This window comes from Pelodiscus sinensis, chromosome 2 (genome assembly GCF_052426305.1).
Source record: "Pelodiscus sinensis isolate ZL-2025 chromosome 2, ASM5242630v1, whole genome shotgun sequence".
In the NCBI taxonomy this organism is placed as follows: domain Eukaryota; kingdom Metazoa; phylum Chordata; order Testudines; family Trionychidae; genus Pelodiscus; species Pelodiscus sinensis.
In genome coordinates this window covers 44,404,141-44,667,678 of record NC_143053.1, presented here as the reverse complement: position 1 = coordinate 44,667,678, position 263,538 = coordinate 44,404,141, and the positions used below count along the sequence as shown (strand labels likewise).

Genomic DNA, 263,538 nt, shown 5'->3' with positions numbered 1-263,538 from the left:
TTGTCATCTCAAGCCACCGTGTTCTCTGGAAATGCTATAACTGACTTCGCAGGAGGGAAACTTTAAAGCTAAATAATTCTTGCCAGGACTGTTAAAACTCAAAGGCCCAGATCCTGAAAGGCATTTAGATGCCTAATTCCCATTGGTTGGATGCCTAAATACCTTTGAGGATCTGCGCTAATGTGCTGCTTAACCACAACTCTGGTTGGGGTTGTAAGATGTAATAGGTTTTTAGTATTTGTAGTTGAAATGTACCTCCAGCGCAGTTTCCTACCATGGCCTTGTTGGCAAGTACAGAGTTTTTCAACAAATATGCAGGTATATTCTCTGTTGGATTTTTAGTAAAGGAACCAACATTTCCAGCCACACCCCTATTTTTGCTGTACTGTGAAAGATACAATAGCTAGTAGAAAGATGAATAAAAAGAGAAAAAGATAGGCATGATTAAGTTCACCAGTACCCACTGCTCTGCAGTGACAAGAAATTGATTGTGTGAGACCCATCTACTGCATTGTCCCATGCCTCAGAGGAAGACTTACAAACATGAATATCACTGCCAGTTGCCCAAAGGGAAAAGCTATACCACAATTCAGATGTTAATCTGTTGAACCCTGAGCATATGACCAAGAATTATTGTAGTTAAGCATCTCATTAAACTGACCCATACCTGAGAATGATCGGTGTCTAAATAATTATTAGTTAAGTAAATATAAAAGTAACACACAATCACAGCTCCTTTCAATCATAAAGGATTTGCTATGCAAGAACATCCAGAAAAAAAATGCAGATTAACTGAGAGATGTAAATTTGACATGGTGTAGTTAATCCACATTAAATTTTTGTGTGGACTCTGTAATTCGGAATTAAAATAGCCTTAATTTGGTTTAGGTGACCCCTGATCTATACTACAGAATTAAATTGAGAAGCATAGAGCTTAAGTCAATGTAGTTAGGTCGACACAGTTCAAGTACAGACAATGCATTGCATACATTAAATATTACTGCCTTTCAAAGTCTGTCCCATAATGATCCACACTGAGTCTACACTACCATGGGCTGTCAAATTAATTTACACAACTTCAGCTACATGAATATTGTAGCTGAAGTTGATGTATTTAGACCCACTATGGAATCATCACCATAGTAAATCAACAGCTGACAATCTCTTGTCAACTCCAGCTATGCTTCTCATTCTGATGGAGTACCAGAGTCAACATGATAGCACTCAGCGGTCCATTAGACACGATAAATTGACCCCCCCCCTCCAATGGATCAATTGCTGCCCATCAATCCAGGAGGTAGTGAAGACGTGCTCCTAGTAAGGATGAACACCACCAACACAGGTGTGGACATATAAAAGCAGTTTAATTACTACATTAGCTGAAAATCAATGTAACATAGATTGACTTAATTTTGTAGTGTAGACTTGTCCTTCATACACTCCGGAAATGAATTAAACTACAGTCAAAATTAAGACTACTTTAATTTTGAATGAGGGTGACAATTACTAGAATTTCTGTACTCTTAAACAACAAATTGGAGTACTAAGCTAATAATTCCCAGCAAATAATTTGTTTGTTGAATTTTTCCTATTTTTCATTATTTTAAATTAATTTTATGGAAGTAACCACAGGTTTACCACAAGTCCATGTTGATTTACACATTTAGATCTCATTCAGGCAATGGGATCTACTGCAATGCACCCCTATGCCCTTATGGTGTTTTAATTGACTCAGGTTATACATAGTTCCAAATGGTGTCCAGCAAGTTGATCCTATACATTATGAAGTACTGAGAGATTATACAGAAACTACATTCTTTTGAATTAACTAAGTTGCAAGGTCAAGCCTCTCAAGAGATAGAGTGCCGTATTTAAGGTTCCTACAAATAGATAATTCAGCTCCCTTATGCACATATATTACAGAACACCCTTTAATTATATTACTGTGCTGGGTTTAGTCACAAAGATCCCATTGAGACTGTCACCTTATGCGCTGATTATACCACTAAGTCTGCCTACCTGACCTCTGGAGCATCCCATCACCCCAACCTGCTGGGCCAGAAATTCTGGTTTCCCCCAGAGTCGGTAATGAGTTGAGATCACAACCCAGAGCAGAGCGACACAGACACTGAAATCACCTCAGCTCTGGGAAGGGTCAAGCAAAGGGACTTGACACAGCAGCCAGGTGCACAGCCTGCGTTGGACCAAAACCCCAGATAAATCCATCTCATCCATTAACTGGTTAACTTTACACATCTCTATGCGTCATATTTCTAACTTCAAATACAGGAATGATACATGCACACAAATAGAATATGCACATTCTGCAGATTATAATGTTAAAATATTTTACATTAATTATTTTACCTAAAGAATATTTGAGTTAGGCATATTCATATTCAAAACCATCTTTCCATATAGATTATGGGGGTGCGACATAACAATGATCAAATGCTATTTTTTCCACAAGACCCTTACCTCATTCAGTGCACAGGAAGACCTACCCTAGCATCTGAGCTCACAAGTGAGCCCAAGAAAGCAAGAAACAACTTGATGAGGCTACTAGTGAAGGCTGAAACTCCTCCCTGTAAAACTATCAGCTCTGGAAGCTGAGGAAATAGAATGTGGGTCCAGTGGATTCTTAGCATTTGCTATTCCTGAGGTTTCTCTTTTATATATATGGGGTACTGTTTAGGGTTGCCAGGTGTCCGGTATTCTACCAGACAGTCCAGTTTTGCACCCTCTGTCAGGTAAAAAAAATGTGCAATGTCCGGTATTTTCTGTTTTTCTGGCTGGGTGCCAGACAGAAACCTGGCGGGGGCAGGAGGAGTGGCTGGGAGGCGGGCCCACAAGCGGCGCTGGGAGCCTGTGGTAGCATGCAAAAGCCTGGCAGGGGCGGGGGGAGTGGCTGGGAATCCCAGCCACTGCCCTCGCCCGCCTTCTGCACACAACCACAGGCTCCCAGCACCGATTGCAGCCCCACTCCCTGTGGTTGTGTGCAGAAGCCAGGCAGGGGGAGTGGCTGGAGTTCCAGCCACTCCTCCCACCCCCACCTGGCTTCTGCACACAACCAGAGGGAGTCCCAGGCTGGGAGGCAGAGCCTCTGGTTGCGTGCAGAAGTCGGGCGGGGAGAGTGACTGGGAGGTGAGGCACAGTTGGCGCTGGGAGCCCAAAGCTGATTGCGTCTGAGGAGGAGTGACGCCTTGGGGAGGAGAAGCCCTGTCCCTGCTCCTGAGCGCTGTTCAAGCACGTTGTGGCACTGTAGTCTAGGAGAGAAGGCCGCAGGTGCTTTGTAGTTGCATTTAGGCGCCTTTTATGGGCTCTCGGCCAAAACTGACTGGGGTGGAATTTCTGCTTCTTCCCACTGGGACAGTCAAAGACTTGGCTATGGGGGAGTCACCTTCCTACCCATGGTCCCCCCCCCCACCCTGCCATTGTGTTGCCCTGGGGTCTGCCTCTCTCTGCTTTGGGTAGCAGGTGGCTGCTTTGCAGAGCAGGTTCTGCTGCCTACCCCTTTGTTCCCAGCTTGGTGGCTCTTGGTAGTAGCCACACAGGATGTGTGTTCAGTGTGGGTGGGTTGTTTTTTTTTTTTTTTGACAAATTTTTAGCCTGTGTGTTCGGTATTTTTTGGGAGACCATCTGGCAACCCTAGTACTGTTGGGATTCGTTTCCATTGTTAGCTGCAAAGGGAAGTGCATCATGTATTAGAAAGTGATGCATATGTTCAGCTCTCATCAGAGCAAAGGAAAATATACGTGTAAGACTTGTGGTGGAAATGACTGCTATGTGCAGGTAAACTGAAAATCATCCTACTGCACCTTTGAAAATCACACAAGAAAATGGACCAGTTATGTCTTCTGAGAAATTACGTTTGCAAAAGATTGTCCCATGTAACTCCAGGTTTCCACTGCAGGGTAAATATATGTCAAGTAGCAGCTGTATCTCCCCTTTCTGCATCAGAGTCTTTCTGGGTTTTACTGCATGAGCTTTTGCATTGTACACCTAGGGGTGCAGGCAGGGATTCCTTCAGAAGTATTGACATGGGGCAACGTGAAATATGGTGCATAAAGTTAAAAGGATATTATTAAGTAATTCTTCAATAGTTCTTTATTGATTTTACTTCCCATTTTTTGTGATACCTTTGAGAAGTTGGAAATACAATTACTCAGTGAATTCTCTGCAAATCCATACAGGAATAACTAGTTTTCAGGGGAAGGAGATTCCATAATGGATTTGGGGGGACCTTGAAATTGGCTCAGTTGCTTAATATAATAATATGTCAAAATTCTCTAGCCCCTTATCAATCAAAAACATATTTTGTGCATTGGCATCATGAACAGTTTAACCACTGATGGAATTATAGTTACTTTGTTAATTACAGCTAAAGGACTATCAAAGGAAGCAAAACATTTGTTTCTGGGACCCGTATTTTTGTTTTATTGGGTTTTCTAGATATTATTGTGGATTTATTAGCTGAATTTAAGGTTCTGATTTTTGACCTGTAAAAGCACACCATGCACATACCCTGCAGGAAACACACCATCAATATTTTTCACTGACTTTATTATTTTTTATATTACACACAAAGAGGATCTAGCCCATCTTCCCTGATCCTCAACATGCAATATACTGTACAAACAAATAGTGTGATATACTTCCCCTGAGAGCCTGCAACATAAACAAGACAATCAACGGCTGGATATGGAAACAAATAACTGACTTATTCAAAGTCAGATAAGATCTCACTGGAAGAACCAGGAAGAGAACATAGCCTGACTTGTAGTCTAGTTTCCTGACTACTAGACCAGCTTCCTTCCCAAGACAGTAGAATGAAGACAGAATCTGAGATTACTTCTGTTTAATTTAAATTGTGCAAAGATTTCAAATACTGTCAGAACAGTACTAGAATCTAAGTCGATAGACATTAAAGGGATACTACACATTTTTGCCCTTAACCCAGAAGGAAAGCTAAGGGTTGGATCCTGCATCATTGAAATCCTTGGTAGACTTGCTATCACTGCATTGGGCATTGGATCAGACCAGTAGTCCCCAACTACATTTATTTGCGCCCACCTAGTGACCAGGGCCAGCCCGTGCCATTTTTGCATGCTGGGCGCCCTGCGCATGCACGGTGCCACCCTGGGCGTGCAGTGCATGCGCATCCCCGCCCCTGGGCACCTGGCAGCCCCAAAAGGTTGGGGACCACTGGAACAGACAGAAAAGGAAGAAATTAGTAATCTGTGTATCTAAAAATTCTTGAATAATCCCAGTCAGAGGAACATATTTTATAGAAGAGCTGATCTGAAGGTCAGTTGACTGCACAAAAGCTGAACAGTCCTTGGTTTCCAGGGCAGCTGGAAGTGCTGGTGGAGGGAGAATGCAACTCTCCTGTAATTAGTGTGGATTAGGGTAACATGTAGATTTATTTTTTATTCTGAGATTACATTCTGTTTTTCTTGTATGCATGTTTTCTGTTCCTTAGTTATTGACATATATTAATCTCTCCTTTGTTACCTACTTGGAATGCTGCTTATAAATACAGGGGATAAGAGAGGATAAGCCTAATCTAGTTTGTCTTAAGACATGCTATGTTCAAAACAAAGGCACAGCAGAGACGTCAGGGCCCCCCATGTTTTGTTGAAAAACTGTAATACAAATTGAGTAGTGAAAGCGGCACATGTGGTGCAAACAACCTTTCCCAAAATCATAAACTATCGACAGACCTTGTGTGACAGAGTACTCTGAGTTTTATATATAATATTTGAGAAATATATTTTAGTAGGTCATTAGGTCTTTTTAGGTCTTTCTCCTCATGGTATAAGACCTTTATTTTATACAATTAATAGCTATCTAAACCAGGATTCTGACTCTGTTACCAGATTTGCCCATTACTTTGGGGTATGCTTATTTATTAGCATTACTCTTCTGGGGTGGGAGGGTTGATAATTCTATCAATATGCTGCTTATATTACTTGTATTCTCCCTTCTTCCAGTTCCCTCCCAATGGAGCTATCCTGTAGGATCTAGATTCCTCAGTGCTGGGTTCTCTCCACGCTAGAATGAGATGAACAAACACACTGTCACCCACTAACAGAGCATGTCTGAGAGGACTAGTTAATCAGCACTCACAAGTTGACTCCTTATAGGTCCCTGAATGTAATAGGCTGAGTTTCACAGCATTGCCAAGCTGTGACTCTCATGTGCCTTTGGACTCAGTGAGCTGTGTTTAAATAGCACTTTAAGCTGCCAACCTCATACGTTCCCAGGTTCAACATTTTTCTATCATAATTTTCACACCACAGCCATTCTGCTATTAATCACTTGATGAACAAACCCCACAGGATTTTTGGGCACCACAAAATCTTTAGCTTAGGTTCAAGGAGCATTGTTGCAAATGAATGGGGAAGCCAAAAACAACACTCCATATAGAGGAAGGAGAGAGACAGAGAAGCAACCAGCTTAACTATGAAAGTTATTTCAAGGTAGTAACCATACAAAGGGAGCCAAAGAAACAAAAGAGTTGCAATATTAAATCTAATTTAAATCTGATTACAAAATTAGGACTAGCAAACCATAACTGATCACGTAAGACAGTCAGGAGACTATACTGAGAGAGAGAGAGAGACAGATCTCACCACTCTGTGAAGCTTGAATCAATCGGGGTTCTCAGGTGGAGGTGGTAGTTCGGGGTCCAGAGTGTTGGAGACAGTCAGAGCAGAGCCCCTAGCATGATACGTCAGTAGAAGATGAAGTCCTGATGGAACTGATACAGAAATTTAGATCCAGGCATCAGAAGACTTTACTTGAGCATGGGCAAGGAATTTTGTAGGGAAACAACAATGGTTCAAGAAGGGATATTAGATTTGTTTATGGTAAACAGATGGTTCAAGGGAGCATTCCAAAATTGTTTTGTTTAGGCTAGACAATAGGAACTGCTCGTTCCTGGCTATGGGTCCTGTTACTTCCAGGGAGCTCATAATGCAATTAGGCAGCTTAAGTATTTTGGATACAAATAGAGGTTTTTTTTCTAAAATTGGCCTGATAATTACTGGCCTGGGTGTGTGCAGGTGTGGGTTCATTAGCTTCTGAAGCAGAAATTTTCCCATCAGGCAATGTTTTCCTGCTCTCTATGTACCAGAGTTCAGTGCCTTGTAATCTCTGACCTCCATTCTGTATGCTAATGGCCAGGGCTCGACAAATCACTGAATCTACTCACCCGTGGTGAGTAGATTTCAGCCAGTCACTCCATTCACTGGTGGTGTGCGCATGAGCAATGCGGGTCTTGCACATGCACAGTGTGGGGCTGGCGAGTAGGTTTCACCGCCGTTTGTCAAGCCCTGCTAATGGCGATACCTCCCTGTCCCATCTTTAATGCAAATAAGGCTGGAATCTTTCCTTAATTCTGTCACCCTTGTCCTGAGGGGCTTAGGCGTGTCTTCCCCTGCCTTTTCATTGCTTTTTGTAAGTCTTCGTTCTGATCAGCTTTGGTTCAAGCAGAGGCTGAAGGAGGGAGGTCTTTCATGAGTCAGACAGACTGGATATTATGCCTGGTTCTCAGCTGGCTCTGTAACGTTGCCCTGGTGTGTATTACAGAATTACTTCAGTTCCATACCCCTGAGTGACATAGTTGTACTGACCTACGTGCCGGAATAGACAGTGCTATGTAGGTGGAAGAGCTTCACTTGCTGACATAGCTGCTGCCTCTCGTGAAGGTGGATTAACTAAACTGACAGGAAAAGCTCTCTCCCATCCACTTAAAGCATCTTCATTAAGAACTAGAACAGCGTAGCTGCATCAGTGCCACATCAGAGGTTGCATCTGAGGCACCAGTGCGGGATGGGGAGGGGCATGGATATAACCATGTAGGTTAACCAATGAACCCAGGCTCATCAGTTAACCATTTACACATTTACATTACCACATCACTAGTAGCATTTGGCCAATGCTTCTATACATCTGTTTTTGGCAATTTATGTAATATATTTTATGCTCTCTAATACTATAGAACTTTTTGTGCTGGTGTTTATATGAAGTGTGCTGTTATAAATTTGAAATGCATTGGATGGTATTCATTTTACTACAGTAATTTATGATGACGGGAATAATCATGAAGAAGACATCTTCATTAACACAAGAATAATCCTTTCCCTACTATTTCAAGCGGAAATATGATTATTGTAAATCTCATTCTTTTCATTATCTTTGCCTTATGGCACATCTGGAATTTATTTTATAATCTCTCTGCTATTTTAGTTCACTTTATTTTTAGAATAATGAAAGAATTTTCAGTCCCAATCTGAAATTATTCTAATTGGAAATTGTAATCTTGATTGACAAGATATAATGTACAGTTTTTTTCTAGCCTAGCTTAATTTCAGTCAGTGTATTACAAGAACTGCTAAATCCTTCCCTGTTCCCCTACATTCAGAAAGTACTAGTTCCTTTCATAAACATCTCCACCTAATCACATTTCAGGTTCTCAAGACTCCTCTTTTTCTTTGTATTTGAGTTCACAACCTAATGAATATGCATGCTTAGATTCTCTCCTGCTGTAAAAACATTCAATTCATTTAGTAACTTCAATCAAATGTTATACTAGCTGCTTCTGAGAAATCTTTTGCTTTTTCCTTTTCTGTTGTTAGCTAGATGGTTTTTGTTTTTAATCTTTGGTCTTTAGACACAGCTTCTACTTTTTGGCATGATAGTTTTTATTTGATCCTTGACTTCCAGTTACATCTTCAGGGTTTTTTTCAACATTACATTGTTATTTTCAGTCCAGCAGTTTGGATGTAAGTTACCCATTTATCATTTAAGCCAGTGTTGGGCCACTGGTGGCCTGTGGGCTGTATGCGGACCATTAGGGTTCTATGTGTGGCCCACAAGATATTTTATTTACTGTTGCCCATGTGCAAGATTGCCATATTTTGCTAGCTTTCATCGGTGTAGGTTTTTTCTTACTTGTATTACTAAAGTGACATCCACAGAAAGCAAGGACGTGAAGTGGGATGCGTGTTGCTTGCACACAACATTGACTGTGAGAGCCGCGTGCTCCCTCTGCATTCAATCAAAATGCTGCTATGGTTCAATTGGCACAACCCCACAAATTCTAGGTATGCAGGCACAGTTAGCAAAACTACCTTATCCCAGGAGATCATCTTTGTTACAACAATCTTGCAGCCCTCTGAAATGTAGGACCACACATGCAGCTCACTCACTAGCCTAGATTGCCCATCACGGATTTAAACCCACTTGGTCTTTGATCTCAAAAATGTTAGTTCTTAGATTAGAGATTTTCAATAAAATTTCAGGGTGGCTCCTAACTCTTATGAGTAAGGAATGCACCAAAACGGTACTATGAGGGGACTATGAAAAGGAGTGAGTTGCTATCATTTTAATGAGAATTAATACAGAGGTCCCGATAGTTATTTATCATTAAAGATCCCATGATGCTTATTACAAGAATAGCAACATCTTGGTCAAATTCCAGTTTGGATAATTATTCTGCCTACTTACATTTCCCTTGCCATTTCAATCTGAATGTGCATCCTTCACTTTCTGGTTGAAACTGCTGTTTAGTGCAGTGTCTTCATTAAACCATTGTTACGGTTCAAATGAAACAATTCCTTTACAAATAGAGTTGCCAGATGGTTTCAACAAAAATACCGGATACATTTGACATTACATCACAATCTACATTACATCTTATCTAGAAAATACCAGACATTTATATTTTCTCAATTTGTTTCCAGAACAAAAAGCTCAAATACTGGACTGTCTGGTTCAAAACCGAACACCTGGCAACCCTATGTACAAATCTTCATAAAGTTCTCTGGTTCCTTACGGTGAGAGGCATTACATTAATATGCTGCTTTTTCAATGTAGAGCAAACACTTTATCTGCTGCATGGGGATTTAGAGGTGACCTAGGAAATGACCTAGGAAAACTTATAGTTCAAAAAAAGCATCCAGTTCTACAACTGGATTTCTGTAGGCTAACCTTTATTCCTACACAAAGCCCCATCCAAGTAAGTGACTGCACAGAACCAATTGAAGGACCAGGCCCTAGGGGACACTAACATCCACAGGGATTAGTGTTGTAAAATTAAATGAAAATCAGACTTAACTTACTGTGTGCTTTGATTTCATGCTAAAATGCAATGATAGAAAAAAACAAATTCCCTACAATTTAGCTTAATGTTTGTCCATAACTAGAGAGACTATAAAAGTGATTTTTTGCCTTTGATATTGTGATTAAATCTAATCAACAGCACAAAAATAATAGGGCCTATTATTCTATCTCTCTCTGTACATAACTCCCCCAGAATATCTCATGCAATACTCCAGATCGGCAATCGGCTACCTAGGCTAGAATATGGACTACATGAGTGACCTTCCTTCATCTCAGTGGGCCAAAAGTTTGTCATAACCAGAATGGTCCCCCAGGATTGGGTAGTTTTGCTAACTGTGTTTGAGTACCTAGAATTTGCCGAGTGTGCCAACTAAACTCTAGGGCTGTGTCTACACTGGAGCGAAAATGGCTGCTCTTGCGCAAAACATGCCATCTGTCTACACTGGCTGCACGTACTTGTGCAAGTAAACTGACGTTGTACTGTAGTAAATCAGGACTTCTTGCATGAGAACTCTGACGCTCCCTCTCAGGAAGAAGCCCTCTTGTGCAAGAGCTCTTCCAGAAGAAGCCAGTGTAGACAGGCAACATGAATTTCTTGCACAAGAAGCCCCTATGGTGAAAATGGCCATCAGAACTTTCTTGCGCAAGACAGCGTCTACACTGCCATGGATGCTCTTGCACAAAAGCACATGCCAGTGTAGACGCGCTCTTGTGGAAGACTTTTTGCGGAAGAACTCTTCTGCAAAGGAGTTCTTGCGCAAGGAGCTGCCAGTGTAGACATAGCCTAGCAGCACTGGATGCAGAGGGAGCACATAGCTCTTAAAGTCAATGTTGTGTGCAATCAGCACACATCTCACTTCATGAGCCCTGGCTTTACATTCGTGTCACTTTAATAACACAATTAGGAAAAACATTATGTGGATGGAAACCAGCAGAGTCTGGCAACCCTGCACATGAGCAACAGTAAACAAAATTGTGCTTATCATGTAATAACGTATTGCCTTCTCCCATCTCATCACTGGTAATCTTCTCTACAATTCTGTTATAATCATTCCTTTTACATCATTTTTATTCTAATAGACTTTTGAGAATACTTGAGGTCTATATCCAAATTCACCACATATTTAATCCATTGATTGTAAATGTTGGAGACATGGTGCTTAAATGTGATATTTTTTACTTTGGAGTGCAAGTAATAATCTTCAGACATTTTGTACAGAATATCTGCTCGATCCACTTCCTCACTTTATATGTGATTGTAATGCTAAGCTAATGACCCTATCCTGCAGCAGAATGGAGCCCTGAGTTTTTTGTCCATGTAATTCATATATTTGATCCACTCCACTCCAGTTTCCAACCTCTCCACTGCATGGAAAGCATTCTTACTATATTCCCTAACAATCTTTTCCTGATTAAATCTCAGGTCCTCTACTCCTTCCTTAGCTTCCTTGATATTTTTGACACTATTCCGTGATTACATGCTGCATTGCCAGTTCCAAGCATTAAAAAATCATTATCCCAAAAGCATAAAACTAGCTAAAAATAATAGGATTTAGAAAAAATAATTTGGGGGAGGGAAGTTCTTTGACTTCTGGTTTCAAAGCCCTGAACATAGCCTTAAAAATGTAAATAAATGTTCACTGATCATTAGGGTAGAAAGCTTGTCATGCTTTTTTCTAAAGATCACAAGCTGTTCACAGCTTCCTTAGACTTACCCTCAACCACTGACTGGGGTCTGTGGCAGGGGAAAATGGGGAGAAGGTGGGGGGAAAAGGGTAGCTGTGCTGGGTCCCTCCAATTTAAAAGGGTTTGGAGCTCCCAAATGCTGCTACTGCATCCGGAGCCCTAGGCCTTTTAAGTCACCACTAGAATCCTTGTCAGCATGGGATGGGTAAGGTTGCCAGATGGCTTAACAAAAAATACCGAACACCGCCCCTCCCCACCCCAAAAAAAACACCGGAAAAAAATTCTGTAGAGGAAAAAAAAGGGGGTGAGACCAAAGTTGTTAAGCAAAAGTTGCACCACTCTCTCCAGTTTGGGGCCACACACTAACCCCCAATGCACCTACCCCCTCCCCCTGAGCCAGGCCCCCCTAGCACCCCGCCATCCCAATGCACTCACTTCTGCCTCAGACCCAAACCCCCCAGCAGTGTCCCCCATCCCAATGCACTCACCCCTTCCTCAGAGCCAGGCCCCCTGCAGCATTCCCCATCCCAGTGCACTCACCCCCCCCCCCCCCCGCCCCAGGTCAGGCATCCCCAGCGCCAGGAGCTCCCTGCCCCAATCAAATCACCTCCTGCCCCCTGCAGAGCCAGGCTCCAGAGGAACGGGACGGCCGGGTAAGTTAATCTTACTTTTAAAGTTGCTGCTCCTGCTGCCTGGCCCGGCTGCCTCGGCTCACAGTGTGTGGGAGGCATCATGTGGCCAGCTCCTGGGTCTCTGCTGGTCACATGGGCCAGAGCAGCGTGCACTCCGCTTCCATCCCAGTCCGGCACCCCCCTAGCGTGGCACCCGACAAGTGCCCCCTCCTGCTCCCCTTCACTACGACTCTGCCACGCTCCTCACTCCCCCGCCCCAGCCAGACACGGCAGGGAAAAATTGCCCCCACCAGGCTTCCATCCGAGGGAAACAGGAAATACCAGCCATTTCACATGTCCGGTATTTCCTGTTTTTTTACCAGACAGAGCCTTCAAATACCGGACTGTCCGGGTGAATACCAGACACCTGGCAATCCTAGGGATGGGCAGCACCGAAGGTCTAGCTGGGAAAAGAGCCAGGCCTGGGTTGCCCAAGGGCCTGACACTCTGTCATCAGCCCTGCCCACAATTAGGCTTTGTGTGCTGTAGTAATACCATATGCATTGATTTGAGGAGACTGATTTCTGAGATCACCCCAGAACTACTGTACTGGTATAGGGGACTATAATTACTACTAGCCAATTAGCCCGTCATAAGACGGGATTTTCAGGTCTCTCCTCCATGTCGGCCTTCTCTCCTGAGCCTCCGGTCTCTCGCTCCAACTCTCTCTCTCTCTTTCCTCCTCCTCCTACTGCCTCCCTCCCTCTCTTTCTCTTCTCCTCCCCCTCCTGCCTCTCACTCGGGGGACCGCGGAGTCCAAATGGCCATTTGGGTGCCACACTCTCCGTGCTGCATGACGGGTGTGGAGCTCAAATGGTCACTTGCGCCACTTGCTCCCACGCGGCGGCCCGGCTGAGTAGCGCAGTCAGCCGAGCGCCACGGCAGGAGGCGAAGGGGGCAGGGGCAGTGACATTCACAGCCAGGGGACGGAGCCTGGAGCCACTGTCACGCCGCAAGTCACCGCCCCACCCCCCTTCTCCTCCCACTGTGGCATTCGTCTGACTTCTGTGCTGCTCGGCCGGGCCACCATGGGGGAGCAAGCAGCGCAAGCGACCATTTAGGCCCCGCACTCCCCATGCAGCACAGGCTGCCCAGAGGGAACAGCCAGCATTTCAGGCAACAGCGCCCCCCAGAAGGAACAGCCAGTATTTCAGCGTTACAGACTCTCAGACATTGGGCTACTATATATATGATGGGATGGGACTAGTCCTGATGTAGAATATGCCATGTGTACCCATTCAAAGTGTTGCTAACTCTCACAGATTTAACAGGGCTTTCACAATAACTGGGGCTCTTAAACCTCCAGTTTCTGAAATCAAGTGGTTATGTGAGAATTTTTTAAAGTACATTTCTAGCTTTTACAGTTGAGAAATGTCACCCAAACGCATAGTCGGCCTTAGGGCAGGGCAAATTGGGCCCATGCCCAGGGCACCACTGCCAAAGGGCGAGGGGCAATGGGGTATGGGTGTTGCTGGGCAAAGGGGGTGGAGGGTACTGGGAAGAGGGGCAGAGTGGCAGGACATGCCGGAAGTGCAGGGTTGGGGACAGAGGTGGCAGAAAAGTGCAGGGGTTGGGATGAAGGGGGTCACTGGGCAGCAGTTAGGGGCAAAGTGGGCACAATGCAGGGGTTAGTAGTAAAAGGAGCACAGGATGGGGGTGCAAGAGTTGGGAAACCCATGGATGCCAGGGGAAATGAGTGATACTATGCCCACAGAGGTCAGGAACACCAAAACCCAAGTTTGCCCAGCAAGGGCATCATATTCCCCAAGACTGGCCCTGCCCAAACATGACAGAATGTAAACTCAGGTGTTCTCTCAAGGCTCAGAAACTAAAAGTCAAAGAAAAAATATTATTATTCTTTCTAAATCCTTGATTTTGTCCAGGAACAATGTCAGTCTAACTTGATCCTTATTACTACCCTTTTAAAATATTGAAACATCATTAGCTTTCTTTCTAGTCCTCATTCAGTGTTTCACATTTGTTAAATATCAATATCAAAGGGCCCAATAGTTCTAAGTTGGACACTACAATATTGAGACACTTTTGAAAATACAATTATGGATCATAGATAATAGCTGTGTCAGGGAAGAAGCAAGCTAAATCTTTTTATTGGTGTGTTCTCATAACTACAAGCTATGACAAAGTGGGGATTGTGGAGATTTTATTCCCCTGGTTATGTTACATGAGATTTCTACTGTGCTATAGTAACCCTGTGGGTGTGCCTCAGTTTTTCTGGGCACTGCACCAATACCTAGATGATGATGGGAATTTTGGTGTAATAGCCTCCTGCACGTACACAATGGCTGATACTTTCTGTAACCTGAGCCTGGAAGGGGTGTGTGACCTGATGACACCTTTTGCTGGAGAAGCAGAATACAGGCTAGGAAGCGGGGCTGCTGGCAGGACTGGGACAGGCTGCTAAATGTGGGTTAGTCTCGCGGACCTGGGGTACAGGGAGAGGAGTCGGGGGTCTTGGCTCTGGGCCTCCCTCCCCAAGATGGACTGTGCTAACTGCTTCTGGTTACTGTGCTAACAAGTCTATTCCATACTGTATCCTTATCAACTAATAAACCTTCTGTTCTGCTTGCTGGCTGAGTCACATCTGACTATAGATGGGGATGCAAGGCTTGGGAACTCCCCACACCTCGGTGACACAGGCTTTTTACATAGACTTACATATTGACATTGTGCCTTCTTCTATATCACGGGTAAAGCTGCGAGTTTGTCATGGAGATCACAGAAGTCATGGATTCTGTGACTTTGTGGGACCTCAAGGACTTCTTCAGCAGCCAGGTGGCTGGCCTAGGTGCTTCCTGAGCAGCACGGGTAGGCTCTAGGCCAGTGGCACCAGTTGCTGCTGGGGCGGTCTTGGGCTACCGTTCCACCTCCACCCCCTCCCTGCAGTAGCAGGAGTTTGAGTGTGGGAAGGGATTGAGGGCTGGGGGTTGAAGTGAGGACTCTGAGTGGTGCTTACCTTGTGGGGGTTCCCCAGAAGTGGCGACATGTCTCTTCCTCAGCTCCTACTGCCTCACGCTTTTCCCATCTCAGGGGGCCAATGGGACTATGGAGCGGGCACTTGAGGGGAGGGCAGCACACGAAGCTATAAGCAGAAGGAAGGACATGTCACTCTTATGGGGAGCTGAATGGAGGCAGGTAGGGAGCCTGCCAGCTCCACCAACCACCCCCTCAACTCTCCGAGCACCATCTGGGGTCCTAATCTGCTCCCCCTGATCACCTGTGGTACCCCAGGCTTCCCCTCCCTCCAAGATTCAGTCAGAGGTATATAGTACAAGTCATGGACAGGTCACAGGCTGTGAATTTTTGTTTATTGTCCATGGCCACTTCTCCATGACTTTTACTAAAAATACTTAAACGTGACCTTAGTCATGGGTCATTTAGTCTAGATCTTAGTTATCAAGTGGTGGAGGGTATAACCTCAGGAGTTTGTACTTTAATCAAGAGAGCTGACAGCCTCACCAGGCCTGTGGGCAAGATGTTGAGAGGTAGGCTTTGTGCTGTCAGGGTAGGGCAAGGCCTTAGGCACAAGCGTCGGGGCCAAGGGCAGCCAGCTCTCAGCCCTACCCAGACTGTAGTGTGCCCCCCGCCCCCCAGTTCTCAGAGCTTCCTAGCCCTAGATCATGCTATGTGACACTCTGGGAGTCATTTAAAGGGCCCAGGGCTCTGGCCATTACTGCTGCCACAGTAGCGGCAGCTGGAAACCCCAGGCCCTTTTGAATCACTGGGCCCTGGGACAGTCACCCTCTTTGCCACCCTCCCTGTTGGCGGGTCTGACTTTAAGAGACACTGCTCTAGCTTAGCTGTTATATATGAGCATAGCACCATTGAACTAATATATTTAGCAGAGCTGGATTTACGCCTTATGTGCCCCCAGTGCTTTTTTTGTGACGGTTCCACCTGGAACGGCGAACCATCACCTATTTTCCCAGCACACAGAAAAGGAATGGCATTTCCCCCGTGTGTACCAGCACCTGTTTTCCTGGGGCGGCTTGTCTCCTGACGGAAGCCTGCTCGGGACACGATGCTTTTTTTTTTCCGGCTCCCAACGTAGCATTTTGGCTCTTACAGGGGCCACGACCACATTTCAGCCCCCAGCGTGGCACTGCTTCTTTTATTTATTTATTTTATGAACAAGCCACCCACACCTTTTTTCTTACAAAAAAGCACTGTATGCCCCTAAACACAGCATCTTTAATACCACCGCTCCCCGTTCCATGTGGTGCTGCTTGGAGCCCCTTTCTGCCCATCCCATATGGTCCTGTGTCCCTTCAGCATCACTGGACTCCTAACTTGACTCCAAGAAGGCGCTGTGACTACACTCACCACAGGTCCGCTAGATGTTTGCCTCTGTCCGCAGACCAGTCAGCTCAGACTGTTCTTGCACCACAAGACCTCTGGTGGTCAAAAGGGAGAACTGCAGCACATTTTCTGCAGAAAAATAATTCTACCTCCCTCAGCCAAGAATTCTGTACTTGCTGCAAATGCCACCTAAGGAGAGGTAGCATAGCGTGAACAAGCAGTGTGTGGAGCAGATAAGGCCCCCCCCCCTCACGAAAACTCCTCAGCAGGGTGGCTTGCAACTGCCTGGCAGCAAAATAGTCCAAAATATTGCAACACACAACTTCTAAAAAATATGGCAACTAGAAGCTAAAAGTAGCTCAACTGGACTACACAATTGCAAACTTGTCAACCCGTGCCTTTATAACACTGGCGTTCTTAGATATGTGTTTACCAAAATTCCCTCTAGGGTCCACGGCTGCACCTCCTTAGCAGAGTCATGCAACAGCACTCACCTTCTTTGGACATGTAAGGTGTGGTGGGCTTGGTGGGAGAGTGGGGGGGCAGGGCTGGAGGTGCAGCCAGAGCTCTGTGGTGGCTGCCAAGCTGTTCTCAGGGCAGGCCTTGTGGTGGGCAACTGCTGGAGCTGGAGCTGGAGCTGGAGCTGGAGCTGGGCTATGGTGCAGCTCCTCCTGGGGCCAGGGCCAGGGCCAGGGCTGGAGCCAGGGCTCCCTGAATCCCTGTTTCCCCCTCACACACTCCTCTTCCCCTTTTACTGCCCTCTACCTCTCAGAGCAGTCGTCTTCATCCCCCTGCTGGTTCCCTCCCACCGCTTCCCCACATGTCACTGCCCCACCCCCAGCACCCTACTTTCTGCAAACCCTGGGCGCTGGGTTCAACAAGGACAAGTGCAAAGTCCTGCACTTGGGACGGGAGAATCCCAAGCATTGTTACAGGCTGGGGACCAACCAGCTAAGTAGTAGTTCTGCAGAAAAGGACCTGGGGATTATAGTGGATGAGAAGCTGGATATGAGTCAACCGTGTGCCCTTGTAGCCAAGAAGGCTAATGGCATATTAGGTTGTATTAAGAGGAGTATTGCCAGCAGATCCAGAGATGTCATTATTCCCCTTTATTCGGCTCTGGTGAGGCCACATCTGGAGTAGTGTGTCCAGTTCTGGGCCCCCCACTACAAAAAGGATGTGGGGTCCAGTGGAGAGGGTCAAGTGGAGGGAAACAAAAATGATTAGGGGGCTGGAGCATATGACCTGTGAGGAGAGACTGAGGGATTTGGGTTTGTTTAGTTTGCAGAAGAGAAAGCGAAGGGGGATTTGATAGCAGCCCTCAAATTCCTGAACGGAGGTTCCAAAGAGGATGGAGAAAGGCCATTCACAGTAGTGACAGATGGCAGAAGAAGGAGCAGTGCTCTCAAGTTACAGTGGGAAAGGTCTAGGTTGGATATTAGGAAAAACTATTTCATTAGGAGGGTGGTTTGACAAAGTCCTGGCTGGATTGATTTTGTTGGGATTGGTCTTGACTTGGGCAAGGGGCTGATCTGGATGACCTCCTGAGGTTTTTTCCAGCTCTATGATTCTATGATTCTAAAATACCATATCACCTGGATCTAAGTCCATGGAACACCCACAAGTTGAATACAGCATGCAGATGTGGATGTCTCCTCTCAATAAATAAATAAATAAAAAGATGGAAAGATTAATAAAAGACTGGGACTCTTTAGCTAAGAAAAGAGATGACTAAACGGGATGTGATAGAAGGCCTATAAAATCATGACTGGTGTGGAGAAAGTAAACAAGGAGCTGCTATTTATGCCTTCTCATAACATAAGAACTAAGGGTCACCAAATTAAATGAATAGGCAATACGTTTAAAAGGAACAAAAGGCAGTATTTCTCCTCATAACACATAGTCAGCCTACATAACTCTTTGCCAGAGGATGCTGTGAAGGCCAAGACTCTAACAGGGTTCAAAAAAGAACTAAATAAATTCATGGAGGATAGGTCCAGTAATGACTGATAGACAGAATATCATCCATCGGGGATGATCTAGATGGTGCTTGGTCCTGCACCATGGTGAGGGCAGGGGACTGGACTTGATGATCTCTCAAGGTCCCTTCCAATTCTAGTATTCTATGATCTCAGTATTTGTGCACAAGACAAAACTTACTCCGCTCATGGATAGAAAATCTTAGCGGTAACACTGGTGCTTACTGTGCCTAATTGGAAATCTGGCTCTGATAAATGGGCTCGTTTTACCATGTGAGGATCAGATGCTTTGGCCTAATATTTTTAAAGGTTTCAGTCATTTTGTTTGCATTAAATATTGTAGCTTACCCCGTAAGATTTGTTGATTTAGTATTGCCATGATACTTAAATAAGAAATAACCTTTTCCATTGTACAATCTTTGCCAAAATTGAAAACATTTAAAAAATAACAGTATTATCATAATTCACTGATTGTATTCTGCCCTATGGTGTTATTTCAAATAAGCGTTTTGGTGACAGTACACATTTGAGAAAAAAGCAGCACCAAGGAATTTGTTGCCAAAGTGCACTTATATTCAAATAAATGTTTATAAATAGGGGGCTCCATTCTCTTCAGGACAGAGACAGAGCAATGTGCATGTTAGGGCCTTTATTCCTAAGGACTTTGATCACACAATCACAAAATTGCTCTGGGGTGACACAAAGTGCCATATCCCACCATCTGATTACTGAAGACAGTTGGGCTTTGCCTTCACTAGGAAAAAAGGTACATTCATAAACTGAGTTATCAAACTTGAGTTAATAAACTTGAAAAAAAAATACTAGCAAAGATAAGGCAGTGTGTAACTTTTCACATACATTAGCAGTTTGCCTGCTGATATGTGTGAAAACCGCAAGTTACCCTGACTCCTTCGGCTTTTACCTCCAGTCAGTTAACTCAAGTGAAAGATCCATTTGTTTTCCTTAGCGAAGACACCTCCACGGACATGAGTGGACTGAACAAGATTAAAGACCGATGCTGTGGATTGGCCCCTCTCCCATCCCAACACGCTATAAACCTTCACGACGCAGCTGTATTTGTTTTTCTGAATAGGCAGAAGATTAAAAGCCAGGGTCCATGCTAGGGGGGTAGCAAATGGGTCAGTCGACTGGGGCTTCACACCAAAAGGGACCCTGTAAAGCTAAGTTGCTTGGGCTTTGGCTTCAGCCCCGAGTAGCAGGGCTCAGGCATTCGGCCCTGGCCCCCAAGGCGCCCTGGGCACAATGCGCTCTGGTTTATTTAGGCAGGCCCCCTGCAGCGTGCTCCAAGGGGCTGGTTTTTTCCTGGCAAACGGACCGGGGGGATTCCCGGCTAGGACACTTCGCAGGGCTGCTAGGGGCGCGGCGGCCAGTGTGTTCTCCCCGCCCGCTGTCAGCAGCCATGCGTGGAGGCTGGGACCTAGCAGACCCGAACAGTCCCACCGCGCTGTCAGTCACACGCAGGCGGCTCGGCGCAGCCTGGAGCCCTGCCCGGCGGCAGGCCCGTAGAGCAGCCCCAAGGCGCCACCGCCCGGCATTCGGCGGCGCTAAGACCGCCCGGGAGCGATGCCTGCCCGTGGCTCTCCCCGGCGCGTGGAGGGAGGACCGGGCGTGCGCGCGCTCCCGGCAGCGTGCGCGCGGCGCGTCTCCCTCTCACGTGAGGTGCCGCCCGGCTCAGGGTCATGGAGGGGCCTGGGCAGGAGGAAGAGGAGGAGGCGGGGGCGGCGGACGCCTTGGAGCTGCTCGTGAGGCGGCAGCGCAGGGAGAAGCGGGAGCTGCAGGGTGAGGCCCGGGACGGGGCGGGCAGTGGGGAGCGCGTGCTGTGGCCTGGGGAGGGTGGAACCAGGCGCCAGGTCTGTGCGACCCTGCCACAGCGCGGCTGCTAGAGCCAGCGGTGTGTGGAAGCGCCCTCCTCTGGAAAGAGGAGATGGTCCCTCTTTGGTGAATCGTTTTCACAGGCAGGATGAGGGCCCAGGAATTTGTCCCCCAGTCCATATTTCTGTGTGGCCTTTTACTGCATTATGGCCAGCACTGGAGTAGAAGGTACAAAACCTGCCATTGGTGCAGTTATGAGCAATGACATCCAGAAGGCGAGAAGGCCAGAAGCAGAGGTTTCTAATTAGTGGTATGCTGTAACGCTACACAGTATTGCAAGTCAATGGTTACTAGTTTGCATTTAACCATAGAAAACTTCAGAGGTAGGAAATACTAAAAATGTAACAGTTTCAAATTAACATTGTGTTCTAAGCCTTAGTCTCTGTCTTGCAATCAGACCAGTGAACGCGTGTTGACATACGTCTGAGACTTTAAACCAGTGGTGGGCAACCTGCAGCCCATAGGGGTTGTTTGTGCGCCCCGTGAGACATTTTATTTGCTGTTCGCATGTGCAGGGTTCCCAGACAACACTGGTTTCCATCCATGTGGTTCAGGGCTACTCAACTAGGGTTGCCAAGTGTCCAGTTTTGAGCCAGACAGTCAAGTATTTGAACTTTCTGTTCGGGCAACAAATTGAGAAAATATAAATGAGAACATAAATGTCCGGTATTTTCTAAATAAGACGTAATGTAGATTGTGATGTAATGTCAAGTGTATCCAGTATTTTTGTTGAAACCATCTGGCAACCCTATACTCAACTTTGGAAGTTCTGGGGGCCACAATGAAACTCACAGCACATGCCGAAGGTGCAATATAAGTGTGGTTGCATATACATGCACATGTGAATACAAATATATGCAAATAGCTTTGTTCACCGTGACGAGCATAAATATAAAAATTAAGGCAAGACTACACAACATGCAGATCCCATTTAAGTCAGTTCTGCTGATATTAATAAAATGCAGTATTTACCCCACTTCCACCCATATGACAGTACTTTAAATGAGCAATGACTGTCCAGGAATTTAACTATTAAAACACATATGAACAGAAAACCAGCATAGTGACTGTTTTTTTTTGTTTCAGCTCCCAGCCGCATGTTGAGCTCCACGTTAAACCCAAGCTGCACTGCGGGCCGCAAACAAATGGGCTGTGGGCCTCATGTGGCCCATGTGTTGAATAGCTCTGATGTAGTTGTTTTCTCTACTGGTATTACTAAAGTAACATGCACGTAAAGCAAGGGCATATGAAGTGAAGTGCATGCTGATTGCACATGTTAACTGTGAGAACTGTGCACTCCCTCTGTATCCAATCAAAATGTTGCTATGGTTCAATCAGCACATCCCACAATTCCTAGGTACATGAGCACAGTTAGCAAAACTACCGTATCCTGGGAGACCATCTTGGTTATGACAATCTTGTCCAATGAGATGGAGGGCCACACTTGGTCCACTAACTTGTCTATGTTGCCCATAGCTCCTATTAACTGTCTTTGTCCTGATTTCTCATGCATCTGTAACCTTTGCAGCTTATCATGTTGCACTGTGATTCTTTTGCACTTAATTTCTGTTAATGCTTGAAGCAGTGGGTATTGGAATGCAGGGTTTTGATTTAAGCCCATCTGTAGACACCAGTCCTACAAACAAGCACGATTTAAATTCTAATTGCATTCAGTGCGGCTTCTTAGATGTTTAACGTTAAATGATCTGCAGTTTCAGAATTATTGCCAGAATTATCTTAAAAATACTGAGCTAATTTTCATAAGACTTTGAGTATTACCTTCTTCAATAAAGATTATAAAACAATCCAAATTTTGGTGTGTCCAGTTCCAGACATTATGCAAACACTAATTTCAACAGAAATTTTGCTAGCTTTTCAAAATGAACAGTTTGTTGAGGTAAAGTATGGAACACTTAAGTCCCAAATAATTTTTAAAAAGATATGGTTAAGTCCTGTAGTATTTATAAAGTTTACAGGTAGCAAATACTTCAATAGTGATGTATCTAGAATGTTTTCTTGTTTCCCCCATGGTTGATAATCATGTTTCAGAACGTATAGCTGTTTTAAAATGTAGTAATCATACTAGCGTGTCTCATAACCTGTTTAATTGTTATTCTAGTATGTCAAAATCTTTCTTATTTATATGACCCAATTTTAATCATATTTAAACTAATAAATTTAGCATATTCCCTTTATTAGAGATGACCATTTATTATTCTACTTGGTGTTCTACAGCCAAAATTCAAAGTATGAAAAATGCTGTTCCTAAGAATGACAAAAAGAGAAGAAAACAGTTGACTGATGATGTTGCTAAACTGGAGGCAGAAATGGAACAGAAGCACAGGGAAGAACTGAAGCAGCTAAAGGAAACTTTACCTGAGCAGGATAAGGTACCAGTTATGTTTAGCCTTATTTGTAAGATCTTCTGGGCAAATGTAATTTTCACTGAATTGTTAACTGTACATATTTGTAAGGGAGGACAGAATTATTAAAGGGTTTATGCACAGAATAATAGATTTCTGGTCTGAAACCAGCTTTCCCAACCTTTTTAGGATTATGGTAACCATAAAACTTGTGTGGTGCTCAGACACTGAGGGTAATTAATGCTATAGAAAAAAGCATATCCACAAGTTATTTTGAGAGAGTTTTAAGAGTAAAATAATATCAAATTAAGAGTGTTAGCAGTTCATTCTTGTCTCTTAGCTTAAAAAAATAGTTTAGCTTAGTGTCGTCACACTAACTATCTAATCTAGTAGTGTCCAGTAGGTTTATTGATGATGCTTTTGTGAGAGGTTCTTCAGTGATTCTTCTGTTGTGTGTCCTGTCAAGAATTTGTTCCTGAACCGAGTACTTCTCTTATGTTTCTTTTTTAAGCACACCTTATTGCTCTACATTTATGATTTACTCCTGGGAGAATTCTGCACCAAAAATTTGAAAATTCTGCACACAAGAAGGTGGCTTCATGCCGCTGGTTTGAATTCCAAAGGAGGGAAATAAAAGCAGTGGGCATGTTTGAATTATCACAGGTCCAGAGATATTAACATAAGCCATTTGGGTTCACTCCTAGAACTGCCCTAAAAGACCTTTTGAATGGAAGGGTCATTGTAATCCAGGTGTGGGCAAGATATACCTGTGGGCCAGATGTGGCCCTCCCACCTCTGCAGCACAGAGCAGCACCATTCAAAGTGCTTATCTGCTCGCTGTAGGGGGGAAGGGTGACTTCGTGCACTGCCCCTGCTGCCAGCAAATTTTCTCAGCTCTTATTGTTTGGAAACCGGCCAGTGGGAGCTCAGAGACATTGATGGGGTCGGGGCAGTGCAGCACAATATCTCAGCTCCCATTGGCTGATTTCCTGCCAATAGGAGCTAAGAGATTTTGCTGGGGGTAGGGAAAGCATGAGATACCTCCCCCTCCCACAGTACAGAACCATATGGAATAGCCAACTGGAGGTTACTGGCAGGTAGGGAAGCCTGCTTGAGAGTGCTGCTGGCTGCATCCCTCATGCCCATGGCTATAAAGCAGACATCTGTGGATTTGCAGACCTCTATCAATGTAGTACTGCAAACCCAGTGACTGAACAGGAACTGCTTCTGAATGTAAAGGTCATATATGTATGAGTAAGCTTGTTTGTAATCTTTCTTTCCTTAAATTAAGGAATACAACTAGGGATGTAAGCGATTAGTCAGTTGAGAGGCAGTATCGGAGGCAGCAGTGAGGGATGGAAGCAGGAGCCGGTGCTGGGGGAAGCCTGCATAAAAGCCGGTTCCTTCCAGCACCGTCTCCATGGTGCCATCTCCCTGCAGTGCCACCTCTTCCCACCCACTCTCTCCAGCACTGCTGCCTCTATGAGTCAGGGCCCAGGCTCACTACAGGCAGAGGCTGCTGCCATGAAGCAGCCCCTGGCCATGGCGGCCCTGGGCTGGCCGTGGTCAGAGGCTTCTTTGGCAGCAGTCTCTGTACCCAGGGGATCCCAGTTTCCTGCTGGGACCCCCTATGGACAGGGTCTGCTGGTCCTCATGTGAGCCAGGTGCAGGAGCTGTCCCTGCTGTAGGTCTGCAGTCTAAATGTAGTCAGAGCTGGGCATGTAGGCAGCCCAGTTCCTACTAAATTTAAACTACAGAGGTGCAGCGGGGGTAGGTCCTGGATTCAGTGCAAGTTGGGACTGAGGAAGCCTTTTCTTATTGACTAATCATGTAGTCAATAAACATTTTTATGGATTAGGGGATTACCTGCCTCTTACCATCCTTAAATACAACTAGTAGGTAATTTTTTAGGTTTTATACTAGTTAACTATGCATACTGCTGTAGTAAATTTTCCTTACCATTTCTACCTACCTCTTTCAGTTTCTTATAATTTTCTAAAACTTGAAATATTTGGCTGAAATTTTCTAGGTGAAGTATTTTCTGATTGCAGATTTGAAAAGCTGGAACAAAAACTTGTTCAGCTACTTGTGAGTGTGAGTAGAGTGAAAAAGTCTTGTGATCATTTGTTAGAGAATAGTCCTCATTGACAAGTGACTGTCTTTGAGAATCCCAGTGAAATTGGTTTTGAGTTGCCGAAGTTATGACCTGATGAAAATATTGATGTATGTCAGGTGTATCATTTGTCATCTATGCAATAAAACCAGTAATATACCTCAGATACATTTATATTTTCATCCTCTGAAGAGACAATTTGAACTCTTTCATAGATTTATATCACCCTCCATTAAATATATTAGCATGAACTTTCTGGATACCACAATCAGCTTTAATGATAGAATCCTACAGACAACTGTACACAAGAAACCCATGTATCACCACACCCACTTCTATAGGTCCAGTACCCCCCTCCTAAACACACCAAGAAATTTGTTACCTACAGTCGAGGCACTCAGATATCACAGAATATGCTCTGAAGAGAGTGCTGAATATATTCCTTTGTGTGCTCAAAACTGTCTTTACGAAATAAGGACACTCTACAAAAGAAATTGATTGCATCATGGAATGGGTCACCTTTCAAATACCCTGAAAGAACCTGCTTCAATAGAGAAATAAAATCCCCCTGAGTGCATGCTCTTTCTTGTCACTTACCACACCTCACTGGCACCCATACGGGGTAATCAGACAACTTTAACCCATATTGTTGGCACTCCTCCTGAAAGAAATGTTTTCTGAGCCCCTTCCTCTGTTCTTCAAAGCTCATCATCAAAAGCAAGCTCCCCACAGAGCAGGACATCCCAACTTAAAGTGTCACCAGACCCTGCCAGAACAGATGCAAAACTCGCCAATGTAGCACCAACAGGTGGAATAGATCTTGGGACCTCTGGAACTTAGTGTATGAGCCTCTGCTGCATGATCTAAAAGCTAGTTGGCTCCAAGCTAAAGCTGTAAAGCAGACTCATTATTCCCTTTGTAAGTGGTCTCAGTGCCACTAAGTAGGACAGAACACTAGAAGGTGTGTGGGTTATACCAGCTTATCTCCATTGCTACAATGGTCAGCAAACTCCCACACCCTCACAACATACCTTTGATGATTCATGCATACTTGCCTATCACATGTAGGCTACGTCTACATTGGCCCCTTTTCCGAAAGGGGCATGCTAATTTTACAGGTCGTAATAGGGAAATCCGCGGGGGATTTAAATATCCCCCGCGGCATTTAAATAAAATTGTCCGCCGCTTTTTTCCGGCTTTTAGAAAAGCCGGAAAAGAGCGTCTACACTGGCCCCGATCCTCCGGAAAAAAGCCCTTTTCCAGAGGATCTCTTATTCCTACTTTCAAATTAGGAATAAGAGATCCTCCAGAAAAGGGCTTTTTTCCGGAGGATCTGGGCCAGTGTAGACGCTCTTTTCCGGCTTTTCTAAAAGCCGGAAAAAAGCGGCGGACATTTTTATTTAAATGCCGCGGGGGATATTTAAATCCCCCGCGGATTTCCCTTTTACGACCTGTAAAATTAGCATGCCCCTTTCGGAAAAGGGGCCAATATAGACGTAGCCGTAGTGTATCTCAGTCTTCAGTAACTACTATGTGGACAGTTGTGCTCTCTGGTGAACTCTTACAGGAAAATGAAAGACAAAAAAAACCCTATCACCTGTGAATGAATACTTTTTTTTCAGAAAGTGATCACTCGATATTTATCAATCTTCATCCTCAAAGCAAACCTGCACAACACTTTAAAAACACAAGCCTGGGAGCTTAAATTTATAACTTTGCTAGACAATAAAAAGCATTATCTCAACGAAGACACTGAATTTATGGCTAATGACAACAATCTATAATCCACTAACCCTCTTTTAGTCCTGTAAATAAATAAATTTACCAGCCATTTCACCTTGGATGGTGCCTTAGAACATATGCTAACTGCTTATGTCAAACTACCTGTTCCAGCTTGTATTTAGCTGTGACACTCTTTATTTTTCCCAGACCTGAGAGAGTGCTCTATGTATCTTGAAAGCTTGTCTCTTCAACAGAAGTTAGTCCAATAATGTCTCACCTTGTGTCTCTAATATCTTGGGACTAACTGGCCACAATAACACTGCGTGAGTTAATGATAAATTTAGCAATTGTGCAGTAAATGAGAGAGAACCATAGAGATAAGGTAAAGCCTGCCCCTTTTAATATGTACAAGGAATTAGTTCAGTTCAGAGGACCTTTCAAAGTTTGGCAAAAACATTGCAGTTCTATCTAGCCTAATAAGTTCTATTGATGAGATTTTATTTAAGAGTCTTTAGAGATGGTTGGATTGCATAGTTAATAGTCAGAAAAGTTGGATGCATAACTTGTAACCCTATCTCCTTGTGACATTTGACAGATTTAATTATGTTGGCTAATTGTCACAAATTCTAAGGATTTGTGATGTTGGCTTTTAAGGTATGCAGTAGGGATGTGAGCGACTAGTTGACTATCCAATAAGCAGAAGCTTATCGTATAGTTGAGTAGTGACTCGACTAGTCACTTCCCACTCTTCTTGCTGCATTTATCAGAGAAAGGCAGCAAGGGGATGGGGAGCAGGAGTCAGTGCTGGGAGGGAGCCAGCTTAAAAGCCAGTTCCCCCCAGCACCGTTTCTGCAGGGGAGACAGAGGCACAGTGGGGAAATGGTGTGAGCGGAGACTGAAGCAGTCTCCATTCACGCTGGTTCCGATTGTTGTACTTCTGCTTTTGAAATGTAGCAAGAGCCTTATGGGCCTCCCATAGCTCTTACTACATTTAAAAGGTAGAAGAGCAGTGGGCAACTGTGGTGCTTCAGTCTTTGAAATGTAGGAAAATCCTGCGGGGCTCTTGCCACATTTCCAGGGCTGAAGTGCTGCAGTGGGAACATGGGGCGAGCAGAAACTGCTTGAGTCCCATCTTGCCCCTTGCTCCCTGCAGTGCTTCAGTTTTTGAAATGTAGCAAGAGCCCCTTATTGATTGAGTAGTCGATAGAAATTCCATTGACTACTCAATTAGCTGATTGATCAAAATTTAACATCCCTAATATGCAGATCAGATAAAAGTCCATGTATGTTTTAAGACAGTCTATTGTTGGAGGTTGTCTTTAATGTAATATTCACTGTACGCATTATACTATTTGGTTCTCAATCAAAATATTCTGTCTTATCATTCCTGGGCAGGGGACTGCCTGAGCCTGCCCTAGTTAACTGTAAGGTTGATGCTTACTGGTTAACTATTCACATCCCTAATTCCAAGGAGCTATCATAATTCCCCATTCTCACTCCATATTAACTAAAATATTTAGATATTTGTTTCTCTTTAGGTTGATTCTGTGGCTGATAATCTTGCAAGTTTTCACCTTGAGGAAAAAGAGCAACAGATTCAGCAGCCTCGAATATCAAAAGCACAGAAAAGGCGGGTAAGACACCAGTTTCAATGTTTTCTTCAGAGAAATGTTTTCATTTTCACACCAGAGAATGCATTTACTAACACTTGGATGGACTCAGCATGTGCTACTTCCATTAAATTTACTTAAATCTCTAAAGAAATGCAGGCAGCTTCCCGGTGGAATCAACTAAGCCTACATACAGCTGAGTAGGAATTATCTGAAAAGAGTTTTTCACCAGAAAACACTAATTCAACAAACATATTGGATTTGACAAACTTTAATTAAACTACAAGTTGGCTTCCTGACAGCTGCTGGGGCCTTCAGTATTCCATGGTTTGTGATGTAAGGGTAGCTCTGTCAAGGACTCCAGCATGTCAGAAGTTCCAGGGCAACTATGCCATGTTAGAGCTGCCAGGGTCCTTGCCTGGGAGTCTGGAAACCCGAAGAGCCATCTGGGCTCCTAGTCTTCATACCATGGAGTAGAAGCCTAGAAACCCTGGCTGTAGCCAGGTCATGATTCTGGTCTCTTGTAGGGAACACTGGTCTGTTGCAGGGAACAAAGAGGCCCTGATTGCTCCTATTTGAGCCAGGCTCTCTGGCCTTCTCAGCATTTGGTTCTGAAGTCTGGAAATCCTGGAAAATCCATCTGATTAGGCCTCATTTGGAGTATTGTGTCCAGTTCTGGGCACCACATTTCAAGAAAGATGTGGAGAAATTGGAGAAGGTCCAGAGAAGAGCAGCAAGAATGATGAAAGGTCTAGAGAACATGACCTGTGAAAGAAGACCTGAAAGAATTGGGCTTGCTTAGTTTAGAAGAGAGAAGGGGACATGATAGTGGTTTTCAGGTCTCTAAAAGGGTGTCACAAGGAGGAAGGAGAAAAATTGTTTTTCTTGGCCCCCGAGGATAGGACAAGAAGCAATGGGCTTAAACTGTAGCAAGGGAGGTTTAGGTTGGACATTAGGAAAATCTTCCTAACTGTCAGGGTGGTCAAACGCTGGAACAAGTTGCTTAGGAAGGTTGTGGAATCTCCATCTCTGGAGATATTTAAGAGCAGGTTAGACAGACATCTATCAGGTATGGTCTAGATGGTATTGGGTCCTGCAGTGAGGGCAAGGGACTGGATTTGATGACCTCTTGAGGTCCCTTTCAGTTCTAGTGTTCTATGATTCTATGAGTCACAGGAGCCAGTTGGCATGGGAATCTAGAAGCCCAGGGTCCCTGACCCTATGGAGGTCTGCATGGTGGGGCTGATACACCTGCCAGATTAACATAATTCTTGTCAGTTTCAACCTGCTAGAGTTGCAGGGTACATATTCAGTTTCAGAAACACCATGTTTTGATGTTTCTAAAATGAAATTTTTCCCAGGAACCAAAATTCTTCTGTTTTGGTCAACTCTAATTGGTGACATACCTGCATGATTTCACAGCTTTGGGTTGTGTCTCATAAAAGTAAGCCATTGGTGGGTTGCAAGGTGCTTTGTTTACTTGCATGTCTGTAGGCAGGGCCTCTTGCAGTTCCCAGTGGCTGTGGTTCACTGTTACTGGCCAGTGCAAACTGTGGGAAGTGGTATGGACCGAGACACTGCTTCCTGCAGCTTCCATTGGCTGAGAATAGTGAACTGTGGCCACTAGGAGCTGCAAGCTGTCCTGCCTGGGGACGGTCCGGTAGATAAAATGTCTCATGGTCCACCAGTGACTTATCCTGATGAATTGCAGCCCAAAGTTTGAAAACCCCTGCTTTAGGCACTTTTAAATATCACTATTCTTGTGTTGTCGTCTGGGTCTCTTTGGGTGGGCATTACTCTACTTGCTTAATTAGCACTCCTGAGCCCATCTGCATGAGTGGGGAAAATGTAGTGACTTTGTTAAAGAAAGCAATACTGCTTATTGTTGTAACTGTAGTTCTTTGGGGGTGTCACCTCAATGCATTCTCCCTACCTGGAATTCTTCTGTTTTAGGATTCTGGGGAGGAACGTGAGCCACTTGGGATTTTGAGCCTCTTATAATCTCCTGACTTCCTGTGCCGTAAGAGGGTAGTTGCTTGGCAATAGCAGGTATTACTTTCCAGAAGATTGTCAAAGCTCTGTAGCTGTAGGTGAAGGAAGCACCACACTAGTATGAATATGCAGAGCCAACAGTTGGGTAGCTAATATATTATCTCAGCTAGATTTGGCCTGGACACTGAAGTTTATCCATCTTTCTTGTCAAACAAAAAATATTGTGAGATTTTTAAGGACTACAGATAGTCAGCACCTCAGTTTTATAGCTCCTCCAAAAGATAACTGACTTTAGAGTGGTATCTACACTAGCCAAAAATTGCCAGTGCCTCTTTCTGTACTTTTTCTGAAGGTCTTCCATCAAAGTACTAACTTCTGAGCCCATTTAACTTGATCAGATGGTAAAATAAAATAAAAAATCCTGGAAATATCACAAAATTTAAACAAGTCTTGTGGTAAAACAGGCAACATGTCTCCTAGCACAGCTCTGCAAAATTCTTACCTCACTGCAATTTGACTTCATGAACTGGTGTTTCACTATTTCATGGCTTGACAATAAACTTGTAGGCCATAATTTTCAAAATTAGGCACCCAAATAAACAAGTGATTTAGCTGTCTTTGAACTTAGATACAGGCAGACCCCAGGTTACGTCAATCCGACTTAAGTCGGACCCCTAGTTACGAACGGTGGGTGGGGGCACAGCTAGTGTCCCCCCCCCCCCCCGCAGACCAGGGAGACGCGGAGCGGCTTTTCTTGCCGGGAGGACGTGGGCGGTGGGACCGCCGAGACGCGCCGCGGTCCTGCCGCCCGCGTCCGCCGCGGCTAGAAAAGCCGCTCCGCGTCTCCCTGGTCTGCTGGGGGGGGGGGGGGGGGGAGGGCGCAGCTAGTGCACCCCCTTCTCCCCCAGCATACCAGGCTTTTCTCGCCGACACCTGGGGTAGAGCATCTGGGGTGCTGCCGGGTTGGTCCCACAGTGCCGAGGTGCGACGCTACTGGATCAACCCAGCAGCACCCCAGTTGCTCTGCCCCAGGTGTCCCCAAGTCAGCCGCTGCTGAAACTGACCAGCGGCTGACTACAGGAAGCCTGAGGCAGAGCTGCTCTGCCCCGGGCTTCCTGGAATCAGCCGCTGATCAGTTTCAGCAGCGGCTGACTTGGGGACACCTGGGACAGAGCAGCTGGGGTGCTGCCGGGTTGGTCCTGCCGCGCCAAGGGTCGGCGCTACCAGACCCACCCAGGAGCACTCCAGCTGCTCTGCCCCAGGCCTGTCCGATTCAGCCGCTGCTGGTCAGTTTCAACAGCGGCTGAATCTGGACGCCTGGGACAGAGCAGCTGGGGCGCTGACGGATTGGTCCCCGCAGTGCCGCACCTCGGTGCTGCGGGGACCAACCTGGCAGCACCCCAGCTGCTCTACCCCAGGTGTCCCCAAGTCAGCTGCTGCTGAAACTGATCAGCAGCTGATTCCAGGAAGCCCGGGGCAAAGCAGCTCTGCCTCGGGCTTCCTGTAGTAAGCCACTGGTCAGTTTCAGCAGCAGCTGAATTGGGGACACCTGGGGTACAGTATGTATCAGTTCCGACTTACGTACAGATTCAACTTAAGAACAAACCTACAATCCCTATCTTGTATGTAACCCGGGGACTTCCTGTACTTATCTCATGCACCATCCTGGAAAATGTTAGTTTAACTTGCTAATTCTACCGTACAAAAGTTATTCTTTCCTGAAGGATGGATTTCAGTGTACTTATTACCTGAAAAGATACTGACCTTCCTTCGGTGGCACAATGCACAGACATTAATCTGAGCAACAAAACTCTGAATTTCATAGAACTGAACAGGAAACCAATAATTGCACAGACACTTGGGAGCACTTGTAAGCTTGAGCTTTATTTTTCATATAATTTTCATATGAAATCCATTCTTTTTTGTGCTTTCCATCCAAGGAAAAGAAAGCTGCATTGGAGAAAGAAAGAGAAGAAAGAATAGCTGAAGCAGAGATAGAAAATTTAACAGGAGCCAGACATCTTGAAAGTCAGAGGCTTGCCCAGATATTGGCCGTAAGGCAATTGGAGATTAAACAGATCCCATCAGATGGCCACTGCATGTATCGAGCTATTGAAGACCAGCTCAAGAATCAGCAACACTCCTGGACTGTTCCAACCCTCAGAAGTCAAACTGCAGAGTACATGCAAAGTCACATTGATGATTTCCTCCCGTTTCTAACGAACCCCAACACAGGAGACCTGTATAGTCGAGGTAAGAATGAGCTTAATAAATAGTTCTTAAGTGGTTCTTAAAAGTGTCTTTTTACAAATGTTACCACTAGGGTTGTTAAGGACTAGTCGACTATCAGACAAAGGCAGCGAGGACGGGGGGAATAGGAAATACTTTAAAGCGGCAGCACTGCCCAGCTGAGCCAGGGATCAGCTGTGCAGTGCTGCTGTGCATGGAGGCCGGGGTCAGCTGGGGACTCCCCAGCTGATCCTGGGCTCTGCGCATTTCAAATTAGCAGTGCAGCATGGAGCCCGGGGTCAGTGGGGAACGCTGAGTCCTCCACTGATCCTGGCTCCATGCTGTGCTGCTGCTTTGAAATGCACAACAGCCCCCACTGGGGACTTTTGTGCATTTCAAAACTAGCATGCCAGGTGCAGCCCAGAGTCAGTGGGAGTTCCCGCTGGCCCTGGGCTGCACCTGGAGTTCCACATTCCTCCTTTGAAATGTGCAAGAGCCCCAGTGTTGCTCTTCTGCATTCCTCCTTTGAAATGTACAAGTGCCTATGGACTAGTCAATTAGCCGCAATTTAACATCCTTAGTTACCAGTAGTTTTGAAGCTTATCAGTATTACAGTTATTGCTGCGTTGTGAACAGTTACCGCACGGTTGTACCTGATCTGTACACCATGCTTTTGTTTGGTAGCGTGTCTACACATAGGAAGTGTATACTTCGTTCTGGTTATATAACATAATTTATCTAATCTATGATATAAAACAACCCTCTTATACTTTGACCTTGTAGCAACAGTGTGATAAGCCTGTTCTCTGAGTAGGCTGAAACTGTAATGAAGATGGTTTAAATCCTAGAATCATAGAATAATAGGACTGGAAGGGACCTCAACAGGTCATCGAGTCCAGCCCCCTGCCCTCAAGGCAGGACCAAGCTCCACCTACACCATCCCTGACAGATGCCTATCTAACCTGTTCTTAAATATCTCCAGAGAGGGAGATTCCACCACCTCCCTTGGCAATTTATTCCAATATTTGACCACCCTGACAGTTAGGAATTTTTTCCTAATGTCCAATCTAAACCTCCCCTGCTGCACTTTAAGCCCATTACTCCTTGTCCTGTCCTCAGAAACCAAGAGGAACAAATTTTCTCCTTCCTCCTTGTGACACCCTTTTAGATATTTGAAAACCGCTATCATGTCCCCCCTTAATCTTCTTTTTTCCAAACTAAACAAGCCCAGTTCATGAAGCCTGGCTTCATAGGTCATGTTCTCTAGACCTTTAATCATTCTTGTCGCTCTTCTCTGTACCCTTTCCAATTTCTCCACATCTTTCTTGAAATGTGGCGCCCAGAACTGGACACAGTACTCCAGCTGAGGCCTAACTAGTGCAGAGTAGAGCGGCAGAATGACTTCACGAGTTTTGCTTACAACACACCTGTTGATACAACCTAGAATCATATTTGCTTTTTTTGCAACAGCATCACACTGTTGACTCATATTCAACTTGTGGTCCACTATGACCCCTAGATTCCTTTCTGCCATGCTCCTTCCTAGACAGTCGCTTCCCATCTTGTATGTATGGAACTGATTGTTCCTTCCTAAGTGGAGCTTCCTGCAAGGATCAATGTTGCTAAATCTTGTTTTGGAAAAAAATATACCTTTGATTAAGCCATTTAGGAAACACACATTGTAAACTTGACTTTGACATGAAATGATTTAGCTGGACAATGACTTTCAAGTTATCTATGCCTAAATAGCAAAATAGCTCCTCCTTTAAAGATTTTCAGAGATACTGTTCGTATCCTGTATCTAAAATAGGCATTTCATGGAAGGAAGCCTTTAAGCATGTTTTAATAGCTCAAAAATAACTCTTCAAAAATTAATAAAAGCTTAAACTTCCATGGAACAATGATATAGAAAAGTGTGGTATATGTTGCTGTTCCTGTTAATATGGCAACTAGTGAGTCGAGACAAGTGTTGTTCACATGGTTACCACATGTGCTGTAAAGCTGAATATTAGTACAGTATTGTGGAAGTTACGTAGTCTGCATGCTTGCTTCTTATGATGTGTGCTGCCTAAAAGAGACATTATAGGTACTCCTGTAGTGTTGGTGCTAGATATTAGCAGCACTGTAGCATTTTAGCTAACTCTCTTTTGTCTGAGGCTAGACTTCCTTTCTTAGATTTTAAATTACCTTTTTATTTATTGGTAGGTTTATTTCCTCTGTATCAAAATAGATAAATCTTCAGTTTGCCTTATAAATCTTTACCCATCATAGTCTCTTTGAAATGCACACTGATTTTCTTTAAGTGATGTGAGAGGTAGTTAATCCAAGAAAATGCTTTTTGGTCTTAACAGTGTGTAATTGTCCAGTTTATTATTCATCAAGAATGTATTAAATAGTGATTTTTATGAAGAGGTTTACCAATTTTGTTCTTTTAATATATAAGTGTACAGATCTTACTTGCAACCCCCAATCGTTCTTGCCATTTTACTGAGAGAAAAACAACCCAATAAATTTGGAGGAAAACATAGTAGAACTGCAGATAGTTACAGGACCTGAAAAATATATTTGACATCTATCTTGTATGTGAGCCAAGCCTACAAATTAGATAGAAAAATACTTCCACTGCATGTTGTCTCTGAGCTATAACTCCTGCAGTTAAAAGCTATTGTGTGCCACTTATTAGGTACAATATTTAGTTTGATAAAATTTATTCAAGAAGTGCTTTAAAATATAATTTGCTGTTTCCTGGATTTTATTACTCTACTAAAAGATTTACTTGGTGTCCTTAACTCAGTTTTTGTTTTTCTTCATTGAAATCGTTGCTCTGGGATGGGATTGGGGTTGAGGGTTTCAGTATGCAGTCTCTCCTGGGGAGAGGACTGCTCCAGCCCCCTCTTGCCACAGAAGCTTGGAGTCAGATGAGAAGTGCCTGTCCATGGCCACTGCAGCTCCAGCTGGGGGAAGGATGCATATCCCCTGCCTGAGACAGGTCCAGGTTTTTCTGCTCCCCAACCAGATAGAGGAATGAAGCAAACTGTGCATTTTCCCCTCACTTCCTAGCAAAGGGGAACGGCACCCCTCCCTGCCCTAAAGAGTGCCTGGGAGGTTGGAGGCTCAGGGCTGGGGCAGTCTTGGACATGCAGGGAAGCCCCCTTACCTCTGCCAACCCCTTTCACCTGCCTGCTGATTGTCTCTGTTTTGTATGGTTTTATGCATTGGAGGAGGGAAGCTTCAGAAACCTTTGCCCCTCCTCCCTGCACAACCAAACCCTTACCTTGCCTTAAGTTATGATAAGAGGAAGATGCATACCAAATTTGATGGTCCTAGCTTTTACAGTTTATGAGGAATTCTTGAACAGATGGACATGCAGACAGACACACAAACTCTCTGAAATACAGGCAGTCCCCGGGTTACGTACAAGATAGGGACTGTAGGTTTGTTCTTCAGTTGAATTTGTATGTAAGTCGGAACTGGCATCCAGATTCAGCCGCTGCTGAAACTGATCAGCAGCTGATTCCAGGAAGCCCGGGGCAGAGCAACTCTGCCTTGGGCTTCCTGTAGTCAGCCGCTGGTCAGTTTCAGCAGCGGCTGACTTGGGGACGCCTGGGGCAGAGCAGCTCGGGTGCTGCTGGGTTGGTCCAGTAGCGCAGCCGCTCCTCGGCGCTACTGGACCAACCCAGCAGCACCCCAGCTGCTCTGCCCCAGGCATCCTGATTCAGCTGCTGCTGAAACTGATCAGCAGCGGCTGAATCAGGACTCCTGGGGCAGAGCAGCTGGGGTGCTGCTGGGTTGGTCCAGTAGCGCCAAGGAGCGGTGCTGCGGGACCAACTGGCAGCGCCCCAGCTGCTCCGCCCCACCTGCTCTACCACAGGCCCCAGGCTTTGCTCCACATCTCCCTGATCTGCTGGGAGGGGGGCACTAGCTGCGTCCCCCCCCCCCCCACCGCCCAGCAGACAAGGGAGACGCGGAGCAAAGCGGCAGAGGACCTGGGTCCGGACCCGCGGCGCTTCCAGATCAGCGCCGCGGGTCCGGCCTGGGTCCTCTGCCGCTTTGCTCCCCGTCTTCCTGGTCTGCTGGCTCCCCCAGCAGACCAGGGAGACTGGGAGCAGCTTTTCTCGCCCCAGAGGAGGCGGGCGGCGGGACCAGGCGTCCCGCCGCTCCAGTCTTCCGGGGCGAGAAAATCCCTGTTCGTAACTGCGGATCCGACATAAGTCGGATCCGCGTAACTCGGGGACTGCCTGTATATAGTAGAGTTCCTTACACTGTGTTCTACTTTTCCAGCCCCAAATTTTTTTCTCTTATCAATATTTTCAGCCAACTCACATTCAAGAAAGACATTTACTGAGAAGTTTACGCTTTCCTTTTTCTTTTATTCTCCCTGCAGAGGAGTTTGAAAAATACTGCGATGATATAGTCAACACAGCTGCATGGGGTGGTCAGCTGGAAGTAAGTATGGGATTGTTTGTTTTTCATGATGAAACTCTGAAGTGATTTGAAAATTAATGGATTTTTAGAAACAAATTCTTAGGAATGCCATTTTTTCACTTCAAAGAAAGGGCTTTTCTGTAAGAGAAATTTCTGGAGACCTAATTGAGCATAGTTGTAAAGACATATAATACCTACTTTGTAGAGTGTGTTTCATTAGTAGATCTTGAAGCACTTTACAAAGGAAGTGTCATTATTCTCTTTTTTTACCTTTACCTCATACTTTACAATGTGGATTAGTATTTTCTCATAGCATTACCTGTTTGTCTGTATTGCTTACAGCAGCTTACGTCTTTACAACTTGTTTCCAGTCTGATCATTGACAACATGGAGGGAAAGAGTAAAAAATAAGACGGAAAGTTGGTTTTTCTATGTTTAAAGAGGGTCAACATACTTCAGCTTGTTGACTTGTACTGTAGTACAGCAAGCTATTATACCACTAAGTAATTAGAGTGAGATTTATAATTAAAACTGAAATAAACTTTTTAGCACTTAAGCTCTATTTTTGTATATCATTCTGCGTTAGTGTTGAAAATAGACTCGTTGCTGTCTTGAATTCTGCTAGCACAGTGCTACATTACTTTTATCGACAAAGCAAGAGATAATTAATATAAATCTTTCATTTGAATTTAAAAAATAACCACTGGAATTTTGCATAGGTTTTATAAAATCTTGCGTCTATAAAAGTCCCTCAATTTTAAGGCCTAAACTGACCTAATGATCTGTGTGGTACAATGAAAAATACTTAATTTAATTTAATTATACTTCTCAGTATATTGTTTTCTTCTCTTAAAGCTACGGGCTCTGTCACACATTTTGCAAAAACCAATTGAAGTTGTGCAAATGGATTCTCCTCCCATTATTGTTGGTGAAGAATATTCAAGCAAACCATTAATACTTGTGTAAGTAGATATTTTACTCCTATTTTTTTCATTTTTTTTTCATCACGGGAGAATATTCAAGAACTGATGGTGACTGAAATATTTCATCTACTCTTTCTGACTGTTACAGAATAACTGTTACAGTATGTTACAGAATCAGTTGTCTTAAAAATACATGCAAAATAGCCATCAGTAAATCAGGTTAGGAAACAAAAGAAGCTCAGTCACACATCTATCACTGTTTTGTCAGCTGACTACTATTTAACAGCCTTCAGTTGTTCAACAAAAGGTATTTTATTCACAATTATAAAGATAAATGTATTTAATTTATTACTCTATATAAAAGCTCCATTAATGATGTGTGTAGGATTTTGTCATTACCATCAAAACTAAAAAAACCACTCCTTCCCCCATGAAAACATGCAGCCAAACTTCTGACATAGTTTCCATGATAATACATTTTTCTATGCTGTCTTTAACTTTTAATCGAATGTCTTCAAACTATCTGAAAATAGAAAGTAGACATGTTAATGTATGGGTCAATTTTCTAATATTGGGTTTTTTTTTTTTAAAGGTATATGAGATACGCATATGGATTAGGAGAGCATTATAATTCTGTAAAACCACTAACAGACACTACTACAGAAAATGGTAGCTAGTATAAAAGTCATGGTATGCATGGATAATGGATGCTGCTTGATGTTCTGGGCTCTTCATCTCTGGATCGTTCCCAAGCAGACTAGAAAACAAAAGTAACACAAAGGAACTTTTAAGAGGCGCACAATATTTGACTACATATCAAAAGTCACAGTTTAAAACAGTACCTAGATTTTGCTGATTTAGATAATGTTTTAAGATATTATTCTCTAAAATGTTGACTGTGCAAGCTGGAGTAATTTGCATAGTCTGAGTATTTTGGGTTACATAGCATACTGTGCCACCATGAAAAGATTGATAGCATATGCTTCAGGTAGCTTGTGTTTTTTTTCCTGCTTTTGTGCATTTCTACTGAAGAACTGACATGATTTCCAGACTCTTATTAGGTAATTTGAAGTAGACTGTGGTGATGATGGAGATATTATTAAGGCATTTAAATGACAAATAATATTCTAGACTGGAGTGATCATCAATATACTACTTTAATAGTCCCATATTAAATATTTAAACAATAGTAAGGCCCCCTCCTAATACTGTACTTACATCAGAGCTAGATGCAAATCCAGCTGAAAATCTTATCTGACTCAAAAGGTCACACATCTAACTTCTGTTTTTTTATGGATTCTCATTTTAGTTTTTTAAATCAGGTTTTGAAAACTGTCTTGTCTTAGGCATTTCTGCTTATGGCTGTAGATGACAGCAAATGAGTGAGAATTGATAACAGCACTGCTGGTGCACATAGTCCTACCTGTAGAACACAGGGCGTTCAAGTTTTTGTTCTTTTGCAGTTTGTTTTTCTTTACAATAGTTGTTTCAAATAAAGACTTAGTAAACTAGTTCATTTATGCTGTTTAAAGTGCTGCCATTCCATCAGATCTGCAGTTTGAAAATCAGTTTACAACATTCAGGTGTGGTCCGTACTTAAAGTTTAGGTCAGTGTACCTATGATATGTAGCAGCGTCAGCACCTGAGCACCCTAGCATTCCCTACCTGATCTTTGGTGAGGATATAACTAGATTGCTAGAAGAATGTTTCCATCAACCGTACTTTCTATCACTTGGAGAGATGGTGTTTCTGCAGTAGTGGAAAAACCCTTTCTCATGTTGTAGGCTATGTCTATGTTATGGAGGTATGTTGGCAAAACTGTGGTGCTGTAGTTATGCCCCATAGACCTTGTAATGTAGACACTGCCTTATACAGCCAGTTGTAAAAACTGTGATGGCTTACCAAAATTAAGTAACTTTAAAGATGACCTGCAAAGAAAATTGGATTGGTGTTGTCTTATTTGTTTCTTTGTGATGTACAAAGAAGACTTAAAACATATAAGGAAAGCCTGCTAATACCAATAAATTATTTTTATATAGACACTTTCAAACTTTTTACAACTGATATTTTTAACTGCTTGAATAAACAAGTTGGGAGAAAAGCAGTTATTAAAGATGCAACAGTGCTGCCCCTGAGCTGAGAGCTTAGAGAGTTTATAGTTCTTATCTAAGACATCTGAGTCCTACTGGAATACCAGAAAACTGGTTGACATTCCTGGTGCTTCTAACATTAAAAAGGAAACCTAATTATGTCTTCTTTATATATCATAAAACAGTAAGACACAAAACCAACTATTTTTCTTCTGTGGGTCACTAAATGAAAGCACTTTGTGATCTTGCTGAAAGAGATATAAATGAGTACTTTACAAATACCATCTTTACTTGAATAGGTAGTCTTCTCCCTGTAAAGAATGTTTGATTATGAATTTCACGGCATGGAGCTTGCCAGGTAAATCAAATGTTAACCTAATTGTTTGGCAGTCTTTATTTGTTTGGTATTTATTGTAACAACTAGTTGAACCCAACTGATGTCTTGATTTCTTTTTTGCTATGCCTGTTACTAGAAATTGATTCATTAGTAAAAGAATTTATATAGAAATAATCTTTAATGCCATAAAGAATTATCATAACACTAAAAACAGTATATAACTGTATTATCTAAAATGGATGTAATAGGCAATGCACATGCTGATTTATGTACCTGAATAATGAACAATTATCAATTAATTGACAGTTTGTCCAGTTTAATATGTTTATAACATTTATGAAGCAAAAGAATATTGAATTCTAGTGAGTAAATGACTTTGCTGGATGGGCCTTGAAAAAAACAGACAAAAAATATGGAAATTTCCACTGCTTTAACCCAGTAGTTTTCAAACTTTTTTTTTTTTCTCGTGACCCTGTTGAAAAAAAATTGTTGATGTCCATGACCTAACATAATTTGACTGAAGGCTCTAGGGTGGGGCTGAGGATGAGAGCTTTGGGGTGTGGGAGGAGGGTCAGGGTTGGGGCAGGAAGAGCTTACCTTGAGTGGCTCCTGATCAGCGGTGCAGCAGGAGTGCAGAGTCATGCTTTCCTGGCACCACAGACCATGCTGCACCCCAGAAGCAGCCAGTAACAGATTCCCAGACAATGGGAGTGTGGAACTAACTCTTGGGGCAGTGTGAAGAGCCTGCCTCCCACTAGGAGCCAGTCTGATTGCTGGCCACTTCTGGGGCACAGCGCAGTCTGCGGTGCCAGGACAGGCAGGCACTGATTACTCTGCAGCAATGAGACCCAGTGCCTGACATTGCGACCCAGTACTGAGTCAGATAGTTTGAAAACCACTGCTTTAAACTGATTGAATTAGATGTTAGAAACTTATTTGTATTTATTGAATTGAATAAGATTTAATTTACCGTTCCACTTAACTTATTTTAGGACAAACTGGTATCATACAATTTCCCTGCAGTACTTCCTGTTCCCCCTCAAACTGGTGAACTTACTGATTTTCATGTTTGTCATGATCTTACAACAAGTGCATCATGTCTTAGTCAACCACCAATTCCATTCAAGAAGACAACTCTCTATTAAAGGATTAGAGATCCCAAAGCTCATATTTTTCTCCAGTTTTTAAATGAATATTATCTCCTAGTGACACTAGTTGCACTTGTCATGACCTTTATCAGTAGCATCCACTCCATCATACTATAGAATTTTCCCATCTTAAGGGAGATATGGCTAGCTAGATCCTACAAAAGCTCCATGTTTCACTTTGTATTTTAACATTTTACTGCAAATTGAAGCATGGCTTACATGATTTCCATTGATGCTTCTAAAATTATAGATCTTCTTTGAAGGTTGTCTTGCTATTCAGTTCACATTTTTAATTTCTCAATTTTATCTAATTATTCTGGTTATGTCACTTGAGGGCCACAAAATATTCCACCACTTTCTGATTGGTGTCTCACCCCTCAAAAAGTAGGAAGTAATCATGTCTAGAACCCTGCGTGTATTTGCAATTTGTATCCATATTAAATCTGTGATCCCCAAAAATGGTCTGCAGATAAAAAGTGGATATCTGTGTATTTGCAGAGCTCTAATCAAGTCCCTTCCTTTCCATGTTTAGCTCAAGTTCATCTGAAGAAATAGCTTTTGTCCATGAAAGCTCATGATACTCGCTCTATATATTTGTGTCTTAAATGCCACAGGATTACTTGTTGTTTATAACTTAGAGAGATAGTTATGCAAGGTGTATTTGTTGATGCCAAAGATTTTTAGATATCATAGTTGCCTTATGTTTTGCTTATGCCAGTGGGAGTGGCAGGGTCGACCAGGCCCAGTGACTAATGGCAGGAGTTGGAGTAGTGCAGAGATGAGGTGGCATAGAGCCTTGCTTGTATGAGGTGGAGACAGTGGGTATAGGTGACTGATAGGTAATATATCAAGGTCATGCCCCATTCTCTCCGGGCTGTGGCTGCAGCAGGGATAAGGGACAATACCATTCATCACAGGACTCTTCAGCAGGGAGGGTTTGGGGATCAGGCAGTGGCTTTGTACCCCATTTCCCCCCAGTCTATGGGTAAAAATTAATGGAGATAGGCAATCTCCTGCAACTGGAAGAGACCTTGAAAGGTCATGGAGTCCAGTCCCCTGCCTTCACAGCAGGACCAAGTACCCTCCCTGACAAATTTTTGCACCAAATCTCTAAATGGCTTCTGCAAGGCTTCTGGGTTTAGCAGGCCAATGCTCAAACCACTGAGCTATCCCTTCCGTGATACATAGTATTGTGGAGGGAGTAATGTGCTTGCTCCTTTCCTGGGATAAGGTGCAGAAGATAGGTGGTGTGACCGGGGACCCACACTGAATTATTCAATTAGGGCAAACTATAAAGAATGGGGCGGGGGATAATCCCCAAATCTAGTGAACATTCCAATAATTAGATTTACCAAACTAGTACAAAACAGCTTCTTGGTTACCCAGAAGCAAAAACGCACTTTTCTTAAAGCAACCTAGATTTGGACTTCCACTCAGACCCCCAAATCAAATAATGATTATTAAAAATCTTATTTATCTACCAATCCCCAAAGATCAAACACATTACCTCCCATGTTAATGAATATCTCACATCTTACTCAAAAATAGGCTTGCTGTCAATTCTTACTAACTAAACTAAAAAAGAAGAGAGCATTGGTTAAAAGGTCAGTATACCTACCAACATGAATCCAATTTTGAGATTACTTTCATAGTAGAGAGGGTGAGCTTTGTAGCTGCATAGAATTCTTTCAAAATTAATCCATAGGTTATGATCCAAGATGATCTAGATGGGACTGGAAATCTCAGTTTTAGGACTCAAAGCTTCTACAGCATGGAGCATCAAGCAGATCTGATAAGAAAAAGGATTAGGATTCAAGACACATTTATATAGTTTCAGGCCTTCTGTTGATAGCAGGGACTCATTAGGTGAACAATAGGCAACCAAGACATTGAAGTAGACCTATTTCCTAAACATCAGTGGTAATTAACTACATTAATTAATATAAGGCAAATGCCTGTTTCCCACCATTCATGTGAGATTTGCTATATGCTTGAGAGACCAATGCAGTGGTATCACTCTACTTAAATGTTAAGATCTCTTTTGGATCTCTGAAATAATAGAATACAGCATGGATGGGAACTGTTTGAATCTTCTTTGAGTGATATTCCCATGGGAGCTCCACTGTTGGTGTTGGGTTGTCTCGGCATCACAGATTGGAGTTTTTCCTAGCAGTAGCTGGTAGGGCTGCGCATGTGCCATTCGTGCCTTTGCACATTGTGCAGTTGCCCGACTCCCCTCAGTTCCTTCGTTACTGCCCTTGGTCACAGATGGAGCTCAAACTCTCTCCCTCTCCTCAGCTGCTTAGAGGTAGAAAACATAGTTATAGTTGGTTAATTTTCCCCGTTCATTACTTAGTTTGTTCTTTAGTTACTCTAAAAAACACATGTTTTTTTCTTCATGTACATAGTTTTAAATGAAACTGAGCGGACAAACAGCATGCAATGGGAATAGGCCTGAACTGCAGCCGCCTTGGATGTTTCATCTCCCCTTTATTTAAAAAAAAAAAAAAAAAAAAGAGCCAGGGAAGAGAAAGAAGGAAGATGAACAAAGCTGGCATAGAACAACTCCAGTAGTTAGTCTTTTTGCTACGATGCCAGGTTCCCCAGATTTAAGAAGTGCAACACTTGTTGGGAGCTTATGCTGGCCTCAGATGACCATTCCTTATTCATCCATTGCCTGGGAGAGACCCATGTTCCCCAGAAGTATGTTCTCTGCTGCAGCCTCACAGCCAGAGCGTGCAGAGAAAGGGAGCTGCATCTCTGTAAGCTCTTCTTGGATAAGGCTCTACAGCCTGCAGAATTATTGTTGAATGGACAAGTGGGTGTTGAGTGCCCCCCCCCATTAAAAATTATTGCCTAGCCCTGACTTAAGGCATATGCTCTAAGAAGAAAGCACAGAATATACACCTTAATACCAACAAAACCACCTTCCCCAAACAAGGACACTCCACCAGTGGAGTAGATCACATCATGGAACAGGCCATCCACATGACCCACAAGAACTTATTTCAATACACGTATCCATGGCTGTCACCTACCACCCCACACGGAAGTCATATAGAGTATTATTGACATACAACCTATATCCATGGAGAACCCCATTCTGAAATAAATATTTCCTGCACTCTCCTCTTCTGGCCTTCAGACAATCTCCCAGACTGTCCAGACTCATCATCATCCCACAGACTAGCTGGTCCTTATTATTCAAGAATAATCTTCCAAGCAACAAATTTGAGAGTTTGGTCGAGGGCCTTCACAACCTCTCGTATCCACCAGTGCCTCACAACTATGAGGCAATCTTCCACACTGTGTGCGCCCTTTTTACAAACAATGGGAAGTGACTACTATGGACTGATGGGTCCTCAAGATTGTAAGATGTGGATACACCATCCCCCTCCTCTCTTCCTCCAACCTCCCCACCTCTCTTCAGGAACCCCTCTCATGAAAAACTCCTAAAGCAAGAGGTAGATCATCTGCTGCACATCAGAGCCATAGATGGGGTGCCTGAACAATATCAGGGCAAGGGATTTTATTCCAATTACTTTCTCAAAGAGAAGAGAACAGTTGATTGGAGGTCTTTCTTTTATATTGATTGAACCCGTACCTTCCGCAATTCACAAATTGTTTGTCTCAATTGCTGAATGCTCTCCAGGAATCCCTTGTCTCAACACATTTCCAGAACTATAGTGTCATTCATCACCCACTGCTACTCCTTACAAAGCAGAGTACTTCCTGCTTCCCTGAGGGCTTTCGCCACACTAGCTGTTTCCATATCCACAGCCTTCCTTAGGTGTGTCACTTCATGACATTTGTTGTGCAGCCACATGGTTGTCCAACCCCACTTTTGAGACACTACGCAGTTTTGACACAGATGGATATGGGCTCTTCATATGCTAATGCAGTGCTCTCCACTGCTAAGTGTCAACTCCAAAGCCCATCTACCAGCTAATTGATTACCACTATGTAGTGGACCCAGGGGAACAGCAGTTGAAGAAAAGTAAGTTACCTTGTGCAGTAATGACGGTTCTTTGAGATGTGTGTCATGTGGGTGCTCTATCATCCATCCTTCCTCCCCTCCTCTTCTTCAGTTTAGATCCTGGCCAATCGGCGTGTACTCTGACGGGAGTTGGGCCTCGTGTCTGAAGTGCAAAGGCGCTTATGTGGCCCGACCAGCTATTGCTAGGAAAAACTACGATCAGTGTCAGGACAACCTGACACCAACAGTGGAGCACCCACGGGGGGAAACATCTTGAAGAATTGTCATTACTGCATGAGGTGAGTAACTTCCTTTTTCATTGTTAACCTGTAACAATATTTCTGTAACACACAAAAACACAAACATTACCAATATGTCATTAGTTTAAAGGATGAATTTGGGTCATTTATCCTGCAGGCTGCTTAACCCTTTGTGGCCATCTGTCACAGTAGACCTGTATGATTCTATTCAGAAAACAACGGATAGAGAGCAAACAACTTGTCTCTGCTTCTGCAGGTGTAGTTTCAGCCCTATTCCTATGAAAGCAAGCATATCCTAATGCTGCTGGATGGGGCCTCACCTCTCTCTACTTGCTAGGTGTTCTGTGAAGTACAAGGCATGGGGTGGGGAATAGGGAGACTGAACTGGGGTATTAGTGAAAGAAGGAATGGCATTGGAGGGCAGTGAGGATGTTGGGAACTGAAGAGGGTGAGGTGTGTATTTGGAAATACTGGAGAGGCAGGGTGCTCCCTCAAATTAACTTGAAAACATGGGTCAGTATGGCTTTAAATAACTAGGGTGCCATCTCCACTTCACTCACTGGCTCGCTATATTTCTCCTGTTCACTTGTCATTAAGGTAACTCCAGTCAGCCCCAGACCACACCGTCTTACCACTGTAACTCAGCACACCTTCTTTAGCAGCCAGTGGGGCTAGTCCTGCATGCTCACAGGCCATGCCAGCCAGGGTGCAGTGCGCTTTCCGTGGCAGAGCAGCGGCCACTGCCTACTAGCACCAGGCTCTGCTGCTGCTGCCCGAGCTGTACCTTATCTTTGGGGTGGGGGGAGGTTGGGGCTCCCCGCGTGCACCCCAGGCCATGGCATTGTGCTGTGTGTATTGCTATGGCCACGGGAAGGGTTTCCAGCCCGCAGCGGGTGGGTCAAACAGCTGGAGCAGGACGGCTCGGGACTCCCCGCGCATCCCTCCGCCTGGAGTGCGGCGAGCGGCGGCGGAGCATGCGCAGTAGCGCGCCAGGTAACGGCCAAGCCGCCGCGTAACGTCAGGGCTATGGCGGAGCGGCTGCTGCTGCGGGTGCGGCGGGGCGGCGATGGGACCCGCTCGGTGTCGCTCCGCGGGATGCGGCTGCAGCGCGTCCCCCGGGGCCTGGCGAGCCTCCCGGGGCTGCAGGCCCTGAGCCTGCGCGACAACGAGCTGCGCTGCCTGCCCGAGGAGCTGGGCAGCCTGAGCCGGGTGAGGCCCCGCAGGCAGGCGGCTGCCACCGCCCTGGGACCCGGCGTGCGTGGCCGCTGGGGGCGCGCGTAGCCTCACGTGCGGAGGCGCCGGGCAGCTCCTCGTCGCCCACACAGAGCCTGCCCCGCCGGCTGCGGGCCCCGCCACCTACCGGCCCCTGGGCGCCCTAGACCTAGAGTTTACCGGCCCCGCCTTGGGGATTTAGGGCGGTTTGTGTGATCTGTGTAAGGGATCGGATTTCTCTTCTGGGGAGTCTTGAGTGTGCGAATGTGTCTGTATTCTAAATAAACGGCACTAAGTCCGAGATGGGATTGACGTTCTCTTACCCCCACCCTTCCACACAGCACTGAATTCACCTTAACACTGTTCAGTTAGTTACATCAGTAACTTGATTTCAGCCGTTACTCTCAATTTATATTTGCATAAATAAAAACAGAATCTAGCCCCTGTATCTTGGTGTTATTGGGTTGTTACATATTTTGTTGGCAGTTAAATTCAGTTATTTTATATTAACTGGCTAGAAGAGTAAAATAGAAGTTCTGCACTGATAATTGTCTACTATATGACATTGTTTTATTATATGTATTTTGAATATAGGCATTGATTTTTCTGTAATATACGGAGAATAGAAGGAAAATTTAATAAAGGTCTTAATTTGCTGGACATCTATGTTTAAAATAGGATGAGTTTATTTTTTCAGTCTGTCTTTACTAAGGAGGATACAGTGTGTAAGAACATTTATGAACATCTCTTTATAGTTGATGGAATTTAATTTGGGAAACAATGTCTTTGAGGAAATTCCAGAACAGCTGAAACATCTCAGTTCACTGCAAAAGCTTCATTTGTTTGGAAATAAGATTGCTACAATATCATCCACGGTATTTGGTAAGTCAATGTAAATCAAAACAGACAAGTAATTACAGTGTTTTTAGACTTTAGCTATAATAATGCATTAGCTATTCCATATATTCATACCAAACAGGATTTTTTTGGTAAAGAGTCAATTTTTTCATATGTTTTATAAACTTTTATAAGCATGATGAAACAAATAGAATATGTCAGCGGTTTCCCAACTGCTGGTCCGTGGATCGGTGCCGGGTCACGAACCTCTGGCTGTTGGGCCACGGCAGTTCTGGGAGCTAGGGCTGGGATACACCACCCAGCGCCTCCCCTACTGCTGTGGCTGTTGGGAGAGGCATGTCCTGTCCGCCTCTCAGCTAGTTAGTTCTGGGAAAGGGTAGAGTCTCCTGGATGTGGAAGAGCAGCTCACTGTGCAGTGGGAAGGCCATGCAGAACCTAGCATGACAACCTTGGAGCAGCCCTAACATGGACAACAGTGCTCAGCTGGTGGCTGAGAGGCAGTGCAGGACTAAGTGAGGGGGTGGGGCTAGTGCTTGGGGCTCTGGGGGTGGGAGGCTGTCACTGGGGGCCTCTGGGGGTGGGGCTAGTAATGGGAGGCCTATGGGGGCAGGGCTGGAACTGGAGAGTCCTGGGATGGGGCTAATATTGGGAACTGGGGTTGGGGATTGGGTGGAGTGGGGCTCTGGAAACAGGAGGGTGGCACTGGGGGGGGTCTGGTAGTGGTGAGGTCTAAGGGGCAGAAGGCTGGCCCTGAGGTGTTTGGGTGGGGGGCTGGCACTGGGGGGGGGGACTCGGGTCAGTGGCTTGCACTGGGGGGTAGTGGAGAGTGGGGGGCTCTAGGGCTTAGGGTTGGCAGTGGGGGGCCGAGGGGGCTGGGCTGTATCCCAATTCTGGCCTCCAGAGCTGCTGTGAACAGCCAGATTTAGTTGTAGTAGTCGCCTGCCATGTGGCGACTGCTGGAGTTGAAGCCAGCTGTTCATGGCGGCTCTGTGGGCTGGGAATTTTGGTGAACCAGTAACACTTTATTTATGTATTTTCATATTAATTCATTGCATAATGAATATATAAATATGCAAATAGGATGTTACTGGTCCACCCAAAAGTTTGTGAAAATGGTTTGCTGGTCCATCCTATAAAAATGGTTGTGAACCACTGGAATATGTGATAACTAGCAGATGTACCTGGAGTTGCTTGGGTCTTTAACTGAAGGTGGGTTTTGTTCTGTTTTGTCTTTTTTGGAAAATAAATGAAAAATGTACATGCTTCGTTTTGAAAAAATAGTCATTGAAATAAAGAAAAATGAAGGCTGGAGTGAGAGTTCAGGGGTAAGGAGAGGCAGGGGGTAGGTGGCTTAGGGCAGAGGTTTGGGCAGTGTGGGGGGACTCAAATCATAGGATGGTGGCCTCAGGGTAGGGAGAAGGAGGTGAGGGGCTCACAGGAAAGGAGGTGGGGGTGCGGAAGTCAAGGCATTTGGGAGGCGGAGGACTTTGGGCAGGGAGTTCAAGACATGGGGCTGGGCAGTGTGTGCCTGTGTTGGTGAGGGTGATGTTGCATTGGTGGCAGCTTTTCCCAGGGAACCATGGCAGTGTTCCCAGCCACCATTTCTCCCAAGGTGTTGGGGCTGTGCTCCCCAGAGGGTAGCTCCTCTTGGGGAGAAATCCAGGTCTGCACGTTTGTCAGGTGGGGGTTGGGGCTCTGTAGGTTGTCCCCAGCCTCCAGCTGTCCCCCTGGCCTGCAGCCTGTCGGGGGGGGGGGGGGGGAGGGCAACCCCCAACCTGCTGCTTTCTCTCCAGCTTGCAGCTGCTCCAGGGTGGGACCCTCCTTGGGGTGGTGGCCATTCCATTCTGCAGCATGTTGGGAGGCTGGCCCCAGCTTCCAGTTGCCCCCCCTGTCCTGCAGCTGGTCTGAGGGGGGTAGTGCTTTGGCTGCAAACCCCATCCTGTAGGTTGTTTGGGGGGGACAATCCGGAGGTGGGGGGGGGGGCAGCTGGCGGCTGGCCAGGCTTGATGGGCTGCCCCTGGCCTTCAGAGCCTCCCTATGGCCTGCAGGCTGTCTGGGTGGGGTCCAGGCTCCAGGGGCTGCCTCTAGCCTCCAGCATCCTGCCCCCTGCAAGCTGTCAGGGGAGGGACCAGGATCTGAGGGCTTAACTTCCCTTAAGCTGCCTCTCTCCAGCAGCTCCCTGGGGTCTAGAGGGTGAGTCGTTGAAGCTGGGGAACTGTCCCCGGCCTCCAGTGCTGCCCCCTCCCCTTGCTGCAGGTTGTCTGGGGTGGGGTTGAAGCTCTGGAGGCCACCTCCAGCAGGCCCTCTGTGGCCTGCAGGCTGTCTGAGGACTGCCTCCTCCTCCAGCACCCCCTCAATATCCTGCAGGCTGTCTGGGAATGGGCCAGGCTCTAGGGGCTGCTTTCCACTCCAGTGGCTGCCCTACAGCCTGCATGCTGTCAGGGGGCAGGGTGAGGGGACTCCCAGCTGCTCCCCTTTTTAATGCCGCCCATGGCCTACAGTCTGTTGGGGGTGTGTGAGACTCTGAGACTTACCCCCCTTCCAACGGCTTCCCTGCACCATGCATGCCGTCCGGAGAGGGGTCAAGCTGTGGGGGCTGCCCCTCCTCCAGTGGGTCCTTTACCCTATGTCCTGTAGGCCTTCTGTGGGGGCCGAGGCTCCTGGGGGCCCAGCTCTGCTTCAGCAGCCTGCAGGTCCTCCATGGTGGGGGCAAGCTCCGGGTTTGGGTTGTGAGGGGATTCTTTACCTCACCTGGTGGCAGGCATGATGGCAGAGCCCCAGCCCTGCTGGCCATTCTCTTTGTGCTGCTGCGGCCCCCAGTGGCCACTCTTAGTATCATGTCCCTCCTCTCTGTGCCCCTCCCTTTTGTGTCCTTCCGCGCTCTGTCCTCTCTCTTTCCATGTTATTGACAACAGTTCCATTCCCGGCACTTCCCATTTTCCAGGCACAGCCAAACCTTGACCTTGGTTAAATTAGGATAAGAGAAAGCTGCATACCAAATTTGATGGTCCTAGCTGTTATGGTTTAGGAGGAGTCCTTGAACAAATGGACTCTCAGATGCACAGTGAGATGAACTCTGAAATATAGCTAGCATGATTTTTTGAAAGGGGGGGGGCACTTCATGAATTTTGGAAGTGGTTGTGGGCCACCCCGGAAGGGGTGAGGCCTCATGCAGAAGGGGGCTGTTTCCTCTAGGTGCAGCCCACCTCTAGCAAGGAGAGGAGACTTTGCATGCTCCCCCGCCCATAGACCCTGATTGGTCTGGGAGTGGGGGGAGTGCATTAAGTCTCTGCCTCCCTGCCCTTCCCTACCAGGGGTGTGGGGCACCTAGAGAGAACCACCAGCTGTTTTGAACAGCTGGTTGTTCCCTCTAGGTCAGTGGTCACCACCAGTAGATCAGGATCTACTGGTAGATCTTGGAGCCTTTGACAGGTGATCTTGACTGGTTTGGCCAAGAGGCTACAAAGTACAGCACTTCAGCTGCCCTTCCCCGCACTGCTGCACATCTCCTGTCCCCACCTCCCCGGGAGCCTCCTGCTTGTGGTACAGAGAAGGGAAGGGAGAGGAGGGGTGCTGATGTCAGGGTGCCCCCTCTTCCACCCTGTATTCTATCTCCACAGAATAAGGGAGCGGGAGGGCGGCACAACAGGGCTTGGGATGGAAGGAGTTTGCTGGCAGCTTTTGAGAGTGGTGTAGGGCCAGGGCAGATGAGACCCTGCCTTAGCCCCACTGCACCACCACCCAGGAGCCATCTGAGGTAAGCAGTGCCCAGCTGGAGCCAGCTCTGAACCCCTGTTCCAGTCATGAACCCCCTCCTGGACCCCAAGAGCCTGTCCTAGCCTTGAGCCTCCTGGACCCAAACTCCTTTGGAGAGCCTGTACTCTAAACCCCCTCCTGCACCCCAACTTCCTGCCCCAGGCTCAGCTTGGAGCCTCTGTACACTCCAAATCCCATAGCCCAAGACCAGAGCCTGTGGCCCAACCCTCTGCCCCTGTCTAGTGAAAGGGAAGGAGAATGGGGGAAGGAGGAAGGGAGGACAGAGTGAGCAGGGGCAAGGCCTCGGGGAAGGAAGTAAGGCAAGGGTATTTGGGTTTGAGATAGATCTTGGATTGCACTTAAATTCAAAAAGTGATCTTGTGCATAGAAAGGTTGGAGACCACTGCTCTAGGTGCTGCTTGCCTCCAGCTGTGGGAGGAGACTTAATGCACTCCCCTGCCCCCAGGTCAATCAGGGCCTGGGGTAGGGGCATGCAAAGTTTCTCACCCCTTCCCCCGCCTCCTCATCCCACCCTGCCAGGGCCATGCGATGGATCTCCAGCCGTTTTGAACAGCTGGTGGTTTCTTCTGATGCCGCACGCCACTGGTGGGGGTGGAGACTTCGTACACTTCCCCCGTCCCCACGTCTCAATTGACCTGGAGGCAAGGGAGCGGCAGAGAGGCCATGATCTGGATCAAATGCCTTGGTGGGCCAGATTCAGCCCATGGACACTGTCTTGCCCACCCTTGCTATGGATTACTTGACCATTCAGAGTGAAGTGGCCCATTAATAGTTATATAGACCTAAAAGGGGAGTTGCTGGGTTACAGACTGTTGTAGTAAGCAATAAATCCAGTGTCTTTATTAAGATCTTTATTTAGTGTCTAGCAAAGCTTATTTTTTAAAATGTGCAGGTTTCCTTTGAAGACAAGGACTAGCCGGTTAGACAAAATGATGGCTTTGTGAAAGTATTCATGCACAGGTGATAGGGTATTTTTGCCTTTAATAATTTTCCTGCATGAATTCATTTGAGAGCATAATTGCTGTCTGATTTCACCCATGTATTTGTTATCACATGTTGAGATAGGTATATGTAGGATGCATGGATCTCAAAATGTATATTGTGGGGGTGTTGATCATTATAGCAGTGAAGATATATTTGTAGGTTTCACATTTGTTTTTCTGACAGGGTCTGATGCAGCTTTGAGTTGATGTGTCCTGGTCTGTGGGATGATGATACGTCTGGATAGGCTGGGAGGTTGTTTAAAGGCCAGAAGAGGAGAATGCAGGAAAGATTTATTTCCGAATGGGGTTCTCCATTGATATAGGTTGTATGTCAATAAGACTCTATATGACTTCCATGTGGGGTGAAAGGTGACAGCCATGGATACGTGACCAGAACTTTTATTTCTGTATTGAAATAAGTTCTCGTGGATCATGTGGATGGCCTGTTCCATGATGTGATCTACTCCACTGGTGGAGTGTCCTTGTTTGGGGAAGGTGGTTTTGTTGGTGTTAAGGTGTATGTTCTGTGCTTTCTTCTTAGAGCATATGCCTTAAGTCAGGGCTACGCAATAATTTTGAATGGGGGGGCACTCCAAAGTGGTCAAGGGCCACACTTCTGTGGAGGGGCAATGGGACGGCGAGTGGGGTGTAAAAGGGAGCTTGGGATAGCGCACTCAGGTTCAGGAAGGGTCTGAGAGGGAGTTTGGGTGAAGGAGAAGGTTATGATCTGGGGCAGGGGCTTGGGATGCAGGGTCAGGAGGGGTTATGGGTACAGGAGAGGATTCTGGCCTGGGGGACGGATGTAGAAGGGGGTGCAGGGTCTGGAAGGGAGTTGTGACCTGGAAGGGGTAGGGAGAGAGGATACAGAAGGCCTGGGTGGTGGTCTGGGGCAGGTAGTTGGGATGGAGAGAGGGGCTGGGGTGCCAGAGACAGGTTCTAGGCAGCTCCCAGCCAGCGGCTCTTCAGGAACCTGAGGCAGGCTCCCTGCCTGTCTGCTGAGCGGGCTGCTCCATGTGGCTCTGCTGCAGCATGGGAAGGGAGAAAGTGAGGAGGCTTCATTTGCGGCTGCTGCCTTCAGCAAAATTTCTCAGCTCCTATTGGCCAGAAACTGACCAATGGGGGCTAAAGGTGTTTTCTAGGGGGCAGGGACAGTGTGTGATGCTTTCTCCTCCCTGCCCAGACTGCATAGCAATTAGTAGTCTGCTGTTTAAAGTGGCTGCAGCTGCTGTATAGTGAGGGTGCTAGCATAGAGACTGTGGTCCGGATCAGGAGGCTTGGCATGCCAATGTGGCCCGCTAGCCGCCTCTTGCCAACCCCTGCTGTAGATAATGGATTTTTTGAGTGTGTTTGTCATGGTTCCTGGAATCTGTGAAGGTGCATGAGGTAATCAGTGGGTTTCATGAACATGGTTGTATATGGAGTTCCATTGTTGAAGCTAAGAGACTTTATTGATGGGTGATGTTTGTTGAAATTGTGGTGGAAATCTAAGAGAATTTAAGTTTTGTCCTGAGGATGAAAATACTATCAGTGTATTTTAGGTATATCATTGGTTTCGTGGTGCATTTGTCTAGAAATTGTTCAAGATGGCCAATGAGTCACCAACTTGACTGTGACCCCTATGCATCATTGTACCTATATTGCACCAACAGTCACCCCAGACAAACTAAGAAAACGAATATTTACGGGCAAGCATTGCGATACTTCAGAATATGCGACAAGAATCTTGTGCTTAGCTTGGACATTGTGCATTCCTTTCCAAGACCTGAAGAAGAGCGCTGAGTAACTTGAAAGCTTGTCTCTTTCACCAGTGGAAGCTGATCAAATAAAAAATATTACCTCACCCATTGTCTTAGTAATATTTTTTGTTTTTCACAAACGGTACCAAAATCCCAATAATTTATAGTCCTTCCACATACAAAGCTCCCTTTTCTCTGCAGCATCTGCACTTTAATTAGGGAAGTCAAACTTTACCTGTCAGCCAATATAGTAATTTGACAGGATATTCACCCATTATAAATGCCTCTATAAGGTACAGAGGGAAAGGTAAACAGAGTAATTGTTAACCTGCCAGCTAGGGTTCTTTACAGTCACTCTCCCTTGGTCTTTAGACTCATAAAGATGAATAGAGAATGTACAGTTTATATTCATTTGGTTAAGGATATATTTCTTAACAGATGGATTAGAAAACCTGATACTTCTCAATCTGAACAACAACAAGCTTAAATATCTTCCTCCAGAAATACACAGGTAAATTGTATTATATAGCCTTGTCTGTGTTGCTTTTATACTGTACCTGTTCTACTCGGGCTCGTCTACACTGGCCCCTTTTCCGGAAGGGGCATGTTAATTTCAGCTATCGTAGTAGGGAAATCCGTGGGGGATATTTATATCCCCCGCGGCATTTAAATGAAAATGTCCGCCGCTTTTTTCTGGCTTTTAGAAAAGCCGGAAAAGAGCGTCTTCACTGGCCCCGATCCTCCGGAAAAAGCGCCCTTTTCCGGAGGCTCTTATTCCTACTTTGAAGGAATACTCTAGATTTTAATACTTGAAGCTCATCTATAAACAAAACATAGTAAAAGCTTTCCCAGGAGTTGAAATTAGTGGCTTATCAAAATGATAGCCAAAGGCAAATACCGCATCTAATGTCCACAAGGACTATACATGAGGGCTTCCTTCAACGTAGGAATAAGAGCCTCCGGAAAAGGGCGCTTTTTCCGGAGGATCGGGGCCAGTGTAGATGCTCTTTTCCGGCTTTTCTAAAAGCCGGAAAAAAGCGGCGGACATTTTCATTTAAATGCCGCGGGGGATATTTAAATATCCCCCGCGGATTTCCCTACTACGATAGCTGAAATTAACATGCCCCTTCCGGAAAAGGGGCCAGTGTAGACGTAGCCCTCATGTATAGTCCTTGTGGACATTAGATGCGGTATTTGCCTTTGGCTATCATTTTGATAAGCCACTAATTTCAACTCCTGGGAAAGCTTTTACTATGTTTTGTTTATAGATGAGCTTCAAGTTTTAAAATCTAGAGTTTCTTTTTGTTTTTTGAGTGCTCATTTCACTTATATGCTCTCATACAGACAGGTTACCTTTTTTATTTTTTTCTTGGAGGGGATGCAATCCCTCATTCTTAGGAATACAATATAAATGTCTCAAAATACTTTTTGGTAAATTTTCTGCGGGTTAGGGTTCTAACTTTGTTCCCAGTCCCACACCCAAATCTTTCAGGTAGTAACTCTACCAGAAACAATTTTGTTAATATTCTCTCTGAACAGTTTGGCTTTTATGTTTTATCTGAACTACAAAATCAGAGCTTTGTACTGTTTCCTGTTACCATATGTATGTCTCATTTCTTGTGCTTTAGCAAATGAAATGAAGTAGTTATATATTGTTTCTAATTTTTATTAATCTTATTTTATACCAAGAACTTTTCAAGAAAGCCTTTAGCATGTAAAATTGTGAATATTTTTGCAAAAATTTAGCTTGAAATTAAAAAGCATAACCTGGATTATGCTATTATTATGATAGTGCCACTCAGGCAAGGTACTGCATAGGAAGACACTGTGGTTTCTTCCCTGGAGGAGATTAAAACAAAAGCCCCCAAGCCCAGACTAAGGGTGGGAGTTTGGGAGGACTGAATTCCAGGCGAAGAGTGGCTACAGGAGAAGAGATGCGCAGGGGACTAGAAGCTTGAACTGGATGTGATGGGGAAGGACAAATGAATGCTTTACTAAAGCAAGATATACTCTAGGAATTATTTTGGGAAGGTTTTCTGGCCTGTGACATAGAAGAGGTACTAGATGAACACAGTGGTCCTTTCTGGCCTGAGAATCTATGACTTTTGGAAGTTGAGGGATTCAAGGAGAGGGGATCATGTAGTCAGATGGGGTAAAGATGATGGTCTAACTACAGGTTGAACTTCTCTAGTTCAACATCCTTGGGACCTGACCAGTACCAAACCAGAGACTTTGTCAAGCCACAGGAGATCGGTATTGTCTTGGAAGCGTTACCAACCCTTCCACTGCTTACTGGACTCTTACAAGTCATTTAGGGTAAATTAGAGCTAAATAACAGCACAGAACACTTAGCACCAGGACTGGTTGCAAACAAACTTTGTGGAACGGTGGGAAACTTGGACACACCCAGGTTAAGTGGACATCCAGCTTACTAAAATCATTCTGGATCATGGATGTTGCCTGACCAGTGTGTGCTGGATACAGAGAGGCAGGAAAAGATGAAATACAGGCAGTCCCCGACTTACGCGGATCCGACTTATGTCGGATCCGCACTTACGAACGGGGCTTTCTCGCCCCGGAGGTCGAGGTGGCGGATTGCTACCTGTGAGCTCCGGGGCGAGAGAGCTCCATTCGTAAGCTGTTCCGGTGCCCCTGGTCTGCTGGAGACCGTCTCCAGCAGACCAGGGGCACCGGGCGGGTTCCCACGCTTCTGAGGCTTTGCCAGAGCAAAGCCTCAGAAGCGCGGGAACCCGCCGCTGCTGCGGCTTCAGTCCCGGTGCCTGTGGTCTGCTGGGGATGGTCCCCAGCAGACCACAGGCACCGGGACTGACGCTGCAGCCGCGGCAGGGTCCCGCGCCTCTGAGACTTTGCCAGAGCAAAGCCTCAGAGGCGCGACACTCCGCTGCGGCTCTGCTCCCCGTGTCCCTGGTCTGCTGGGGGGGGGAGGCGCAGCTAGTGTGCCCCCCCCCCAGCAGACCAGGCTTTTGTTTTGGACCCTGGGGCAGAGCAGCTGGGGCGCTGCCGATTGGTCCTGCAGCGCCGCTCTGGGCACTACTGGACCAACCCGGCAGCACCCCAGCTGCTCTGCCCCAGGTCCTGATTCAGCCGCTGCTGGTCAGTTTCAGCAGTGGCTGAATCAGGACGCCTGGGGCAGAGCAGCTGGGGTGCTGCTGGGTTGGTCCAGTAGCGCCGAGGAGCGGTGCTACTGGAGCAACCCAGCAGCACCCCAGCTGCTCTGCCCCAGGCATCCCCAAGTCAGCCGCTGCTGAAACTGACCAGCGCTGACTACAGGAAGCCCGAGGCAGAGTTGCTCTGCCCCAGGCTTCCTGGAATCAGCCGCTGATCAGTTTCAGCAGCAGCTGACTTGGGGACGCTTGGGGTTCTTAAGTTGAATCTGTATGTAAGTCAGAACTGGTGGTCAGTTTCAGCAGCGGCTGAATCTGGACGCCAGTTCCGACTTACATACAGATTCAACTTAAGAACAAACCTACAGTCCCTATCTTGTACGTAACCCGGGGACTGCCTGTATGTCTTTTGGAGGCAAAAGGTTAATCTTGTAACTAATGGGGAGGATGAATTCTAATGTCAAGTTTTTCTGACCAAGAAGTTCACCTTGTCTATGTTGTAGTTGGGTGAATATATTGTGATTGGAATAACTTCTATTCCAAATTCATTGGAAAAAATTTATCCCACCATAATGAGACAAATTTTTTCCAATGAATTTGGAATAGAAGTTATTCCAATTTTGATGCTATTATTCAATTGTGAAAAAGAAAATGTTCAATATTTTCAACAAGAATGATAGTAAGTTGGAATGAAGAGTACACATTTTACTAACATTTCAGCTACCCAAATATTCTTGTCCTATTAAAACACACCAGGTTTTAGACATACAGGGCCATATTCATTCCTGTAATGCCATTGATTTCAGTGTTGAATTTGTAGAACCTTGCAAATCCACAGATATGTGCTGTATATCTGTGGAGATAGATGTGGATATTGTTCTCTCATTTTTTGCATATACAGATGTGGGATACCAATTTTATTTCTACAACCCTGTAAATTTGTGGATATCTGCTTTATATCCGCATTCGCAGATGTGGATGCAGCTATTCACAGCTCATTTTTGTGATATGGATGTGGATATGGATACAGATTTTGTATCTTTGCAGAGCTCTATGAATTTGACTCAATGTTTTCACATTGAAAAATATTAAGAACCATTTCAGCAGAAAAGCAGCAAATAAATTTAAAACAATTATGATTTCATTCTGATATTCATATCTGATTTTCCTATCCCCAGTTTCTTTGTTTGCTTTTTCTAACCCACACATGTAGTTTGTAATTCATTATTTTTGTTCCTTCAGAAGTCATATGCTCCATGTTATATACTTTAAATGGGAAGAATCTAGTGGCAGACTGTTTTTAAAAAAATAATTGGAAAGAGGGTAAGAGGAAGAAAAATAAGTTCAGGTTATGTGAAGTTCTACACACAAATGACTTAACTAGATATCTTACTCAGCATACTTGAATATAATTGTCATTGATTATGTCTTAATATTTTTTTAATTCTTTCATTGTAATTGCTTGTAAATGACTTTCTCTGCAGCACTTGTGTATACTATTCCATTGAACTTGTTTTGTACTGCAGTTCTAATAGTGCCAAAGTCAACACAACAGTTGAGTGTTTCAGCATCCCATTCAATGTAGAGCTGAGAAAATGTGTTTTATTCCTTTAAAAAAGTTTATTTTGAGTGTGATGCCAGATTGACAGTACCCGAAACTGAAATTCTTTACTTATGGGATAGATTAGTGGTGGGCAACCTGCCGCCTCTTGGTGACATGCGGCTTATCAGAGTAACATGATTGCAGGCTGCGAGACATTTTGCTGACATTGACCATCTGCAGGCACTGCCCCCTGCAGCATCTCTGTTCTCAGCCCATGAGAGCTATGGGAAGCAATGGCCAGCACATCTCTGTCGCCCCTTTGTCTGCAGGTGCCATTTCCTACTGCTTCCATCGGCTGGGAACAGAGAACTGGGAGCCATGGGAGTGATGCCTGTAGATCAGTGGTTCTCAAAGTGCAGTCTCTGGACAACTAGCAGTCTGCAGCCATCTCTCATGTGGTCAGTGGTGGGAACTCACCACCCATCCCTCTTCACCCATGCAATAGGGAGCCTGTGCCACCACTGCATCCTCACGGTTGGTGCGCAGCTGCAAGGCTGCAGTACCAGCACTGGCTGGTAAAAGCAAACTCCCTCTCTCCCCACTCAATGCAAGCTGCTGAGCTACACATGGAGGAGCCACGCCCCCATGGTAAGAGTGTCACATCCCTTAGTTGGTCTCACGGGGCAGGCAGCAGGTTGGGCTGCATGGGGCTTGGCAGAGTGGGCTCTTGTGGTGTGCAAGCGGCTGGCACCTTCCGCCCCCTTCCCTAGAAGCAGGGTGGGTTGTGCAGGGCCTGGTGGGATGGGAGGAGGTGATGCTGGTGATTCTGTGATTGTATAAAAACCCTTATCAGTTATCCACTAGAGTTAGTCCTTAAGTTATCCAGCATAGAGTTCCATTTATATAAAAGTTCAGTATAAAAGTATATAATTAAAAAAATAGAAGTAGCTCGTGTACAGCAGGGTCCCCTCTAAGCTGGGAGGTGGAACAGCTTCACTGGTGATTAATCAGCCCTGTCCAGTTAGAGGCTCAGGGCTCCATGCATAGAGCTGACTGTCTGGGTGGAGCTGATTGATCACCTGTGAAACTGAGAGGGAACACTTATGTACTGAAAATTCCCAGTAAAAGTTTAAATAAATTGCTATTTATTGTGGACAACATACCCTGGCTGATCATTACAATTCTTTATTAATTTTACAGGTTAGAAAATCTTGAAAACATAAATTTAAATAATAATCAGCTAGAAAGTATTCCCAAAGAGCTATGTTCCTTGCAAAAGCTTTCTGAACTCCATCTGTCCCACAATTGTCTCATCACAGTACCTGAAGAGATTAGATACATGACGAATCTCAGAATTCTATGCTTGTCAAGAAACCAAATAGGAGTTCTCCCTGATGTGAGTAATGTTGTATGGATATCTTAAGACAACATGTGAATAACATGTCTTTATATAATGGAATTCTACCCTTACATTGAGATATAATGTACTTAATGTGCTTAGTTTTCATTTGTCATGAAGCTTGACAAAAAGATAAAGGATATCTGTCAGTTTAAAATAATCAAAATAAATATGTATTTTTTTGCCTGGCCTTTAATTACAAATTGCTGTATTATGTATGTCAGTAAGTGAGTGATCTTCATCTTAAGTTCCACAGGAATATTGTATACTAGAAGATTTACTCAGCGTTGCCCAGGATTGGGGAAGGGGAGGCAGAGGGCTTCTAACGATGCTCCCTGGACCCAATGCCGGGGGTATGGGCTGGCCAGGCATGGCCACGGTGGGTAGCCCAGTGGTTCTTGGGTGGAGGGGGAGGGCGGGATGTCAGTCCTGCATGAGAAGGCAGCTGTGCTGCTCGGCCCCAGCAGTACTCCTGGGCAGGTGGAGTGCAGCAGTGTGGTATGTGCATCAAGGAGGAGGAAATAAGGTTTTGAACATTTAAAGCTGGTTATCTGATGGAATTTGCTTTGTCTTGTTACAGAGAACACGAGAATTGTATGTGCATTGCTCAGTGTTTGTCTTGCGTTTCTGTATTCACTTTTATCTGTACAAGACAATCAATAAAATGAATTGAAGATGGCTGCCACAAAAGAAAATGTTAAAAGATAGTTGTTAATACCATTGTTTCTTGGCAGCTATTTTCAGCTACTGCTTAAGTTGATACTGAAAATACTTAAAAATAACAACGTAAACAAAAATCATGTGTATTTGTTCCCATCCTATGTTTCAACAGATTCAAGCAATTATCTTAAGAAATGACAATTTAGTTAGATGTTGAGGGCTGGGAACTAACAGTGATTTTGAAAGTCAAGGAGCTCTATTTAATTTTTTTTAATTGGAGAAAGGAGCCTGAGAAATGAGGATTTGAAGGCTGTTCAGGCTCCCTGTGTGGTAAACAGGAAAAGCCTTTATGTGGCGATGATATTGGCATTGTAAATAATTCAGAATGAGGTTTGAGGGAGGACGTGGGTGGAGTGGGGATAAAAGATCCATGGGAATTTTGAATGATAAAGACAGGCATTTTTATAATACCGAAAGAATGGACATATTCTTCCCTGAAATAAATCATTTTAAATTTTCCTCCCATTTCCGTTTTTACCAGGCAACTCAATCTTTCTTTGCCAGTCCTATTGCTTCCTGATGTCTGACACTGCTTTCTCCTCTTATGGGAATTTTAGGTTCACATTCATTGTTGTTCTATTTTTGTTTTTATTATGCTTTTCTCCTCCTTCATCAAGGGGCTTTGCAGATTGAGAAAATTAAGAATTCTAGATGTTGCAGGGAACAAAATTCAGATTTTTCCAATAGCAGTAAGTATTATTTTCTGTATCTTATTCTTTAATATAACATTTCTGCGTCAGATCTGTTGAATGAATTATATGGAAAGTCTGGGTAACTTGAAGGGATTGATACTGTGAGTTTCACCACAAACTGAGTGAAAAGAAAAAAATATGTAGTTGCATATAAACTGAATAAAGTCCAATTGGATCTAATAAAGATAAGTAAAACATAGTAGCTGTTTTAAAGATTCCATGGAGTAACATTAATTTAATTTTAATATTGCTTAATCAAGGAGACAGGAGTTTCAAATAATAGAAATGTGCTTGGGACCTTCCAGTTGCTAAAAAGTTTTAGTTGTCAAAATATGATTAAATATTTCATCACAGTTTGTAATAGTCTGCACAGTATTATGTCAGGAGAAATTTTACATATGATCATGACTATGGTGTTTTGATTTGAATTGTTGGGTGTATTTAGTTTCACACTTGGAAAGGGATATAAAGATTAATCTGTTACTAAAAAGATGCAGGAAAGTCCAAATCTCTCATGGTAGGATTTGTAGCCTGGAATTTGTATTTTTTGTGTATGTCCTTTGTACTCTGAGAATGAAATAATTTCATATACCACTAAACAGTACATATGCTCCTTTTGCTACATTGCAATAGTTTTGGTGTAAGAATCTGTATATGTGTGGTTTTTGTGGCCTTTTTGAGTCATGCTCTTCAGTAGTTTGGCTTCTGATTCTTCTGGCACTAATGAGATTGTGGGGGCTTTGGTTTCAGCTACTCAATTTTTCTAAGTTGCTTTATATTGTTATTGCTGTGTCTGTAAGGGTATGTCCACACTTGCACCCTCTTTCAAGAGAGGGATGCAAATGAGGGATTCGAGAGAGGGATTCCTTATACAATGAGGTTTACCAGTTATTTTGAGAGAAGGGTTTTCTCTCGAAATAACCATTTCTTAACAGCGTCTATTATTTCGAAATAGCACTATTTTGAAAAAGCGCCATAAAGCGAATATGCAAATGAAGCACAGGATATTTAAGTCCTGGCTTCATTTGCTATTTCGAATGCCTTCATTTGCATCCCTCTATCAAAAGAGGGTGCAAGTGTAGACATACTCTAACATACATTATTTGTAATTGGTGATCTGTTTTACAGAGGGTATTGGAGAACATTACCTTCCCACTAGTTGTAAAATTTTCTGCATTGTCTACTGAGCGTTTCTATGTTATATTGAAGTTAATGGAAATAAGGAACTTTTGCAAAAAATAAAATCAAAAAAACTCCCAACCCCATACATTTGATAGTGTTTTTTAAATTGTGTGTAGATGCATTAATAGCAGTAACACCCGACGGCACTACTAAATTACTTTATTCTGCTCAGAGACCCCAAGGTAATTTAGTAGTGCCCTTAGATGATTATCAGAGGACTCATTTACAGCCAGGTATAGTTGCAAAACATCAGGAATGGTCAGTATTTTATATAGGATAAACAAGATAATTTGAATTGATTAATTTTGGGTCTGCAGTATTAATGCTGCAAACTCTTAACATAAATTACTCTGTATTCATGAAGGAAGACCTCCTCATATATTGAATAAGCACTACTAGTTTTGCAACCGAGGTAAAAAATAATTTCACATTTTTCCAAAAATCCAATGCAAAGGTGAAGGAGAAAAAAAGAATGGGAGACTATAATAAATATGGGCCCTACTGTGATTGTAGAATAATTTTGTTTGAGAGTGTAGTAGATTTATTTAGTAGTTCACATTTTGTAACTAGGTGGTGCTTTATGTAAGCATATACATGTTCACTCTGGATGCTTTCCTCAGACTGTACAAAACTCTAATTTGCATCACTATAATGTATAGGGTACAGGGGTACAGGCTATGATATGGGACCAGAGATGAAGGGTGCAAGAGGAGTTTGGGGTTTGGAGGGGTTTTGGGTTTTGAGGGGCTCAAGGCTGGGACACGGGATTGTTGGGTCACAGGCCTAGCTCCAGCAGCTCATGGTCAGTGATGCAGTGGGATGGTAAGGCAGAATTCCTGCCTGTCCTGGCACAGTGGACTGCACTGAATCCTGGAAGTAGCTAGCAGCATCTCCAGCTCCACAGGCTGCCTCTGCCCCAAGCTCTGGCTCCACACACCCATTGGCCAGCTCCTGGTTTGTCACCAGGCATTGCCAAACAAAAATGGGTGGAGCTCGTTTTGGGCTTGTTTTGAAATGGGATTGACTTCATTTTTTGGCTTGTTTTGCCTTTTTATCTTGTGAGAGTTAGCTACTTGCCTCCACCTATGAGCCGGACCTGCTGCTGGCCACTCCAGGACATAGTGTGGTCTGCAGTGCCAGGACAGGTAGGAAGCTGGCCTTAGAATGCCATCATTGGTTACTTGGTCACCACAGGAAGGTGACCCAGTGCCTGACTTTCCAGGAACTAGTGCTGGGTACTAGGTTGTGATCTGTACTTTGAAAAATCACTGCTCTATCTGATTCCGCTGCTGCAAGAATCATTCAGCTACTACAGTATATTTACCCACAACTCTCAGGTAATTTTCAGGACTGCTGTACATTTTGCTGTTTCTGGAGTCTTGAGTCACCAGAGTTGAAGTTTGGCTAAGAACTTCTGAGAAAACAAGGATGGAGCAAATGGAGGGAGAGAATGGAGTAAAATAAGGGTTCAGAGGGTTGTTGATTCAAAATGTAAATGTGATCCTCTTCAATGGAAAATTATTTTAAGGTAAAACGTTTACTGAAAATTAAGTTTAATTAGTAAGAGTCTGAACAGATTTAGTTTTGGTGAGTAGATGCAAAGACTTTTTTAATAGGAGAGAACTAGGTGTGGAAGGTTAGGAGGTGGGAGGTTCAGACTAAAGTATTTAAAGACTAAATTACTTCTGCAACAATGTTAGGCCTCCTAGCCATAACAAGAATGGCTCTCCCTCCCTTACATGGACACAATCTATGTAACTGAACAAGGAATTCTGATAGAGCTTTAGTGTAAACATTGTCAGCAAAATTAATCTTATTACTCTGGAATATATCAAGGCCTTTTTGTTTTCTTTTAACGAAAGTAGTATATATAGGCAGAAATCTTTAGTGTATAAACATTATTTTGTTTAATAATATCCATTTCATAATTTTATGACAAGGTTTTAGAACTCTTTTACAAAGTTCTTTAACCACTGTGGCTATATTTTCAAAAAGAATTGAGAAGAGCTGTGTCCAAGGAAACAATAAGACCATAGTAGGAACCATTGAAGATGTGAGGCTTTATATAACTCGAGTCATGAAGGTTTGCTAGGCACTTTGGGAGCATATATGGTCAGTGTGTGATGGGTTGGCTCACAGATGGGGTTGTCCCCTGGTGTGCTGATCAAGCCATTGATGCTTGCCTTTCTGTCCTCCTGGGCCATAAGCTCTGGTCTGCTCCTGTCAAGGCACAGAGTTGAGGGTAACCACCCACCAGCAGAGCAATTCAGTGAATTGCTGAAGGGCTCAACAATTCACACTGAACCAATTCAGCTTTGGGAGGGCTCAGCTAAAGGGCTCAGCATCCAAGAACACAGAACCCAAAGAGGACCAAAACTCGATATAAATCCATCTTACATGAGAAAATTCCTAAGGTCAGCCCTCTTTAACAATGAAAGAGATATGCACAGTGGTTGCTCCCCCCAGGGAAGAATTATTTAAGTTACTTCTGCAACAGATATAGCCCTCCTAGCCATAACAAGTATTGCTCTTGTATAAAATATAGGACTTACGTGGTCGCAAGTGAAAACAGTCAGTTCAGAGTAACTGATTAAGTTAAAATAAACCAAAAAAAACGCACCAGCTAATTCTAATATACTAAGAAATTTGTTACATGCCAATTCTTACCCTAAATAGTTGATCTTACCTCAGGTAATATATTTCAAGTCAGAGTTGATCTTAACTCTGGCCTGTGTCTACAGCTTTTTCAGATTTTTGTTGTTGTCAGCTTTTTCCATGTGTATCCTCTGAGGGTGGGTGAGGTAGTTTCAAAGACCAGCTGAAGACAAAAACTGATTGCTTTCCATTCTTTAAGTTTAAATAGACATCCCTCCCAGAGCTAGAACCCTTTGTTTAGCATTCCTCATCCCCATGATAAAATATCACCTGCAAGATGGATTCTAGTACCAGGTAGCATGGTCACTAATCGTTCTAGGACTAGTCACAATTTGGGCTTACAGGACAAACAAGATTATTCGCAGGTTGTTGGTTTGAGTACTGAGCCATTATGATCCTAAGTATCCTTAACGGCCGTCGTCAACACATTTGGAATTAAAACCAGAGTCACACTTCATATGTTTTCTAACTTCACATATAAGAATAAAACATGCACAAAAATAGAATATACATATCCATTTTTCAGAAAGCATGGGGGCATGATACAGAGTATCTAGGTTTATTTTAATAGCTGTACAGATGCACAGGTATATAGTTTGTAAAAGAAGTCCTATGGCATCATATATATGAACAGATTTATTGGAGCATAAGCTTTCGTGGGCAGAGACCCACTTTGTCACATGCATCTGATGAAGTGCGTCTTTGCCCTCAAAAGCTTATGCTCCAAATAAATCTGTTAGTCTATGAGGTGCCACAGGACTTCTCGTTGTTTTTGCCCAGACAGACTAACATGACTATCCCTCAGATACTTTGTAGGACAAAGGGAAACTCTGCCTACCCAATGCTCAACCTGTATTGGGCCTGTCCTCCCCTCCTCTCCTCGTCCATGGGATTTCTGTGAAATGTTAATATGGTTCAGGCAGGGTCCAGGGTGGCTGAGGGCGAGACCTGACACCTTGCTTGATGGTGTGAAGAAAGGACAGAGATTTCCCAGTTATTTTTAATTGGTGCTTGCCATTCTGTGTTCCCCAGGATCAATGAGAGGGGTTCTGGGTGTTTGCAAGCCTCCTGCATGTCATCTATGAGGGTATATATAATAAACCCATGACTGACGTTTCTTATTCCCAAATTTAGTGATTTTAATTAGGTACCGTCTGCATGTCTGATATATGGTACAAAGCACACGCTGTATTTTGTTGAGAGAGAAATTGCAGAAAAGTGGAGGGTTTTTTTAAAATAATTTGCTTGGGTTCAGGGATTTGACTGGAAGGGGCCAAGCATGCATTGAGCAGGGACACAGGATGCACAGAGAAGAGAAGAGGGAGACAGTGAAAAGGGGGTGGGGTCGGGGCTTGGGCTGGGAAAGGGGTGGGTTCACCAACCACCCAGGTATGTATGAACTGTTCTTTTTTTCCTCATGCCAAATTTAAATTTGAATGGCTTTAAAATTGCCAAGAAAGACAGAGCTATTTTAGTGTGCTTGTCAGAGTTCTATCCTTGTAATTCAAGAGGGATTCTTATTAAGTCACCTGATGTGAGATCAGTCTTGATGACATCTGGGTTCTGGCATTTTAATTCCAATTCCTCAAAATAAGGTAGTAGAAAAGCTTTGCTTTGCTTTAGTTATAAATATTAACGGAGCAAATGGAAAATTTGTAAAATAGTGTCCAGTGAATGAAATGTTGATGAATACAGCACATTTGGGGAAAATCTTCCCCTTTTCTTGTTACCCATGTTCAGTCCATCTCTATATCATAATACAATGCAAGAGACAAGTCTGTTTTCTGTGAAGTCCCATGGGGCTGCCACACCTTTTGATCTGGCCCACAGTCCACCCCCTTAAGACCCTGAGGCAGGCTCTTTGCTGGCTTGCAGCCCAACAATGTTCAAAAGGGCTGGTGGCTCCTTCTAGGCTCATGGTGTCCAACTAGTTCTGAAGCAGTAGCCACTATAGTAGCTATTGCTGTAGCAAACTAGCCACACTCAACCAACCAAATAGCCACATTGCTCAAGCCAACTAGCCACACTCAACCAGCCAGATAGCCATATGTGGCTAGTGTGTTGGACACCATGGCTCTAGGCACTACGCTGCTCCCGTCCCCAGCCCTATCATCACCTTTACCATTAGCCAGCCAGCATGCAGGGAGCCTGTCTCAAATCCCTGTTGGGCTGCTGACCGGGAGCTGCCTAAGGAAAACCACTCTCAGCCAGAGCCTGCCTCTGGTACCCCAACCCCTTCTATACTCCCAACTCCCTGCCCGAGGTCACAATCCTCTCAGACCCCACTCCCTCTCATGCTTCCCAAACTCCTACCCCAAGCTCCCTTCTGCACCTAACCTCTGCTCCAGGCCCCACACCCTCGCCATAGAAAAGTGCAGTCCTTGACCACTTACCATAATCTTGGAGAGGCCCCCCGTCAACAATTATTGCTCACTGCTGCTATAGCTGAAGAGAAACCAGACGGCCTCCTATGTAAGAAAACAAAATTGTAGAAAGTGTCTCTCCCTTCCCCTCCAGTATATGAAATGTTGACCCTTTTCTCGCCTATACATTTATTTGGCTACAAAAGCCCACTAAAATAATTTTTGCCAAGAAGAAAGATTGTTTAACTTTCCTCTGTAGTTGAGGTTTACTTAGTGAGTCATAATTCTCATGCCAGTGTATGTAGTGTTTATAATATAGAATGTTTGTAACATTCCGTACTTCAACTTTTCTAATTCTTTTCTTTATAGAAAGATAAACCCAAAAGGGTATATTGTTCAAAATCTAGTATTTTCATAATATTTTCATGTTTTCATAATTACTCTTCTCTGGTTTTTTGTTTAATAGTCACTGGAATAGAACTCAGTTCTTCTGGTTTATAGGAAATTTCTTCCAAAGTTTCCCTGGCAATGATTATTGATTTTCATGAAATACCTAAACCATTTGTGTACCACTTTAGGTGGCTGAATTTTTAGTATGCCTCCTTTGTTCTGGGATATATACAGATTGTCCCAAACAATTGAGGAAAACTTCTTAAATGCCTATACTTTATATTATTACTCCTGGGGAGGATTCTGAGCACCTGAGAGGGCACATAATTCACATGGCCTCCCTGCCATGCAGAAAAAATATAAAAAAAACTTGCCAGGGGATACAAGTATCTTCCTGGAAAGCCCAGGCAACGTGTCTGTTCCAGCGTGCAATTTGCTTGAGGCACAAGTTGTTAAAGTTACTGTTGATATTTACTTGATCTCTTCCTGGGAGGCAGAAATGTAGCAGCATGACTGTTGTTTCTATTAATATAAGGAGACCCATGGCACCTGAGAGACAGATTTATTAGGGCATAAGTTTTTGTGGGTAAGATATCTAGTTAGGTCATTGGTGTGTAGAATTTTATATAATCTTATTTTTCTTCCTCTTAGTCCTCTTTCCATTTTTTTAAAATGAGAAGAATCTAGTGATAGAATCTTTAAATATTGGGTGATGCTTACTGGTTAAGGTTAACTGACGGGAACTGGAGCAGACCTCCTCCCACCCAGGACGTCTAATAAGTTAACTAATAAAACTTAATGTCTAACCTGTTAATTAATTTAATGGGATTTTACATCCCTACCACTGATTTTATAATTCTTTCAGATAATGCTGTGAAATTGTCCTCGAAGCTATTAACTGAGGGAACAGATTGTTATGTACATTATTCAAGTGTACTTAGTACGTTCCAGCTATGATTCCAGAAAAGTATTTGTTTACCTGTTTTTCTGTTTTATTGGGCAAAATGAATTAGAGACAAGAGCAAATATATAATATTAATAATATTTAATGCTTTTGTTATCTTCTATGCATTTTTCCAGAGCATGGTATATTTCAGAACCAAGAATTAGTTAGGCATAATGTAAAACAAGTGAACATTGAACTTAGGCTACGTCTAGACTACAAGTCTCTTTCGAAAGAGAGCGTCTAGACTGCAACCACTTCTTTCAAAAAAGCAAGCCACTTTTTCAAAAGAGAGCATCCAGGTAGTTTGAATGCTCTCTTTCGAAAAAACCTGTTTGCATTCAAGAATGCCTTTTTTCGAAAGAGCACTTTTGAAAAAAAGACGTTATTTCTTGTAAAATTAGGTTTACCATGGTTAACAAAACATCCACATTTTTTTGATTTAATTTCAAAAGAATGTGGCGGCAGACTAGACCCAGGGGAAGTTTTTTCAAAAAGAGGCCACTTTTTTCGGAAAAACCCTGTAGTCTAGACAAACTCTTAGGGTTTCCATGTTGGTTTAAGCCTATTATTCCACTTAGGCTTTCTTAGACTCCTAGATCACTTCAGCATAATATATATGGGAGTGACTTGTCCAGGCTTATTTCATTTTTAAACTTAACAGCTGTATAAATCATTGCCTTATAAAGATCAGAGACCAAACAATTATCATTACAACAGCAAACTTTTGCTTAGAGAAATTTTATACAGCTCTTTCTATTTAACAGGGAGTAATTTTGTTACAGAGTGAGCATATTTTCACTATTCGTGATATGTCAGTTACATTCAAAGCTAAGGACCTCTCACTACTTCCCTCTTTACCATGAGAGGATATTCCATTTGGGTACTTAAGTTGAATACAGGAGTGTCAGGATTACATGTATATGGATAAAATTATTCCTATTTAACAACAGAGGACAGTTTTTTAAATAATTATTTTAATAATTTTCTCTGTGTTAGATGTTAATGCAGAGATTTTGTAACTATAATGTGACTTAAATAATACTCTAGTCATAAGCTGTCTCTTGTAGAACAAACAGGTCTTTGATTCACATGGTTATACTATTTATTAGCAATAATAATAGAATATGTACTGTACTTAAATCTTGTATGTTTTCCCACCAGTGTTATTTTGCACACAGTCAGATGAGTATATCTCCTGCTTTCATATTTGTTACATTTGTTTTCCTTGTTTAAATAAAAATGGCATTTGAGATGTTTATCTTTTCTGATGTAATTACATTATTTTATTCAAATAGATGGAGGAGCTGATGCTAATGGAACTTTACTGTGAAGATAATCCATTGCTTAAGAAACAGCCTGTTTCTGCCATACAAGAGGAAGAAGTTTGGTCTCTTAAGGTGAGCAAGGAGAGAATTCAAGTAATGCTTTCAAGATTTAAAATAAAAATAAATATTAAATAGTGTTCTTGTTAACCCAACAATGCTCAACAGTTTTTGAATTTCTGTTCAGGTTATTCCTTCATGAGCTGCATAGTTTGGACATATTTTCCTTTGCCTATAGCAGTGGTCCCCAAGTTTCTGGGGCTGCCGGGCGTCTGGGGGCAGGGCCGCTCATGCGCCGTGTCTGGGGCAGGAGCCGCACGTGCGCTGCACGCCCGGGGCATATGAATGGCTTCGGCCGGGCCTGATCACTCGGCAGGTTCACATAAATGTCCCGGCGGGCGCCATGGCGCCCGTGGGCACCACGTTGGGGACCACTGGCTTATAAGATTGTTTGATCATAGCTGATCATGGCCATTATGCTTAAGAATGTAGGAGAGATGGTGGTGGAAACATTGAAGGGAGACCAGAAGAAAGTGGGTATTTATTAATCAATATTCCATTTACATTTTTGTATTGCTATAAAACAAAATTCTGCCCTGCCAAGGGTTACTTCAGTGTTTCTTAGCTTTTTAAGACTGAGGAACACTAAACAATAATTTATTTTTATGGGGAACACCAAAGATTTTTTTTGTTGAGGGGGGGAAAAAAAAGGTGGTGGTAAAGTTATGGAGAAAGAAAGCGCTAGGGGAAAATTATTGAGCCAAAAGAGAGTCACCTGCCCATTTAAGGGCGGCCATTTTGAATTCTATTGTTCTCCGTGGCACACCTCTGACTGCCTCGCAGCAAACCGGTGTGCCATGGAACACCGTTTAAGAAACGCTGGGTTACGTGATAGCAGCCTGGGAATGCAGTTTAAGGGTTCAGGCTAAATGATTGTAAAGGTTCCTTCTGGCCTTAAAATCTATGACTCTATAAAGGATCAGCTTCCCAGGTTGCCATTATATGATTCTTGGTTACTTACATGCAGGCTACGTACTGAGCTTTAACTTCTACCACAGTGGTGGACAACCTGCAGCCCATTGGACTTCTATGTGTGGCCTGTGAGATGTTTTGTAGCCCATGCAGGGTTGCCAGATTCTGTGGGTTTCCATCTGCTTAGTTTTTTTCCATACCAGTATTACTAAAATGACAAGCATGTAAAACAAGGGCATGTGAAATGAAGTACGTGTTCATTCTACACAACATTGACTGTGAGAACCATGTGTTCCCTCTGCATCCAATCAAAGTGCTGCATTGGTTCAGTCAGCAAACCCTGAAAATTCTAGGTTCACAAGTGCAAAACTACCCTATCACAGGAGACCAAACTACCCTATCAAAACTACCCTATCACAGGAGACCATCTTGATTACAACAATCTTGCAGTCCGCTGAGATGGAGGGCCACTCATGCAGCCCATTCTCTAGCCTAGGTTGCCTATTTCTGCTCTTCCAGGTCTAACTCACTCTGTGATAGTATCAACTTAAAAACAACAAATGGTCTGGTAGCACTTTATAGACTAACAAAACATCTAGATGGTATCATGAGCTTTCGTGGCCACATCCCACTTCTGGTCATCTGAAGAAATGGGCCATGCCCACAAAAGCTCGTGATACCATCTATATGTTTTGTTAGTCTATAAAGTGCTACCAGACCATTTGTTGTTTTTTAAGTTTATCTTGTACAGACTAACTTGGCTGCTCCCTAAAGCCTGTGATAGTATCGTTTATCTTTTTTGTGAGCCTTTTTTTTTTTTTTTTTTAACTATATACTGCTCAAGGATGTTAAATGATAATATTGCACCTGTTAATTCCATCTATTAATCAGTTTCTATCACTCATCTCAGAATATGATTTATGTTAATCATCTCAGGTAAACGTAAGATAAGTACCTAAATTTTATTTCCAAAAGTGACTTGAGCACCATTAATTTTTATTGAAAATGGGAATTAGGTTCCTTAGTTACTTAGGCACTTACGAACATTTTACTGAACCTGGTGAAAGTACTGTAACTCTCAACCTGCACATGAGAGTGACAAAACCTGCAATATGGGAGCCTCTTGTGCTTCCTGGAACCACTATTCATGGTTCCACATATTCATGAATCTCCTGTCCCGGCCAGGAGGGGGAGTAGAAAGGGGCCAGGAGCGGTTTATGGCCCTTACGGTGAGGTACCTGTGACTTCTGGCCTCCCTGCCCTGTGGGAGGTGCAAGTAGCTTGCCGTGGGAGCATGCAGCTACCGCAAATGGCAAGGCTTTCGTGTACACAATTTGGTGGTTCATTTCTGAAGTAGGATGAAACACAATTTTATGTTAATAACATTTTTCAGGAAATCATCCTCCATTTTACTATTACTATTGCAGTTTCACCCATACTAATTGGTATAGATAATCTGTAGGCATTTTTGCCATTGTCATTTCCCCTTCCCACAGCCTTCCCCAGCTGCCATGTGCCAGCAGAAAGATTATAATAGCATTGTAATGATGGCCTTTGCTCAATATGTAATATTTGCATGTATTTTTTGTACATGAGGGTCTTTTGATCTTAATAAGCAAATTTAGGAATATATTTACCAATACAAATATTATTATATAAAGAGAACATTGTAGTGCATTAGTCAAAAGAGGAATTATTCACCTCTTGGAAACTTATGTGAAAATGTTATCTTAAAAGAAACAACTAATGGCAGATATATCAAGAAAAAGCTGGGTTTCTGAGGGGCAGAAGACGGATGACAGCTGTTTTTTGTGGCTTAATGAGCTCTCCTCTGAAACTTGTGATGGGCTGGGAGTTGGGGGAGATTTCAGGAGCAGATTATATTGGCATAAACATATTACTCTGCTTAGGTGTTCAACAGAGAGAATTGCTCTGCCAAAATGATCATTTGGGTTGGTGTTAAAAATTATATTACTCAATAAAGAAATAATTTGTATGTGCACCTGCCAAGTAATCTGGGCCGGCCCAAGCCTTTCTTACAAATTATTTCTTTATTGAGTAATATAATGTTGTTATCTTGATTGTATTAGTAAAGGACAGCAGAACTGTACTTAGAATACCTTGAGTGTTTGTGTGTAACTGCAACCCGCCAGCCACATCTAAATTATACTCTAGCTCTCATGAATTTTGATTATACAATAGGATGACCCCAACACATTCCCAGCCTTTGATTTTCCTCCAGAATTATATGACCTGTGCTGCCCAGCCTTCTTCTTTGTTTCCCTTCCTGCTTGATGACTGTTTATTGCTTAAATCCAAATTAAGCAGAACACACATTCCTTTAAGACAGACCTGTGTGTTAACCTCAGTTTAGAATGTATGTTAATCTTATAATTTCACATACAATATTTCCACATGCATTTTATCAGGATGTGATTGGTCAGCAAATTGCAGCATGGTTATTTACAGTCATCAGGTCTTGGAGAAACAATAAATCAACCTAGGTATAATCACGTTTCATTTAAGTACTAAAAAAGTAATTCATTAAGTAAATAAAAGTTCTACTAGCTATTAACAATATAAAATACAGATAATTACATCATAATGGTAGTACTTCAAGACTCAGAATGCCAAGTACCTCAGTGAGTAAACTTTTATATTCCAAATGTAGTAAATGAAGGATCTATTCCCCCATTTGACACTTAGACAATGCTCTCTGTTCAACACAATCATCCTATGAGGTCACAGGAGAAAGGGTTGGAAGGAAGGTGGGACTGCAGGCAGAAGGGAGGCAGAGAGGACCCCTCTTGATCAAGCCTGGGACCCCACAAAATCTTAATACACCATTGCATGTATTAGAAACCCAGCAGATATTACTCTACTGTGTCAAGGAGCTGCACCTATTTGGGCATCCACGAAAGCACTTAAGCATTTGGGACAATAATTGCATCGGGGGGGGGGGGGGGGGGGAAGGGAGGATCTAGCAATTCAGTGCTTCCTAGAAGTGACATTATGGCACAATAAAGCCCATGTAGTTCCATATCTGCATCTGGGGGGACAAGCTAATTCAATGCATCCTTAAAATCAAATCAGGACACAAGAAAAACTTGCTAAAATGTGGTTTTATACATTTTTTTCAGTACTCCTTAAGTTTGTAGTCCTTGTTGAGGCTAGCTTTATATCCTGCATGCTGCAACCCCATAGTGTTTCTCAGACCCCAAACTTGGAATCTTTACACTATAGCCAAATGAAAGAATGGTCACTGGTTATCCTGATAGGCTGCTGAATTCATCTTTTCACTTCATGTTAAAATTGTGATGATAATACTCCCTAGGTAAATTATTTTTAAGATATGTAAACTTTTCAGTAGAAACCCATGCTATTTGGGTTAGTGTAATCAGCTACTGTTATTTTTATCAGTAAAGTCAAGGGCCATCTTGTAAGAAGAGGTTACATGGTGATATGTGGAAATAGTGAACTTCTCCTCAATAAATGTTGTAAAAATTATTTTTCTGGACTATTTTGTAGCCCCCATAATTTGTTTTCCTCAAACTTCTGTATTAAAGATTTGTATGTTGAAAATATATAGAAAATCAAAATGTCATGAAAATTGATCTCTGAACAAAATATCCATTTCTTATCTTGAAAAGAGAAACTTTTAGAAGTCTAGCAAGGCCCTTCTTTTGAATGAATTTTAGAATCTTATTTAAACACACAAAATGTAAATGTTCACGTTTTGATGCCAGACTGCAGGTAGTGTGCTCTGGGCCGCGTTAGTTCTAAGTAAACCCCTTGATTCGACCTGGAGCACACTTCCTGGTTCGAATAAGATGGTGATCAGAATAGCATGCGGGTGAGATTATGCTAATGAAGTGTGGGATATTTAAATCCCCGCTTCGTTCGCAATTTCGGTTGGCTACATTTGCATCCTTATCTCGAGATAGGGAGCAAATGTAGACGTACCCTACTACTTTTGTCCCTAAATACAAGCTTGATCGATTTGAAATAAAAAAAAATGAACATTCATCTCCTGTTGATGGTTATGTTTTAATTAGAATCATAGAAGCATAGAGCTGGAAGAGACCTCAGAAGGTCATCAAGTCCAGCCCCCTGCTCTAGGCAGGACCAATCCCAACTAAATCAACCCACCCAGGGCTTTGTCAAGCCAAGACTTAAACACCTCTAGGGTATGTCTACACTACCACCCTAGTTCGAACTAGGGTGGTTAATGTAGTCAATCGAAGTTGCAAATGAAGCCCGGGATTTAAATATCCCGGGCTTCATTTGCATCTTGCCGGGCGCCGCCATTTTTAAATCCCCAGTAGTTCGGACTCTGTGCCCGCAGCTACACGAAGCACGGAGTAGGTAGTTAAAATTAGGCTTTCTAATTCGAACTACCGTTACTCCTCGTGGTATAATGGTAGTTTGAATTAGCCTAATTCGAACTACCTACTCCGTGCTGCGTGTAGCCGTGGGCACGGAGTCCGAACTACTGTGGATTTAAAAATGGCGGCGCCCGGCAAGATGCAAATGAAGCCTGGGATATTTAAATCCCGGGCTTCATTTGCAACTTCGATTGACTACATTAACCACCCTAGTTTGAACTAGGGTGGTAGTGTAGACATACACCTAGGGATGGAGACTCCACTACTTCCCTAAGTAACCCATTCCAGTGCTTCACTACCCTCCTAGTGAAATAGTTTTTCCTAATATGCAACCTGGACCTCTCCCACCTCAACTTGAGACCATTGCTCCTTGTTCTGCCATCCATCATTACTGAGAACAGCCTCTCTCCATCCTCTTTCGAACCTCGCTTCAGGGAGTTGAAGGCTGCTATCAAATCCCCCCTCACTCATCGCTTCTGCAGACTAAACAGACCCAACTCCCTCAGCCTCTCCTCATAGGTCATATGCTCCAACCCCCTAATCATTTTGGTTGCCCTCCGTTGGACCCTCTCCAATGCGTCCACATCCTTTTTGTAGTGGTGGGCCCATAACTGGACACACTACTCCAGATGTGGCCTCACCAGAGCCGAATAAAGGGGAATAATGACATCTCTGGGCCTTCTGGCAATGCTCCTCTTAATACAGCCTAATATGCCATTAGCCTTCTTGGCAACAAGGGCACACTGTTGACTCATATCCAGCTTTTCATCCACTGTAACCCCCAGGTCCTTTTCTGCAGAACTACTACTTAGCTGGTTGGTCCCCAGCCTTTAACAATGCTTGGGATTCTCCCGTCCCAAGTGCAGGACTTTGCACTTGTCCTTGTTGAACCTCATCAGATTTCTTGTGGCCCAATCCTCCAATTTCTCTAAGTCACTCTGGACCCTTTCTCTGCCTTCAAGCGTATCTACCTCTCCCCCTAGCTTAGTGTCATCCACAAACTTGCCGAGGGTGCAATCCATCCCCTCATCTAGGTCGTTAATAAAGATATTGAACAAAACCGGTCCTAGAACCGAACTTTGGGGCTCTCTGCTAGAAACCGACTGCCATCCTGACATCGCGCCCTTGATCACTACACGCTGGGCCCGACCTTCTATCCATCTTTCTATCCATCTTACTGTCCATTTATCCAATCCACATTCCCTTAACTTGCTGGCAAGAATATTGTGGGAGACCATATCAAAAGCCTTGCTAAAGTCAAGGTATATCACATCCACTGACTTTCCCACGTCCACAGAGCCAGTTACCTCATCATAGAAGCTAATCAGATTGGTCAGGCACGACTTTCCCTTTGTGAATCTATGCTGAGTATTCCTAATCACTTTCCTTTCTTCCAAGTGCCTCAAAATGGATTCCTTAAGGATCCCTTCCATGATTTTTCCAGGAACTGAAGTAAGACTGACTGGCCTATAGTTCCCTGGATCGTCCTCCTTCCCTTTTTGAAGATGGGCACTACATTTGCCTTTTCCCAATCATCCGGAATTTCTCCTGATCTTCACAACTTTTCAAAGATAATGGCCAAAGGCTCCTCAATGACATTTGCCAACTCCCTCAGTACCCTCGGATACATTAAGTCCGGACCCATGGATTTGTGTATGTTTAGTTTTTCTAAATAGTTCCTAACCTGTTCTTTACCCACCAAGGGCTGTCCATCTTCATCCCATCTTGCGTCACTTAGCGCATTAGTCCAGGAGCCCACCTTGTCTGTGAATACAGAGGCAAAGAAAGCATTGAGTACTTCAGCTTTCCCCACATCATCTGTCACTAGGTTATCTCCTTCATCCAGTAGGGGCCGCACACCCTCTCTGATCACCTTCTTCTTGTTAACATACCTGTAGAAACCTTTCTTATTATCCTTCACATCCTTAGCCAGTCGCAATTCCATTTGCACTTTCGCCTTCCTGATAACCCCCCGGCATTCTCGAGCTATACATTTAAACCCCTCCCTGGTCATTTGTCCAAGTTTCCACTTTTTGTAAGCTTCCTTTTTGTGCTTAAGTTCACCAAGGATTTCCCCTGTAAGCCTTCTACCATGTTTGCCTCTCTTGCTACACATTGGGATGGTTTCTTTCTGTGCCTTCAATAAGGCTTTTTTAAAATACTGCCAGCTGTCCTGGACTCCTTTCCCCTTCATGTTAGCATCCCAGGGGATTCTGCCCATCAGATCTCTGAGGGAGTCAAAATCTGTTTTTTTGAAGTCCAGGGTGTGTATTTTACTACTCTTTTCTTCCTTTGGTCAGGATCCTAAAATCTACCATCTCATGATCACTGCTTCCCAGGTTGTCACCCACCTCTACTTCCCCTATTAGTTCCTCCCTGTTTGTGAGCAGAAGGTCAAGCTGCGCATGGCCCCTAGTCAGATCCTTCAGCACTTGTGTCAAGAAGTTATCCCCAACGTTCTCCAAAAACTTCCTCGATTGCTTGTGTACTGCCGTATTGGTTTCCCAACAGATGTCAGGGTGATTAAAGACCCCTACGGGAACCAGGGCCTATGATCTGGAAGCTTCTCTCAGTTGTCCGAAGAAAGCCTAGTCTACCTCATCCACCTGATTCGCTTGCCTATATCAGACACCAACCACAACATCACTGCTGTTGTTTGCTCCTTTAAACTTAACCCATAGACTCTCAACGGGTTTTTCTCCCTCTTTATACTGGAGTTCAGAGCAACATAGTGCTCTCTTACATACAGTGCAACTCCTCCTCCTTTTCTCCCCTGCCTGTTCTTCCTGAACAGTCTATACCCTCCCATGGCAGCGATCAAGTCATGCGAGTCATCCCACCAAGTCTCTGTTATCCCAATTAAATCATATTTCTTGGACTAGGCCAGGGCCTCCAGTTCTTCCTATTTGTTGCCCAGGCTTCTCACATTAGTGTACAAACACCTCAGATAACCAGTTGATTGCCCTATCTTCTCCATTCGAATCAGGGGTCCTCCTTTGTTGCTTGTTCCTCTTTGCATTTCTTCCCGGTATCCGACTTTCCTACTCCCCTCAGGGTTTTGGTCACCGTCCCCTGATGAACCTAGTTTAAAGCCCTCCTCACTAGGTTTGCAAGCCTGCCTGCGAAGATGCTCCTTCCTCTCTTGGTTAGGTGGATCCCATCTCTTCCTAACAATTTTTGAGCCCGGAACAGAGTCCCATGGTTGAAGAAACCAAAGCCCTCTCTGCGACATCACCTGCGCAACCACTCATTTACTTCCTCAGTTCGACGATCCCTGCCTAGTCCTTTCCCTTCAACAGGGAGGATGGACGAGAACACCACTTGCGCTCCGAATTCTTGGATCCTTCTTCCTAGCGCTACATAATCTGCAGTAACCTCTCAAGGTCATTCTTGGCCATATCGTTAGTTCCCACATGGAGAAGCAGGAAGGGGTAGCGATCCGAAGGTTTGGTAAACCTCTCAGTCACATCCAGAATGCGAGCTCCCGGTAAGCAGCACACCTCTTGAGATTCCAGGTCCGGACAGCAGATGGATGGCTCAGTCCCTCTTAGGAGGGAGTCCCTGACCACCACCACCCATCGTTTTCTTTTAGGGGTGGTGGCCGTGGAACCCCCATCCCTAGGACTACACATCCCATGCCTTCCAGTAGATGGTGTTCCCTTCCAAAGCATTCAGCACTGCAGAGCCTGTGGAGAGAGCCTGAAAGCGATTACTTACCTCTATAGCATTGGGAGATTCCCGTGCTGGCCTTTTTCCCCTTCTAGAAGTTACATGCTGCCAGTTCTCTTCCTGGTCCTGTACTGCCCTCTCCGGCTCCTCCGCCTGCTGTGCTTGAAGGATCAAACGCTGCCTTCTATCAAGGAAGTCTTCATCCTCTCTGATCGAGCATAGGGTCGACACTTGGGCCTCCAGTCCTCCAATTTTTTCTTCCAAAATGGCGACCAGCTTGCACTTAGTGCAGATGAAATCCGTTCTTTCTTCTGGGAGGAAGACAAACATGGCACACTCCGTGCAGGTAACAGCAGACCTATCAACATCCATCGCTGCTGTCTTAGAGAAGGGATTTAAAAAGAAAGGCAAGAGAACCTAACACCCTTCTCTCTCCCCTTCCCAACTCCCTCTCTAAACTCCCTGTTAGCACTCACCTGTTCGCAAGCTCCTTGGTCGCTTGCCCACTGCCTTATAAAGCCCTGGAGTGCCTGAAAGTCCCTTTCCCTACCAAGGCTCAGCCAATCAGCAGAGGCTTCTAGAATTCAAACTTTAATTAGAAGCCAACAGTTTCCACCTGCCAATCACAGCATACACTCCATGAAGGAGAGAGGGAGGGGATGTGGAGAGAAAAAAAAAGCCTCACTCACAAACATAGGGGGAAAAAACAAAAGAAAAGAACACACACCAACCCTCATTCACAAACACAAGCTCAGCACGCAGTAAGAAAGCCACAATAACACCACACACTTCCCTCGAGTCCTGTATCTGCTTCTCCTTTACCTAGAGAACTCTCTCTCTAAACTCCCTGTTACCCCAGAGTCTCAGTAACAAGCATAATCTTTTGAATTAATTTAGAATTTAGGATAAGGGATCTGATTGATGATGTTAAATGCTCTGGTTACCAGAAGGGAGGCCCTTGACACCGTATCTGATCACCGGTGATTTCTCCCCCCCCCCACCCCAAAAAAACCACGCTTGGAGTCCAGATTAGAGTTCACTAATATATTGTAGAATTTAATTTGACAAGTGCATGAACAAGAACAAAAAACAACAACCAACAAATCCAACCCCTACCCCAAAACAGAAGAGAAGGAAGACAGAAAGACCCCAATACAGGTAAGGTATTTATACGTTACAACAGACTCTGTATTGCCAATGGTGGTACTGCTGCTTGCAACCTTCTACCTTTGGGCTCAGGCTAGTCCTTAGGGAGGAACCGCAAGTGATCCCTCTCAGTTCTGGGATGATTCTTGTTGGGCCTTCACCACAACGGAGTGTTTCAGGGATGGTGACGATGTTATGGTCCGAGGCGGGTAGAGATCAAACACCTCTGCTTGGTGTATCCCAGATCACCAGTGCTGAGCCTTCACCACAGCATGGTGTGGGAACCCACCGCAGTTGTGAATGATCCCTATGCCCTTTCCCTCTGTGGTGCTGTGCTGCCCTCGCAGACACAGACTGGAACACTGACCACCCATGCCTGGGTGCAGTGCTTTTTTTTTCCCTTTTAGAACCTTTGGCAGGTAAACTGTAAACTAAACTTGTGTAGGGTGGTGTGCACAATTCCGGGCTGGGTGCAAAGGATCTTGTGTGCCTAGTGCAATTTTGGTACTGGGTGCAGACACTCAAGGTGGGAAAAGTTTAACTGACTTTCCAGAAACTCCATTTTGTTTTCCAAAACTCCATTTTGTTTTTACTTACTGATGGCATCAACCGCTCCTTTAAGTGTGCACGTTACCTACATCCTATTTACAACAATTACATTACATTATAAACAAATCAACATTATAACACCACTCTAACATCCCTGTTAGCACTCACCTGTTCGCTGGTGAGGAGTAACGTGTATGTCAGTGATAGTGGTATGATAAATAAATAAATTAATGTTTATGTTTCTGCAGGTAATTAAAATGTTTCTGATTTTTAAAAGAGCATAATATTTGCCAATTTAGCCAAATAATCTCCTGAAGATAGGCTTCTGCAGTTGTTTATGTAAGGACCAGTATACTTTCAATGCTTAATAAATAATTCTAGAAAGCATCAAGTCGTCAATATATGAAATGTGTGAAAAGAGATGCACTAGGAAATAATTAGGTATTTAAATATGAAGTTAAACCAGACATTTCATCCTGATTTAAATTATACACACACAGCAGCTTTTGCAAGAAACAGAGCAATGTAGTCCAAACTAGAATATCTTTCTAAAACTGGCTTATTTTTGCCCACATGACACTCTTCCTTTTAGAGGGCTATTTTTGACCAAAAAGCCTGTAAGCAACATAAAGTTTCATATAATTGTATTCAGTGAGTAAGCAAAAAAGAATGTCTGACTTAAACAGCAGCTGAGCGTACTTCAGGAATACACATCAGCAAAGCAGAACAGATTTTTTTTTTAACTATGTGCCATCTGGAAAGCAGACCTTAATGTGCACACAGCAGTAGATAGGCTGACTCTTGAAAACCAACAGAGCAGAGCTATGGCACTTTCTAATTCTGTTACAAATGCACATTGTTTAAAAATTCTGTTTTTAGAGAATGGGTTGTTAAGGGAAATCAGGAACAAAGCCAGCAGTTGGGTAAGTATTCTGAAAAGCTAATCTTTTCCCTGTGGGTTCGTTCTCCTTTTTAATATATTAATAATTTTAATGCTAGGTATTTTGCACAGAATAAGATGGCAATCTCTTTGGAAATTTGGGAAAAAATGCCCATATCTGAGAGCAGGACATGAGGATGCTTTAGGGAGGTGTGAATGGAGAAAATGTCTGCAGATATTTCTTGTAATCTACCGAAAGAAATACAGTACCTTCAGTTAGAGTCACAGGCTGAGAAATAATCTTTCTAGATATTTTCTGATATAGAAGAGGCAGAACAAAAGGACAGTTTGTAAAATATAGGACTAATTTTAGATAAGCCTCATTCTCTCTAGAAGTAGAAGCTTGGCTAGAGAATAAAATGTCTGTCTGCATAGTTACTCCTAAGCAGGAAAATGTAAGGCTTAAAAGTCATACCCCAGGGTTATCCCTAAATGGATTTGATTGTGAATTCTCCCCCTTTTCGCATAGGAAAAGGAAATGCTGCCAATTAAGAACCATTTCTGCCCAGCTCCGTACAGCTAGCTTCATATAGGGATCTATGCACATCTATCTTGGTACACATATGGCTTCCTTTATGGTAGTCCCTTAGTACAAATTGATTGTGGTTGGAGTGGGTTTGTTTTTCTGATACAGCAGTTATTTGTGCAAACATCTGTGCAGCCCAGAGTTACCTTTCTTTTGTCCTCATCTGCCATTGGTAGAGCAGAAGCCAATCCTAAAAAGCATTTCCTGGTTTCAGACAGAACGAGGTGATCCTGAGATCTGTGTGTGAGAGGAACAATTCAGGGAAAAATCTTTAAGGTTTTCTTTTTCCCCTCCCTCTAGCCTTAGCCTGTTTGTTTTCTACCTAAAGAGGCAGACTAGTCATTAGAATTAAGAACTTTATAAAGCAGACTACAATTGTTGCCTTCTCATTTCTGAGCTATATTAATGAACCAGAAATTAATTATGAATAGTTGGTCAGTGAACATATCAGTGTCTAAAGATGTATACACAAGCATGAAGGAGTGAAGTCCACATGTCAATGATTGCTTTTTGTCAAGTTGTTTCTGTACCTATCTGTAAAACAATAGCGATTACTACAGAGAGGAAAAAATTCAGTCATGGGGGCAGACTTTCCTTAAAATTGCTATACAGATGGGAGATTAGTAGCAGGTTAAAATGTTGTAGGTGATCCCTGATTGAGAACCTGCGTGCTCCTTTGATCTTCTTTTGGAATAAGTTTTTGCGGAAGAGATCTTCCGGAAAAGCTTATTTCGAAATAGAACATCCACACACACCTTTTTCAGAAAAAGCTTGTTTGGAAAAAGGCTTATTCTTCGTGGAATGAGGTTTTTACTGCCATCAGAAAAAGCTCTCCGTTATTTTGACTTTCTGTTGAAATAATGCAATTGCAGTGTGGATGCCAGTATTGTTTTTCTGGAATAATGGACATCATTCTGGAAAAACAGTGCAGTATAGATGCACCCTAAGAGTATTCACTATTGAAAACTTTGGCAATAATACTGTAATCCCAGATAGGGAGAGGCCTCACATCTGTTTCAAAATGTTAAAATCCTCATTCTGGTCCAGCACTGCTTCTCTTGAGATTGTTTTTGAAACTCTATTGATTTTAATGCTCCATGATCAGACCCTAAATTTCTAGTTTGTTTACCTTAATTTCCTATTATTTTTGTTTAGGGAAGTCTTAAGATAGTTTTAGTCCATTAAGTCCATTTATAAAATAACTATACTTATCCAAAATCCAACTTCCTTAAATGCTAAATCTGAAACAGAGGAAGTGAGGCCATGTATTGTCAGTACAGGCAGTCCCCGGGTTACGTACAAGATAGGGACTGTAGGTTTGTTCTTAAATTGAATCTGTATGTAAGTCGGAACTGGCGTCCAGATTCAGACACTGCTGAAACTGACCGCCAGTTCTGACTTACATACAGAATCAACTTAAGAACCCCAGGCATCCCCAAGTCAGCTGCTGCTGAAACTGATCAGCAGCTGATTCCAGGAAGCCCGGGGCAGAGCAACTCTGCCTGGGGCTTCCTGTAGTCAGCGCTGGTCAGTTTCAGCAGCGTCTGACTTGGGGACGCCTGGGGCAGAGCAGCTGGGGTTCTGCTGGGTTGCTCCAGTAGCGCCGCTCCTCGGTGCTACTGGACCAACCCAGCAGCACCCCATCTGCTCTGCCCCAGGCGTCCTGATTCAGCCGCTGCTGAAACTGACCAGCAGCGGCTGAATCAGGACCTGGGGCAGAGCAGCTGGGGTGCTGCCGGGTTGGTCCAGTAGTGCCCAGAGCGGCGCTGCAGGACCAATCGGCAGCGCCCCAGCTGCTCTGCCCCAGAGTCCAAAACAAAAGCCTGGTCTGCTGGGGGGGGGGGAGGAGCACACTAGCTGCACCCCCCCCCCCCAGCAGACCAGGGACACGGGGAGCAAAGCGGCAGCGGGGGGGCGCGGGACCCCCCCGCGGCTGCGGCTTCAGTCCGGGTGCCTGTGATCTGCTGCGGACCGTCCCCAGCAGACCACAGGCACCCAGACTGAAGCGGCAGCAGCGGTGGTTCCCCGCGCTTCTGAGGCTTTGCTCTGGCAAAGTCTCAGAAGCGCGGGAACCCGCCCGGTGCCCCTGGTCTGCTGGAGACGGTCTCCAGCAGACCAGGGGCACCGGAGCAGCTTACGAACGGGGCTTTCTCGCCCCGACCTCCGGGGCGAGAAAGCCCCGTTCGTAAGTGCGGATCCGACGCAAGTCGGATCCGCGTAAGTCGGGGACTGCCTGTATACATTCTCTCTTGATAAGTCTGTTTGCTTGTCAATTATTAGGATTCTAATCCTTGAATTGTACTTCCTCAGCTTAATGGTGGGCGGAACTGATCTTGTATTCCTAAAAGTCATGCTTTTATGAGATGGGGCCCTGAAAGTCATGTATAAATTTCATTCAGTGGCACCAAGAATATTAATAATGAATTAGTAGTTGGAGAATTAACAGTTCTGTAAATTTCTCACATAACTTGATTTTAATGTCTGTCAGTCTTAGAAAAGAAACAAGTATTCTTTATCTTAAAGACACAGCTCTAAAGAGAATGATTTTACAACTGAGGACTAGCCATTTAGATTTTTTTAAGTCCCCATTAATAGCCTCAGAAAACAAATATGCTGTAGTTTAGTCAGACTTCTCTGATATGCTTGTATATGAGTATCTGGAAAGTGCTTTTAGACCAAGCATTATATGAGCAAAGTAACGATTCACAGCCTGCTGTAGTACTACTTGCTGCGCCAGAATCCCCATTGAAATTCATTGAGACTACGTCTAGACTGGCATGATTTTCTGCAAATGCTTTTAACGGAAAAGTTTTTCCGTTAAAAGCATTTGTGGAAAAGAGTGTCTAGATTGGCACGGACGCTTTTGCGCAAAAGCACTTTTTGCGGAAAAGCGTCTGTGCCAGTCTAGACGTGGTTTTGTGCAAGAAAGCCCCGATCACCATTTTCGCAATTGGGGCTTTTTTGCGCAAAACGGTTCTCAGCTGTCTACACTGGCCCTCTTGCTCAAAAGCATTTGCATTAGAGGGCTTTTTCCTGAATGGGAGAGTCACTGTATTTGCGGAAGAACTCTGACAATCTTACATTAGATCATCAGTGTTCTTGCGCAAATTCAAAGCGGCTAGTGTAGACAGCTGGCAAGTTTTTCACAAAAGCAGCCGCTTTTGCGGAAAAACTTGCCAGTCTAGACACAGCCAGAGTGTTCTGCCATCTCGGGGTTGCTGCACTATTTGAACAAAATTTTGGAAGTGTTTTAATCATAAAATCATAGCGCTGGAAGAGATCTCAATAGGTCATCGAGTCCAACTCCTGCCCCACGCAGGACCAACTCCAGCTAAATCATCCCAGCCAGATCTTTGTTAAGCCGGGACTTAAAAACCTCTCAGGATAGAGATTCTACCACCTCCCTAGGTAATCCCTCCACCACCCTCCTAGTAAAATAGGTTTTCCTAATATCCAATCTAGACCTCCCCAACTGCAACTTGGGACCATTGCTCCTTGTTCTGTCATCCGTCACTACTGAGAACAACCTCTCTCCATCCTCTTTGGAACCTCCCTTCAGGTAGCAGAAGGCTACTCTCAAATGCCCCCTCACTCTTCTCTTCTGTAGACTAAATAAACCCAAATCCCCGAGCCTCTCCTCATAAGTCAGCTGCTCCAGCCCTCTAATCATTTTTAAGCATCATGGGTGTCTGGTAGCCTAGGCAGGGGAAGGCTTTGTTTTCCCAAACTGCCAGGCATGGCCCTACCCACACTGCACCCCCAGAATGCCTGCTGAAGATGTTCTGGAGGTGGAGTGTTGCTGCCCCGAGCGCCTGCCCTCCCAGTGCTCTGTGGCTGGGGCTGCGTTGCATGCCCTTCTCCCTCACTCTGGTGCTCTGGGGCTGGAGAGGCTGGGCCAACGGGCACGCCCTCCTTCCTTCCCTGGTGCTCCTGAGTTGTGGAGGCTGGGGCCACAGTGTACCCTCCTTCTTCCGCAGTGCCCCAGGGCTGGTGAGGCTGAGGCAAGCACGTGTCTGCCTGCTGCCCTCCCTTCCCCATCGTAGGAGGGGGGCCGTGTGAATGGCATGCTACTCCACCTCCCCGGGGCTGATGGGGCAGAGGAAGGGGCAGAGCCTCAGCAAAGGGGGTGGGACTGGAAGCTTGCCTCCCCCAGCCCTACCTTCACAACCATCCATGTTAAGCATATAATATAGTCATTACATTGGAATTGAATATTCAGTGATGGATGTAGACAATGGAAAAATATAATAAGTTTAGTGGTGGTGATTCATCCAGGGCAATAGATGTGCATGACAATGTATGGAACAATAAGACTGTCCTTCCTCAGAAAAAAATGTACAATTTAAACTGAAATAAATACGATGCCAAAGGAATTTGGAAGAAGGGGGGAAGGTAGGAAAAGAGAGGACAAAGTTATTGTAAATAAGAGTCAATTTCTTGATGGCTCTGGTGTTTGGTTTTTGTAAATTTTCATTGATGTTTAATATTTTAAAATAGTTTATATAACAATTTTTAAAAAATGTCTTTCATTCTTTCAATGCAAAACTAAGCTGACTGTGCTAATAGAGGTCAAAGGTCATGCATATCAGAACCCAGCATGATGGAGGGTTGAATAGAAAGGACAAGATGAAAAAGGATGGGAGAGAAATGTGAAGACAAGTGCAGGTGGCAGCAAACTGACTTAGCAGCATAGAGTTAATGAACCAAATAGAAATGGCAATGCTGCAGTGCAAATAATTAGAGACTTTCTGGACTGTGAAGTTAATGGGCGTGGCAGTACAGGTAGTTCACCATTGTTCTAACTTGCTGTTTGGTCTTTAAGTATTCATAAATCTTTACAGGGCTAGAATTAGTCATTCAGTTTTAGGTGGTAAAATAGTTTTTATTTTGATGTAATACCACACATTGTGAAAATATTTAAAGAGTTGTATTCTCTCTCTGTTAAATAATTCAGGAAATAGCAGCAAGATTTATTTTCAGTCAGCTAACCAAAGAGGACTCCATTCTGCATATTACTGTAAAACGGAACTCGGAAGCATGCAATATACTTTCCAAAAAACAAGAATGTGCTCAGTGTGGGCAAGGTTTTCTAAACATATGGCTGGAATGTGTACGTTTTGTGAATGTCAGACAGGTAAATAACCCTTTTTTGAATTTCTCCTAAAATTATAGGCCATGTTCTGGCCTGAAGATATGTAATAGCATAAAATCAAGTCAGAACTCCCCCAACAACTATGGACCATCACAAACATTGCTATTTTCTGCTTCAAATGCTAGCAGCATTTCTTTGACCATGCACTTTCTTTAATATAAATACAGACCAACAGGTATACTTATATTTTAAAAACCCTAAACCGAAGAGAGGGAAGAGGTCAAATAAATTGGACCTAGTAACGTTGACCAATACTCTCTTTTTTAAACTCTTTGTCTCAGCCAGTTTTCAGTCTGCATCACAGAATTCCCATCCCAACAAATTGGATTATGTTCTTGTAACACATTTTGTGATACAGATACTTTACTGAAATTCTTTAAAACAACCCCCTTGTAGCTAAACTACAGTCACCATAAACCTCTGTGTTTAATGTGCTTCCAACCTTCTCGTAAAGAACTCAGAAAGAAGAGGCGGTAATGTATTCTTTGTCTATTTGGTCCTCGCCTCTCTGTTTAGACTACTTGCAAGAATTCCAACCATGTGATTTCTTTATAAAATATAGATATTTTCTACCGGGACCTGAAGTTAGGCCAACAAACTAATTTCGCTTAGGCCAACACCTTGGCTGTAGTAACAGCTTTTCGTTATTACTCTCTTTGGCTGTAATGAAGTCAGTGACTGAGAAGTAAAAGGCTCTGGATTCCATTAGCAATTCCCTGAGGCAGCTAGCCCTCAGGATATGTATGTGTTCATTCATATCTATATACCTATATCTATATGCACACACACATTTCATTCTTTGTTTTGTTGTTGTTTATCTTACCTTTTCCCTACATCCTCCTAAAGTCACGGGGCTTAGGGAATAAACTACGTTTGTGCTGGGTATTGAACTTTCAACTCTGCATTAAACCATGCGATATAATTAAAAACTGCACTCAAAATACATTGGAATAAATACATCTTCCTCCAAATTAATGTGACTAGGATGATCAGTATTATAAAAAAAAATGCAATTTTGTAACCACAGTTACTTTCAGTAACACAGATAGTTGAGCAGCAGGAAAGCAAACATCACCTTAATTTATATTGTTAATTTTACTGATGATTTACAGCATAACTTGCTTAAGAGCTAAAGTTACTCGTTTGAGTTAGACATAATACACCCAGCAGTTGAAGTTGACAGCTACAATAGATGAAGTCGCAAAACTGTTGTAACGTTTTTGTTTTTTACAGATATGTATTTGTTTATTGCTCTATATCAGTGGTTCCCAACCTTTTCCAGATGGGGACACATTTTGACAATTCAGGAGGACTTGGTGACCCAGGGCAATTCAAAAAAATGTGTGAATGGCTCCTTAAGAGCCACCTGGGGAGACACCTGGCAACCCTTTTGAAATGTAATGGCGACCCATATTTGGGTCCCAACCCATAGGTTGGGAAACCCTGCTCTATATAATTGAGCAAAAAAAAAAAGTCAAATTATATGGAATTACTAATTAATTGTGATCTTGTCATGAATCTGCACATACTAAGAAGTATAACTAAAGTTATTAAAACTAAATATACAGCATTTTATATCATCTGCGTAATTACATTAGGACTTGCTCTTCCTGGTTCAGAAACATTCATAACTAGGCCTTGAAAGTCTTTGGTAACTTCTCTCATACTTGACATCTATTTCTCTTTTTAACTCCATTACCATTTTATTTTTCTAGTTTTCCTGGTCAGATGGTAGTACTCATGGGTCAAGCCCTGTGCAGATACAAAATTTGTATCCACATCTGCATCTGTGTCTGCAAAAATGAGCCGCGGATATCCGTATTGACATCCATGGATGCAGATGTAAGGCAGATAGCTGGAAATTTGCAGGGTTCTAGATATAAAATTTGTATCTGCAGCTGCATCCATATCCACATAAATAAACTGTGGATATAAAGCAGATAGCCACAGATTTGCAAGGCTCTATTCGTAGGTGTGCAAGAGATGGGATTCTGTATTATAACATGAAAATCAGCTTCTGTCACACTGTATATCTTTCTCATGAGAAGTAATTATTCTAAATTGTCTGTTTACAAGATATTTGTTTTTTAATAGGACACTGTCATGTCATTTAGGCCAAAATGAAACCATTTTGTTACATTAACAAATAGGAAGAAAGTGATTTGTGCATTGCCTCGTGCAGAAATGATGTGCAGCTTGTTGATAGATTAAACTCTCTAAGGCAGACTATAGTGAATGAACAGCTCCATATAAGATGGTGATAGAAACTCAGATCTAAACCTTGAAAAAAAATCCACTTGACCTTTTAAAGGGATGTTGGTTGGTATGAATAGCATCTAAATACAAATTTTGAAATGGAACTCTGTGTCTTAATTACATTATATGTATGTAACCATTTGTGAATGCTCTAGGATTTGTACTTAGACCCGATAGTGAAGATATCATTGTTTATGTAAGTATAAATCCTATATAGAAGCAAGCCTGCTAAGTATCATATGTCATCATCTATTTATTCTTTATTTCTGAGTGAGGAATTTCTAAGTGTATGCTCACATTCAAGCTTGCTTGTCATAGCATGCTGTAAAAAATACTCGAGGCTTGACCACATTAACAGTTTTGAAATATTAATTTTGTTAGAGGAGATAAGGCTGGAAGGGTTAAATGACTAGTTTGTAATTTTATGTATTGCACGGGAGAAAGAGAGTTGGTTTCAGAAGGAACTAAATGCTGGGATGAGAGTGTCTGTCTATGGATTGTTCCTGCATGTGATATAGATGGAAACAACAAATCCTGATCATATTATTGTGGAAACAGCTTTGTTAAACATACTGCTTTTATGATTACTTTGCCTGTTTATTGCATTATATATTGCTAGTGAGCCATTGTCTAAAATGTCACATAGCAAGTCACTGGCAGAGTGAAGTATATAGCTAGGTCACCAGATTCAGGTCACCAGATCCAGTCCCTTGCTCAAAACCACTAGAGCATGCTGTCTCTGAACTTGTTGATGGAGTTCAGACCTGGGATTACATGAATGCAGTATTAATTATTTTTATGTAAATGTAATTAAACTATTGAGTTCTATTTGGGTTTTTTAATTCCATTAAGTTTCCAAACAAATTGTTTTACAGTAAAATTACAAGGACCAATTTTTTTTCAATTTATTTGTGATACAGTATCTGAACCTGCAGATTCCTGCATTTGTTTTGAGGAGCTGGCTTACTTTCACACAGTATAGTGTCTGGTTTGAAAATTTGGCCCTACAGATGAATTCAGATAGCACATGTATATAACTCTTAAAAAAAAAACGAATTAAAATTCTGGAGTAAAGAAATAAAACTAATTTAACTCGAGTGTTCATTATGAAAGGAGACTTCAGATTGGTTGGCTTCTTGTACTACTATCCAGATCAGTGTTCACACTATTTCAGGTAATCATTTATTTAAATAATGGCTGCAGGAATGAAAATGACTTGAAAATCTACAAAAAAATTATTAGAATTTTATTCAGCAGCCAATTCAGAGCTGTCAAGTCCATTTTATAAATAACTACACATTTTACCTCGGTTTTTGTGAGATGATAAGTTCAAATTAAGATGCACAATTTCAGCTACATTAATTGCGTAGCTTAAGTTGAAGTATCTTAATTTGAGTTTTGGTGCTGTCCACATTGTGGGAAGTCGAAGGGAGCACACACTCTCTCTTTGACTTCCCTTACTCCTTATAGAAGCAGGACTACTGGCATCAATGGGCATGCCCTCTCTGTTCAAATTAGTGTGTCTTCACTAGACCTGCTAATTCAAACCCGGGAAGATCAGCTGCTACTGCTTCGATCTTCTCTATAGTGTAGACATGGCCTTGGGGTCCCATAAGCTATTGAAGTCTATGAATGTGTTAGCTATGGTCAAGGGCAGTGGGGGGAAAGGTTTAAAATTAAAATGAATATTGCAAATGAAATAACAATGCAAAATTATTTTGAATGTATAAAAGTGAAACTCTTGGACCCTCAATGGTGGTCTAATGGATGGGAAGTATGGCTGGGATTCAGGAAGTTTTGCAACTGACCTGTTGTGTGACTTGGATAAGTTCCTGTGTCTCAGTTTCAAGTCCTGCTTTTGTCTGCCTTGTCTGAGTATGCTTTTCCAAGTGGGCTTTTACTGTGTGGCACAGTGGGGGCACAGTCTCAGGTGGGACATTTATGCAATACCACAATATCAAGAAATAGTACTAGTGCTGTATTTTGCAAGTCATTGAGCTTCAAGAGGTCTGTGGATAACCAGTATAGCTCCATTTCTTAAATACTTGCTTAATTTAGACAAAGTAGAAGAGTCAAAGCTCTCAGTGTCTTAATACCTCATTTTCTTGAGTGTAATGTCTTAATTTTAAGGTGTATTTCAAAAACAAAATGGAAAAAAAAATTAAATTTCCACATCTTCTTCTTCTTGTCTCATTTTCATACTAGAGTAAATAAAAAACTGCATCAGCACTTAGTCTTGCTGTCTTTACGCTTACAAAATTCCATTAATGTGCTCAGTGCAGCAGAAGGCACAAAAGATGGCCCTAAGGATATAAGTTTTAATATTCCTCTTCAAACTAAAACTTTAATGTGAGTTTTGCCTGAGAAGGCTTGCAGGATCATGCCCCGTAGGAGAATTATTTTTTCATTACCAAGGTGTTTGGAGAATTGGGAGTTGTTAGTTTAGCATAAGGCAATTTTATTGAGAGTTTAATCAACCACCAGTGTTCTGGTCTGTCTTAATTGTGTAGGTAGTGTAAAATATTTTCTGTTTTTGCAATTTGTACATTGAATTTTATTTTATTTTTTTAAAAGAAAATGAAGATAAGCAGAAATGTGCATCTCTTGCCTATAAGGACATTGCTGTGCTCTTACAAATGTTTTAACCGTCCCGGCCATGGATTCTTTGGAATTTCTGTACCATAAAGCAGGCAAGGAATTCACTCTATACATCAGTCAATTTGGCCTCTTTAGCATTGTATATCCTAACCGGAGAGCTTGCTCTTAGAATTCAGTATTGTGTCTGCACTAAATGTAAAATATAATGAGTCACAAATAAATGATCTCCATATACATAACTATTCTGCACCACTGTGTGATGCTGATGTTTTTTGGCAGACTTAACAACGCTTCTTAAAGTGGATTAATCAAACCAATGACAGTGTTTAAATATGACACAGAGTTTTACATTATAAATTGTAAGCAGCCATTGTACTGCGATTTCTTTGACAGATGTATTATTATGTTCTAATGTGAAATGATTATGAAAATGTGCTTTTCTGAGTATTTATGGCAGATTTTAAGGCTTCAAAGAAATATATGGATGCATGTCAACATTCTATCATTGGCATTTTAAATCCAGTTTTTCAGAAGTTTATAACTTGGCTTTATAACTTGCACACAAGTCTTTGCACAGGAGCAAATATGTATGAGTGCTTTAAAAATTAAAAAGAAAGATGACAGGGTTTTTTTTTTTTTTTTGCATAAAACAATTTTGATTTTAAAGAGGCACTTATGCCTCATGGAAAAATTTCAGAAGACAATTCTGTATAGAAACAATTCTTAGATATTTTAATTTTTAAAAGTTCTTTTCTTCCCTGCTTTTTGATCTCTGGATGTTTTTAGATGGAAATATCTGGATGGAAATCTTCCTCCTCTAAATTTATAATCCTCTGTTAATGTCAGACACGTGTCCCTTGCAACTAATTATAATGTTACATTCAGAGTCCCTTGTTCTGGAATGTGCTTCTGCATGTGCTTAAATGTAAGTGTGAGTAGTTCTATTGATTTCAGTGGGATTGTTCATGTGTTGAAAGTTAAGGATGTGTTTACATACCTTTCTGTATTGGATCCAGAGTTATTTTAGGTGGTAATAATAAGCAGGAATAGCAATGTGTTTAAAGACCAAAGACTTTTTTATACAGCCAGTTTCTAAGAAGTAAAGAACAAATTAACAAATAACAAAAAACATAAACAGAATTTTCTCTAAATAGAGTATTACTGTGATTTTTTTTCCATTTCCATGAGGCATCAGTGGCGCATCAAAAAACATTTGTCAAGAACTTTATCTAAAAGTATAGTGTGCTTGCATTAAATATAATTCATTGCAGACAAACGGTATGTTATGGAGCAAGTATGGTACTGCTGTGTAGATAGTAGTGGGCACAGGATAAATGAAGGAAGATTCACCATGCCCCTCTGAAAGGATGAACAAGGAGAGAGCATTTAGAGTAGACTAGGGAACAAACAGATCTATGCTTATGCAAATTCAATGACAAGGAACCACATATAGGAGGCTTGGAACAGAATCTGCAAAAGGACTCCATCTCCACCATTAATAAGGAGGACACTCTGATAGAATGTGATCAAGTAAGCCGTGAGAGAATTCCACTTTTATTACATTATCAAAAATGAGGAAAGAGACACAAATGGAATACTGAGTGCTGAAATTCTGCTCTTTCACATAGACAGAAGCATCTGCTTTACATTTTTCATACTTGATATGCATACTAAATATGTTCTAAATACACATTTACGCCATAAGTCTTGATTGGCCAATTAAATAACAAATTCCATGAATTAATAACTCTCTGATTAATCTTCCTATTGTGTGTTAATTTCTTTGTGCATCTCTATCTGTGAAATATATTATAAGATGAACAGAACGCTTTCTCAACCTAGAATTTCCTTCCAAGTTATCAGCGAAATGGCAGCTTCAGGAAGCTAAAAATGTGTGTGTGGAAGTTGTATTTATGGCCCTGTGAGACACCAGTGACCTTTATGAAGATCTTGTTTGGCTCAGGGAGGGAATGGCATGGGCATAGTCATGAGGGAACACCGTTTCCCTTTAGAGAGTGTAGGAGTCCATTAGTGGTGTTCATTTGGTGCATTGTGTAATGATGGTGACTGCTCCTGAAGTACACGTTCTGTTTAAATCAGCATGACTAAGACATGCTGTGCTTCTGCTGATGTCCATGATGTGTGGATGTCACGTTCCATGCCACCAGATGAAACAGGAAAATACTTTTGTGCATTTTTGTAAAGATTCATCTGACTATAATAATAGCGGTCATGACAAAGAATATTCCATGGGGATTAATTGAATTTGGAGCTATCTACAACTCTCAATCAGTCCTTGACTCCCGAATACCATTTGCTATTACAATGTCAGTCTCCCCACCATATTTTTCTCTGGAATGTCTGTAGATGTCACAAATCACAAACATCTTGCACAGTAGTGAACTATTGGATCCTTCTCCTATTTACATCCAGTCAAAACTACCTTCTGTTCAGTAGGAGCAAGTTCTTTTTACCCCAAGTCATGAGCCTTCTGGTTCTACCTTAATTTGGGATCTTAAACTGCTATATGGAAGTGAAAACCAGCATGTCTGATATAAACTTATGGGGAGTGTGAGAAATGAAAGTGTATTTCTGATATTTAAGTTCCAAAGAGCATTTTATTTTCTTTGATGTTTTTTCCAGGTGTGTTTCTGCCATGCAGGTCTGATATAGCACAGGAGTTTCAATGACTTTGCTGCCCCTACTATCAGGAATTAATAAAAATGAATGAACCAATATGGGTTACCATTGTTCTTTTCATTGTGCAGTTTATATGGCTAACTAAGGGCATGTCTAGACTATATCCCTCTTTCAAAAGAGGGCTGTAAATTAGATCAAAATTGCAAATGAAGCTGGGATTAGAATTTCCTGTGCTCCATTTTCATAATGTGTGTGTGGAAGTTGTATTTATGTATTTATGAGCGTTCTTTCGAAAAAAGGTATTTCGAAAGTGAAACCTCTATCTAGATGCTGTTCTTTAAAAACAAAACAAAACCAAAAAAAACCCTTTTTTTGAAAGATCCTGTACTCATTTAGTTTTTAAAGACAGCGGTTTCACTTTCGAAATACCCTTTTTTGATAGAATGTGCGGCCGCCATTATGCAAATGAAGCGCGGGAAATTCAAATCCTGGCTTTATTTGCAATTTCAATCTGTCTAATTTACATCCCTCTTTTGAAAGAGGGATATAGTCTAGACATGCCCTGAGGGTGCCTGTGTGGTGCTACAGTGTGGACCTCAAAAAACCAGGGCTCCTTCATCCAGCAATGGACCACAGATGTTCCTGGACCAGGAAGTCCTGGCTAGGAACCTCAGGGGTAAGAGGGCTGGTGGCTCTGGTAGCATAGCTGGGGCCGCGGCAGCCCCAGTAGCGGGGCTGGGGACACGGCAGGCGCGGCAGCCCAGGTAGCGGCAGCGGGGCGGGGGATGCAGTAGCCCTGATAGTGGGCCAAGGGCCGGGGATGCACAGCTGCAGCTGCTCTGGTAGTAACATCAGGGATGCAGCAGTCCAGGCTGCCAGGGCCATAGCAGCCTGGTTGGGGGGCATCAAAGGCCGGCAGCAGGGAGGGGAAGTGAGCTGTGGGGCCAGTAGCAGGATACCTTTCCTGGTCCAACAAATGTCCTCATTTGCGACTAGTTAGGTCCTGAGGGTGCCGGACCATAGACGTCCAACTTGTAACCAAGGAAAAAATTGTAAATGCCAAAGTATACTGAATGTCGCCATTTTTATGTCATGTGGCCTCCAGACAAAGGTCATAGGGCCTTTATAGGACTGTTAATAAGACATACTTTCACATGATAAGGAAAGAGACTGAAAAATTTTCAAAGTTAATCTTACAACATTAACCTATAATTCTGAACACAATGTTTATGCATAAATAAAATATTTGATGAGTGGATTTGTACTATATTAGCCAAAGTTGCAGCTTGAACACCCTGAAAACAGCTACTCTGCTTCTGAAAAACTCTTCACATACAATATACAGTCCTTGAAAGCATCAGTGAAGAGAAGCTACAACTATGACAGGCAGGGGCCTGGACACTTGGAAAGATGAACACAGCCTGACAAGGAAGGTGTGGGTGTGAGTGTGAGAAAACTGGGTCTATGGGATGGAGGGAACAGGGGAAGATCCATCCAAAACAGGTAATTGGTTGGAAGGTACAGGGTCTGAAGAAGCAGGAAACACCCAAGTCGATGAGGAAGAATGCCACGCAAATAGGAAGAGGCTCCAGAATAGAAATTTGCTTCTATCAATCAATCAATAAATTGAAGCTGTCATGCTGGTAGGCTCCCTAATTCAAGTTGTTGTATCTGGGATAGGTGGAAAAAGGACTCTGTGCAAGAGGTATATGAAGATATCAGGCATAGAAGGCTCTACTGCCCATGCTCTGACCACGCATGCAGTGTTACTGGTGATATTTTAAAAATACTTGATCTTGTCTGATGTAGAGTTGGTCACTTCAGAATGTCTTTAATACATTTGAAGATAGGTTCCAATTCTAAGAGAATAGAAATATGTTGATCTAGGGTAGATGGTTACATGTCTTGCAGCCATATACGGTATCTTTGGGAACCAGATGCTATTCAGTTCATGTATCACTGTGGGCCAGGGCTTGTTTGTAGCTGTAGTGGAGTGGGTTCTCTCAGTGCCACAAAAAAAAAAAAGAAAAAAAAAAGTGTGGGTTGATTAAAGTGAATCACTTAAGTTGTAAGTGCCTACGGCCTATCCACCCCCCAAGCAGAATTGCATATACTCCAAACTGGGGTTTCCAGAAACCAACAAAGAAAAGGGCTTTTATTATAAAGCAAAAGCTGGATTTAAAGTGACTCAGGGCCTTCTTTCTGATCCAGCAACTGGACTGGACATTCTGTGTTGAGAAGGGGAGGGACAACCCTTGCTCTAGAGTAGGAAAGACATTGACTTTCTAGGGCCCCATTAGATTAATAGGTGGCCCGTGATAAATATTTAGCATGAGTGGACCTCAGTCAGACCCACTGAAATAGCTGTAAAGTGCAAAGGGCCAGCAAACCTAAACCTTTCTTCTTAAAGAAGAGAGATGTGGGTCTCTGCCCCATGAGACAGCTGAGAAATCCAAATCCTCAAAGAACAGGAGAGGGTCAGTTATTGTGACACATATAAGCATTTTTAAAATGACTATTAAAACCATATAATATGTATGTGAGATAATGATGAATTAACCATTTCATTTGCACTGGGCCAAGACTGAGAATCTTGGTTCCTAGCCTGTGTGAGTCTTCTTAACATAATTTCAAACTGCATATTTCAATGTAAGTACATTGAAGTGTACTGTGTACTCTGCCATGGAGGGCAGTGGATTCTAGTGCTCATCTCCTCTAGCCTCCTGGTATGTCCCTTTTAGGCCTTGAAAGGGTCCAAAAGGTATACAGGCAGTCCCCAGGTTACGTACAAGATAGGGACTGTAGGTTTGTTCTTAAGTTGAATTTTTATGTAAGTCGGAACTGGTACATATTGTAGGGAAACTCTAGCCAAACATTTCTCCAGAACTCAGTTTTATTCTCCCACATCTCACTTCCCTCAGTCCTTTATTCTCAAGCTGAGGTGTCTGCTGAGAAAAGCCGCTCTGCGTCTCCCTGGTCTGCTGGGGGGGGGCACTAGCTTCGTGTCTCCCTGGTCTGCTGGGGGGAAGCAGCTAGTGCGGGGTTGCCTCACCCCGTTTGTAAGTAGGGATCCGATGTAAGTCAGATCCATGTAATCCGGGGACTGCCTGTATAGGGAGATAATAGAGTCCTAGAAATGGATGGGGCTTGAGGAAGGAATCCTGAGACTGTATCTTTAAGGACTCAGCTTTGCAGAGTGGGCAGGGCAAGGCTTCTCTCTCACAGCATCATTTGGGAGGAGTTGGGAGAAGGGGACCAATAGGGCTGCCTGCTTCCTCACAGCAGACCCATACTATCAAGAGACGGCTGGGGCTGGTTGACTGACCCCTCCAGCCTGGAAGACTAATTGGAGAGCTCTGAAGGGAGCTGGCAAAAGTCTGGCAGCTGACGATTTCAAGCAAGAGGCCTAAGACACAAACCTCAACTCGAAGAGGGCTGGGGGGTGGTATTTCTGTCTGGAGCAGGGAGATATCAACTGCTTTAAAGGTGCGAGATAGGGATTACTTGCGCATAGCTCAGCTGCTTCAAAGAAAGACTGGGGATGGCCTTAGAGAAAGTACCTTTATGGTTCATGAAGGAGACGCTGTGAGGAATCACAGTTCCAGGTGTGGATAGCAGTATCCAAAGACCTGGAAGACATCATCAAGCAGGGTGATAATAGGGGTAGCTCAGGGAAGGGGTGCATGGGTGTTAAAAGGCCAAGAACAGTAAGTTGCAGATAGATGCTGGGAGATAGACTTGAAGGCCATTGTTTTCAAATTTTCTCCTTGGAGGCTTTTTGGTTTATTCCTGGAAGGAAATGGACTGAGCAGTGACCTAGCAGGAGGGTTAGGCCAAGTACATTAACAGACTGTTGCAGCACAAGAACAACTAAAAAATGGTGCTAGAGTGAGAGAACTTCTGCAGCTGTGTGCCTGGATGCTAGGAGACCCTCAGAAGGTGAGAGCATAATTATATATAGCTATGTCATTTAATATACTCCTAACTGGAAAATGTGGAGCACCCAAAGTTAAAACCAACCTCCTACACCAACAATTTCCCACCCTTATGAGTCTTCATTTTCAAATGTGTGGAGGAAAAAATACACTTTTCAGTATGTCATGAAGATTGTCTGAATTGAGGTATTTTGAACACGGAAATGCGTGAATTGCAAACTCCAGATCGGATGTTTCTGCTCATCTCATTTGTGGCAGTGAGGCACAGGAGAGAGAGGGTCTTTTAGGCAGAAAGATCCTAAGTTATGCTAAGTACCTACAATGAAAATGTATAAATGTAAAGCTAATATATTGGGCCAATTTAGACACAAAATTGTTGGCAGCAAGCAAGAAACTGATTAGGTTTGTAAAGCATGGTGGATATTTGTATAAACTGTTCTTCCCAAAAGAACAAGCAAGAGGTGAAAGAACATCTCTAAATAGATTTGCTAGGGCTGAAAGCAATGGGAAACAAATGACAGAAATCAGATTTATTTGCAATAAATAGAGAGCAGTAATAACACAGTACAAGTGTTCAGTGAAAAGCATTCTTTCATAGAGTTTTTCTTTTAGATTACAATTGTACAAAATGCACACACAATTCTGTTCCTAATTAGCATATATAACTATAATAATTAAATGCACAAATAGCCCCTTTCAGATAATTTGTATGTGCTGTCAGCCTGGTTGGCAATAATTTCCTGTACAATAAGGTACGTATTTTACCTGTGCAATTGTACAGCTATTTTGTGTGTAATAAGGTCTTTAATATTTAATAAAAGGGGCATACTTTTGTGTTGAATTATTATACATGAAACATCCTAGGTGTATGTAAATCTTTCCTGATCAGTTACAAAGAAAAATTTCAGTCAAACATATAGGCTGAAATATAAATTATTTTTCCTTTGAAAATATTTAAGATCTAGTGGGACACTGCTACAGAACTCATCAATCTTGTGGTAAATGAAAGGAATGTGAAATAAAGGCTAGTGGCAAAACTTAGACGTGCAAAAGACAGAAGGTTTTTTCAAGGGTGTTTCTGTTAAAAAATGCAGTCTTTTTCAAATTTAGTCCTTTAATAAGCCATCTATATTTTTATTTCAAGATTAAGGATCTAGCGTGCAGACTGTGTGTTCAGAGTTGCAGTACACACATTGGATTGTTTTAATTCCTGTTGCTGAGAAACAACTGGTACAGTAAAAGCAAGATTCCTGATTTCAAAGCACTAGGCAAGTACGCTGTAGGTTTCAATTTGGTTTGGCTTCTTTCTGTAGCAAGGACAGACTTGGAGAAAATAATTTACAAGCAGCGAACTGGTATGGCCTAGTCTAAAATATTTTAAAACTAACAGTTATTTCATATGAGTCTATTTGATAAATCGAGGCTTCATCCGCTTTCTGTAAGTCATAATTTGAGGTTTATGTGGTAAACAAGGGAGGCACTGTCTAGTTGTATTAGATGCATACATTTCATAAGATGCTTTTCTTTTTCCGTAATACAGTTATTTAGAAAGTAGCTTATTCCAATCTGTTTCTGCCCTTCTAGATTTGTTTTTGAGAACCAGTAAATACTGTTGTAGTTCAGGATACATGCAAGGCTTTTTATGTTTTATTATTACTGATTTCTTAATGTCAGCAGTAGCATAGCCTTGTGTACAGTATCTTTGATTTGCATTTTTATGTGCTACTAATTAATTACTGTACCAATTTAGTCTGACAGCAAAAAATATATTCAGGAACAATAATAACATGCAAGACTCGCTGAGCTCATGATGCAAAGTTAGCCTTGGATGCTTTATTTAGTGCATACTGTGCATTCTTCCTTTTGAAAGGCTGATATACTTCTGAAGTGTTCACTTTGCTCTACAAAGTAGATGTCTCAGAAATACAGTTTCAGATACTTGTAATTTATAATGGAAACAAAAGTAAATTAAATGATAATCTACACTGTTTAAATAACACATTCAGTTTAGACATTTTCAGTGACGCTTTTAACAGTTTACAGGTCTGTAGACTATATCTAGGCCTTCTTCTTTGAATACATTTGGCTGGCAGATTGGAACTCTATTGGCTGCAGAAAGTAATCAGGAATCAATGGTACTGTCTGCATTATTACCAACTTAGACTTGTGGCCTCTCTGTCTCCCTTCTCTCCCCCCCCCCCTTCGAGTGGCTATGTTAACAGTCATAATTATTAAAATAAGTATCATTATTGTTTATATTACAATAGCTTCCAAGGGCTCAATTTCAGATTAGGGACCCATTATGGAAGCCACTGTCCTGCTGTACAGAAGCAACAGTCTAAATAGACAAGACAATGGGTGGGAGGGAAAAATAGAAAGATAAGTGAAGTTCTTTATCTGCATATGACACAACAGTACAGTGGAAAGGCTGGGAAATAGAACCAAGGTCCTCTGAGGCCCCGTCTACTGCCTTATTCACTAGACCACACTGGTTTTCAATATGGCTAAACTATAGAATGACCTTTCAGCCCTTTCTCTAGAGCAGGAGTTCCCAACCTGGGGTACGTGTTCCCCCAGGGAGTACGAGAAGCTTGTCAAGAGGGTACAGGGAATATTTGGTAAATAACTAGATAATCCTAATTGAAATATTCCAAAAGTAGTAGTGTCAGTGAAAAAAGTTGTGGATTCTAGAGTCTAGAATTTATTTCCTTTCATATTGAATAGGGGGTACGGGAAGGTTAACTAAAAGCCATGGGCGTATGGTAACCGAAAAATGTTGGGAACTCCTGCTCTAGAGAAACTGCAGTAGTACATAGAAATGAATTGGTTTATAACAATACTGTCCACTGATGTGTTGGAGAGCCAAAATGTGCATGTGAATGGCCACGAGAATTTAGTTACTCCTGAGGGAATTCTGTGCCGCCCCTCCCCCCCAAAAATGTGCACACAATATTTTGAAATTCTGAAAATTGTATTTGTTAGTAAATAAAAGTGGAGGTTCCAACATGGCAGAAGGGAGGACTGGTCATTGGCTACATGGAGGTGGGAGATCACCCTGCAGCACCCCCACATCCAGGACAGGGACTTGGTGGTGAGATTGCATCTGACCGTGACACAGCACAGACCCTTCTGTACTTGATGCACAAACAGTAGGCAGGCAGGCTCAGCTCGGCAGAAGCCAAGAGGTTTTTTTTGGGGGGGTGGAGGGGTGTTAGTGTGAAGGCCTCCAGATATGGGGTAGGAGGGTTCTGTGTAGCACAATCTGAGAGTGGATGGTTTAGAAGGGGATGTATGTGCAGAGGAGCTAGCTGGGGAGGGGGTCTCCGGGTGAATGGGCAATGAGACTCTGCAGGAGGGTCTTGTTGAAGGTGGTTGGGGCTCAGCAGGGTCTGGTTTAGGGGACTTAGTGAGGGGTGGGGGTCCAGATGCTAGGAGAGTGGGGCTTAGTGGGGTGAGGGTTGGACTGGGGTCAGCTGTGAGTGGGAGTTTAATGGGAACTTAATGTAGAAGCCACAGGTGCAGGTGCTGTCGAGGGAACACCGCGTGCCAGGCTCCCGCAGGAGATGCCACATTTAACAAGCAGATGCAAGAAGAAATGATTTTGCCATCACAGTTCAGCACACATTTCGTTTTATACAGAATTAATTTGATTGGTTTCATTTAGTTTTAACTGTCTCTTAAAGTGAATTATCCTCCGTTCACCTCCACCCTGTTTTTAGCATCTCCCCCACCTCCATTAATGTTATGGACAGTGATTAGCTTGGTAGGTCTCCCTCTGCAGCTCATCAGCACTGCTCCAAGAACTAATGTAAGCATTACCTTATTGTTAATATTTTGTCCACTGTTGCCTGGTTGAGCACCAGAGTATCTAAGCAGTGAGCAGAATTATGCTGGAGAATGAGAACAATGGTGTTTTTCTCTTGGGACCACTTCTTTAGCTTGTTTCTCTGTTTTGTTTTTAATTTGTTTTGTAAGCCTCATTCCTAAGAAAGAGGTGTTTCTTACACATTGAACAGTGTTAGATTTTGTCTTTTTGTCTGATATTTATCTAGGTGGTTGGCTGCCATCACCATAATCATGAATTTCCAGACTCCCAAGGCATACTCCTATGTGGCCTGTGACCCCTATCCATTAAGCTGCACTGGAATGTTTAACTGTATTACACAGTTCAGCCTCTGGGAGGCACTGTGTGTAATGCTGGTGATAAACACCTTTGGTGTATATAAGCAAGCTCTGCAGTCAGTCCTTATCTCATACAGGAGCATGGCATGGTGTCAGGAGTAAACTAAGAACCAAAGCAGAAAGAAAACAGCAACACGGGTTCCAAAATCTCATCAACATGCCACTCTTCAATGCCCCAGAGAACTTCAACTTTGATAGACCTTCCAATGGGCAGGCTGGAAACAAGATTTTGCAAGATTTCGCGTTGCAAACAAGTTCCCCACAGAAAATGGAGAGATTCAGGTATCTTCTCTAATTTGTATTCTGCTCTCTTTCCCATAGCATATATTTAAATCCTTTTACTAAAGCCAATCACAAAGGGACTATGAAAGAGTTCTGGCTATAAGAAATGGATTTGTGGATGAGTATTGTTCACCATAGAATTCAAGAACCGGAGAGGGAGTGGGAATGTTGAGTATTTCATAAAAGCTCTGTAAACCTTGGCTGAAAACTGCTTGTAGGAATGCAAAACATGAAAATATCAGAAGAGGCTGGCTATTGGGTTCACAAATACAAACCTGTCACAGCAGCTACAACTGAAGACAGGTGTATCCTTAGTCACAGCTCTATGGACAGCACAACAATCAGGATCAATTAGTCAAACAACAGAATAAAAGTCAGGAGCAACTTGAAAAACTTGGAAGTAGCTTAGAAGTTTGAAACGGAGTTTTAAAAGTCCTTGTGGTAAAACCCCCAAGGCAAGGAGAGAGAGCTCCCAGACTGAGAGGGACAAATTCCAACTGACATGAAGAAGGCTTGAAAAAAGTCACATCCCAAGCGATGATGTGCATCCAAACAGAAGTGCATGGTGTGATACATGCACAAAATATGGACACCCTGCAGTTACTTGCTGCACCAAAGCAGCCAAGGAGTTGATTCAAATTGAGTCAAGTACTTCTTCACACAGTGCATAGTCAACCTGTGGAACTCCTTGCCAGAGGATGTTGTGAAGACCAGGACTTTAACAGGGTTCCAAAAAGAACTAGATAAATTAATGAAGGTTAGGTCCATCAATACTTTAGCCACGATGGGTAGGAATGGTGTCCCTGTTTGTCAGAGGCTGGGAATGGGCGACAGGAGGGATCACTGGATCTGTTCACTCCCTCTGGGGCACCTGGCATTGGCCACTGTAGGAAGACATGATACTGGGCTAGATGGACTTTTGGTCTGACCTAGTGTGGCCGTTCATATGTTCTTATGAGTGCCAGGAAGAGCAGGATTCTTCAAGCAAGAATGCTTTGAGTCTGGGAGTTTAAATTTGGGTCTCTCTATTTTGGTATCTGAATACCTGACATATCACTATTGGGATAAGTAAATGCTGTTATCCATATTTGACAGATGGGAAGCTCAGACTCTCTCCTCCACATCCCTGTGCACTACATAGCTACGTCTACACTGGCATGATTTTCCGGAAATGCTTTTAACGGAAAAGTTTTCCATTAAAAGCATTTTCGGAAAAGCGCGTCTAGATTGGCAGGACGCTTTTCCGCAAAAGCACTTTTGAAATAGATTCGAAATAAGATATGCTTAGTGCAAATTGCATATTTTATTTTGATTTTAGAGTGCTGTGTAGATGTACTCTGAGATAACCATGTCCCAGTTTGCTATAAATGTTTTGTATTTTAAGACTGGGTTTGGAATTGCAGTTAAGTGAATAGAAATTCAATGGAGTTTGCAAACCGTATCTGCAATATGTCTTTGTCTATCTTTCTGTGCTGTTGCACTCTGTTCCAACTGCAGCCTTTGTGTATGGGTTGCTTTCAGTGCAAGGTAAATTGTACTACAACACTAATCTGGATATTCCACAAGATCAAATGTTCTCCATCAGCTAGTATCTCACCGGAAGAAGAGGGGTGTGGTTTTCTAGTTACATGAAAATAGAAGGCATTTCTGGATACCATGACAGTATGCATATCCTATAGAATCCATGAGGCATAGTACAACCATAACAATCAACTCTCTGATTACCTCTGTCACTGTGGTTAATGTATCACCTAGCTACATAACATAAGATTCCTGGGCATGTTGCAGTCTGACACCTTGCAGTAAGAGCCGTGGACTGGCTCTGCAGCTGGGATTGTAGGAGAGTTCCTTTACTCCTACAACTTTTTCTCTATGGCAACACCCAGGGCACAGGACAAAACTTAGATGGAGAGCATTTGAATCTTAAGAATAAATTAATCAAAATTGCAAGTCCGAGGCAAAACAGGCAATGGACAGGAATTCAAGATCTCTCATTGGGTATAACAGTCTCTATAAAGAACATAAGAATGGCCGTACTGGGTCAGACCAAAGGTCCATCTAGCCCAGTATCCTGTCTGCCGACAGTGGCTAGCACCAGGTGCCCCAGAGAGGGTGGACTGAAGACAATGACCAAGCGATTTGTCTCCTGCCATCCCTCTCCAGCCTCTGACAAACAGAGGCCAAGGACACCATTTTATCCCCTGGCTAATAGCCTTTTATGGACCTTACCTCTGTGAAATTATCTAGCTTCTCTTTAAACTCTATTATAGTCCTAGCCTTCACAGCCTCCTCTGGCAAGGAGTTCCTCAGGTTGACTACATGCTGTGTGAAGAATAACTTTCTTTTATTAGTTTTAAACCTGCTACCCATTAATTTCATTTGGTGTCCTCTAGTTCTTCTATTTAGGGAACTAATAAATAACTTTTCTTTACTGACCCTCTCCACACCACTCATGATTTTATAGACCTCTATCATATCCCCCCTCAGTCTCCTCTTTTCTAAACTGAAAAGTCCCAGTCGCTTTAACCTCTCCTCATATGGGACCCGTTCCAAACCCCTAATCATTTTAGTTGCCCTTTTCTGAACCCTTTCCAAGGCCAAAATATCTTTTTTGAGGTGAGGAGACCACATCTGTACACAAAATTCAAGATGTGGGTGTACCATAGTTTTATACAGGGGCAGTAAGATATTCTGTGTCTTATTTTCTATCCCTTTCTTAATAATTCCTAGCATCCTATTTGCCTTTTTGACCGCCGCTGCACACTGTGTGGAAGTTTTCAGAGAACTGTCCACGATAACTCCAAGATCTCTTTCCTGATTTGTCGTAGCCAAATTAGCCCCCATCATACTGTACGTATACTTGGGGTTATTTTTCCCGATGTGCATTACTTTACACTTATCCACATTATATTTCATTTGCCATTTTGTTGCCCAATCACTCAGTTTGGTGAGATCTTCTTGGAGTCCCTCACAGTCTGCTTGTGTCTTGACTACCCTAAGCAGTTTGGTATCATCTGCAAATTTTACCACCTCACTGCTTACCCCTTTCTCCAGATCATTTATGAATAAGTTGAACTGGATTGGTCCTAGGACTGACCCTTGGGGACACCACTAGTTACTCCTCTCCATTCTGAAAATTTACCATTTATTCCTACCCTTTGTTTCCTGTCTTTTAACCAGTTCTCAATCCAAGAAAGGACCTTCCCTCTTATCCCATGGCAATGTAATTTACACAAGAGCCTTTAGTGAGGGACCTTGTCAAAGGCTTTCTGAAAATCTAAGTATACTATATCTACTGGATCCCCCTTGTCCTCATGTTTGTTAACCCCTTCAAAGAACTCTAATAGATTAGTAAGACAGGATTTCCCTTTACAGGAACCATGTTGACTTTTGTCCAACAAATTATGTTCTTCTACATGCTTCACAATTTTATTCTTTACTATTGTTTCGACTAATTTGCCCGGTACTGAAGTTAGACTTACCGGTCTGTAGTTGCCCGGATCGCCTCTAGAGCCCTTTTTAAATATTGGTGTCATGTTGGCTACCTTCCAGTCATTAGCTACGGTAGCCGATTTAAAGGATAGGTTACAAACCACAGATAATAGCTCAGCAATTTCCCATTTGAGTTCTTTTAGAACCCTTGGATGAATGCCATCCGGTCCCGGAGATTTGTTAACATTAAGTTTTTCTATTTGTTCCAAAACCTCCTCTAATGACACTTCAATCTGGGACAGTTCCTCAGATTCATCACCCACAAAGGACGGTGCAGATTTGGGAATCTCCCCAACGTCCTCAGCCATGAAGACTGAAGCAAAGAAATCATTTAGTTTCTCCGCAATGGATTTATCATCCTTGATTGCTCCTTTTATAGCTCGATCATCTAGGGGAACCACAGGTTTTTTAGCAGGCTTCCTGCTTCTAATGTACTTAAAAACATTTTGTTATTTCTTTTTGAGTTTTTGGCTAGCTGTCCCTCAAAATCTTTTTTTGCTTTTCTTATTACATTTTTACACATTACATTGATTTGACAGTGTTTATGTTCCTTTCTATTTATCCCACTAGGATTGGACTTCCAATTCTTAAAACATACCTTTTTGTCCCTCACTGCTTCTTTTACATGATGATTAAGCCACGGTGACTCTTTTTTAGGTTTCTTGCTATGTTTTTTAATTTGGGGTATACATTTAAGTTGGGCCTCTATAATGGTGCCTTTAAAAAGTTTCCATGCAGCTTGTAGGGATTTGGCTCTAGTTACTGTGCCTTTTAATTTCTTTTTAACTAACCTCCTCATTTTTGTGTAATTCCCCTTTTTGAAATTAAATGCCAGGGTGCTGAACTGCTTAGGTGTTCTTCCCACCAAAGGAATGTTGAATGTTATTATATTATGGTCACTATTCCCAAGCGGTCCTGTAACAGTTATTTCCTGGACCTGATCCTGCGCTCCACTCAGGACTAAATCGAGAATTGCCTCTCCACTTGTGGGTTCCTGCACCAGCTGCTCCAAGAAGCAGTCATTTAAGCCATTGAGAAATTTTATCTCCGCTTCTCTTCCTGAGGTGACATGTAACCAGTCAATATGGGGGTAATTAAAATCCCCCATTAAAATCCGCAAATCAAAGTGAAGATTCTTCCAGAAAGGTTCGTTTCAGGTCTAACCTCACCAGTAAGAATCCATGGTCACAGAACAGAAAGGGTTTATTTGAAAAATGTGGGAAGTCTTATCACGCCCCCTATGGGAAATGTAGCCTCTCTGATAAACAGAATTATTCCTGGGTCCCAGCAGCTTCACTTCACAGTAATGAAAATCAGTTGTAGGGACTACAAAATATAGAGGGTGGAAAATATAGAGTTGCTGTTAAAATATGTGTTCTGGCTTGCTAAGAGGAGACATACAAATGGAGTTTTCTACTCACACCCATTTTAGGCCTTACTAAATAAGTATTTGGTGAATAGTTGCCAAGAAGTTAACAATGTTTACATTCCTCCTCTTCTATTAGGAGAAACCTAGGACTCTGACCAAATGTGAGCCCATAGCATTTGAGAAGTGTGGGTCTTTGAGACACTCTACACTAAAGGCTGGATAATTTGTTTCTCCTCTTTCCTTGTAGGACCTAGGAGACATGGACTGGGACCCCATTGTACTTAGGCACCATTCAAACACAAAGTCAAAAGATGGTTAGTCCCTGCTCTGAACAGTTTTCAAGCAGAATAAACCAGACAGGGTGGGAAAGAGAGCGAACACACAAGCAAAGTGAATGATACGATGGTGGCAAATGCCCATCATGCTAGTTCCAAGATTTTTTTTTGTGGGCTCAGGCAAAAGGGAAGGGAGAAGGAACATTGAACGGAAGGCGGACAAGGAGGTCAAGAAAAGGGAGAAAAAGGTGAGGTGTAGGGAAAGAGACTGTGAGAGAAGGAGAAGGCGGGGGCAAACAGCCAATCAGAACAGGGCAGAGAAATTATAGACAAGTCTGTATACATTTCTCCTAATGTCCAGAGGTGCCTGCTTTGGCTGCTTCTGCTCTTTCAGGCCAGCTAGAGTCTCTGGCTGGATCCTCTTTGCAGCTTTCTTCCAAGCCAGCATAGCAGCATGGGAGGAGGACACCCACCAAGGCTTTTAAGGCAGTTCTGTAACTGAAGGTCCAAACGGCACTGCTTTGTTGTATTTTTTTAAAGTAATGGCTATTTTACGGGCCAAATGTAGCCATAGGGAGCTCTAAAAGCTAATCCCCCAGAGTGCACTCTGCAACAGTGAAACTGGATTAGTCAGAGGGCAGGTCCACCTTTGGGCTGCTAGCATTTTCACCTCTGCCTTGCTTCTGATTAATGCTGTATGGGAGAGGGGTGGGTGCAGCTTTACACCAGGGACTGTGTATAGCAGGCACAAGAGGGAATTGCTGCATGATTAGATTTTTCTGACTTTCCTGGTGTTTCAGCACCATCTACTTTTGACTCTACTGCCTTCTCAAAGGCATAAATTAGAGTTTTGGACCAGTGGCAGAGTTCCTGTTACTGTATATGAGATGCTTAGCAATGAATGTGACTGTGATGTTGTTAGTCTCACAGCAGGTCTGCTCTGTGTAGCTGTTTTTAATTCTTCTTGCCTTGCTTAGCAATGAATGCATTTGCGAAATATCAAGTAAGCTTCTTGAACAAGTATCAAATTGAGTTTTTACATACCATGTCACTTAATTTTACAGCTATTACTGCACAGTTTAGAGAACTCTTTTCTGTAGTTTACCAGAGTAGACACTATCCATGTGATCCTATTCACAGAGAGCAATCAACTGTAATGTACCTAACAAAACCACTGGATGTCACTGTTGGTTCATGGACTGTTGTAGCTTTGTGGGTCCCAGGATATTTAGAGACAAGATGGGTTAGGTAATATTCCTTACTGGACCAACTTCTATTGGTGAGAGAGATAGGCTTCCAAGCTTACACAGCACTCTTCTTTGGGGCATGAAGGAGACAACCCAATAAAGAGCTCTTTTTCAGTTTGATAGTGTGTCTCTCTTGCCAGCAGAAGTTGTCCTAATGAAAGAGACTACCTCACCCTCCCTTGTTTAAACAAAAGACAGGACTACCCAACCTTGTCACTGTTGCTTCACACAATTATTTAAAAAATACAACATAATTCACTGAGGAATGTAGAAATCTTGTTTAGAGGTGAACTTAAGCCATATAATCACATCAAGACCTGAACTTTTCCATAGTCTGGATGGTTGGATCTAGGGTTTTGGTGTGGACCCCTCTACAGGTTTCATAAGGTTTTCTCTTGTGATAATACTGACTGACGGATAGCAAATGTACTATCAGCGTCAGATATGTCAGATACTGAAGTATTGTATGGTGAAGGGACTCATATTTTTCAGTGTAACCTTTGCTTTTGGTGGCTTGGGATATAATTAATTTTAGATTATGCTGGGGTCAAATTTAACAATGTATAATATTTTGATCCAGAGGGTTTTTTCAAGATACATGTTATTAAAAATAGGTTTAATTTATTTTCTTAGATTTGAACAAATAAACAAATATGCTCATTTTGAAACTAGTGGGTTATATATGCTTTCAGAAGATAGATGTACATACAAGAAAGAGAAGACCATGTACTATTTTTGATAGCAGCTATGAACATGTGTAAATAGTTGGAACTTGTTTGTTTAGTTCAATGTTTAGTTCAATATAGTACATGTGATCTATAACATTTTTTCCTGAATTAATTTAAGTTCATTCGGTAAATGTTTAATAATTTTAAAAGACCTCATGTTGTCAGAGCTTTTTGCTGTTCTGCTTTTGAGCATTCTGTTGTAAGCATGCCATTAGGTTGTGTAGTATTCTGTCATATGCTTCATACTGTAATACTGGGCCTGTGCAAACTATTTGGCTTGATCTGGAAAAGTCTCAGAGGATTAGCCATGTTAGTCTGGATCTGCAAAAACAATGAGGAATCCTGTGGCACCTTAGGGCATGCCTATACTAGGAAATTATTTTGAAATAATAACTTCTGAAATATCTATTTCAAAATAAGTTTATTCCCCAAGGAAAGCAGGAGTTATTTCAAAATAACCAGCCCCTTATTTCGGAATAACGGGCTTGGTAGTGTGAATGCTCCACATATTATTTAAAAAAAAGGAGCGTTATTTCACAGTAACTCCTTACTATAGACCAGGGCTTAGAGACTAATAGAATACTCTTTGATCTAGAAGAGTATTTGATCAGCCTTGGCTTGATTTGTCGTCTATTCTCTTAACTGCCTGTGGTTGTTTAAACTTATTTTGTGTCTGCAAACTAGCCTTCAAAGTTTTTTTTTTTTGAATTCTTTACCTTCATTCGTGAATATTGGTGCCACTGTTTGGTGAATGTGGAGCGCAAAATTTCTTCCTGGGAAAAGTTACAATGGGCAAGTCATGTTACTTTCTAGCATGTGACTCTTCATGCCTCTGGTACTAATAAATCTATAATCTCCATACACAGCTGTGTGACTAACCATCAACATATGCCAAACTGTTGACCTTGAATTTTCCTATGAGTTTGCACCCACATTCTACCATGGGTGAATCAAGTGGATTCAAACCCAAATTGTTTCAAAGGACTGCAAAACTGTTTTGAAAAACAAGAGCTTTTTACACAGGCTGATCACTTGAAAGAGGGGCCGTCCAGTGCATAAAATGACCAAAAATGCTTTTTTGTATGGAACACTATGTTACAATAGTATCAGCAGCTTGATTTAAGTCTACAAAAGCAAAGGCACTCAAATAAAAGCCTGCCATTTTGTCCTTCAGTGACCCTAAGAAGTGCATCTCATATACCTATGGACTGTCTTGGGAAAGGCAGAAACCTCACAACTCTGGTTCTTATACTTTAGAAGGTACAGTATGAAAGAAATGTGTGACTTGAGACTGAATAACTAATGGTAGCCTTTTAACATAATTTTGTTTTTGTTTTCTGGTATGTATTTAAGTTAGAACATTATTATATATGATATTATGGTTTTGGAGGAGTTTCAAAAGGCTCCTTATTTATTTGTGATCCAAATATTTCTGCAGTGATTTTTGCTAAATGGCATCTCTAAGTTTTAAATATAGATTTATTTAATCTAAATATCCAGATTCCAGCTCTATAATAGGGCTGACCAGAAAACTTTTTTTTTTTTGGCTGATTTTTATTTTATATGTCAATGACACTGAGGATATGTCTACGCTACAGAGTTTTTTCGGAAAAACTACCATTTTTCCAGAAAAACTTCAGTTACATCCACACTGCAATCACGTTCTTCCGAAAGGAACTCAAAAGAACAGAGGGTTTTTTACGACATTGGTAATCCTCATTCTATGAGGAAGAAGCCTTTTTCCAAAAGAGCTCTTTCGGAAAAGGGCATGTGTAGATGGGGAAGAGGGAGTTCTTTCAAAAGAAGAGGAAAGAGGAAAAAGCACAGGTGCCCTGGTGGCCACTCCATCCATAGTAATCACAGCTGAAATGTGAGATAATGTCCATTCAGCGTGGATGCTATCTTTCGAAAAAGCAGATTGCTTTTTCGATGTGCTTTTGCAGTGTGGATGCTCTCTTTCGGCGGAAGTTTTTCTGGGAGATTTCTTCTGGAAAAGCTTCTTCTGAAAGAAGTCTGTGGTGTAGACATAGCCTGAGATTTTTCCAAATGCAAGGGAGATCTACATTGTCCCTATGATATGTGATAGATCTAGGTTTGAGTCCATACTACAAAACAGACATATGGGGGATTTGAACTTAGGTGTCTCGCCTTTCAGTCTAATTACCAGACTACTGGATATTCTTGGAGGGGAAAAAGGGTGTCAGTTTCTTCTCAGAAATTGAAACCTTTGTGACAGAATTTTCATTATTCTTATTGCCTCTAATAAATACTTTCATGTACCTAGGGTAACTAACAGGGACAGCATGGTTAGGATCAATCCTTATGTAATTCTTTCTCTACTTCTGAAATACAAATCCCTGCAATAAAATCCAGTTTCTGTTAAAATTCTACATTTGCACTGGAACTCAGAATTCTTGTCATACTAATCTATTTTCCCTCTCCTTGACCGTGGGCGTTCTGTCATCCTTGAGCCATCTTTGTTTATTTTCCGGAATTCATTTAAATGTGTGTCTATTGCTGACTAGACACACACATAAACCCTGTTCCATGTTATTGATGATGGACAAAAGTCTCTTCTATGGATAATCATCCAAAAGATCAGACACACACCCAAACTAGCCAAATCTACTGGGTCTGAAAACATGAGACTGGAAAATCTTTAAAAAAAAAAAAAAAAAAAAGGATTTTTCAAAATGTTTCAGCACTTTGATGTCAAATGGTTAAGGAGCGAGAAGTGTGATCTTGATTTAAATTGGTTCTTCCACTAGAGAGAGTTTATGTGACTGTTTCAAAAAACCCTTGGGCACTGATGTGTTGCAATTATTTCTACATTTAGATATGCATTCAGATTTCAATGTGTGTGCATAGATATATTTCTCACGCACAAACAGTAGGGATTTTTTTTTTTTTTGGGGTTTTTTTGCTCAGCTATTGTTAAACTTAGACATACATGTTGAATCTGACATCAAGAATAAGCGAACCACTGAACAACTGGGAATAGGAGGATTTCTGTCTACTTTTTACCTTGTGTAAATAGGGCTAGGTTGTGAATCTCTGATCTGATATTTTAGATGAGTTAGTGAATGTGAAGACCTCAATCCCACCAGTCTTTGGCTATGTCTAGACTGCCCCCTCTTGTGCAAAAAAATTGCAAATGAGGCATAGCATGGAATATCACCATAATGTGCATAATTAATGAGGCTTTTGTGCAAGAGAGGCTCTTCCTGAAAAAAAGAGGAAGAATGGCTCTTGCACAAGACGGATGTTTTGCGCACAAAGTAGCCATGTGGACTGCTACTTTTTTACGCAAAAGCCTCTTGCGCAAAACCAGAGCCTAATTATGCAAATGAGGCATGGTAATATTCCATGCCTCATTTGCATAATTTTTTGTGCAAGAGGGGCAGTCTAGACATAGCCTTTGAGTGTTGCGAGCAGGAAGCACAAAGTGGTTGTGCTCCAGTGCAACTGTGAGTAGATGCTATGTGTGTGTCCAAGAAAGGTTAATCAGAAAATGTCCACTGCGCTGAGCAGAAATAACATTCATTTCCCTTTGCTCACTAATTCCTGTCCTCAGAAAATATACAAAATAAAAAAGGGTCAGGGCAGAGAATAGGCATGTCTGGATGAGTTTTAACAATGATTTTTGCATACAAATGAAGAATTAATTAAACTCTGTCTTTCCTGATCTCACCCTTCCTACTGGCAATAACGTTGAGGCTGTCCAGCATTTTAAGCTCATTAGTACAGAGTTCTTGCTGTCTGCTGTGCCCATTATATTCCCCATATGCTTTTAAATGAAAAATACTCATGTGGACCATTGTAAGATGAAGTCCAAAGTTTGAAAATCTTTTATTTTTTTTAATTTTTTTTATGTGAAGCAGCAGAGGTTTGAGCTTTTGTATATGTATAATTTTACAGCTGACCCTTAAGTGCCCTAGGCTTGTAATTGCTGGTAATATTTTGGTCATGGTACATATCAACACTGTGATAAAAAGCATATCATATAACAACAAATGACATTAAATTAGGCTGCAATTCAAATAAAAACATCCTGTAATACAAAATCTGAACTTCTGTACCCTCTGGTGGTGTAACACAGTCCTTAACAGTGGCAAAAATTAAACACATGACCAACAGAAACAGTGTGAATGTGTGGAATAAATAAGCAAGTATTGTAGTTTTATTTAGAAGATGAATGTGGCAACATTTGGACCTAGTCATGCAAACACTTAAGTATATGCTTAATTTTATGCATGGGAATAATACAGTCTCATCAAGATCATGCTTAAATATTTTTAAGACCTGGGTTTTGGATTCCGGTCTGTAGTTCAGTATTGCCAAGAATATCAAGTGTTCAAAAAGCCCCACAGTAACATGAGACTGATTTAAAAGTAAGGAGGTTTTACAAGATTATAAAATCTGAGTTCCTTTTTTTGCCTTTTGCTTGTTTAAATCTTTAATGATCACTTATTAAAGATTTTCTCCATAGCTATGAGTCCTATTTTTGTTTTAAATTAAGATGGAAATCTTCCCATTATAACATGACTCAAGTAGCTAGTGATTTAAGAAAACACCAAATGCTGCAAGACTTGCAATGAAATCACAAGAGTTGGCAATATTGAATTTTGTACACCTTTGTGTGAGAGCACTGTCTAAATGAAAACTGAAACAGTGGGCCTCATTGTGTATACTCAGAGCTGACTGTTGCTTAATATAGTGCATCTCTGGTTTGCACTACTTTAATACAGACTGTATTTTTTAAGTGGAAATGCTATTATTTTCCTGCTCCAGTGGAGCCGCTGTAATGCACCATGAAACTTATATCACCCCCTTGCTCATCACTGTGGTACCTGTACAGTTGTAATAAGGGATATGAATTTATTGAAAGATAAGAAGGTATTTTATGTACTGTCTCTGTAGAAAGTATATTTGTCAAATAAACTGCCAAGAGCAGCAACAGAAGATAACAGAATGAATAGTTGTAAAAGGGAGCTGTAGACACAAATATGATTGTCATTGTGCAGCTGGAGCTGATTGTTTGCAAGTCTTCCACAGTGCAGCCTATCACCAGTTTAATCTGACCCTTCCGTTTATTTGTAAGAATTGTGTATTTCTTTTCAGCATTAGTTTACAGTGACCAGTAGCTTAATGCTTAACCTTCTCTCTCTGAACGATTGCTTTGATTAAGGTATGGTATCATGTAGCAGCAAACGTAAGACATGAATCCTGAAAAACTCACATAACTTGTTTGGTAACTTAAAGAGTAGTTAGTGCTTAATACATGGTGAATACATGCCTCTGAAATCAGAGAGAAGAGTTTTGTGTTCAGTTCCCTCATGAGAGAGCATAAAGCTTGTTTTTTGTGGTTGTCACGGAGAGACTTGCCTGGCTGGATGCTTCCTGGTTGTATTAGCATAATCCAACCCACACTGAACATACGCCCAGCACTACCTCATTTTACCACTGGCCTGAAGCCAAAAACACAAGCACTACAGTGAATATAAGGGAGAAAATTACAGAGAAGAAAATAAACTAACCTAAGAGTAGACCAAATTTCTAAACAGAAAAGAAAATGTATTACTTAATATGACTAGTTTTCCCCTTTCAGATAGCTATTTACATGGTTAAAAGCAAACATACTTATCAAGTATATAGAATATAATAAGAGAACAGCTGCAGAATCTAAGTGCTTCTGTTCATCTCTTTCTCTAGCTTTGAAACTGAAAACTCTCAGAAGACGATCTGGAGACTGGAATTGAACAGGGTAATTCTGCATTGGTAATTTGTTAAGGAGAAACTTTGGAGGAGGTAAAGCATGGCAGGGGCAAAAAGCAAAAAGAAAAGTGCAGTGTGGAGGAAGATCCATGCTCTTCGCTGTGAAGATATCAAATTGTGGTGTTTAAGAAGGCTGCCTATTTTGAAGTGGGCACCTAGCTACAATTTGAAGGAAAACTTGATTCCTGATACAATCTCTGGTATGATGCTGGCAATTCAACAGGTGCCTCAAGGTATAGTAATATATCTGATTTTTCACATTTTAAATAACTTACGTGAGACAACTGTCATATTTCAGTAGAGTTTTTATTTCTTGCTTCCCAATGTTAGGATGAATGGTGGGGTTAAAAGAAACTAGAAAAAATTGTATATTTTAATTAGACCTAATATAATGGGATGTGTAGGAGAGAGGTTTTTAGACCCCCTCACTTTTTATACAGTGAACATCTTCCCTTGTTTCTCACTAAGGTCTGTGAATAAAGGTTTAATGTTATTATGTACCTGTCACTTTAGACAGTAACACAAAACATATTGCAGTGTATGAGAGAGCAATGACACAGGGATGAATGCTGTTGTAACTTGCCATCACTTCCCACTTTCAAATCAGAAACACAGAGCTACAAAATAAACTTTGTTTCTTAAGAGATGTTGTTTTGTTTTCGAAATAAGCATCAGTATTACACAATTACCTGCAGGAGCCTGGAGAACTGCAGTAAACAAGTAACAAAATATTCTATACATAAAAAAGGCTCTCTGCCATAGCTGTTATCTACTGACAGGATCCTGTGTGCATGGAGAGCTTATTCATTTCAGCGTACATGTTGGTTTAATGAGATGTACTGTATCACATTACCTATTGCATCTCCCTTTCTAGCACTAATATAAACTAGGGGTGGAGCTGGTGTCTATTTTGGCAGCCCTAGGTAAGTAACAGCACTCTGGATGTATCTAGTGATTGTTTCAGGTGAAAAATACAAATTAATGAATGATTCCAGAGAAATGAAGTCTTCTATCTGTTTAACATCATTGTTAAAAGCCATGTTAGTTTCTTTCCTGCCCAAAATGGACTCTGAATCTACTTCTGTGATGCAAATTATAGATGTTTCTATTTCTTTACGGTTTCTCAGAATGACTAGCCTTAACTATCATTCATGCTATTCAATTATAAGCACTTCTTTAATTGAATTATTCTGTAGCTGGAAGCAACTGGTTTGTGTAAGTATTTGTGCTTTTAGGGTAATTAGGAACATCTGCATTGGCATGATTTAACTTTGAGAACCTTAATACTGTAATGTACTGTAAGTTATCTAATTTCACTGGTATAGGCTTATACAATTGTAAATAAAATGCTGCTAATAACAATATGTTACATTACAATACAAATTAGGGAAAATTATACATTGCTCTTAGTTTTATCCACCAATATCTTAAGTACTGTAAAGCTGGTTCCCAAAGGTTATTTGTTTTACAAAAAAAAAAAACTTTAAAAAGCTCAGGTGGTACTGGAAAAAATGGCGCATTCCAGATTATTCTGTCTCGTGTGTTATGTAATCTAGAAAGAATGTGATACAACTTTAAATTAAGTTTGTTGTTGCTTAAAACCAACAAACAAAAAACCTTCAAACTCTATCCTCCCCAAACCAAACAACCCACAGAATCTGAGAATGAATTATCTTTCTGTTTTGAAATGGTCCATTTTGCTTGAAGCTTGTTTAGAAGTGTAAGAGTGCGTGTGTGCAATATGTTTTCAGATTGTTTGCATGCACTGTTCCCACATTGCATCTCTCATCTGGTACTGAAGCCATATTTTAATGTTAATCAGAGATTAGGAATACAGAAAAAAATAAGAACCAATCGGGTTTGTTGCATAGCATGAAGAAGAGAATATAAATCTTGTAAACTTTCTATGTCTGGGGTTCTTTCCCTATAATACAAGAACAAAGAGTTATTTGGTGAAAATGAAAGCAGTAAATTTAAAATGGTTAAAAGCAATTAAATTAATAAACAACTGATTAGTGACAGGTGGAACTCACTGCCACAGGATATTAAGGCTAAAAGCCCAGTGTGATTAAAAAAAAGAGCTATTTATACAGATATTGAGGTCATCCTGCAGTTTTTAAGGACTAGAAGCCATCAAGTTACAGGGCATAACTCAACCACTAGTTTGGTGATGGTTAAGAAAGAACTTCCTCTACCAATTGTATTTTCCATAATTGTTTACAATGGGAATTCTTGCACCTTCCTTGGAATCATCGGGTATGGCCATGTTCAGAGACAGGATACCAGACTAGAAGGAGGACTATTCTCGTCCGGTTTGACTGTTCCTGACTTCCTATGTCTGAACAAAATGTTGGGCCACATGGTCATTCTTTGGGTCACTCTTTGTTGGAGTAGAAGCATAAGAAAGGAAATCATTGCCCTTGCATCATGTATTACAGCTCAAACCACAAAAATAATGCTCTTAGTTATTCTTCCTGAAGTATTTTGAAACCATTTGGACAGAGCTGTAATTCAGTAGCAATTTTTGCTATTGCTGTTGTCTGCTTTATATAACTTAAAGCAAGTAGAGAGATGGAACAACAATAAACAGCTGCAGATAATGTATTTTGTGTGCTCTGGAGGCCATTGTGAAGACAGTAAAATTCCCATCTCCAAGAAGTCTAGAAGCAAAAAGACATTCCTCCTCAAAACAAAAATGACAACGAAAAATCCAGCTAATCTTCTGCAGAGCAGTCGTCTTTTGTGTCCTCGGTATATTTGTCGCTTTTTACTTAAGTAGGATTTTAAAAGCTTACAACCAAAATTTTAAATTAACCAATGATTTTTGAGTTTCTCATTTTCTCATTTTTTGGGTGCCCAACTGAACCTCCTTATTAGATGGCTGATATTTAGAGGTCAAGTACCCTGTGCACTTTCCAAAGATCAGGCTTCAATAAAATGTGTAGAGTTGAGCATTTGAAATGTGAGGCACAGGACTTATAAGTCACTTCAGAAAACTGTAGATCTAAAATTTTCTTGTAGACAATATTCTACGCACTGTGTGTATTTGTATAGGGAATTGGAGGGGTGACATCCAGAACTTAGAAAGAAATTTACGCAAAGTGTTTTCCATCTTAATATTTGGTTTTGTTCACTTTTTCATACTTTGGGGAAGAGATGAGTTTTAGGAGCAACGTTAATTCAGTGGGAACTAGATTGGCAAACTGGGATAGGGAGAGTGTTCCGTGTGTAGAGGTGACATTGAAAAAGGCACTAATAATGTACTGAGGGCTTGTTTCAATGGCTTCATGTCACCTGTTCTCTTGTTCCCTCTGGTAGATGGGGTTCATAAAAGGCAGAGCAAGATCATATGTTCTGGTAGTTCTGGCCCTGTGGAATAGTTCCTAGGATACTGTTACAGCTAGTGTAGGTTCATGCAGCACTGAGGTGATATACAGCCACCTTTGCCTCCTTGCTGCATCTCAGCCCAGATGAGGATTGAGCTCAAAGTGTCTTAAAATTAACCCTCCCTCCCCGAAACTCAAGCTTTTGTGTGCCCTTCCATACAGCAGTAGAAGTGAATCCAGCAATAAGTCACTAGAAATCTCCCTGCTTGACTCTCACTGTAACAAAGAGAGCAGCAACATCCTGGGCTAGTTGTGGCCTTTTTGTAAAGTAGAGAATGTAACAGTATTCTGTCCTCAGCATCTCAAGAATGGGGCATGAGATCAGCGTGTGAAAGATGTGGGTGGAGTCCTGTGATGATTCTGACGATGACATTTTGATGCTTGGTTTTCTGAAATCAGGTACTGATTGAAAAATGTACCCAGAATGTAGGCCACACCAGCAAGAAGAAACTTCTTATCGGAGATTTGGAGGCCTAGAGAAAGGCTTCTCTTCTTCTATATCCTGTCTGGGCAAATCAATGTGTTCTTGGCCTTGCTTAGGTTCAGATTCATTCTCAGATTTTCCTGATACAAGTGCAACAACAACAAATATCACCTTTATTGTCAAAGGAGATAAAGATGTGATTGGCTGTCTCATGGTGTTACCCCATCTGCACTCTCTTTCAAAGGTCTCCAGTACGCACCATATAGAACTGGAGATCATCATAATCAACACCTATCCTTAAGGGAATGTATAATTTCTGCAAAGAATTCATCATCTAAGCTTGTTTCTTCAAGTTCTGTTGAAATTAGTTCAATATTCCCAGTCATGCTCAACCAGCCTTCCAGCCAACATAGGCAGTGAGTTATATGGACCCGTGATGCTCATGTTCCACCAGAATTCAGGAACATAGGCTCAGCTCCACCAATGTTTGGGCTTATATTTTGAGAGTCATGCCATCCATACGATGGACCAGCGCAACTGCCCAATGCGTCAGGAGGACATAAGGTCTAGGGCAGCCTTAAGAGTGTCCAGGGGGCCTGACACTGGCAGCTGTGAGTGACATGCCCCATCCTGCCCTGCTCCACCCCACAGAGCCAGCTGCCAGTGTCACTTGGGGGAGGAGCTGGAAGCCAGAAAGAGGTGTAGGGGTAAGGGTTTGGGGGAAGGGATGGAATGGGGGCAGGGCAGGGGTAGAGGAGAGTTGGGGAAAATAGGGGTGAAGCAGGGTTGGAAAGCAGCAGGGAAGAGATGGGGGTTTGAGGGAAGAGGTGAAGTTGGGGTGGGGCCAAGCAAAGTGGGGAAGGAAGGGGCCAGATTGCTCGCTGCTGAAGGATGAGGGATCTGTATAGGACGGAGGGTGTGGGAGCATGCTGGAGGTTGGGAGTCTTGAAGAGGAGTGCCAGGGATGGAGCACCACAGCCAGAGCTGCACAACCAATGCAGAGCTCCACAGCCACCTGGCTGCACAGCTGGGACCGGAGCTATGCGGCCGGGTTGGAGGGACAGGACTGGAGCTCCACGGCCTGGGCCAGAGCTCCCTGGCTGCCACTGAGGCTGGGGCTGAAGTTCCTTGTCTTCAGGAGCCAGAACACAACCAGGGACGGGGCCAGAGCTCCCTGGCTGGGGCCTGAGGTCCATGGCCACAGCCAGGCTAGAGCTCCCCAGCCGCTGGGACCAGGGAGCTCCGCTGGGGCCAGAACTCCCCACCACGTTGTCTGACCTCCCTCCCCCCCCCCGGGCTCCTGACAGAGTCGCCGGTGCCATTTATACTCTGCTGCCACACCTCCCTCTTCCTGGGCTCTGTGGTCCAGAAACATCTGTGGTCCATGGTGGACCATGGATGTTTCCGGACCAGGGAGTCCTGGTTATGGGAGATACAACCTATACACTTATTTTATTTAAACCATTGTGTGTTTGGATTGAACTGCTTGGAAACCTCCATTTGAGATAACTGTGCTTACCATTTTCTATTAGTGAAATAAGGACTCTCTGAGTTTGTTTTTTCTAGAAGGAAAGAGCTAGACAGTTACATGACATCCATTTCTGGGGACTAGTGTAGGACTGGAAATTTGTTGGTGTCACACTATAATGTAATTTGGGAGTGGCTGGTTAGAAGCACGCCTGTGATTCAGTTGGGAGTGATTTTGCCTGCTAGAAATTGTTTGTGAACAAGGCAAGAGTAGCTGTTCCTGCAGTAAAGCAGTGTAAAAAGCACTGATTCCAGGTTGGAAAACTGAGTGGACACAGCTGTTTGGCAGTCCAGATTGTACCCTCGGGAATGTCACAGTGTTAGCCAAGAAACACATGTAAGTGGGATGCCACTGAATAAGTTAATTTTGCAGAGAGAATGGGAAATATGCTCTAAGCGCAGTTTTGTCCTGCCCATGATGCATCAGTCATCAGCAGTGGCCTAATTCTTTGTCCTCTTGTTAAATCCAGGAGAGATGATCAAAGTCATGATTCTTGCTGAGCCTTCTGGTACTACTCTTATGATCAACAAAAAATTAATAAAATAAAAAAAATAAAGCTTCAGAAGAGTGAGATTGGACTCTCATTTATAGTAATGATTTTTTTTGTTTTTATTTTTTACTTTTCTTGGGGATATTGGCATACCTCCTTAAACATGGTGATAGCGGGGCTGTGTCCAGACTACATCCCTTTTCTCAAAAAAGGGATGTAAATTACACACTTTGAAATTGCAAATGAAGCTGGGATTTAAATTTCTCATGCTTCATTTGTGTAATGGCAGCCACATTTTTTTTGGAAATGGGGCTTTTCGATAGAAAAATGGCAGTTTAGATGGGGCTCTTTCAAAAATAAAACCCTTTTTCAGAAGATCCTGTGCACCTCAAAAATGAGGTGTACAGGATCTTTTGAAAAAGGGTTTTATTTTTGAAAGAGCCCCGTCTAAACTGCCGCTTTTCTATCCAAGCCCCATTTTGAAAAAAAAAAAATGCAGCCGTCATTATGCAAAAGAAGTGCGGGAATTTAAATCCTGGCTTTACTTGCAATTTCGAAGTGTCTAATTTAGAAAAAAGGGATGTAGTCTAGACACAGCCTGAGAGAGTTCCAATGTTCTTCATCTCAAAACCACATAGGATAACCAATAACTCCTAATATTTCTAAACTCAAAAGTTTAAAGTTTAGCAAATGTCTGTTAATATGCATGGCTTACAGCAGTGTTTTGAACGAGCTCCTGTTTTTGGTAAAATTCTGATCAGACTCAGGCCTGAGCTCTTCCCATTTTCATTCTGATTATGGATCATGATATGTAGAGTGGCCAAATAAGATAATAGAGTCCAATCTTGGATGACCATGTAGAAATGCAGCTGAGGTTCACCACCTTCTTTCTCAGACAAATTAGACCTTTCAGGTGCACCTCTGTTCAGCAATAAAACAAATCAACAAAACAAAACCGTGGCAATGAGTCTCACAGCACAGGCCTATTGACTCATGTTGCAGGGCAAAATATTGCAGTGCAGATGTTTGGGCTTGGGCTAGAGCCTAATTATGGGGTTTTGTACCGTGAGTTCCATCCTGAGCCTGAAAGTCTACACTGCAGTTTTAAGCACCAAAACTTTAATTCCGTGAGCCTAAGTCAGCTGATTCAGGCCAGCTGTGGCCAGGCTGTGTGTCTTTTATTGCAGTGAAGATGTACCTAAGTCTTGCTCCTGGGGTTCTGATAACCATAATCTCCTGCTGGCACCCCTTATATCTTGAAGCACTTCTGCTTAAGCGTGCGCAGGTCGGACCCCTTCCTACTATCTACTTACTAATACTTTGTACTTTCCATCTGAGGATATCAAAGCTAATAACTGGCAAATTCAGTGATTTTTATAACTGTCAAAGAGAAAAAAATACAACAGAAGATTAATAGAAAACCTGCAATGTCTTATCTCTGACTGCAGTCTTTGTCTGCCAAGATCATGACATTTGACAGGATTTATAAGAAATATCATTTGTTTTGAGAATGGGTTTGTCCACGTGGTACACTGTTTAAATATGCAGGCACTTAAAAGATGGGTAAATCACTTGTATAGCAGCATGTAGGTGCAATATTTAGAGGACATTCATTTACAAATATTTGTGGGTAGGGGAACATTCCCTGTTACAGTGACAGCAGAAGGATAGATTTTCATGTGCAAATTTACATGCAGTATTATACACTTGTTGATTTTTCTGTGACCTTCTGTGACCATGGAAGGTTGCAGATCAGCTACTTATGCCCAGTTAAAGCATTCATTATAAACTTGTTGACTCTTCTGTGACCTTCTGAGGGCATGGAAGGTTGCAGATCAGCGGTTGTGCCCAGTTAAAGCATTCATACCAAACTGAAAAAGGCTCCTGAGGCATAGTTATCTCCCCTCTTGTATGTGTGCGTGCTGGAAAGTGCAGAATATGCGACTGAAGCCTGATTTAAATCAGTCTCTCCATCCCTGTCAGCTCTCTACTCGATTCTTCAGAGCCAATAGTGACTTACTGTGACTGGTTCTTTTTTTTATTTTTATTTTTTAAATTAAAGTTAATTCAGCCTAGAGCTGGATTTATTGCTGAACAAATAAAATCCCTCACACTGACTGCCATTAAAAAGGAGCTGTACCTGGTTTCATGCATTCCTGCACTCATGCCCAAGATTTTGGAGGCAGGGTGCCAGCATTAGTTTTTTCAGACCTCTGATGCAGGACCCCCAGCAGTGTTGTTTCAAAGGGAGATCCGTTGCCTAGGTTTTGCAGGCTCTTTCCTTAAGCCTTGACATAAATGTACTCATAATGATTCACTTGATTTAATCAGGTGAAATCATTGTGTTTCAGCATGTGAGAATGGGGTGAGGGGAAGGCTTGTTTTACAGATTCATAGTTACATTATGTGCAGATTATGATAAATAAGCTTCCTTGGAAGCAGAGCTAGAGAAGGCTCCTAGAGAAGAGTATTGTAGCATCCATGCAATTTGCAGCCCACATCAGTACATTCTTATGGAAGAAAATCGCTCACATCTTACGAGTAATGATCTGAGCCCAGAGTTATGAACTGTAACACGGTTATCTATCTATCTAATCTATCTAATCTATCTATCTAATCTATCTAATCTCAGAGATTCCTCTTCTCAGTGGAAGCCCTGGGGTGTAAAATTCTGAATTCTAGAAAACTAACAAAATATTCAGAGACTTCATGTCAGAGATTGCTCTTGACATTCAGGCCCCCTCTTGTGGTGACAGGGCAACTTTGCCTCAGTTTCCTTCCTTCTTTAGTGGACTTGTTGCTGTTTAGTCTGTTTGGGCTCTTTGTTATGATCTCAGCCATTCAGCTGAGTAACTGGTAGTTTTCTCTCCTCTCAATGGCTTTTGGGCCAATATGTCAGGAGGCCAGTTGCTCTAGGTAAAGGGCTTACAGTCCCTGGCTGCTTTGAGTGTGGCTCACTTGCTCAGGGTTTATCAAAACCTTCTTACTAGGTTTGGAAGGGGAGCCCAGGTTCACCAACTCCTGTGGATTCCAGGCTAGGGACCCTGTATGAAGAAATTGGGACCAATCTTTCCCAACCCCTTCCTGCATCCCTGTCTTGCTTGCTACCATACCTCTCTTGTAGGCTGTTCTTCAGAGTCTCATCCTGTGGTCCTATTCTCCAGACATACAGGTTCCTGGATGGGCTTTTCACCAATCTGTAGCTGACGGCTCCTGCTCTCAGAAGCTCTTCAGCCTTTCTGGCAGCCATACCCTGCCCTTTGCCCTGCAGCCTTTTTATCTCTACTGCTGTTGTAAGGCCACCAAATGGCCCTAGCTGAGAAGGCAGTGAATTTCCCTATTAATGTTTTCATGACTGTGACTAGGTTTGGTCATTATGTCCCAGGACCTCCTTCTCTGACTTCTTTAACTTTGACAATGGGGTCAAAAAAATTGTTAAAAATTTGAATGTCCAGAACGGCCTCACCTACCAGCTATGTCCGTCTGAAACACCTATCTTCCAAAAGAACATCAGAAAATGTCATGCGGCTGGTTCATCACTCTGTTCAGTAACCATGAATAGGTTAGTAACAGAGCTGGTTGGAAAATTCCATGGAAAAATTAAACAGATAAAGATGGAAACACATTTTTTTTCACATTTCCCCTTCCCCATTTTTAATTAGCTCCATATCAAAAACAAAGGGAGAGGTAATTTTAGATGGAATGGATCATGATGCATAAAGACTTGTGTTATTGCAAGAGGGACACAGATGGGAGAACATACAGCAACAACTTTTTTACTGCTTTCCCTAGTGAAAAGGGCACTCCCTAAAGTTCTTGTTTCACATGATGCTGTTTTTGCTAATACCAGTTACAAGCACACTTGACTAATTTTCATCTGAAATACAGGATTGACATGGACCAGAAACTCTTGCAAAATCTAATATGAATAGAAATGCTTGCCATTTTTTTATTTCAATGAAAATCATTGAATGTTGGGAATCAAAAATTTTCCTGTAATGTTTGGAACTCAAACATTAATGTAGGTTTGTGGTAAGACAGGAAAACAGAGTAAAATAGGCCAGACATGATACACTCTAAACGGATCAAGCCAACTTTTACTTTCTTATGTGCAGCAAAAGGCAAATATCAGTCATAACTGATTCTGATCAATCATAAATTACATTTTAAATACTTTTAAAAACATCTAAGGTGATGAGTATTGAAAAGTAAACTTTTTAAAGAATCTGATTATTAAATGGGTTTTGTTCCTTTAAATTATTGTATAAACTAATTTTGATCTTCTGTTCCAATTTATAAATTTTAATTAACTTACATTCACCTCCTTTGAGATTTATAACAAACAATAGATTGCCACAGAGTGGGCATTGTGACTTAGTTACAATAGAAAAATATTACCATTGTTGTCATAACAATCCATGGTCACATATTCTAGAACCAGAGTCAACAGTTAACTCTGTCAGTATCCAGACCAAAATCCATACTTTGTGCTTTCAAGTCACAGGCTTGTATGCTCATTGCTCAGTGGTATAAAGAAGCAGCCCTGTTGATGGGAGCAAGACAAATGTTGACGAAAAAATGAAGACAGTAGAAAAATAGTGCATATTCAGAATTGTTCTCCAGCATGGCCTAGATCAGCCCAAACCTAATGATCTTCCTGGGATACTGCAAAAGCCATTGATTTGGTAGGATTCATTTTGGGAAGGAGGAAGCTATGATTTAGGCTGAGAAGGATTGTCTGGAGTTTTTCCATTTTTATTTGGACCATTTGAGGTAAATTGTTATATAAAGTTGCTAGCTGGGATAGTTAATTTGCTTGCATATTAGTCATAGTTCTGCTGGGTGAATATCGTACTTCTAATTATTGCTCGGAGCTTTTCTATGTATTATTTTTCATGTTAATATCTAACTACATATTTTTTTTGGCTTCATAGCCTTAATTTACATGAAAATGCTATATCCAGAATTTAATGATAATCCTTTGTTTCCAGCCATGCTATAAGAGGAAGGAGTTTTTAAAGTTAAAATTGAGAGGCTTGTATTTGGAGGGAAATTCACCTTAGTGCAGAAAAGCCACATTGACCTTATTTCCTCTTGAGCCTGGTTTTAGGGCTTAAGTACAGTTTGAGAGATGTAGAGGGCTTTGTATTTCTCCTTAGCACTGGGGCGAATTTCATCCTAATGATGAAATGTTATAAAATCATAGGGTTACGAGGGACAGAAAGTGTCAAAGATGTAGGATTTGTTGTGGCTACTCATCCAAGAGAAAGGACTATCCAGCTTCCTTTGGAAAAGCTCCACTGAAGGAGTTTCCACAACCTCCCTAGGCAGTCTGTTCCCTTGTCCTACTGTTCTTACGGTATGGAAGTTTTTCCTGGGATTTAATCTAAATCTGCTGGGCTGCAGTTTGAACCCATTGTCCTTTGTGGCAAGAGAGGATAACTTCTTCGTCTTTTTTATGGCAACCTATCAAAGTATTGGAAGGCCACAGTCATGTTCTCTTGATCTCCTTTTTCCAAGCTTTGTTTATGTTGATGTAAATATTTTATTGCGAGGGCCCATTTTCAAATGATAACATTTAAAGCATGTGTCATTTTGTTGGTCACGTGTACTCAGGCATTTCACATGTCTAAGGGCCAAATTCTGTCACTGGATATGTACGTGCAATTCTCATTTCTTTCAGGACTAATTGTATGTTGCCATATTGAAGAGTGGACTTATTAGTGCTTATCTGTGTGCCCCTAATATGGGATTTGGACATCTCATTAGGGCCTCCGGATTCAAACAAAGGAACAATGTTTGAAATAAAAAAGGACAATCTTTGTGCTCATCAGGTTCCCATCAAGGAAGTTTTCTGTGTGGATTATGAGATGTTTCCAAAAGTCACAGGATTAATTGTGACCTGAGATACTGATTTCTTTGTTTCTAGGTTAATATTTTTATCTTGTATACCATGATGCCAAAGATATGACATAGTATTTCCATCTTGATACTCATGTGTTCAGAGGCATATATCTGCATATGGGAAGTTAACTGTAATTCTGACTAATGTCACCCTAATTTGCTTCTTATGGGACACTGCATTACTGTCATGGTTATTATTTCAAACTAGCAGTCAGTAATACTTCTCAAGTCAGCAGATTAAGATGCAGGACTCAGCAGCTTTTCTTGTTTACACCCAGATTCATTATGCTATGGCCATCTGCGTTTGCCATCTACCTGCAGTGGTGCCACACACCTTGGTCTGATCAATCATAAATTACATTTTAAATACTTTTAAAAGCATCTAAGGTGATGAGTATTGAAAAGTAAACTTTTTAAAGAATCTGATTATTAAATGGGTATTGTTCCTTTAAATTGGTCAATGTAGTGTACCACGTGATGTCTGTCCCGCAGCACAGTGATAGCCAGTGAGCTCCATTTTAAAAGAAACTGTGGCACATAATGCTATCTCCTGATAGTGAGTTAACTAAAGCAAGTCACCACAGTATTTATATATTGTATCTGAACCTATTGTTCGTTCTTTGTTTACTTTGGGATAGCCATTCTTTCTTGAAAACCACATTTCCACTGCCAGTGGGGTTCTCCTTCTTAAATGTAAGGAGGATATGGAGTCTCCATTCATTATTACTTTTCAACGTGAAGAAGTGCAGTAGAATAGTATGTTTACCATCTGCTTCCTGCGTTTTGTCTACTTTTTAACTCAATTAATATATTGTAACAAAGTTGAACCTGAAAAAATAAAACCAGTGAATGAAATCAAAGTACCCTCTACTCTATTTGTTAATAAAATGCTTTAAACTTTAGTAATACTTTACATCTGATGATTTCATGCTTAAGAAGGATTTATTAAGTTTTATGAAACCCCTCTAATGATACCTATTGCATTGGTGAATAAACTGAAATATGCAGTTTGTCTGAAACCATACGAAATCAGTGGCAGAGCCACGAGTAGAATCCAGGATTCCTGTGTCCTGGTGACCTGTCCTAACCACTGGCTCATTGTTTTCTAGGTAACATAGGACAGGGAAGGGCTCAGCCTTTTTTTTTTTCCTCAGAGGCCCCACTTGATATGCTATAAAAGCTCCAGGGCCCAGCAGGAGTATGGGGAATCTCAGGGCAGGGGCCTTTGACTTCTATATGGAAGGACAGGAGAAAGTGGGGCTCAAGTCACTTCTGCGTGGCAGGGTCTAGGGAGGGAGTGCCACAGCCTCCCCTTGACTCACTTCAGCAGGCCATCTAGCCTGTGTGAGTTGTGAGTCAACCAAAATTATACCTTAAAGGTGGGGGCTAAGCTCAGAGGCTACGTCTACATTGGCATGTTTTTGTGCAAAAGCAATCGCTTTTGTGCAAAAACATGCTGCCTGTCTACACTGACGTTCTAATGTATGAAATCAGTGCTTCTTGCACAAATACTCTGACGCTCCCGCTCAGCGCAACTGTTCTTGCGCAAGAGGCCAGTGTAGACAGGCAGCCAAGACATTTTGCGCAAAAGCAGGCTAAACGGAAAAAAGCCCTAGTGGCCGCTTGGATGCTCTGTACCTGCAGGCAGCTCCGGACTTTCTGGTAACCTGAGCCCCCTTAAAGGCAGACGCAGCTTGCAGAGGCCATGAGGCAGAAGCAGCATTGCCACCCAGCTCTGCTGCACAGCTCTACTCCCTGCAACAGCCACCAGACCACCCACGATGGCCACTCCAGAGAGAAAACAACCTGCATCCCCAGCACAGGAGGCCCCAAGGGGCACAAAGTGATGCCCCCCTTCTTGGTCCGCAAGGGAGCTCGAGGCCCTCCTGGGCCAATGACACCCGCTCCCGTTGGCACAACGTGGACATTTTCCGCCGCATGGCCCAGACACTCTCTGACCAGAATCATCCAGCCCGGACCCTGAAACAGGTCTGGGCTAAGGTCAAAGAGCTGTGCCTGGGCTATGTCCGGGCCAGTGAGGGCCAGGGGGCAGGAGCCGACACCTGCCCAACTACCAGTGGCTCCATGCCATCCTGGGCCAGGCACCACCACCTGCAGGTGCCCCCCCGTCACCAGGCCCAGTGCGGTGGAGGAGGAAGCACAGCTGCCCAGTGGGTCAGAGTACAAGGCGGACCAGGGGAGCACCGGGACCCTCCAGGCGGAGGCCCTCTCCGGCAGCCCCGACGTCTCCCATGCGTCCTCAGAGGCCAGGGAAGGATCCACTGGTGAGTGTTGCACTTTGCACTCACAAGGGTGGGAGGGAGTCAGGCGCCTGGAGGGCGATGGGGAGAGAGTGTCACTCAGGCTGTGTGAGCTGCACTCTGTGTAGCATTAGCAGTAAGCAGCATGTACAACCACGTGAAGCCTGGTGACCGAGCAGCATGTGGCTGCTGCAGGGAGCTCCAGGGCACGCCTGGGACAGTGCTGCTCACACACATCCGGCGGGACCAGAGGGGAAGGGTGGATGCCGGCTGGAACCAGCCAGGGCCCACACCTCCTCAAGGGTATAGCACGCAGAACGGCACACTGTCCCATGCCTGGCTGTGAGGCACAGCCAGCTGCTCCTGGGTAAACCGCAGCGTCACAGCCCTGTGAGCGTGGCCCCCACTGAGCCCCTCGCCTGCTCCTGGTGCCCCCGAGGGAAGTCCCTGGGCAACGTGTGTGAGGGCTAGAGGGAGGGGGAGGGGGAAAGCGCTTGGGCCGGCCCTAGGGCCACCTGAGTTTTGCTGCAAGGATGGTACACTCCCCAGTCACTCTCCTGGTTCTGTCCAGGAGACATCCCACATGATGGGGATCTGAGAGCCCAGACCACGTTTGCCATATGTGCTCCCAGGCACTGTGTGGGGATTCATCTTGCTCCCTGTCAAACACCATTGATTAGCCCAAAGCCTCACAGCCCAAAGCCCACTAACAGGGAGCTCCGCAGGTTAACACAACACAAGCGCCCTTCCACCCCCCAAGGGGCCAGGATACAGACCGGTGGTTCCAATACATGGAGGAGGACCCTACTCCAGGGGCGGTCCTGTATGCAAACATACAGCACGGGGGAAGTGGGGTAACCGAGTGGGCCCAAGCCACACTACTGTGGTGTCACTTGAGCTCAGGAGTGGAGGGCATGAGGTGTGGGGACAGTGGTTGGGCTGCCTGACTGACCCATCCTTTCTTCTCTTCCCTGCAGCGGGACCAAGCAGGAACGGGGGACCCTCCAGCCTTGCAGCAGTGGCAGCACCCCCAGCCGCCCAAGCGCCAAGCCGGCCGGTCCGGCAGCGAGACCAACTGCTTCGGTGGAATGTGCAGGCCATCAAACGGGTGGAGGCAGCCATCACGTGCCGGATGGAGGCAGACCTGCACTGGCGCCAGGAGGCCTGGGGCCCCTTCCAGGCCTAGTGTGTGCACATGGCAGATGCCATCTCCGCCCTCACCGTGCACATTGGCCATGCCATTCATTATGGAATGGCATTGTCCCATGCACCTGCCATCCCTTCCATAGCAATGCCCGTGCCCCCTCCTGCTCCTCCCCCTCCTGCTCCCGCAATTCCCTCTCCTGCTCTCGCAATTCCCCCTCATGCTCCTGCCCCTCATGCCCACCTCCCTGTGCTGGCTGCCCTGACGCGGCCTGACCCCCATGTCTAGGTCCGCCCCCACAGAAGCAGTCTCTGGGGCCACCCCTCCCAGCAGTAGCTCCTCCCTCCCAGTTAAGAGCCTCCTCCCCCCTCCCACCCTACATTTTTCCCATCCAAAATTGTAAATAGAAAGTTCCAAATGTTATGTTCTGTTCCAAAAAAACCTGTGTTGGTTGTTTATTGGGAGATAAGGGGAGGGGAGGAGGGAAGGGAGATGTCAAGAGAGACAGAGGCGACCCTACTGGGGGCCTGGGAGAACATCTCCATCAGGGCCTCCCGGATACGCACCCCATCACGGTGCACCTGGCGGATGGCAGCTGTGCGGGGCTGTTGAAAGGCCTGGCCCTCACCTACCATCCATGCCGGGGGGGAAGGCCTCCCCACTCCGCTCCACAATGTTGTGGAGCGCACAGCACGTGACCACTACCTCGGGGACATTCGGCTCACCCATCTCCAGACGGGTGAGCAAACAGCCACAGAGTTTGCTTCAGCAAACAGCATAGAGTGCAGGGAGATGGTAGCTAGGGCCAGCCTGTGTGCCAGGGAGGGGGTGGAACAGGGTGTAGGGAGAGGGTAGTTGGGTCTGAGGGCAGGCAGGGGTGTAGCTCAGAATGAAGGGAGAGAGGTATTTGAGATCCTATGCAGGCAAGGGAGTTAGTTGGGGCTGTGTGCAAGGAAGGGATAGCTCAGGGAGTGTGTGTGGGGGGTGTCTCTGGGATCCTGTGCAGGCAGGAGATAGCTCAGGGTACTGGGAAGGGGCTAGCTGGGTCAGTGTGCAGGCAGGGGGTAGCTCAGGACAGAGGGAGGATATAGGGAGAATAATATTAGGGGTTGTGTGCTGGGAAGGCCGTCTTGTGGTCTCTGTTCCGTCTTGTGGTCTCTGTTCCAGCGGCAGGGCAATGTCTTCCCACCTGGGTGCCTCTTACCAGTTTGATCTGTGGGAGCAAAGGGGGCTGGGAGCTGAGGAGCTGCTTTAACTCAGGGCACCAGCAGGAGACATGTGAATGGTGTCATGCCCACTTCATGGCACCAGCCAGAGCCACAGCTCTTCTGCACTGTCTGGCTCTGGATTCCCTTCAACCTGGCTTAGGGCCAGGGGGCGGAGATGTGCTGGTGAGGGGAGGTGTGGAGTTGCCCGAGTTGACCGCTGTGCTCTTGCACTGTAGTTTGTGGAGGCAATGCCCTCCATGTCCCCATCTCTGCGGATGGTCACAGAGCTTCTGCCCCAGGGAGAGCTCCTGACTTAGGGATTCAGACCGGTGCTCCCCAGCTGCTGTCTCATGAAGTGCAGCAGAGGCTTGGGCTCTGAATTTCCACTGTGGGGCCCCTCTGGTCCCCTTGAATGGGCTCGTGGACCTCCAGACATAGAAGGAATAAGCAACTACTTCTGCAAACTAAACAGGCATAACAGGACAGAGATTAAAAAGAAAACATGGGGGACTGGATTATGCCTCGGTTGTGCCCCTATGTGAAAATGCACTGCTTGGCAGCAGCTCCCTGAGAGAGGCGGAATTCCTCCAGGAATGCTGGGGATGTGTGGGTCAGAGTGGCCCCTGCTATGCTATTTCTAGACTTCAAAGTGAATTCCATTTGTGTGGGTTAGCTCTGTTGGGCAGTGAGGAGGAGATGGGTTCTAGCTCTTGTTTCCCTGAATGCTGAGCACTAGGATGCCTTGTGCCCTGCTCACACCTTTGTCACATGTACTGGACCAAACACTGTCTGGCCACAGTAGTCACAAGTCTCAGATTCAAACCATTTCTGGAAACAGAAAAACCACGTAAATGCTTGCAGTGAGATGAGAATCAGGTAAGTCTTATTTATAACTGCATGGTGACAGTGTACTTCCTAGTAGCTAAAGCCTCATTTCCTGCATTAGACCTAAGAGGATACAATTAAAGTAATACTGTGTTTAATCTCATATTGATTACATATTTGCTACTCACAGCTACCAAATGTCCTACAGCAGGAAGGTTCTTAACTTGAGGGTCATTACAATACTCTCCATTAGCCATTATAATTCCCCAATTAATCCTACTTGAACTGAATGATTAAAATTAATTAATGTAAGCAAGTGATTACTTGTTAAAGGGAAACTGCACTAATCTAAGATCCCAAATCATAAGCGACTGTAAGTGCAATTAAAAAACAATAAAGGCCACCACCACTTGACTTTATATATTACAATGTATATTTAAAAACTATTATTTAAATAATAGGCCAAGTTCTGTACTTCCCCTGCAGGAAGGAAATGAGGGAATCACAGACACTGAAAACATTACACAAGAGCTAAATTCTGTAGAGCAGTGTCGAGGTTATCAAACTAGTTGAGAGTTTGCAGTCCAAGCACTGCAGTGTTAACTGTTGTGTTTTTAAATATGATGATCTATATTTGTAATTGTCTAGTTTGTATGTGCACCCTGTGTTATGATATTGGAACTTAAATATACTATATTTTGCAGCTCACAGAATTTAGGGACCCATTTCACACACATTACTTAGAAAATGGACCCCAGGCTCTAACCATTCAGTAAAGAGTCCATGGTTCATTTCCTCAAGGTTTATTTACAGATGCAAGTTGTACCACTTTAACTGTAGTGGTTTAGATAAACCAGTACAACTCCTCTTGAGTCAATGAAGTTATACTCATATAGCTAATTCCCAGACAGGAAAGGGGATAATCTATAGCAGCATAAAGCATTTTGATACCAGCATAACTGCATATGCAGTAGGAGGTGTTCCGGTATATTATCTTTATTTAAAAAAATTATCACCCTAATTGAAATAATTGTGCTGCTAGAACTTTCAAGTGTAGATCAGATTTAGGTAGTCCTCCACTCCATCCTCATGCTCTCCTCTTCTTCCTGCCTGTCCCTTTAGGCAGCACAAGCATTCTGCTCGATCTGTGTCTTCTGGAGATTCTGGTGTGTTTCTTCTCACCTTGTGCCTGCTCTTTTCTATGGATGATGGGTTGCAAATCCTGTCCCGCTGTCCCCAACATGGACATTGGAATTATCAGATGAGGGCAATAATCTATATAGTCCAGCATCTTATTTCTGACAGGCTGTGTCTAGACTGCAGGGTTTTTTCGAAAAAATTAGCCTTTTTTTCGAAAGAACTTCACCTGCATCTAGACTACAGCCACGTTCTTTCGAAATTAAATTGAAAGAATGCAGCTTTTCTTTCGACGGCGGTACTCCTCATTTCACGAGGAAGAATGCCTTTTTTCGAAAGTGCTCTTTCGAAAAAAGGTTTCTTGAATGCAAACAGGGCTTTTTCGAAAGAGAGCATCCAGACTGCCTGGGTGCTCTCTTTCGAAAAAGCGGCTTGCTTTTTTGAAAGTACTGCTTGCAGTCTAGACGCTATTTTTTGAAAGAGGCTTTTTCGAAAGCATCTTTTGAAAAAGCCTCTTTCGAAAGAGGCTTGCAGTTTAGACATAGCCACAGTGAGTAATCCCAGATGCCTTAGAGTAGGGTGTTGGATGAGGACTCAGGAGGCATGGATTCCATTCCCAGTTCTGCTGCTGGCCTTGGGCAAATCTGTGCCTCCATTTCCCTGTCTGTAAAATGGGGATAATGATACTGCTCTCCTTTGTAAAATGCTTTCAGATCTGTAGATCTATAAGAGCTAGATGTTGTTAATAGATAAGTATGGAAAAATTCACCCACAAAGGAAGATTCCGTCTTAGCTTTTTGTGGATATAATTGTCATTGAAGGCATTTTTCATCTTGCTGTTAAAGCTGTGGACCTCACTGGCCACCAAAACCAAATGCAAAGTAATTTTCTGTCTTGGTGCAAAGTATTGTTTACTAATTCCCATTATCTTTCCCTGTAGGGCTGGCCTTTGCTGTTTTGTCTTCAGTCCATCCAGTGTTTGGCTTATATGGCTCTCTTTTTCCTGTCATCATTTATGCTGTGTTTGGAATGGGACGCCATGTTGCAACTGGTAGGTGTCTGGAAACATTTAGGCTTCCATTCTGTAAGTTGCTGAGCATGTTCTGTGGAATGAGGTACTTCCTCAACAACTGATGATTTCAGTGCAAGTTGAAGGTATTATTTGTCATAGGATCAAACATACTGTGGGGGAAAGAGGGAGGAAAGTGTCTTAAAACAGATCAATCAACTTGCATTTCCATTGTGCCCTTTCGTTACAGCTACATCTTTTTCTGCGTAAGAAAAGTGTTTTCAAGGAAAAAAAAACCTTGTTAAGATTATACTGGACCCATTCCTACCACTATAATTGAATACTGCAGCCATACTTTCTTTATAAATACACTTTATAAATACATATATAGGGGCTTATGCACTTCACTGTACAAATTTGCTTTAAGCTAAAACTTTAGCAGATAGGAGCTCAGCTAAAGAGAGCGGTTTTACTATAAACAGGAAAATATTGGCTGTTCCTAAACTATGGAAAAACCTCATTATTTTTCACATTGCTAAAACAAACCCCAGTACTTCTCTCAAACTCCCCTCCCCCACCAAAAACCCATTCCAAATAATTTAGCAAAATTGGGTTTACTTCTGACAGCTGTGTCTATTGAACTGAAGGGTGTAGATGCCTAACACTCCCACTAAGAGAAGCTAAAGAATCATTGAGTCCCGTAGCTGCCATGCTAGTGGCCTCCCCAGCACTGCTTTGTGCAGAGGAACTGAGGAAATCAATTATATTCATTAGATCAGACCATGTGCTTTGTGGCCTCCCAGTGATCCTTGATGACCAGAGGAAGTATAGGGACAGCCACTTGGTCCCCATGGGAGAGTACAATGAGCCTGATTGCAGGGCAGTCGCCCCTTCTGCAGTCAACAGAAGATGAAATATAAAAGAGGTATCCTGCACATTGGGGGAAAGGGAGTGGCTGTGGGAGCCTTCGGAGTGGGGAGGAGATGGTTCTTGGAAATTTGGAACCATGTGCAACCACACACAAAGCACATCCTGCTGGGCTCACATAGCTCTCCTGCATACATCTCCCCTCTGGCTAATATATTTTCTAAGACGCAAACACTGTCTTTTGAGTAACTACATAGTTTTGAAATTGAAACATGTGCCAAAACCTGTGTTTAGTAATACTGTTAACAGCTCCATAGGAGACATGTGGTCTGCTGGGAAACCAGTATACATTCCAAAATACATAGAATGTGTATCCCAACGTATGTATGTTATATTGTCAAGCCTCCAGAAAATTTACAGCAAAGGGGGCATGAATCCTGTGTTGAGGTCCTTGGGTTTTGTTGCTCTGATGTTGTAAACTAGAAAATCTGCAGAAGCTTATTTTTCAAAAAAGTTGTTTTAATCCATGAACTATTCACATAAATAACACCATTGTTACAGTATGCCTTGTGTTACGCATTCTAATATTAAATTCTGTTTTTGTAAAGCTGTCCTCCACCCACATATTGTTAAGGAAGAAGCTGGAGATTTTCATCTTGGGGGATTTTGATACCCGGGGAGGCATTTTCTGAGCATGGGACAAACACTTTAGCTGGCTGCTGCTTCTAAAGTGATCAGTATGCTCAGTTCACAGGAAAGTAAGAAACTGTTTTTAAAAAATGAAAGTTTAGATTTTGGAAAAAAATTCGGTGGCAGGAGCTAGAGTAAAGGTGGGTTACTTCATAGCCCGGTAGTTCCCGTATTTGCCATATCTTGTTAGTATTTCCCCTTTTCATTAAAAAGTGAAAACGAGGCCAACTGTTTCAAAATAGAGTGTTTACACATTTTTCTATAAACAGCTGATTTTTAAACTAAAGCTCATTAAAGGAATAAAGTAACTCACTCATCTTACACAGCACCCTTAATATGTAGAAAAATATCTAAGTGTAATAAACTCTTGTTATGTAGTATGAAGGTCATGAAATGGACAAAGGGCTGGATTTCAGGACTGACACAGCACCTCAGGCATAACATAGAGCAAATGTCATTCGGGTCAGATTTGTGGCGTATACTCAGGACTCTGTATCCTACAGGTCTGTGGCTTTGGATTTATTGTAGAATCCACTTTTTGGACTCCAGATCTTGCCACAGAATCACATTCCAAAATTTAAGGTTTCAGACAGAAGCACTTCTGTCCTTTGTTGTCCGGAAGAAAATATTATAATATAAATGTAAACACAATGTATTTCCCTGTTATTCATTTTAGCAGATGTATGCCACCACTGTACATATTTCATAATCCCAGAGGCCCTGGTGCTAGAAGGTGCTGCAGATTCATTGCTTAAAGTTAAGGATGCTTAATTCTCATCCCAAATAAGGATGCTTTCCTGAATCATGGCTAAACTTTCTACTCCAGCTTCCCAAATGCCAGTACCTCATATAGCCTTTACTCAAAAATGACATCTCCTTCCCCTCTAATAACTTCTGTGAAGCCAGTGGGACTGAGAAAGTAAAGAATGCAGGATTGGGACCTGTTTTAGTCAGACTTTTTGCATGAGAAGTAGAGTGCATCTGTAGTCTGGTCCTGTAAACATTTGCTTGTTTGACTAATTCTTACTCATAAATAGTCCCCCACTCAGGCTGGTATTGTGGTAAAGATTACTCATCTAAGCAATAAATTGCTAGACTTCAACCTTTATCCTGGCTGCTTTATCCTCTATCTGAATGCAGGAGTTTAATGTATTTTGGATACCACAATTAATTATACAGCAGTTAGTGACAGTATCATAAATAGAAATGTTGGTTTCAGGAGGAATTAATATGTGCAAAAACTTTCTTCAAACAGGATGCTGTTCAAAGCTTTCCATGATGGTTTGGTGTATTTTATAAATTGAATTATCTTTCTTTACCTGAATGTCATACAGAATTTCAAAAGTACCTCAACACAGCCTTTGTGTGTACATCACAGGCTTGTGCATTTTTAAGCACCATTATCTATGGGCATACAGAAAAGAGCTTACACATAAAAAAAATTTGTTCTTTGTTTTTTGCTCATATGTCATCTTACGAATGGAAAATTGCACCCACAAATGAAAAAACACACCACTGAGCATGCAACATTTCACATTCATAGAGAGAGGCTTTGTGACTCTAACAAAGTATCAAGCTACTTATTGGTAACTGATATGTGACTTTTCTTTTACAGGAACTTTTGCTTTAACTTCCTTGATATCTGCCAATGCTGTTGAGCGTCTTGTTCCTCCATTAAGCAACAATTTTACTACAAGCAATAATTCAGGAGTCTTGGGTTTATCAGAATTTGAAATGCAGAGGATTGGAGTTGCTGCAGCAGTTTCATTTTTAGGAGGAATTATTCAAGTAGGTAGTCTTACTAGTCAATGAACATTTATAGTAGCTAAGGCTTTATATCTTTTAGCGCTTTGACTTTAGTGATGAAAAATATGCCAGTTTTATTTCATAAGAAGTCCTGCTCTTTGAACTTTGGCCAGTTGGCTTTTAAGCAGGGCTCTTCCATTTTTTTGTTTCTTACAAATTTGGCTCTATATTTGTCCAGTGCTTTGGAGTCTGCACAATATGATTTGACTTTTGAAAGAGTTCAAAAAAAATTATTTGTAAAATAAAAGGACATCTTGCTTAAAATAAAGTCGATCCTGTGGCATTTTACATTTATTTTTGCCAGAAATAAGTGATTCCTGCTTTTTTCAGTGATGGCAAAGCCAGGTCTTTTCCCATTTTATGTCAAGACAAACTATCAGTTCTTAATTATGCTTGTTCCATGAAAGGACAAATCCTTCTCCCAATAAAGTAAATGAGAGTTTTGCATATGACTTCACTAGAACCAAGAACAGAAGCTAACAAGTTCATCCCCTGCTATTTTTACTTTTATTTCCATCAGGCAGATATTCACAACAACTTTATTATTTATTTATTTTATTTAATAAATACTTAGCACTCACTGACATAGGAATTGCCATATGTATTCTGCCTTTGACAGTTACCAGTACCAGACTTTTCAGGGTGTGACTGGGCATCTTCCCTGTACTGGCTCATTAAGGGTTAAAACCCAGTCCTGGGAAGGGGCTGGAGCAGTGGATCTGTGGAGGCAGCAGCTGTGGCCAGTATGAGCCAATTAGGGCCCAGCTTAGCACTGTATAAATAAAGGCTCTTGGAGGAGTGGAGACAGACACACTCTTGTTCTGGCTGGAGAGCAGGAGGGTACTGGCTGCCAGGGAAGCTGAAGGCTTCCTGTGACAGGGCAGTACTGGGAAGAAGCAGGCAGAGCTGGGGAGCTCAGGCCTGACCTCTCTCCCAGGCTGCAGGACCTCAAACAAGGCCCGAGTGTACTCAGGCTGCAGAGAAGCAGCAAGGGTAGAAAAAGGCAGTAGGTCTGCACCCCCTTGCCAATGATGAGTGGCCGTTTCGGACTGCAGTTTTTCCCTGAGGCAAGGGGCTAGATGAAGACTGACAGTGGGTCACTGAGGCAAGGAGGGCATAGGGGGTTGTGGGTTCCCAAAGGGGGAGGACCCCAGAGTGCAGAGACATAGGGAGACACTAGCCAGAAGGGGGTGCTCCAGCACCAAGAAACTAATTCCCAGAGTGACCACCAGGAGGCACCCCAATGGTGAGTCACACCGCGTTACACAGGGGAAGGTGTAAGTGAGGGCTGCCATTTTGTCTGATACACCCAAGGTTTGTACTGGGGAACAGCACAGCTAAAAGCATGAGCTGCTATAACTTTTATTCATATTTTTTGTGTCTTGGCACAGCAGCTCTGTTCTACACATTAGGGCTATGTCCACACTACAGATTTCTTGTGCAAGAACTGTTTTGCACAAAAGGTCTTGTGCAAGAGTGCGTCCACACTGCCATGTGCTTTTGCACAAGAGCATCCATGGTAGTGTGCACGCTCTCTTGCGCAAGAAAGCTCTAATGGTCATTTTAGCCATAGGGGTTTCTTGCGGAAGAGGGCTTATTCCTCATGGGGAGAGGAATAACTCTTGCGTGAGAAGCCCTCTCTTCCGATGCTTTACTGTAAATTTACTTGCGCAAGAGCACATGTACAGTGTAGATGCTATGCAAGTTTTTGAACAAGAACGGCCGTTTTTGCACAAGAAGCCTGCAGTGTAGACGTAGCCTAGGAGAGTCCTAGTAAGCGACAAATTAAACATGAATCTACAGTGTGCCACTTGCAAAAAAAGCAAACATGATTCTGGGATGCCTTAACAGGAGTGTTGTAATTGAGACATGAGGAGTCATTCTTCTGCTCTACTCTGCGTTGATTCGGCCTCAATTGGAGTATTATTTCCAGTTCTGGGCACCACATTTCAAGAAAGATATGGAGAAATTGGAGAAGGTCCAGAGAAGAGCAACACAAATGATCAAATGTCTAGAGAACATGAGCTATGAGGGAAGACTGAAAGAATTGGGCTTCTTTAGTTTAGAAAAGAGAAGACTGAGGGGGGACATGACAGCAGTTTTCAAGTATCTAAAAGGGTATTACAAGGAGGAGGGAGAAAAATTGTTCTCCTTGGCCTTTGAGGATAGAACAAGAAGCAATGGTCTTAAATTGCAGCAAAGGAGGTTTACATTGGACATTAGGAAAACCTTCCTAACTGTCAGGGTGGTTAAACACTGGAATACATTGCCTAGGGGTTTGTAAAATCTCTATCACTGGAGATATTTAAGAGCAGGTTAGACAGACACCTGTCAGGAATGATCAGATGGTGCTTGGTCTTGCCATGAGGGCAGAAGATTGGACTGGATGACCTCTAGAGGTCCCTTCCAGTTCTAGGATTCTATGATTAACCAATTGGTTTCATGTGTATAGTGACGTTTAACATCAAAACATTTGGCAAACTGCATGACAATCTCATTTATTTTCTGTTCCAACAAATCATTCAATCCAAAATAAAACGAATAGCATTTTTATATTTATTATTTTAATGATTTAGAGATCAAAATATCATTTACCTTCCCATGTGATTTGTTGTTCTTTATCCCAAATCCATTTGAGTTCGATATTTGCTTCTGCAACTGGTTCAATAAAAACGTTCTTTGTGTATATTCCATATTAAAAAGATAAACATGCTTTCTTTTTTATTCTGTTTAGTACATATAATGAAATATTGAATAAAATACTTTTCCCAAATATATTCAAATTTATAGTAGCACCTTTCATCTTCAAATATTAACTTATTAATCTTCTTGTACCCTTTTTTGTGTGAGGAGGAAATATTTCTGCCCCATTTCAAAGATGGAAAACTGGAAATAGAGAGATTATGTTTGAGGTGATTTGGATTCTTTTTTTGACAAGCCATCTTTCTGATGTCAAAAAATGCCAGTTTGTCAAAAACTGAAACGCTTCATGAAATGGGGTCAATTTTGATGAATTTTCTAACTCAAAGAGTGAAGGAAAAAGATTGGAAGTTGCCGAATCACAATTTTTAGTTTTCTAGTTTGAAACAACCTTTGGATTAGAAACTTAAAGTAGGAGGTTAAACAAAGGGTTTTTTTTTAATTGTTTTTGTTTTCTTAAGAGAAAGATCACAATCAAAATGAAAAGTTACAAGAATTATTCTGACAAAACATTTTGACTGACTGGATCCCAAAAACTCTATTCTTTTAGTTTGTCAGTACTTTCAAAAGTTAAAATTTTCATCCAGATTCAATATGGGATAATTTTTAAACTCTTGGAAATATTCACTGATTGGGAATCCTATTTCCCACCCATATCTCATAATGATTTATTTGAAACCATGGAAGGTGTGAAATCTAGATTAGAATGCAAGACTCTGGTTCTCACCTGAGTATTGAGACTGCTAAACAGCAACTCTCTCTTTGAAGTTGAATTGTTTCAAATGAAGTTTTCAATTCATTATTTTAGTTGACAGATGGTTTTGTTGATACTCCCTCTATACTACTTGCATGTGATTTTTGTGTGTGTTGGTTTGTAGTTCTATGCATGAACTCTGAGATATAAATTTAATTTGGCATTCTCTGTAAGAATAAGCAATCTGTTATCAGAATAAGCATTTGTTAGTGGATAAGAAACAGAAAAATTGCTTTGAGGTTTGGATTATGGTTTTTTTTCTTGAAGGAAAAAAAATCTGCATTATTACAATGGAAGTGTTTAAGTCTTTAACATCTAAAATGGTTGGCACTGTTTGAAAATAAGTTTATATTGATGGGCACTTATTTTTTTCCTTATACTTCATAACTCTTAGGATTAACACTGTAACTGGTGTAATCTAGTTCTCAGATTTATTCATAAATCTTGGTATCAGTAGCTGTATTACATTTGCTAATGAGATCTCATAAATTTCTTTTGATATTTCAATGCTGTTGGTAACGAAGCCTCATAATGGTGGTAATAAAATGGAATATTGTGTTTTAAAACTTGAATCTAGTAAGGGAGATAACTGGACTACCACAGAACCTACAAAATTTAATTAGCAAATAACTTCATTCACTCAATGCAAAACAGGGAAAGGAATTTTTTAAATAATAAAATATGTGACTGCCCTAATTTAAGTTTTCTGTCACCTCTTTTATTCATCTTGGTTAATGCTTTAAGAAAGTTCCTTCCCTGTTTTGCACTGAGTACACAAAAGCTATTTGCTAGTGAAATGTTGTAGGTAAAAGCAACTTTTTTTTGGAAGCTAGCTTGGGAGTTTCCAGCTGGCTAGAAGGGCAGAAGCTAGCAAAGCAGGGACTGCTTCACTGGGATCAGGATGGTGGGCTGTGAGAGAGGGGGCAAAGCCAGAGCCATCTCTCTCTCCAGCATTTCACTGGGCTCAGAACTTGTGGGAGAGACACCCTCGTTCTCTATACTGGGGGCTCTAGGAATCAGACCATGCATCCCTACCTCCTTCTCGCTCCCTTCCCTCATCCCCCACCTCTCCTCCCACTGTGTCTGCTTGGATGTACGCTGCAGAGAGGAACCTGCTAGAATCTCCACTTGGTAAGGGCAGAAGCAGCCAGAGCAAGGGCTCTTGGTTCTTAGAGAACTTTCTGCAGTTTTGACTGGAGCTTTTCTCCTTTTTAGTGCTTGCTCGAGGTGATTCCATTCTAGATGTGAACATGCTCATGTGCACGATCGTCAGATTTTTGCTTTAGTGGTATCTGTAGGCAGGCCTGTACATGGCCGGGGCAGGGGCATGGTTTGTGAAGGGGGTGAACGCACCTCTCTGTGATCCCCAAGTTGTCCTCCAGTTGTCCCAGCTTCCCCCTCCCCCATGCTCCTGTCAGCTGGAGGAAAGGCAGGTGCGGCATGCTGCCTGAGTCTCCCTTCTCCATGCTCCAGCCAGCTAGGGGAAGGCAGGAGCAGCACACTGCCCAAGCTTCCCTCCCCCATGCTCCGGATGGCTGGGGGATGGCTGAGGCTGATTTCCCTCCCTTTCCCCAGGGGTGAGGCTGGGCCACTGGGGCAGGAGAGGGGTGGCCACCAGCCACTCCCATGGCTTGGGCCAGGCTGCTGCAGCTGCAGCCACAGGCCAGCCAGATGGGCTGATTCTGCCCCAGCCCTCCTGGGGAGCCAGGGAAGTGGGCTGCCAGTCTGCTTTGAGATTCACTGGTTGACTGCTTGTGATCAACTGGTCAACTGTGATCGACATCTTGGGCACCCTAGATAGATGATATAATTGGACCCTGCCGGGAGTCCCACAGGTGTCAGGAGATTAGCGCTGCTTGGTAGTGGACTGTTGTTCTTTTCATTGCAAAGATGGCTACCAGTTAGGACACCAATAAGAAGCAACAGTAGACGAACTGAGAAACATATGTGTTAGCTTTCCATCGCTGACAGTTTATTTTGTTAAACTTAAAAAACAACAAATGGTCTGGTAGCACTTTATAGACTAACAAAACATGTAGATGGTATCATGAGCTTTCGTAGGCACAGCCCACTTCTTCAGATGACTGGAGTTTTACGTCTGAAGAAGTGGGCTGTGCCCCTGGAAGCTCATGATACCATCTACGGCTACGTCTACACTGGCCCCAAATTCCGGAAAAGGGATGCAAAGCAGGTAAGTCAGAATAGGGAAATCCGCGGGGGATTTAAATATCCCCCGCGGATTTAAATAAACATGTCCGCCGCTTTTTTTCCTGCTTGGAGAAAAGCCGGAAAAAAGCGTCTAGTCTGGCACGATCCTCCGGAATAAAGCCCTTTTCCGGAGGATCTCTTATTCCTACTTTCAGATAGGAATAAGAGAGCCTCCGGAAAAGGGCTTTATTCCGGAGGATCGTGCCAGACTAGACGCTTTTTTCCGGCTTTTCTCCAAGCCGGGAGAAAAAGCGGCGGACATGTTTATTTAAATCCGCGGGGGATATTTAAATCCCCCGTGGATTTCCCTATTCTGACTTACCTGCTTTGCATCACTTTTCCGGAATTTGGGGCCAGTGTAGACGTAGCCTACATGTTTTGTTGGTCTGTATAGGATAAACTTAAAAAACAACAAATGGTCTGGTAGCACTTTATAGACTAATTTGGCTACCCCCTGAAATTTATTTTGAAATGGCTGTATACAGGCAATTTCACTGCAACTGGGCCAATTCCTTTTATTAATATTATTCTAGTTTAAATTAGTATTTATTTTTAAATTGGTTTTTAGGCACAACTGGAATATAACTGGAAAATAAGGGACCATTTTAAATTTAAATGAAAATTATTTAAAAATAAAACCCTTAAAAATGGTCCGTTATGTTCCAGTTATGCTGGTTTTTATTCAAAACAAATTTAAATATTACTATGGGGAGAAAAGACCAGCAGGAAATTTATATTTAAAAAACATATATTTTAAAAAATTGTGGTCCTCATTTTAAAAAAAAGCACTCCCCCCACCTCCCCCAAAATTCCTCATGTGGGCATACTGTAGGGTTGGCTTTGGTGCCCTCTTAAGTGCTGTTCTCATGCATTGATATATTAAGAGCTGACAGCTCTATGTCCTTATCAGTTCATTTTTACTGCCTATGATGGTTGCAGTACTTTCTCTTGCATTGGAAGAGCATTAGCAGTTTTCAACAGTCCCCATTGTTTGTCTCCTTTGTATATAGTTCTTAGGTACAGGTTGTACCCTCCTTAACCAGGACTCTCTTGTCTGGCAACATCTGTGGTCCAGTAGGACAACGGATGTTCCTGGACCACAGAGTCCAGGTATAGGTCTGGCTGTGGGGCAGGAGTGCAGCAAGGGGGCCTGGTGACTCAGCTGGGAGCCCTGTGTGTGTGTCAGTGGGGTAGGTGGCGCAGCAGGGAAATCTGGCCCCAACAGCTAGGCAGTAGCAGGGGGCCAGCAGTGGCCACACAGCTCCAGCCATGGCTGCACAGCTCAGGCCTTGGAGGCAGCTAGGGAGCTCTGGTTTTGGCCAGGAAGCTCTGGCCCCAGCAGTGGACAGTCAGCTCTAGCCCCACTGTGCAGCTCCAGTCCCAGCAACAGTGGGAGCTAGAGAGTTGTGGCCTAGGGAGCGACCAGGCAGCAGCAGGGCAGGCTAGAGCTGGGCGGGAGGGAGAGAGAGAGACCCAGGTCCCTGGCACTGCGCTCTTCTTCTCTGGGGCATGGAATGCTGGAATCGAGGCACCAGTCTGTGTCCTCTTAGTACTAGTGAGCAGCTTCCAGAGATCTTTTTGGCACAGGTCACTATCACCTAGATCAGGGGTTCTTAACCTTTTTACCTTCACACCTCCCCTGAAAGTGAACTTCATATTCACACCCCCCTGGGAGCCATTTTGTGCACAGCCTAGCCCTGCCCCTTCACCTGACAGGAAGCTAAGGGGCGTGGCGAGGACTATAAGAACATGAGGCTCCGGGATTTTGTTATGTGATTTAGTGTATTTATTTTCTCTAACCTGCTTAGTTTTTTTCTGTAATATTTCACTAGATTTCAGACTAAATGTTCCCTCCATTATTTTAATTCATAATGTGTTTTAAAAATAGTCATGATAAAATTGAAAAAAACAAAGCCCATGGAAATATGGTTAAAAAAAAAAAAAGATCAAGTGCCGTGCCAGGGAGCTCAGTCGGGGCCCAGCCTCTGAGGGAGACAGAGGCCTACCCAGAGCTCCTGGCTGACGAGGCTGAGACCTGGCCCGGGCTTCCCACAGCCGCCTTCTCCCAGGCCAGCGAAGGCTTCCCTGCCTGGGCCGCCGAGGCCTGGCCAAGCCGGCCAGCAGGGCTACCTTCTGACCTAGAGGAACCCAAGGCTCTACTGGTGCCTGGCGATTCAGAGGACTGGCCTGCCTGAACCCTGGGACCTGGCGAACGAGCTGGACGCTGGACGCAGCCGTCCGAGCTAATTCCCAAGTCCGATGGCTGGTGGCGCTGTGGGGTGAGTGAACCCGTTACAATGCCTAAATGAATAATATGAGCTTTTTACTTTGAACCTTTTCCTAACAAATTTACGTAATATTTGAAGATGAAAGTCGGCAGTACTTGCGTACGGTTATTGTAGTGTGTCGTCACATAGGCCTGATTGTTTCGCACTGCTATTGTAGTGTGCCGATCTCTGGAAGTTAATAAGAAATTAATGTTTATAATTTTAATTCATAATATTAATTACGAAGAAATCTAAACTTTAGAATTTTATCCAGTGAGAAGACAATTGTGATACATTTTCTGGGAGGCACCTCACACCTCCTCTGTATCCCCTTCCCGCCTCCCCTGGGGAGGCGCACCTCACTGGTTAAGAACCCCTGACCTAGATGATCTTCCAGGTCTCCATTGCCCTGGTATTTCTCAATAGGCAGGCATTGATTCCTGACCTCTAGGCACTGGTCTCCAGCAAGGGTCAGTCATTAGACATAGACCTCCACAGTCCTGCCTTGGTCATTGGAACGGGAATAGCCTGAGTTGGAACCAGAGTTCAGCCCCTTGCCCAGAAACTGTGACTCGCTGTTGACCTGCGAGCCCAGCATGGCATCCATGGTGGTGGCATGGTAGCAGGGCCAGTGGCTTGCTCAGTAGCCTTGTTGGGACTTTCAGGGCATATCTATGAAGTTCCATACTCCCATCCCTCCTCCATGGCCTCCTTGGACAAATCACCCCCAGCTTCACTGGCACTGGAATCCAAGCATGGGTGGAATCTGACATGGAGGTAGCATAACTGGCTGCAACACCTAGGGAGTTGTCCCCAGAAAGGGAAGGGGAACCTGCCTCTCACCCTGTGATTCACTAATTTTTTTTGTTGCCCTCAAGGTGGGCAAAGCGAGGTCAAGGCATGGGAGCACCTATTTTTCCAGCATTATCCTCAATTGGCTGGGGCCCCATCTGTCCAATGCCTAATTCACCACTGTGCACGGGGTCAGAAGTGGAGGTCCTTTGGGAAAATGGGGGGCAAGGAAAGGATTTTTCTCCCATTATTTCCTAATCTCAAAAGCAAACGGGGAGCTGAGACTCATCTTAGACTTCTCAACAAGTAACTTAAAAAGCTGAAGTTCTGCACAATTGCTCTGGTTTCCATCATTCCCTCCCTGATCTGGGAAACTGGTATGCCACCATTGACTTGAAAGACTCAAATTTCCATATCTTTCAAGACCCCAGACAGTTTGTGTTTATGGTACTACTCTTTGGTCTTTTGTCAGGCTGAGAGTGTTTACAAAGTGCATGCTGTCAGTGGTGACTTACCTGAGACGTTAGAATGTTCAAATTTACCCTTGTTCATTATTGTGAGTTTGTGATTGGTCATATGGTGGACCTCGATCCCAGATTTTGCTTTCTTGGGACACTAATTTAGTTTAAGAATTTTGGATTGTTCAGAAATCTGTTTTTGCATGACCAGTCATGCATATAAAATTAAATTTGTATGAATGTTAATAAACAAAGCCAAAAATGGACAAATTGAAATTCATAATTTAATTTGCTGAGTGGTTTATGGAGAATTAGAGAAAGCTACTTGCCAATCAGGGTAAAGAACAAATCCCTTTGAGACTAGAAGAACCTATGCTCCATATGCTCTTAATTATTCCAATGTAAACGACTTCAATTGAGTTACTCTGGAGTAGATGAGACTTAGCTTGCCTGCCTTATTCCATGCTTCCACACAATCTCCAGTAAATATTTCAGGTATGTATTTTTAAAACTTGAATATAATTACTTATCAGTAGGCATTATCAGAGTGGAAACAATGGCCCTATTGATCATGTGAACAAAACTATACAGTCTGTCGTGTAATCATCACTATTTATCTAAAGGATAAGTAAGGCATTTGTTCGAAATGTGTAATGTACTTTATCAGGTTAATATCTTTATGCAGTAGTTTGTGTAATTGTGGGAAAATATATGGCAATATTTTCATTATATAAATATTACATTATATAAATATGCTATATAAACTTATATTTATGTTACACTACAGATTATAAACTCAATTGTTTATAACACAGCATAAATGCAATGTCAGGTTGTCTATTACACCTGTCCTTTTCCTAATAGCTTCAGATTCTGTATTTTAAATAGTTGCAGGTGAGCAATAAGAAGCTTCTAGGTTAAAGGCTCAGCCAAGCAGAACTGTGGGTCATTGGAATTGACCCTCTGAACTACCATGGTCTCTGCAGCCTCCTATTCTCTGGTCTCAATTGCAGAATGTTAAATAAGACAGACACACATACTGCTTCCTTCCCAGAGGTGTTCTCTTGTGACTTTTACCTAGCTTGATTGGCACCTGTGGCAAATAATCTGTAGAGAGAGTTACTGAACATACTTGTTGGTCTCTTGACATTTTAACATAGCAGCACCCTTCCATGACTGGAGAAGTGCTGCCCAAGGATTTTTTAAAATTAATTCTCCCATATTTCTGCTCATTACTATGCAGCACAGTTACAATAGCCCCAGAGCTAGAGACTCCCATCTGCTCTGTGCCAGTGGTTGGTGAGTTTAAGGTGTGTGGCAAGCACCTGGCCGTCTGACTGGCTACACAGATGGTTGGATTGTCAAAGGGATTAATGAAGGTACCTGCCAGAAGGGGGATAGGTAATATACTGGGAGTGGCCAAGAGTATGATTTTGGTAGGGGTTGGGTTGATGTACATAGAAGGTTTTTGCAGCTTAGGATCACCAGTGTTTCTGAAAATGTTCTGTGGAATCACACTCAGAAACACATTATCTGGTCACCACGTTTTGTTTTTAATTTACCAGCACCACAGCCACGGAGTCTCGAGGCTCCCATTTGCTCCGTTTCATCTTTTGCAGCCTAGGGGAGCTGTGTGAGAAGAGGTGGCACGGCCCACGCTGCTTCCCGCAGGTCCCCTTGTCTGCAAAGGATGAAACGGAGTCAATGGGAGCTGCAAGGCTCTGTGGCCGCAGCACCAGTAAATTAAAAAAAAACCATGGTGACCAGATAATGTGTTTCTGAGAGTGATTCCACGGAACACTTTCAGAAACACTGGTCTAGACAGTACTGGGTCCTGCTGAGAGATCAGGGGACAGGACTTTATAAGCTCTCAAGGTCCCTTCTATTTCTAGTGTTCTATGATTCTATGGAGGATTCTGGAAAAAACTCTCTTACAAGGAAACTAGAGTACTGCTGCTTTTGTGTCATTTTTTAAAGCAGTCACTAAGTCAATCCAGCATTTACATTTTTGTTTACCGGAAAACTAGAGATGCCAAATACGTAAAAATATATGAAAATGTTGCTTTTGTTACAGTTGCGAGTAAAATCTAATATTACTATAAGTTAAAAAGGAGAAATATACTTTTCTCTAGTTTTTGAGATAATTTTGTGCAGTTGACATGTTATGTATTATTAGTTACGCTATTTTAGATGTTCATTCAGCAAATTAATCCTGTTGTTTGCATCGGTCTTTTTTGCATTGACAGGGAAGAAAATTAATTGAGAAATGCAGGAAACTTTGATTGCAAATACACAAAAATCAGCAAAGGAATGCCAGGCCAGGTGTAGTATCTGAAACTATTTTAAAACTTACTTTAGGGAGTTGATTACATTTCAGGTTAACAGTGTTCTTTCACATAATACTTTTGAAAAGATAGTTTTCATAATATAAAGTTATAGTATTTTGTTTTGTTAATTCAGCCTTTCCCCAAGCTGCCTTCAACCAGCTGTCAATATGTCCATGCACCACAAGGAAAAGCTAATTTGAGAGTCTACCTGAGAATATATAAATATTGATGTTATTAGATACATCTCTCAAAGAGAGGAACACCCAAATAAATCCAGGAACTTTTCAAAACATGTCCTTATGCCTTTCTTCCTTAGAAAGATCTCTGCTCATTGTTTATGCTAATGGACATCAGAAATTTCCCCTGCCATTTATTCTTGGAATTGATCCTTTTTGTTTTCCAACCTTTCTTTTTCTATAGTAGTTTCAGCATAGGATCTCTATCAATGAGAATGTGTAGAAACATGTTTACTTTCTTTTTATTGCTATATATGTATATATAGTGATAACGTCATTCGTCTTACCTAGAGAAATTCAGCAGTTAATTTTCGCAATGCGAAACCAAGTCCAAATTTGATTACAAGTCTTCTGCATATAATTGAATTATTAGAATGTCTGCATAAATGTTAAAGTGATTATTAATAGATCTGCAGTGTTTCACATCTAGCCTAATTTAATTGCGTCTTAGGCCATAGGTTTTCAAAATGGCCCATTTCATGGTGCTTGTGATAGAAACTCTTTGGTCTTGTCTATGTAGGTTGTAAGCTCTTTGGGTCTGGGTCTGTCCTTTTATTCAGTTTCTGTACAGCATCTAACACAATGGGGTCCTGAAGAAGACTAGGGCTCTAAGTGTCATGATAATACAAATAATATTAATTAATAACAATCTGAAAAATTCTGAAGCTTTATGGTGAAAATTTCAGTGAACTTCAGGTGGTGGTAGTGATGGTATAGTTTTCAGTTGTCACTGCATCAGCCAGCTAGTTGGATCAAAGAAGATTGAATAATGGTTTAACCTGGACCGACACAAAGTATGTAGAGCATGCATCAGTCTTCTGCAGACATGGCAACATTCCCCATAATTCAACTCTCACATATCAAATGGCAAAATTTTATGTAATGTTTATGTACTTCTCCCTCCATAGTTGTCCGTGTGGTCTTGTTACCAAGAGCATATTGTTATATAATGTCCATTCTGATTCATTGGAGGGTAAACTATAATGAGTTTTTAAAAAGATTTGTTGCACTTGGATCAGTGGTGGGCAACCTGCAGCCAATTCAGGTTCTGTGTATAGTCCATGACATATTTTGTTTATCGTTGCCCATGCACAGGGATGCCAGATTCTGCTGGTTTTCATCTGTGTTTTTTCCTACTAATATTACAAAAGTGACACATGTTTAAATCAAGGACATGTGAGGTGAGCTGCGTGCTGATAGTACGCAATAATATGAAAGGCATGCGCTCCTTCTGCATCCAATCGAAGTGCTGCTATGGCTCATTTGGCGCACACTGCAAATTCTAGGTACACAAACGCGGTTAGCATAACTACCCTGTCCCAGGATACCTCCTTGGTTACTACAATTTTGCAGCCCACTGAGATGAAGGGGAGCCACTGATGTGATTCACCCACTATCATAGGTTGCCCCTCACTGACTGAGAATGTAAAATGATTTTAAAAACAAACTACAAACAAAAACTTCATTATTGGACAGAGAATATTTTTCTTGTTGAATTTTGAGAATTCTGATAGGCATCAGTGTAAACAGCCAACCAAAATTTCCTGTCTCATTGCAATCTTAATGTTTGTGAAAGAAGGGAATGTGGCTTTTTTTGTTTTAAAGTATTGGTTTACCAAGAGTTGTTTTTGTGTGCATACAAAGACAATAGCACTCTTCTATTCCCTGTGTTCTTTGCAGAAGAATATGCATGCCACTAATTATTACAGTTCTGCAAAACTATGTATAACAACATATATCTAACTTGTAGGATCTTGGGCACAGACTTCTATGGTATAGTGTTTACTATAAATGGTGCCCTAATATCTGTTTGCACTCTTTGGTTGCTCCTGTAATATGAATTATAAATAATCATTAAGAATAGACTATATTCTCCAGCAGATATACTCTGATTTGACGCCAGTGCCATATTCTTTTGCTTCCCCAATTATGTTCTATCAGCATCAGTTCTCAAGGGAATGTTTGACCTTTGGATTTCACTGAGATGGTGCTGGATTTTTAGGCATTTATTCTTTTTGGGGGGAGTTTTCACAACAGAAGTTGATTCATGTAAGGGTTGTTCCACAGGGATTTATTTTATTCATTCTCTACACTTCTGGTTCCTGTTTTGGACTGCAGTCCCCTTCCTAGTAGATGTGGAGTGATTACCTTGATGTGCCCGATGACCTCATCCTGAAAGCTCTTTAATAAGCAATTTGAGTCAGGAGTCATCTTTGTATGCTGGGCCTGTGCAACTCCTAGTATAACCAGGTCTTAGGGTATGTCTAGATTACATCCCTCTTTCGACAGAGGGAAGTAAATTAGGCCCTTCGAAATTGCAAATGAAGCCAGGATTTGAATTTCCCGCTCTACATTTGCATAATCACGTCATGGCGCTCTAAGCCATTTCTAAAGTAAAACCGCAGTCTAGACCCAGTTCTTTCGAAAAGGGAAGACTTTTTGAAAGATTCTGTAAACCTCAAAAAATGATCTTTCAAAAAAGCCTCCCCTTTTCGAAAGACCCATGTCTGGACCACGGTTTTACCTTTGAAATGGCGCTTTTTCGAAAGAGTGCCATGATGTGAATATGCAAATGAAGCACAGGAAATTCAAATCCCGGCTTCATTTGCAATTTTGAAGTGCCTAATTTACATCCCTCTGTCAAAAGAGGGTTGTAATCTAGACACAACCTTATAGTCTATGAATAGGGCTTCTAGGTATTCTAATACAAACATATAATAATAGTAGTAGTAGTAATAATACTCGCCATAAATGTATCCGCAGTTGTTCTTAATAGGGTCCATACTGCATGGCAATGCACTCGATTTTTGTGGCACTGAGTAATTTGCCAGCTATTTAAAGGCAGTAAAGAGAAATAATTTCATCTGAAGATCCTTGCTCTCAGATGGAATAGGAAGAGATCTCACTAGAGTTTTAAAGAGACAAGGTGAGTGAGGTAATATCTTTCATTGGGCCAACTTCTGTTGGTGAGAGAGACAAGCTTCTGAGCGTACTCAGAGTGCTTCTTACAGACTTGAAGAAGAGCTCTGTGTAAGCGCAAAAACTTGCTTCTCATCAACAGAAATTGCTCTAATAAAAGATATTACCTCACTCGCCTTGTCTCACTAATATCCTGGGACCAACATGGCTACAACAACACTGCACACACTAGAGATCTGTCAGGTAAACTAAAAGCAGCCACTCTGGGATGCCTTAGCACAGTGATTACTCATTGTGTATGCAGGTGAAATTTATGGTGAAAAATTAAATTATACTTGTGAGCAAAGAGCAATAACATAGGCAAGTAATTGATTTAGATTTGTCAGTTCTGCGGAACCTGTAAGGAACTCTAGAAGGATGAAATTCAGAGTGGATAAGCAGAAGTTAATACTCACAGAAATTATCATGGAGAGGTAGTTGTGTTAGTCTGATCTTGGTAAAACAAAAAAAGAAGTAATGTAGCACTTTAAATACTAACTAGATAGTTTATTAGGTGATGAGCTTTTGTGGGGCAGACCTGAAGAAGTGGGTCTGCCCCATGAAAGCTCATCATCTAATAAACTATCTTGTTAGACATTATCATAATACTTATAATAACAGACTTAAGAGTTTTCAGGGAGAAAATCAAAGTGTCATTGTATACCCTTCAGTTAAGACATCTGCTGAATCTGCAGGAATGAGAAAACATGTTACTAAGGAGTTAGTGTTTTTTTCAGAGGCACAGAGAGTCCCAGAGAAAATATTAAAGTGTCAGTGTATATACACGGATATCACTTACTTTGAATACTGCATTTGGCTTTGAGCAATCCCTCACACAAATTCCATATTGTACTAGAAACAGTCCAAAGAAAGGCAGTGAAAATTAGTAGAGGCATAGTAGTGGTTACCATACCAATTTTAAAAGACTAGCATTAATTAGATGCAAAAGGAGAGGTCAGAAAGACATCATAACAAAATATAAAGGGGTGGTTAGTTGATCATTTCTTTTTTTAACCTGCACAGTCATTAAAAAACACATGGACATACACAGTGTAAGGGAAAAAATAAAACAGATAAAAGGGTTTGTTTTTTTGGCTCAATATACAATGCGTGGAACCCCTTGTTGGTAGCAGGATATAATTAAGACAAGTACTTCAATGTAATTCATAAAAGGATTAGATATTACATGATTAATAATAGCATCTTATTGCTAGAAGGAATCACTTAGGCCATCAAATAAATAGTAGTACTATAGTAGGCCATCAAATTATAGAACTATAGTATTCTGTAAATTTTGAGGTGATGACGGTGTATACTTCTGTAGCATCTGGTGTGACAGAAACTGATATGATCAGCATACCGAATTAGCTAGGTCATTGCTCTGTCTCAGTATATCAATTCCTGTGTTTGTATACAAGTTTCTAAAAAGCTTAAAATCATCTTCATAATCAAACAAAGTTGGACCAAATTCTGCTTTTAATTATAGGGGTGAAATTCAATTTATTTCTGTTAGCCGGCAATTATACTAGTATAATTGAAAATAGAATTTGTCCCACTGTCATTTACTTTCTAAATTTAAAATGTCCTGTCTCATTTTGCTTTTATATTAAATGCAACTATTTTCCAAATACATTATTTAAACACAGAAAAGTAGATCGTAAATATTTTTATCACATTTTAATTTTATTGAAATTTTCAACCAGTAACTTATTGATCTGCTCCTGATTAATTAAAAGCACATGTTTTTTGTTTCTCCTTGTGGATATCAAAGGGGAACAAATAGATGTATAGACTTCCAAGTGCCTCTCTAGGGAGAAGACTTGCATGGACACTCTGGTATCTTCGAATCAGCTCTCAATTTCATTTTGTTTGTGCCATTCAGTGCTAAAGGGGTGGAGAACTACCCCATGCAGCAGGAGATTCTCATGGCATAAGAGGAGTCTCTGTTTACAGGTTGAACCTCCCAAATCCAGGACTCTCTGGTCCGGTAACATCTGTGGTCCAGCAGAACCATGATTGTTGCTGAACCAAAGAGCCATGAAGGTGGGAGCAATGCAGGGGCTGGAGAGCCCCGGCTGGGTCAGGAAGCATCTGGAGAGCCATGCCCCAGCCAGGGAACCCCCTGCGTTACCATGGCCAGGTGACCAGGGAATCCTGGTCCAAGCTGGGAAAATGTTGGCGGCCGGGCAGCCCCAGCCAGGAATCCCAGCAAACCCTCAGTGGCACCAGGTAACCTCTGCTGGGGAACTACCATGTTGAAGTGGGGCTGGCAGAGGCAGATGGCTGGAATCCCCAGCAGCAGCAGGGGTGGGGCGGCTGGATGCCCCGGCTGGGGAACCCCCAGCAGCAGCAGGTGGCCCCATTTGGGAACTCTAGGGAACAACCTGGGGCATCAGGATGGGGAGCTGTGCCAGGCCAGTATAAGCAGGGCCAGCAGCAGGATAGGGAGCACCAAGGAGAGGAATCTGGCAGCAGAGCAGCCAGTAAGGAAGCACTGACCTCCCCTGGTCTGGCAAATTCCCTGGTCCAGAACAGCTCAGGTCCCAAGGGCGACAGATCAGAGAGGTCCAGCCTGTAGTATAAAGCTGGTGTAGCTGGTGATAGGTTAGCTGGCATAACTTACTGTAGCCCTCAGTCCATTCAAGCTGAATATCAGTAAAGTAGAATGGTCATTTAGAGCCAAATTTCCCTAGACCTCTACCCCACCATTTGCAAGGCCAAGGGATCTGGCTCTTAATCATTTGTGATTTTGCATACTGTAATCAAATATTATGTATGAATTTTCTGACTTCATTCTGCCCTGATGAATAGATGATTTTTACATTGTTCACTGTGTTCATATATTTGAACAGGAGAGAATAACAAGTAGAGCCAATATTTAGAGAAGTCATTGTGTGAACATACTTTGACTGACTAAGCTGTTGTAGCTAATCTCATTTTAGAGCTTGGTAAACTAGTGATGTTAGTGAGATAGTAAACTTACAAAAAGATTTAATATATTTCACTTAAGCTATCTTCATGTTTCACAGCCTGCATCTGAAACTACTCCTTTTGATTTGCTAACACAGCCAGCTATCTCATGGATTATTAAAAGGGTATCTCTCATTGCATTAACACTGGGAAACTGCACTTTAATGTAATCACTGTTATATATCTTTGGTTTCTTAGGTAGCAATGTTTGCGCTGCACTTGGGCAGCGCCACGTTCTTGTTGACGGAACCAGTGATAAGCGCGATGACAACAGGAGCAGCTACGCATGTTGTGACTTCACAAGTCAAGTATCTGCTGGGAATGAAAATGCCATATATATCGGGGCCACTGGGATTCTTTTATGTGAGTTCACCAGAAGAGCTATCACATTGATTTGCTAATATTCTGTTTAACAGCTCTAGTTTTTTGGAAGGAGTAAGGACACCGTCATGTGAACCCTTCATGTTAGCAAGCTATCCTATTCAAATGAGTAGGGTTTGTGAATAGAGATTATTTGAGTGAGTAAGAATTAGCAGGATTAGTCTTTAGATCGATCTCTTGTGTTTTCTGGTTAAAAATAATTGCTCAGGTTTTGCAGCTTTGTCAATAGTTCTAATTATTAGATTTAACAAACACAAATATTTTGTAATTTTTCATTCAACTGATGCTAAACAATACTCAGTTTATAGGGCATTACAGAGAGCATTAATCTTTGTTGAACATATGGTGTAAGGGAACACCACAGATTTTCAGATTTCATTCCAGACATGTTTCTTGTCACTTTCTTGAATACTAGTGAGATGAAAGAAATGTGATGCATTATTTGTGGATGTCCTGTGCAATAGTTACCTTGTATATACTACTGCTATTTTACAATAGGGCATATTCTTATCACAAACAAATATCAAGCTTGCTACTTTATTTTAATCACTGTATCACGCGTGCAGTAAGCTTCACAAAGCTCAGTCCTTTGGAAACTGAAACTCTAAAGGTAAACACAATTGCTTGGCGCCTTACATGGCAAAGTTACACGACCTTACATGAGAAACACAATTATGAGAATACATTCTCTAGAATAATCTACTGTAGAAAAAAGCACCCCTTGTAGGCATGGTGACCTTGTTCTTCTAGCACATTATAAATAATAATGTTGCTCCTTCGTAGGGAGATAGTTTGCATTCATTCAGCTGATGGGCAACTGAAGAATGAGCATGTTTACTATCTGAAACAAGGGCCCTTGACCTTAGAACTGGAACTGGGCAAATTAGCAGATTTTTTTTATTTGCTGGTACTGCCACAAAATGAAAAAGTTGGAAAAAAAAGTTTGTTTCAGGTTGACTTAAAATATTTTTTACATTCATAGTAAATAGAAAAGTTGAGGGAAAATGTATTTTGAATCAAATTACATATTTTATTCTACCAGAAGAAAATCAATTTGAGTGTTTTTTAACATTGCAATTTTTAAAAAATAAAAATTTCATAGTATCATAGAAGAGATCTCAGGAGGTCATAGAGTCCAACCCCCTGCTAAAAGCAGGAACAGTCCCAACTAAATTATTTCGGGTACGTCTACACTGGGCGGCAACCCCGCATCTTAACAAGACACCCATTACTTTGAAATATTTTTTGCAATCACAGGCATCCCTGTAACCCTCATTCCACGAAGGTTAAGGAATGTCTTGAAATAGTGTTATTTTGAAATTTGCTGTGTAGATGCACCAAACTTCAAAATAAGCTATTTCAAAATACAGCAGAAATAAGATACACAATTTGCATAGCGCAAATTGCATATCTTCTTTCGAGGTTTGGGTGCTGTGTAGATGCACCCTTCTATACTAAAAGTTGTTTTGAATTTGAAAAAACAAAAATTTTCATTCAGGAAAATGTTGAAATCTAGCATGTCTACATTTTCTGAATTTTGAGGGAGGTAATTGAAATAGTTTGAGGTAATTGACATTAATTCAGGAAATATTTGTGTCATTAAATCTGCATTTCTTGATTGAAAAAAGCCCAGGAATTCTCATGTATTTCTATTTAAAACACACACATTTTCTCTAGCCCCTAAAGTAGAACTTATTTGAATAACATTGACCATATTTCTCTGTGTCACTGTTGCTCCTCAATCACTACTTGATCCATATTTGACTCGGGCAAAGAGAGGATTTAAAAGGAGCTCTGTGTGAAAATCTTGAAGCCATGGGAAAATGAGTCTAACGAGCTCCCTGATTGAGGGATTTTGCTATATAGATAGGTTCTTTTGGTAATACTTTGTTAAGGCTACATTTATAAGTAGTTGATAAAGGACTAATAAATTATTAATGCCTATTACTACTATGCATGTAGCAAACATAAATAATACAAGTTCCAAATGGATATAATCACAAGATGTCATAAGTAACCTATTGACTGTAATAAATGATTTACATTTAGAAAGGGTTAATAAATAGTATCTTTAAAGTGTGACTCTTCTAGAGCAGCTATGCCAGTTACATGGAGAGTGTATCTACCTTAAGGAATATTGCCATCTGTTGGAGGTGACTGACTTTAAGTACAGTATCCAAGAGACAATGAGTTGATAGAATATAAGAAATAATAGATGATGTAAAAGCCAAGACACTAATAGGGCTCAAAAAGGACTATATAAGTTCATGGAGGATAGGCCCTTCCATGGCTGTTAGCTAAGATGGGCAGGGATTATCGCTAGCCTCCGTTTCCTAGAAACTGGGAATAGATGACAGGGGATGGATCACTTGATCATTAAGCATTGTATTCATTCCCTTGGAAGCATCTGGCACTGGACACTGTCAGAAGAGAGGGTAATGGGCTGAGGGACCTGTGGTTTGACCCAATATGGCCATTCTCATGCTCTTGGAGATTAGCAGTAATGCAAGGAAATAATTCAATTTTAGACTACGTCTGTACTGCAGGCTTCTTGCGCAAGAAGCTTTTTGTGGAAGAGATCTTCCACAAAAACTTCTTGAGCAAGAGTGCACCCACACTATAAAAGTGCATCGCAAAAATTATGTGCTTTTGTGCAAGAGAACGTCCAGACTGAATGGATGCTCTTGCGCAGGAAAGCTCTGATTGCTATTCACAAAATAGCCACCACAGCATCTGTGCTTTTTTCGATTGGCTCTTTTTGCACAAAACCCCCGTTGCCCATCTACACACACCTTTATGCGCAAGAACTGTTGTGCAAAAAGGAGTTATTCCTCGTAGAAAGAGGAATACTTACACCACAAAAATCCCTCTGTTCGTTTGATTTACTGTAAGTTTACTTGCACAAAAATGCGCTTGAGGTGTTGACGCTCCACGGGTTTTTGCGCAAAAACAGTTGTTTTTGGGCAAAAACCTTGTAGTTTAGATGTAGCCTTAGGGTGCTGATGTTATGATGAAGTAATTAAAATCCTTTGAAGACATTTCCTCCTTATCCCTTACATTTTTGTTTTTCTCTGACATACCCTGTCTTTTCTGTACTACTTTACTCTGCTGAGCTCAAACCCTTCCTTCCTTCACTGTTTGAAAAAACAAAACAAACAAACCATTTTGTAGAAGTTTTTGGAGAAAGTTTCTTTAAAATGATTCTTGTGAAACAAAGAAATGTCTGTTTGTTAGAAGGCATGGTTTTGCTTTAAAGGCACTATAAAAACTAGAGGAATTCCTTGGGCATGTTAGCACATATGGGTTGGTTTGAGAAGGCACCAGTATCTTAGTCAGAAGCACCAGGCAATAAAATTGGCAACATTAGTTGCCATGGTATTGGTTTTATATGAAAACTGCACTAAACAATTATGTACAATTGTGCATATGTGACCAGAAAGTAAAAGGCAAGTTTGGCAACTATTCATTTGGACATTTTCTTTTATTTTCTCTAAAATTCACATTGTATAAATACTGCTGCACAACCTCTCTTTTTTTCATTTGTTCCAATCAAATTTCTCTCCCACTTATTCCAGCATCTTTTCTGACTGAAATAGCCCTCAGGGCTGCAAAGCAGGAACCAAGAATGTTAATGAAGTGGTATAGGAAAGTCAAAAGGAAAACAAAGCAATGAAACATTTTTTTAATGAAAATGAGCTCACAATTAAATATGTGCAAATGAGATTTATATGTGGAGAACAAATTTACTTTGAAGACCAGGGGCCTGTGGGATTTTGGAGATTTATTACATGTTTTTGAGATTTATTACATCTCATTTTCATTGTATACAACTTTTAACATTGCCATTGTGCTATATGGCTCAGAATCTTGCAATGTTATATATATATATAAAAAAACCCTAACAGGACAGATGGGGTGAGTGGGGGAAGTTTGAGGTATGGAAGACAGAGCAGTGGAGTGAGAGAAAGTATGAAATCTGGTTTCTACAAGGAATAACTCAGTGGAAATCTGTCATAAAAATGCCCTACTATTTGAGAACAGTGACAAAATATATTTGCAACTCAGTCATCTTCAGCCTCACCCATACCCCCACAAGTTCTTGAGAAATGCAACACCACAAAATGAAGTATTAAAATCATTCAACTAAGCAAACCTATTTTTCAAAACAAGGGATGGCACCATGCCTGAGTGCTGGAATGCCGAGTTGCAAATTTGCTCCAAAAAACGTAATGAACCCACTCTCACTTTGGCCTTCTAACTTTTAACATGTTCTCTAACTAAATTACTCAGCTTTTTGGCTTAACTCATCTACAGCAGCTGTGAGTAGATATATTCCCAATATGGGTTCCATTTGCTGACCAAACAATGGAAAGAAACACTTTAAAACATTTAATGGGGTCTTTTTGCTCATTAAGTTGTATTGATTAGATTTGTTGTTTTTTAATCTCTTATTTTATTTGTTTTAACATCTGCACCCACTTTTGGACCAAATCTTCATGGTTTTCATTTAACCTTTCTAAAAAAGGCAGAGGAACTCACTAATGTTTCAGAGTACACAGTCTTTCTTTACTATTCACAATTGCTTTATATGCACACTGCATATAGTTAAGTGTTATTACTTTGTAAGACCAGTGCATAATCTTTAAAGAGATTCAGTGGTATTCAAGGTAACTCTCTCAGCAGGCCAGTAATTTTCCAACAACACTGTAGTTGATTTTCACTCTGTATGTGTACTTGTGTGTGAAGGTCGCCCAAAGTTTTCCTTATAGATCTCTGGGAAATTACTGAACTTCAAGAGGAATTTCACTGAATTCCTGAAAAAAAAATGTTTGGGTAGTTAAAGGACATTGAGGTCTCCAGCTTTTTAAACCACAAGATCACTTTTTCAATATAAGCGCAATGTAAGATCTACCTCAAACCCAAATACCCCTGCCCCACTTCCTTCCTGCCCCTTCTCTGAGGCCCCACCCCTGCTCCACCCCTTCTCCAAGGCTTCACCCTGCTCACTCCATCCCCCTTCTTCCCAGAACATCATTCACTTTCACCAGGCTGGGTGGGGGCAGGGAGGTAGGAGTATATATTCTGGTTTTGGGCCAAAGGTTTCAGAGTGTGGGATGGGCTCTGGGCTTAGTCCAGGGTGGGGTTTTGGGATCCAGGAGGGGTTTCAGGGTGCAAGCTCTGAGAATGAGTTTGGGTGCAGGGGGACTCGCATCTGGGGCAGGAGGTTGAGTGCAGGAGGAAGTTCAGGGCTGGAACAGGGGTTCAGGATACAGGCTTTGGCTGGGCACCACTTAACTGAGACAGCTTCCGGGTTCTGGAACAGTGGGGTTAAGGCAGGCTTACTCCTGCCCCTGCACCACTTCTGAAAGCATCTGGTATGTATAGTAATGGTGCCATGTGCCACCCCTCAACTGTAGGCACTGAGCCCACAGCTTATACTGGCCACGGTTCTCTGTTACTGATCAATGGGAGCTGCAGCAGTACTGTCTGCAGGCAAGGACAGCATGTGGAGACCTCCTGCTCTGCCTCTCTGAGGCTGCAGGGACATGTCAGCCACTTCCAGGAGCAACACTTACCATCGGGATAATGACTCCAGCTGCGACAGGTTAGGCATTTTAGAACTCACTACTCAAAGAATTAAATTTAAGGATAAGAGAGAAATGAAAATAATAAAATGCACAGACCAGTCTAAAACCAAAAACAACACACTTTGCAAGCAGTAAAAGAAGTAACAACAACTCCCTCACATATGTGTTGGGTCAGGAGATGAGAGGGAAGGACAGTGTGTGTTTGTGAGAATGACAGACACACACACAGTGTGTGAAAGTGACAGAGATTTGCATTGCCAATCTCCCTCCATCCCCTTCTCTCTGTGTGGAGATAGGGTACAGAAGCAGGGGGAAGGAGGGACACCCTGACATCAGCGCCCTCACTCTTCTTCCTTCCACACCCTGCATAACAAGCAGGAGGCACCCAGGGGGGCAACTCCAAGGCAAAGGGCAGGAGCAGCATGACAGTGTGTGGAGGGCAACTGAAGTGCCAGTGCTTGATAGCTTCCTGGCCAAACCAGTCAGGATCAACGGTCAGAGGCTACAAGATCTGCTGATAGACCCCAATCTATGGTTGGTGGCCACTGATCTAGACTAAATATACACTGTGTAGTAAAATTATACAGAAAGTGTTTTACACCAACTGAATTTTAACTTTCAGGGATCCTCAGATTTATTTTTTTTTGGGGGGGGGGGGGGCAAACACAGAAATTCCCAAAATTATTTTTTTTTTAATTTGGACTGCTAAATAATTAATATAATCCACAAAATTACTATGCCTCTTTCTAGTAAATAAATCTGGCATGCAAAAAAGGAAAAGAGAGAGAGGAAGATAGGAAACAATTACTTAAGATTAGGGATGTTAAATTTCAATTAATCAGCTAATAAAGTAGTTGGAATTTCCATCGACTTCTCGATTAGTCAATAAGAGGGCTCTCACTACATTTAAAGGCAGAAGAGCAGAAGGGAAATGCAGTTTCAGTCTTTGAAATGCAGTAAGAGCTCTTGTACATTTCAAAAGCAAAAGTGCAGCAGTCAGAACTGGTGCAAGCGGGGACTGCTTCAGTCTCTGCTTGCACCGTTTCCCCACTGTGCATCTGCCTCTCCTGTCCCCCACAGAGATGGTGCTGGGGGGAGCCAACTTTTTAGATGGCTCTCCCACCACTGGCTACTGCTCCCCCACCTTGCTGCCTCTCTTTGATAGAGGCAGCTGGGGGTGTGGGGAAGCTTTTGGATGAGTCACTGTTCGACTATCCGATAAGTTTATACTTAACACTAGTCACTTACATCCCTACTTATGATAATTTTAATAAGTATCTGATTATCCTTAGTTCATACATTCTGTTAATGATTATATTGACATGAAAAATCACTTTGTACATTGTAATAAAATCCTTAACTTTTGTACACTGAGTACATATATATACTCTCACTCAGTATAGTCATAACCAGTATATGTATATATTTAAATTTGTAATTCCCAATGTGTCTAAAATGTTCATATATATGTTCTGTGGCTTAGATTTCAGTGTGATCACAGACATGTAATATAAAAATGCTCAGTGCTAACTATGAAATATTTTGAGCTTGCTGATTGAATGCATAGTGTAATAAGTTGTTAAATGCCTTAATACTAAGACATATATTACCCATTTTGTAAAGGGCATGCACATAATTTCATGGAAAAATAAGCTGGTGGTTCTGTTACTCTAATGTCATTCCAATGAAATGAATAGACCCAGGCTTCCCAAGGCATGGCTTCAAGTGTGTGAACCTATTCATGGAAGCACTTTAGTATGACCCATCTCCGCCATCTTTGATTCTTTGTATTGCAGATTAAACTAACAATAAGTTTTGGACCATTTTGAACAGTGACTGCCAATAATACTGTATTGAGCAGTAGCTTTGTAACATGGGTAATGAAGTATCGTATATTTTCACTTACAATCTGATCTAAGGCCCGGATCCTGCAAACACTCATTAATTTGTTAAACTTTTAAGTGTGTGAAAAGTATAGCTGCAATCAATGGGTCTAGAGATGAACAGACTAATGTACTAGGCTACTTTGACTTTGGTAAGTAAATAAATCTGTGGATATACCCACACTTGCTTGCATTTTAAGTTCTTAAAAGGGCAGTATTTCCTAAGTGTCGCTGTGGATTTCATTAAACCTTGTCTTTTAACATTTATAAGGCTTAATTTGAAGTTTTCAAAGATCCAAGTTAAGATTTGAAGCTACAATTACAGAGTAGCACAAGTGAGTTGTTTGAAAAGTTGCTATTAGGGTAATTTTTTAAAAAAAGGAAAAACTCATATTTTATGGGAATTAAATGTCAGAATCGCAGCATTCTGTCGTCATCACAACCAGGAAGCAGAACCATTTTTAGTTTGTTGAAACTGAAATTAGGAATAGATCCCATTATGTACAGAATGAATACATGATGGTGTGGGGTGGCATATAGCATAAATGTGTCATTAGCATAAGCTTAGTTTGATCACATTACTAAGTAATGGGAAAGCCAAAGTAAGTTATCCAGGTTATTTCAAATACAGGGCTAGCACATTATCTTCTACATGTACTGTAAACTGCCTCATACATTTTTGGGACAGATGAAATAACAATGACAATAATTTTCTGTATAGAAAATTTTAATGGAAAAAATAGTTTTTAACACTGTTAATATAATTACTTCAGTTCAGAAGCCAGATTCTCTTACAGTGATTCCCGCTGCAAATTTCTCAAACCTTTAAAAATGATCTAAAATAGATTTTTTTATACATCATGTCAGCATTTGAATGTTTTGAGATGTTGTACCTACCTGTGCAAGAAGCAAATCTTTTATCCCATGGGAAACGAAGAATTCTTCATTTGCAATGTTATGAACTCCAGGGTTTGGCCCTTGAGTCTGCCTCTGTGTGGTGTAATTTCAAGGGAGAGAGGTTGGAATTCCAGATTTAAGGAGGAAAGAGGAAACATTTGTCTGGAAAGTTAGTGATTTTTTACTATCGTATTTCTTTGACGCTCAAGGGGCTGGATTGCTAGAGATGGATATAGTGATGTGGTTGAAAGTGCATAATAAATGTAGTTCATCACATAGCTCTGCAGTTGACCACCTAGAACTTGTTCAAACTAATACTGTAAAAGTACGATGTGAGATCCAGTTTTCTAGCTCTATCTAATAATACCTTCTAATCAACTCTAGTACCCTCAGCCCAAAAAAAGCAATAGTATTTGTGTTCTAACACACGGTTGCTTTGTCTTGATAGCTTTATAAGATGTTAATTAAATCAAGCTAGCTAGAGCTATCTAATATTATCTTTAAATCCTAGTCCAGAGTTTCTACCATGCATGTACAGAATGTGTGTGTGTGTGTGTGTATGTCTGTACAACAATGTGTAATGTATGTGTGTATTTTTGCAATTAAATCAATATACAAAGAGATTAAAGGTTTATGGTTCTTGGAAATGCTAGGAACACAGATTATTATTGTCATAGAATTTATTTAAAATGTCTGCAGAAATATTTGTTAGAGAAACAGCCATGGACTTCTGGGAGCCTTGTCTACTACTTTAATTGAAGTTCATCTAGTAAAGATTTAAATTGAGTTGGCACCTATGGATCATCAAATGCTGATGCTTCATTTAGTCATTTGAAATTAGCTTGCAGTTCTTTGATTTCTGAAAATGGGAATCAGTATAGCTCTTCTCTTTTCTTACCAACTTTAGTTTAAATATAGATTTGTATTTTCATAATTTCTTAGTCCAGGATGACTTTGTAGATACTTTGACACAGCTTTTTTAATTGATCCCAACTTCTTGTGGGACACAGAGGCAAAGTCCCATGCTCCTGTAATGAACATTTTTGGGCAGCGGTGCGGTGATATATTAATAGCCAAATCTCAAGTCATTCAGTATAACATCCTTCATGTTGCATCACACAAGGAGACTGTGTGGTTTGAGATGACTTTAAAATCTGAGAGTTTTTTCCAAGCTCTGAGAAGAATTCCCAATGAAATATGCTTGTTGTTGTTCTGGCTGGCATGCCAATATTTTTTCTCCTTCAGAACTATCAATGTTTTTTTTTTCTTTTCAGTTGACATATTTTTCTGTTGTTGTTTTCCGTAATGGAGAACTGAAACATCCTAAAATCTAACAAAAAACAGAGCTTTTTATCTTGATCATTAAAAAAATAGCATAGTCCTAGCCAAGAATGGTAGAATAATAGAAATTAGAATAGAAAAGCAGAGTGGTAAACCCTTCTGCCAGGGTAGAATTCTTTATTGTGATAAATTTTGTGTTGCTTTGTCCAGTCCAGTTTAAAACATCTTTGCTTAATCCCCAATCTGTCAAGAAGTCCTCTTACCATTGTAAGTACGTTTTAAAATGTGTTTATTAATCATCATTATAACAATGTGGAGGTGTGTCTCATTTATTTTAGGGATATGTTAGATTGACCATAGAACATACACCCTGGCTTTTCAAATATGAGCTTCAATTCTCTTTATTTTATTGTTGCGCATTTTATAGCAAGTAAGAGATTATGCTGTGGTCTAGATCTGTAGAGTTTCCAGGGTTCCACTTCTGTATAGGGTATCTGGATTCCTTTTGGAGACTTTTCTTTCAAAGGAAGAGAAAATTCTTTAGCTCTGTTAGTCATCTTAATCTGTTACCTATTGTTATTGTTTTCCTATTTCCCCATAATGAACCAATTCATTTTCTGGATTTTTGAATGCCTTTCTATCAGACATGTTTGTCATTCACTTTGTAATTCAGCTATATATGGGATATGTGTTATATGAAATGGAAATTTTTAAGACAACTGGATTGTTATACAGCCTACGTTTCTTCCATATCCTTTCCTTTTTTTTCCTTCCTTACATCATGTATGTGTCAACAAGTAATGGGGGCTTCTTACTAGATGTGCATTCAGAGTCATTAGCCTTAGACAAATTGTCTTTTCCACACAAACCATCCAGGATTCCAGAGAGCAGTGGAACACATCCCTCCTCTTTACTGCCTTTCTGTATTCAGTTTATTGTTCAGCCTACCTAGCTTTTGAGAAAAATCAGAATTCAGCTGAGGGGGGTGTCCTCATTTTGTTCTTTTTAAGGCTTCAGAAAGAATGTGCATTATATAGGCTCTTGTCATTTTTGTTTCTCTAGCAATTAGGTTGTTACTCTTCACAGGCATTTAGATCTTGACTGCAGATTTTCTTTCTTTCTCTATTTTTCTGGACAGAATCCTGTAGAAGTTATCTCTGTCTTCCCTCAGATCTTCTAACCTCTTCAGTGGATCTGGAAATTCTTTCATCAATTTTTAATTGTAGAGGTGTGTGCCTTGTCTTCTGGATCCTCAGAGTTGGAACAGGTTAGGGCTGCATGTCTCTTTAATTTCGTCCGCTAATCTCAGGATGCAATTAGAGATATTCTGATCATGAGATAATCAGTGATTTCAGCATTAGTGAACCAGAGATCTGGTTCCTTCCATTTCATGGTAGCTTCAATCCAGCATTTGTGGCAGATTTCTGAGAGTGAATGCATGCTTCTGTGACTGGATGGATGCTTTCACAGTCCCAGTGTGTCATTCAGGAAACAAGATAGTCAACATGAAATTATTTGATATGGTAATTGTATTTTTCCTTTAAATACTATTAAAAAGAATTAGTCAGATTTACTGGTTGTGCCGGAATTAAAGAGAACTTTGATTCCAGTAAACCATATTGCATACATATGTGTACAGACAAGGTTGCAATATTTCATTCGTGATCCTGGGGCAAAAGTGAAAGCCTTACTCAGTTTGTATGCAGTCATTCTGCCACTGAATTCAGTTGGAATTTTGAATGAATACAGACAGAATAAAATCTCAGTAAGGACATCAAGGTTTGCTCTAATATACATCCAAGATAATTTTGCTGTATTTGGTATCTTTCTGTTAGTGTAAATGTACAGTATTGTTTACCTTTACAATAGGATTTAAATATATTCACATATTTCAGAACTGTTCAAACAAGCCTTTTTGTAATAGTAAAACCATGAATTTTTTATCCAAAATGTTGAATGAAATACCAGTATGTGAAATTGCTCAATTCCTAGAGCATTGGTTCAGCTTCTGAGAATAGTTATTTTTCTGTACATCTGAGGGTTTTAGGCTGTGTCCTAGAATGTAACGTTTTGTCATGTATTTAATTCTGTTGTCATCTCTGTTTTGTTTTTTTATCTCTGTAGATTTATGCTTACATATTTGAAAACATCAAATCGGTTCAATTAGAAGCTTTACTTCTGTCTTTGCTAAGCCTGGTGGTGCTCATTCTTGTTAAAGAAATGAATGAAAAATTTAAAAGAAAAATTAAAGTAGTTCTTCCTATTGATTTAATTCTGGTAAGTATGAAATCAAATATCAGACTTCTAGCCTTTTCAAGCTTGCACTTCTTTGTTTAATCTGTGAATGCTCACTATGTTATCCATGGCCACACCTGCCACTTATGAAATGTAGAGCTAATTTGCATGACTGTATGTTAATGTATGAACAGGAAACAGTTTGGATAAATAATTTAAAAAGTCGCATATGTTTTCCATTTATAGAATATTTTTCATATGCTTTCTGTTGCTTACATTAATATAAGAACATGTGGTCTAAAATGTTAATATGAGCAATTAGAAGTATAAAAGCAAAAAATTTAATTGGTATGTTTTTGTTCTGAAAAGGTAAGGGATGAATGTTGGTTAGCTGTAGTTAAACATTGCTTTTTACATTTATTTTTGACAACATCAGCACTGAAACTATCATTTTGTATCATTTCCAATTTTGTTTTCACACTGTGCGTGTTAAATAGAAATTAGCTACAGTGCTGTAGGTACTTTACATTCAGATTTCAAGATCAGGCACCCAGAGTTAGGATTTTGTTTCCACAGAACTTCTTGCACAAAGTAAACAGACTTTGAGAGAACTCTGAAGTGATATTCAGTATACTAGCTTTATACTTCTGTTTTCTTTGGAGTCTCTTAGACAAAAGGAGACACATTCTAAGGAAGAGAAATGCTGAAGCTCAAACATCAGATATTACATAGGTCAATATAATAAACTACTTTGGGCATTTTTTCATAAAGACCAGGGCCAATTTGCAGTCACGTTAAATTAATTACTATATATTCTGTATGCTGCTGAATTGACTGGAGAGTTTTTGCAGGCTATCTCTGATAAGATTTGGCATCTAAAAGCCTGTAGAATAATTGTGCTTTTACGGAAGATAGGTAATGTGACACCAGTTTTCAAAAAAGTTTGTAGAAGTGATCCTGGCAATTACAGACCAAAAGCTTCAGAAGGGTAGCCGGGTTAGTCTGTAACTGGAAAAGTCTACATACAGAATTGCCAAACACATAGACTGACAATTTGTTGGGGAAAAGTCAACATGGTTTCTGTAAAGGGAAATCACGCCTAACTAAACTACTAGAATTCTTTGAAGAGATCAACAAGCATGTGGACAAGAGCTATCCAGTGGATATCGTGTACTTACATTTCTAGGAAGGCTTTGACAAGGTCCTTCACCAAAGGCTCTTAAGCAAAGTAAGTTGTCATGGGATAAGAGGGAAGGTCCTCTCATGGATTGATAACTGGTTAAAAGACAGTAAACAAAAGGTAGGAATAAATAGTTAGTTTTCAGATTGGAGACAGATAATTAGTGATGTTCCACAGGGCTCTGTTCTGGGTCCAGTCCTATTCAAAATGTTGGTTAGCTGTAGTTAAACATTGCTTTTTACATTTATTTTTTACAACATCAGCACTGAAACTATCATTTTGTATCATTTCCAATGATCTGGAGAATGGGGTGAACATTGATGTGGTAAAATTTACAGATGGCACTGAACTGCTCAAGATAGTTAAGTCCAAAGCACACCGAAGAGCTTCGAAAGGATCTCACAAAACTAGGTGACTGAGCAACAGAATGGCAGATGAATTTTAATGTTAAATTAAATGCAAAGAAATGTGTTTTGGAAAACTTAATCCCAACCATACATGTACAATTATGGGGACTTAATTAGTTATTTCTACCTGAGAGAGATTTTGGAGTCATGGTGGTTAGTTCTCTGAAAACATCCACTCAGTGTGCAGCAGCAGTCAACAAAACAAACAGAATGTTAGGAATAATTTAAAAAGGGTTGGAGAATAAAACAGAGTGTATCTTATTGCCTCTATATAAATACATGGTACGCCCACATATTGAATACTGAGTGCAGATGTGATTGTCTCATATCAAAAAGATATTTTGGCATTGGAAAAAGTTCAGAGAGGGCAACAATTGTTAGGGGTTTGGAATGGCTGCCATATGAAGAGATATTAATAAAATTGGGACTTTTCATCTTAGAAAAGAGGAGACTAAGGGGGATATGATAGAGGTCTATAAAATCATGACTGCGATGGAGAAAGTAAATAAGGAAAAGATGTTTACTTGTTCCCATAACATAAGAACTAGGATCACCAGATTTAAAACAAGCAAAAGGAAGTATTTCTTCACACAATGCAGTCAAGCTGTGGAACTCCTTGCCAGAGGATGTTGTGAAGATCAGGACTTTAACTGGGTTCAAAAAAGAACTAGATGAATTTGTGGAGAATAGGTCCATCAATGACTGTTAGTCAGGATAGGTAGGAATAGTGTCCCTAGTCTCTGTTTGTCAGAAACTACGAATAGGTGACAGGGAAGGGATTGATTGATGATTACTCATTTTGTTCATTCCCTCTGGGGCACATGGCATTGGCCACTGTTGGCGGACAGGATACTGGGCTAGATGGACCTTTGGTCTGACCCAGTATGGCCGTTCTTATGTTGTTTATGCACAAAACTGTCTGATTTCAAACTGTCAGACATGTGATCAGTTTTATTTACTGTTTGTTTCCAGTTACTTGGATTTCCAGTTACATGTATTTCTCCATGTTTGATGTCCGTGGAACCACTCAATTTAATTTGCTTAGCTTCAACAATACAAAGAATATAAAACCATAGAAATGTAGGGTTGGGAAGAACCTTGAGAGGCCATACATTTCCTGTACTGAGGTACCCAGTACCTTGTGTACCTAGAACAGCCATGAGGTTAACTTATTCTTAAAAACCTCCAAGAATGGGATCTTTACTACCTTGTTTGGTAACCTGTTCCAATACTTAAGTATCCTTATATTAGAAAGCTTATCCTACTAACTAACCTAAATCTCCCTTGCTGCAGGTTAAGCCAATTCATTCTTGTCCTGGCTTCCGTGCATGTGCAGAACAGTTGATCGCTGTCCCCTTTATAATAGCCCTTAACATATTTGGTAGCCCTTTTACCAAATCCTGCCTTCTCCTCCCCCAGTTTTCTTTCCTCATGATTGCACACGCCCAATTTCTTTAACCTTTCCTTCTGGGTAAGTTTTACTAAGTCTTTTAAACTATTGTTATTGCTCGCTCTCTGGACTCTTTCCGGTTTGTCTCCATTTTTCTTAAAGTGTGGTGCCCAAAATTGGATACAGTTCTATAGTGGAGTCCTCACCAGTGTTGAGCAGAGCAGGACAATTACCTCCTTGTCTTCACTATGGTGCTACATTGGTGCAGTTGCATTGATGAATCTGTGCCAATGTGGGATGTCTGGTGAAGACCCTCTGTGTCAGTGAGAGAGCAGCCACTTCAATGAGCTGTGGAAGTGATGTTGGTGGGAGACCATCTCTCACTAACATAGCGCAATGTAGACACTTAAGTTGCTTGGGAAGAATGTGGAGGGGCTTTTACCCACCCCTGAGTAATGCGACTTATGTTGATGTAAGAGGTAGTATAGACAAGCCCTTAAAAACAATGCTCCTCTTAATTCACCCCAGAATTTTAGCCTTTTACACAGCTACATCACTCTAGAGATGTGTATTCAGTTTGTGATCCACTATAACTTCTAGATCCTTTATAGCAGTACCACTGCCTATCCACTTATTCCCCATTTTTATTCATGTGTTTGTGCTTCATTTTACACTTGTCTTTATTAAATTTCATCTTCATGATTTTAGAGCTGTTCTGCAATTTATCAAGGTCAATTTTGAATTTTCATCCTATCTTCCAAAGTGTTAGAAACTCTTCCCAGCTTGGGGTCATGTTCAGATTTTATAAACATGCTCTTCATTCCATTTCTCAAGTCATTAGTGAAAATATTGAATAGTACTGACCTAGGAGTGAACCCTGCAGAACTCCACTTGATACATTCTGCCAGTTTGGCAGTGAATCATTGATAACTACTCTTTGATTATGCTTTTTCACAAGCACTTTATAGTAGTTTCATCTATACCAGTGGTTCTCTATCAGAGGGGCATATCCTTCAGAGGAACACAGAGGTCTTCCAGTGGATCCATCAACTAATCTACATATTTTTACAACCAGCTACATAAAAAGCACTAGCAAAGTCAGTACAAACTAAAATTTCATACAGATAATGACTTGTTTGTACTGCTTTATATGCTACACAGCAGTGTTTTCAAGTGTGCTATGGGCCCACTTTGGAAAAGCTGCTAGAGTGTTTATTTACCTAAAGGGTCTGTAGCCTTTCCTTGGATCCTCTTGTCTAGAAACAATGGGATCTGTGAGGCTCCATGGCTATGGACCCTTTAGGTTCATATTTCTCAAAGTGGTCCATGGATCCATTCTGAGAAACACTGCTTTAGGTAAAGAAAGTGGCGCGGGCTTGCTAGTGGCTTTTCCAAACCAGCCCTCTTTGAGAAACACTGCTATACATAAATCCTTGCTGGCTATTCCTAATAACCCTGGTATCCTCTAGATCAGTGGTTCTCAAAGTGTGGTCCTCCCAGGTGGTCTGCGGCTCACGCTCATCCCCCAGCTTTCTCTCCCATGCAGCGGGGAGCCCGCATTGCTGCTCAAGCCTCATAGTCATTGGGCTCAGCACTGGCCACTGACACCACTCCCCCTCAGGTCTGCTTCTGGCTGCACAGTTCATGTTGATAAATCCAGAGCGGCTCAGAGGGTGTGTGGGGGGAAGAAAGCCTCGATCTTTCTTGCCAGACCCTGCTCGCTTGCTCTGCCTATTTCTCTCTGAGCTGGGTCTATCAGGGTATGTCTACACTAGCTCGTTAGTTCGAGCTAGGTAGGGCAATTAGGGCAAGCGGAGCTGCAAATGAAGCCCGGGATTTAAATATCCCGGGCTTCATTTGCATGTTCCCGGGCACCACCATTTTTAAATGGCGTGGAATGAGGAGTAACGGTAGTTTGAATTAGGATCTTTAATTCGAACTACCTACTCTGAGCCGCGGGCACGGAGTTCGGACTAAGGGGGATTTAAAAATGCCGGCGCCCGGGAACATGCAAATGAAGCCCGGGATATTTAAATCCCGGACTTCATTTGCAACTCCGCTTGCCCTAATTACCCTACCTAGCTCAAACTAACGAGCTAGTGTAGACGTACCCTGCGAGAAAGTCAGGGCTTTCTTCCCCTCCCCCACTTCTCCTCTCCCTGCACACCCTCTGAGCCATTCTGGGTTTATCAACATGGGCTGCACGGCTGGAAGGGGGCCTGCAGGGAGTGGTGCTGGCAGCTGGTGTGGAGCTTGGTGACCGCGAGGACTGAGTGGCAACGCAAACATGCAGCCAACCTGTGTAAGGCGCCGTGTGCCCCAGCTCACTGAGGAGCACTGCGGAAGACCTACCTGATATACCCAAGTGCAGAGGCTAAGAGATAGCTTGGGCAGGCACAGGCAGGGGCCACAGCTACAGGGGACCCTTCACCTGGGGCGATCGCTGCAGTGCAGTGGCAGGTGCTCCTATATCCCCCCTCATGTTCAGCCTAGCCTTCCTGAATTCTGCCCCCCAGGTGCAGTGCAGGGCAGCCTGGAGCAGCTACAGGCCTGGGGGACACAGGACACACGGACAGCCCTGTGTGCATTGGCAGAAATGCCCCCTGCAGCTGGGAGCAGGGGCTGGGGAGGGGAGTGTTGGGCTCAAAGCCAAACTTCTTGGACCAGGAAGCGATAGCCACAGCCCTGTGGAGCCAGGGCAAGGGCAGCAAGATGGGACCCCAGACTACCCTCAGCCCCTGGCTGTTTACCCACAGCCCCCTGCATGCCAGGTAGACTGCTGAGTGTCAAGCTCCTACAGCACCAGTCAGGCTCTGGGGATGAGCTCTGTCCAAGCCCAGCCCCAAAGCTTCGCTTACAGCCCACCACCGCACGTCCAGCCTCCAGCACAGACACCCCTGTGTCCCAAGCCCTCCCAGGCTGGTGGGGAAGCCAGGGGAGTGTTGTTACAAACACCTGACTCCGGGAGTTGGGGCTTCAATCTGTTTAATAATTTAAATTAAACCATTCTCCCTAACTGTAGCACTAGCAAAATGGCTCAGGAGTAATTATGTAATTAACAGTGAGTTTCCATTAGCAACTGGCAGTTCATGGAAAGATTTTCATTGAGCCAGATGGTCCACGGGCCAAAAAGTTTGAGAACCATTGCTCTAGAAGCTTACAAACTGATTGTTTAATAAATTGCTCTGGTAAATTTCCAGGTATCAAAGTTAGACTAACTGGTCAATAATTCCCTGGGTCCTCTGCTTCCTCTTTTTAAAGATAGGTATTATGTTTACCCTTTTTCAGTCCTCTGGGACCTCCCCTATCTTCCATGAGTTCTCAATGATAATCACTAATGGTTCTGCGATTACTTCTGGAACTTCCTTCAGTACCCTGGGGTGAATTTCATCAGGCCCTTCTGACTTGAATACATCTTACTTTTATCTAAATATTTTTAAATAGTTCTCTCCCTGTTACAGCTCGTGTTTCCTCCCCCTTGTTAATATTTACTGTGTTTAGCCTCTGGTCACAATTAATTTTTTAGTAAAGGCTGATCTAAAATAATGAGGAGTCCTGTAGCACCTTTGAGACTAACAGATTTATTAGGGTTTGATGTCTGTTATTAGTTCCTCTTCCCCACTAACCTACATTTTCCTTTAGCTTTCTCTTCTTCTTAATGTATTTATAGAACCCCTTCTTATTAGCGTTTATATCCTTTATCAGTGTTATGTCACCAGGCGTATGGAATTGCTGTATTTGGAGCTGGGTGAAACTTTTTTTTCAGACAAAAGGTGTAGGTTTGGATGAACCAAAACATTTTGTTGGCTTCATGTCAATGTTGTCAAAACATCAGTTGGAAAAAACCCTCTAAAACTATTCTGAAAAATGAAACATTTTAGTGTTTCATTTTAAAATGTCTTTTTATTTTTAAAAAATTAAAAATTAAAAAATATTCAAAAAAGCTTGACAACAAAACCTTTTATTTCAGATTGAATGAAACATCCCCAACTGATTTCTTTCTGACTCTTTGGTTTGCCAAAACTTTCATTTTTGTTTCGATTTTTCACAAAGACAAGCAGACAGAAAAGTCAGTTATTCTCATAGCTGTGCCCAGGTGGCTCTCTCTGTAGAAAAACTATTTAACACATAGTCCCTGAGAAAAAGGTAGGCTGCATGTTCACTTTACTATCAAAATGTTAAAGTATTGTTTCTAGAGGGAAGTGACACTTTTTTTTTCTTCATATAGCTCAGTAAGATCCTGTTGAAGTTTGTAAGTGCTTTTCAAAATTAATATGAAAATAGACTCTGTTCCTTTGAATTTTCTGCTATAGTGGATTGGAGAGATAATTAGAATACAGTAGCTCTTAGCTGTGTCCATAATGATGTAGATTGGATAGAATTTAATAGTCTCTTAGCCACACGTATAAGCCCTCTGGGAGATACAAGCTTCATTTGGAAGTTTGAAACACAGCAGCTTGTAATACCAGAGACTTTTGGTGTTAGCAACATCTAAAACTCTAGAATGGTTTAGAAATATTGTTACGACATAGCTGGACCCCATGGACATTGCAAGACCTAACTATTTGTTGAGGGACTATTCTATTGTGGGAATATGCCCCATAAATGGCAGAAAGTAAACAGAAGACAGGGCCTAAGCTGGAAGCAATTTCATGTTTAAGCAGGAAAGGATGAGCTACTATCCAGTTAGAAAAGTATTTGTATAGAATGTTTCAGGAATGATCAGAGACCTAGTCAGCTACTAGTGAAAATACTGTGAGGAAGTGAGTCAGACAGAGGGGAAGTCAGAGGGTATTTGTGGGAATGCACAGGCAATAAGCCACTAGACCTAATCCACCACAGCCTACAGGAGATGCTGTTGTTCAAGGAAAGACACATGCTGATTTGTCAGGGTACAGTGGAATTCTTCAGCCAGTTTGCAACTGATACAAAAAAACAAACAAACATAAAAATAACCTGAAAATGACATGGATGGCTTGAAAAAAATCACAGAAAAAACTCATGCACACAAATCACGTGGAGCAGATCCTCATCCTGGTGTAAATTGTGATCGCTTCACTGGAGTCAATGGAGCTATGACAGTTTACTTCACAGAATAATAGAACTGGAAGGAACCTCCAGATGTCATCAAGTCCAGTCCCCTGCACTCATGGCAGGACCAAGCACCATGTAAGCCAATGACAGATGTATATCTAACCTGCTCTTAAAAATCTCCAATGATGGTGATTCCATAAGTTCCCTAGCACTTTTTTCCAGTGTTTAACTGTCGTGAGAAGTTAGGAAGTTTTTCTGTATGTCCAACCTAAATCCATCTTGCTGCTATTTAAGCCCAATGCTTCTTGGTGAAGAAGAAGAATTTTTCTCCCTCCTTCTTGTAACAAACTTTTAGATACATGAAAGCTGTTATCATGTCTCATCTCAGTCTTTTTTCCCGACTAACAAACCCAGTTCTTTCAATCTTCCCTCATAGATCATGTTTTATATACCTTTAATAATATATGTTGCTCTTCTGTGGACCTTCTCCAATTTGTTCACATCTTTCCTGAAATGTGGTGACTAAACTGGACACAATACTCCAGTTGAGGCCTAATCAGTGCAGAGTAGAGCAGAAGAATTACTTCTCATGTCTTGCATACAACACTCTTGTTAATACATCCCAGAATGATGATTGCTTTTTTTGCACGAGAGTCTAACTGTTGACTCACATTTAGCTTGTGATCCGCTATTATCTCTAGATGCCTTTCCACAGTACTCCTTCCTAGGTAGTCATTTCTCATTTTGTACGTGTTCAACTAACTGTTCCTAAATGGACTGATTTGCACTTGTCTTTATTGAATATCATCCTGTTTACTTTGGACCATTTCTCCAGTTTGTCCAGATCATTGAGTTATTATCCTATCCTCCAAAGCACATGTAACACCTCCCAGGTTGATATCATCTGCAAACTTTAAATGCATACTCTTTATGCCACTGTCTAAATCATTGATGAAGATATTGAGCAGAACTGGTCCCAAACCTGAGCCCTGTGAGACCCCACTCAGTATGCCCTTACAGCATGACTGTGAACCATTGATAACTACTCTCTGGGAATGGTTGTCCAACCAGTTATGCACCTACCTTATAGAACTTCTATCTAGCTTGAATTTCCCTACTTTGATAGTGAAAAGGTCATGTAAGACTGTACCAAAGTCTAGCCACATCTACCACTTCCCTCTTATTCACAAGGCTTGTTATCCTGTTAAATACAGGCAGTCCCCGACTTACGCGGATCTGACTTATGTCGGATCCACAGTTACGAACGGGGCTCCCACGGAGGACACGGACTGCAGGACCTCGTGGTCCTGCCACCCGTGTACTCCGGGGCTTTCTCCGCGTCTCCCTGGTCTGCAGACAAGGAAGACGCGGAGCAAAGCTGCGGGGGGGGGGGCGGGGGCTTGGGCAGTGAGGCAGCCCAGGCGTGCCTGGGCTGGTCCGCTGCAGGCTTCCCCGAGGCTTTGCAAAGATTCAGCGGCTGAATCAGGACGCCTGGGGCAGAGCAGATGGGGTGCTGCTGGGTTGGTCCAGTAGCGCCGAGGAGCGGTGCTACTGGAGCAACCCAGCAGCACCCCAGCTGCTCTGCCCCAGGCGTCCCCAAGTCAGCTTCTGCTGAAACTGACCAGCGCTGACTACAGGAAGCCCAAGGCAGAGTTGCTCTGCCCCGGGCTTCCTGGAATCAGCTGCTGATCAGTTTCAGCAGCAGCTGACTTGGGGACGCTTGGGGTTCTTAAGTTGAATCTGTATGTAAGTCAGAACTGGAGGTCAGTTTCAGCAGCGGCTGAATCTGGATGCCAGTTCCGACTTACATACAGATTCAACTTAAGAACAAACCTACAGTCCCTATCTTGTACGTAACCCGGGGACTGCCTGTAAAGCTATCAGTTTGGTTTAGCATGATTTGTTCTTTAAAAATGTATGCTGGCTGTTACTTATCACCTTTTATCTTCCTGATGTTTGCAAATGGATTCCTTAATTATTTACTCCATTATCTTTCCTGGTACAGAAATTAAGATGACTGGTCTGTAACTTCCAGGGTTGTCCTTTTTTCCTTTTTATAGATGCCCATTATATTTGCCCTTTTGTAGGCAAATATAATAGCTAACGGCTCAGGTATCTGCTTAGTCAGCTCCTTGCATGTTCTAGGTTGCATTTCATCAGACCCTGGTGACTTGAAGGCATCTAACTTGTCTAAGTAATTGTTGACATGTTATTTTCCTATTTTAGCTTCTGAACCAATCTCGTTTTCACTGACATTCACCATGGTAGGCGTCCAACTGCCGTCAACCTTCTTGGTGAAAACTGAAATAAAGAAGTCATTAAGCACCTCTGCCAGTTCCACATTTTCTGTTAATTGTTTTTTCCTCTTTATTGAGTCAAGGTTCTACCCTGTCCTTGGTCTTCCTCTTACTTCTAATGTGTTTGTAGAATGTTTTCATGTCACCCTTTTTATGTCTCTATCTAGTTTGAGGTTGTTTTGTGTTGGGCCTTTCTAATTTTGCCTCTACATACTTATGTTTGTATTCAGCCTTTGCAATTTGAATGGAATTTAATTTGAATGTATGCAGGGGATTGATAACTCTGTGAAGATCTCCTTACTGAGTCTCTCTTAGCATCACTGTGCGGAGAGCCTCATGTAGATCACATGCCCACAGAACACTATTTGCTGGCCCTAAGAGGGTGGGAATTATAGCACTGCTTCCTTGCTAGTAGGTGCAAGTAGAACCATGCATGGATTGCCCCCTCTATGTGCAGATTCAAAGGTGGACAATAATATTTGGGTAAGAAAATGTATGGAATATATGATATATTTAATACAAATAATAGTTTACAAAAATGAGATGGAGCCAAGAGGAAAATAATCTAAACACCCACGTATAGAAGGACAGATGAGATGATTGTGATGGTCCCTTCTGATGTTAGTCCGTGAGCATGTTGCTGCTTCAAAACACTAGAATTTGTTTAAAAATACTTCAGGATTGGAAGGCTGTGCACTAACTTGCACTTGCAAGGATGTATCATTTTGTGCTGCATTTTGTTACTGGGTCATTGAACATAGATTGCACATCCATAGCTGATATGGGGGAGCAGTTTCTGTTTGGCAGATATGTATTTAAATATGTACAATCTCCTTTAATCTCCAGTGCCATACATTTTCATGTTCCCTTACAAAAATACTGTCATGTTCTACAATAATTGTCCGACACTTTGCAGATTTACTCCTTTGGACGAATTCTTTAAAACTTTTTAGTATTTGGATTTTAGTGAAGTATGAGATTTTATCAGCATAATCCCTACAGATTCTCGTTCTGTATATTGATTTTCTTAGCTATGCCCTCAGTGATTTGCAGCAACAATGGCATCTTGTGAAACTGACAAGATCTATGTTTTCGCATAATATCCCCATGAATATGAACTTCAGTCTTTCTAAACAGAATATTTAATACTTAAATAAAGGTATTTTGTTAACTAGTATGCAATTTTCAAGATGTTAGGGAGGCATCTTATTTACACAGGCATCTTTCTAGTAGGCAGTTTCAGAGAGGAAGAATGATCCAGTGGGTGGGGGTTTGCCTTGGACTTGAAAGATCTTATTTCAGTTCTCTGCTTGCCATAGACTTCCTGTGTGATCTTGGGCAAGTTACTTAGTCTTGCAATGTTTCAGTTCTCCTTCTGTATAATGGGGATAATAGCACATCCCTACTTCATAGGAGTATCATGAAGATAAATACATTAAAGATTGTGACACACTCAGCCATTGCAGCAATATGAGCACCTAACAAATAGAACATTAACATCATTTCTGTGCTGAATTAAATAGATCATTGCAACATCTGTTGGCTGCTACTGTGCTGATATGGAGAACACCTATGGCCTAGAAGTTGTGGGGCATATTCCAGAAGGGTAAGGTGTTGTTTATTTGCTTATGGTTTTAAAATGTATTTATGTTTAGAGAACAGCCCATGAAAGGGCAAATGAAATGAAAATGAAATGTACTTGCAATGCTCATTTCAGCCCTCAAATATAGCCCCACATCGGAGACGTTTGTTGATACCATCCTGAGCAGATGTTCAGTTGCCTATATAGGGATTGTTTCATTATTTTATAGGACAAGGAACTATGAACCAAATGATGCCTTAAGCTGCTCAATGAATATAAGAAAGGTTGAGTGGTAAAACACTTTCCTGTAGTACAACACAACCCTCCAGGCCCCTTTCTACCAAAATAATTCTCCCACTGGCAAGGTGTTATGGAGAAGCTTGCTATGGCAGATGGTAGGTTAGATAACACCCCTCTTTACATCAGTGTTTCTAGACCTTTTCAGTTTATTTCCTTTTAATTTATAAACTGGAATATTGACTCATTCCCCCCACCCTGATGTAATCTCTTGGTGTCTAATAGGAAAATCCTAAGAAATATTTTTGGAGGGAAAAATGTTACCAAATAATGTATTTTTGAATAGTATTTTAACAAATACAGAAGCAGCAGTGACCTGATTCTAACCCAAGTTAAGTTACTGTAAAGACTCCCACTGAGTGTGGTGGACTTTGGATCAGGTCCCAAAAATGAAAACAGACAACTGCCGCCATCACTCGATATTAAGGATGCACATAGAAGTTTGTTTGACTCCCTGCTGACAATCTTGATACGAGGCATGTAGGCCACAGGCTCCTAAATCAGGTAGGTGTTGCAAGGCTGAGCACAGCAAACTCCAAATTCCTTTAAAAAACTGGGCATTAGTTACTATGGTGATTGAGCACATTATAGATACAGGAAATCTACTTCACTGGGGTCCCTGCTCCCAGAATACTACCTGCTACTTATGGTCATTGTCAGTTTATAAGATTTAAAAATGGGCTTCAGCAAGTAGACCAATTAGATTTTCAACTACTTCTAGGGGTTTCCCCATCTGACATAGGCCCAGTGCATTCTGGAAAGACGAGGAGACCGTGTGCTAGGAGCTTGCAGCAATAGAAGAAAGATATTGGGATCTGTTGAGAGGTCATACTTCCCCATTTGTGAGCATAGAGTTTGAGTGTAGAAAAGAAACTTGTAATGAAAGCAGGGACATCACCTGACATTAATTAAGGAAAATGCTACAAGTAGGATTCATAATCATAGAACTGCAAGCAGGACAGCCACCCCAGAGTGTGTGTGGCAAACTCTTCGGTTTCATGTTTTTGACTACTACAACAAAATGTTCCTTTTCGGTGCCCCTCTCTGCTCCCTCACCATCCCACACTCACAGTGGTTGTCCTTGGTAAGTGAGGTCCCAAAGTTCAGAGGTGCGCCTGTATAAGTTTGACACAACGAGTACTAATGTGGTCATGCTTACAGGCTACCACTAACGTATTAATTACTGTATGCTTTAAATGAGGTCTACCCAACATGATTCTCAAAATACTAATGTCTGACAGTACCTTTTTACTCTAGTGCTCTTGAGATTGTTTCCACTGTTGACGCAGTAGAAAAAGAGGCAGCAATGATGTGACATTTAGGGCAAAAAGTCCCTTACAAGACATATGTCTCTGTGAGCGTGTATCCATTGCAATTAAACATAACTTTGGATCAGGATTTACCATGCATGTATCAAATCCAATAAATGGATACATGTCTCTGCCTTTGCAGGATACCGGCACCGAAAGCCCCACCCATGAACATCCTCTCTGAAGTAGTTACTGAAGCTTTTGGAGTAGCATTAGTTGGTTATGTAGCATCACTAGCCCTGGCTCAAGGCTCTGCTAAACAGTTCAGATACTCTGTGGATGATAACCAGGTAAAGCATTTTCTTCTCAGTGCCGGAAGATCATAAACTGACTCTTTTGTTTTGGGAACACACAGTAGTCAGGAGCCTAGCAGGTGACTGAGAATGTCATATGTGATCATGATAGAGATACTAGGAAACATCCACTGCAGTCCAAATGAGCTCTGCAAACTGTCTGTGGAGGCTGCTACTGATTCTAAGGGGACACAAGCTTTGGGAACTATCATGGAATGCTTCATTAAGCACCAGCAGTGGCCAGCTTGGGTGTCAATGTGTTCTTCAGTGTGCTAACATAAGGCAGTTTCTTCCAAGGCAACTTGGTGAGGGAAGAATTCTACATGGGCTGCAGACTGGAAAAACAGAGCAGTAACTGGAATGAGCTAGGAACCTGCACCCTCTGAGACACACCTGATCTTACAAACTGGGCCTTGTGCAAAGCACGAGTTTCAAGAAAAGGCTGATTTTGTATAACAAGTAGGAGCAGTGCTGATTCAGAGAGTGCTGCCAAATCCTCAGCCATGAGATCTCCAGTCCTGAGGGTTCCACTCCTCAAGGGACAGGCTGTAGTGTCAGTGGAATGTTTACTGGTTGTTACTGAACCACTGAATCGAGCATGTGAGCTACTTCATTTTGATTGAGTGCTCTGTGAAGATAGTAACTTCAGCAGTTGATGGGAAATACATGTCCTCAGGGACACATTTTCAACTGGATATTGTCCCATGGGCAGATTGGGAATCTTTCAGCTTTTCATCAAGAGTCCATTAGTCAAAATCAAAATTGTTTGTGAAACAAGGTCAGTTTAGCTGAATTTCCCAACTCCAAAACTTGTTGGGGGGAAAAGTTTCAAAATTCCCTAAATATTCCATTTTAACATTTTCAAATAATTTTTTTTTAATTTCAAACTGCCTTTATCTTTTCATATGTACTGAATAAGATTAAACAAAGAAAAAAAGATCAGAATTAAAACTTTTTGAACGTGTATGTGTGTATATATATGTATATATATGTATGTGTGTGTGTGTATGTGTGTCTATATATATATATATATTTTGATTGACCCAACATGGGAAAAAAATGTTCTGTTTGCAAACTATTTTGTGATTTTGACTTTTCATCCTGAGTCAGGACTGTAAAAATGTTTGAGCACTCTAAAATATTTATGGGATGGGAAGACTGTTTTCCTCCCACTTCTGTCTGCCTGTGGAACTGAAATACCACTCCTGCATTCCCATTGCAGACCAGCTTGGGGTGGATGAACCATGGCTGAATAGTGACCGGAGAGCCCAGTTTTGCTTGGACCAGCCTATGTCTTTTGTAAACATTCAAATCAGTACATTATTGAGACATGGATATGTCAACTTCTTTGCTCATGTCTTAAAAAATATTCTGCACATAATCTTTCATTAGTTTCTGCTTATGTCACTAAGCCTTGTGTGAAGGAAGGGGATGGCCATAGAGGTGGTAGATGACAGGCATTATAGCAGGAAATGGCAGAAATAAGATAATGCCTCTAGGGCACTTAGGCTTTGTCTCCACTCTGCAGTGGATCAATGCTATAGTAATTGATCCATCAGCAGTTGATTTATCGCAACTGCTTAGATGTGATAAATTGATCGCTGAGCACTCTCCTGTTGACTCTGGTACTCCACAAGGATGAGAAGAGTATCTGGAGTCAATGGGAGAACAGTCCCCCGTGTTCTTATTGCATGGAAGATACCACTACAAGTATGTTGACTTGAGCTATGCTATTTGCGTGGCTGAAGTTGCATAGGGTTGGTGGACGGGGAGGATTTAGTGTAGACCAGGCCTTAGTCTGCAGCTCTTATCATGCTTTTTGTCATAGGTGACTCATGGTAACACTTGAGAGGTGCATTGCCCCCCTATGTTCCCACCAAAAATTTAATTGCTAAGTGGATAGTGCCCCCACATAACTCCCCTTTCCCTCTCTGTGGACTCCTCCACAGTCACCTCTCACCCCTACCTTTAGTGAACACACATGCACAACTGAGCCCTCTAACAGTGTGCTGGTCTGAAGTGGGGGAGGACACATGATCAGGCATCTACACTGGATGAATATGCTACCTATGCCAGTGTCATTAGTAGCCTCAGTGAGTGGGGAGGAGCATAAAGGGTCTCCTTTAGTTCTCACCCTGACTCAGTGCAGATGCTGAAGAACCAAAATCATACACTGTATTAGAGCACACTGTTCACCTCAGTATGCAGCAGCAGGAGCTTGGTTGACTTCCCCACTCCTTTGAGGCTTGTCATGTGTAAGCCTTTGCTCAGAGGTAGTAGCATTTCAGTCATGGATGAGATATAAAGCATGGTAGTAATGAAAGGTACCATATGAATTCAAATTACATTTCTTCCACTTTATTAAGACTTGCCCCCCAAAAGTACAGAGAAATGAGACTTAAGGATAGGCCTGAACATACTTCGGATCTAAGCACCCCCAAACTTTGGGCTGTTCAAAATGTGTCTGGATGTAAATGTGGTTGGAGCCTATCTTTAATAACTAGGAATGCCATTTATTCTCCAACCACAATATATCTCCCTGTTTTACCTTTTAATCTAGCTATAAGCAGATCATTCAAGTTAGTAATGAGTCATAAGAAAGCATAAAGTGCTGGAAGATCTATTACACTGTCTGTTACTGTTTTCCCTAAAAGGTTGTTCTTTATAATTGCTAATATTTACACAGAGAACTCCCATGTTGGCAAGAAATGTTGAAGTGACAGAACAATAGAGTAAAACAATGTATTCTTTTAAAAAACTTTGCAGGAGCTTTTGGCTCATGGCCTCAGCAATGTGATTCCTTCATTTTTCTTTTGCATACCAAGCGCTGCAGCAATGGGACGTACAGCACTTTTATATAGCACTGGAGCAAAAACACAGGTAACGCATCAGACTTAAAATGGTAAGAAAGCTGAGATTATTGTGTGCTTATCATGTATTATGCTGTTTGTATCCATTTTATTTTCTTGTTCTTCAAATGTAATGTGGAGGAATCAGGCATCAACTTCTGAAACCATTATCAATAACATTATTTCAAACATCATATAAAATCAGTCTGTGAGAGAAGGGTGTCCCTTGTTTTTCCCAGCAACCAAATATGACTTCCCCAATACACAACTTTAGTTTAATAACTCAGGTGGGGGAAGCATGATTCTGCTCTTTTAGCTTGAATATGCTAAAGCCATCCTGAAATGCAAATGGGAGGTGATTTCTTAATCAATATACTTAGATTTTAATTTATTATGAGCTTTCAAGTCTGGCAAAGTGAGAACTCCAGACCTTGTGTTTCTCCTCTGCATGACACACTGCAGAAACTACACTCAAGCCCTTGCATTTTTATTAGCATATTTCACCATCATGACTTAAGAGTCCTCTAGTGGTGAGTGTGGGATTTCACTTTATATAGTGAACTGTTTTACAATTTGATTGGATTCAATTCAACGGATTCAAGTCAATTTGTGACTAAAATTAATTAAATCCAACTTTTTCAGTTGTTTTATTTTTACTTTATTTTGAAAAACTTGAAAAACAACAAATGGTCTGATAACACTTTACAGACTAACAAAACAGATAGTTGGTATCATGAGGTTTTGTTGTTTTTTAAGTTGATCCTGTACAGACTAACTTGGCTACCCTTCTGAAGTTTTATTTTGAAAATCAGCCTTGAAAGCCAATCCTAAAAAAGTCATACTGTACCCACTGAAGGTCTGTGTCACGGCGTGTTTGTGTTGTCATCACATGCTTATGTTGTCCACGATCTATCAAGCCTGTGGCGATGACATGTTCAGCTTCTCCAGGGCAGATGCTAGCAAAACAAAACATAGCAATCCAGATAATCAGAATTAAATCTACATTTACAATAGTATAACTTTTCCATTTGTGTTCATTGTGTTAACTATATTGGACCAAAGTTGTGCTTGACCTTAATTGCAGTTCATGGCCTAAATTAAGTAGAATATTACCCTTGGTGTATGCATGTAGATTATGAACCCTGCAGATCAGATCATATGTTTGTTTTGCACAAGTTGTCATAATATCTAGAGGGTTATTTAGGTCTTTGTATTTCCAAAACACTTTACAAGTATTTGTTGATAACCAAACAGAACCATGTGAGCTAGGTAACTTATACTGAATAATTTAAACAATAAACATCTTTAAAAAGCATTAGGATTATAGGAAAGTTCTGTCAGTATTTACTGAATGTATTTAGTAATGGAGTCTGATGGCATATAGTGCTTCACCATTCTAATGTGCCATTATTCTCCATTATCCATTGTATCCATGCTTCAGAGTCATAGTACACTGTAGAATTATTTTTAGTTCCTGCTTATAAAAATGTTCGTACCGGGTTAGACTAATAGTCCGTGTAGTCCAGCATCCCGTCTTCCAGCTATGGCCAATGCTAGATGTTTCAAAGGGAGAGAACAGAGCAGGTAATCATCAAGTAAGTGATCCATCTACCATAGCTTCTGGCAAACAAGCTAGGGACATTTCAGAGCATGGTTTTGCACCTACCTTCCATTTACTTAATTCGTTTTTTTTTTAACCCTCTTATAGTTTAGACCTTCACAACAATGTCTGGCAAAAAGTTCTACACATTGACCATGCATTTTGTGAAGACATACTTTCTTTTGTTTCTTTTAAACCTGCTGTCCATTAATTCCATTTCATGACCCCCTACAACTTGTATTATGAGAAGAGTAAATAATGCTTCTTTGCTTACTCTCTCCATACCAGTCAAATGTATAGCTCCTTATCATCCTAGTTACCTTTTTACCAAGCTGAAAAGTCCCAGTCTTATTAACTACAAGACTACTATAAGGGGGTGCATAACTGGCTGGATAACCATTCTAAGAGACTAGTCATTAATGGTTCACCATCATGCTGGAAGGGCATAGCAGGTGGGCTTTGGCAGGGCTCAGTTTTTGGACCAGTTCTATTCAAAGTCTTCAGCGATTTAGCTATTGGCATAGGGAGCACACTTATTAAAGTTTGCAGATGATACCAAGCTGGGGGAGGAGGTTGCAAGTGTTTTGGAGGATAGGGTCAAAATTCAAAATGATCTCGAGAAATGGTTTGAGGTAAATAGAATGAAGTTTAATAAGGACAAATGCAAAGTACTCCACGACCAGGCTTCATTTTTAAAGTAAAGTATTATATCAGACACAAAAGGTTTCAACATTGTCTTTATTTATGGAAGGGGTGGAGAACCGTTTTTATGTCGGGGCCAACAGAAAAATCCCCTGGTGCTCCAGCCCCATGGTGAGCAGAGGCCTCATACCAGATTTACTCTTCTGGAGTTAGTGTAATTTGTGGGCCTCTGTAGGCTCTGCAGTGGGGCCAAAAATGAGGGGTTAAGTGAGTGGGACTGTGCTCCCAGTGAGTGGGGTAGGAATGGGGGTGCAAGATGGGGTGAGAGTATGAGGTCTGGGTGAAAGGTAGGGTGCAGGAGCAGGCTGGGCAGGGTGTTTGGCCAGGAGGGAGGGGGCAGGAACAGGGTAAAGTGCAAGAGTAGGCAGGGGATAGGTGTCTGATCAGAGGGAGGGGGCAGGGTGTCTGTGCAGGGGGGAGGCTGCAGGAGCAGGCTAGGGGTGTGAGGTCTCGGCAGGGGAAGGAGAGCATGGTGGGCACATACTTGTTTTTGTAATGCACACTGCTCCCAAGCACTGGAGGCTTTCCCTGCTGCTTCCATTGGCACAGCGGGAAAAGCCTCCAGAAAGTGTGTCCACCCACTGCTGTTTCCCCAGCTAGAGCAGGGAGGAGGGAGCATCAGTGTGCAGCTGTTTCTGCACTCTGGGTTTCTGCATTTCTGGCTACCTCAGGGCTTTCCCCTCGCTTCCCCTGCATAGGATACTGGTGCTGGTGCTCTAGTTTTGTAGGGGGCCACAAGGTTGTAGCAACAGTGAAGGCTCCCTGCTGTGGGGAGAGCAAGGGGGGGCTGGGCTCAAGCTTCAAAAGAGCCATATATGGCTCCCTTGTGAGCTATATTTGGCTCGTGAGTCGTAGGATGCCGACCCCTGATCTAGATGGTGCCTTGGTCCTGCCGTGAGTCCCTTCCAGTTCTAGTGTTCTGTGATTCTATGATTCTATAGGGAAACTACTTGTTGGCACATCTTTGCACTGGCAAACCCTGCTCCCCTTCCTTCCCCATAGAGTAGGAACAATGAATTGGAGCTTTTCTTCTCTGTGCCAGCGGCATAGCTTTAGACTACCAAGGAACAGCTTCAAATTGCATCAGGATCACAGTTGGCCTTCAAAATTAGATAGCTGGACTTGGCTCCCTGATGCCTTCCCTCTCCTGTGTGACTCAGATCTCAAGCATAGGAGAAAATCTACTCCTGCGTGTCTGTGATTTAGTTCTGGATAACATGCAAACTATGAAAGCATATGGCCAGCACTCAGAATTACTCAGAATAGGCAACGTAAATAGAAAAGAAAACTATTATGATGTGATGTCAGGGGCTAGACTCTGCCTCTCTCTCTAAATACCGAGAAAACAGGGAAGTCCTTGGACAGAATCCAGAACTGATTACAACACACTGGTGTCTAGAGCAGTCCTTGGTACATTGCAAACTGTATGTCTGGCTAGATTGGGGGGGAAGTTAAATACTCAATCAGTTCCATACCAAACAGTTTTGTGGAGTCACAACCTTCCCAACTCTGAAATTAAACAATATGCACATATATTAACACTATCATGTTTTACTAAAAAGTAGAAATCAGAACATGTCAGTGTTAACCAAAATAGGGAGCTGATATTATCTAGCCATCAGTGTCCTCCTCAAAGTTCACTTCCTAATTACTCTCTATTCCAGTGTTCCTCAAACTTTTCATGGTCAGGACCTTTCTTACCCCCATTGTTGTCTCCTCCCCCACACTAGGAACCACGGCTGGGAATGGGGCAGTGGTGCCCGAGGAAGAGGGGGGTGCAGAGAGGGGACTGAGTCCACAACTGGGGGTAGGTCTGGGGCTGGGAGTGGTGCTGGGAATGGCTAGAGGTGGGGTGGAGCTGTAGTACAGCCTAGGAGCAGAATGGGGGAGGTGAGTGGTGCTTCCTCTTCACCACCCATAAGGTCTGTCCCTGTTCTCATTGCTCCCCCCGAATGTTTCTAGGCGTTGCCCTTGGCGGGGTGTGTGCGCATCCCACAGTTTGGGGACTACTGTCTGATTCCACCACCAACTGTGCACCAACAGTGTAGCTGTGCAGTCTCTGTTGTCCCATGGACCTTATTTTATGTGTCCTTCTATCCTTTTCTGTTCTGTTCAGGTTCTTATATCATTTCCTCCCTGTAATGTCTGACCTGCCAGCTAGAGTGCCAATTTCCTGTATGTGGCCATCTCTAAACCAAATGATAGAAGGCCATGACAGACCAAATTCCTTTACCTCTTTTCTTCTTCTGCCTCTTAGAAAAGTGCGCTTCAGCTTGACTTCTCTGTTTCTTGGTCCATATAGGTATGGTTGCAAGCAGGGGCAGAAGAATGTAGTGAACAAGTGTCATGGGCAAGCAGAGATAGAGGGTGTTCTGAATGCATAGAAGTCAGTGAACTTGGTCATACATATATCATGACAGAGATGTAAGGAGCCCTCAAGACCCAATACCAGCCCTATCTGAATCTGTAATGAACTTCAGGTTTTTCAAGAGCCTTTATCTGGTAACTAAAACATAACAGTGCAGGAAGGGAGGACTGGATCCCAGGCTTGATAAAAATTTTGTCAAGTAAAATCAGCATCTGTCTTTCACCTCTTTTTTTTTCCTGACATTTTATTATTGGTTAACTAAGGGCTCATCTAGACTATGCTAGAGTGTCAAAAGAGGATATGCAAATTCCATAGGAATTTGCATATCTTCTTCCAATCTCACTTTCAAAAGCAGAGCTTTCCTCAAAAAATGAAGTTTACGTGACTTTTCAACAAAGGAGGGAGGAGTTTGCCGAAAAAGTAGCATCTAAACTACTTTCACTTTGAAAGCTTTGCTTTCAAAAGTGAGATCAGAAGAAGATATGGAAATTCCTGCAGAATTTGCATATCCTTTTTCGACACTCTAGTGTAGCCTACATGAGCCCTAATAATGCATCCATAGTTAATTTGATTAAAGATAGATTTTATCAGCGTCATCATAAAGCAAGCAAGGGTATGTTTATCACCAAAACCATTCTGGAAACCCAGAGAGGATATGATTGAGATCTAGAGTTCATTTCAAAGTTTTATTTCTGCTGCTAAACAGGATTATTTTGTTTTGTAATTTTCTACCATATTAACACTGTGTGATAATACATGCATTTGCCTAGATTCATGTTTCCTGCATGAACCATTCACTTTCTGATATTGGGATTATGATTAATTGATGCATCAACCAAAGGTAAAATGCTTCGATGCTAATACTGAAATCCTTGCTGATACCTGATCATACAAGGGAAATGTTTTCTCCTAGTAAATCTTGAGTTCTTCAAATATGACTGTTACATCATTCAATGTAGTGATAAACTATAGCGAAACAACACAAAATGCCGGGCATGTTACCCTTAATACAAGCATAGAGTGGGCATGCATTGCTGCAGATCTTGTGAAATTACTGCACACACATGCACCATTTCAGTAGCTGATTTCACAAGTCATACAGTGGTTTGTGCCTATGTATCTGACATCAGAATCAAGCCCAATGTTGATATCTGATCCAGATATTTAAGCATTTACTAGTTACAGAAAATCCTAAATTTAAAATTTAAATGATCCAGACATGGTTCTAATCCACAGATAATTAGATAGCTAAAATGTTTAGCTCGTCTCCTTTAACTTTGATGTGTACAATGTTTTGTTGTTCTCACCATTTCTGAGAAACCCAGCATATTCAACTGACTTTCAGTTGGTTATAAACAATGAATAATATTATTGTGCTTTCCCTGTTTTTGTTTTCAGGTGGCTTGCCTTATATCTTGTATTTTGATACTTGTGGTAATCTATGCAATAGGACCTGTGCTATACTGGCTGCCCATGGTACAGTACTTGCTTTCATTTTTTAAAAGTTTCATTGCACATTTCTGTACAAGATGTACAGGTCTTTCATAGAAGATGGTTCTCCTTTTGAAATGAGTGCTTAGTTCCCATAAACACCACTATAAGTGCCATAACATAGAGGAGAATACATCTCTGAAAGTCTTAAAATAGCTATAATATCCCTCAGTTTTGTTGTGTCAGGAAATATTTTCTTTTATCTTAATTTTGATCTGTAATCTTGCTAAATATATGGTGCCAGATTCTAGCTCATGTAAATGGGCACCACTGAAGTCAAAGGAGTAGTGCAAGTTAACTGCAGCAGAGAATCTTAACTATGATTTTACTTACCAAATGAATTTGTCGCACACTGGAGCTAGTAGTCAGTGATCTAACCATTATTACAGATAATTATTTTTCTGAGCAAGGAATTATGGATACATATCCTGCAGTGAGATGTGAATAGACCAAATAGTGTGATGCCACATCAAATATTTAGCCATAAACATTGTAAATGTATGTAACCCACACACCTACTGGGTGTGGTTCACTGTCTCATCTAGAAGGAGCTACACCACTTACAGAGAGAAAGAATACATGGTGCTCTACAGCCTTAGCTGAAGACCAGCTGGTCTTTAGCTCAGGCTTAGAGACTCATGCATAAAGCTCCAGAAGACCTGTTGGTATTATATTAACACCAAATCAGTACTGGAGAAAGGCCAAAGTCACAACAGCTCAGATTCAAACTTTTCCAAAGTTTAAGGGTGCCCACATTGGGGATTTTGGCCTGAAAACGATTAAGGCTAATTACATAATTTTCAGTCTGAGCCACTGAATGAGGTATGCACCATCTGGATCTGTCTTTATCCTCTCTTGGTTTCCTGTGTGTATGTGCATAACTTGTATTTCAAACTTTATCTGTTTTCCTATTTGTGTTTTTTTAACCTCTTGATATTTTCCTTTTTAAATTTAACCCTATCCTATTACCTTTAAACTGAATAATTCTCCTCCTTTCTTACCTCCATATTTTGATTCTATCCCTTCCTATTCCTGTTTTCATTCAGTGCTCCTCCTTCCTGCTCTGAGCCCCATAGATTAAAAAGACTAATGAAAGGTTAGTCTAGTGCCTCTACTTTGCCTGCAAGTCTCTGGATCCTCCACCCCTGGGCCCCTTTGTAGAAGACGGTGAAGAGCGGGACTGCTGCTTAATAGGGCAGGAATCATATCAATGCTTGGAAATTACTAACTCCTTTTCTCTGGAGAGCAGGGATGTAAAATCCCATTTAATTGGTTAACCAGTTAAACATATTATTCCAGCCCCACTGGTTAACCTTAACCAGTAAACCTCACCCGTTAAGGGGTGAGACTTATAGTTTAACTAGTTAACTATTTACATCCCTCCTGGAGAGCCTCCCGCGTAGCAACAGAATGTGTGCCTGCTACTACTGAAGATAGATGGTATTTCTCTCCAGAAGTTTCTGTCCTCTTCAGTCCAGGGCTATATAGTCTGCTAGAGTGCAGAGAATGGGTCTGGTGCCTGTACTCATGACATTTTTAAAATATTTACCTTGGTATTTCTAGAATTAAGTTATAATATCAAATACTAATTTGGGAGAATGCAAGTTTTACTACCTAGCACTTTACTAATAACTTTTTTTCCTTTTTCTTCTTTTGCAGTGTGTTCTAGCAAGTATCATTGTTGTGGGTCTAAAGGGAATGCTAATGCAGTTCCGTGATTTAAAAAAATATTGGAATGTGGATAAAATAGATTGGGTAAGTGCAATTAAACCAAAGGATGTTTTCCAGACAGTGGCTTAAACACATACTTGCTAAACAAACCTTAATACTGCTTGGGGCTGAGAACTGCTTTGTGCCAGTGCAAGTCAGTTTTTTTAATATTCTGCCAGCTTATTTTCTCAATCACAAAATAGCACCATTTGAAATTTTAGTTGCCTTTATAAGAAACAGGAATGGAATTTTGGCAAATGTTAAGGATACAGCATAATTTAAGACAAAACAATTATGCAGTCAAACCCGGTTAATTAGTGTGGATTTAGAATGTCCAGTTTTGTATGCATACAAATCCCTGGGCTGGTTGGTTAACACAGTTTGCTGATTTGGAAGTGTACAAAAATTCTGGTATTCTACCCTGATACATGGAATGAATACTCTATAGGATACAGAGAAATAAAAGTATAAAATATGTGGAAATATACATTATGTGTTTCTAATGATATTTCATAGAGCTTAGTCAAGAGAAAAATAGTATCATATATGGTAGGTGCTTTACTATAGGCAGAATAAAACAGATTTAGTTTGATTAAAATAAAACACTCCATAGCAACGAATGTGTAATGGAGTAGATTGGTTAAACCAAAAGTAATGCAGATTCTTATCCTAATAGAAGACCGAACAGGATAACTAGCATTTACAGCAAAGGATCCATATCAATATTCAAGGCAAATATGGCTGAGATCCAGTCGAGTGGTAATGATGGTGGGAGTGATTTGTTCAGTGTTGGTTTTATTATCACGTTTCAGGAGGGCCTGGAAATTTGCCTCTTGAGGAAACCATTAAGTATCTTTGCCTGGTGGTGTACCTGCAATTCCTTGCAAGACTCTATATTATAATTACTGGTTTGGACAACTCTTGACATGTTAAAGCCTGTTTGCAGTCTGTATATAATTCTGTTAAGGAGGGTTGATGGTTGCATCCTTCAGTTCAGTTTACGGGAGACCATCTTAGATTCCTTTGGTCTCTTCAGTGAAATAGGATCTCTTCATAGCAGGTGGCATAGCAGGGACACTTCAAAGAGTTGCATTAAAAGTCTAGACTCATAACTTTTAGGGACAGTTAAGCTGGGTGATGATTTTCAGATCTAAAAGAGGAGGAGGAACTCTGGGTCTCATCCACAGATTTATAGTGTAGTCTTCCATAAATTGTGTGCTGCAAGTGGTAAACTTTTGGGTCTGTGTTGTATCACCTATATTCTAGTCTGTCCTTTACACACTTGCTGCTGGTTTCAAGAGATCCCAAATGATATGCATGGTTGACATGGAGACAGGCTGTATTTCTGGACAAATAAATTCATGCCAGTTGGTAAGAAACTATAACTATTACATCAACACATTATTCTAATGAATAGATGGTGTTTTCTACTAGGATATTCTGGAAGCTCAGCTGACTGATACGCCTTCAGAGGCAAACTAGTCTGGTTGATTCTATCTCCACATGGGAAGGCTAGGAATCCTTGATACCTGTTTTAAGATGGAACTGGAGATTTTTAAGAGAAAGTTAGACCAACACCTGTCAGGAGTGGCCTAGATAATACATATGTCCTGTCATGAGTGCAGGGGACTGGACAAGATGACCTCTTGAAGTCCCGTCTAGTCCTACGATTCTGTGAAGCATGGGTCAGACAGGGCTGGAAGCCTGGTTATTACACCCAAGTTTTCTATCACTAATGTTAAGATAAAATCAAGAGGGTATTCAGCTGTATGAATATGCCTGGAATCTACCTTGGAGAATCTCAAGTTTACCAATATAGACATCAGCCAGTTAGATGGCAGTATTGTCAGTATAGGTGTTGAAGTCTCCTAGGAGAATAATGTAGAGGTGCATCTGCACCACAGGGCTTAACTCAAAATAAGCTATGGAAATTGAGCTACATCAATTGCGTAGCTTATTTAGAAATAGCTTATTTCGCAATTGGGAGTGTCTGCACAGCACTTATTTCAAAGTAGATCACTCTTCCTCTGACTTCCTTTACTCCTCGTACAATGAAGTTACAGGAGTTGGAGTAAGAAGTCCTCCATCTTGACAGTATTTTGACACTATTTCAAAATAACTGCCTGCTGTGTAGACGCGGACTAAGTTATTTCAGAATAGCAATAGTTATTACGAACTAGTGTTGCAGTGTAGATGTACCCAAGGTTATTCCAGTGCCAGGCTTGTCAGAAGTTCTGTTAGTGCCTAAAGTAACCAAGAAGGCTTGTGTAATGGACAGTAGAATTCCCACGCTGATTCCATCTCTGGACTCTATCTTGTTGAATATATTAGAACAATAATTTATTTTTGTGATCTGTATCATCATCTCTGGTCAGCCTTTATAATGAAATGATAAAGCATATAATTCAAATGGAATGACTGTCTTCTTTTGTAAATGGGAGTGTTGATCTTAGGGAACAGAACTGTTTGAGGAGACCCAGCAAGACTAGGTAATATGAGAGGCTACAATTAGTGCTGATTTTGGAATGTATTGGATCCCAGCAGCAATTGGCAGTATAATAGACATGAAAACATTCTATTGCCTAGGTTTTTAAGTATATTGAAGATAGAAACTAAATTAAAAACATTTATAAATTATTAGCAACTGTCCTTTTGGAATGTGGGTGAATAAAGAACATTTCAAAGGGTGAGTATCCTGTAACATAGAAGTCAAGTTTGTTATGCTCATTGGTTTGGTAACTGCAGTGTCTGGAAATAGAACATCAGATGTTATGTCAAATTATGAGCTTGGTGTTTCTCAAACAGGGGAACTAAAGGACGCTGGACAATTATAGGCAGGTCACACTAACTTTGATACCTGGAAAGATACTGTCACAAATTACTAAACGATCAGTTTGTAAGCACGTAGTGCAGGGGTGGGCAATAATTTTTGGTGAGAGGCCACTCCAAGATTTTGTAAAGTGGACGAGGGCTGTTCTCTTCCATGATGTTAATGGAGATGCAGGGTCTGGAATGGAGGTTGGGTGCAGACGGGAGCTTGGGGTAAGGGACTGGGGTACAGGAGGGAGACTGGAGTCTGTGAAGGAGTTGGGATGAAGCAGGTAGTTGTGACGTAGGGCAGGGAACTGGAGTACAGGGATTTAGGGTATGACCTAGGGTAAGAGGGGATTGTGTTCTGGGGCAGGAGATTGAGGTGCCAGATCTGGGAGGGAGTATGGGTGTAAGAGGGGGACTGAGAGTTTGGGTATGTTGAGATGGGGGAGAGGACAGAGAGTTGGGGCAGGAAAGAGCTGGGGTGCCAGAAGCAGGCTGTGGCCAAGAGACTTACTTGTCAGCTGCCAAACTCGCCTGCCTGCAGCACTTAAAAGGTTTGCCAGCCAGCCAGCCTGCCTGGCCATGTGCTTAGGGTTGCCAGATGGTTTAACTAAAAATACTGAACACCGCCTCCCCCCATAAAAAACCACCAGGAAAAAATTCTGTTGAGGGTGGGGGAAAAAAGGGAGATACCAAAGTTGTTGAACCAAAAAAAAAAAAAAAAAAAAAAAAAAAGATCCTGAGAGTTAAGAAAAAAATAGCATGGTCCCTTTAAGAAAAGCCTTTGAAGCTTTTTGCCGGTGGCCATCTTGTTTTCCTGATCGACCCAGAAGACAGCTTCCCTGTGGAACCAGGTAAGCAATGGGTCTGGGGAGGGGGAAGATAGGTGTGGGGACTGGGCCCATTTTTTGTGTGTGGTAGGGTTGCCATGTGTCCGGTATTTTCTCCTCCTGGCAGGGAAAAAAAATCAGAAAATACCGGACATTTTTTAGGTGTCTGGTATTTTCTGAATTTTTTTACTGGACAGGAGGCAGAAATACCGGACTGTGTGCGTCAATACTGGACACCTGGTAACCCTACATGTACTTCATGAATCACTGAGGGTATGTCTACACTACCCTCCTAGTTCGAACTAGGAGGGTAATGTATGCATACCGCACTTACTAATGAAGCCCGGGATTTGAATTTCCCGGGCTTCATTAGCATAAGCGGGGAGCCGCCATTTTTAAATCCCCGCTGCTTCGAACCCCGTGTAGCGCGGCTACACGGGGCTCGAACTAGGTAGTTCGGACTAGGGTCCTATTCCGAACTACCGTTACTCCTCGTGAAACGAGGTGTACCGGTAGTTCGGAATAGGCACCCTAGTCCGAACTACCTAGTTCGAGCCCCGTGTAGCCGCGCTACACGGGGTTCGAAGCAGCGGGGATTTAAAAATGGCGGCTCCCCGCTTATGCTAATGAAGCCCGGGAAATTCAAATCCCGGGCTTCATTAGCAAGTGCGGTATGCATACATTACCCTCCTAGTTCGAACTAGGAGGGTAGTGTAGACATACCCTGAGCCCAGGAGACAGGGCATGAGTCTTCTTAGCAGCCTGTTGTTCTAACAAGCAGCTCCCATTGTCTGGTTTCTGCCAGAAACCCGCCAGTGGGAATGTGCTGGTGGTGGGGTGGCTCCTAAAACTTCCCACCTCTCCTTCAGTTTCAAAACAGAAACTGGGCTGTGGGGCAAGCTAGGGAGCCTGCCTGGGGCTCCCTGCTGCCTCCGTGGGTTGGATCCAGTGGGTTGGCGGGCCGGATTCGGCCCACGGGCTGTATTTTACCCGGGCCTGATCTAGCGGGTAATAGGGTTGTAAGACATAGCCAGCATTGACTTGTCAAAAGCAGATCATGCCAGCTAATTTTCTTCTTTGACAGTATTTGGCCACGGCAAAGCAGGAGACATGGTATATCTTGATTTTTAATAAAGCTTTTGTTACAGTTCCACATGAAATTCTCGTAAGTAATCTAGGGAAATATAATCTAGATGAAGTTAATGTAATATAGGTGCAGAAATGATTGAAAGGCTGTACTGAAAGTGTATTTATCAATGGTTTACTGTAACACTGGGAGGACTTATCAAGTGGGGCAGATAGGAGTCAGTCCTGGGTCCAGTACTATTCAATGTTTTCATTCATGACTTGGACAATCGGGTGAAACTTTTAACATTTGCACATTACAACAACATGGGAGAGGTTGTCGGCACTTAGGGGGCATGATTATAATTCAAAACAACGTTGACAAATTGGAGAATCGATCTGAAATCAACAAATTGAAATTTAATAAAGACAAGTACAAAGTACTTTACTTCTGAAGGAAAAATACATGCCCACCTACAAAATGGGGAATAACTGGCTAGATGTAGAATTTCTAGAAAGGTTTTCAGTAGATCACAAATTGAACATGAATCAACAATGTTTTGCATTTGTCAGAAAGGCTAATATTGTTCTGGTATGAATTAATAAATGTGTCTTGTAGAAGACATGAGAGGTAATTGTCCCTTGGTACTTGGTACTGATGAGGTCTCAGTTGGTATACTGTGTCCAGTTCTGGGAGTATGGGAACAATGTGGCGAGAGTCCAGAGGAGAGCAAGAAGGATATTAAAAGGTTTTAGAAAACCTGATCTATGAATGAAGGTTAAAAGCTTGTTTCTGTCACCAGGAGAAATGGGTCCAATAAAGAATATTACCAGTGACACATGAGGGAGGGTGTGCATGTGGGATCAAGTGCCCCCCTGATTTCTGCTCTGCTTATGTATTTATTGAGGGAGAGGATTCTGTCCTTCTCCCACCATGCCTGAACCTAGCACGTTCGGCTCTGTCCCTGGTAACTGGTCCTGGGCAGGGAGCAAATGGTCTGGGACCAGCTTCTTCTCATGCCAGCTGAGTGTGACCACTGCTCTATGCTCCCTGCCTAATCCTGGCTGTCAGGGACAGGGGCAGAGCAAGCTAAAGCCCGTACCCGGCATGTTTCCCTCTTGCTTGGCCCCTGCCCCTGGTAGCCAGGCTTGAGCGAGGAGCAGAGGGGGTGGGCTGCCATTGCCTCCCCTGCCAGGCTGTCTCACAGGAAGCTGCTGCACTCTACAGAGTAAGTGCTCTGGACTGGCCACCTTCAGCTAGCATGAGAAGTGGCTCTGTCCTGCTCCTTGCCAGGGCCCAGCTGCCAGGGAGAACAGTTGAATGAGTCAGGGGAAGGCAAAGCGGGAGAGGGACAACATCTCCCCCTCTCCCCAGTATCTCTGGTGGGGCGGAGAGAGCACAGAGGGCCTGGACTGGATGGATGGCAAGGGGGTTGCTGCGGGAGGCATCGGGAACAGGTTCTCTAGCCTCTGCTCAACCAGAGGTAGGGGTGTTGCCTGCCCCCTGCACAGCTCCTGCGGAGGTGCCCATGAGCTTTGGGGAGAGGCTTAGAGGTGTGTACTTCCTGCTCCTGTGGATCCAGCCCCCCAGCAGTTGATGGGATTGGCTGTCCTGGTTCAGAGAGGTAGAGCTTGAAGTTCCTCCCAGAGGCAATACACGGGTGGGGGTCATGGGTTTTCCTTTACTTTGTATCCTCTCCCCCATATCAGGGAGCACAAATAAACAAGTCCTGAGACTAACATGGCTACAGCAACACTGCATAAAGCAATGGAAAATATCAGATTCTGCGGTGTGAAATGAAAACACCACACCTTGGGGGGGGGGAAAGGAAGCAAAACGTAAGTCACATCCTTCTTGAGCAAATGCAGGAAACAAAACATTCTCACAGGTCTCACCATTTATAACCCTCTGACTGCTACATAGAACTCCAAAGATGCTGAACAGCTCTCCAGATGAATTTCAGGAAAAACTGAGGAACCATTTACTGCACCTCACATACTCTGGAAGATTGAACAAGAAATCTTCTCATGTTCCCACATACTGGAAGGAAATAAATCAGGAAATGTACCTGGAAATCAGGCAAGAAATCCCAGACAATGATTAAAAAACCACCCTGACAACAGCCATTCCACACAGTAACAAAAAGCTGAGCCAACTAAAATTACTCCACAAACCACAGAACACCAACTGCCTGAGGAATTTTGGCACCAGTACGAACTGCATTGATGCTAGATGACACTGGAATATCATCAATTTATCAATACCACACCTAATTGAAACTGAATTATCTATTCTCTCCAAGGAACTGAATGTTTGTGTTACCAGAGCACCTCATTCCATACCAGCATGTGGAAAATTAGAAGACTTTTTCTGCTGGCTCAGCCTCAAAGAATTCTTTCATAACAATTACAATACCACTCACAATTACCATGTTCCCATCAACAGTCATAAGAAAAAATAATATTCTGATTGGACAGCAAAGAACGGATGAAACTATGTTCTTGGTCATTACATTTGCTTCAGGAAGAAAATTGTGAAATTCTTAACCAACATCACATTCACCACAATCCCTCCACCACCAAAAGGACAGCTTTACAGTCCCTGAAATCCAACCACCAGATAGTGATCAAACCAACATTCTTTATCTTAGTTGTAGTGAGACACACACAAGGTTGGAATGGATGAGCCAAAGCAATCATCCTTTCTCATGTCAATCACTCTTTCCAAGGATTATGTTGGCCATGAGTGAGCACTTTGCTTGTCTGGGTAGCACCCAGATTCTTAGAAAAGCAAGTTTATTAATATTCTGCTGGACATTTATGGGCTGTTGCAAGGTTCAACAAAGAAAACAGAGAAACATCAAAGATTTCTTTGGCAAGCCACTTTGAGAGAGATATTAGAGAGATAGACATAAACCTTTATACTTTAAACATCCAACCTTGTGTGTCTCTTACTACAACTAAGATAAAGAATGTCAGTCTGTCAAAGGAGGGTTCTTCATGCATTCCCCAACTTTCCTGAAATCAGATGCCACTTTCATTCCTTCTGCTGTCTTTTAGCCTTCTCTAGCTCTGTAAGCTCTTCAGTGGCAGGAGATTGTGTTGTCAGTTTATTGACTTCCTGTCAAATAAAGAGCCTGGCAAAAAGATTCAGAGAATCCACTGACATCATTAGCAGAGAAAGACATTTAAAGTATCTTAATTATTTATTACCTAGTGTTGCCTTGGTGCCAAAATCCTGAGTCAAGACTGGGCCCCACTGTAATTGGTTTTGTACTAACAGAGAAATAGATAGTGGTCCCCTTCTGAAGATTTTGCAGTCTGTGGACCCAGACAGTCATTGCTGGGGGGAAGGGATAATACTGGATACTAATGTAGCATTAGGACCCAGTATTTAAGAGACCTGCATTATCTAGATAATAAAAATAATTTAGGCTCACAGTGCTTAACAATTTTTGATTTTGTATTTCCAAGCACAGGCTTTGCTTGGATTACCTGGTTTCCCCTCCTCCTCTTTTTCTTTCACCCGTGTCAGCTCTAGAATCTAAAACATTCTCTCCTCGGAGCACGTGCAGGACAGTACCAGTGTGTTTCACTTGCACTGTCCTACCAGTGGATCTTAGTCATGTTATAATGCAACTATTTACCTTAGAATGAGATTCTCTCAATTTCATTTCCATCATATCCCTGCTAATACTTTTATAGATAGCTGAAACCTTGTTCTGTTTCCATTTGTCTAGTAAATGTTTAGATTAATGAGGGTCTCTGACGTCCAGAGCTGAAATAGTAATCTCTGGGTAAAACTACAGGTTGAAAAGTCTTGAATGAACAAATTAAGATCAAGGCCTACAATTTATAAGGGTGTGAGCTACTTGAAACATGTGAAGACTTTTGTAGCTGTCGTAGGTGTGGTGAGATGTTAATGATGTGGTAACATTGGGGCTCAGCAAAAATTTACAAGTTGAAGTGCAAGTGGTTTGGTCTGAAGATCGGGATAGATTAAGCATTGGCGGAATGAGTTTAGTTGGATTCAGTTTGTATTTAAAGTTCAGACTTTCTGGATTTGCATTTTCATGTGTAATAAGAGCAACCTGGTAAACAGGAAAAAAAACCCATTCTCTAAAATGACACGCTGATTAACCGGTTTTGACAATTTTCGTGGTGATAGTCTGTATAAATCCATGCACAATGATTTGTAACATTTCATTTTATGATGGGTCAGTTTTTTGTTTCATCAGTTTTTTGTTTTAAAAAATAAGTTACCTCTTTGCTATTTGATCAAAGGAAGTGTCACCAAAGAAAGACATCAGATTCTTTTGTTGTAGTTTGGAACTTTTAAGAGTTGGAAGAAAAATGTTTTGCTCAGCAACGGATTATAACATTTCACATTGTGTAAAGTGTAGCTGTATAAAATGTGATTTATAATTGACAATTTAGGGCCAAATCCTGAAGTATTTGCTCAGGTAACAACTTCCATTGTTAGATCCAAAGTACTGAATTGCATCTGGCATTTCTGAAATAACTGCTTTGGCATCAGCCATCTTCTAGAAGAGAAATGACATTGTGTGATTATAGTATACACTATTTTCTCTATAAGCTTGAACAGAAATTAATCAAAGATACATTCAGCTCCGGAGAAAAATATATATATCCCTGATTCTGTAAACTCATTTCCATTCTTCTTTCAGACTTTATATAAACTGAATGCCACACTTTGCTCAAATTCCCTCAACTGTACCAATATTCTTTGAGAGCCCCCAGGAGAAAGAGTCAGTGCATTTATTCACTTAATACATACTCTTGTTTTCATTTTAAGTCTGTGGTTTGTATTCCTGGTCTGGAGCTTGCTTCCACTCCCATGTGAGTTTCTGGCATGAATGACAATTAAAATTTTCTGTCAACCACAGAAGTCCATTGGAACATAGCATGGGGACTGTCACATTTAAATGTCGTTGTTTTAGTACACACTACAATTTAAAAAATCTTGTAAAATGTGTAGTAATCAACTGTCATAGAGCATGTAGTGGCCACTATGACTCTGCTGCCTCCATTTCCCTTTCACTTAGCCCCTTTAAAAAGTCCGCACAGTTGAGATACTCACACCATACCCTTTCTGGGGTCCACTTTATTAAGTTCTGCACAAAGTGTTTTAAACTTGAAACTTGTGAAGTTTTCCTTTGGGGTGGGGCATGCAGTGTTGTGTGTCCCTCCCAGATTTCTGCCAGGGTTTGCCAGCCCCATTCAGTCACATGGTGTGGCTGGACTCCCTCTCTGCACAGCAGCCGCCAGAGCTAGCAATCTGTGACCCATGGGGAGAGGCAGGAGCAACACCTGGGAACTGCACGAAGGGGCTGCTGCTTTCTGGGAGGGGAGATTGAGGATAAGGGAGGGTTGACTCCAGCTATTCCGAAGGCAGCAGAACTCTTAACTTTTCCCCCCCACCCCACTATCAGTAGGTCTGAGTTGTCTCTGATTCTGCCTCAACTCAAGTCCACAATCAGCTCAGAGACCTTTGTGCTGATAAAACATCCAATGCAGTGTATTTATGAGGTTGATTCCCCCACCCATGTAACCATACAGCCTTACTCTTACAGACTTGGGGAGCCTTCAGTTCTTTGAGATGTATGTTTCTATGGATACCCCAGTACCCACCCTCCTCCTCTCTTCTTTGGAGCCAAAAACACATGCTTTGTGGCAGAGAGGGAACTGGGAGTGGTCGGATTACACTGCACTAGATCTATGTCCAGTGCAGAACATGAGAGGAGGAAATGCGCATGAATGGTCCAATGGGCGCAGCTTTTGAAGGTCTCTGATTGCAGGTTCTGGGGGCACTGCCACTCTTACAGGTGGAGCAGCCACAGGGACACGCATCTTGAAGAACCTGTTGCTCCACAGGATGAGTAACATTCTCCTTCTGAGGCAAGCAAGAACAGTCTCTGTCTCCTCCTCCTCTCCTGCATTCCTTTTTGTATCCTCTGCCTAGTAACTTAATTAGCCTTCCAGCTGACCTCCACCACAGTTGGTCACAGCTCTTCTTAACAATTTCTCTCCCTGTTCCTAAGTTGATCATCTGGTCACCCTCATGGGGTCAACTCATTCTCCACTCACAGAAATCATACTTTTTTGGGAGGAGGAGACCCCTTTGGCTCCATCTGAGCCCACAAGTCCTCACACCGTGGGCCCCCTGGAGATTGCTCTTCTTATTTTCCACCTTTGTATCTGGCAAAGGATCAAGGTTGTATCCTTTATCCCTCTGACCACTCAGAAGCTCGGGTTCTCCCAACCCTCCAAACTGTGCCTGGGTTTCTTCTCCTTGGCATGGTATTGCAGGGGACTCCATCAGTCTTCTACTAAGACCTCTGCTAAGGAGTTGGGTCTTCCTTAATTCCTATTCTCCCCCACCCTCAATTGCTGACTTCCAACAAAATCTCTCCAAGATCTCCCGGGGTATCTGAGCCATAGGGCAGTGTCTTATAAATACAGAATGTGTACATGGGAATACCTGCTACCAAATCATCCAGTGAGGCTTTATCAGCTCCCCTTTGAACAAGGGAGAAAGCTGAGGCCATATTCACAAGGCTCCTCTGGAATTTCTTCCTTCACTCAGCAAAACCACAATCTATGTACAGGCAGTACCTTATTGTGTGTCCCTATTGGCCTTGCTAATAGCATGTATCAGAACTCCTTGGGGCTCTTCCTCCTTCCCTTCTAGGCCCCTTCCTGCTGTGAGTTCTACAGTCTTCCTCCCAAGCTCTAGATCCTTCTATGGTCATCCCCCTTTCCTGAGAAAGTCTGCCTCTGTAACTCAGTCAGTTTCACAGCCATATCTGCCATACCTGGTTGATGCTGCCTGATCCATAAGTTCCTGGGCAGGCCTTTAAGGAACTGTCCTGGCACTAGATAATGCATTATTTCCACCTCGCACTGTTTGGGTGTCTGATCTAAACCAGTGGGTAGCCCAGTCCATCAAATCTTGGGTGAATGTGGCTGTAAACCTCCACTCTACCTTGTGGATCAGAACTCTTGGCAGTACTTTTCAGTGGACAGACCTACCTGATCCAGAATGGCTGTGCTCATCACCTAATAATTCCTTGCCTGCTCCTCATTCAGAGCCATATAGGCCATTTGGGCTTTCCCTGACAGCTAGGGAGCTAGCCTTGAGGCCCAGGTTGCCCTATGCCAACTTGCACCCATAGCTATCCAATCTCCAGTGCCCAGGAATGCATCAGGGTCCTCTGCAGAGCTGATCTTATGTAGTCCTAGACCCCTGTCCAGGTGCCATCCCTCACCACAGGGCCCACTGCCTTCCATAGGAACCGATGTTGGCTCATTTCTTTATGAAATCTTTCAGGGCTTTCTGTTGCTCTGACTGTCTGCCAGGTAAGCAAAACCAGGTTGGTGGGATAGTTTGAAATTCTACAGGGTCTTCTGAATTTCTTCTTACTGCTTTACCCACGATTACAGGGTCTCCTTTATTGTCTGAGCTTCCAAACCCTTGTGCTGGCTAAAATCCCATGTGTGGCAGGTCCACTTGTTCCTGCCTCTGCTCAAGGCCACAAACCTTTCAGGGACCATTGTGCTGATAAAACACTAGGTGCAGTTTATTTACAGTGTTGATTCCCACCACCCTTGTGTACCTTTCTCACAGATGTAGGAAGCCTTCATTCCCGGAGGCAAGCAAGGAAGATCAATCTCTCTCTCCCTCTTGACTTCCTCCCTAATGGCATAATTAGCCTTCCAGTTCTCCTTCACCCCACAATTAGGTAGACTTCAGTTCTTCTTAACAAGGTCTGTTCTGCAGTGTTTAATTGGAGCTCCATAACGAGCCTGCTGGCTCCGCTGTTACTGCCCAGCACTTTCTCCTACCCTCCTCCCTGCATATCAGTCCTCTTTTTAAAGTTTATTTCATCCCAGTCCAAAAGTTATCACAGTTCTTCCACGCTGGGGATCTGCCTTCCTGTTCTCTTGGCACTTCTTGCCTGGAGTTTGTCCTTCTCCACAGGCTATCTTTTCTAATCCCTGTTAACTCTTGGGCTTAAAGAAACCTTCTTATTCCCTGCAGATTAAAAAGACTGGGAATTTTCAGCATAGAAAAGAGGAGACTAAGGAGGGATAAGATAGAGGTTTACAAAATGATTTGTATGGAGAAAGTGAATTAGGAAAAGTGATTTACTTGCTCCCATAACATAAGAGTTAGGGATCATCAAATGAAATTAATAGGTAGCAGGTTTAAAACCAACAAAAGGAAGTATTTCTTCACACAATGCACAGTCAACCTCTGGAACTCCTTGCCAGAGGATGTTGTGAAGACCAGAACTTTAACAGGGTTCAAAAAAGAACTAGATAAATTCACTAATGCTTATTACCTAGGATGTGTAGGAATGGTGTCCCTACCCTCTGTTTTCAGAGGCTGAAAATGGGTGATGGGGAGGGATCACTTGTTGATTGCCTTTTCTGTCTATTCCCTCTGGGGTACCTGGCATTGGGTACTGTTGGAAGACAGAATATTGTGCCAGATGGACCTTTGGTCTGACCCAATATGGCTGTTCTTATGTACTTAGTACCAATGTAGGATTTTTTTAAAGTATGTTTATACCTGTGAATCTTCAGTATGTTTGTGCTTAATTGGAGGTTATTGAAAGGCCTGGCTGAAAAATTTGGCCTTTACTAAGTGTGACGGACCAGGCCGGGTCTGGGCACAGCTGAGGGCGTCTGCTCAGGGCGAATTGCTCATATTCGGGGCTCTCTATAGCCCCCAGACTGGAGACCTTCCCAAATAGGCCACAAACCAGTCCCACAGAGCGCTTCAGCTGCCTGCCTAGCCAGTCAGAAGCCTCATGAGCAAAACCTCTCTGACACCCAAGCAATATCCAGGCCCCAGATGGCCCCGGGTCTCAGACACAGGTGCGGGGTTTTAGAACCCAATTTCACTTTCCCTGAACAAGTTCTGTCCAGTTCCAAGACACCAACCACAGATCCCAGGTCAATTTACACTCTGGATCTTACCTACAAATCATGCTGAGCCAATCCTTTAGAATCTAAAATCTAAAGGTTTATTACTAAAAGAAAGAAAAGCATGAGAGTAAGGTTATTAAAGTATCATATGTTACATGCATTGAATCTCCCAGTTCTCAATGCAGGCTAGCAGCAGAGGTGTTATAACTGCTGGCTTAAAAGTCCTTGGTGTACATCCTAAGTCAGGATGGGTCCACAGCTCTTTCCAGCTCGTTGATCCCTGCAATCCTGCATCTGGGATGCTGAGCTGAGCCCAAAATGGAGGATGCCACATGGCCCCTATATACCTCCTTCCTCGTCTCTTTTTGGCTGCAGCAGGTCACCTGGCCAGTGGCCTATCCCTGTGTTCCCTGTCACCATTCTTGAGGTGTGTCCTTACCCTATAGAGAGCTATTGTTTCATGGAGACTTGCTCATTAGCATGTCCATAGGCTGAGCTTCTTCGCCCACTGCTCAACCACATACGGAGAAATATTCAGTATCCACACAGAATACATGCTTATAACTTCACACACAGACATTATACAATTACATGAATAGCATATATAGAATCAGTATAAGATAAGCTTTCATTTGACACCTTGCACAGCCCCCTTTGCACCAACTTTTGGGGCAACCCTCCGCATGGGTGCAGCAGTGATCTGGCTGTTCCCCTTAAAATCTGGTAACATGACAATAAGTAATGTGATCAATCTCTTGCTCTTAATGAGTAAACTTTGTCAAAAGTTACAAATTACCTTTAATTATTAGGAGCAATCATGTTTATGCATTTTGCTGATTGTTAGAGCAGTTATAGAGTTGGAAAAGTGTTTGCTTATATTTTCTTTCCTACTACACTATGAAATACATTCCCTGGTTTGTACTGCATCTGGCATTGCATAAAGGAGACCAGTTTTTTAAATGTTTGCAGTGGACAAGTGGTCACTAACTTGCCAACTTGGAAAATGAAATTTATTGAGCCTTCACTAAGTTGAATTCAGCCTGAATAACATTGCTACTGTAAAAACAAACAAAAAAACCAATGAATAGTCCTGCAGCACTTTAGAGACTAACACAAAATGTAGTTAGTGTCATGAGCTTTTGTGGGCACAACACACTTCTTCAGCTGAGTGCAGCAAGGGGTCCATAGGTACAAATAAAGAAAAATAGGGAATGGGAAGGGAAAAAGGGGGGGAAAAAACTCTTGTCAATTAGAGTGTCCATGCTAAACGAGGCTAATAGAGAGTGCCGTAAGTGCCCCCCGATACTCAGTTTTTTATGTCACTAGGGTGTTGAATATAGCAGCCCATTCAGTTCATTTCAGCAATATGTGTCATTGTAAGAGCTTCAGAAGTGGATTTCCATGATCACTAAACTTGTTCGTGTCAGATCACATACTATTTCTGAGGGAAAGGTACAATTTTCATGGATAATTCAGTATTCGTCATTTGCCAGTTCATAGATTCCTGACTACTATCTCTAGTTATCATTCTAATATAAGCCTCTTGCTGGGAACCTCTGCTTGCACTTTAAACATATTTATTCAGTTTTATAGTTCTGTGGACAGCTTAAACTAATTGTGTCTTTTGTTTCCTTCCTTGAAGAGCATATGGGTTAGTACCTATGTATTTACAGTATGCTTTGCTGCTAACGTGGGACTATTATATGGAGTTGTCTGCACTATAGTTATAGTGATTTTTCGCTTCCAAAGGTGAGACATCATTTGTTCTTAAAATGTTCTAGAAACAAATCAATGTGACATGTGTTGCTCCACACTAAGTATAGGTGTGCAATTCACTGTGTTAAATAATGAAATCTCATTTTTATAACTAATAAAAAATTGTAGTTATGAAAAGAATCCTGAGCATTTGGTCCAAAGATTGACCACATATCTGAACCAATACTAATAGAAATAAATGGTGTCATTCAGCTGATTTTGAATCGAGTCTCATGTGGTTATCTTGTAATAAGGATGATGAAAGGCATAAGATCCTGAAATGTTAATACAGAACTCAGCAGCATAGAGGGAACATGGTTTTGTATATCAAAATAAGTTAAATACAGCAAAGTGTTAAAAGAGCCACACAGAACAGGGCAATTGACATTTCCAAGTCTTATCCAGTCTCCCCTCTGATTTCTCCTGGTTTCCATGGATTGAGATCACTATTGAAATGTTTGTATTTTGTCTCACAAAGGTATGACAAAAACAGTTTTGCAGATAGCAAGCAAAAGCCATTCAGAATATAATGAACTTTTAAAACCCACATCTCTGTAGAAACTTTAATTTTCCAGGCCAATATTTTTTTCTCTTTCCTCGTGTTCATATTTTGCAGGCAAATGTAGAGTAACTAAGTCCAGTGCTGAGCAGTAAGTCATTCCTTTTTCTTTTCAAGAAGTGGGCCACATATTACGTAACTCTACTGAGGGCTCTGTCTACCATATGAGTTAGAATGGTGAGCTCTTTGTGTACACATGCTTGTGCTAGCTCTTAATGAGCGAGCATGAGTATGGGTAGCAGCAGCAGAGACACAGCTGGGCTGTACTGAGCACAGATGTGTCTGAAACTAGATGAGGGCTACAGTGAATATGTGTACAGGAGCTGGGAAACAAGCCCCTAGCATTCAGTGTAGGCATAGGTTACAGGTATAGGTCAGGGAAAGTGTCTCACTCTGTGTTTGTACAGTGACCAGTACAAAAAAAATCCCAAATTCTGATTGAGGTCTTTGGGTGATACAATGATACAAATAATAAATACATTTGCAAGTGCTGAGTTTGTGATTTGCCAGGGGGTGGATGTCCTGCCCGCATTCTGTCCCAGTCCCTGACCCCACTCCACCACTTCCCCCAAAGCTGTGCCCCCACCATGCCTCTTTTGGCCCCCGCTCCACATCTCCCCGCCCCCTTCCCTGAAGATTAACTGGTGCCTCCTCTTACTAGGGTGTCTCAGTTTAAAGAGGAAGTCGTGTGTCCCATCGCCTCACTAACTCCCCCCATGCCCAGCCCAGGGCCACTGCACTCTTCCTGCCTCCTGTTGCTTGTGGGGGTAGGTTCTCTGTCTTCCCATGGCACCTACCCCTCTGGTGCATTCCACAGCTCTGTTTGGTGGGAGGGGGCCACTTCCTCAGTTAGGCTCTCTCAGGCAGCCGCCAGCCCACCACACTGCAGAGCAGTGCCTGAGCACTGGAAGCTGCTGTTCCCATCCCATCTGCTCCTTGCTCCCCCACCCTTTCTACTTCCCGGCAGCTGGGGCACCCTCCTGATGCATTGCCCCACCCCTGCTCTGCCCCTCCCTGCCCTATTCTGCCCTCTCCCCTGTCTCATCCTGCTCCCTTTCCTCCCACTCCCCAATGTGCCTCATGCTTAAAAGCTGATTCACAGTGGGCAGAAGGACACTGTGGGGAGGGAGAGGAAAAGTCTGTCAGGGAGTGCTGAGCCCCCACAATATTTTTCCATGGATAGTCCCTCCCTGGAGCACTCAAGAAGTCAACGCCTATGAATATAGTATCAGAGTTGTAACAGGAGTAGCATTAACATAATTAAAGGTTAATATTACTTTACAAAAGAGTCCCATTTTTCATACTTTAAATTGAAAAATAAAGCTACAGAATTCTGAAAGTAACATACGACAACAACTTTTCAGAATTTAAAGAGGCTACATAATCAACCTAAGCCTATTTAGCTGTCTAGCATTTGTACACTTAAAGGATATATTTTCTCAGTAACTGCCTGTCTTGCAATAGTTTAGAGTTGTATCTCTACTTACCCATAGTCAACATTACTGATGATCTGCTTCACATCTTTTCTCCATGTATTAATTACAGAGCAAGGACAGTGAGTATGAAAAGTATCAAAGAAGTGGAATGTAAATTCAAAACAGAAGGTGATTGTGTAAGTGTACCTTCCTCTGCTCCTCTATCCCTTATTAATCTTCAGCTTTTCATCTCCCATAGATTGTTATAAGACTAAGTACACTCAAAAATTACAATTACATGACTATTTCTAGGATCAAGGGAAATACAGGGCATAGGAATGTTGTGCTTTGGGTCTTTTATGTTTTTTTTCAGTTGTGTATGCACAATATAAAGGTTATATAAAAATTAAGGGTTATAGTCAACAGTTGTGTTGTCTTTGGTTTCATGGACATAAAATTCAGTGAATTTCAATTTATGGATGTTCATCTTCATGCTTTTGTTGGACTTTGCCTCTCATGGAAGAAGCTGTCTTGAGTCCCATTGGTTTCCAAATAGATACAACCTGTGTCTTTCCTTCCACATGATTTCCTTATTTCTCTACCAGTCTTTGACACCCTTCCCAGCCATTCTTCTGTCCTCTCAGCTCATCCAGAACCTGACTTCTCATAGTGCACCCACACGTGGTGGGGAAAACGAGGCAGGCAACTTGGAGATGGCATAGATCCCTTTAAGACCTTTCAGCCAGGATCACCATGGTCAGGATCCCCTTGAGAAGCAGATGAGATGATCCTACCTTAAGGGACTTGTTTCTGAACTTGCATTTTCATCTGTATTTTACACTCCCAATCACATATTGCAATTCATTTTGCTTATTTCCTTTAAAGTTATGATTACTTGGTATTACCAGGTGACATCAGCGCCCATTGTGTCAGACACTCTACACATGCATAATCAGAAATCCCCTGCTCCGATCAGTCAAAAAGACAGGTTAAAAGGTAGAGGAGAAAGAGAGATTTAATCAAGGGTGCTGGAGCAATTTGTATAGTATTCATGCCTAGAGCAATTGAACCAAACAATAAAGCCTGTATAAAAAAAGTACAGCTAAGCTTCCCCCAGCCAGCAACTGCTGCTCTCCAGCTGCCCAGCTCTGAAGGCAACACTGCCATCTTCAGCAACATAGAAGTAAGGGTAGCAATAGACCCAGCCCCCTACAATAATCTTGTGACCCCTGCCCCAACCGTCCTACAACACAATGAAATGTCAGCTTTAAATGCCTGAAGCCATAAGGGAGACCACTTCAAGCCAGATGGTGCAGCAGCATCCCTTGCATTCCCAGTTTCAGCACGTATCAGTAGGGCCCTACCAAATTCACAACCATGAAAAACTCATCATGGACTGTGGAATCTGGTCTTTTGTGTGCGTTTACCCTACACTATACACATTTCACAGGGGACTAGCATTTCTCAAATTGGGGATTCTGACCCAAAAGGGAGTTACAGGAGGGTTGCAGTATTGCCACCCTAATTTCTGTGTTGCCTTAAGAGGTAGGCAGCCAGAGACCAGCTATTGTTCCAGCTCTGAAGGCAGTGTCCCTTCAGCAACCGCATACAAGTAAGGGTGGCATTGTCATAAAATGCCGTTTTTCTGTGCTGCTGGTGGCAGTGGCTCTATCTTCAGAGCTGAGCTTCCCCCAGCCAGCAACTGCTGCTCTCCAGCTACCCAGCTCTGAAGGTAACACCACTACCTTCAGCAACACAGAAGTAAGGGTAGCAATAGACCCAGCCCCCTACAATAATCTTGTGACCCATGCCCCAACTGTCCTACAACACCATTAAATTTCAGCTTTAAATGCCTGAAACCATAAAGTTTACAATTTTAAAAAATCCTATGACCGTGAAAATGACCAAAATGGATTGTGAATTTCATAGGGCCCTACCTATGGGATCAGTGACTTACCCACAATTGGACAGCAAAACAGTGAATGTGTGAGAAACAGAACCCAGCTCTCCTGATTCCTAGTCTAATGCGCTATCTAATAAACCTTTCTGCATCTCAGTGAAGCCTTTCCTTCTGCATCCACATGATATTTCACGTATCTGTCCATCCAGTCTTCTTAATAGTGTGGTTAGCAACATGCTTGCCAGTTATTACCTCATTTGTGAACCTCTCCCATGCAAATCATTCTTTTTTGACATCTGCATTACGTCTTGAATCTTGGACTCAAAAGTTGAGAGTTTGCCCAAGAGAATTTACTGTTTGGCACACTGAGACATTTTGAGTGACAAGACCGAAAACAATGGAGAGAGGGGGAGAATTCTAAAACACTAATGAAAAACAATGTTTTGAGGACTATCCCAGTTGCTGATTATTAGATCAAATTTCAACATTAAGAAAAGTTAAATGAAGTTTGTTAGTTATATGACCCAAAATTGGATCCATCTCTTGCCAAATATTTTAAAAAAATCCTTCTCTCTCTTCTCCAAGTTCCTGCTTTAGCTCTCTCTTTTCCTAAATCAGCAAGAAAGATCAATGCCTGAGAACATACAATAACAAACTAGCATACATACATGGTGGAAGGAATAAAACTTTAGTAAGGAAGCATATTTCTCAAGAGTTTATTATAGAAAACAAAGAGGAAGAACATTTTCAAGATTAAGTAAACTGCCTTGGGACATGCCTTTTAACTTAATTTAGAACTGCTGGGTTGCAGTTGTTTACAGTGAGTTTTTAAATGTGTTGAATGCTGGAGTTTTCCAGGCTCCCCTTCAAAATGACAACTTTGAGATGAAAAGGATACCTAAACATGAATATATGCAAATGTAATAATCTGTCAAGCTATCAAGGCGCTGTGAATTCATAGGGGTTATCCTGGCAATAAGTGAACAGACACTTCAGTACAGAAAAGATTGAGAGAATGCTACTTTGTGAAGCGTGTCACATCATAGGTGCTATTAAGATCAAACTCTTGCCAAAATGTAGGGGATGTGGATTAATACACACCACAGCTGTGGATGTCCTCAGGAATGTAATGAAAAGGCTGCTTCAAATAGTCTTCTTTCCTTCTTGGGAAGAGTACATAGTAAAGGAGCTCAGTTTTTCTCAGAATGATAAAGATCATATTTTGAAGTGCCTCCAGAATGTAGCTAGAACTAAACCAGATCTGAATGTGTCTCAGTTCCCCTCAACCACACTCTGAGGAAAAGTTTAATCTTGATGGGTTCACCTGGTTGGTAGTTCTTGGACTGGGAGGGATTTCAGCTGTAGTGAAAGGCTAAGGTGTATTATAGTATTGGGCCACTAGATGGTGCTGTGTGTAGTACACCTTATTTAAACTAACCTCAGCCATCCTGGGGAAAGCATTAATTAAAGTCTCTTATAAAGAAACATCACTGGTGTATCTCTCTGAGAGGGATGTTCTGTAGTCAGTTCTTATCTGATATAGAAACCTGACATGCTAGTAGCAGCCCAGCAACCTAGTGAGTACAAGAAATACATGGCATGGTGTCATGAGTAAATTAGTACTGAAGAGAACAGAAACAGAAGTAAAGCAGCAACAAAGATTTCTTCAGAAGGAAGAAAAACTTTCAGGAGCAATCTTAACATACCGCTCTTCAATGCCTAAGAAAACTTCAATTTTGCTAAATGTACAGAATTGTCAAATGGAAACAACATTTTGCAAGATTTTCCGTTGCAAACAGGCTCCACAAGAAAACTAAAGACACTGAGATATGGTTTTTCATTTATACTGAGAAGCAGGCAGAACAAATCTTTAGACCTTTTATCTTTACTAAGACTATCATAAAGATGATTGTGAGAAGTTTTAACTATGTTTGCATACTTTAAAGCTCAGAGAAGAGTGGCTTATGAAAGAGCATGTTTTCAGCAGATAATTCAGAAAGGAAGGGGCTGAATGTTTTATAAGAGTGCTCCACGTGTTGACTAAAAATTCTAATTTTGGGTCTGCAAAACATAAAAAAGCAGAAACAATTTGATTATTATATTCACCGACAAGACTTTTTCACAGCCGCTAAAGTTGAAGACAGACCTAGTCCTTAGACACAGCTATGCAGATAACAAAACTGTCAGAACTAATCAAACAGCAGAACAAAAATCAGGAGAAACTTGAAAAACCTAAAAAAAAAAAATTAGATCGGTTACATCTGGGCTGGCCAATCCAAAGTGACATCTAGACTGCCCCTTCTTGCACAAAATAAGTGAAAATGAGGCAAAGTGTGGAATATCGCCGTGCCTCTTGCAGGGCTTGACAAATGGTGGCGAAATCTGCTCGCCAGCCCCGCACTGCGCATGTGCAAGACCCGCATTGTGCATGCGCGTGCCACCGGTGAACGTGGTGACCGGCTAAAATCTACTCTCCATGGGCGAGTAGATTCAATGATTTGTCGAGCCCTGCTCATTTGCATAATTAATTAGGCTCTGTTTTTGCGCAAGAGCCGTTCTGCCTGAAAATAAGTGGCAGAATGGCTCTTGCGCAAAAATGGAGCCTCATTAATTATGCAAATGAGGTGTGGCGGTATTCCATGCTTTGCCTCATTTGCCTATTTTTTGCACAAGAGGGGGCAGTCTAGACGTAGCGCAAGTGTTTAAGGGACACTATGGAGATATTGTGGGTAAGGTAATATCTTTTAATTGGACCAACTTCTGTTGGTAAGAGAGAGAGAAACTTTTTAGATTACACAGAGCTCTTCTTTAGATCAGGTCAGGTACACTACAGAAATGGTAAGAGACTGCTTTGGAGTATGTGGACAATTATATGAGTCCAGTGGTCTCATGATTAAAAGTGATTGAATTGTAATTCCAAATGAAATCAGAGGAGAAATCCTTAAACTCATCCACGAACATTATCAAGGATTAACTAAATTTCATGATGGGACCCCATTAGTGTGAAGGTTGAGCATCAGCGAGGGCATAAAGAATAAGGTATTTGCATGTGAACATTGCAAAACTAACAGAGAAGACATCCTTTCTTGGTCATAGTGAACTCACTTTCCTGGTATATGAAAGTAGTGTCCTTAAAAGACATGGCATGTTGAAGTGTTATTGAGAAACTGATGTACATTTTTGCTCGTTTTGGTATTCCTGAACAGCTAGTGATGGAAATCAGTACACAATTCACTGCAGCAGAATTTAAGTAATTCCAAATGAAATATGATTTTGATCATATTGCTAGCAATCCACATTACCGAAAAGTGAATGCAGAGGCTGAGAGAATTGTAGAGGCATCCAAGATAATCCTATGGCAGGAAGACCCATGCCTTGCTCTTCTGACCTACACGTCAACACTGGTAGCAATAAACTAATTAGGTCTAAATTAGCTATTACCACTCGAGAGAGAGATCTTGGAGTAATTGTAGATAGCTATTTGAAAGCATCTACTCCATGTGCAATGGCAATCAAAAGGCAAACAAAATGTTGGGAATTATTAAGAAAGTGATATATAACAAGAAGAAAATATCTTATTGTCTCTCTTTAAATCTATGGTTTGGTATGAATACTGCATGCAAATGTGGTCACCTCATTTAAAAAATCATATATTGGAATTGGAAAAGGTTCAGAAAAGGGCAACAAAAATGATTAGGGGTATGTAATGGCTGCAGTATGTGGAGAGACGAATAAGACTGGGACAGCTTGGAAAAGAGACCAAGGGGAGTTATGATAAAGGTCTAAAAATTCATGACTGATGTGAAGAAAGTACACAAGGAAAAATTATTTACTCTTTCCTTTAACATAAGCACTAGAGCTCACCAAATGAAATTAACGGACAGCAGTTTTAAAACAAACAAAAGGAAGTATTTCTTCACACACTGCACAGTCCACTTTCTCAAGGTGCATTGAGAAGGAGTAAGAGTTATCGTAACTTTGCTTGGCTGAGGCAGGTTTGATACTCAAACCTCGTCGACTACTCAGAGGTTCTCTTCTCTTCATCTTCTCTCAGAAGTCCTATGACAGAGTCCAGGACTGTTGTTCATCCAAACTCCTCCTTCCTGAATCTGAGAGCATGGTTCCTCAGTAGCTTTCAAGCATAACAGACCTACCATACACCCACCTTATATAACAACATGGTTATATTATGCACCATCTTCATTTGCTCCCCAAAATCTCTTTAATCAGGAAATTGAGCTACTAGTTTTCTACCCAAAAAACTCTTGCCTCCAGAGAAGTATCAAGCATTCATTCTTTGGATTTCAGGAAGGCTTTTGCCATGTATCTGAACAGGACTAATCCACTCCACATCTCTCTTAGATTGTTTGTGTTGCTCGGATGAATGGCCACCTAATTTCCAGACTAACAGTCTAAGGGGGTATCAGGTTGCATCTGGACCTGTTATGAGAATGCAGGCGAGAGAATGTCCCTCCTGGAGTGACAGTAAATTCTACTAGAGTACCATCTATAGCCCTTCTGAAAGATATTCCCATAGCAGACAGTTGTTGATTTTTCTATCCCTACCTTTGCTGAACACTATGACATCTTACCTGCTTCCAGAGGTGATACTGCCTTTGGTGATACAGTCTTTCAAACTGACCAGGAATTACTCCTCTGCACCCTCTTCCTCACTGAGTTACTACTTGGGAGTCTCCTATGATAGGGCACTCATAAGGATGAAGCAGAAGATGTTATAGTAACTTGAGTCCTTCAAGCTGTTTTTTCCCTTGGTGTTTCACCTCCTTCTGAACTGTTAGGCTTTGTAGTCCAGAAAGAACTGACTGGCAGTAGGCCTGTGCCTCCCTATTATGCCCTGTTTGCTGTGTCTGGCCAAAAGCGCCTGGGCACTTGCACATTCTGTGGTGGAGCACCCATGGGGCAAAACATCTTGAAGAACTTTCCTGTAAGGTAAGTAACCTCTCCTTATTTAAGCTAAGCTCAACCTCCCCTGGGAAAACATGAAAGGATCTTTTGGAAGCTCATCTTTGGTGTCTCTCTGAGAAAGAAGCTCTGTAGTTGGCATATCTGAAACAGAGGCCTGATCTTCTAGTAGCAGCCCTGTAACTTATTGCTGCACAAGAAATACAGGGCATTAGCTTCTCAGTCACAGTAGGTTTTGGCTTTTGCAGGCCTCTCTTCCGCTTTGTATATTACTTCTGCAGCCAGGATAGGAACCAGGTTAAGTGTTTGAACATCAAGCATTGTACTGGGCTACTATTAAAGCCACCTGTGGGAGTGTTTCTCCATTCAAGAATGCCTTTCCCTGTTTTTTGCTTTCTGAAGCTTTCTTTACTGATGTGTTAGTATTTTTAAATGATCTTTCAGGTTGGCTGTTCAGTTGGCTCTGGTCTGGTGGTGAAGTGATATAACTGAAATAATATGACTGAATTCCCATTCCTGGGTAAATTGCACAAACACTCTGCAAGTAAAGTGAACTAGTTGTCTGAAACAACACAATTTGGAATACCATGCCTGCTGAAATGTGAAATGCTTCAAGGCTTAGTCTGTGACGCTGTTTGCTGCAGTAGTGTCTGACAATTTGACTCATTCCCAGAGGTCTGAAAAGTAGTCTACAGGAACTAGAGAGTTTGTGTGGTTTGCAGTGAAGAGGTCCATTGCTATTTGCTCCAAGGTTTACTGGGAATGTGCTGTGTATTTTCATTGTAGTTTCATGCTTTCCCTCTGCTACTTGGTGGATTTGTGTTAGCTCTGCTTACCTCTGCAATTTCCTGGAAGTTTATCCACTAGCTTTTCACATCTGTGTCTCTTGCTAGAGTTTTGGAGTAGGCTCTCTGAGCATCCTCCTTCCAGTTCCTGCATCTATTGTTCCAATTACTAACCTAGCACAAGTTAAATCTTTCAAGATTTAGTAATTGCACAAGTCAGCCATTTTGTACAGTCTGGCAATACATTGATCTGTTGTGTCTCCAAATTCTTGGTTACCTTTGTTGAAAAGATACCTTTTCGTGGGGTGAAAATATTTTTGGAGCACTTATAGGTTGTTTCCAGGGCCTTCTGGCAGTGCTGTTGGCATGTCCAAATTCTGTGAAAACATGAGGCAGACTTTCTTAATTACTGTGTATAGTGTGGTTGCTTTGTTTTCCTTTTTATCCAGCTCTATTGACATTTTTTCATAACTTCCCCCCCATGATCTAAAAAAATATACAGTTGCTAAACACATTCTATTTCATGTCTATCAACTCAAGACAGAAATATGGTGTTTGCCATGATTACTCTTGTTTCTTTGTTTGTTTTGAAACAAATGAAATGAGAATCTAAGGCTATCTGTAGGAGGCGACTCACTTCTGCCAAAATGTTCTATGTGTGAGAATAAAGACAGAGCACTGTGCAGGCTGTACTCCTTTCTCCACTTCTATAGTGATCTCTCATCAGTTGTTTCCTGAAAGGAGAGTTCTTGCATGTGCAACTGCCACTGGGCAGATTTGAACCTGGGAGCTCTGGAGCTGAGTATAGGTGCCTCTACCCTCTGAACTAAAAGTCAGCTGGCTCACATCCCATGATGTAGAGGTCTCTTGGTCTCAGCTGTTGCTGTGTTCTAGGTACCACTTGCATTGCTGAGTAACCACAATAGGTGTGTGGGTTACACAAGTCCTAGATAGAATCATGCAATAGCAGCCCTATAATGAAGCTTTTTATCATACTATTAGAGATGTGTCTGGGAGGCACAAACAAGCTCATATTATTTTGGGTAACTTGGAGCTGGCTTGTTGCGTTATTCTGCCTAGCACAAGAGTAGTTTAGCTTTATTCCTCTGGTCAAGGGTGATATTGGGAAGATCAGAAATGGCTTCTGCAGTTCACAGATGATTCACCTTTGCTTCAGAGTAGCTCAGCTTTAGCTGCACTAAAAGCTCAGTAATTTTATCTGTTGGGTAGAAAATTTTCAGGTGATCCTCAGGAAATGATCTGACTTGTTTGTGTCTTCACCTTAAAATGCTCTTTTAATTTTACTTATTTCCTCCTCAGTTTCCTGATCACATTTGTAATCTGTTAAAGCACCATGGTAATTCAGAATTTTCTCATGAGATTATTGTTTGGTATTATGTAGGGTTTGTAGAGAAATTTCCTTTATTTAAATCTTGAGGAACTAAGCCTTTTGTTTATTTCATCCCAAAGGAATCTTTACAACAGGTAAAGATAGTTTCAGTGAATAACCCATTAGTATTTCTGAATGCCAAGAAGTTCCATCATGATCTATTAAGGATAATCCAGGATAGTGCAAGCATCCAGCCATGTGATGATATAAACAAGGTAGGTTCTATTGCATGCATTAGTAATTGTGACAATGATGATACCAACTTGCATTTCTCTTGTGCCTTCCTTCTGAAGCTCTCACAATACTTAATTAGATTATACTGTAGCAAATTAGGTTATAACATAAATTAGTTGTTTTCCATGGAATGAAAATCAAGTCTAAGATTCAAGAGATTAAATTTATTTATTTATTCCTTCCTATTATTATTTTTGAAATAATATCTCTGTATTTGTCATTGTGAGACCTAATGCACCAATCCAAAGTCCATGGGATGACTTCCATTAACGTTAGTGAATTTTGGATCAAAATGTAAAGGCCTCCTTTTCGAAAGGAATGATTATCTACCTCTTCAGCTATACTCAATGGCTGCTTCAGGTGCTCAACAGCTCTGGCAACTGAACTCTCAGTTCTCGTCTCTCACTGCTGTAAACCAGAATCAACTCTATTGGAATCAATGGGGATTTGGGTTTGGAAAACTGTTCAGAATCAGGCCCTAAAGTCATAGTTCTGCTTAATTTTCTGCACTGTTGGTATTTTGGGGAGAAATAAATAGAACATTAAAAAAATGACTGTAACTATGGCTCTAGGGAGTGTCATCAGGGGCATCCTGCTATTTCAATTTATGCATTCATACCTATTCCGGAGGGAGAGAGTTCTAATGTAACTTATGCTTTTTCTTTTATTCCTGGGAAGGTTCTGCATAACAATTGTGAGCTCAGCTAGTACCTACATAGAAATAAATTAATTTGATTTGTTTCTGAAATTAGTTTAGAAGTTCCCTGGTACAGGGATTTAGTCCTTTCTCTGTATTAGAAAGAGTTTAACACTGGAATTAATTGAAATGTTTTGCACATTTTTTTTGTAGAAAATTGGCCTTTTTAAAAATCAAAACTTTTTTCAAAAAGTTACCAACATGGTCGATTATTCTATTGTGAAATTTGCAGTGATATATATATTACCAACAGTTTTGTTGATATAAAACTTTTTGAATAAATAAAGTGCATTATTGGTAAATAAAGAATTTAGAGAAAATGGTTTCAGTAAAAATTGAAAAAATTGTGGATAATTTTTTTAAAAAAAGGTCTATTTTGAACCTTGTGAAATGGAAACAACTTTGAAATGTTGAAAATGTTCAAAAATGTTCCTGTCTTTTGACCAGCTCTGCTTAGCATATTTGGAGGAGTAATTAAAATAATACATCTGGTTGGTCATTGGCTCAAATTCACATTGGTGGTTGGCTCAAAAGGTGAAAGTGAGCTGCATTCGAAAACAGGTTGAGATAATTGGCAATTGCTTGCTTCCTTTATTCTACAGATACAATAGAGACACAACATTGTCACAAAAAGACAATTTTGATATTTACTTCTGAGCTCTTAGTTCTGTTTCTGAATAAGGAATCTGATGAAGAAGGCATGAGACACTATCATTTACCCCCAACTCCATTACTTATATTGTTCATTGCTTTTGTTTCAGTGTGAGCAGAACACGTTGCTCAATCCACTATCCAATGGAAATTGTCATGGTAAGTTTGTCATTTAAGATACCAGCTGAAAATAAGAGAGGCATTCAAGAGGATCGGATGGTTCCAAATTTCTGATTTACTTCTAAATGAATGTTCATGCATTAGACACTCAGCAAGGAAAGCAAAGAATCATAGGAATTTACACCTTGCGAGATTATCAAATCCAACCTCTTGTACTGTCACAGGGCCAAATAAATCTAGACTAGCAGTTCTCAAGGGGTCATGAACTTGTTTTAATGGAGTCTCCAGGACTGGCTTAGACTCGCTGGGACCAAAGCTGAAGCCCAAGCTCCCCTGTCTCGGGATGAAGTTGATGCCCTCAAACTTCAGTCCTGGGAGGAGAAATTCAGGTTATAGGCCCCTGTCTGGGATGGAAACCCTAGGGTTTAAACCCATGTGTTTCACGTTTTGGCCTTTCTACCTAGGGCAGTGGAGCCTGGTGGGTGCTGGCTTCATTCATCCCTCCAGGGATTGCATAGTAATTTTTGTTGTGAGAAAGCTCATGGTGCAATGAATTTTGAGAGATCCTGATCTAGACCACCTTTGGCACGTATTTGTCCAACTTGGTGTTAAGAGTTTCCAATGATGGTGACTCCACAGTCTCCCTTGGGAGACTATATCTGAGCTTATTGACCCTTACAGTTTGGATATTAGCGGAAAAAAATCTCACTTACTGGAAATTAAGCCCTTCTTATCCTCCCTTCAATGGGTATGGAGGACAATTGGTCACCATCCTCTCATAACAGCCCTTAACATATTGGAAGACTGTTACTGGGTTTCCTTCAGTCTTCTCAAAACAAAGCATTCTTTCTCTCTCTCTCTAATCTTTTATCATAGGTCAGGTTTTCTAAACCTTTTTATCTTTATTGTTGCTCTCCTCTGAACTCTTTCCAATTTATCCCACATCTTAAATCTGGTGCTCAGAATTGCACACTGCTCAAGCTGGAGCCTCACCAGAACCAAGCAGAGCAGGACATGTACCTTCTGTGTCTTCCATACAATGCTCCTGTTAATATACCCTGGAATCATACTAACCGTTTTTTTTTTTTTGCAGCTACAGCATATTGATGACTAGTATTCAGTCCCAGATCCTTGTCCGCAGTTGTCAGGGCTGTTCCCCACTCTGGCACTCCAAGTACCAAAGTGAGGGCCTGCAAAGATCTTAAATACCTCTATAGGCTTTGCCCTCAATATACTCCCCAGAGTCACAGTTGCACTGGCTCTGAGTAAAAAAACCCCAAAGCTGCCACCATCAAGTGATTTCACCCTAAAAAACAAGAGGGAACACTGAACTTCCTTCCCCAGGGGGTGCCCCAAGCTCTTTTGCCCCAAAAGAGCTTGAAAGAAGAAAAGAAACAAGCTGTAGTCTCTGGTAGCTCATATTAGGCAGGCACACCAAGAAACCAGAATGAAATCATCACCTTAAAAAAGTGATTTTTATTAACAAAACAAAAGATATACTTGATTGCTAGGTGTTACAGAGCAACTAAGTAAAATAAATTAAAACCCAGAGAAAATCTCTGGGAACAACTCTTAGGGTATGTCTACACTACAGCACTAATTCGAACTAACTTAATTCGAATTAGTTAATTCGAACTAAGCTAATTTGAACTAGTGCATCTAGACCTAAAAACTAGTTCGAATTAGCGTTTTGCTAATTCAAACTAGCATGTCCACACTGAGTGGACCCTGAACCGGGGTTAAGGATGGCCGGAAGCAGTGCCGGCAGGGCATCAGATTAGGACTTAGAGAGTGGAGCTGCTGTCTCAGGCTAGCCGAGGGCTGTGCTTAAAGGGACCCGACCCCCCACCCTGGACAGACAGTTCTCAGGGGTTCCCCGCTCATTTGTCTAACTCGATGAGGGACAGCAAAGCAGTCCTGACTTGGAGTGCCCTGAGTGCCCACACTCAGCACATCACAGCACTCGGCCATCAGCCCGGCTGCACTTGCCGCATGCTGCCATCCGGGAAGGGGGGTCAATCTGGGGGCTGCAGAAGAGCTTCCACCCCGAGGAGCCCTCAGAGCCACCCCAGTCCTCCCCATCGGGGGCTCGTACCCCATTCCTCCCTCACCTCCTTCCACTTACCCCTCTCTAGCCCCCCTTCCTGATGTACAAAATAAAGGACACTCTCTTTATTGAAAATAGGAACTCTCTTTATTGAACAAAACTTGGGGAGACTGGGAAAAGGAGGTGGGAGAGGGGAAGAGAGAGGGTGGGAGAAGGGAAGGCAACTAAAATGATCAGGGGTTTGGAACAGGTCCCATATGAAGAGAGGCTAAAGAGATTGGGACTTCTCAGCTTAGAAAACAGGAGACTGAGGGGGGATATAATAGAGGTCTATAAAAGCACGAGTGGTGTGGAGAGGGTGCATAAAGAAAAGTTTTTTATTAGTTCCCATAATAGAAGGACTAGAGGACACCAAATGAAATGAATAGGTAGCAGGCTTCAAACTAATAACAGAAAGTTCTTCTTCACAAAGCAAATAGTCAACCTGTGGAACTCATTGCTGCAGGAGGCTGTGAAGGCTAGAACTAGAACAGAGTTTAAAGAGAAGTGAGATAAAGTCATGGAGGTTGGGTCTATGGAGTGCTATTAGCCAGAGGGTAGAAATGGTGTCCCTGGCCTCTGTTTGTGGAAGGCTGGAGATGGATGGCACAAGACAAATGGCTTGGTCATTGTCTTGGGTCCATCCCCTCCAGGGTCCCTAGTGTCATTGTCTTCGGTCCATCCACTCCAGGGACCACCTTGATTTTCATGCACACCTGCTCCTGGGTGGCCAGGCTGGCAGCTATTCTGCCCTAGATGGCCACTTTCCTGTGCCTAGTGTGGAGATCGTGGATGAGGTCCACGATGTCTGCACTAGACCATGCGGGCGCCCGCCTCTTGCGGACCTGGGCAGGCTCCCGGGAGCCGCCAGCCTTGTCCCGGGAAGAGGCGGAGGACTGGGTGGCAGCGGGTGGCTGGCTCGAGCCGTGCCAGGTGCAGGGTCTGCTGGCTGGGTGCTGGCAGGCTTGCACCTGTCACGGGCACTGTAGCCAGCCCGTGCCCCTTTAAGGGCTCCGGGGCCGGGAGGGGGGCAGAAGAGTTTCCCTGGTGGTGCCCAGAGTGGCCACCAGGGAAAGCTGGGGAGGGCTAGCCTCCCACTAGTTCGAATTAAGTGGCTACACAGCCCTTATTTCGAACTAGTTAATTCGAACTAGGCGTTAGTCCTCGTGGAATGAGGTTTACCTAGTTCGAATTAAGCACTCCGCTAGTTCAAATTAAGTTCGAACTAGCGGTTTGCTAGTGTAGCGCCTATCAAAGTTAATTCAAACTAACGTCTGTTAATTCGAATTAACTTTGTAGTGTAGACATAGCCTTAGGAAGTCAATGAGGAAGAGAAGGCATGGATTCACACAGAGATGTTTAAACCAAACAACTAAAATAAAGAAAAATACTCTGATCATGACCAAATCACATTTTCCCCTTATTTATTCATGATCCCTTCCTGGTTCAGTCCACTTCCATGCCCCAAATTCCTTGGAGGTATGATAGTCCTGCCTGAGTTTAAATCATTCTGTGTCTCTGGACTCCTGGCTTAACTTCCTCACACAAAGAAAGCAGGCAGGGTATCTTATATAAATTTCCGCACTGTATCCCCATTGGTTCTTCTGGTCCCCTGCCAACAACCTTGCTAGCTACCTGAGTTTAACCCCTTAGTCACCGGGTGCTAGCCAGCACTACTCCTATCCATCACAACCATACTGCCAGCTAGCCAGTTATTCCTCATTTTGCAATTGCGCATTTGATTTTTCTTCATAAGTGATGTACTTTGTTACTTGTCTTTATTGAATTCAGACCACTTCTCCTATTTGTCATTTTGAATTTTAAACCTCTCCTCCAAAGTGCTTCCAACTCCTTCCAGCTTGTGTCATTTTCAAATTGTATAAGCATGTTCTCTACTCTGTTATGCAAGTAATTAATGAGCTAACATTGCACGAGGACCAACAGTGCCATTTTCCCCACAATACTCTGTCCATCTTCGTTAACTTTATTTTGAGAGCCTCCTTGTAGAGATGAGAATACCCATTTCATTCTACATCCATTTAGTTCTTGGCCTCCTTTCTGAGATTGCCAAGAAGGGATCTGGCAGACAGATTTATTCTTGAGATAGGACTTCTGAGGTGTGATGGCAGTACATATAGTCAGACCTGAGCTAAGTTGGTCAAGCTAGCTGGAATAACAAAGAGAGCACCTGTACTGCTAGTGGCTCCCTACTATTTTGATTCAAGCTGGCTAGATCAAAGCTAGCCTGGGTATGTCTGTAAGTGCTGCAGTCACCTCTCTGATCCAGTGTATACATATTCAGCAAACCACCCCAGGACAGTGAGTTAAATGATTACTGCTCTGGTCCAGATTTGATCTAGTGGCCTGAATTCCTTCAGCCTCTCAACTGAAATACAAATATTGAATGGACAGCCTTTTCAGATAAAATAAGGAAATAGCATAGTTGTATGCCCTGGTTGTGTAATTAGCTCTGCATCATGTGGGCCCCTATGTCCACTCAGAGGTCACTGCAGGACTGGAACCTCAGAGTACAAGACTGAAAAGTACAAAAGGACTAAAACTCTATTAAAACTTTATGACTTTTAAAGCCATTTGCAATAAAAGCAAAGAATGTAGATTGAAATTACCAGTGGTACCTTCCCTCAGCATATGGTATACACTAAAGGTTTGTTTTTATGTAAGATTTAAAATGCATACCACACCTCATAAAATGCCAGATGATAGTGCATACATTCATATGGGGTACCCAAAGTTACCTCTTTCAGGCTCGACTTCTTATGGGTGACCTCAAGCATGGAAGGAGTTCATATATTAAGTCTATTGTAAAAAGCTTGTTAGCATTTAGCCTATGGAAGAAAACTTGAATTTGGGCAATTATCTGCCTGTTATTAACTATTAACCCTTATTAACTACGTTTATGATGTTTATATTGTATGAAAATGTTTTATTTGGGGCAACTACGTGCATAGATACAGCCGTAAAGCATAGCACTGTGAGAACTTCTCGTAAAGACTATAAAGTACAGTACTAGTACTTCTCCAAAAGCTCAGTGTGAAGTGCAGCTTTAACTGATTCTTCACAGTGTGTACAGTTTGCCTCCATGCTGACAGCTATCACCAGACCCGCTTAGATGTTCTGCTTAGATCATACTTCAGCCCTGTTGTGAGGATTTAAATGGTGCATAGTCCTCCTTGTGCTCCATCTCTGCACAACAGTGAATTTCATTTGGGAGTTCATTTCAAGTAGGAAAAAAAAAAGGAGACTCCCACTTCTGGAAACCAACATATCAGCAGAGTGTCTTGGAGCATTAGAATAAGCACGAACAAGAATCTCAAAGTTATTCAAAGAGATATGTGCCTGGAATGCAGTTGTGGATGTTTGTGATTATATTGCTAACCTTGGGTCTGCATTTTGTTTTTTAAACACTGAGTATCATGCCGAGAAGAGCCGTGGAAAGAAGGCACATTATCACTGCCTCAGTTCCTCCCTCATCCCTTTTTACTTGAGGAGCATTTTGTAGCAGCAGCAAATTGTGACATCGCTGTGCCCACTCAGTTGTGCCAGCTAGTGAACAGGGGAGGGAGTCAAAGCCAATGATCCAGCAATGCCCTGCCTCTCCTTACCCATCCCCTTCTCAGCTACTCTGAAAGGGTACATCTACACTGCATCCCTAGTTCGGACTAGGGATGCAAATGGAGACGACCGAAGTAGTTAATGAAGCGGGTTTAAATATCCTGCGCTTCATTAACATGATCTCGCCGGTGCGCTAGTTCGAATCACAGCTGATTCGAACCAGGAAGTGTGTGCAAAAAATGAGGAGTAATGTTAGTTCAGGCTAAGGGCTCAAAAAATGAGGAGTAACGTTAGTTCGGGCTAAGGGCTTTAGTCCGAACTAACGCGTCCCGGCGTGCACTTCCTGGTTTGAATCAGCTGTGATTCGAACTAGCGCGCCGGCGAGATCATGTTAATGAAGCGTGGGATATTTAAATCCCCACTTCATTAACTACTTTGGTCATCTCCATTTGCATCCCTAGTCCGAACTAGGGATGCAGTGTAGATGTACCCAAAGGGAGTAAATGTGTGCTCTATGCCCAGTCCTCTATGTGGCTCATATGGGGGATAAGGAAGACTAAAGGAATTCTTACTTATTCTGACTCCTTCACTCCCCTGTGCTGCTATGCAGCCTCAGTCCCAGTCTAGCTCTAAGTAGTATATGTTGTTTGCCTTCACATATATAAAGTCTGGCGTGTGATTGGTTTAATAAATAAAAATAAACCGTAACTTTTCTTCACATCACACAGCTAAATTCAGTTGTGGCCTAAGCAGCTAAGTGATGCTCCCATAGCAAAGAGGTATTCTTGGCTTTGATAACATTTTGTCTTTTTTGCTTCTATTGTGTATGTATTAAAAGCAATCAAGATTCAACAATCTTGTTGAACTTGATCTTTGAACTGTTAACATTTATTTAAGCAAGGCACTACCCATGCAGAAAATCAGATCTCAAATAGTCTCAAAGAGGTCTCTTCCCATTCCAAATTTCCTGATCTCTCATTTTCTTTCTAAATAAAGGGTATATTTGGAAAACAATGAAGGTGCTGCAGGAAAGACAGCAGTGAAACTGCTTGGCAGTCGTCATAAATCCTCTCTGGGTTTCCATAGCTGTAGCGTCAGGCAGGGGCTTGCTCTTGAAATTCTTTATTTTCTTTGCAATGTATTTATGAATATACAGCTAAATAAGCCAGTAAACCCTGGAGCCACAAGTCCGAAAGCCTGTGGGTCTTAGACTACCCACAGGATGGAATTAGTGCCAATATAAATCCACACTATGCTGGAACTTCTTAAGTCCTCTCATGAATTTTAAATCTCTTTATCTATTCTGTCAGAACTATTTAACTTAACCTGTCTTTATATTCAAACTTCCATCTTTTCTGGAGTGCTAGATATGGAAACTAGTTTTACAGTGAACATTGATCCACAGAATGGCATCAATAAATATTTTGTTTCCCACTTTTCTCCATTACAAAATCCCTAAAATAGTTGGTTCAGTCTGTAATCCAACAAAGCCATTAAACATGTGCTTGGTTCTAAATGTGTGTGTCATCCGTTTGACTCCAATGGGAGCACAAAGGGTAAGTCTATACAGGGCTGACAGCTCCGCAGCAGAGCCATGGCTGGCCTGGCTCAGCTCATTAGGTCCCTGCAAGGGTGTAAGGTCCCAGAACTCAGTGTCTAGTAGAGGCCCAGTTGTCTACAAAGCAATTTTTAGTCCCTCAGACATGAGTCTGAGTGAGCCAATCTGGGCCAGCCACATCTTTTTTTAATCCTGCGTAGCCATACTTAATAAGCCTATACACAAACAATTGCTGAAGGGTTTTGCTGGACTGGGACTTCAATCTCAGACTGATGTTTATTGGTTGATTTGAATATGTACAGCACTATATAACTGCTAATCACAGCGGCCATAAACTATTAAGTGATCCATTCCACCTCCTTGTGAATGTAGACTCATTCCCTGCATCTGTTGATCAGACTCGTTTGGAAATTCATGAGCAGAGGCTTTCTCCATTTCCCCAGGGAGACTATTCTACTATCTAATATTTTCCTTGGAAAGACATTCCCAGATATTCAGCCTAATTTCCCCTTTCTTAATTTCATCCTTTTATCCCAGTGATACTGCTTCACACCAGTTTTTTTCTGTGCACCTGAACTGAGCCCTTCCCTTGCTTGATATTTTCTCACTATATAACATAAAGTTTTGCAACATGGTATTTTCCATTTATTTTCAGAGAAATGTTAATATTCCTTTGGAGGTTTCCATAGGCATTTCACATTTAGCAATATTTCTGTCAAATGTACAGGTGAGCTGTCGTTACAGCCATGCACCAATGAGAGATGTGCTTTAATATTAGACTGCAGTGGTCTGACTTTCTTTGACTATACCGGAGTATCTGTGCTTCTTCAGGTATGTATATACATTTTATATATTCAGAATGGAAGCCAAAGCCATGTTCTCCTCACTCATGCAATTATAACCAATAGGATTACTTGTATGAGGAAGGTGATCTTAGATTTGATCCAGCAAATTCTGTTGGCAGCCCTGCTTAACATGGTAGAGTTCTGGCCCATGAAAGAATGGAGCCCATATGTACATAGCAGATGTGTCAAATTATATTAGTGATCATTCAGCTGTATTCAGTAGATCAGAAATTACTTTCCAAAAGCTAATTCCTGTTGGTGCTGTTGAGATTAAATTCAGTGGAAAATTAGCATGGCACAAACTGGTCCTAAATAATTTTGCTCTTCCATTTGACCTGCCAATTCTTGATCCATCAGGTTCTGGTTGTAATTTCTTAGCTGACCAATTATAATGTGGAATGGATACAGATGACCGTAGGACAGATCCAAGTTAAAGGAAACTTCCAAATGAGAATAAAGCTGCTGACCATAAGTTCTGGAACTAAGGTTATGGGGGTTGCTGCAGCCTCCACTGGCTTGAAGTGTTTTCCATTATCTAGGGTTTGCCGTTTGGTTCAATGATGCCCAGCAGCCCCACTATAAAAATTATTCCAGCAACCCTGAGTGGGAATGAAGGACTCTTCTGTTGTATTTAACTGTGTCATGTTAAACTAGGGAAATTACTGTATCAATAGCTTTACATTGTTAATATTATAGAATGCCTCCCTCTGGTGGCAGCTGTTGGTAACACTTTGAATATATTACAGCATGTTGCTTGTTTTGTTTATACATTATTTTGGGTATCTTATTCTCAGTTAATGCTTCAAACATTTTTGCAAAATCTTTAATGTTGTTGCTCCTTTAGATATATATGGATTTTAAGAACAGAAGTATCAACGTGTTGCTAGCACATTGTAAAGGCAAGTATCAGGCCACACACACATTTTAACTGTAGTTTAAATGTGCACATTATCTTTGTAATGTTTATATGTGTGTCTTATTACAGCTTCCTTGGTGAAAGCATTGCAGTACAGTGGGAATCTAGGATCAGAAAATCCTATCTTCTTTGACTCCATTTCCTCTGCAATTGGTGCCATTGATTTAAACAGGGTGAGTTGTAAAGCAGCCATTGATGAAATCCAGAAAGTTCAAAGGCTTGGTTTGTAAGTTTATGAAAATGTGTTACAGTGAAGAAGTTCCATACATCCAGTAACTCCTCTGGGCACAAACCTACCTTTCTACCAACCCTCCCTTACTCCAAACAACTCGCTTCTATTATTAATGTTTCATGTCCACAGGACTGGTGACTGGTGTTCCAGACTTGGGACTTTAGTTATCTGAGTCTCTCTTCACACCAGTCCCTCCCATTCCTTATGGACTGTGGCAGCTTTTTGTACTAGGTTCCGATGGCTTTATGATCTGAGGCATAATGTAGTTTAGGTAACAGCAAAACAGAGTTGCACAGGCACTACTGTGCCTCAGCTTGAATTTAAAAGGTGGGTGAAGGATGAAAGACTGATGGGAGTGAGGAAACATAGAGAAGGAAGGAGCTTTTGTGAGAGTCTGCAGATGAGAGAACAGACGATTCTTGAAAGGCAGCAGAGACAGCTGTGTAGGGTGGGGAAGGGGAGGAAGGGAGGCTTGGTTCAGGGAAAAGGGTTGAAACTTGAACCAGTTTTTACTCGGTAAAAACCAGTTCTTCCTTGTTAAACAAAGTATAAAGCCTGCTCTCTGTTCAGAATATGAACAGTATAAACCTTTTTCATCGCAAAGCCCTTTTAACTGAGTGTACACTATAAACAGTGTGCTTTCCCACAGCTTGACTCAGGAATACAGAGATGGCAAGAAGCCTATTTAGAGCTGCCTCCAAGAAAGATTAAACTAGTCAGTGGTCTGGGTATTTGTCTGTTGCTATAAACAGGCACATTCTTCTAATTAGGTTAGAAATGCCTCCTGTCTGTCCTCTGCCAACAAAATCCCTCTTTGTTGATTCACCCAGTTAAGGTGCATTGGAGATGCAGTGTGGTGAATTACAGAATGAGAGACATATGTTCAGTTCACTGTGTTTTCTCACCATTGTACACTCAGAACTAGAACCACTTGTAGCGAAGTAGGAGACTTGGGGGACAAAAATGGTGGACCTCTATGTTGCTGATTGGGTCTGTTACTTGTTATTTTTTCTGGTTTTGGATTTAATATGAGTGTTATAAGAACATAAAAACACACACGCTAGGCCAGACCAATGGTCTGTCTACCTCAGTCTTCTGGCATCGGTCAGTGCCACATGCTTCAGAGGGAATGAACAGTCAGTGAGTGATCCATTCCCTGTCAGTAAGTCCCAACTTCTGGCAGTCAGAGCCTTTGGCCAGGGCTGGACAGAGGCATGGGCTAGCCAGGAAGCTGCCCAGAGCGCCAATCGATGGGGGGCGCCTGATGGCAGCTGTAAGCGTCGCGCGGCGTCCCTTACAGCTGTCATCAGGTGCTGCGTGCCCGGCTCCTACAGTGCCGGCCTGCCCGCATCCCCACGGCGCCAGCCAGCAGTGCCCTTCCCCTCCACAGCTGCGGGGCCCTACACAGCCCGGCACGCTCGCCAGCAGCGACAGCCGGGCCGGACTGGGCCACGCTTGCGCTGTGTGCCCTAGGGGCAGGCTCCGGGCTGCGTGCCAGCGGCCATAGCTGGGCTGCGCATGCACCATGCGCCCCGGGGGCGGGACTGCGCACCTTAAGGGGGTGGGCCCGCTCCCCATGGGCGGGCCCATGCATGTGCCATGCGCCCGGGGGGCAGTGCCGCACGCCCGTGCCTGGGGCACCAGAATACCTCGGGCCAGCTCTGCCTATGGCAAGGGCCTTTAGGCCAGGTCTACACTAGAGGAGAAAATCAATGAAAGATGCACAACTCCAGCTATGTGAATTGCATAGCTGGAGTTGACAAATCTTGAATTAATTTTGTGGGGTGGCCCAACAGTGGGAGGTTGATGGAAGAAACTCTTCCATCAACGTCCTTACTCTTGCAGCAGCAAGGATTACCGGCACCAATAGGGGTGCCCTCAGTGTTCAGGTTAGCAGGTCTTTACTAGACCCACTAAATTGAATGCCTGAAAATCGACCGCTGCAGCATCGATCTTCCCCCAAGTAGAGATGTGATCTGAGCAAATGTTCTTAAGCAGAGTAAGCAGTCACAGGATAAGGGAGAAAGTCCTCTCATGGGTCAGAACTGGTTAAAGATAAGAAACAAAGTGTATGAATAAAAAGTCAGTTTTCACAATGGAGTCCTCCAAGAATCTGTATTGGGCCTGCTGCTGTTCACTATATGCATCGACCTGAAAAAGGATAAGCACTGAGATGGCAGAGTTTGCAGATGATACAAAATTACTTAAAATGGTTAAGTCCAAGCTGGTTAAGAAGAGTTACTGTTACAAAATTCACTGCTGAAAAATGCAAAGTGTAGGTTGGACCTCTCTCATCTCGCACCCTGGGGACCTGACTGGTTCTGGATGAGGGATATTTCTGGACCAGAGGAGATCATTTCAGGCCCCCTGCTGCCATCCCTTCCACAACCCCATGGACTTCCTGCTCCCCCCTGCAGCTCAACTGAGCCGCACATGAGCGCCTGGCCCCTCTTCAGCCCAGCTGAGCCATGTGCCAGCTCCTGGCACTTCCACCCCTGAAGCCCAGCTGAGCCGTGCACTGGTTTCTGGCACTCCCCACCCCCCGTCCCTGCAGCCCAGCTGAACTACATGTCAACTCCCTGCTCCCCCCTTTGCAGCCCAATTGTGCCACGCTGGCTCTTGGCTCCCCCCCTTCGCAGCCCAACAGAGTCATACTTCAGCTCCCAGGCCCCCACCACTTTGCAGCGCAACAGGATTCTCTGATCCTGGAATATCTGTGGACATGCCAGACCACGGATGTTGCCTGACCAGAGAATCCCGGACTTTAGTGGTGCAACCTGTAATGTACATTGGAAAACATAATCCCATATCCATACAAAATGATGGGATCTAAATTAGCTCTTAGTATTCAGGAAAGAAGCTCTAGGGAGTCATTGTGGATGGGGTTCTCTGCTTTTTTTGACTGCCATTGCATACAGAACAGAGGTTCACAAACACCATGTTAGTAGCCATTAGAAAAGGGATAAATAATAAGATAGAAAATATCAGAATTCCAGTATGTACTTTCAAACTTTGGTGCTGTGTGCAATTCTGGCTGTCCTAGTTTATGAAAGATGCATTAGAATTGGAAAAAGTACAGAGAAGGGCAAGAAAAAATGATTAGGGGCATGGAGCAGAGAGAGATTAAAAAGACTTAAGATTCTTCCTCTTACAGACTAGATGACTAAGGGAGGATATGGAAAAAGTCTATAAAACCATGACTGGTGTGCAGAAAAGGAATAAGGAAGTATTATTTATCCCTTCACAGAACACAAGAACTAGGGGTAAGCCAGTGAAATGAATAAGCACCAAGTTTAAAACAAATATAAGGAAGTACTTCACACGCTATAGAGCCAACCTTGCCAGGAGATGCTGTGAAGGCCAAAAATATAACTGGGTTAAAAAAAGAATTAGAAAATTTTCTGGAAGGTAGGTCCATCAATAGCTATTAGCCAAGATGGTCAGAGAGTGCAACCTTCCTGCTCTAAGTTAAAATTATAAAGGCAAATGTTTTGTACTTTCATAGCAACATTGATCTCAAGCTCTCCAAATGGTTCAACAGTAATTAAACCTCACAAAAGTCTTTAGTGTTATTTCCATGTGATGTGTAGGGAAACTGAAGCACAGAGAGGTCACTGGACTTGTTCAGAACCACAGAGGCAAGCTGGGAGCAGAGCCCTGGAATCCTGATGTCCAGTGCCCACCTACCTCTAGTGGTTCTGCAAAATGCAAAAGTTTCTGAGGTGCCTTAAAAAGCTTGAGTGGGCCTCCAGAAATGTGTATCCTAGACACACTTCCCAATGTGATCCAGGAATTGATTTCTGTTACCTATTTCCACCACGTCATCTGGGGCTGCTGGTGACCACTCATTTGTCCTTCCTATAAAAGGGATTATCTTCCCAAACTGACTGACTGACATTTGCCCAGATGTTCACTTTTTAGCTCTTCCTTTCTCCCAATCACCTGCTTTCCCTGCATTTGTTAGAATCCCCTAGACCTTCAGTGCTATTTGCTTAGTCAACCATTCCCTTCTCCCCTGGGAGCCAGCTGCACCATGGCCATTAGCATTACTGACACTATTAAAAACAGTGTTTTCCAAATGGATCCTATGAATTTACTACAGTGTTATTTCCCATTTTATATAGAGGAAAATGGTGGCAGCTACTGGTAACTGTTGGCAACTATTACATTTTGTAATATTTCTCACACTTAAGTGTACTTCATGGATCATTTCATGCCTAGGTTCTACCCCAAGGTGTGTAAAATCACTGTGTGACATAGTAGAATTCATCACAGTCAGGTATGAATCACAGCAGAGAGAAGAAATAGTATGGAATACAAGAGATAGTTCTTGAGGAAATGGGGCTGGGGTATAGAGTGACAGGAAGGACACATTATGGGCAAGTAGAAATGTTGAAAGGTGTTAGATTAGATTGACCCTCATGCATTAGTTAAGGGATCTTCACCTTCCTTCCTCTACCCATCCTTCTGAGCAAGGAACAGAGCCAGTTAAAAATTGCCCAGACAAGCCCAAGGAATTATCCTGTGCATCATTGGGTTTGGAAAAAGATCAGATCTCATGAGACACAATCCCTCCCTAGGATCTGGCAGAGCATTCCAACTATGCACGCATGCCTGCGCGCACGCACACACTCACATACACACATGCAGTCACTGAATGCTGCTGGCCCATTATACTTAACTTGTGTGAAGAATTTGCAAACCTCAATAGAGAAAGTTCACTTTACTGGAATTAGGTTTCCTGATATATTTCTTGTTCTCAGTACTCCTTGGGAAGGGAGAAGAAGGCAGAGAAGTACTAAGGGGCAGGGTGAGAATGGACATGAGGAAGACACTGCTGGAAATAAAGTAGAGGGAGCTCTTCCTGATGGAGTCCAGTGATGTTCCATTTTAAGCTTGAATCTCTCTGCAGGAGAGAACAGTCTTGCACTGACCGGGAGGTGGAGAGGCAGCCACAATGGTTACCTTCCACAGCAAACTTTTTCATTCTAAAATAGCAAGGCTCTTCTATATATATCTGGTTTCCAGAGGTAACGTCTCACTCTCTATTAATGACACCAGTGGGTTTGTGGCTCATCTGTTGTTTTGTTTATAATGAGGATGAGCTGTATAGATTTGGGATTTATCTCTTTGCAGTGCTTGATGTAGATTTTAAAATTAGGTATTTGCTTTTCTGCTCTTTCATGATGATGATTTGGCCATATGTGATAATAGAGTGAATCTTTCTGTTTCTTCAATTTTAGAATTTCAGCAAACTCAGTGATCACAGTGAAGTGTGAAGTTGACACGACAAAGGATGGATATTTTGATCTGCTAACACACAGACTGAACTATTCCTTTTTATTTTTCCTAACATCTTTTCCCATGAGATCATGTAGGTAGCATTTTGTATGCCAAATATGTTTAATAGACTCAGTAATGTCAAAGGGTTGCCAAAGATTTCTCCTCAGCTACCACTTCTGAGAGAGTGTTTGTGCAATGGATTGTTCTCTTGTGAATATATATATATAATATTTTTGTACACAGTTAGTTACACAGTATTAGAAAGCAGACATGGGAATATCGACTTTTTATTACAGTGATTTATATTGTTTTAGCTCATTCTATAGTAACTTAATTTGTAATGCACAACTATAGTTTTGTGCATGGAAGAATAAGATGTTCTGAAATCTTGCAAATGATCTACACAAGCGACTGTTTGCTGTATACACAGCATTCCGTATACAAAACCAAATTTTGTTTTAAATATCTGCTTTAATCCTTTTCTTCTCAAAACCAACCACATGCATAGCAACATCGTATTGCTTAACCCTCTGCATCTAACCCAGTCCTGGATTTCTTGCCCACATAACCCTTGTATACTATTTAATGCCCAGTGGGAAGTATACTGGCTTAAAGTGGAGCCAGTGACTATTACAGCTAGCTATTTTGTTAAAGCAAAGGAGTTCTTTAGCTCAAGTGAAAGAAGAGATTTTTGCTTTTGTTTCTAATGGTCCCAGGTTTGACTCTCGCTGATGTGTGTGGAGTCTGCATATGTATGTGACCTTGGCTCAAAACATAATCTTAGGCCCAAGAATATTACGAGCCTCATTCTCAATTTCTGTAAATCCACTTAGCTCAACTGGCTGTAATGGAATGGCACAAATTTACACCACATGAAGATCCGTCCAACACATGAATCATGGGACAGATTTTCAAAGTGGACCTAAACTGTGCATGTGGGACATATATTTTAGTGTGCAAATGGACAATGGAACATGCAGGTGGGATAATGGTGTAGTCAGCTACCCAACTGTACATGCCAATGTGGATCTTGTAGCTAGAAAAAGATTAATTAACATTTGGTAGGCAGAAATTTTAAAGTTTGTCCTTGTAAATTCTGGGCCAGATTTGCCAGAGTAAATCAGTGTGCTCTGCAGTGGGGTGAAGCAGCCAGAGTGCACAGCTTAATCGGCCCCTTTGTAGAATTGAGCAATTGCCCTAATTTATTATTGATTTTTTAATTAAAAATGAAGTGATTACTAGAGTGCACTCAAGGCTATGTGTTATCTTCTCCTTGCTTTCTAGTGATAAATATTATCATTAAATTAACCCCTAGAAGTATTCCAAAATAAGGCAAGATGACTCGTTGTAGCTAATTTTGAGGCACCGTCAGTGCTTTATTTACACTTTATGTGGTCCATTTGAATCTGACTTGCCATTTAATCAGAACTACTGAAGTCTGTAGATTATCAGTTCCAAATCACAGAGACAACACCTACTGTTTGCTTTTCAGGTGGTTCGTTTAATTGTAATGAACTAGATCAGCAATGGGCAATTGTAATGAACTAGATCAGCTCATAAGGGAGCTGCAGAGTGGGCCTCCTTCATGTCAGTGGGCTGCAATGTTGTCATAACCAAGATGGTTTCTCAGAAAAGAGTAGTTTTGCTAATGGCGCTTGCTTACTGAGAATTTGTGAGGTGCGCCGATTGAGCCATAGCAGCACTTTGATTGGCTGCAGAGGAAGCACATGGCTCTCTGTCGCTGTTGCGTGCAATCACCGCACGTCTCACTTCACATGCGCTTGCTTCACATGTGTGTCACTTCAGTTAAACCGTCAGGAAAAACCTATGCAGGCAGAAACCAGCAGAATCTGGCAATTCCTGCGCCTGGGCAACGGTAAACAAAATATCATGTGGGCCACACACAGAACCCTGTTGGGTCGCATGTGGCCCTTGGGCTGCAGCTTGCCCACCACTGAATTAGTTGGTGTATATGTATCTGAGTGTTCCTTTACTGGATGGAATCACAGCTTCTCATGGGTATTGGTATCATGTGGGATTTCTTGATCTAGGAAACAACTGCACTAAAATGTGATGGTCAAGTAAGTTACATACCACAGCATGAGCCTACTTAAGAAAGAGAAAGCAAGAGGAAACGGGGGCTATATACCAGTATTTCCCTGCCTCCTTCCAAGCGGTGGATTCCTTCCCCTCCCTTTTTCACCCCGGCTTACGGAGATAGGGAGGGTGAGAGGGGAAGGAAGCAAGACACAGCTTCACTTCTAACAGTCATTAATCGGAGAACGGTAGTGTCAGGCTGCCCTATTTCAATGGAAGGGAATAGGCAAGATCAAAGTCAAGGCATCCAGTTCCTGGCAGTGGAGTCTGGCTAGACTTTCCCTGCTACACCAACCCCAACCAGTAATCTCCAGCAGATGAGACAGGGGTATGTGTAAATCACTGGTTCCTGACTCTCTATATGCCTATGCCAAGGATGGCTTTTCCCACCTATTTGTTCTGTCCCTTCACCTGATTAATAAGGATTTTGAGGAATGGAGGTGTTTAATTCTGTACTTCACAGGATGTAGGGGAATCCTGGAGTTATTTCTCTCACTGCCTTACAGATGGTCAGAAGTTTCTTAGACATAGTTAAGGTTGCATTTCTAAATGGCTTGTGAAGTGTTGATTAATAAATGTTTAAATCATGTTACAGGTGTGAATAGTATGCTCTACAGGTAGTTTTAAGTACATGAATGGAAGGTGTTATAGATGGTTACAAGAAACCTTTTTGCATTCTCTGTTATGCCCTTCCCCCTCCCTCCACCTGTTCCCTGGAGTGCCCCTCTACATTTATAAATAGTTTATAAAGAGTCTTTATAAACTGTTTACTCACTGAGTACAGAGTTCATTTTCTGAGAACTTTAAAATAAATTGATTATTGGGCTTAACTTAGAAGACAATTAAAAAAAGAGGGTTATTTAAGAAATTCAGCATTCAGCATCAGACCATTTTTTGTCCTGAAGTAATAGAACAACAAATGTGCTCCAAACTTCCCTTATTGTTAAAACTCACTGAAATCTTCTGCATAAGCTTCATTTGAAAACATTGGGGAGGATTAATGGTCATTTCTTCTTGTTAGACTTCATAATTAAAAGATCCTCTTACATCAGGTGCCCACAAATATTCTACCACAGATAATTCAACACAGAACTACCCTCTTTCAAAATAGTTTTCATTTCATTATTTTCAGTTGGACTGAGGTAATATCTTGCTGTATGTAGTGTTGTAGCTGTGTTAGTCACAGGATATTAGAGAAACAAGGTGTGTGAGATAATAGCCTTTCATAGACCAATTTCTATTGGTGAGAGAAACCAGCTTTCCAGCTACACAGAACTCTTCCTCGGGTCTGGGAAAGATACCCATAGGTATGTCTACACACTGCAGTTACGACACCTGCCACCAGGGGCATAGTGAGGGGCAGCGGAGGGGAGGGCAGTTGCTCCCGGGCGTCATGCTAGGGTGAGTGCAGAGAGAATGGTGTGGGCGGGTCTGGGACCGACTGGCCCTGCCACAGCAGCTGCGGCCATGTCAGACCTGCTCATGCCATTCTCCCAGCACTTGCCCTAGCGTTGCACCCGGCGGTAACTGCCCCCTCCCCTCTCCCTTCGCTACACTGCTGCCTGCCACTGGCCCTCATGGGATGATCCAGGTTCATGGGGCTCAGGCTAAGTAGTTGTTTAACGGCAGTGTAGCTTTGTTTGAGCTTGGGCTGCACCCTTGGCTCTGGGACCCTCCTACCTCAGAGGGTCCTTCAGCAATGTTCTCTCTCATTTCTTCCACCATGGGCGGAATAAATTGTATGTGCCCAGAGTGTCACAGCTAAATACAAGATTTAGCAGACAGTTTCGTGTAAGTAATTTGCACATATTTTAGGGGAGCATTCAAAGTGAAGTGGCTCATTAGCATCTCTGTCTCTGTTGGCAGACTATGTCCCTCTGTTGGCAGAAGGATGTAAATGAGGCACTTTGAAAGTGCAAATGAAGCAGGGATTTAAATATCCTGCACTTCGTTTGCATAATTGCGTCATGGTACTCTTTCGAACAAGCGCCATTTTGAAAGTAAAACTGCGGTCTAGACAGGGTTCTTTCAAAAATGGCAGGCTTTTTCAAAAGATCCTGTACTCCTCACTTTTAGACCATGGTTTTACTTTCAAATGGTTCTTGTTCGAAAGAGCGCCATGATGCGATTATGCAAACGAAGTGCGAGATAGTTAAATCCCCGCTTCATTTGCACTTTTGAAGTGCCTCATTTACATCCCTCTGCTGACAGAGGAATGTAGTCTAGACACAGCGTATAAGCCATAGGATATGAAAGGAGCTAGCGGGTTACACATTGTTGTAATATGCCATAAATCCAATGTCTTTATTGAGAGCACGATTTGTAGTGTCTAGCAAAGTTATGAGTTTAAACTTCCAGGCTCATCTTTTGAAAGTGTTGTGCAGGTTTCCCTTGAGGATGAAGACAGATAAGGTCTGATATAGAATGATGGCTTTGTGCAGCATTTGCCCACCAGTGAAAGGGTGTTTTTGTCATTTCTTCGGATAACAACTACGACCCACATTCGGTGGGGGACCTCATCCTGAAGGAAACCCTTTTCTGGGCTGCAATCATCACCTTCCACCCCAATCACTTCTCCAAGTACATTTTCAGAAGCAAGCTGCCCATAGACCAGGACACACAAACTCAAAGTGGCAACAGGTCCTTCCGGAACATCAGATGCAAAACCTGCAGACCTAGCTACACTGCTACGGTGATCAACATCCACATTACACCTTTCAAGATTCATGGTCCCACACATTCATACCACAACATGTGGTGTGCCTCAACCAGTTTACTTAAAAAACCCCCAATAACAATCATGTGGGTGAAAGCAGGCAAAGTACTCTTGAATGAACTCTCACAGGAAAATTATAAAAGACAAAACCACCATATCACATATGGGTGAACACTTTTCGCAAGATGATCACTTAATACCTGACCCATCAGTTCTCAATCTTAAAGGAATCCTGCACAACATAGTCACTTTATTACAGATCATCAGCTTTTCCCTAGGCCACCTGGCAGGATGCTACAGAACTCAGACATAAGTGCTCATGAGCTTCAGTACAAGACTGAAAACTAGCTCCCCCAAGGTTATCCAGCTGATTCAACAGGGTATAGTGGATGAAATTCACCTCTACTCAGAGAGTCAGTACAAAGTCTGTGCACTATTTACTGACTTTTAGTGGCTTATTGGCCTTGTGCTAGCCAACTGCACCTGAATAATTTTGACCTAGTAGAACAAAAGGGACTCAGTTATTGTTTCTGTTAAACCAGGTAGTCTCCTTTCCATACTCCAGTCTTATCTGAACATCCCTGTAACACCCAGGGAACCTGCCACTGTTTAAGGTAATAAGGTTTTTAGACAGGTGAGATCTGGATGAATGAGTTTTTACTTGAGTCTCAGTGAAGACAGGATCCTGGGAGGTGCTGAGTTCCCTCAACTGCCATTCAAAGGCATTTCAAAGGAGCTGGGGTCCATAGGCTAGGGGAAGCATGATTACTGCTAAACAGGTAAAGGGGGCATATAGTACTGAAAGTAATCGGTGCTCTGGGTGCTAAGCACCTTTACAAATTAGGTCACTTATTTAGGTGTCTAAAGATTTAGATGCCCAACATTGCACTCCCAGGTCTCAAAGCAGTAGACCTAGACATCATGTAGCTTATGAAAATTGGTAGTACAGTATTCAGAGTTTTGGTATGTGGCACTTTATACAAGGGCATTGACATATATTTGTTTTCAAGAGGAGGTTGGTATTTTCAGAGCTGTTATTTATTTGAACATTCATGATCTCCTTTTTAAGGCATGCATCCCAACCCCCCATCGTCGGAATTATGACTTTCTCCTCTTAGAATGTGTCCATTGACACTTAACAGGTTTAAACTTCTACTTCTTAAAACATTAGTATCTCCCTCATTCCAAAACAAAGCAGTGAAGGTTAAAAAAAATAGAATTCAAAACCAGTGTTGAGAAACAAACACGGTGACAATTATAAATTAGGCATAAAATATGTAATAAGGGGAAGACGGTTAACATTATATTTATGCTAATTAAACACCCTTAATTTTCATCATATATCTTTCATTTTAAAGGTTATTGGCCCATATTCTATGATTCAAGTGTCACAAGATCTGGCTTTAGCTACTCTGCCATAATTTATCTGACAGATCTATATGCTATAAATAAATAATGTAATGAGGAAAGGTATCTTCATTGTTTAATGAAAACCTTAATGTGTCAATAGTGTGTACAGATATTGTTTGACATTTACTGGTTACCAAAATAAATTAATGAATTGGTGAACATAGTGTATGCCTTGAAAATAATGAACTCCTATGCTGGGAAGGATACTTCCCATTCTCTACAGAAAGTGCTCTCTCATAAATAAATGAATGAGTGCAGTCTGGATTTTTAAATGGTGCTTTCCTTATCATTAAGATGGATTTTTAGTAAAGATCACATAATCTGCACATTCCCATATGTTTTACAATACATTTAACTGGGATTATTTTGTTTGTAATTTTTGTATTAGCCTATGCAACAATAAATTTATATGGAAATAAATTCAAACATGGGAATTTATAAGTGGAAGGTGAAAAATGTCCTCATTAGTTCAGTACTTAAAAGGTTTTACACTTTGCATTAAACACTCCATAATGATGTATGATGCTTTCTTTCACTTCATTATGTATTAAATCTTACTAAGGAAGTAGAAGAGTTGCAGTATATCCAGAGAATCTGCTTTCTCATGGTTTCCAAGGAAACTCACTTGATAGATATTTCTTTCTACTTCCAAATAACCATGCACAGAAATCTTGGGACAAGATTTCAAAATGTGGTGTGTAGTTTATTCATGGACATGGTTTGCATATAGTCATTTGTATGCACCATTTTCTTTGCACTATTGCTTCTGTCTGCAGATGCCACAGACTGTATATGTAGTGTGTATATGCTATAGTGGCTTTCACAGAAAAAATATACCAAATGTGCATGGTATAAGTAGAGGCAAGTTTGAGATCCCTTTGAAAATTTGGCCCCTTCAGGCTAACTGCCTCATTTTCCATGCCCTTCAATTTCTGAAGGCATTTACTTTGAGGCAAAGTGAGTACAACATGCTGCCAAGCTGAGCTGGTGGTATTTTACACTCACTTTGCACAAGGTAAATGACTGCCAAGATATAATTAGTCTCTGCTTTTCTTCCTGTTACTAAAAGCCATTTTTGAGCTATGCTACACTAATAGACTCTGTTCAGCAAAATATAGGGGGGCTGTGGAGCCTAATGTTGATTCAGAAACTCAGATAATAAATTCATCATCATAACTTAGGCTGTACTTAGAGACTCCTCGCAAATGAAAAGACAAACATTTGAATTATACCACAACTTAGCCCCAATTATTCAGATGGCATTACAGCACCCAGTGAGTAAAATACTGTCAGCCCTGGAACTCCCTCCCTGATACTGAATGTTGGTCTCTATGGCAGATCTGCTCAGCATGATGTGCAGACGCTATGAAATGTCAGGTTTTGTCTCATTTCTTCTTTAAAAGCTGAGGCACCATGACGGATCCACTCAAGCAATTGAGTCTTGTGTGTCTAGTTTCAACTGAAAAGCTGCTGAAGTGGCTGCTGTACTAATGCTGTCACAAGTGCGCTCTCAGGGACTACTTCTGCAGCTCCTTGGTCTACTTGACGACCTGTCCAAAGATGAAGCTCCCACAGGGTGCAGTCCTGTGTCACAGTTTGAAACAAAGCCAAGTCTTTGGCAATCTGGGACTCTTAAAGGTTCCACCATACTGACTCAAGCTGAGTCACATATCGCCTCACCTGCCCAATAGATCTCTGCCAGTCAATCCTCTTCCCACCGTTATCTCTTACTGACTGATAAAAGTTCTTGAGTGGTTGATAAAATGGGGCAGGGTGAATGAGTTATTCATTAAAGGTTCAGAAAACAGATTTTTATGAAGACTTGAGACCTGATTCTGCGCTCTCAGTGGTTTGTACTAGTCTGACTTTCGACTGATACCTCAGCTCCGAAAAGACTGATTTCCTCAAATGATAGAAAGAGTACAGTCTCCAGGCCTGTTTAGTCTTAGGCCTCTGTTGAGATTACCAATTAATGTCAGATGGTCTTTTGAGATGGCTCCTGAACATCTGTCAAATTGTAGCAAATGTGTCCCTTCCACCCTTTGCTGAATGTGAACGAGCAACCAGAGGAGTGCACCTGCACTAGATTCACAAGGCAGTACTCAACCAGCCAGCTCTTACTCAGAGCAATACCATCAGCCAGCCGGCCCCTACTTACTCTCTTAATATGTGATGCTCACACACATATATGCCATTCGTTTGAATGGCTTGTTTTAGATTCATAAGAAAAACACAGGCAGGAAAGAGTAAAAGTAAAATTATCATGAGAGAGCACAGAAAAAGATCTATGAGAAGAAGTAGGGTGAGCAAAATGAGAACCTGAGTACCAAACAGAAAATCACAATAGCTATCCAAATAGATCTCTCTGCATACCATTTCACTGGCATACCATGCAAATGAATGTACTCCTATTAAATGGCACCACGCACTGGCTCCTAAAGAGCTTCTACCTTTGCATTACATGGTATATAATAATGATATATGATATGCCTGCCAAAATATGTTGACATTAATAATCCCAACATTTTATAAAGTGCTTCATTGCAATAAAAAAGGAGAGAGCTTTTTCTGGACCTGGTTACTTTTTTAGACAAATGATGTGTTCATAACCTCTTTCATCAACAGGGCCATGAAACAGGCATTTACCTGAACTATGGCTGCCTTTTTCAGTCATATGGTACCTTCTGTACAGTCCCGTCAGAGGCAGCAGAAGTAGTGCATCCTTCAAGTGACCACCCACATCTGACTGACATACATGACAAACATCATTTAAAGAAGTCTGATATGTCCATCATTCAGCCCATGGACAGAGTTGTCCTCTTTCAATATTACCTTGCAACTGGCATCTTGGACAATGGCAGGGAACAATGACTCAGCCACTCATGGCAGACAGCCAGGCAGTGAGGGTAGAGTACAAGATGTAGAGAATGTCAAGTGAAAAAGTAGGGTAAGAGTAGGATCTGTGGGAGATACAAAGCTGACGCAGAAACACTGAAAGTCATCCGTTAATCAGAGCTAGAATCATTTGTGAGATCACTAGGGTTTTACCTGTCCAAGCCATTCATTTGGGGAGTATTGTTATTTATAAGTTACACAGCTCCATTCCTTAACTGGGTGATTTATAAAACTAGTCCCCTACAGACCCTCAATCCCCACTGATGACAATAAGATTTGTTACATAGAAATCCAATCTGGCAAACCCTTATCTATATGATGCCTAGGCGAATGACCTCCCTATTGGCCCTATGCTGTATATGTTTGGTAGATCATAAAACCCTAGAACTGGAAGGGACCTCAAGAGGTCATTAAGTCCGGTCCCCTGCCTTCATGGCAGGATGAAGCACTGTCTAGATCATCCCTGATAGGTGTCCGTCTAACATTCTCTTAAATATCTCCAGTGATGGAGATTCTACAACCTCCCTAGGCAATTTATTACAGTCTTTAACCACTCTGACTAACAATTAGGAAGCTTTTCTGATGTCCAACCTAAACCTCCCTTGCTGCAATTTAAGCCCATTGCTTCTTGTCCTATCCTCAGAGGCCAAGGAGAACAAATTTTCTCCCTCCTCCTTATAACACCCTTTTAGATACTCGAAAACCTCTATCATGTCCCCTCTCAGTCTTATCTTTTCTAAACTAAACAAGCCCAATTCTTTCAGTCTTTCCTCATAGGTCACATTTTCTGAACCTTTAATCATTTTTGTTGTTGTTCTCTAGACCATCTCCAGTTTCACCAACCCCACTTGTTATGCCCTCCCAGCATGATTGTGAACTGTTAATAACTAATTTCTGAGAATGATTATCCAGCCAGTTATGCACCCACCTTATGGTAGCCCCATCTAAGTTGTATTTCCCTAGTTTATTGAGAAGAAAATCATTTGAGACCATGTCAAATGCCTTACTAAAGTCTAAGTATACCAGGTCTACCACTTCTCCCTTATCAACAAGACTTGTTATCCTATCAGAGAAAGCTATCCGACTAGTTTGACATTATTTGTTCTTTACAAATCCATGCTGGCTGTTACCTATCACCTTATTTCTTCCAGATGTTTGCAGATGAATTCCTTAATTACTTGCTCCATTATCTTTGCTGGTAAATAATGACTGGTCTATAGTTTTCTGGGTTGTTCTTATTTCCCTTTTTATAGATGGGCACTATATTTGCCCTTTCCCAGTCTTCTGGATTCTCTTCTGATTTCCATGATTTTTCAAAGATGATAGCTAAAGGCTGAGAGACCTCTTCTATCAGCTTATTGATTATTCTAGGAGGTAAAACTAGCAGCAACTGGGCCTGGGTTTAATATCTAGTAGTACTGTTCTATCAATACAAAACAGAAGCAGCACCTGCCCCATAGCACCTCTCAGAGTCTAATTGTAGAAAAGAAACTTCTAAGAAAAAGAGGAAAGTAACTTTTTGTTTATTTGGAAAAACATTGCAAACAGGGTTCGTAGACATAAACCATCAGTAAAAGACCCAAAGTAGGTTGGGCAGTGTTCTTTCTCCTCAGGTTTTTAAGACTAGCAACCCAAAAGTGTCTCTCATATGTCCAACCCTTCTCTGCACCCCACTCACATTTAGTGTCTTTGGTCAATTCAGACCCAGAGTTCAGAGGGGCATCTGCAGAGTTCATCTCCCATCCCAGGTGAATGGGGGGTAAAGAGGCTGTGATGGGTTGAGTCACATAGATTCCCTTGAAACTGTCACCTGAGATTGGCTGATTATACCTCTGAGCCCCCCCCCCCACCTGCTCCCTGTGGTGCCCCCTACTCTGTCCTGCTGAGCCAGAAGCTCTGGTCTCTCCTAGCAAAAGCAAAGAGTTGGGCTAACAGCCCCCCAGCAGAGTAACACAGACACTGAGAACAGTTCAGCTCTGCTGACAGCCCACAGGATAAATCCATCTTACTCTGTATAAAAGTTGTATACAGTGAAAGCTCATACAGCTGCCTTTAGCAATGAGAGATATGCATAGCTGTTGTCCTCTTCCCCATGTAACAATTATTTGCATTGGGTTTATTAATAAAAGTGATTTTATTAATCATAAAAAGTAGGGTTTAAGTGGTTGCCAGTGGTGACAAATTGAAGTAAATTACTAAGATAAAATAAACAAATCATGCTTGCTAAGCCTAATACAGTAAAAGAAATTGTTACAAATAATAATTTCTTGTCCCCGTTCTTATTTCAATTAGAGTCTTTTCAGGTCAGAGTGAATCATTTTTTCTGGCCTGTGTCCAGCAGCTTCTCTCCATACCTGCCCCTAGATTTCTTTTGTTTGCAGATGCCTTCATGTGTCCTGCTGTGGTGGGGAGCAGTCTGTGAAGCCAGCTGAAGACCATGATTGTTTGCTTCCTATTCCTTAAACAGAATTTTCCCAGGGCAGGAAGTCTTGTTCCATTCCCCTCTCCCTCCCTCCCCTCCTCCGGTGTGGAAAAATACAAAATACAAGATGGATTCTAGCTCCGGTTGACATGGTCACATGTCTTTGTAGGTTTCCTGTAAGTTTAGGCTTACCGGAAAAACAAGACTATTTATAGATCATTGTCTTGAGTACTGGGCCATTAAGTTCCTTAAGTACCACTGATGGCTTTTACTAGAAGACTTTGTTTAATAAACAATTTACATTTCATATTTCTAACTTTACATACAAGAATACTTGCACACAAATAAGAATACACATATTCAATAAATTACACACTTTTCAATTAGAGGTTTTGCATGAGATGTATTTTGCATAAGGCATATTTGAGTTATGCATATTCATATTAAAACACAGTTCCATAAAATATGGGTATCACAGAGGCCCCTTATTAGTGCCGCTACTTGGGCACTTGTTTGCTGCCACTCGCTGCTAGCCACCCTGCTGACTGCTCGTTGGCCACTCCTGCTGGTCTCCTGCTCACTACACTTCTCTGTTAACCATCCTGCTGGCTCTCCACCAACAGCACTGGTTGGCCATTCATTGTACCTATCCAGCAGCTGCCCCTTCCTTGCTGCCCCTTTCCATGTCATCAGTCACTGGTTCAGCAGCTGTCAGTCACATTCTGCTGCCTCCTATCTCTTGGCTGTGACCTCTGTACATCAGTCTCTTAGGGTGTGTCTAGACTACTGAGTTTTGTCGACAAAACTATACCTCCGTCTACACTATACCTGCGTCTACACTACTGCTGAGTTCTGTCGACATAACGTCGACAGAACTCAGCAGTTTTGTCGACGCTGGTAAACTTCATTTTACGAGGCATAACACCTTCTGTCGACAGAGTTCTGTTGACAGAAGGTGTTATTGCCTGTAGGGTTGCGTCTAGACTACAGGGTTTTGTCGACAAAGCAGCTTGCTTTGTCAACAGAACTGAATGTGTCTAGACGCTCTATGTCGACAGAAGTTTTGTCGACAGTATCTGTCGACAAAACTTCCGTCGACAAAACCCTGTAGTCTAGATGTACCCTTAGCAAATTTCAGCTCTTTTCAGGCTGGGCAGAAACACTGCCCCATCTCAAGTGATTTCAGCTCTCAATGATTTGAAGCTCTTAGCAGGGAGGGCAGAAGCAGTCTTATCATGATTGATTTTGGCTCTGATTGGGCATTTAATATACTCATGAAGCCTATTTAGTTCTTTCTTTGAAAGGAGGTGGGAAAGGAGGACCCCTGGGGAGGGTCCACACCTCCTGGCTAGGACACCTGTCCCCACCCCTCTCCTTTCCGAAGGCTCTGGCATTCAAGCCCCTGGTTTAATGAGATCTTTCCAGCTGAGGATGACCCCTCATTTGAGACAGACAGGACAGGACAGCATTGGTGGTAATAAAATCCTTCATTGTTGAGATCCAGCTCTGAGAGCAATAGTGCCCAGATTTTCCATTAGAAGCTTTGGCTTATATCAATGCCAAACTTTCTCTGTTCCCTGGAGTCCCTAGGAGACACAGCAGGCTTCATACTTCCAGTGACAGCAATGCTATTAATGCCAACTAGCTGCGTTTAGAATAAAAACAAGCACTGAGTGCAGGCTGTTTCTTTAGCCATGTTTTGTTTTAAGCAATGGGGGCTCTGAAGCATTCAGTATTGTTCAGCATATATATATATGGGACCGTAGCTATGGAGACAATTGATCATGAAAATGGTTTTTGAGTGGGCCCATCATGAGTAACCAGTTGATCTTACTACTCTCACCCTTATCCTTCCTTCTCACCCCCTTCGAGTGCCCGCCCCTCTACCCACCCAGGCAGAGGTTGGGCAGTCAACACCAGCTGCCCTAGGAATGGACCTGGCTCCTGCATTAGGAAAGCAGGATAAGGGACCCCTATTGTGGGTTACCATTGCTCAGTGCATCATGTTTCACATTTGCTTGTATGTGTTTTAGGAGAGAAACCATGTCCTTGCAAATGAGATCTTAGGGGCTTACCACACTTTTCGGAGTCATCTATCTATGGTAAATAAATAACTGCAGCCTGGCAGCTGCTGTGAGCATTATATGCTACGGTAGCCATTAACATGATGATACCTTTCCAGCCCTGTCCCCCCAAAAAGTCAGGGGGAAAGACATACACATGCAGAGGAGAACAATGCTGGAATATTGTAAGAGGACAGAGATGTAATAGGTCTTTTTCCATTGCTAACTGCTATGTTTCTGAAACATTTGTCTTCAGCCACCGGTGTTCAGGACATTCAAAACTAGGCTGAAATGGTACCTTTCACTCATTTTTGGACATGATTGCCTGTTTTCCCTTTAAAAAAATGTTGTTGCTCATGGATATGCTGTATTATGCTGCTCTTTGTCAAGGTACAATAGCTGACATGAGGGTAATCTTTCTGTGTGCTGCTTGGGGATTTAGATACACAGCTACCATTAGCCCTAAGAGGATTTATGTGACTAATAAGTCACAACAAAAAACAGTCACTATTTATCAGGTAAGTTTAGGGCAAAGTTAACTTTGGTTCCTTAGTCTGAATTCTCTGGCTCTTGTATATTTAAGATGGTCCCTTCCCATTATTTTAAAATAGATGTTGTATGTGTGAATTAACTACTATATCCATTATGAAACCCATTTACCAAAAGGCTGACACCAGAGAAAGCCTGAGGCAGCTATGGAACTCTGGGAAACAACATCTGTTCCATACAATTTAACTCAGGCTTTCCAAATCTTTGTCTATTCATGGCTGCTTTACAGCTACTTTTCTCCCTAGGACATACAAGTTCTGACACCGACCTATGAAGGCCAAATGTCTCCTTTAATTCTCTCAGGCTAAGCAAGTTAAATGGAGGCTGTCAGGACATACAATGCTTTGATATATTTAAAGGAAAAAAATCACACTGATTTTTCTCTTAAGGTTTTATTTTCATTGTTTTGTTTATTTAGTGTTGAATTTCACATCTATTTAAAGTACAGTACTGCATCTACCTTATGACTCTTGAGTCAAGCTACTTTAAATTTTGTGGACCCAGCTTAGCAATTTAGCTGACGTGTAAATGCCCTCAATTACTAGTTGGTACTGCTTTGCATGACATAACACAATCTGACTCAGAAAGTAGCATAGGCTGCTATTATGCATAAGAGACCAGACACATCTTAAAGATTGAGGCCAAAATTACAATTTGGCATTGCTTCAGATTCAAATATACCTTCTACTCTATGTTGAAATTAGAAAAATCTTGTCTATTTAATATATATTGAAGACTCTTTTCACTGAAACTGTAAAAGTTTTTGCATTCACTATTTATGTTACGTGACTGTTTATTGGGAGAGGTTAAGGAGGTAAGATTCGCAACTCCAACTACGTTAATTACATAGTTGGAGCTGAATTATCTTAAATTGTGTTTTGGCACCGTCTGCACAGAGGGAGGTTGATGCGAGCACACGCTCCCATCGACTTCCCTTACTCTTCATGAAGAGCGAGAGTACTGGTACCAGTGGGTGGGGGCACTTTCTCAGTTCCAATTATCATGTCTTCACTAGAGCTGCTAATTCGAACCCTGGAATATTGACTGCAGCAGCTTCAATCTTCTCTGTAGACAAGCCCATAATGATGAATTGGCTCAGGCATTACTATCTGGAAGAACAGCTATTGCCTCTGAAACTGATTCTGCAAACCTCTTCACACAAAATACTTCCATTACTGTCAGTGACATTTTGGGGCATGTGGAGATGGCAGGAGTCACCCCTGTCTCTGGTGTTTTTTAAAAACTGAGTTATTGCTAGCCAAAGTGTTAGAGTGCAGCATTTTAATGCAATATATGACCACTTTTCAGGGTCTGTTATCTTGCCTGTTCCACACTGGTGAGATGGTGCATGCACCCTGCTGCCTTCCCAATTTACATTGTATCCCACAAGCAATTCTGTTAATCAGCTACAGATTATGGCTTCTTAAAGGGCAAATTATGAGTATAGTCTTACAAGCTCTCACGCATTGAAATCCCTATGAAATCAATGTGATTTATGTAGGCAGATAGTTTTGCCAGGATGAGACCCTGTATCTTCAATATTTTAATTGAACTCTTTTGCTAGGCCCTACAGCATGAACTGCTTGCTGCTAGAAAATACACCCAGAAAGGTTCTTATTCTGCAGAGTAGCCTTTGGGTATCTGAAACAGAGTTAAATATGTTTTCTTTCCCTTTTGCACATAGTGTGTCTATCTGATCAGAATCATTTACAGATACAAAGACAGCCAGGTTAGAAAGAAAAGGGGTAGGAGTCCACATACATTTTAATATCTATAGAAAAAGAGCTGAAGCCAAAAGGATATGATTTTTCTTACATTTAAACCAATGCACAGTTAATGAGAAAGTTCTTGCCCTTATAAGTGGTTGATAAAAATTCTCACACGCTGAACTTGTTCATTGTATCATTCAACTTCTCAAAGGCTGAAGGATTCCAAAATGAATCAAATGCAGTTCACAAAATCTTAGAAGTTTCCAGAAAGCATAGTGCCAGATGGCAGTGCATACCACACTGAGTTACCTACCCATGGCGTCAGGTACAGCCCAAGGATTTTTGGTGCCCTAGGCAAACTTTGACTTTGGTGCCTCCCTACATTCATTATAGAAAAAATGAGACATCTAGAATGAAATTTTAGCTTTATTTATTTGGCATTCAAAATGAAGAATGTACAAATAACAATAAATATTTTTATTTACTTTGTCTGTTTTATTAATCCTAACACAATTATACCATATAAGGTAACCCACGTAGTAGCTGACACTTCAAAGTTTTAACCATTTTGAGTTGAACATAGTGTTTCTGATCAGCACTATAAACAGTTGCATTTCAAGTTGCTACTATCTTCCTTCCAAAGGAACTGATTTTTTGGGAGCTATGAAAATATTTATTCCTTGGCCCTGGTGAGTTACTGTGCATGCAATGACATCATATTAACATAAATCTGGTAAATTGCAATGTATTTTATAATTTCAATGTTCACTTAAAACTATTTACAAATTAAAAAGAAGGCCAGAATTTCTATTTTTATCAAATATAATTGCAATTAGAAGGGAAAGGAATGCATATGTTAAGAGGTGTTTGTTTAATATTAGCAGTCAGATTTTAAAAATCAGAGCTTTGCTGTTACTTTAAGCATAATGGTATACAATAAGTACAAAATCTTAATCTTACAAGTATTTGTGATTCTTCTTGTACAATCTAATTAAAACCTCTTACCAAATTTTTCAAGTCCACCACAATACCAACTCTTTGTGGGCACAGCATCTTTGATATCAGAGCTTGTAACACAAACAGCAGAACAGCGGTCTTTTGTTGCTGACTGCCATTTACTAAGGTTAGGTCTACACTGCACTCTTTTCTCAGAAAAAGCTACACCAATTGCGCTCTGCGATTTGTGTAGATTTTTCCAATTGCTTTTCCAGAAGAGCTTTTCCACCATTTGGCCTCGTCTGGACAGGGCCAAATGGCAGAAAAACCTCCTCTTTAGGTGGAGCCCTTATTCCTTGTAGAACAAGGTATACAGGACTCATGAAAGAGTGTTTTTGCTTTTCGGCAAAAAAAAATAAAATAAATAAAGCGCAAATGTGTTCCCTGGATGCGGTGGAGTTATTCTGGGATACTCATCCCGGAAAAACCCGCCAGTCTAGACCTAGTCTAAGTGGTGAGCCAAACTGACTCAACTGTATGACTGGCTAACACTGGCCTACTGAAAGTGACTAAACTATCAGACCTTGTCCACTGGCAGCAAACTCAGGTGGCACTGTTTTGAAGCTACGCCATGATACATTAACTGTATTTACACTACACAATGTGAAATAAATAAAATAGCTTTGATTATGTCAATGATGTACTGTTTTACAAGTACTTTATTTGATACTTTTCATTTATAAGAGATAACACAAAAATATATTTTTAAATAGAGAAAAAAATCACTTCCATCTAATTTCGTGCCCCTTACAGCCTGTTGCCCTTGGTGACCACCTATTTCACCTATATGCTTGGGTCAATCCTGCATGGTGCACTGTACTTCGCTCAGCAACAGTGGACTCAGTGAACACCAGGACTTTCAGTTCTACTCTTGGTGGGACAAAAACACTGCCTCTGAGACTCCTCTTTTATACACTGATACAAAAGAGTCAGATATTGCCCTTCTGGTGTGATTAGTTACTACCTTTAATCTTGATTATGTTGGCTCAATCAAAATATCTTTTATCTACCACCCTGTCATCTTGACCTTATCATTAAAAGAGATCATTGTGTCCCTGTACCACCTTTGGGCACTCTGTTTACAACATAACTTAGTATCAGGGGCCGTGTCCAGACTCAGGGGTTTTTTCGGGAAAAGTAGCCTTTTCCCGAAAAAACTTCCCCTGCGTCCAGACTCAAGCCGCGTTCTTTCGAAATTATTTCGAAAGAATGCGGCTTTTCTTTCGATGGCGGTAAACCTCAATTTACGAGGAAGAACGCCTTCTTTCGAAAGTTCCTCTTTCGAAAGAAGGCGTTCTTCAATGTAAAGAGGCTGTCTTCGAAAGAGAGCATCCAGACTCGCTGGGTGCTCTCTTTCGAAAAAGCGGATTTCTCTTTCGAAAGATCCGCCTGCAGTCTAGATGCGATCTTTTGAAAGAGGCTCTTTCGAAAGATGCTTTCGAAAGAGCCTCTTTCGAAAGAAGCTGCAGTCTAGACATAGCCAGGGTGTTCTGGCATGATCCTTCTGGGATACCTCTATGAAACGGCCCATGATCTTAGGAGTATTAATGCTTTTGTAATAGTAGCCCTGGTTTTGCCATTCTGTGAACTTGCAAGTAGGCATGTTTTGTAACAGGGCCTGATTCTGTCATAGCTTAATGCTTGCTAACTTTGCTTTATCTCAGCAAAGCCTGATGTTAGTTCAGACATTAGGCCGTATACCAGGCTCTTTATACCAGGCCTCATGTCTCAGGGTACATCTAGACTACATGCCTCTGTCGCCAAAGGCATGTAGATTAGGCTACCAGACATAGTAAAATGAAGCTGCGATTTAAATAATCGCCGCTTCATTTAAATTTGCATGGCTGCCGTGCTGAGCCAACAAACAGCTGATCAGCTGTTTGTCGGCTCAGCGCGATAGTCTGGACGCGCAGGTGTCGACATCAAAGGTATTTGTCGACCACCCAGGTATGCCTCCTGGGATGAGGTTTACCTGGGTGGTCGACAAATACCTTTTATGTCAACACCCGCGCGTCCAGACTATCACGCTGAGCCGACAAAAAGCTGATCAGCTGTTTGTCGGCTCAGCACAGCAGCCATGTAAATTTAAATGAAGCTGTGATTATTTAAATCGTCGCTTCATTTTACTATGTCTGGTAGCCTAATCTACATGCCTCTGGTAACAGAGGCATGTAGTCTAGACGTACACTCAGGCACTCTCTTTCTACGGCAGTCAGACCTCTCCCTCAGAGCTGAATGGCTGTTTTCTTTGTCTCAACAAATGCAGCGAATGTGCGGGGCAGGGGAAAGACAGGGATGTCTGGGGTGTCTTCCCCTGCTTTATTATAATCCTTTTCCCCCTTTGAGAAGCACTTCTAAGTGGGAGCAAGGTGACAGGTAATCTATGTGGAAGGAAACTCCAAGCTATTTCTTTGCTAAATTGTAAATTTTTGCCTTGCTACCTTTGCCACCAAACAATGGCCACTTAGCAGGTAATGGTCCAGCAGTCTTGTTTATACCTGTCTTCTGTCTGATGCATCAGCTCACCCTTTGTCTTTAAGGAACTGGTTTGGTTACCCTTCAGATTTCTGTGGAAAACATATTTTAGTCATATCCTCATTTTACATTTATATCTTCACATATAATGCTGCTATGTGCATTTTGCAATGCTATTATTAATAGCCAGCGCTGAATTTTTAAATGATACTACATAAGGCATGTCTTGTACAAAAATTATTACAGTATTGTGAACACGTAGGTATATTCTCAGGGACCAGTTACCACCAGCTGTGGTGGCAGACTTTACAATGTGTACACTTCTCCATTGGGAACTGTGCTAATCTAATCACATATCCATGGAATAGCAATAAGTTTGATCAGTATCATCCTAATCAGGCTACAAGCTTTCAACTTTAAGGTTAACTGGTCTGTAATGGTCTATTATCCTGTGCATTTATGAAAAGTTTTCTTTTATTTTACTCATTTGTAGTTTCTCTTACAAAATGGTTATTTCCTTTGATTTTGCTCTCCATTTCCATTTGTTTCTCCCCTTTCTCCTCCTGGCATTCCTGAAACTAAGATGCCACTCCTGAAACTAGCATGACTTCTTTCTATCAAGTTTTCTTTGTTTCCATCTTTGCCCCAAAGCATCATTAATGATGCCAATAGATCTCTTAGGATGGGATTTGTTAGTTAACTTGCATTTCCTCTTCTGGCTGGCTGGCTTTGCAAAGCACAAAACATTATAGACAAACAATGGCTATTGTTTTTTTATTCTTGGTGTCAGAGTGGTTGATTTTAATCATCCCCTCTCACATAGATTCTAGATATTCCTCATTACATAATAACTTCAGAATTTGAGTGCATGCTGCTTAACAGTTCTTCTAATCAAAGTGAGTCAGAACCTTGCTGTGGTTATTATCAAAGATGGATCTGAACTGAACTAGGTAGTTTAGAAGAGTCCCAAACTTTGGAAAGGTGTTCAGAATCCACACTCAAAGCTAAACCTGAATATCATACTTAGCCACATATTTGGCTTACAGAACAAAAAGACAAATGCTTACTACCACCTTACTATAATACTGAATAAATTGGAAGAATGGAAAAAACAAAAATACATAAAATGAGAAATATTGTCAAAGCATTTTGCTTTTGCTAAAAGGATCTAAGTAATGTTTAGAATTTGTGCTTACAAAAGTATAGAGGTTTAGTGCTCACTTAAAACATATCAGCACATAAAAAGTTAATGAAGCCAAAGCATAGAAAATGTGGGAAATGGGAACTTGAGGAAACATCCCAAGGCATAACATGCAAAACCAGTTTTGCTAATCAAAGAAGTATTGTGAACTTGGCTGACAGTCACATTAATGAAAGACCTTCATTGTTGTCCAGCTCCTTAACAAAGTTCAAAAATATATATTGTGTATATACATTCCAAAATATCTAACATTTAGTATTGAAAGCCTGGACCTCTGTCACCAGAGAAACCAAAGGATTATGACCTATCGAGTTCCCAAACTTTGGACCCAGTCCAGCTGAGCTAGCTGATCTCTTGGTATTTACATTCATAGAATTGTAGATCTTACTTGTTTAATCAAGATGAAAAGAGAATTAATTTTTACAATGAATTAGGCAGAAATAAACTTCCTTTGCACAAACCCACTGAACCAAAATAATCAAGCTAACTCAATATTTATTTAATTCATGTTTAATTGCCCAGAATTTCCTAAATACATAGGTATTCACTCTCTCCACATTTCAGAAAACCCTATGATTTTTGAAAGGTTTCTATAATGTCCAGTAATACTCCCCTTCAGTTTCCCTGGAGGAAGGCTGTCACATGTAGCCCATAAGGCTAGTTTAGCCTTTTATTTTACTTACCAGCAACACAAAAGGATCTATAGGCCTGTATCCTGAAAGACACAGGCGTAAGCAAGTTAGCATAAGGAAAGGAGGCCAATGACCCTTTGCATAGAAGATGGCTTGACAGTTACCCCGATTTTGGGCAACTGGGAAGGTACACAAAGATATTGGTAACTGCAAGAATATTCCATTGATAATAGGCTTAGATATTTTAAGATAAAATTGTTAGCAGTTTAGTTTAACCACAAACTTGCTTTAGCAATAGATAATGGATATGGCAAGGAGCTAAAAGGTACTAATATGTTCACCTATAAGATACAGGTACCCCAATATTATGAGGGTGAGGAATTTAGATGTAGACATGGGAAGCTAGGCATCTAAATGAATATTTACGCTAATGCCAAAGCCCCATAATAGGCCAAGCTACCTTGGAACTGGATGGTGAGCTTGACCCTTCAGCTCTTCATTGTCATCTTCTACCACTAACTTTGCTTATGGAGTCTTGATCATTGGACTCATTTGGCTCACCGGAGACCTGGGTAGTTCTTTGTTTATTACTACCAGATTCTCCCTGGAAGAATCCCTGGGTATGTGAGCATATGCAAAGGATGAAAGTAAAGATATCTCCAATACAGGCAGTCCCCGACTTACGCGGATCCGACTTATGTCGGATCCGCACTTACGAACGGGGCTTTCTCGCCCCGGAGGTCGAGGTAGCGGATTGCTACCTGCGAGCTACGGGGCGAGAAAGCCCCATTCGTAAGCTGCTCCGGTGCCCCTGGTCTGCTGGAGACCGTCTCCAGCAGACCAGGGGCACCAGGAGGGATCCCGCGCTTCTGAGGCTTTGCCAGAGCAAAGCCTCAGAAGCGCGGGAACCCGCCGCTGCTGCCGCTTCAGTCGCGGTGCCTGTGGTCTGCTGGGGACGGTCCCCAGCAGACCACAGGCACTGCAACTGAAGCGGCAGCAGCGGGCGGGTTCCCCCGCTTCTGAGGCTTTGCCAAAGCAAAGTCTCAGAAGCGCGGGGAACCGCCGCTGCTGCCACTTCAGTCCCCTGCCTGTGGTCTGCTGGGGACCGTCCCCAGCAGACCACAGGTACCGGGACTGAAGCCGCAGCCGCGGGGGGGGGGTCCCACGCCTCTGAGACTTTGCCAGAGCAAAGCCTCAGAGGCCCGGCACCCCGCTGCCACTGCGGCTCTGCTCCCCGTATCCCTGGTCTGCTGGGGGGGGGGGGGCGGCTAGTGTGCCCCCCCCCCAGCAGACCAGGCTTTTGTTTTGGACCCTGGAGCAGAGCAGCTGGGGCTGCCAATTGGTCCTGCAGTGCCTTCTGGGCACTACTGGACCAACCCGGCAGCACCCCAGCTGCTCTGCCCCAGGTCCTGATTCAGCCGCTGCTGGTCAGTTTCAGCAGTGGCTGAATCAGGACGCCTGGGGCAGAGCAGCTGGGGTGCTGCTGGGTTGGTCCAGTAGCGCCGAGGAGCGGTGCTACTGGAGCAACCCAGCAGCACCCCAGCTGCTCTGCCCCAGGCGTCCCCAAGTCAGCCGCTGCTGAAACTGACCAGCGCTGACTACAGGAACCCCGAGGCAGAGTTGCTCTGCCCCAGGCTTCCTGGAATCAGCTGCTGATCAGTTTCAGCAGCAGCTGACTTGGGGAAGCTTGGGGTTCTTAAATTGAATCTGTATGTAAGTCAGAACTGGCGGTCAGTTTCAGCAGCGGCTGAATCTGGACGCCAGTTCCGACTTACATACAGATTCAACTTAAGAACAAACCTACAGTCCCTATCTTGTACGTAACCCGGGGACTGCCTGTACTATCTTAGTGCTGTTAAGTGGTGTAGAGATGTCTTGTTTTTAATGGTTGTGCTAATAAAAGTGGCTCAGGCTTGGCTTTGCCCTCAGTGTGAATACCATTGCCATACACATTAGGGTTCCCTCAATATATTAAACTTGCTAGTTTTAATTCTGTTGCATCTGATTCTGGGACTAGAATCCTATTACACCCAGTTCATTAAATTAGTAGCCGTTAGAAACCAATAAAGAATCAGGCTACATACTCAGCAGAGGAGGTGTCAAGGATCATTTCAGCACCAGAAAAATTTGATTATATGAGGGATTATATATTGGAAATTAATGCTTTAATTAGCCCCCCCTCCCCATCATGACAAGTCTATAGAAAATTGATGCATAATTTCACCCAAAATGCATGTTGTAAAAGATGGAGACTAAAGAACATTAATTATTTACTGTAAGTGAGATGTTGAAGTATTTGAGTGTTATGAAATATCTGCCTAGAGCAAAACCTGGAACTCCATCATCATCATCATCATCATCAACAACAACCATGGGCTCAATGCCCGTTGGTGTCCACTGCTTCCCTCACTATTTCCTTTCACCTTTCACCTTTCCCAGTCCAGTCTGGTGTGGCTTAGTTTCTGGAGACTAGCTCCGCACCAGTCTACTAAATCATCTACGCATTCTCTGTGGGATCTGCCTCTCCTTTTCGGACCATCTTGTTATACCAAATACCAGGGAATTAACTTTTTGCTCATCATTCATTCTGCAGATATGCCCGAATAGCTGTAACTTCTGTTGTATAATCTTCTGCAGTAGATTCTCTTTCAGTTGTATCTTCCTCTATAATTCCTCGTTGGTAGCCTTCTGTATCCATCCTGTTGTCAGGATCTTTCTGTAACAACTCCTCTTAAATGCCAATATCCTTCTCTTTGAATCTTTCATTATCACCTATGTCTCACATCTGTACAACGTGCTGCTAAATACACACATTTTCAAGATGCTCAGCTTCGTTCCTAAGCTAATCACTTTACTTTTCCAGATCTCATCCATCGCCTTCAAACTCATGCTTGCTTTGCTATTGTAGTCACTATTTCCTTCTTACAGTCTTGATCATACATCATGTTGCTCCCCAAATATGTGAACTTCTCTGCATTTTCTAGTTTGATCCCATCTACACTGATCTTCCTTCCTGTTTCCTTATCTCCAAATACCATTGTCTTTGTTTTATCGGTATTCATAATCAGTCTATGCCACTTCCCTTCCTCATTTAGTACCTGCACCGTTCTCGCTAGCTTCTCTTCATCTTCCTCGATGATAACTATATCATCCGCGAACCTCAAGTTGTTAATTCTCATCCTGTGCACAGAGTAATGAGATGGGCTATTTTCAGCCATCGCCAGGCTGGGGTTTCTTGAAAACAAATCTACTTGAAAGAGAAGAGGCTGGCATGTTGGTCTAACCCAGCATGGTAAAGGGAGTGGAGTGAGTCCAACAAAAACCTTTAAAAAAAGAATTGAGTTCTCCAGGTCGCCCCACAAAGAGGGTGGAGTTAAAATGCCTTGACTTCCCTCTCTCAGGCCAAGGAGACTGTGTCATAATTCTGATCTTACAAATACCACTGTAAATTAGCATTGGTCAGGAAAGGGTAAGTATATGTAATTAAAATATGCAAAATATATATTTTCATAATATTTGATTTTTTGTAGCAGGCATGTTTACAAGAACTTTTTTTTCTTGCTTCATTGAGGGAAAAATACATTTTTAATTTTTCCAGTTGGGGGTTGAAAATAAAAATGTACAAAAATATACGTATTTTTCCCTACCAAAATTTCACCTTGGCCAAAAAGATATTTTCCATCATGGAAAAAGGATTTTGACAGGAGAATGTCAACCAGGTTTAGTATAGATGAGGCGAAATCATTCAAATAAGTGGAATTACACAGTGGTAAAATTGGTATAAATTATTTTAATATATTAGCTTTACTTTTATATGTATGTGTTATAATTAACATACACAATGTCTGAATATTCTATACAGACTTATTCTGTGGTAGAGTATGTTCTTATTCTGTAGAGTGTATTTACCTTCCATATGAGGATGTATGCATTATGCCCTTTTTTTACTTGACCATACTCACTGAAGCAAAGATCTCACCATTAATTTCAAACACTTTATTCAATGTATCTTTTCACTGATAGTATCTCACTGAAAAATATCACATTCCAACAGGATAACCTAACAGACACCATAAAAAGTCTATTGTATATTTTTAGTGTACTTTATATGTCTATTTTCAGTGCATTTCATGTCATTTCAATGTGATAATATTATATCAATTTTAAGTATAATGGACTTTTTGCAAAATGATGGGGGAAATAAAAAAAAGGGGGAGGAATCAATTTATGCCATACTTTTAATTTTGCTCCCCCACCACTATACTCCTTCCAGTTTCTTCTGAGGTTTGTAGCCAAGAGCTGATCCATGGCCATCTGCTTTTAATCTGCTCCTCAGGATGATAGTCTATGGATCAATGAACTCTGGCCGTATTCTATAGAGAAACTGCACCATTTTTTTGGGAAATTTTCCAACAAATAATAATGTTCACTAGAGATTTCGTTTTTCCTTTTGCTTATCTCAGACTCAAGTTTTTCATAAAAGAATGGTATCTTAGCTGACACTTCCAACAGCTGGTGCTGACATGATGCATTAGTGCCGTCTAGCTAAACAAGTGAAGTCATAAATCTTTGAATTCCTAATTGTGCTACCACTGCCCAAAGGAGTTTCTGTGAAACACCAGCAGGCTAATGACAGTCAAGTGAGTGAGAGAACAATGACATTGACTACATTTCATTCTCAAAGAGAGAATTTTTGCATGTTCTGCAGGAAGAACTTACCTGCTATCAAAATTCCATGAGACAAATTTTGAGAAGAAACAGAGATGGAGTCCTTTACTTCAGTTAATACACCAGGATGTAAAACAGACAAAATAGAAGTAATAGGCCAAACTTTATGGGCCAAACTCATTGCTGACATAATTAAGTGTAACTCCACTGAGGTCAGGTTATGCTAAAAAGAAATGTATACACAGGAAATAAATACTACTGTTTGCTAGTTTGATTGTCTTGACATCCGTTATTGTTCAAATAAAACCATATTCTTGCTCTCTCTCTTTCTCTCACACATAGATATATAAACGTTACACACCGTAGGTAAGAAAACAAATTCCTACCATTAGCAATCCACTGACCGCACATCTCACAGAGCTGCCTTGCTAACAGTAAAGGAAATACCTGGCTGGATAAATACATCCTATGCACCATAAAGGTTGCCAAAGCAGGACTCCCATGAAGTATAAGAGGAAGTGAATTCCAGACTTTCTACAGAGAACATCTGGCCACCAGCTCCACGATTTCAATCAAAAATAGTTTCTGAGTGAAATTCACTTATATACAAGCCATAATAAGAAAGTCTACTATACTGTTCTAGCCAGTGATAGTATTTGTATGGGTAGCCCTTAACTATGGACACTTTCATTACTATTTATAGCATCTACTAGGAGACCAGCTACTGCATTGCAATTATCTCTAATCTGGCATTCTTATGTGAAATTAAGGTCTGTCTCCTGAAGTGAACCATCTACAAAATATAAAAATTCCCCATTTATTCAAATACTTTGCACAGTCATAAAGAATCCCAATTATTCAAATACTTTGCAATTACCCATTCAAAATGAATAATCCATCTGAAGCATCTCCTGACAAAAGCACCATATATTTGACTGTTCTTTTCATTGGGTTTTTTCAAACAATATGTACGCATGTTAAGATGTTTCATTGGAAAGCTGTACAGCTGAATCCTTCCCTCAGATACATGAATGCACTTCCTACTGAAATCAATTAAAACTATTTTGAAATTGTTTGGAACTCCATGAACCTGATTCTCCACTCAGCAATAT

At 42.1% G+C, this 263,538-nt stretch overlaps 3 protein-coding genes across 7 annotated transcripts; all 3 read left to right on the top strand.

Annotated features, from left to right (window-relative positions):
• Positions 1–20,423: 20,423 nt before the first annotated feature.
• On the top strand, positions 20,424–40,781 carry OTUD6B (OTU deubiquitinase 6B). The gene is made up of 7 exons (XM_075920405.2): positions 20,424–20,581; positions 22,910–23,064; positions 28,411–28,506; positions 32,415–32,727; positions 37,088–37,149; positions 37,984–38,090; positions 38,644–40,781. The coding sequence occupies exons 1-7, from the start codon at positions 20,482–20,484 to the stop codon at positions 38,726–38,728; spliced, it is 918 nt and encodes a 305-aa protein (XP_075776520.2). The 5' UTR covers positions 20,424–20,481; the 3' UTR covers positions 38,729–40,781.
• Positions 40,782–43,413: 2,632 nt separating this feature from the next.
• On the top strand, positions 43,414–93,207 carry LRRC69 (leucine rich repeat containing 69). Of its 3 annotated transcripts, none has more exons than XM_089776210.1 (8): positions 43,414–46,855; positions 47,830–47,956; positions 54,867–54,939; positions 60,297–60,492; positions 61,833–61,904; positions 70,739–70,840; positions 87,907–88,086; positions 92,935–93,207. In XM_089776210.1, exons 1-8 carry the CDS (start codon positions 46,544–46,546, stop codon positions 93,043–93,045), a joined length of 1,173 nt encoding a protein of 390 aa, XP_089632336.1. In that variant the 5' UTR covers positions 43,414–46,543; the 3' UTR covers positions 93,046–93,207. The 3 variants fall into 3 exon arrangements, with proteins under 3 accessions (XP_089632336.1, XP_089632334.1, XP_089632335.1); XM_089776208.1 differs by having other exon boundaries at positions 43,414–47,071; XM_089776209.1 differs by lacking the exon at positions 87,907–88,086 and having other exon boundaries at positions 43,414–47,071.
• Positions 82,263–243,389, top strand: SLC26A7 (solute carrier family 26 member 7). 3 transcript variants are annotated; one of them, XM_075920401.2, is made up of 20 exons: positions 103,827–103,997; positions 112,283–112,368; positions 116,821–117,116; positions 136,131–136,241; positions 139,372–139,548; positions 157,435–157,595; positions 169,387–169,539; positions 181,329–181,411; positions 183,137–183,284; positions 186,054–186,167; positions 192,205–192,282; positions 193,957–194,052; positions 209,314–209,420; positions 211,531–211,597; positions 220,479–220,613; positions 222,091–222,139; positions 230,045–230,148; positions 231,007–231,061; positions 231,148–231,251; positions 236,554–243,389. In XM_075920401.2, the coding sequence occupies exons 3-20, from the start codon at positions 116,924–116,926 to the stop codon at positions 236,587–236,589; spliced, it is 1,971 nt and encodes a 656-aa protein (XP_075776516.2). In that variant the 5' UTR covers positions 103,827–103,997; positions 112,283–112,368; positions 116,821–116,923; the 3' UTR covers positions 236,590–243,389. The 3 variants fall into 3 exon arrangements, with proteins under 3 accessions (XP_075776517.2, XP_075776516.2, XP_075776519.2); XM_075920402.2 differs by lacking the exons at positions 103,827–103,997; positions 112,283–112,368 and adding an exon at positions 82,263–82,409; XM_075920404.2 differs by lacking the exons at positions 103,827–103,997; positions 112,283–112,368; positions 116,821–117,116 and adding an exon at positions 127,061–127,484.
• Positions 243,390–263,538: the final 20,149 nt, after the last annotated feature.

Excerpts from the sequence above, each read along its gene's own strand:
- OTUD6B (XM_075920405.2), top strand. The coding sequence starts at position 20,482 with ATGGAGGGGCCTGGGCAGGAGGAAGAGGAGGAGGCGGGGGCGGCGGAC. Across the intron at positions 28,507-32,414 it reads CAAAAGCACAGAAAAGGCGG|GAAAAGAAAGCTGCATTGGA; the intron begins GTAAGACACCAG and ends TTTCCATCCAAG. Across the intron at positions 37,150-37,983 it reads CATGGGGTGGTCAGCTGGAA|CTACGGGCTCTGTCACACAT; the intron begins GTAAGTATGGGA and ends CTTCTCTTAAAG.
- SLC26A7 (XM_075920402.2), top strand. The coding sequence starts at position 116,924 with ATGGCAGGGGCAAAAAGCAAAAAGAAAAGTGCAGTGTGGAGGAAGATC. Across the intron at positions 220,614-222,090 it reads CATGTGATGATATAAACAAG|TGTGAGCAGAACACGTTGCT; the intron begins GTAGGTTCTATT and ends CTTTTGTTTCAG. Across the intron at positions 222,140-230,044 it reads ATCCAATGGAAATTGTCATG|GTGAGCTGTCGTTACAGCCA; the intron begins GTAAGTTTGTCA and ends TCAAATGTACAG.
- LRRC69 (XM_089776208.1), top strand. The coding sequence starts at position 46,544 with ATGCTCACAGGCCATGCCAGCCAGGGTGCAGTGCGCTTTCCGTGGCAG. Across the intron at positions 54,940-60,296 it reads CTTCCTCCAGAAATACACAG|GTTAGAAAATCTTGAAAACA; the intron begins GTAAATTGTATT and ends TTAATTTTACAG. Across the intron at positions 70,841-87,906 it reads AAGAAGTTTGGTCTCTTAAG|GAAATAGCAGCAAGATTTAT; the intron begins GTGAGCAAGGAG and ends TAAATAATTCAG.